Below are 288,358 nucleotides of genomic sequence, written 5' to 3'. Positions count from 1 at the left end.
TTTTTTTTTTGAATTATGGTTAAATATTCTATAAAAAATATTAAAATGAATATACAATTAATAACAGTCTGTTTCATTTAATACGTTTCGTTATGTTGTCTTGTCTTCAACAAACAGATATATATATATATATATATATATATATATATATATATATATATATATATATATATATATATATATATTTTATATTATTGTTGGATAATAATTGTTGTAAAAGTAATCATGATATGAGAGATAAGTGCTTATAAATAGTATTCATAATTTAAATTGTGTTTTGTTAATTCTTCTGTAAATTTTGTTGAAAATAATCTTAACAATTAATTATGAATAAACATATCGTTGGATCGTTTACATATCATACACATATTGTATCGTTTACTTTATGGCGATGTATGTATCTAATATGGTATTTTAAATTGTGGAATAAATTAATCCAAACAATAAAATTAAGCATAGAGTTGTAATACAGTAAACAACAACGTCAGATTTTAAGCGGGTTGCCAACAGCGATTCCAACCAGCGCTCACTCAACAGCTATTAAAGAAAATCATATCACTGAATTATCTTTTTAAAGTCTGGGCCCAAATAAGCACGGGTTGGGGTGGTTTTTGGTCTTATTTTTAGAAGGTAATTTTACAGTTTTTCTAGTTAGCTTACAATCTGACGAAAATAACAATATTACGTTGACCTATATTATTTAACTAACTTGATATCCACCCGCTTCACTGTGCTTAAAAGTACAAATTACTTTATAGTCTCCATATCTCTTGATCTCAATTATCCCTCTTCCATAACACTCGAAGGGATTGTTTTATACGGATGAAATAAATACACAGTTTTCAATTTTTTAAAGTGTAAAATAGTCATAATTCATTGAGTTAATCAGAAAAGATGGCCATGAATTGTTTGACATTTACTATTTTTAATTTTTATAGAAATCTTTAATTTATGGTTCAAAATGCTGGGCATAGATGGAGCAGTAAAATGTCAGATTAAATTAAATTTTTTTAAATTTTTGTTTTTTTTTTTTTATATACCTTATATATTATTGCTCATGTGTTATTCTGATGTATGGGCTACATTTTTGTTTAGTTTCATTCAAGTCCATTCATTAGTTTTGTGTGAAAGCATAACAAACAAACAAACAAACATCCTTACTTTCACATTTATAATATATAGGGATAGGAATGGCAAATACGAAAATTGTATGAAAGAATTGAAAAATAGAATTTGGAAAATATATTTGTAATCCGTGGTAGATATGACCCTTAGAAGTCAGATACTAAAAGTGTGATTGAGCAAGCAAATCATTACCTTAATTTATATTTTATTTTAAGAGGGGCATTACAAATTTCCTCCCTCCTATCCTGGTCGGGTAGGGTTGACATAGACCATTATTTTTACGGGTTTTATTACAAGGTTTGAGTCGGGCACCGATGTGTCCATTTTGCAGTCCGTTCCCGGACCATTAGTATCCATTGTGGCAAATACATATTTTAAAAGGACAGTTTCTAATTAGTGGGTAGAATATAAATCAAAGAAATAAAATTCGCTCCAATTAACTTAACAAAGATATGGGATCAGATTTAAATAAACTTAATGAACTATATATAAACCTAACTAATTCTTATTAATGTGCGATAATTGACTGTTTAACGATGTAGATTAAACCATCTTACCGAAAAAACACTCTAAATAAGATAAACAGTAAAAAAAAAACTAAACTTAATCAATTTTGATTGCCTACAACAGAAAAAAAGAATGACAAAAAAAGAAAAAAAATCTCGATTCTAAGAATTGATGACAATGTGATTGAAGAACAAATAACGATCAAGACCAATTTTGAGAGCGTCACGTTTCAATAATAATTTGATTTATCAACAACTATTTTTGTTGTACCTTTTTTTTTTTATTTTGCTGTTTAAAATAACAAATTGACTGCTCTTTTTATTATTTTAATTACAAATTAACGTTATGATGAAGACTGGCAGGCGTATAAATAATAAAAATAATTCGACGTATTATGGCTTGTCATATTGCGTTTTACATACTTCGTACATCTTGTTATTTGAAAGGTCATTTTAGAGTTTAAATGTGAAATAATTAATATAAAAAACAATAAATTTAGAGTGAACTTTCAAAACTGAAAATGCAACAGTGAAAAAGCGTCTGTGGCCACCATATGATTTTATTCCCGAAACTGGACTTTGTGCAAGGCAAACTGTGTATAACCACAGCTAGGCCATTCGACTATGCTCGTCCGAAACTTACTAGAGCACAGTTGAGAAAGGCGGTGAGACTCTTAACAGGACACTGTCGATTGAACTATCACCTTCACAACATGGGAACCTCAAATGATCCCATTTGTAGACCCTGTATGGAAAATGATGAAACTTCCATACATTTAATTTGCACCTGCACAAATCTGCTGGACGTTAGATTCAAAATGTTCGGGTCCGAAATCTTCCTGGAAGAGATCTCGGCAGAGAAGCTGTGGAATTTCTGTGTGGCGGCTGGCGTCTCGTCTTCGGGACCACAGGGCACAGAGGACTCTTGATCTAGGTGTTAGGGGCCCACTTGCGGTACCTCTCGTTTGTTTTATTATAATTATTATTATTCCCCAAACTAAAATGGATTCAGGAATGGAATGATACAAAGTGAGGTGCTGCTTGAAAATACAACAACGTAAAACTAAAATTTCAATATTTTACAACTAATGTCTTTTCAGTGGTACGTAGGAATGTCGCGAAAGGCGGAAGAACCGTGACGATGCGGTAATACATCAACGAGAAGAACGAGAAGACAAAAAGAATTCTGTTTTTCGATAACTATTCGATAGACATTCATTTTCATAAAAATCTTTATTTATTTATAATTCAGAGTCTTTCTCTTCTATCTTTTCACTTCGAATTCTTGTTAAACGTATAAATTTATCAGATATTAAAAATAATTATTATAATTTGAATATCAAAGAGATTTAAAACTATAAAAACGAAACGAGATGATACTTACAGATAGAAAACTTTTAAAAGCCGAGACAATACGAAAAGCATGCTATTTTTAGTTTCGTCTCATCTCACGTAACACTGGCTATGCGAATAATGAAAACGAATTCAGTATAAGGAATCTTTGTTCGTATAAGGAAGAAAAATAAATTTTCCAAAAATTTAATTTCAAGAAATATATTTGTTAGGTGAAAAATTGTCCTCCTTTAGGGAAAAGATTGCATCTTTTGTACGCTCTGACCTTCCATGAAAAGTGTCCTCCTTCTTATACTCCATTTCGATATTGATGTGAAACATCTAATGCGACGGACCAGATCGTCTGTTGGCCTCGCAACCGAAATCTCTAAAAAATAACACACAAAATAATTCTTATACGATATTATTTTGTCCCACTACCAAATGAAAAAAATGTGAATCATTACTTTATCTTAAATATTTTCATCATATATATTTTAATTATTCAATTAAAGCTTAATTATTCAATTTATTCAACAAATTAGATTATTATATAAATAGTTTTGAAATTATCTTGTACTACTTATAAAATTTAAAACACTAAAGAAATTTAGTACAATTAAAGATTATGTTAAGTCTTGTTAAAGAAATGAAAGATGCCATTTGAAAAATGTTTCTAAATCTTCATTTTTTCATCTTGACATAATTTAAAATACCGCAACATCATTTTACTACCCATCATATTATCACAAAGACAAAGATAACATAGTTGGAAAATCTTTTTATATACGTATCTCTTTGTCCTTTGAAGAGTGAAACGATTGTAGGTAAATTGGACACTTTTTAAGTTAATAGAATGCATTTTTAAAGTTATCTTACGATTCCTAATTTGTCAGCATGTAATTCGTCATACTTTTAGACTACAAGCCTATTCTAAAATTTTTCGGGTGAAATAACCCACCAGGAATCTTGTAAAAGATGCTCCTATAAGTAAAAGTAAGTTTAAACACCACGGTGTCACTTTTGGGCATTACAAGAGATTACAGGTGAGAATATGAATTTAACTCAAATTTTTATAACTCAGCAGATTGTAGTACAACCAGTGGTATCGGCCAGTAGGCGAGTGATCTAAGGCGTCTTTACTTGCTTTGGCTAATGACTGGAAGGTTGCGGGTTGGAATCCAGGCAGCGGCAGTGTGGGCAAAAATAGTTAATGTGGCGATAAAATTGATCACACTGTCGTCGTTTGGATAAGAACGAAGTGACCGATTCGACCCACATTATAAAAAATTAAAAGTATGTAATATATTCGAATGTAGTTTGAATTAATAAAGATTAAAATTATGATGTGGGTGGCCTCTGTTATAGACAAGGTCTGAGTAAAAGAGGGCTAAATCCCAATATTTATTATTGGTACAACCAGTGAAGGAAGTGATGATCCGCACAAACCTGCCACACAAAATTTCAGTGAAATCCGTTCCCATAAATCTCAAATTATAAACGAAGAGGGCAAACAAAAGTGGAAGATATAAGACAGTTATAGGAAACGTTTCAAAGAAATAATATGGAGTATGGAGTAAAAACATGCTTCATTTACATGATCAAAAAGTAGTCATTTTTATGAAATCTATGAAATAGCACACACAGTGTTTAAATTAGTAAAAAGCATCGCATACATAAAAATTGTATGCATTACGTAAATGATATTCACCCTGTTGTCGTTTTAACATTATGTAATTTACAACACCTGTGTGACTACTTAAAACAGAAACTTTTGAAGTTTATATCTAAAAATTAATTTATAAATATGTAAAATACATGGGGTAAGTAAGTATCAGGTACCCACCTACTTACCTACCTATCTACTATACGATGGTGCTATATACTTGTAGTTATTTATATTATATAGTAGCTATTACTACCTATATCATCAACCTCTCTGCAACAGTAGATTTTCATAATTTTCATCATATCATTTTTGTTGTAAGAAAATACTTCTAATAAAAGAAAATGTATTCAACTGTGTTGAACTATTAAATATTCATGATTATGATCAATAAGATATCCTTCAAAAGATGAAGGATCGTAAAGGATAGAGGGTTCCTAAATTTTATTTTTACTTTTTTGCGTTAAGATTACATTTACTGCATTAATTTTTAATTTTATAAGTAGAAAAGAAAAGTACATTCAACCACCCTCCATGATCTTACGAGCCAGGGGCAAACAAAACGGGTGAAGATATTTAAAATAAATCAGAATCCAATTCCAAGGCCAATGACATCATGGTCTTTTTAGATGAACTAATCTACCAAAAACTAATCTCTTAAAGAAATAAAACTTGATTTATATGATCAAAATATATGTCTCAAAATATAAACTGCATAATATAATAATAGCCTAAAATAGAATCAAAAAAAATTGAACAAATAAATTTTTATAGCCTTAAGAAGTAAAAGCTAAATGCAAAGATAAAAAATCTTCGCTTTTAAAACGACTTATAGCTCGTTTTTTTCTTAACTAATCAAAAAATAACTTGAACGAAAGTTGGGAGACATCATGTACTGACACCAGATTGGACCTAGTTCTCTGAGTTACTTTAATAGTCAATTTATCCTGGAAAGTAAAACGAAAAGATATAGAATAATACTTTATACTAGAACTCAAGTCCAAGACGTATTCTAGTCTTGGACCTGAGAGCGGTTGCTTTAGCTAACGCGAGCTGCAAGTTAATAAAGCAACTGAATTTCTGTCAATTTAAAATTACATTCCTTGATTTACTAAATCACATTAAAATTAAACCCATATTTAAAAATTCTTTTAACTGGCGCGTGCTAGAAACGGCGTACTGTCTGACACGAATACATTTATGCTTCCATAAAAATGATTTTAAAAGATGCCTTAGTATGATTTTTAAGGCAGCATTTTTCATCTGTATAGTTAGGAGATGTGTACTAGAGTAAATGCAGTAGACAGCCTTGTAATAAACTTCTTAACAGACGTTGCCAGCCCTATACTAATAGAAAAATAGTAACGTTTTCGAAATAATATTTTCAATAGCAGTGAACATTAAAACTGTTAATATTAATCTTCAAACTTTAAGACAAAAAATACTTTATGACTTTAAAAAATTTCTTAAAATGATTTTAAAAAGAAGCACATGAGGCAGATTTGAAATTTACTTCTTCGCAGACGTTGCCAGCTCTTGTAAAAAAAATATCGTTTTCGAAATAATATTTTCTGAAGCAGTGAACCTTAAAACGGTAAATATTTATCTTCAAACTTTAAGACAGAAAATACTACCTACGTCTATATGTATGAGGTAAAGAATGGTGAAGAATATTTCAATTAGGGCTTCCATTTGAAGAGAGTGTCATTACCGCTCCGTCACTGATATATTTGTTTATCGATCTTAACGTAGAATACCCGTATAATAATTTCGATAAAAATTAAATTAAACTATTTTCAATAAACTATTTATGAATGAATAATATCATCACCATATAATATTATTTGTATTGTATCTATACTTGCACTTGTATTAAATTCGATGAGGACGAGGTCGATCTAGGTATATAAAATCTATTTATGTATACGTTCTTCTATTCATGTAAACGACAATCTCATTTTTAAAATAGCACTCAAGAGAAATACTTTGTGTTTATATCATTCTCATATAATAACGTATATATTGGAATAGGTTACGTTTTACGGCAAAACTTTTATGCATATATTTAAAAAATAAAAAACAGAACAAAGACATAAGTATAAGGTGTCACCATCCAAATATTCGATTTCTGTATATGGATGAAAACCGATTAAATTTTTCTTTAGCAATGAATGTTTTATAAATCACTTTTACCTTCAACTAAAATTGGAATTGCGTACGTCATATTATAATGGTAGTGAAAAAAGTCATATTAAAAGGGGATATAAAAGTTAATAAAAAAGGCAAGTTTTGTGAGGAAAATTAAATAATATATATACCTTGAAAATCATTTAATAATATTTTTAAGAATTGACATGAGGAAATAACCTAGTCGAATAAAATTGTGTATAATACGTCAGCAGAGGACCAAATGAACATATTTTACTGGCGCCGTTAGCAGATTACATCCCATTCCGATTTCACTACAATTAAAGCACCCACAAGTGAATACTTTGAAACTTTGGTATATTTTACTATTTAAAAAAGGTATATTTTTTTCCCACAAAATAAATTAACAATAATTGTCTTACAAAATATATTCACAATAAATTTATTTTTAATAATTTTAATAATTACCATGCCATGTTCATTTTTCATTATCCAATTTCTCGTTATAATATTTTGGGGACACCCTATACAAATCACTATATATGCATTATGTTTCACCAAATTTGATTTCTTTTATTACTTGTTTGTTTTGTTCAATTCATGTTATTTATGTTTGAATCTGCTGTGTTTCTAAAAATGTTCAATGCATAAGAAATTTATGTAAAAGCTTGGTGAAAAACAACTCAATGATTATCTGTACGATAAATAAATAAAATTCACAGGAAATAAATATATTGTAGATGAACGGACAAGAGAACTTAGGTAAAATCAATAACATTAGAGCTAAGTGACTTAAGCGTATCGAAATGGTAACAATAAATAAAATTTCGTAGTAATTATTATTTATTTTAGAAAGTCTTTTACCGCGATAGGAATTGGGTAAAAAAAACTTGCTTTCGGATAAAACTTTTTCGTGCATATTAAAACTTTGTATACAAAAACGGATGTATTTACAAAATCGTCAACTGTGAAAACGAGACCACAGGCTACATTTGTATCGCAGTATATTTGGCATTGACATTTTTTTTTATCTTGCAGAATGCTGAATGAAAACATAAACAATGGTCATCAGTTACTTCAGTGTAACATTTAATCACGTAATCGAGGTTATTACTTATATTTTGATATATAAGTATAAAAACATTTGTTAATCGAAAGCAAGCTAGGCCCACAAATAAACGTGGATTATCCCTTTTAAAAAGGGATCGTTCAAATCATTATTTTAACGCTTGAATATAATTTTTTTCCAACCACGACTACACAGTAAATACAATTACTGGATTGAATTAAACACATTTACTTATGGTCTAAGATCGTCACCCATCTGATAACTAGATGAGATATACTTTTTATTAAAGTTTATTGATTTTTAAACAATCCTCTCATAGTTTTTCTATCGAAAAGTGAACGGTTTTTTTCAGGCAAATCCATACCATATAAACAGGTAAGTCAGGGAAAAATTTAATTAAAATTTATTAAATAAAAACAGCAATGAATACTTTTCGGTAGAAAAATATGATATGAGTGTTTACAAATCTATAAAATTTCATAAAAAATATTCTCATCTTCAATTATCTTCAAACTTAATTCAAGAGGTATTTAACTGCCTAACATTAAAGTATAGCAAATAAATATTTTCTTGAACCAAGAAAATATCTATCTGCTACCATGTTAAGAGCATATTTTGTTGGAACTAGTCCTTTTTTTGCTGTGTAATTATATTTCTTTAGCCCAAGGAAGGACATCAAATAAGATAGCGAACACAATTATTATGCATTATGATAGTACAAAATGTGATGACGTTTCTTCAATATAAAGAATATAGACAGATACATAACAACATATTGCACTTGTTATACCAATTCATTTTAATGAGTTAGCTTCAAACTTGAAACTGTATCTGTGAATATTAGCTTTACTTTATACATAACTATTTATTTCTGTATAGTATGGCATAGAAATATAGATATATAAAATAGAAAACAACTTTCTGATCTTTGTAGAGTTTTACACGTCTCATTGACTTTCATCTTGATTCATTTATTTGAAATAAATCTATATGATACTTGCACTCTTCTATAGTATATATATCTGTACTTGTGTAGTGCTGTGTCATTTAAAAAAGTTTCACACATTTTGAAGTTGATGATACGTTAAATTACATTAACAAATACAAAAAAGTACATTTACTTATTTATTGATATTCTGTTTTATTGAACTAATTTTATGTTAAATTTTTATTTATTGTTTTTTTATCAATTTGGGAATGATAAAAAGAAAGGGGCGACTGTTAAGGCTAAATCAGAAACCACATTTTAGTAAAATCTCAGGTTACTTATTTAGAATTATTCTGTACAATATATGGTAGAGAGTTCGAGTATCATGAATGGAAACGGATTGTGGTCTAAAAGACGGTAAAACGTCATTTTTCATACATCTGATAACCATGACACATATTTTTATGAAATTTTATTGATTATTAAACTTTTCTATAATAGATTTTTTATCGAAAAGTGCCCATGGCTATTTTAAATTAAATTAATGTTAATCAATGTTTTCCATGAACGGTTTTTTTCAGGCAAGTCGATACCATTATTTTCGTAACTAAACTATCTTTCTTCTGATATCAATTTCGATTGGTAATGATAGGAGTGTTTAAAAATCAATAAAATTTCATAAGAAAGATATCTCACATGGTTATCAGAGGTGAAGATCGCTCTTACATCGTCTCCTTACTATTGGCACAAAATTACCATCGTATAAAGCTCTTACGTGAAATTCAATTGTATCCATTTCCTGGCATCCAAACAGATTTTGAAACGCAGACAAAAAAGTAACTCTAATTTGGAGTAACAACAGAGAGTGTGATGCACGAGGCTCGAATAAAGAGTAGGAACATATTTCAAATGTATGGCTATCAATAAAAACTCTCATTAATACTTTCTGGAGACAATAAGCACGCGTATACTTCTACAATCAAAAATATAATAACGTCCGTGGAACAATACAACTTTCTACAAATTATTTTGCATATTTTGCGGTTATGTTAAAATAAATTAAACATATGTTGTTACAATGCCTCAAGATTAACACAATACTTATGCATTTGTCACATGTTAAAAAAACACCTTAAAAAAACTGGTAAAGTGAATAAAAAGCTTCAACGATGACGTAGTTCAATACTGCTTGCTTATCTGGAATTGTGTATTTCAAATTAGAGTTGCTTTACGAGAAGCTAGAGTAGGTTCAAATTTTTGATTTCGGATTAAAAACATATTTTTTAACTGCCATTCATTGTCAGTACTATTTTGCGTTTATAAATACTTTTTAGTTTCTGGGTCAAGAACCAAAATTATTACAAAATTAAAATATTCAGTTACTCCCCCTCAAAACTTTTTCCTTCGCATTGTACCTTTCTATACATATTAAGCCAGAAATGCATAATTTACAGAAAAGCTTGGCTTAAAGTTTATCGAATTATCTATTAATAACTGAAACTTATTCACTCGTTGTTACTTTGTCTGCCTATTTGCTTATACCTAAGATTTAATTTCAAGCTACAAATTAACCTAAATAATAAATTCGTAACGGAATCTTTAAAAATACATCCATCATCTTTGGTTGTAATAATAAGAACATGGTCGTGTTTCACTGTTAATTTATATTTTAAAAAATTTGAATGTACAATGAACTAAAATACCAAGAAAAGCAAGCTCTTGATGTAATGAAAACAAAATATTTATTTTGAATACGAACAGCTTTTATTATTGACATTTGTACTACTTTCGTATATACCTGCTAGAGCGGTAAATTTAAATAACTAAATTTCCGGAACATCTTTAAGTAAAACTTTTTAGTAATGATCTCATTCACAAGCACTTAGTAAAAACGTAGAATATATGCTGATGGTATTCTATTCTACTACCTAGGTTGAAGTTACTCTATACCACTAAAACCACCCTCTGTGCATGATAACGCAATGAAGCCTCAGATAAGAAATTTATATAGGTACTGGGACACCAAAGAGTTTCGAATCTCTTGTGATTTTCCAACCTCACCGGTAAGAGATTTTGGGAAAGTTTATAATTTGGGGAAGTTGAATGTGTCCAATTTATAATATTTTTTTTAAATAATCGTCTTTGGAAAAATCAATATTGTTTAAAATTTAAATAAATAAACAATGTTTAAATTGTTAACTGTAATACCTAGCTCAGTTATATGCCACAAGTGCAATGGTTTTTGTACCACTACTACTTTTTTGCAATAAATGTTAAACACATGAAATAGTTAACTAACTGATGGACCGTGAATTTTCGACCAATAATTTCCAGGTCAAATTTGTAGCAAATAAGCTCTAGTAAAACCTTCTATAAGGTGGCCATCGAATTACCAAACAGTTTATAAAAGTGTGAAATTTAAGAAGTCAATTACTTTGAATTTTCACTGAGGGGTAGATTCAGAAAGGATACAAAGATATCTACGATTGGTATTAATACTCCGACGTAGACATCGCGTGTAGGTCGCTCAACACATTTTCCAGATTTGAGTTTTAAGGCATAAAGGTATTACTTTATATAAATCAAATATAAATTTGAGAATAACTGTTAGTTTTATTCAAGAGAGATCTTTAATAGTGCAGTGTAATTCTGAAACACTGTGTATAAACATATATGGTAAAATTTTACAAGCACTCCATTTACATAAAGTAAGAATAATGATGAACTTGGTACTCGAACTCTAGGTGTATGTAGATTAGTCGAGTATGTACGGTAAATATAAATCATATACAGTTTAATTTAAGATTTGAAAAGTTTTTATTCAACGTTTCCAATGTTTGTAGTGAGGATTTTCTTAAACCGATTCAAACTTGTGTGAAACTTTATATTTAGGAGAAATAGTATTATCGTATCAGGTCACTAGGCTATTTTTTGTGCTTAAGAACGAAATATTTGACTTTTTTTCCTCAAATAACATCTTCTTTCAAAGAAAACAGAGATGAATATCGGAAAATGGAAATGAAGGGATTAACAAACTTAAAATGATCGGCAAACTTTGTGAAGGAGTGAAGAATTTCTAGCTCAGAAACTGGGTGGGTAAACTTTAGATTTTGGAGAAAAATTATTACCGTATCAGGTCACTTGGCTATTATTTTGTACTTGAGACCGAAATATTTGACATTTTTTCCTCAAATAACATCTTCCAAAATTATTGAATATGATTGATTGATTTCAGACAACGCAAATAAATCATAGCAGGGTACAACGTCATATTGGCAAGAATCGGAAATCTGAAAACTTTAATGCTAATGGCATTGAAAGAGATATGCAACCTTCAATCAAAACAATAATACTCTACTAAAAAATTTAAATTGCCATCCTTCATTCGTAAATAAAACTCATAGGTTTAACAATTAGAGAAAACGAGCCAGAAACTATAGTTGAAGATAGAGCAGGTTTGGAAGATGAATTCACTATGGATGGGCAAAAAATTAATTCCTTTCCAGAAATTGTTCAAAATGATTAGACTATTTGAGTGAAATAAAGATCTATTGCATGGTCTTTTAAAGATAAGTTGACAAATTGATGCAAATTTTCAAGACCACTACGAATATTTTAGGACTGACTTTCAGTAGTTACGGAATTATAAATTGCATAGGTGAGGCAACTACATTAATCTTTTTATCCTTAAAATATACTATTTTTTAAATAATAAGTAATATTTCTAAGCTAATATTTACCGGACTATCTATCTAATGGCAGTTATATCAATATTAAATAAATGAATGAATGCAACATAGATAAATTAGTTTTGTTTCTATATCAAGTTTCTATTTACTTAAGCGCTTAATAAAACTGTTTTGTATAATATTTGGTTTTAATTTTAAGTCTAATAATAAAGTTTCTTTCATAAATTATTATTGTGCTACTGAGTGCATGCAAAACAAAATACAAAAGCTTACTTACTTTATTGCTAATGATAATTACTTTATTATCCGATTATTTATTGGTTGTGTATAGAAACCAATTTTAACATATTGAAAAATGTTTTAATAATTCGAAGCCATTTGATCATAATTTATTTACGGGTAACTGATTATTATTGTTTAGCTATATTTAAGAGGGGTAAGGTGCTGTACCTTGATGATAATTTACCTTGAATATTCTTGTAACATGAAATTGATAAACTGGCAGCTGAGACTAGAAACAAAGAAAGAAGGAGAAATCTGCAATTTTGCATAGATTTTGGAGATATTAACAAATGAGAAAAACCATGTATGATTTTACAAAATGTTGGTCAGATGAAAGCACCAAAAATTGTGAAAAATGTGCTTTTTTTTTACATGTTTACATGTTCAGCATAGAAGACAGCAGTTGAAATTTTCGAATGAGACAAAATTCAGAGCGATGAATTTTTCAGAAGTATCAATTTTGCTTTTAAAGCAAATGTCTTGATTTGCTGTATTGTAATCTCAAAAATTTTCGTATGCTTCAAAACTTCATAATAAAATTTAGGGATATCGCTTATCATTTTCTCAAATCTCCGTCCAAAGCTCAAATCTAGAAAATACAAGTTTTACGAGTGAAATTTACAAAATTTAAAAAAACAAATTTTTCGGATACGAAACTCTAAACTCGGACTCAGAAAATATTTTAGAACGCTCTCCATTAAATTACCTTTTCCTTAAAGCCTTTTCTAACCGATTGGGTAGATACTGAATCGATTTGGTCATCAAAAATTTTTTTCGTGCACGGAACCTAAAAGTCTATTTTGAAACATAGCTAAGAAATCAATTCACACTACGATGCCACAGACAGGCAGACAGACAGACACACACACATAGCGGCCAAACTTATAACACCCCTTTTTTTTTTAGTTCGATAGGACTATGTGCATGAAGCCAAGTGGCGCCAACTAGTGGAAAGTGTAGAACTATTCACCCGTCATGCGGCCATTGTTTTTCTTTGTATACATTGAACTGCATGTAAAAAGAGCAGAAAGTTTTTTGCAATACTTGTTATAATTATTATATACTAACGCCAAAAAAGGTATTGTAATTATTAAATAAACATTCGTTAGCTATTTCAACTCGTTCTCAATAAAAATGTGTATTAAATGTAGTAAAAAAGGTATTGTAATTATTAAATAAACAATCGTTAGCTATTTCAACTCGTTCTCAATAAAAATGTGTATTAAATGTAGAAAAATGAAATAGCATTATAGTATTTAGATGTGTGTTAAAAAGAGTACACAATATTTTACTACCACCATGTGGAATTGGTATCATATTTAAACAGAAGTGTAACAAGGATACCAAATACACAAATATTAAACACTATATATTAAAGAGAGATAACAACTAAATAAAGATAACATTATACACAAAATGCACTAAAAATCTTTATTTTACACTTAAAGATTGAAGTCGATTGAATATTATAAAGTATAACGCTAATTATTAAACAAAGACACATATATTAACATCGTTATATTTTGTGTTCTTATTTTGATTATAAAAATTTATTGAGAAAATAACATTAATAATTATAATATTTAAACTGAGATTAAATAGGTAGAATTCGAAATATTTACCAAAGTATAATACTAGTATAATATAAATACACTATACAATATATACTACATTTTGTACTCTATATTAAAAGTAGTTGTCAATGTATTTTCAATGTACATTGTCGGCGGCTGGCGTGTAAATAGTTCGGAATTTTTATGTCGGCGCGCCACGTGTATTGCCAAACCTAAGACCCTTCCCCTTGCACATAGTCAATTGAGGTTATTTATACAGCAGTTTGAAATTTTGGTAAAATTTTGTGTTTTTTAAATTTTATTTAATATGATGAGTATACATGAGTAAATTAACCAATTAATATTTCAATTTTAAATTTATATTAAAATAATTATAATAAACAAACTAATAATGCACCCACAAAAGTTAATTTTTCTACAATAGTTTTCAATATAATTTCCATATAAACTCATTTGTTTATTATCATAAATATACAAGTACAGCCAGGCATGCATGCAATAACACGAACAGACATTACAATACTTTTCACATATTTTCATATAGACGTATAGATTTGAAGTTTTGAAAATTAATGTTTATTATGAAAATTAATATACAATCTGACAACACCATATGCTTTTATAAATGTTTGAGGCTGTTTTGTTCGTTTAAATTAACCTATACATACTATGTACACCTCATTCTATATACAAAACAATTCATATTCTACAGCAAATTCACATACCAACCACTAAAATACATATGGGATAGAGAGGGCTATGAATTGTTTGTTTATACTGTGATACAGATTGTTTTATGAAACGTAGCGTAAGATGTAGTACCTAGTGTCCAATGTAAATAAGGGTATTTAATTAGACTGACTGCACGAAAGGCGAAGACTGATTGTAAATGTGGTTTAGTTTTGAATTAAACTAAGGATACAAATTTTACCTAACGTGAAAATTACAAAATTTTAATAATTCCCGACAAATTTTTCGGCTACGGAACTCTAAACTCGCATTTGAAATAGCTAAAAATACTCTCCATTAAATTACCTTTCAAACAAAACATCAATATCGGTTCATCCGTTTAGGCGCTACGATGCCACAGACAGACAAACACACACACATGTAGCGGTCAAACTTATAACACCATTTTTCTTAGTTCGGGGTTTAAAAATTAAAATAATTTAATTGTTTTGATTGACTATTTCTAAGCTGATCATTGGTAATTTTTTATACCATATTCTTGATTTAAAGGATGTACGAGCGCCAGGGAAATTTTAGATAAAGTCTTAATCAATTCTGAAATTTTTAGGGGGGTAGGGCTGCCCGATTAGTTAATAAATAAAAGACTTCAAAGGTAGGCTTATTTAACATTGGTACTATGAGAAAACGGTAGATGGATGAAATGTTTTCATACATTTCTCCAAAACTAGTCAATGGAAATTAAATATTAAATTAAAGTTAAAACCTTAATAAATTATTGAAAACAAAAATAAAACCGTTGTATCCGACTAATTAAGGAAGTATGAGCACGGTAGCGGATACACAAATTAAAAAATATTTTTTATTTTATTTTGATGGTTTATTTTGTGAAGTTATAACATAATTTATAACTTCACAAAATAAGACAAAGTAAGGATAAAGTTTTTCGATAGCTGTAGTAATTTTCAAAATATTGAAAGAAGAAAATAATTAAATACTCTGTACATATTAAGGAGCGCACTGTATACCAATAAACAATATTTCATTGACGATTTCAATGAAGATTTTTAGCAGACTACCCGACAAACAATAAAGCAAATTAAATAAAAGTTTCTAAAATAACATCCTGTAAATGATGTACGTATTCATGATAATATAGATGTTTTGTAGAATATTTTATGAATTATGTAAGCAAATTGACATATATTGTTGTGAAATACACACACAACATTATGTACCTACCTAATACCGGCTGATTCAAGTTATAACAGCAGGACGTCATCAAATGATACACGATAAGAAATCCATGGCGTTTACTACAATGGTGATATAGTATAAAGATAGATACTTTAGTATCTATGTCAGCATAAGTAATATTACAGTATTGAATAGGGCTATGCACCAGATGTATTGTGGGTATCATCAACCAGTTTGGGCCTGACGCCCATACTGTGTTGACTCGCCCGCCAAAACTATTACTAATGTTACTATTCTTTCAATACAGTATCTACAAAGTATGTCGTTCACACCGATACTGACATTGTGGCACCTACAAAAAGAGAAACTTTAACAAAGGTCGAGCGCAGGAGCTGCGTGAGCAAAGCAAATTTTCACAGATATTGAAAAAAAACAAATTTTTCTTAAAATCGAATATTGCATTTTTAATTTCTCAAGAATTTTTATTACGAAAACTAAGCATCTAGAGACAAAAATCACAAGAGTACTTTTTTGTTTAAACCTGATTAAAAAATATTTTTTATTTAGAAAATATTAAAAATTTTGTACTATGCGCCTTTTTTTCCATCGGAAATTCGTTAATAGTGACAAATACTCAATAAATTTATAGCCAGGAAAGCATCCCTTTCGGTAGAAAAAAGCGTTTAAATCTTGGAAGAATATGATTTTTTTGAATACTGTCAAAAAACCTGCTTTGAAATATGGGAATTTGACAAAACCAGAGGTAAAGATACAGATATGCCATCACACAGTTACGAAATTAATATCTAGCGCCACTTTCTTAATTGCAAATACCATAGCGTGAAACAATTTCTTATGGTTGGGGCATTGTGTGCCAAATTTCCAATTTTTCCAAGTAACTGTTTCAGCCACATTCACAATAATATCCCCTTTTCCTAAAAACAACCTTGAATCTATTTCTACAAACCGACGCCTTCCAGGTGATAGGTTTCTTCAGAAATTTTCATTATTTTAATTTAATCTACTATTTAATGAAAGTCTCCTATAACTTAGACCACCCTGTATACACACATAATTTCTGCCATTCGATCGTTTAAAAGTATTTTTCAAAAAAGTTGTAAAATATGTGAGCTTGTGTGTTAAAATACATCAACTACTTTCCCATCATCCTAACATATTCCTGGTAGATTTGTAATCACTCATATTATGTTAAACAATAATGTAGTTTAATTTACTAATTATTTGACGCTCCAGGCGATTAATTTTAATTTTAAAATAACTTCAGTTATTGGTGTTGTATAGGAGTTCTGGGCTCAAAACCGAATATCCTCTCCATAAATGTACCGAAATGATATATTTCTGTCGCCATGTAAAAACAATCCAGGAGATTTCTCCTACCATGGTTTCAAGGTCTTTTTTCCGTAAATGGATTATCACATTTGTTACGCAGGTTGGAAATGACTTATTTAAGTATTAAAATTATTGACTTATTTAAGTATTTGCAGAAATTTAGATAGTTGCATTTATCGGCCTTTTTTAAAAGCTTTTATTTAAGTTTACTGGTAGAGGAAAATGGTCCAAAATTATCCCTCAGGGTAAAATGATCCCTCGTTGCTTTAAGTGAACTAATTAAACTATCTAGTATATTGATCGATAGATGACTCCCGCTTGTACAAATAATCGGATATGAGTGACTCAGAGATAAAATTATTTTCTACTTTTTAGTACAATAAAAGCTTGTCCCTTAAAAAGTATTTTTTATCAAAATTTACACAACATTCTTACTATGCAAAATTTAAACATTCTTACTATGCATTGTCATCCAAACTAAATGTGCATGCAAAATTTCAGCTCAATCGGAAACCGGGAAGTGGATCAAATTTAACTTGCAAGATTTGATTACAGGCGGACCTCGGGGCAGGTGAAACTAAATAAAAGCTTGTAAAAACAAGACGGGCCCTGGGCATCTGTTATACTCAAAAGGCATTTTCTTGACACTTATCTTATAAACAAATTTTCAATCTTACAACTAAATTCGGAGGGTTTTAAGAAGAACAGATACAAAATATAAAAATTTTCTTATATTGGGCATATTAATTATTTAATTAAAAATTGATAAAACAAAAAACGGTATTAAAAAATGTTTTTGCTAATGCATATAAATTTGAACAATTTTGTCAATGGGATTTACATAATTTTTCTCGTTACACTTGGGCCAGGGATAAACTCATAATCGCTCTTGGACTACTAAAGCAGGTTTGATATATGCATATACATAGTTGCTGGAAATACAAAATATTTAAACAATATTATACGTAGTGTTAAAATGATTGACGTCATATAACAAGTGTAACAAACGCCAACTACTACACAAAGTCATTTCAGAATGATGACGTCATTTATATTAAAAATATTATATGGATATGGTTGACATTACATATATACAAAAATAACAAAGGTTCATACATTTTATGTTACATATTTGATTAAAAAAATGAGCTTTTCTAGCTCCATGTGTTTATATGTTGTTTTATTCTATGTTTATGTGTGCGTTAGATGTTTATAACGGGCTGTAGAGAAAATTAATATCCTTATTTTTTAAATAAACTACATGGCCAGTGAAAAGTCTTCGAACCCTTAAGTATGCACCCCCAAATAAGCACACAAAGAAGGGTGAAACTTTGGTGATCTCCAATGCTTGATGACATCTGAGCATCTATACCTTTCATATACCAAAAAATAAGTAGATAGGGCTCTTAGAACGGTCAAAGAATTCAATTATCTGATTTAAAATCTTAAATTTAATATTGACTATCAGTAGTTATTTTATCCAATTTATTCTAGCTCTCAATGAAAGCTTTTATTTTGTATTTCTTAAATACATGAAAGTATTGAATGAAAGCAAAAATAATTATTGAAATAGCGTATTTCATTTAATACAATGTAATTTCTTTCAATAACCTTCGGTTACATGCAAATTACACGTAATTCCATTTAAATCATTTTCATTTTTAAATGGATATCATTTAGTTCTCTTAAACATTTGAGTTTCTTGGCGTAAGAAACGGATCCTTGAATCAGGGATAGTTTTCAAACCTAGAGGGCGTTCGATCTAATCGTATAGATCGTTGTTCTGTATTCAAACGCATGAAGTACTTGAATCAAACGATTTATATTTGGTATAAAGAACTTTTTTTACAGATAAGGTATTTCATTTTTCAATATTTTATCGTTGTTTAATTCTGAAAGGAATACTGTTCGTTCATTGCCATTATTTTCCCCGCTTGACAGACAATTTTGGGTATAATTCCAATTATAAAAAAATATGTTTGTTCATATATTAAAACATCTACCTAATTATTTGATGTAATGAACCTTTTGTAATAAGGATTATGCTAATTATCATTTTTCAAAAAAAATATGTAAATATAAATATTTTGTTTCAAAACAAAAAATTAGTGGATTATGTGGACAGTGAATAGGCAGTAGTCGCTATAAACAACGCCAAACAATAATTAATTCAGACAATTAATTATTGAAGTTTAATACAAAATTAATCTTGCACAGTTTCAACAATAACGGATATGTTAAATACCTTTTTATATGACGAGTAAGAAGCTTTGTATGTTTGTAATGACATATTATGATAATAGAAGAATGAAAACTGATTAAAAAAATTTTAATTTGAATATCCTCACATGTTTATATTTTTATTTGTTTCAGTAAGCTTTGTTGGGGGATAAAACAGCGATTGAATCTTATTTTTGAATGGAAATATTATTTGAATAGTACGAGCGTGAAAGCACATTTTGGCTTGTGGTTGAAATTATTTGTACCTTATTTTCAACTTTGATGTTGAATTTTGTTATAAATTCATGAATGTTGACGAAAAATAAGAATAAAATTTTTCGATATCAGCTTTGGTTTTCAAGATATCGAAAGCTAAAAAAATAAGCAAAATTAGATCAGATATCGAAAAAAAAAAAAAAAAACTATTAACTATTCAAATACCAGAGGGAAAATTTATTAATTTTATTATGAAAGTGTTCCCAAAGTATATAATTTGCTTAAAATAGTTTTTTATTTGTTAATCTTCAGCAAAATTTCTTATTTATTCGTCTATGTCAAAGTTTTAAAGTATCTTTGCTATAATCATATAAGAAGCAATCAGTTTAAAAAATATTTCTTTAGAGCTAATATATAGTAAACTGAACGGTAGAATTTGCTCTTCTTATGATATTTTGTAGGTATATCGAATATTAAAGAAAAACAATGAACAAATCAGTCATTAATTTTGAAACTCGTCGACTGATCCAGCCCATCTAAATTCCAAACAAAATCTTCTTGAGACAACATTAACAAAATTTATTGGCGTGAATATACAGTCAAAGTGGTTAAATTAAAGAAATCGTTGTTTGAATTTAAAAATTAACATACAAAGCATAATTCTGCATTTTTGTTCACATTAAATTAAGAATCCTTTTTACGGAAAATTTACTATTTTCTTTAATTGAATTTCAACATTACCAACCAAATACTAGATAACAGATCGTAAGATCAAAATAAACCACAATCACATCATTAAAAGCAAAATTTAATGATTTTGTCAACATCTCAATTTAAACCACATGAAATTAGTAATTCCCGGCTGAGAAAACAGGTGCAAAATATAATCATCATACGAAATGTATGTTGGTTGGTATAGCTTTGGTTATATTCACAGTCATATCATATATAATATGTCTTCAGTAGTACCAAGAAGAGTTGGAACGAAAGTATACAGGGTGTTTAACATGCGTTCACTGTTTTGATTTTTTGAAGAAAAGTGTTTCAAAATACACTTAAAGGAAGATTTTTTTTTTCAGAATTAGCACCTAGATACATATTGAATAGTGGAAGTTGATTTCAAGTTTCCATTTATAGTTTGAGAGCAAATTCCAAACAAGATATTTTTAAAAAATATGAAAATATAGGTAATTTATTATTTGACATAATCTAATATAATTTATTATCGCTTGTTTTTTGTTTCTATAAAATTTTGGATTCTGTAGCAAATATACTTTATCCAATTTTTTATTTATTTAGTTTCAGTTGCCGTGGACAACCTTTGTAAACAGCTTAGAATTACTCCAATAGTCAATAATTATGTTCCCATTTCACGTACAGTAAAAACAATTATTTGGGCGTTGCTTATTTGAGAAATCAATAAGCTTCAATTAATTGATAAAATATTGATAAATCGATTTTTTTGATTAACTCTGAGATTAGAATTATGCATATTCAACCACATTTCTTAAATTAAAGTAACTTATAATAATGATATTAATAGAATACTCCTATAAAAATAGAAATAGGATAATTTTTACTTTATTAACTCACCACCTTTTGAAAAATTGACACTAATTTCAGATACTCACCTGAAACAAAAAATAAAGAAAATTAATACATGTTTTTAATAAAACAATTAGTTTTTGTTACCAATTTAAAAAAGATATAGGAATTTGGAAAAATGGCATAAAAAGAAAACAAGACTGGATAGTCTTTCCAAAATATAAATTTATCAAACAAAAAAAAGTCAAATTTTTATGTAGCAAATTAAAATATTCAATTCGTTCTCAAAAACTTGCAAGTCACACTGTATGGATTTTACCATATTTTCGATATATGAAGACAAATCATTGTCACATTATTCCCAATACGACATAATCTTTAACTAATTTAATACCAGCATATAAAAGTTATTGAGCATGTTGAACGTATGAAATACACGTTTTATTAGCTAATTAATACATAATAATCAATAATTACTGAAATTTTAAAAGTGAATTTAATTATTCAAACTACAATAATGTGAGTGGTTTTTACTGAAATTATTAATTACAATTTATAATTTAACTCATTTATGCTCAAATTTATAATTTTGAAATTCATAATTTAATGCATAATGATTGATTTTCAAAGTCAGTGAATGTACTCGGAGTTATTCACTGAGTGAAATCAATCACTTGACTCTTTCAGTCATTATAACTAAAGTTGCTCAAATCGTTTTATTAGCGAATTACCGAAGGAAAAGGAGCTATTGCTTTTGTATAGTGGAATTTTGGAAAAATTTCTTCAAATGTCCATCAATCCTACCTATAGATGCCTTCTTACTGCTTAGAAATGGCTAACAAAAATCGGCTATAAAAATATTTTAATATATATTCAATTTGATTCATTTTGACAAAAAAAAAAAAAAAACGCCAGAGATTTCCAGTTGGTCATTATTTTTGAGTTCTTATGAAGTCTGTTTGATGCATATGAAGAATCAGTCAACAAATCTCTTATTTCATTTAAAAAAAGCATGGATTGAAAAAATAGGTATTGCTTTAAAAGTAGTCACTATAAAAACCATAGTCACTTCAAAATATTTATACGGATATGAAACACGAATATAATAGACCGTGAACAAAATATCCAGGTAATGAAGCAAAATATCCTTCTTTTTTTGTCTACAAATTTTAAGTTTTAAGACAGTCGGTCGAATGCCGAATTATTGGAAATGGACTTTTAAGTCTGCCATACTATATGTTATAAAAGAAAGTTATTGGCAACAAGAAGCAGTTGAAAAAAATGGCAGGAACTGTTTAAACGATTGAAAATTTTTTTTGTTTATAATAATCAACAGTTGCAAACGTCCCGTCATTTGCATGTATTCTATTGTCAATAAATAGCTTTATCGAAAAAAAGTTGAGTTCCATAAATTCAACAAACCGCGGTCAAAACTTCATTTTTCTTAATCATTAAACTTTCCTTTGCCAATAGGGAATATTCATGTATTTTTTAATAGTTAATGAATTCATTGCTTGCACCGTTAGAACATAGTAAAAAATATAAATACTGCTTAAAAATATTTAAAATACGTTATAATTTAGAGATGTTTAAAGTTTTTTGGAGCTTTCTGTTGATGACGTATAAGTACGTGATCTGTCAATTGGTGACAGTTCAAGGTATAATTTACACTTAAAAAAAATGAATTTACAACGTAGAATTTACACTCGAAGTATCATTTCTAATAAAAAGCAGTAGAATAATACAAATTAATGTAATATCACACCAAATGTAAGTAATTAATGCCATCGATTTCTCACTGAATTTGTACTTTTATTAATTAATTATAAGTAATTAAACAGTGATTAATTACTAAAATAATGGTTTAGTTGAATTGTCCAGCCAATAAAGTTACGGAAAAAAAATATTTGAATCAAATTTAAATTTCATGAATATTCCCTATCCCTCAAAGACAGGAAAAAAACAATCAGGAAAACTTTTTGCCTCATAATCGGCTCACGGTGCTAATATCATATTCACTCATGCATTTTTGTGTACCCTTGAATATTACAACAGTGTTTTGTTATGTTCAGATAAAATTTTAATGAAATCAAATATTGGTGAAAGGCTTTTTAATATGTTGATATATTTTTAGTACCTACAAAAATATATTCAAATATTTTTGAAATAGATGCAAGTATCGCTTTTACGATAATATTTAAAAAAAAAAAAAAAAAAGCAAAAACAAAAACAAAAAACATTATTTTCATTAAAATAAATGGAATACTATTTCAAGATATAAAATGTATATGTCAAGTATTTTATCAGATATGACCTATTTTTGTTATATTTTGTTTATTTTATGTTATTTGAATTTTCGATTTTAATGGACTTTCGAATCGAAAATTAGTATGACATAAATTCGAACAGTCATCAATATCCATTTACAAAAATTTGACAACGAAACAATTAAATCTTATGGTAGGTTTCATTTAACAGTAACCAGTAACTGTTTTAATTTCACAAGCCATAAAATATGCTTAGCGATCCAAAATATACAACTTAATATTCTTTCAGGACATATATTGAAAAAATCTGAAGTGATCGTCTCACAAAATTTAACTAAAGAAGAAAATTTTAAAAATTTTTAATTTCAAAAACTTCATTGGTTCGACCTGACTTCTACCCCCGTGTCTAAAAGTTTATAATTTCACATGTGAAATTTACAAAGTTTAAAAGTAAGGAACCACTTAGCTAAGAGCACTCTCCATTAAATTATCTATCAAACAAAACAAAAAAAAAATCAAAATCGGTTCATCTGTTTAGGAGCTACTAATTCACAAACAGACACATAGCAATTAAACTTAAAAGACCCCTCTTTATGGTTTAGGGGTTAAATATTGAGACAGTTCCATTAAATAAGTTTTTATATTAAAAAAATAGAAATTTAGTTTTTCTTGATTTTTGAATCTTTTAACTATTTCCGGTTGGTTCTAATATATTATAGTTTATACAGATACAAAATGTAGGAAATGAAACGATGAATCAATCAAACGACCTTCATTAAGATTCGAAAAAAATGAAAAATTTCCATATGTTCGACCCATTTTTGTTTGGACCTCAAAGCGCATATGCGTATTTTTACAACCAATTTTTCTACTATGCCTAAAAGTAGGTTACAATTTGTATAACAAAAATTAAACGGTTATTTTTAAACGGATATTTTCGAATTTCCAGAGAATAAAGATTTTCTAGCGTGCCTAGAAGTATTGTATCAGATTCATTATGGTAATCACCAGCTCCAAATATGACATTCCTTACGAGCTCTCACATTAAGGTGCTTCAACTACTTAGTAGATGATTGATTAATACCTGTGTGAAAGAGTGTTAAGTCGCTAACACAGATTAATTAGGAGAAGAAAATCACTCAATTTTTTTGGTTTGATATGCGGCCTCAGGTTTTCGTTTAGGAGCATTTGCACAAAAAACATGCATCTATTGAAATCAACAATTATGTATTTCTGATATTAAGAGACCCAAAAACGAACAAATACGTGTTTATGCAGATAAAAAAACAAATTGGAAAAAATTGGAACGCGTGCAACCATTTTTAAGTATTTTTAATAAAATTTTACTTACTCAAAGTAAAATTTTGAAAATAATAGAAATGGTAAAAATTCTATAGGGAGTACCTTTCTACCTGCAATAATTTTTTTCTGTTTGTTTAATAAATAATTTTATATATTTTCTTTTTTATAAATAAATATAAAGCCAAGTAATTATACTGTCTGTTGCTGTGATGGTACTCCAACCAGAAAACTGTGTGTAAGATGGTGCTATAAACGACTTGTGAGATTTAAATATAAACAGGGTGGCCCAAAAATATGAATATAGCTACAACAAAAACTTATCAGGATATTAATATTGAAAAAAAAGATAACTATATTTGGGACAAAAACTATTAGCATTTCTTTTATTAAATCTCTAAGAATTTTGCGTTCTTATGACTTGTAAGTTCAAGAAGACAAAATAAAATGTTGAGAAATAAGTTTCAAAAAATAGTTTGACATTTTTTACCAAAAAACCTGAAACTGGGATGAAAAATATTGGATGCGTTTTTTTAAAAAGATGATCTCCTTGAAACTGACGTACTTTAGACGGTCTTATTTATTTTGTCCAAAAATCAATATACTGAATTTTGAAAAAGTAAAAAAAAGTTCATGAAAAAAAATCGTTCGAAAAAAAGATTAAAAAAAACTATTCTCAATAGATTTTATGAACGAACCACTAGAAAAATTATGTTATTATAATGACCTAAAAAATAATATTCCTTGTTAATTATTACTATAAAATCATAATATAATCAAACCTGGATAAGCGAGAGTTCAAGGGAGCACAATCTCACTCTCGCTTATAGAGGTTTCTCACTAACCCGAGTTTCTCGCTAATTCAGGTACATGGGTAGCGTTTCTCTCTTATAGAGGTACGCAGCAATAGTAAGTCACAGCAAGTACGAATGTGTTCCTCCTAAATAATATAAATAAATGAAGTTCGACTGTCGCTTATAGAGGTATAGATAAATAGCAGTCTCAGCTACGGAGGTCCATAAGGGAAAAACGACTCTTTTTTACAGAAGTTTCTGTTTCTCGTTAATAGAGGTTTTGGGAGCTTAAAATGACGGGTCCTGGCCATTACTCTCACTTATAGAGTTTTCTCGCTTATCCACTTCTCACTTACCCAGGTTTGACTGAAATTGAAAAAAAAAATTTTTTGGACACTTATTTCAAAGGAAATTTTTTTTTATATTTATATTCAGATTTTTTAATATGCATGGAAATATAAATCTTATTAAGAGGACAGTTATTATTCGAGTTAACTTCCTAGCTAATTAAAAGTCCAATCCAGGTCGTCGTGATACCTCGTAATATTCCCAATAAAATATTCCCGTAATATTCGTAATATTCCAAATAGTTCTTATATCGTCATTTCAATATGCATATAGCATGAAAAGTCGTCTATATTTGGGACACCTCGTATATATAAACATACATATTCAATGACTAAAAATATAAGAAAAACGGATAATCATCATTCAAGAAAAATAACACAACAAGAAAAATAAAGTAAATCCTCAGATTTATATAAGTTACTTATATTTCGTTTTTCTTCGAAAATAACTCCCATAGGACGAGACAGATGGCGAATTGAGAAAAATGAAACAAGAAAATCTATAGGTAATATATATTTTTATACGTTCAATATTGTACTAAAGTGGTGTTTTAAACGTGAAAAAAACCATGGCATATTCGTAATAATATTTAATTGTAGTTATTTTTTGTACCATACAAATTTGTTACATACAATTTTTGTGGCTTCAAGCTTCGAAAGAAGAATTGCGTTATTTGTATAGTATGAAGAACGCAATGTTTTCATCGAATTATATCGCATTATATTTTTGAGCGGAGATTTTATATTTTCACACATTTCGTACTCAAAAATTGTTTTGGATAAGGTTTCGATCGTCTCAGATCATCGATAAATTATTTTGCAACACCGCCCGTAAAAGTCAATTATCAATACATTCTTTTACTATTAAATAGTCCAAAATTTAATTTTTCAAAAAAAATTAATAACTTATCGTACTACCATATCAGTTTTTGATCTTTTAAGAAAAAAGGCACCTAAGTCTCACGAAAAATAAGTTCATTTGACAAATAGATCAATATTTTTAAGGAAATTTCCGGAAAGTGATCTGATATGTCCCGAAATCTCATATTTAGTCCTATATTTTTTTGAATATAATTTTTTGTATATGATTTATATTTTTAGTCTTTTTTATCCTTTGTGCTCCATAAACATAACAAAAATAAAAAATGTATCTATAGGTATCTATAGGTATCTTTTGATACTGATAAAATTCCAAAAATCCGAAAAATATTGATTATACCGAAAACTTAATAAGTTAAAAGTAAAAAAAACTTAATAAGTTTATATGTGATTTCCTTTCTTTAAAACTAAGTTAAAATCAAAAAAACGAAGAAGTTTTATTGCTTCTTGATTACCTCAACTAAATTTTTAGATCGCTTTTCTTTTTGTTCAAAAAAGTAACACAGTTTGAAAATAAAAATTCAAAAAAAAGAAGCTATTCTCAATAGTTTGTATAAACGAACGACTAGATAAATGAAGTTATTATAATGAGCTAAAAAATAATATTCCTAGTTAATAATCACTATAAAATCATAATGTTTGAACATAAAATTCATCTGGGACACTTATTTAAAAGGAAATGAATTCTTTGGATTTTATTATAGAATAATATTCATATTTGTGTTCGATACGACAGAATGGCAGCAATGCAACTAAAGATTTTAACTCATATTACTAGAACAGTCAGTCTGGGAGATCACTTCCTAGATAATTTGAATCAGACACGTGGAATTCTTACAGACTGTGCTGTGCTTATTATGCAGAATGCCATTGATAGTTTTATATATGCCAATAATCATTTCATTAATGTGTCTTGCTTTATTCAATATAAAAAAATTTTCTTGCTAAACTATGGAATGATTTATTTGCTTTGAGCATATTTTCTATTAGTCATGTTTCTTTCTCTTTAATATTTTTAATTTCTATTTCTTTCAATTATTTTGATTGAAACTGAAACATTTATGTTCCAATTTTGTCATTTGAATTTTGTTAAAAGTTTTTTTATTAATTTATTTTTAGTGAATCTGAAGTACACTAACACAATTGTTACTAAAAAAAGTATAATCGAAATCGGTTGGCGTGATATTGAGTTATTCGTCCATTTGTCGCATACATACTTAATGCAATTTTAAGATTTAATCTCATTAATGATTTTCTCATTAATGCCATTGTCAGAACTGGACCAAATTAAAATGGGCCACACGGAAAGCAACAGCTTTCAAATAGACAAGAATAGAATCATCAAAATCGATTCACCGAGTCGACAGTTCTGAGGTAACAAACATTAAAAATAAAAATACAGTCAAATTGAGAACCTCCTCCCTTTTTGCTTAAGTCGGTTAGATTGGACCTAATTCATGAGGTTGCTTTAATAGCCAATTTACATTTTAAATTAAAAAGTTGATCCTCATAAAAAAAACTTACCTTTTTAAAACATTTTTTCGAAAATCGTTTTCGGAGGACTTAAAAATGCGACTTAAAAAAACATCATTATTGCATTTAATCGAAAGAAAACAAATTAACTACGGAAAAATGCTTAAGCCAAAAGTTTACAAGGGTAATAGAGGACATTGGCCATGACTTTCACCTACAATTATCGAAATATTTTAAGCGCATTTTCTTTCGATTAAATGCAATAGTGACATATTTTTAAGTCTTATTTCTTTCGAAATTCAATTGGCTGTTAAATCATCCCGAAGTACTTGGTCCAATCTGATATCAAGATATGATGTCCCCCATCAAACTCTACAATTTTTGTTGACAATTTTTTAAAAGGTTGCGCACCTGGCAGGATATTGAGATGCCTAGATCAAAATGGTCCATCCTTAAATTTGGTGATTTCAATGTAATGCTAGAAATCGTAGAAAGCTTCAATTTCGAAACATCTTTTAGATTTGCGATATTGAAATCTAACTGGTTTGATCACTTTCGAATTGTTAGGATTTTTTTAAAAGGCAACAACTGCCATATCAGTAATAAATCACACTATATTTTTAGTAAAAAAAAAAAAAAACAAATTGATGAAAATATAGACTACATCAACTCATTCACTTTATCTGTACACCCTGCATTCAAACGTAAGTATGTACAATCTGAAGGAACATTTTCTTCTGCATTATAATTTTTAATGATTGTATATTAAAATTTTTATGGTTCCTATAGTAACTAGTGTTTGTTATCTTACACAAGTAGTGCAATGGAAATATGAGTAAGAAAAATATTTAAAAAAAAGTATTCTAAAAGAAACTAAAAGAAAAACAGTAAATGTAAGATGGAGAAGAAAAAAAAACTTTTCCTTTATTTGTGAATTGAAATAATAAAATATTATTAGTTTATATCTTGTTTTCTTTATCATATTATCAACTGAACAGTTTTATTATTTGAACAAATGTCTCTAATTTTCTGATTATAGTCTCGTCAACTATGTAACTTCTTTGTTCAATTGCATTCCTTTATAAAGCTATATACATACATGTAATTTTTACTAATATTATAAAAATGCGAAAATAACTCTATCTGTCTGTCTGACTGTATGTTACACAATCACGCTTAAACTACTAAATTGATTCAAATGAAATTTGGTCTGAGAAAGGACATAGGCTATTATGCTAAAAAGGGCTGTAAATTTAGTCATTTTTAAAGCTAGAAGCTTGAAACTTACTTTTTAAGGATTGATTAGATATAAATATATACAACATTCAAAATATGTGAAAAGTGTACCCTAAAGGGGTTCAAAATAGGGGATAAAAGTTTTTGTGTTATGACGTTGGCAAAAAAACTTACGGCCGAGAAAAATATATAAGAAATACAAGGAATTACGAAGTCATTACGGAGAATTACGGTTTTCATTTCGAAAGGTGAAAGCAACAGAGAATATGAACTAGGTCAAAGCCTTCAAGATATCTGCCTTTAAGCTATAGATGCAGATAATACTAGGTGTAGTACCTACTTAGCCGATTTGAAAATTATTTCACGTATAGAAAGCTTCATTATGAGCGAGTAACTTGGACTGTTTTCAAAAAAATTAGGGTTCCCCACCAAAATAATAAAATCGACGAAACTGTGAACGAAAAATGGTTGTAACATGGTTGTCCAGCGAAGCGGGTAGTCACAGCTAGTAATCATATTTAGTAGTTCAAACTGTAATAAAAGGTAATAAAACTTCGCTCGAAAACAAGAAAAATTTATAAAAGTTAGGAATCTCCTAAACTATTAAAACAAGGTTACAAACCTGCTTACATAAGGGAGAGCAGACACGCATGTACCAAAAGATTTTGGACACTTTTTTGTTCTGGAAAATATTTTAATACTGATTGGTCAAGGAAAACATTGTCTAACGAAATCTCTATAAATTATCTGATCAAAGTCTATCCTGTCGCACTAAACTTCGGAAAGAGCAACTGTTGTGTCTCGGAAGCATAGCAACCTATCGAGTAAGGAATCAAAATAAAGGAAATTAAAAGGAGATTACAAGAATATATATATGAATTATATGTTTAAATTTAATTAGGAAGAATAAATTGGCTGAAAAGTTTTAATATAGTATAATGAAAAAGTTTTTTTTACTGCTGGGACACTAAAAAATCTATAATAAACAAATAATTAAAAACAGGAAAGAAACAATTCCAGGAGTTTACATAATGATTTTAACAGTCGCGTTCCATTAAATCTAAATCGACTCAAATCTTCGCAATTATGGACCTCGGCTGATAAAGTTGCTATGTAAAATACTGGACTTGTTTGTTCCTTTTCAAATTTTATTTATCACAGTCGGATTTTTTATCTTTATAATTATTTATTTTATTTACAAAAAATATTCGTCTATATAATTCGACAAATATTATAAAGAAATATTTTGGGTTGATTCTCACAATAAATTATAGGTGATTATGAAATGAAATAACTTAAATGCTTGAATTGTTTTAAATGTTACATCTATAACAATAAATTTTTGGCGAGAATTCTTCTGGTTAGGAACAAAATATTATTGTTTATCATAATATTATATTCATATTCTATCTATCGTTATAACCAAAATAATAACAATAATAATTATTTATTATTTAAATAAAACCGTCGTGTATACAATAGAATAATATTAAAATAATTTTTGCTGAATAATTATAAAATATTTTTTATAGATTGAAATACGTTCCAAAATTAATTGTTCAATCACATACAATTTTATAGCCTGCATATAAGACAGGTTCCTAGCCCGAAAACTAGATGGGAACTCTGGACACGACTGGCATCAATTGTTCAAATTCTCTTTAAAAAACACTCATTAGTCTAGAAGAAAACAACGTATTTTGTAGCTTTACTGCAATAAAACAAATTATTTTGAAGCTTTCCTTCAGTTTCTTTAGCTACACTACTACGCTAACTTCATTCAAATATACGAAAAATATCGATAAAAATTTTTAACGAATTTTCTCCGAGGGAAATGGAAGCTATTGCTTTTGTACAGATGATGGAATTTTGAAAAAATTTCTTCAAATTTAACGATCCTACTTAATAGATGTCAAAAATGTTATGTGTCTGTATCCTCTCTAGCGGTCGCAATTTAAGTCCGATTTGAGTGAAATTTGATATCAAGAAGGGTTTTGCTACTTGAAAGGTCAAGTTAGTTAAGAAGAAAAATCGACAGATAAACAAGGGCGGGGAAAGCGCAAAGCAAAAAGTTTTGATTTTTTTTCAAAATAAAAAATATTTTTGTATTTTTATCAGTTTTAAGCAAAAAAGTACTATTGTGACTTTTTCTAGACTTTTCTTGTATTTGAATTTAGAATGAAAATTTGATTTATGATAAAAATTGATTGCCAGATTGAAGATATTATTAATTTGGGCCTTAAATACCATATTCATAAAGATTATTAAATTTAAAAGGGGTATATTTTTATACCATGTATATATGAAATATATCATAGTATATTAAGTTTAGTCCGAAGTTTGTAACGCTTAAAATATGAATGCTACCAACAAAATTTTGGTTAAGGTGTTCATAAAATCACCTTATTTGTTCATTTCCGTCTGTCCGCCTGTCTGTCTGTAAACACGATAACTCAAAAACGAAAAAGATATCAAGTTGAAATTTTTATAGCATGCTTAGGACGTAAAAAGTGAGGTCTAGTTCATAAATGAGCAACATAGGTCCATTTGTCTTGGGTCCGTAGCACTCATCTTGTAAACCGTTTGAGATAGAATAAAAGTTTAAATGTAAAAATTATTCCTTATAAAAAAAATATACGACTTTTGTTTGAAACATTTTTTTGTAAACATCACTGTTTATCCACGAGGGCGCAAATTAGGTACAAATTTTATAGTATGTATTATAAAATTTTATAGTATGTATTGGGAATATCAGCTTTGAATGTGTGGCTATCTAAGAGTGGATATCTTTCTTAACTTACGTGACGTCAAAAACAAACGATTTCGTCATCAACACTGTATTTACATGGTATTTCAACAATTAACTTAGTCAATTGTTTGTTTTCACTTGTTTTTTTATACAAATATAGACCAACGAAATGTTTGAAAATGAACATTTGAATAGCCTTTAATTTTGTATTAAACAATAAAAAATATATTTCGTGGAAAAACAAAAATTATTAATTAAAATATATGTGAATATTAGTAATGTTACAGATCAGCAAAATGTAGGAACGGAACAAGATCAATCAAAATCCCGGGATACAAACTTGCACACGAATATTTATTTTAAGGCTAAAAAAGCTTTAAATTGGCTTTAAAGCTTTTTATTGGATGTTTGTTTGAGCAAGATTAGTCATAAATAAATAATAAAATATTATAAATGATAATGGGGTTATAACCTCTGTATAACCAGACATCTATCTATAACAGAAGCCATTCACATCATTATTTTTAATCTTTATTAATTTTAAATTAAATCTGAATATAAGTTGGTTACTTGGTTCTTATCAAAGCGACGATAATGTGATCAATTTATTGGCCCATTAATTATAATTGATCGGACTGCCGCTGCCTGGATTCGAACCCGCAAACCTCAGTCAGTAGTCAAACAGACTTGAATATAGTCTTACCTCGAGCTTCTTTTATTGATATATGTATTTGCGCAGTTAAAAAATACCCTACTTATTGTAAGTTTTTGGTGAAATCAGTTTTAAGATTTTTTTTATATTTGATATAAAACCTCTAAAATAACATACAAAAGATCGGTATAGTATCCGAATGATTTATTCATGGCGAATATTTGCAGATACGAATATCCGGAACATCACTATTGTGTATGTGTGATGTATGTGAGATAAACATTTATAATGAAAATAATACTGTTTGCGTAATGTATAGTAGTAATATTATTGCAAATTTATGGTATTTATATTACAAAAGACAACAACAAATTTCAATTAAACAAAATAAATAATTATTATTATTATTGTACCCGAATAATTTTTGATATTTTCACGAGGCGATGCCATTATGTGGTGTTGGTAATATAGGTAGTAAGTATGTTCTCATTTAAAATTATATAACTTAAATTAAATGTGTGTATAAGATATCATAAAATTATTAATATTTGAATCAATATAGGCCATACTCCTTATGTCGAATTGGCCATATTACCCATGAAAATATAAAACTGGACTTAATACCATGACTGAAAATTTGAAAGTGAAATTAAAATTTATTAAAAAAAGAAGAAGTAATAAGCAATAAACAATTGCTTTAAATGGTTGTGAATCTCCTTTTAGCAAAACAAAGTTTTATATGTAATGGCGATACCCACGTATGACGTCACTAGTGGGTATCTTCCTCTTTGTTTAATTAGGAATTTTAAACGTTCATATCTTGCATACTAGTCAAGATTTATAGAAACCAACTTCATTTTTCTGCACGTCCAGTGAGAATTTTTCACCTGAAGTGATAACAAAATTTAGTCCGATCCCCTATTTTACTTCTGTGATAGATGATACCAGCCATGGTAAATTTCGCACTATCACATATGCAATGAAGAATATTTCCACTGTGGGAAAACTTCCACTTAATTTGCATTTTCGGGAATATTTTGAAGTCAAATAATGATGACGTAACGATGACTAGGATGTTGTTAATGTATGGTAATTAGTAAACCACAAGGAAGGTATCATCTCCTCCTAAGATGGTGGTTACCTAGAGCAACCGAATTAATATTATGCAAGCAGTACTTAACTTAAAGGTACTTACCGGGTACAACAAAATAATTTCTGAATGATTTGATGATATAATAATGTACATAAGTTAAAATATTTAGTATGAAAAGTGGACGGAATTAACTTAAGCTATAGTATTTGATACTATTTTTATTTTATAGACTATTATAATCGTTTTCTATCATTATAAATGTTGAAATTGTGCTCCTTGTACTGGTTTAAGTTCCCTTTTCCACAAATCATTGAAAATCTTTGTCAACATTCTCCCGTTCATTCTCTACATTTTAAGTTTTTCTAATCATTTTACATGTTACGAAAATGAGTCACGGTTCATTATATAATCTAGGCATTTTGCTCTAAGCTCCAGGACACATAAATGTATTGAACACTCCCGTTCGTTTTCTTCATTATTGAGGACATTATACTTTTTAAAATATTTGAATTTTTAAACTATTGAATTAAACGTCAATTACTTAAGATAAGATGACTTTAAACATAAAACTACCAAAAAACTGTAAAATAATTAAATTTGACAGTTTATTTGAAATCCAACAATTAAAAACAAAAATAGAACGAGAGGTGTTGTGGGACATCCGGTAGAAACTTCGTTGGTACATTATAAATGTAACGCTTACTTTTTTTATTAAGATACTAGCGGCCCCGACGGACGTTGTCCCGTAAAAACGTAACTCCAATTCATGAATACCTATACTACGTTTAGCCTGTCCGCTAAACCCATCCCGCTAAACCCCAATTTAACTCCTATTTATTGGAGTGGCCTGACCTTCGACCTTTGGCCTGACCTTTGATAGTAGAGCTCGCTGCGCTCGCATATGGCTCTAATAAATGCCTATTGACAATACCTGAATACTATTAAAAATACATAGTACACATAGTATACATAATGTGATATGATTTATATGCGCTCCCACCATTTAATGAAATTTCATTTTTTTGGTACGGAGCCCTCAAAAACAGTTGTACTGGACCAAATTGTAAATCTAAACCATTCTCGAATCTCCACGAACACACACAAAAAATTTCATCAAAATCGGTCCAGCCGTCTAGGAGGAGTTCAATTACATACACACGCTCACAAGAAATATATATATTAAGATTAGATCTTATTAGCTTAAGATATTTTTCTGTTTAAAGGTATTAATTTTTAAAGTCAAGTACTTGAAGTCAAGATTCTTTAAAGAATTTAATTTTATAGCTACTTTTTGTTTTTACTGTATGCATTAATTGTAATATTAGTTTAAAAAAGACATACCTACTTCTGATTTAGTAGTCAACTCAATATGTGCTTACATTACGTTTGTTTTGATCAGCATATTTATTATGACATGACATAAAAATTTCATTGTACTTACTTAAAATTTTCTCTGTTACCTTTAACTTCTGTTAACTTATACAATTAAATTTTTTTTATGATAAAACAAAACTTTGACAAAAAATAGAAATTTTCAGTTATAATAATAATATAGCATTTTCTCAAAATTCATGGCAAGCTGAATCGATTGAAAAGTTTTAGTTTCCTAGGTAATATAGACTTTAGTGTCGCTTTTTTTGTTGCACTTTTTTGGTTTTACCTCCCAACCAGGAAACAAATCAAAACGATAACGTGCGATAAGGAACATATTTCCAAAATCTCATTTAATTATCGAAGTAATTCATTTTATTTGATTATTAATATAATTGATTTATCCATCAAGCGATGGATAATTCAAAATTATTATCATATAAAGAAATTCATTTTTGGACACCGTGCATATTTTATTGTCGGAGTAGTACACCATATTGATAAAACAACTTCATTGATATCGATTTGTTCTTTTTGTCTTGTGATTCGACGCTGAGTATAATCAGAAAAAGATAGTGCTATTAGAATATCATAAGACTATTCTTTTCTACTTATACTAAGTGAAAATAGTGTAAACTCCGATGTAGAAAAAGAACAAGTCAATACTATTGGCACATTACTCACTGAGTATATTAATTTTGATAATATTGATGACATGGATTAAGTTTACATATAATTATATGACTATCTTGTACGTACAAATATATAATATTATTGGTATGTATGACTATAAACTTGTAAATCTTTACAATTAAATTAATACGCCATCCAAAAATGCACTTCTAGCGAAAAGTATCTTCCCAATAACCAAATGTTCATGAGGTGGTACGAGCGCCAAGGCAAGTTTAAGCTTGTGGTTGAAATTGTAGCTTATTGTCAACTTTGATAATGAATAAGAATACAATTTTTCGATATTTTCAATAATTTATTAAGGTTTTAACTTTAATTTAAATAGTTTTTTTTTAATTTTCACCGACTAGTTTTGGAGAAATCTATGAAAACATACCATCCATCTACCGTTTTACTATAAGACCAATGTAAAATATGCCTACTTTCGAAGTCATTTATTTATTTAAATAACTGGCAATCACCTCTAAAATTTATAGAATTGATTTAGACTTAGATCTACTTGTATAAAAAAAATTCAAGCCCTTTATCTAAACTGCCCTGGAGCTCGTACATTGTTAAGTATAGAGTTCGGCGAACTATTTGATAGTCCTTCCAAAACGGCTGGAAATTTGAGAGTTCCGGAGAGGCTGGTGTGAAATTGATAACTGTATTTTATTATATAACGATATACAAATAAGAAGATAACTGAATACCAAATGCAAAAAATTCATTTTGTTACTGAAAAGTCTTTTAAAAGCTTGAAGTAGCAATTTTTAAGCTTGCAACGAACATGCCGTGTATCGGATAACATGAATATCACATCTTTTATTCAACTATCTTCTTCTTATAATTATTATTATCCGCTAGACATCGTCCTCAATGGATATCTAATAACAAGTGGCCAACCAACTTCAAAATTTTCTAGACATCTTGAAAGGGATGGCGGCTATAGACATGTTCTTAGAGGATAAAAATCACGACCTCGTCAACTACCTCGCGACCTCTAGCTATTTCATAAGACTGTTAAACTGAAAATATTTCGCTTGGATATTCTCTGGTATTTGGATCATTAAAGCCTCGTGTTGCGTTTCGGAAAGGTTACGGTCAATATATATGTTGAGTTTCGAAATATGTATTCTAATGTATAAAACTATAATGAATACTACGTGGTAAAAAAAACAAACGATTGCGTAATGAACACTGTCTATACATGTTATTTCATCAATTAACTCAGCCAATTGTTTGTTTTCACTTGTTTTTTACTGTTTTTAGTGTAAATTAATCGAAATTGATATATTTAATACTGCAATTATAATCAAGTTCTATGAATTTATTTACTTGCTATCTCGTTGATATTGGAATGAATGAACTGTTTTCGAAAGTACTTGAATATTCACAGTTCGCATGACTTGAGTGAAGATATTGCCGACAAATGTCTTCATAATATAGATAGGTATAATACACACTGCAATTTATTCATAAAATAAACATGTTATGTTCTCAGTATGTAGCTGCAGTAATACATTTATTGATATTAATATTAATCACTTTATAGAATTTTAAACTGATATCAATTTCTATTACTGTATCAATATTATGGATCACTAGTTCTCCGATTTTATATCGTCGGCTTATTCATGAAAACCTTGTATATAAAAAAAGCACGATTTTTCGAATAACATTTTCGAATAGGCATACGTTTTCTAAACAATAATTAAACGAAAAATAGAGGTGACACGTCAGTAAAGAGCGCGCGTGTAAGTTTTTCTCGGCCACCGTAGCCATGTAACATTTATATTAGTACAGATAAAGATGTTACAAATAAAGGAAAATGAAACAAACCGCTCACATTTTGTTAAAACCTAATGGAACATGTTTCTTAGGTGTCAAATGCCATTAGTAAGGCATGAGTTAGTGGTGCAAATGTGTCTAATTGTTAATAAACAATAATTTGTTAATTCAATAAAACGGTTTGTCGGATTACCGCGGTTTCACTGTGGTTCATTTCATAAACAGTGTTCCATGTTCGTAACGTAATATTTTTTTTTTTTTAAATTTTTGATTCTAGTTGTAGACGTTTACAGTTTAAATTATTAGTTATAGTGAAGTCACAAGATGTCACAATTAATTTCCTTCGACCTTTCCGTTATTAAATTTGAGTGTTTATTCAAATGCGTGCTACTTTCAAATTGTTATGAAGAAATAAAAATTGAAAACAATTTTGTTATAAAAATTATACATGATCTTTTCATTTTTGCTTCAAATAAAATGTCAAATGAAAAATGGCATTTAAATTTCTACATATGCAAATCACATTTCTTTACCTTTACTGATTCGAAAATTTGGTGAAACTGCTTAATGAAATTTATTATGTATTATTTATATTATGTATTAATATGCTTATGAAATTTTTAATATTTTATACATTTTTTCCAGAATCTAGATTTCGTGAATGAATCAATTTATTGAAGATTAAAGGTGCTATAATAAAACCATAAAAATTAAATGAAACAATTTATTGAAACAATGATTAAAACTGCCTATAATAACAAACTAATTCAATGAACAACTTTATTGAAACAATATTTTTTCGCGTAAGAATAAAGATGTCAATAAAAATGCGATTGAATAAAAAAAAATATGGTATAATTTTTGACGTATGTTCATAAGATTCTCTAAAAATTTTAAAGCTTTAGTTTGGTGATATGGTTACAAGATAGAGTAATAATCGAAAACATACCATTAATTTCTACAAGAAATAATTATCATACTTGTAAACAGATTTTCATAAAATAAACAATATTTTCTTCACATAAATAAATATTTTCTTTATACATACAGACATAAATGTTTATTAAATCATGCGAAATATTTATCTTATTTTCCAAAAAAGTTTAATTTATATAATCGAAATGGATATAAGTAAACAGAATGGTTCGAAGAAATGTTATTTAATTCTAAACAGGATTTAATATTTTTCATCATAAAATAATTTAAAAATTAAGTAATGTTTAATAATAGCGATGTGTTACATATGTTAAAAAAATACATATTTTGATGGGAACACGACCTTTCTGCTCAATAAAAAAGGTAGTTGCTAATTTCTGACTGCGTTTATTTAAACAATTGGAAAATTTTTGCACTCATCTTTTCGCTAAAACGGTATCAAAATCAGTAAAATTTGATTGAAACGAAATTATAAGAATCAAAGAATTGTATCGTGGTTAATTGTTGTATACAACAGTTTCATAAAATTAGTCAACAATAAAGAAACACAATGGAAATCCTATTGTTTATTAGTATGTAGTAGTAGTCAAGCATGTCCCCCATCAGAAAATTACAGCACGGAACACTAATTAAATTAGTATATTAACATTTTGAAAATTTGGGAGTACAATAAGCAAAATATTTTATTTGAAAGCTTTTTTTAATGTTTTAAAAATAGCATATGTACTTGTTTCATCGAAATTATTAGCACTTGTTTCATCATAATATATTTGGCACATCTTTAAACTCGTTGACGTCACACAATATAGTAGCCATTAATATAAAAGCACATTATACAGATTTTATGACATATTATATATTATAGGAATGAGTTTTAGCAATTTCAAAGTGTATACAATGTATTATAAATACAAAATCATTGCTTGCTCGATGCGCAACGTTCATTTTACAGTATTTCCGGTAGCAATGTATGCAAAATTTACTTTAATAGTGCTTACGATTAATTTCTACTAACTGGCAGTGTCTTGGCCGGTATCTAAGTAACGGAATTTTCAAACGCGATTTTCACGCACTTTAAAACGTCATATTAAATTCAAACTTCACAATCATGCCAAGAAAGGATGACAATACAAGAAGTTAGTAAGTTTGTCCGGCTATCCTGATCTTTGATGGTGGAAGCGCATAAAACATCCATAATATTAATAAAAAGTAACTTAAAAAACTAAAAAACACGCTTTTGAAGCTAGCTGAACTAAAAAAACTAATTAGCTTTGGTAACTAGTGGTCCTAAAATAATTTCTAGAATATCAACAACAACAAAATAGAGTGATTTAGTAGGAAAAAGAATACATAAAATAGCCATTCTTAGGGAGCTCTCAGTAACAGCTCCGATTTACATGATTTTTTTTTCTTCAAAAAAATTCTTTTTGTATATGATTTAAAATCAAAAACATTTCAGGGGGGGGGGGGGGGTAATAACCTGGACTGGGAGTTTAATTGAGCTGGGCCTCGATATATCCGAGGCAACATTGCCTATTCCACCTCGATGTTATTTAACCCCTCTGAAATGTTTCTGATTTTAAATAAAATACAAAAGGAATCATTTTGAAAAAAAATCATCAAAATCGGAGCCGTTATTGAGGATTCCTGGGTAAAAACATTCATTGATGCGACTAATTAAGAAAAAAATAATTTTATTGTAAGAAAAGTGGGGGGGGATAATGAGCTTACTTTTACCAATATATAACTAAATCAATAAAATATTTACAACAATTGAAATGTAGCATCCCACGCTTTTTTACGACAAAACAATTTTTGTTTGTTTGAACTTCTACAAATTTTTCAACCAGTTTTTCTTCTCATGTACTGTATAATATCTTTATGACTATATATTTCAAGTGTATGTATATAGAATTCATTTAACTTTTGTTATTTGAATAGTGAAAGTATTAAAATATTATTTATTATATAAAATTTTATAACATGTTCATGTCAAGAAAACTTTTTGATTCATTTTTGGTTATATTATTTTACAGTATATTACACTTTTAATACAACTCAAATATATAATTTACAACATCTAAATATGGGAGGATGTGTGGCTGTGGAGTTTTATTTTATATGGATATGTGTGAGTGTTTAATATAAAATGGGTATGTTTTTCAGTAAATTTATCATATTCAAAAATAATTGAATGAAAATTTTTATACCATGTATATTAAGTTTAGTCCCAAGTTTGTAAGGCTAAAAAATAGAGATGCTACAAAAAACATTTTGGTTAGGTGTTCATAGAATCACCTAAATTTCCGGTTGCCTGTCCGTCTGTCTGTCAACACGATCACTCAAAAACGAAAAGAGATATTAAACTGAAACTTTTAAAGCGTGCGCAGGACGTCAAAAGTGAGGTTGAGTTTGAAAATGAGCAACATAGGTCTAGTGAGTCTTGGCTCCGTAAGATCCATCCTGTAGACCCTTAGAGATAGAACAAAAGTTTAATAAAAAATGTTCCTCTTAAAAATTACTTTAGTCTAGAAACATTATATAGTATGTATACAGATATTGTATATATTTTAAATTGGTATTGTATATACGTTACATATATTATGTATGTGTTTGTTTATTGCATATACTAAATTTACTAAAGATGACGAGAGGAATAATAATCTTATTACTTTGTGGGTAAAAGTGGCTACCTTTCTTTGCTTTCATGATATAAAAAAGCCAAAACACTGTCAATATATGGTATTTCAACAACTTACTCAGTGGGTCTATTGTTTGTTTTCATCAATTCTTTAGTTACCAAACTCACCTTTACCAATTCTGCTAAGGCCAAGTAAAAAGGATCATAAATTTTTTCCATTATGGATGGATATTTACTAAAATATGTTTGCTAATACTTAAAATTTTACTACAAATTTTTGTAGATTTAAAGCTCCCAATAGACAAATTAAAAAAGTTTATTTTTATTTCAGATAGAAATGGAATAAAATTGAAAACATGAATGAAATGAAATTTGTTTGAAGTCATTCTATTTAAAATACTTTCTTTCCAAAGAATAAAATTTTTATTATAAAATTAATTAAAAAGAAACAATAATTTAAGTTGAGTATCATAAATTGTATGCAGTAGTAGTACGCTTTAGATGTATACTTAAGAGACAGAGAACAGACCATAAATAAATAGTAAAATAAAACTAATAATTAGATTCTTCTATAAAAATATAAAAAAATAAATAACAAGTACCATACATACTATCTCATATATTACGTACACTTTATTCTAAATGGAAGTCATACAATGTTACTACAGACTGTTCTGGAATAATAATAATTATGAACTATGATTTTTTTGAAACAAAACATATTTCCTGGATTGACTACACCACGTGTTTTTCAGAATTATTCTATGGCTGATCTAGCTAAAAGCCTCCTTTACGTATAGTCGTCATCAAACGTATTGCTAAAGTTTTGGAATTCGATCTACTTTGCACAAACCCCCTCTCACCCTTGTTAATCTGTCGATTTTTCTCATTAACGAACTGGACCTTTTAAATACCAAAACCCTCCTTGATTTTAAATTTTATTGAAATCGGTCTTTCGATTTTCGATCGCTAGAGAGGGTACAGACACATAAACGTATAGACATATGTAACTATATATAAATATTTACGATGGTCATTTTTGACATTTATTGAGTAGGATCGATGAATATTTGAAGAAATTTTTTCAAAATACCATCATCAGTCCCAAAGCAATAGCTCCATTTCCTTCAGCAATTCGCTAAAAGTAGAATCGGTAATTCGCGATTAAGATTCTCTGAGGAAAACTGTATAAAAAAACCTGCAATTTGCAATTCAAAAAAGAGGCGTTCATTAATCGAAGTAAAAACTACTCTATTTTAAAATTGGACCAAAAAATAGACATCTACAAAATTTCATTGAAATATGTTGAGCTTTTTCGGAGCGTAAACGAATATCGTGACATGAGATTTTAATACATAAAAATTTATAGGATGAATCAAGAAAATTTAGACATCCTGATAAAATAAAATAATTTTATTCTAAATGAAGAACAGAAACACAAATGAGACACCCTTCATGTATATAGTCTAGTAGTTTACTTTTTTTTAAATCCTACTATTATGAATGCGAAAGTAGTTCTGCTTGTCAGCTTTGACTTAATGATAAGTGGATACTTACCAACAGAATGAACACTTGGGATGAACAAAAGCTACTTTGTTTTCTAAATATTAGCTCGAGGTGAAAGATCGTACGAATATTATTTAAATATCTTTAAAACTATGAGATTATTGATGAACTTAAAAAAATAAAAATTGAAGGCGTTCCACCAGTATGTTCTCGATACTCTATTGGAACTATGTTCCTTATCGCACATTATCGTTCAGATTTGTTTGCTGGTTGTTAGTAAAACCAAAAAAAGTGCAACAAAAAAAAACGACATGAAAAACCGACCATTTTCATCTAGGTCACCTAGGGAACTGAAACTTTTTCAATCGATTCAGCTAGCCATGAATTTGGAGAAAATGCATATTTTTATAATTTGTCAAAATTTTATGTTTTATCATTTTAAAAGATTGATTTGTGAAAATTATCAGAATTTAAAAATAACAGAGATAATTTAAAATAGGTACAACGAAATTTGTATATTATGTCAGAGCTATAAAATTAAATTCTTTAAAGAATCAAACAAGCATTTCACTTCTAAAATCAATACTTTAAATTTTCAGAAAAATGTATTTAAGGAGTTTAATGAGGTCTTCTCTGAGGGTGAAGGGCGCAAGAATACTATGTGTATATAAAATTTGAGATATATTAATTTTGTAAATTAATTTTGTAGAAAGTTTGCTTGCAAATTAATTTTGTAGAATTTAAGTCGTGCAACAAAATCAGCGGGTAAAGGTTAGTGTAGTTCTACACATATAGGTGGTGTGTATGTGTTGAACAATTAAAGTAAAAAAGTAAAATGAATAAAATATATATATAGATTTTTGTTGTTAGAAATGGAACTTTGGTTGCTTTTAAATCTAGTTATCGTTCTATTCACAGAGAAAATAGTTACGATAGAAAATGAATAAAAATATATTTATAACACTTTTTTTTGTTTTTATATATATTATACATACTGACTACTAACTGACTGACTGACTGACTGATGCAAAGCAACACACACACACACACACAGAAAGGTCTGTTTTAAGTTTGGTGTTGTTTGTTTATTTAAAATTCTAATTACATTTGTAAAATGCTAATCGATCGTTACAAATTGGTGTACTTGTAATAAATCATCTTCAATAAACATCATTAGAATATTTTATTTTCTTCTGTATTTACCCAAATGAAACGCGTTGTCTAGAAAAATCTGTACAATCGAAAATAATGAATGTAAAACATGCATAAAATCGGGTGTTACTATAAAGAGGCCATGCTAAATGAATTGAAGGTGTTTTCCATTAAGAAAATTATTTATCATGAATTTTTCTATGAAATTCCTGTACACTAATTCTGTCACGTATTCTAAAAATCATGCCATTTTTGACTCAATATTGCTTTTTGGCACTATTTGGCACTAGAACGAAAAACTAAGTATTTATCATCCAAACTGTTATCCACGAGGAATTGTTTGTCGCTGATTACGAATCTGATATTAGACAGGCAGATTCTATCACGTATACCGAAAACGGTACCATTTTTTACCAAGAATTTCCCTTTATTGGCATAAAAACGACAAACTGACAAACTAAGTATTTTGCTCTATTAGGAATTTGTGGCCGCTGATTGCGAATCCGATGTCCGTTACAAGGATTCTGACCATCTTACGATCCATTTTTGGGAAAGAATTTCACTTTCTTTGCATAAAACTGAGCTTTACGAGATTGTTTGGTTGCTGATTACGCATTCGATGTTAGATTACACGGATTCTGCCACGTTTTCCGAAAATCGTGTAAACTAGATGACATCTATAAGCCAAAATAAGCATTTAAAAAAAATTTGGGCTATATATGCATCCCCGCAGGGAGCCTAAGACCCCTTTTGACTAGATTAAGTTAGCTGAATGTTCCTTGGAGTTCTATAAACACGTTACAAAAACTTTCATTAAAATCGATGCTATTCCTCCCCCCCCTCTTTTCCTATGCATCCCGGCTAATTTATTGTACTGTATTATGAAACAAGCTACTTATTTAGACCCTAGATTATAAGTTTGTATCGTTTACCAAAATTTTAATTTATTAAGGCAATGTAATAAAAATCCCTAAAACGAAAAATCCTTAAAGGAGAATTAAAATGCGATACAAAAACCTGTAAATGTAACGACTTAAGCACAAGATAAAATTGCGAATTGCTCGAAAAGTTCGGGACGAGAAGAGAAACAGTAAGTTTATGAAATCATACGAAATTTGTAGAAAAACTGTTGAAAACCGATATTAGTGTATTCATTTTAGATACAGTTTGGCGACACTCATTTGGCGGTAACATTAGAAAATGGAATACAAAATTTTGTACATTCTAATTTTCGAAAAATCCACATCAAACTTAAGAAAGACTAAGTTTGTCAGTGGTTTCAAAATGAAAACAGACTTAATGATAAAGAATAGGAGAGTATTATTTGTAAATATATACAATACTGTTAGATAGTTTGTCTGTGTGGATTGTGGCATAGACATTAGTTGACCTAAGGCGTTTAACTGATATGTAATCCATTAATCCAGGGTTTTACTGTTTGGTGTGCGCTACTGGTGTATGCTTTCTCTCTCAAATGTGTATAGTAGTATTCCTTCTATGTATGGGAATGTGGACGGACTAACAAACTATAATTCTATAGCATGTATATAAATAAATGTTAGTACTTTAAAACTCTGACTATTTTCCTTGCACATAAACTCCAATTAAATGTAACCAGTAATGGAAAATCAAAGAAGACAGTTATGCACTTTCCATTTGAATTTATTTAAACTGCTTGTATATATTATAAGGCAATTAGACATTTATAAAATTGGTTTTCTAGCTCTTAAAGAAATACTTAAAAATAACAGAAAAATGGTTAATATAATTAATATATGATTTTTAGAGAGTATCTCGGTATACCTATGCTTTTCTCCTCAAACAACGTTTTCGTCTTCTATACTTTCAAACATATCTTTTAGATTTAACTTAATTTTCCTCAACCGGCGAACTTCTATTTGTAGTTTTTTTTATTGCCTTCTTCCAATCATTTTATTTTAATTACGGCTAATAAATGCTCTACTTTATATATCTTCCCTAAAGTCCTTACTAGATTTTCCCCTCCGAAACCGTTAATTCCTTCGCGAATTTCCTTTTACCAATGTCGAGTCAATTCACTACTTTAATTAAGGCATGACATTCAATTAATGTGACGGTAGTTTTTACTACTTTTTATGGCTATAATTTTTTACATGCAAGCTGAGTAATTTTTTGTTGGCAATGAGTAATTTTGTTTTTGATGCCATTGAGAATAATTCAAAACAAGAAGATGAGTTAACCTACTTTGATTGATGCTTGATGTAAATATTTATCAAACATAAAGAATTTTATATTATATTTAATATGGGGAACTAGCGAAAGTTGGGTAAAGATAAGGGATAACAGTAACGAAATATAACATTTGCATTTAGTATAGCATTTATTGGCATGGTAGAAAAACTTAACATCCTGCTACGTCCTTTTTTATGATTCCTGTTTGATACTAATTCTGGGAAAATTTTTGATGAAACATAATTTACTTTCTTTTTGTCCATGAGTCCAGATTAATCACAAGACAACTGATGAATTTGACACATGAACATATAAGAGATTATCCATTTATTACGTCACACGTTGAAGGGAGGAGGGACTCAACGAAATGTGTGTTACAAGGGGTAGAAGGGGGTCAAAAGCTGTCATATGTTAAAACGTAAAATAAAAACGAAAAATTTATACGTAAAAAAACTAATTCATAAATTTTTATTATACTTCTCCAGAGATTAGACATGGACACTTTTCTTTAGAAAAATTATGATAGGTTTGTTTAAAAATCAATAAAATTTCATAAAAAACATGTCTCATCTAGTTATCAGGTGGGTGAGGATGCATCTTATATCGTCTCTTGTACTGTTATGATTGCCCATCAAAAAGGAATAGAATTTATTCCAGAAGATTTTATATAATATCATTTTCCATGAGAATCATGCGGTGTACTTTTCACTAATATTCATTTCAACAAAAATAAAATTTTCTTCACTAATATAAAGTATACTTTGTATACAAAACGATTTATACATATCATCTCTCATTGGTTTACATTATAAACCACTTGGCTTTAACTTGTCTATCTTATGGTTGTCGCATTCTTGTATGTATTTATTGTTATATAGCACAGCACAGCACAGCACAAAGTAGCAAGTAATAAACAGGATAGGATCTATCTCAATTACAATGTCATGTTTCATGTTTCCCTATTACAATTTATTTATTTTATAATATCCTTTAGGCATAAGTAAAAGCATCAAAGTATTTACTTACTTATTTCATTCACTCCTAACTTTACGTACTGAGTAATATTATATAATGTTGATAGTATTCATTATAATAGTCTTGAAGCCAGCATGCATTTATTGGAATTAGCTTCATGTCTTAAAAATTTGTTCAGGCAAAGTTATTAGATAGCAATGCCATAATTGAGAGAAAGCTTCAATATTTTTTGGACCCAGCAAATTTTTAACTTTCCCACCAGTTGAAAATTGCTTAATATTTCCTTTTTATTTGTTAATAGCTGACCTCATGAACTTCGATTCATCAATCTATTTCATTATAACTTTTGATCAGCGATAATTAATTTAAATTAACACCTGCATCTATAAATAAATAATTAAAAAGTAATACTATTGGATAGCCCCCAATCCCCCGCTTAGCTCACTCTCTAGCCATCCACCGCTTAGCCTGCCTGCTAAACACAAACTTAACTACTAATTCTAAGACAATTGGAACTGTCCCATTTGCTCGCCTTAGGAGTTGAATTGCAAAATATCCTTTCTTACTAATGCAGTGTATATAAGGAATCTGTGCACTGTCAGTTTTGAACTTTATACATCATTATAACCATTGTTTCCAATTTTTTGTACAATGATGAAAAATACTTTACAAAAGAATATTTATTTATTTACCATATTAGATAAAATAATTATTCAAGTTTCCGATTTATAAAGAAACATTCCTAACATACTACTTGTGAGAATAATAATTGGAATTCTCTTAAATATTATATACCACATGAAGTTAAGAAAAACTTAGTAGCACTGATATTTTAGCAAACATAGATCCATGTTTTTCCATCAAATTATTTACATGGAGCTTCCATACAGAAACTATCATTCCCCTTTGAGTATCGGCAGGCCAGTGGAAAATATTTCACGACCTATTCTCAAAGCTAACCGAATGTACAAAAATAATTTCATTATAATCGGTCAAGCAGTTTTGTAGGAGTTTAAGCACAAGTTTTGTAGGAGTGACACGCGACTTGTATATATTATATTTCAATAGAATGCTTTTTCTAACTATACACTTCAATGTCGTCAATCAAATAAGCGAAGAATTTGTATTCCGACACTTCGTGTAGTGTCGGGTGAAAGTGTACAATGCCAAAAAGTCGATTATTTTCTTATTAAAATAATAAAAAGCCAATGTTAATCAATTTTGGGTTGTCGTGGCAATAAATTTGCCGAGCTGATAACTAAAGTAGTACAGCTCTTTCAATATCGGCTGGGCTGTTGATGGACAACGTAATAACTTCGAGTAGAAAACTATGAAAAAATTACGCTGGCTCTGTTCCTATTATAAGTATTGTGATACCAAAGCTTAAAAACGTCTACCAAAGCTTAGAAGCGTCATATCTACACATCCTTCTTCAAGTACAATGACTGACTGACTGATATTATAAAATGTCACTTCTTACTTACGTTGGTTGCTTCTTTTTGGTACAATATAAAAGTCAATAGTTATTTTGGTTGTTATTAAAAAACGTAATTATGTTTTAACATTTGACTTTGAGACAATAAAGTATATGGATCATTTAATTTTTGTCAGAATTACTAAATTTTTTCGTTATTCATTTCAAGTGTCTGACTTTTGTACCGATGTAAATATTATACAATGTAATATACTACTTATTGGGGAGACAAATTTATAGTACAGAGAAAAATTGGCAGACCTGTCAAATTATAGGCTATTTGGGAATTTACGTTGAAAAAACATAATTTTCCTAAATTTTGAGTAATAATTTGTTGGTATTTTTCAACAGAAGTGACTATTGCGATATTATGACTTTCCACAATAAAGAAAGCTGATCTGAATAATTGTTTATTTTTATAAATAACATTCGAATTTCATCTTCTTTCGGAGGCACTTCGTACACATTCTTACAGAAAATTTCATTTCAAAATTTGAGATTGGTAGACAATTTTCAATTTAATTCCAAATTATAGTTCTTACAATTCTTAATACATATTTTCTGAATGTATCTTCTTGGTTTCAGAGGGAAAAATCTAATTTTACAAGAATGCACAGATGGTTATAAAAGGAGTTTTTATCAATTTTTGAACATTGGTTAATTTGTTTCTTGTAAACTGACAATTACAATCAATTAAAAGCACAGAAATATGATTTGTGGTATTATTTAGGTATGAATACCATAATAAGGGATTGGTCTAAATTTTTTTTATCACTTCCGATGAATAATTCTTACTTCACGAATAGAAAAGGGAAGTTGATTTTAAAAATCTTTTCTAGTATGCAAAATCTGAACGTTTATAATTCCTAATTAAATAAAGAAGATACCCACTAATGACGTCCTATGTGTCGCGATAGGTATTACATATAAAACTTTGATTTGCCAAAAGGATATGGGAAACCTTGGAATGGAACCTATGATTTCTTATAATTTCTTCGTTTTTTAATCAATTTTAATTTCATTTTCAATTTTGTCATGGTATCAAGTCTAGTTTTCGACATCAGGATTAGCCCCTATTAGGTATATTATGAAGTAGTCATATTACTTATGGTACATATGGTATGGTAGGCTCATGAGGCTATAGGGCCAAGAGCGGCAACATTTTTAAGAGTTAGTTTCAATTAATTATTGATTTTGACTTTAAAAATCGTTATCGACACCTGTCAATGTATATGTATATGTCGATACTCATAAAGGCGACGTCATATTTTAATACGTCACTGCACGATTCGTTTTTTATCATTGTTTGCTTGAACATCCCGTAAATAATTCGGTACATATTAAATACTACATTCGCTAGAATAGTCTCTTTCACTTACTTTCTTTATTACTCTAGAAATTTAAGTACTTATTACTACGCTTTGGGTAGGTAATGCTGTTTGCTATATTTGTTGAAGACTGATGATGAATGCTACTTGTATGTTCACTGTATGTAAATAATGGTTTAACTTGTTCAAGTAAATATAATAATATCAAGAAGTATCGTAGATATATTTGGTCTAGTGCCAAGCATAATTTTTGGCAGGCATTTTTAATCGGTTAGAAACTTAGTCTAAGAGACGGTATAAGGTCGATCTTCACCCATCTAATAACCATCCATATGAGATATATTTTTTATGAAATTGTATTGACCTTTAAACATTTCTATCAAAGATAATAAATATTTATATCATACTCTATCATAGTTTTTCTATTGAAAAGTGTACATTGCTACTTTGAATTAAATTAATTTTATGCAATTTTCTCCATGAACCGTTTTTTGTAAGCAAGCCAATACCATTATTTTCGTAAATAAATTATCTTTCTTCTGATACCAATTTCGACTGATTAACAGTGGTAAACAATGATATATAGACTTACCTACAAAAAACTGTTCAAGGAAAAATTTATTTAATTAAAAATATTGATGATATCTAACTCGGCTCTAGATGATATATTAATCGGCCCTAGATAATTTTCTTTTTGACACTTGAAATAACGAGTTGTCCGTTGCCTTAAAATATGCATGGTATCAATTTTTAGGACGACAGAAAACCTACATCTGGCTTTGTTGACTATCGAAAACAATTCTCTTTTTCTCATTGCTTAATATTTGTAATTAATGTTTAAAAATTAAGTAACTTATTGTTATTTTATTATTTTAAATCAAATCCACACCCCCATATCCCCACACTCTTCTTATTGGAATATCATCCCAATTGACTGACTAAAGAAGTCGCTCACTGTTAAAGTTGTTAGACACGATCTTAAGAACAGGTTCTCAGATTTTCAGATAGTCTAAAATCAGATTTTCGGCCGTTCTGAAATGCCTGTCAAATACTACGCCTGGTCATAGACTAATAACTAATGTTGTTGTATCATCACAGAGCTTTATCATACATTTCTTCTTATATTACCTCACTTTCATACAAAATTATAATAAAATAATGCACAATATCTTATTTATGTGTGTAGATATAGTACCGCACGCGTACCGTAGCGCTTATTCCACTCTTCACCCAGTTGGCAAAGCGTTTTAGTGTGGGTAAAGGAGAATGACATCCCAACCATTTACGGTAAAGTATGAACCTTTTTCTATCTGTTACTACTTACAACATAATCCTATCTGTAGGAATAGTAATATTATTTAAGTTAAAAGATTACAATTATGCCAAACAAGTGGTAAGAACGAACAAGTTTTTCGCTGTATTTTTTGAATAATAGATTTTTACCTAAAATTCAACCGCCTACAAACTCACGTTCTTAAAAGAATGAAAATAAAAAATTTTTCATCTGAAATTGTTTTATGATAAGCAAAATCGTCACTTCAGTCGTAAGACTGTAATGACGATTTTACTTATCATAAAAAATTCAGATGAAAATATTTTCTTGTTTTTATACTTTTAAGAGCGTGATTTTGTAGTCGGCGGGGTTTCAGTTTCTAAACTTTATTTTATATGTAATATTGTAAATTTAATTGTAAAATGTATTATGTACAATAGGTACAGTACTTGAAAAAAAAATTTGATAATAAATATTATTTTGCAAAGTATATTTTATCATTGTACGAAAAATTGGAAGCAATGATATATGTCTACAGTTCAAAAGTGACACCGTACAGATTCCTTATATACACACATAATGAATTAGTAAGAAAGTCAACTCTAAGGTGAGCAAATGGGATTTAGGTCTAATTGTCTAGAAATAAGAGTAAAGTTTGTGTACAGCGGACAGGCAATTTAGGGTGGAGCAGCGGAAGATCTAAGCGAGCGGGAAAAGCAAAACAACCAGCTTCAAGGATTGTTTTTATCTATTTTTATTCTTCGGGGGGGGGGGGGGGTTGTAAAGGTGGAGCGAGAAAATGGAGATGAATAATCGAATATTTTCAAATATACCCAACTGGGATATCAATTAAAAGCGCATAACGTGTACATTACAAAACTGTAACCCATATGCAAGGGGATATAGGGGGGCGAAATGAAAGTGAGCATGTTGCCTAGCAAAGCGAGTAATTCACAGCTAGCTAGATATATTATGAGCCTACAGGCCAAGAGCAGCAACATTTTCAAGGGTTAGGATAAATTCTTGATTCAAAGACGAGCAAATGGGATTTAGGAATAATTGTCCTAGAAATTATACGGGGTCGAGCAGCGGGAGAGCTGGCGGTATAGTAAAAAATTCGCTGTCCATTAAATAGAACAGCTTTCTCTGAGTCCATTAAATAGTGCAGTTGGGCGCTTGGCATGAATTCATGAGGCCCGAAATCGATTTCTGATATATATATATTTTTTTGCAATTCTCTTAATTATATCATGCCCATCGAGTTATTTGGCTGATAGGCAAATAACACAAATTTCCATAATATCCTTTTTCAAAAACAAGCAAGATTTGTATGATGTATCTCATACATGAGTTGGTGTATAATTCTATTATTTTAAATAAAAAACCCTGCATAGTAAGAATAGTTATCTAGACAAACTATTCTTAAAAGCACAAAGGCAAGATATTTCTTGAAATGTTATTACGTTATTAAGTATTTTATATTACCGTTAAAACAATTTTCCTAATAATATAACTATAATTTTCCTAATACTATAAAAGGAAATATAATAAATATTTCCTAGTACTATACAAGGTACATATAATGAAGAGAATTATTGCCGAGAAGTTCTATTTTTCAAATGAAATTCATAGGTAAACAATAACAAAAATTAATTGGAAAATATACACAATGCATTTACTAGAATCCATTAACAAAGAGCGTTTGTTTTGTAGGTCATTATTTTTCGAATTTCATTAAAATTATAAATACCTACTAGGAAAATTGTTTTAACGATATTAAAAAGTATCTTGTAATCGCATTTCAAAGAAATATTCTATTTGTATTTTTAAGAATAAGTTATAAACCATTCAGCTATGATCTGACACATAAATTTGTGGGCATGGTACAATTAATAGTTTTTGAAAATTTGTTACTCAAATCTATTATTCATTTTTCACAAAATAGTATTCATAATATGTGAGAGAAAAAATGAAACATTAACAAACAAACAATTTTTCTCTTATAGTAAAAAATTTTTCAAATTCATTTTACTATTTCCAAGACTGCTTCTGCAAGATTGTTATGAATTCAATTATAAAAAATTTTGCTATTGAACAAGTTCTAATAATTTTGTTACTAGATTTATTTTTTGGGACTACACTGTACAATAACATACAGTGTTTTACGGAGGAGAAATAAAAATAATTCTAATAAAAATATGAAACAGAAATTACAAAAAGAAAATTATTTAAAATTACAGAATTTTATTTACAGTAAGTCAACATTTTTATAGCTATTCTGTTCAGTAAGTCTGCTATAATATAACTATATTTTTATCTCCAAAAAATAATAAATGAAAAGTTTAAATAATGAGCACACGTATTTTAATTATTGTAATATTTTTTTTACACTACATAGATATTATTATTTTAATATTATGCTAGTTAAAGTTTTTAAAATGTTCAATTTACTAGAAATACACTACATAATTGCGTAAATGTAAATAACACGTAGGTTTAATATTAAATATAATAAGTTAAATAAAGCTATAAAATAGCAATTATTCAAATAAAACTTTATGCTGTAAGTATAATATGTATTTCTTTATATTATTTTATGCTGTAGAATAGCGTAGAGGTAATGATGGTCTATACAATGCTCGCTCAACATACGCATAAATACTTAGACATGTTAAAATTATAACACAAATTCCATTTTATCAAGTTTACTTCCGTTGGTGTTATTTAAATTATATTATATTAGCCCTAGCGAATCATATTAATTAATTTTAGCTTATTAACAACTATAATGGCAATAATGGGGATTTTCCCCCAAAACCAAAAATTCAATTTAAACGCGTAACTATTGCTATTCGTTTCAGTACATCATATACATTAAGTAGTATGCAATAATAGACACACAAACACTGAAAGTGATGATAACGGGTTTTGGTATTTGAAAGGTTAAATTCGTTAATGAGAAAAATCGACCGATAAACAATTTTTATTTCACAAAAAAAAAAATCTTAAATATTATTTATGAACTCTAGCAAGTTTTTTTTCCGTCCTACCCTATCTTCCTTATTCCATTATCAAATTCCATGATTCACCGCTCATTTTCAGGCTCTTTATGTCTAGGTTTGACGAAAAATACTCACGGTCTAAAAATGTCCCGTTTAGGAAATTACACACTAGAATAGTAATTTGAACGAAAAAACATTGTAAATTTAAACAAATTTAAATAATAAGTTTATTAGTCAAACATGATAGTTTTTACAGATGCTCTCCTAATACTCTAGACATATAATTACTATTTTTCATACAGTTCTCCTTATATTAATTTAAGGACTTCTAACTTCATTTGCCACTTAGCGGGTACATGGTAGCCAAGGGTTACGGTAACTACGGGAGCGGCATTCGGAACGGGTCGGAACTAGTATTTTAGTATTTTTTTATGAATTTTAAGTAAAAAACGACTACTGCAGACACTGAGTTTTCGGAATAAAAATTCATGAAAAATTAAAAATGCAATATTCGATTTTAAGAAAATGTGTTAGTTTTTTATCTTTGAGGAAATTCGTTTAGCTAACGCAGCTCTTGCGCTACGAATTTTTTATTAACTCTACTGTACCAATCAACTATTTACCATACTCTATACAGGGTGTTCTATAATAAACTTCAGAACATAATTTAACATTCATATTGAATTTAAACCGTTTCATAACGGTGTAAAATATCTTTCTACGATTTTATTAACTTATCAGATATTATCTCACATTTATGGTGAGGATATTTTTGATTATAAATTTAATTTGTAAACCTGATTAATGGATTCCATTTTAAGATAAATTCATTTGGATGTTGAAAGTCAGTTTTGCGACAATTCACGATTGCAGAACTCAATGTGTCGCAGATAACCTTTTGAAAAATCAATCAAAATCACAATATCAATTCTACTTTTTGTTCAAAACCCATTATACATGAAAATTAAGGTTAACAAGTAAAATCGACCTAATTCTTAGACTACAATCTTTTTTTCTAGTATACAATTAACGTTATTCGAAGAAGAATCATTAAGATAAAAAAAAAAACAATTGTTATGGAAGTTAAAAATATAAATTTAAATATTATTTTATATAATATACAATTAAAATGAAACAAGAAACTCATTACAAGATAATTTCATGAATTTACATTATAAAGGTGAACATGGTGAACATCCACATCCATGGGTGGAATGAGTAGAATCCACACCTTAAAAAATATCCTCATTACCGACAAACGCTGAAAGTCAGTATGTTTATTAAATATAAAATAAAACTGATGTTGTTTATGTTATTACCAGTAGAAACTGTAAGCAAATATAGGTATACTAGCTGTGAACTACCCGTATCGCTTTAAAAAATTCAATTTCAAATATACAAAAATGATTGTGTTATAACCTTCACTTCATACGCCTTCACTTATCCTCCTTTTGTTCACAATTTCATAAATTATATTATTTTTGGTGCATAACCCTTATCTTTTTTAAAGCATCCCATGATACTAGCTGATTATAAAGCTTCTATACGTGAAATAATTTTTCAAATCGCCTAGTAACGACTGCCTACAACTATTTCTTGAAGGCTGTTGTCTATACTTTATTTCTTCTATACTTTTATTTTCTGGACTGTAAGATTTTAAAGGTAAAATTTTCACAAACTTTGAATGTCGTATTTATTAACATCTAATCAAAAGCTTAAAAAATAACTTTCATGCTTCTAGTTTTAATCCATACAAACCTGCATCCCCTATTTCAACTCCTTACAGCCTTTTTTCCCATTAAAAAGTAGCCTATGTTCTTTCTCAGGCTAAAGACCTCTTTACCATATTTCATTTAATGGTTCGGTAGTTTAGGCGTGATTGCGTAACTGACAGGCGTAATATTTCTAAGGATTATTTTATAGGGTGGCGAATACGGTAAATGTAATTATTGTAAATGTAACAACTATCTTAGATATGGAGATCTAAGGTTCAGTCAACTATCGTACAATCTCAAATTGAAATTTTCCTCTCTCCTCACCACTACATCTCAAAACATTTAAATCTAATGTAAATTAATTTATTCACTCATCAAGAAACTTCGGTATTAGGTTAACAAAAATTGGATTGAATTTAATTTAAATATAAAAATAGTGAAGTCCTTTACCTTACGATAAAACCAATAATTAATCATACAGTTTTATTCTTAAGGTAATTCTGACAATAAGAGCAGCACGATCAAAAATTTGTACCCCTACGATAATATTTTATCAAAGTCAAAGAGTTTATTAAAAAATAATCAACTTAATCGCTTAACTAATAACAATAGTTTCTCTCTTGGTAACAGCAGTCTGTATAAAAGAATATGTGTGTGCTAATGTATAATGTATACCTATATTTATTTCTAGAAAAATTAAAATTTCATTAGTTTATTTTCACAAGTTGTGTATTCCACGAATTAAAACATAATACATAAAACTGAGTTTCATAATTAATAAAACTAAAAGAAAATTAAACTGTATAAATTTATCTCTGGTATAACATAAGTGCGAGATAATGTCTGACCTTAAAGTTCATTCAAAAATTCGAGTACAAACAGGGGAAGTATTATTTGGTGACTTACGGGGCATATATATAAAGGGGCAAAGATGACAAAGTCAAATTTGCATCGCGTCAATTTTATTTTACAAAAGTTTATTTGCAGGCTGTTTTAAAATTTAGTTATGCCTTGGAAAAAAATTATTTTAAATTGTGGCAGTTTCATATTATTTTAATTCCATTTAAATACACGAATTTCAATACAAATGTGATCAAATTAGGGCAATATCTGCCGAGAAACTACAGAATGATTCAAGGTACATTTGACTATATATCAATATTTATTTGTACTAAAATAGTAAATTTCAAAATATATATGACTACACAGAAAGAGTCCTATGTAAATATGATACATAGAATTCTATATATAAAATACATAGAATTCTGGTTTAATATTACTACTTCATCAACACCAAACCACAGTTTAGTGGCATGGGTATTAAAATATCAGTATCAAAGTTGGTAATTATTATACACTAGCAGTTATTCACCCGCTTCGCTTGGCCATTTCAACTTAAAAACGAAGACAATCACGTTTTAATCTTACCTTCTCTTGCCGTCACTTATACCCCCTTTCACAATTGCATGTATTTCAATTTTTTTATGAGGAACTCTAATTTTTTTTCTAAAATAAAATAATTATATTCCTTATTATTCCGGAATAATGTTTCGTAAGACACATCTGGATAATGTCTCGTAGTTCGTTTATAACTTTTTACGGCATTAAAAGTATCTTATGTTCAAAGTAGCATATTGCTTATTCTACCGAAAAAATGTTTCATAAAACACATCTATATCAAATTCCGAATGTTCCGTAGTTCGTTTTTTTATAATTCCACAGGAACCTAGCTTATTCCGTGATAAAAATATTTTGTTTTAGCTCATAAATTAATTGTGGGCCATACTTCATCCAAATCCGTTCAACGGTTTCTTCGTGATTGATTAGCAAACATCGAAAACCCAAACATCCTTACATACACACTTTCACATTTATAAGTGAAAAGTAACAGTTACCAATGTGTTAAGTAACAGATACCAAACTAAATAATACAATTTTCCAACTCGGCAAATAATAAAGATGTTTGTCATTTTAAATAGTGTCAAAATAAAATATGATCCTGATATTATGTTCTAATAATATCATTATTCTTCAGTTGGTACTACAACGAACGCAGTAGTACCACCAATACGAAGTATGTAAGAATATGGATAAGAGATAAACAATTGTCATTTTAAAGAGATGTGTCAAGGGTCTATTTTAAAATGTGTATGTCATATGTATTTGTTGATTTATTAAATCTAAATTCATTCTTCTTAGTAACTTCTTGTTTTAAAATAAACTAAACCCGAAAGTTTTCAAATGATTATACCTGTTTTTTAGGTCTAAATGTATCCGATGAAGCTTTCAGAAAAGTATAAAAGAAAAATTAAGAAATTATAATTTTCTTGGAAGCATTTTTATTAAAAACAGGCTGGGCTCGTAGGCCTGCTGTCAGACATAGTATTTCAAAGTAGTTTCCGTTAGCCTCCAAATTGTCAGAAATCTACTACGAAATCGGATCTAAAATTTTAAAAAGTTTTTGACAAAAAAATATTAACATTTCTTTTTAATTTCATTTTTTCTTTTTAAATTTCCAGCCGTTATGAAATAAGTGTCAAATACTATGCCTCGTCAGTTTTCGAAAAATAAATATTTTGCTGTTTTTATACACATAAACTTAATGTTTCTTTGTCTCCTTTGGTCGTGTCTTTGATAGAGAAACATTTGATTAAGTTAACAAATTAAAATTAGTTTTTGATATTATATGGGTAGGTGTGATCTGATGATCAAAGTTATTCTCTGTTACTACATCTACAGAAGTTTAAGAATAAAAGCACTGGAAAGACGAAAATATCTAAAAAATGTGCTATTTCAATGCGTCCAGCATAAAAATTTTAACAATTTTTAACACTATAATGAAAAAATACCTGGTTCAAATAAAATTTTTTTTTAAGATAAACGATTTAATATTTAAGATTTAATTATTAGAAACATTACTACCTTACAGTAACACACAGTACACAGTCCTTCTTTGTTTTATACATAAAAACGTCTCTAAAAACTGTTACTTCATATATTGTATATGGCTAACGAGATAGCTTAAAATCGGTAAATCTATCAATGCACCTACGTCAAGAGTTGAATGAATCGAAAAGTTAAATCAAACACACTAACTGTAAAACAAAGGCAAAGGTAGGTTTAAAAGAAAACGAACTTTTGAGGGCCAAAATGGAAGGTTTGCTCTTATAATTATTTTAAATCAAATGTAATAGATCACTTTTGATTTGTTATACATCCAGAATACATACACTCATACATATGCAAAAATAAATATAATTTTGTACCTTTGAGCATTATATTTCAACATTTGCATATAACACATGTAAACAGGAATATATTCAGTTTACAATCTCCACTTATATATTATTTCACATGTACAATGTACGAAGCTGTTCAAAACTTACGTTCAAAACTAGAATCAGATAATAAGGAAAGATTGAAAACTCGCTTAGTACTCAACCAGAATTTTTTCAGCCTGTATTTCCTTCATTTCCGATTTTATACAACTTGCTGGTTGTACGGTTTCATTATAGTCAAGAAATTGCTTCTCTGGCCGAAAAAAGTGAACCAGTAAATCTGTTGATCATATTTCTTGATTATAACGTAATTTTACAAGGAACTTAAGCTAAGGTTTTTTATTATGATTTAGTGGCCGTATTATAACGGAGGTTGTTTAAATATAGAAATAATCGCAGTGACAAAATTTAAGCGGGTTTAATACGATACGACTCTCCGAGAGAATCAAAGCTTTAGTAGGACACTTATAATACAGTCCAAGGCAAAATTTCTAAATAAATTTGGAACTTGTAGGTTTTCTTCTTTAGTTCTAAGACTAGCAGGTTAATTATTTATTTATCCAAGTGTTTATTTTTTTTTTAAATTCCTATGTTTTACATAGATTGGAGAAACTGTTATTAATTTTAAAAAATTCCCGCTTGTATTTCTAAGGAAAGCATGAATGTGTAGTCCGTACATTTGCATCCACCATGAACAAAGTACTCCGAAACGATTGTAGGCAAACTTGGAATTGACAGATCTATGACCAGCTTTCTCAAAACCTTGCTGCTTATTTATTAATTTCCCAGTTTAGGAAGCTCTTTCTAATCAGTCAATAATCAAAATCAATATTAACAACACTTTTAGATTGATGTCTGTGTACAACGCATTTGTGTGTATGCGTTCGGGGACATTTGTTCGTTCTCGGTTTCTAGAAAGGTAAACTAACGTTGAAATTTTTCTGTTAATATTTAGAAACTGTTAAAGTTGTAGAAAATAATTTATCCTCTGATCTTTTGTTCCGTATAATTAATATGTATAGAAATATTTATCTCTGTTTCAATACAATAATTAATAGTTTTAGTTAAGTTATTTTAATCATCTAGAAAATTGAATTGTGGACCATAAGGTCCACACTATCATGAAGAGCTTTTTTCTACAGCTTTAAGAAACCGTATGTAGCCAATACTGAGTAACAAGTAACGAATATGCCATCTAGTATCGAGTACTAAAACGTTACTCGCATTTTTATTTTCTCAATAAAAAAAAAAAAAAAACAAAAACAAGTTAAAACAAACAATTGACTGAGTTAATTGTTGAAATACCATGCATAGACAGTGTTGATTATTCTATCACATTACACATACATACATGTCACACATACATAACTGATATTCTCATATAATACATACTTTACAATTTACGCCTAATTTGCGCCCTCACGGGTAAACAGTCATGTTTACGAAAAAAAGTTTCAAACATAAGGTTCTAAACGTAAAAAAGGTTCTAAAGGTAAACTCTAACGGTTTACAAGATGGGTGCCAAGACCCTATTGACCTATATTGCTCATTTACTAGCTCGACCTCACTTTTTACGTCCTGAGTATGCTATAAAAATTTCATATTGATATCTCTTTTCGTTTTTGAGTTATCGTGTTGGCAGACAGACGGACAGACGGAGAGACAACAGGAAAAGGACTAATTAGATGATTCTATGAACACCTATATGCCAAAATTTTTTGCGTATTATCAATATTTCTAAGCGTTACAAACTTGGGACTAAACTTAGTATTCCTTGCATATTACAAATATGCATGGTATAAAAATATATACACTTTAACTTATACAGTTGAACTATAACTGATCTTACCAATTGAAACCTAATGTATCAAAAGTAACGAGTAACGTAACGATACAATTGTAACGGATACTGATTATTTCAGTAACGAATACGTACGGGTGAGTACTCAACTTCTCGTTACTTTAACAGCACTACTTTTTTCATTGACGTGATCGTCTATTTTGAATTTTAACATACAAATATATAAATATAAACTATATACATACACAAGTAATACCATAGTATACTTTGTTTTACATGACTGACTAATGTTTATCGTTTGCTATCATATTCACTTAGGTACCTACATACAGACGTACAAAGATATTACATCATATACAATTATCACGTATGTCTTTATTTGTTATATAATACTCTATATATGTAACATATGGATCTTGTTTAATTAAAAGCTTGAAAATTTTAACACAAATATTTTAACTTTTAACGAATAGAATAATAAAATCAATTTGATGGAAAAAATTTTGCTAATTGTGCTAAAAGCATTTATTAACTTCATATTATATAGGAAAAATGTAATTGGTTTAAAAATCTAAACAAAAACTTTCAGCATTTCTTTACGTTTAACGTAGTCTAGTACTATTAGGTTTTTTACCAGGGAACCCAGTTATAGTGAGTGGATTTCAATTTCTTCGGATTTTCTGATACTTATAAGTATATATTTCTTATACTTATAAGTAAAAAGTTTATATACTGAAACCTTAGCGGAAGGTTTTTTCATACTATATAATATATATATATATATATATATATATATATATATATATATATATATATATATATATATATATATATAAAATTTTTATCAGAAGGTATACTAATTTTTATTCCTTTGTAAAACTTAGAAGGTTAGAAATATTGATGATACGAACAAAATTTTGGTAAAGGTGTTCATAAAATCATCTAATTAATCAATTTTCGGAAACTTGAGACTTAGAAAACTTGTGCTTATTACTTCTAAGACTCAAATAATTAAATTGAAACAACTTTGCACAGTCACAATCTTAATTGGGTAGTTGATTGGAGACAAAAAACAAATGTTGTGGATGATCTTGATAAAAAAAAACTCAATAAAGAAAAGAGATTCGATAAAACGATGGAATTTTTGTTCATACGCAATTTAGAATTGAATTTCATACGCTTTCAGAATTGGTGTAAAAAACACTTCAATTCAAGACATTACTTTTTTTTTGTAGAATCGATCTCGAATAGAACTCTGCCTATTATGCCCATTATTATTCGTAACAGAATCTATTGTTTATTTTATTTTATTAAATAATAAATTATCTTCAATTTCAGTTGATTTTTTGGTTGAATCCTTATCATAGTGTTAAATTTGTTTGAGCATATTGTATTTATTTACTTTTAGCCTGTTCAAAATTAATATGTTTAGTTCACTACATGTTTAATCAAAACACGATTATTTCAATTATATTTTAAATTTTACGATGAATTATGTAATAAATAATGAAAATACGAATAAAAGTAAATTTTTAAATATTGGCTGAATTTTCATAATATCGAAGATTGACAATTGATTTTCAAATTCAAAGTTATCTGTTTCATTATTCAGCTTTAAATATTTCGAAAACTACGCAAGATATTTAAGAAATATTGATGATGCAAACAAAATTTTGATATTTTGTCCGCCCGTCCATCCGTCATCACGATTACTAAAAACTGAAAAGAGATATCGGACTTTATAAAAATTAAACAACTTTTGTTTGAAACATTATTTCGTAAACCTAATTGTTTACCCGTAAGTGCGCAAATTAGGAAAAAACTTTAGTGTTCGTATTCTCCAAAACTATACAAGAAAAGGAATTAAAAATTTGCAGGTAGCTTCAACTAGTGATATTGTGAAAGATTTTGATAAACAAAAAAAAAATGCATATAATTGTGTTGGTTTTTTAAACCGTCCTAATTTATTAAAAACAACACGGACATTCAATACTTTCTATACTGGGTATCTCAACAAATAGTCAATTATTTGTTTCATTTGTTAATGTTGTATTCAAAAATTAATATCACAATTTTAGCATTTGAATATTTATAATTAATACAAAACTCTATTATTATTTCATTTAATGGTCTGATTGTGCCTGATTTTCATTATATTTGTAATTATAAAACTAATAGTCCGGGTAAAAATGACCCTTAACTAAAGTCATGGTCAATCATCATTTACTTTAATTGTGGATTATTAAAAAATGTTTGAACTAAAATAATTTTGTATAAGAAATAATATCTTTAGATAGATAATCATTCTTCGCCTGTGGGTAATCGTTTTCGTTACCAGAAGGATTTTTTGAACGAAATTTAAATTTTAGAGAAGGTTTAGACTTTAAGAGACTGCTGATACCTGGATACATTTGTGGATTGTAGTTGAAACTCGGACAGCCAGACTTATCAATCAAGCTGTAAGAATGTTTCGATAAGACTAATTTGCTGTGAATAATCTTTTATATAAGCAATGCTTTCCCAGCGAAATGGCGAAGTCAAAATGATATAGGCGAGGTTAAAAGTGTTCAAGGAAATTGTACTTTTTTCTTCGAAGAAACGATTTTATTGTATGTTTTAGATTATCATTATGAGAAAATTAAATCAAATAAGCGGAAGTAAAACTTAAAATTATGAACATGTCAATTATATACAGTGTGTCGGATTGAAGATGAAGATACCCACATATTTACGTTCTTTATAGGAATATCAATTTTACACAATCATACAAAGTGATTGGACACATTTTTTAAGATACTAAACCGAAATCAAAATTTGAAATTAAGCCATGCTATATTAATATATCAAATTCTTAATATTCAGATTCTTAATATTTTGCCTAGCGTCAAAGATTGTTAGAGATATAAAAAAAAATTTATTACAAAAAGTTGGTTAGAATATTTTTCTATAAGCAAATACCGATTTCAAAAATTCGCGTTTTTAATTTCTTCATTATTTTGGTCCACACTCAAAAATATTACAAGTAATTTGAAATATTTGAATACATAGAATTATCACAGTTTTTACATTTCTTAGCACAATAGTTAAAAAATATTCCAAGCATCATTTTCTTATAATTTTTTTCGATACCTCTAGCCATCCCTGACGTTAGGAAAAATAGCAAGAATCGTCCCTATTTACCAATTTGTACTAGGCTGAATTTAAAGTTCTGATTTCGGTTAAATATGCTAAAAAATATTACCCATCACCATGTATGAAAATTTCAAATGGATATTTCTATAAAACGAAAAAAGAGGGGTGTCTTCATCTTAAATGCGACACGCTTTATATATGTAATAAAATGCAAAGGATATGACGTCAAATGCCAATTATTTGTGTACCATTTGAACTCTAACTATACTCACTTTTCAGCTGATCACAATATTTTTGGAAATTTTAATATTATTATGTATAGTAAATTACTATTCAATAAATGTTTAAATTAATTTTAATTAAAAACTGCAAATTAATATTTAAATTACAGAGAATTGAGCATAGTTTTAATTTAAAAATTATATTTTAAAATTTGATTTTTTATTAGTTTACAGTAATATTAAAAGGACACGAATAGTCTAGTAGAAATTAAGACAACAAATTGAGCCGTATATATGGAGAAAATTATACGAATGCTACTATTGTGTCCATTCACGTAATCGAAAATTTTAAAAGTACTTCTTCGTTCTTCTTAAAAAGACGTACAGTACTGGATCCATTCAACGGTATCTTGAGAAATTTCATTTTCGTTGCGTGATTTCCATCTTTGCCTTGGACTGGCTTAAGATGGCAGGTAGCGTATCCAAATTAACAAAGAAGAGCTTTAACACAGCGTTAAAAATATATATGTTCATAAAAGAATATTTTCTGAGGAGAGTATTGAAAAACTTCTCCACGGGTATGATAAATGGCTCAATCTTCCAGGTGATTATATCAAAGTGACCATAAGTATACATAGCTTTAAAATTATCACAATTCTCAACGTTTTTTATCGCTCGAGGTACGAGCATTCTCGAACAAGATTTTTCGAGAAATTTGAACATATTTAACAAAACATGTCATTATTTTCAAATTTTACTTTACTACAAATTAGTCTGATTGATGATATCAATTAAATCAAATAGTTAATTTTTAGTTACCATAAGTTGTACTTATTAATTAGTTAACAAATTAACAACACACAATAAATTAAACAAACTATACTTGGCTGGTCTATATAAAAAGTAAAGAGCAGGGTAGTACTTAACTTTTTTACGATTATTGGGTACTATCAGTTCCCAAATATACAGTAGTCTTTAATAAGATAAAAAATATTTTGTGAAATTAAATCAACAAAATAACTAGTAAATATTTATTTATCTATAAAAACTTCTTTAACAAAACATTTTGCTACCAACAATACTTCAGGTTTTACATGTTAAAAGAGTGTTTTTTTAGTAACCTAGCATACCGAATTAATTTCTCGAGTTCTGAAGACGTGAAGCTTTTTTCCCGTCTCCGCTAAAGACAAATTCCTCGAGAACTCTACTATTACTTCTTGTAGTAGTAATAGCAGCACTACAAATGTTATTAGTTATAAAGAAAAACTGACAATTCGTGAGTGAGTATCATACCCTAAATCATTCGAAACGAATTTTTAATTTTTTTTTCCTTTTTTAAATATAGTTTCTACACGGAAATCTGACGCTAGAAGAAAATTGATACTATTTTTGAATATATTTCGAAAGTTTAAAAGATCGCTCCCACACAACGCTTTGAAATGGTAACAAAATCTAACTGTTAGAAGATAATAAATATGGCATGTTATTTAATGCTTCTTAAAGTTTGTGAGAAGGAACATTTCATATTGAATGAACATAGAATGAACGTAACATATACAATCGTGTTATATTACCTTCACAATAATATTTTACATATGTACATATATTATTATTATTCTGCATATTTATACAGTAAATAATATGAATTTTCAAGATACACATAACATTTATGAAAATCCAATAATGTATGCAAATAAATATATTTATCTATATCTATTTCTATAGAGGACAGTTGTCTAGGTATGGCCCTGCTTCGAGAATGACCCACTTCAATTAAATAGGCTTCCGATAAGCAATCGCGAAAAGTGTTTTTCCTAAAATAATCAATTTTACTCCTAAGAAATACTTATGTTTTACAATCCGAAACGTGCAAATTTGAGGAAAAAGCTTTGAATAGTTTTAAGTCAAGCAACCTATATGAAAGAAATGAACAAGGATAAATCTTTTAAAAAAATGCAATGACCTATACACAGCTTAATTATTATTTAAAACAAGTGAAAACAAACAATTGACTGAGATTATTGTTAAAAAACCATGTATAGACAGTGTTGATTACGCGCGTTTTTACTTCATATAAGTAAAGAAAGATAGCCAGACATACATACATTGATTACTTCAAAACACGTTCGTTATCGAGAACAAACATCGTGTGAAATCAGTAACGGAAATATGAAGGATTTAAATGTACAAATAGAAAGAAAGGAAAATAGTACTTGGTGACGTCATAACCTGCAATTGCCATAGAGAATACATACCAAAATTTTTTGCAAGAATAAAATAGAAAAAAGTATTTCATTGCTTATATCTTTTATGTTAATTAATCAATTTTAATTTTTGATTTCAGGTCTTGTCATTTATTTTCGCACATTTTCAAATTTTAACGAAAGATACAATGAAATCGACATCAGGACAAAGAATTCTATTAGAGTCTATTCGTTGTAATGTGTGTGAATCATTCCAATTCTTTCTTATACCTTATACACGAACATTTAACATTATTAACTAGCCTGATACACGCCCGTTTCACTGGGCTTAAAAGTAAAAAAACCGCTTTAAAGCCTCCACCTCTCTTGATATGCACAGTTTTAATTTTGTTAAATGTAAAATAGTCATAATTCATTGAGTATATCAGAAAAGTTGGCCATGAATGGTTTGACATTTACTATTTTAAATTTTTACAGAATACTTTAATTTATGGTTCAAAATCATGAATCTATCTGCTCCATCTATTATCATCATTTTGAACCATAAATTACAGTTTTTTGGAAAAATTAAAATAGTAAATGTCAGATTAAATTTTATTTTTTTATTTGTTTCATTTTTTTTAAATATATTTTTATAAATTATAGTTCATGTGTTATTCTGAAGTATGAGCTATTTTGCTTTACAGTTTCATTAAAAACCATTCGCTAGTTTTAGCGTGAAAGCATACAAACAAACATCCTTACTTTTGAATTTATAATATATAGAGATTTTCGTATAAGAGTAGGTAAGTAAGTCAAAAGTAGGGCCAACCTTAAGAACCTTCTCAATACATGTTGTAGTGTAACATATAATAAAACTAATAATATTAAAAGCTAACTGTTTCATATGCATAACAATAATATATGAAGTGTTATTTATACACGTGACTTAAGTTACCATCATCGTATATTAGATGTGTATCCTCAATTGTATCAAAATACGATACATAAAGTTAGAATATGAACAGGTTGGTACCTACGTCGAAAACTGTAAATAAATAGTTCATACTTAATTCATGGAATCCTTTCAGATATTAATTCCAAGAGGTCAGGTTTTTGTTTAAACTAGGTACCTAGTAATAATATAAGATATGGAATAAATTTAACTAATCAATTTATATTAATTAACACGAATATTGAAGACATTGGCAGGAGTTCTGTGTACACTAAATACGAGTTAGAATTACTTAATTTTCGAGTTTTTTCGAGTTAGAATTACTTAATTTTGTTTCCTTTAACCGCTACTATATATTTTTCATGGTATTAGATTCGCCCGCTTAGTTAGTTCGCTACCCGACAATTTTTCGAGGGTTGCAATAACAGCCTTCAATTAAATAACCCAAAATTTGAAAATTTCATTTCTGGTTTGTTAGTTCTTAGCTATACAAACTTTAAGAGTCAGATAGAATTGTAGTAATTTAAATAAAACAAAAAACAATTTAAATAATATAATTTACAGATTAAAATTTTTTATTCCTGTCAAAAAAAAAATTTAGCCTTTAATGTAAAATTGCAGTGTGGTGGCCGATCAACCTTAATCAATTTCATATGACTAGACTTCATTCGGTGTACCTGTCTGTAGCACCGTAGCGCCTAAACGGATGAATCGATTTTGATTTTTTTGGTTTTGTTTGAAAGGTAATTTAACGGAGAGTGTTCTAAGCTATGTTTCAAGTTCGTGTTTAAGGTTCCGTACCCGAAAAATATGGCGGAGGTGGGAATATACTGACGAAACGTCATTAAAAATGAATACTAAGAGTCAAAAAATACACTAAATGACACCTTATTTTTCCATTTCGGTCCAAGTTCTATCCATGTTTCCATTATTTAAATTAAATCAACCTAAATTATTATTATCTAAAACATGTTAGGATATTTATTAAATTAAAGAAATATGTGACGAGTCGAAGGGTCTATCAAATCTGTACTAAAGAACGAATTTCTCGAGCACGAGCATATGATAGGCAGAAAGTTAGATAAAAAATGGCATTTGTGTTGCGTTTTGGTAGTCCAAACTGTATGTGTATTGTATATATTATATTAATATTTATACAAATGAGAGAGTATTTTCCAATAAACATATTTCACACATAAATATTCTGTACCTACAGTGTGATTCAATTTTACAATAAGCATAATTTTATTGAAATTATTTTTTTGTTACATGTATTGAATAAAAATTCTATACTCATTGTAATGAATTCTATACTTATTACTTCACTACCATACTATATTTTAAATAGGCTAAATGTCAAAGTGTCGAGACAGCAATAAAATGCACACATTAAGTACGCGATGTCGATTGTGGAAGCGAATTAAAGATCTGGCTGAATAGTATAGTCTAACTTGGATGAACATAATTCAAATTTATGTGTATTTCGATCTGTAATAATAATAATAATATAATAATAATCATAATAATAATAATGGAGTTTAAACTCCGTTTCTCAGATATCTATCTATATCAGAGGCCGCCCACATCATTATTTTTAATCTTAAATTATTTTTATTTAAAACCGCATCCAATATACAATTATATTTCCTCACATTTGCATTTTTGGATTCCAACTCGCAACCTCCCAATCAGTAGCCGAATATTTTATTCTGCACGAAATAAGAGAAACTTGAAAAAGTACAACACATTTTTGTCTCGATTTTTTAATTATCAAGAGAAATTAGGTCTCAAAAGTTGCGGTAATTTGATAAACAGACAAATTTTTTCTAAGAAATTTCAGAAACTATGCATTCAATCATCCAATAGACTCGATTTTTATATTTCTTGGGTAATTATGCCTATATCGAAATTGGAAACAAATTTTGCAGATTTTTTGTGAATTTTTTTAAGAGTAAGAACTTACCTCTGAAAAAATCGAAAAATTCACGAACAAATTTTTATTTTGGAATTTAATGATAACATTCTATATATAGAGTAATTTTGACTGAAATTCGGTATGACACCCGCATATTTTGCATTGTATTATTAGTCAAATTAAATAGATATATTACAATAAATTAGTTGGAATCTGCTTCCCAAGAACTTATGTAATAAGGACGTAAAGCTCGAGTGGAAAGAGTACCAGGAAAAAAGGTGCCTATCTAAGCGAGGTCTAGTCCTCTCGGCCGTTGCGTACTCTGTACTGCGCATCAGGTTGTTTTTGTTTCCAATTTAAAGTCTTAATCAATTGAAAGTGGGCTTGGGCAGCTTGATGCACAGTACAAAGTAAGCAACGACCTTAAATTCAGTCACGGGCACATATAGCTCGGCATAAGAAGTATAATGTCCTCATTATATACGTTTTTGCTGCTTCTTTTTAGGGCGACCATTTCAAACTCTTCTGTCAAAAAAAGCAATATTAATAGAAACAAAAAAGAAAAAAAACTGAAAAATCATTGAATCCGAAAAAATATAAAACTTTCATAATTATTTTTCTCCAATTTTGGGTGGTTTATGATATTGCAAAATCGACGTATCTTTTTTAGCAATAGCACAGTATTATTCTAAATAGTATTGTATTGTCTTGTTTTGAATGAAGAAACGAAGAATACATTCATCCATCCTGGTATTGTAATTCATTATAGAATTATTATGATAGCTGTTACCTATATAAAGTTGAGCTGTAAACATTGATATGATACAAGAGGAAATAACAATGAATAACAAGAAACAAACGAAGCATTAATTAGCAACATAACAAACTGTCAAGTAATCATTATATTCTATTACTACTTATTCCTCGTTCAAGTATAGGGTGGGGCAGAGAGAAGTGTGAGCTATAAAAATATATCTCATCCATTTTTCCAAATTATTGTTTTACCAGCTTAACTGCACGTCGGCCTATCAACTCAGTTGGTTAAGGCGTAACCAATTCTGTCCGCGGTATGCAAAAGGTAGCGGGTTCGCACATTAATTTAATTAATAATTGTGATGGGCTGGTTTAGTGCATGGTATATGCATGAAGGAGGTGCATTCTGCCTGTGAAATTGAGGAGTTGATAAATGAGATTATCGGCGGAAAGGTGGAAAACACATATATGGGCTCTATAACCTAAATGTGTCCTTCGTGGAACCTAACCTAACCTTACCCTAACCTAACCTAACTTAACTGCATTAAAAAATTAAGTATAAAAGAAAATTGTATCTGTATTTCTGTCTGTAGCATCGTAGCTCTTAAATGGTAGCTTTTTAATGGGTTCAACCGATTTTAATTTTTGTTTGCTTGAAAAGTACCGATCAAACCGAAGAGTTCTTAGCTTGGTTTCAAGTGCGACTTTAGGGTTTTTTCCCTTTAACAACAAGAAAATAGGGGAAAACCCTTTAAGAAGCAGATTCAAACATAGCTAAGAACACTCTCCATCAAATTTCCTTACAAAAATTCAAAATTGATTAATCCGTTTAGGAGATATTTCATTGGAATTAAAACTTATTCAAATTAAATTTACTTAATCAACTGAATTTACTCAAAGAAGCAATTGATTTTAGTCAATACTTTGCAGCATTTTTTTTAAATGCTTTTTTAAGTGGTGGTAAAAAAATAACTATAAAATGATAATTTTTTACAGCGTTTTCAAAACCTCACATTTTTCTGTCTCATTCTATATATTTGAGAAAATATCTGACTTATATGTATATGAATATATTATGTATAAACATATTCGTAACAATATGTAGATTTTATTATATTACAGGTATCTATTTGGTATTGATACTGAAAATCAGGTCAAATTTTATGTAATTTTGGCAGCTGACGGTATGATCTATATTTTGTCATATCTACTTAGTCAGAATTTATTTTGGAATTCCTGAATATCACGGCAATATCTTCAGTAACATTCCAGTTATGTGTACATTCTTCATCAACTTTTACATTCAAGATATTAATTGGGTGCTGAACTAAACTAGCGCCACAGGTAGAAAACTTACTAATTTCATGTTTAAAAAAATTCTCCATTTACGAAAATATTATTCCATAAATGATACAGCTATTGTGTATAAATCGATTTTTTTAGGAATTTGAATTTTAATTGGGTTTTTTTCGCGCGCTACAAACAAATAGAGAAACATTAGAAAAAAATCCTATTCAAATGATACAAAAGTTATTAAGCATAAAAGATAATGAGATATTAAATAAATAAAGAATATATTAAAAGTTTGTCTATCTAAAACATTTGGATTTAATTTTCCCCTTCACGCTACTAATTCTTCAGTTAATGTGACATTTTGTGAGAAATAATTTTTACGAACAACTGAAATTTACAAAACTTAAAAATTTCCGACAAATTTTTCGGATACGGAACCCTAAACTCACACTTGAAACACATCTAAGAACACTCTCCATTAAATTACCTTTTTCCTTCCAGCTTTTCCTAAATTGAGTCGATTTAGAAGACCATTACCAATTTTTTAGTTTTTTCAGAAACGCAACCCTAAACTTGCACTTGAAACGTAGCCTAAAACATTCCATTAAATTGCCTCTCAAACGAAACCAAACAAATCAAAATCGGTTCATCTGTTTAAGCGCTACGGTGCCACAGACAGATACACACACATAGCGATCAAACTTATACCACCCCTTCTTTTAAGTTCGGGAGTTAAAAAGCGTCTATTCAGAGAATAGTCCAGCAAATAACATTTTTGAACCTTAAAAAGTGCGAAGTAATCCAACTGATGATTTAATCAGATCTCACAGTTCGCGAAAACCGCTTTTTACTGCAATAGTACATTTTTCATGTATAGTAATTATTAGCATGCCTACTTGTCTTCCAGCGTATGAACTCATAATTTAATTTAATTAGTTTTGAAGATAAAATTTGATCTTAGTCATGGTAAATTGCTACTAATTGAAGCCAAGAAACTGAGTAAGTCAAGTATTCAATATTGGAAACATACAGCAGATGTAGAATCGTTTACCAGTCGTAAAAAGTACTCGTCAAATTAGAATAAAAATTTAATTTCAATTTTTACAAGGCAATAGCTTTAACAGCTTTTCTTTGCTTTATACATACATACACAAGTGGTAGTAACAAAAATATGTTTTTAGGGTAAATAGTTGACATTTTATTATTTAATCTTTTGAAAGTAAGTATGGAAAACAAGTGGGTGGGAAAAGAGCAAATAGCGAAGTGAGTTAGGTTGTTATGTAGAGAGAGATATTATATAACTAAAATACGAGAACTTACTCTGTGTATAAATACACAGAAACATTCTTACCACCCATCTCTCTCAGACAAACAACATAATATATAAAACGTTTAATATTCAAGATAACATAATCTTTTAAGTACTTATAGAAAATGCACATTCCATACGTCTTTGTGGCAGAAAATAATAAACAAATAGCATCTGCATTGAGTGTTTATAACGCAGAACTTTGACATAACCCAACGAATAAGAAAATAGTAGCACACAAGGAGAAAGCATAACATATAACGCCAACGAAAGCATACCAAATACCTGCCTGTTCTCTTTACCGACCTACCAAGAAGAAAAGTAGTAACATTGGATATATTATTAAAAGTAGATGAGGTAAACTTGAAGGTGACTCAAAGTAGAGATGGGTTGAAAAAGGTATTCTCGCAATAACATGTTATTTTAAGAACAAACATTTAGCAAGCAGAATCGTTTGAGCATTAAAGCATCCACCTGACAGCAGTAAGTATGTACACATACATGACATATGAAATCATATTCACCCAAGTAACATATTTCTTAAAATATTAATTTTGGTATGTGGACAAGAAAATGTTTACTTCTCTATCCAACTTACTGCATATCTTAGCAAACCGTAACTTTAGATTGGAACTCTGAATAAATGGACTCGTGTAAGAAACCCATAGCGGTATAATAGTAGAAAAGAATAATCAGAATTAATTTTAAGGATGTTCGAGCGCCAGGGCAATTTTGGATAAAAGGCTTGATTTTTTTCTTTAGATGATGAAGTTGGACTAAAAGTCTAAAACAATTTTAGGAGGGGTTGCCCGTTTATTTAAAGAAATAAATGACTTCAAAAGTAGGCATATTTAACATTAGTCTTGTGGGAAAACGGTAGATGGATGATATGTTTCCAGATATTCTCCAAAACTAGTCGGAGAAAATTAAAAAAAAAAACTATTTAAATTAGAGTTAAAACCTTAATCAATTATTGAAGAAAAAACTCATTGTGCCCGACTAATTAAGGATATGGTATGAGCATGGTAGTGGGGATACAACAAATTTTTTCATTTTTGATGGTCAATTATGATATAACTTGACAATGTCAGAATAAAATTTTTCGATACCTAGAGTAAGTAATTTTCCAAATATCGAAAATTGTAAATTTTGTTTAATTATTTAGCTTTCGATATTTCGAAAATCAAATCAGATATCGAAAAATTTTATTCTTATTTTTCGTCTACATTCATGAAATTATAACAAAATTTATCATCAAAGTTGAAAATAAGGTACAAATAACTTCAACCACAAATCTAATGTTGCCTTAGCGCTCGTACTACCTAAACATATTAATAGAATAAAATAAGACTCAATATGCGTAAATAGCTTATAGGCAACCAGCTTGCAACCAACTAATCAAATATACAATTAATTGGTATAGAATATACCCATCACTATTTTGGAACATGGATATGAAATACTTACAAAAGTTAGTTTATCCTAGTGTCTTGGACTAAAAGCGCATCCAAAAGACAAAAAGATCAAGATATAAACAGTAGGGACTAGTGTGTACAATCTATGTATGTACGTTAAACAGGTTGGTTAGCAACAAAAGCGTACAAACGGTGAACAAACATACTTTACAATGAATATTTCTAGAACATAATATAACATAACTATAATATAATATTACATTCGTATAGGGTGAGATTTTTACTTAAATTTCTAAACAGAAATTAAATTCAGCATTTCTATTCCTATTTAATTCCGCTGCGCGTGTTTGTCTGTGGCATCGTAGCGCCTAAACGATGAAACGATTTGGTTTTTTTTTTTGTTCCCTTTAAAAGGTAATTTAATGGGAAGTGTTCTTTGCTATATTTCAAGTGCGAGCTCCAAAAATCCTACATTTTGTTTTGTTTTTTACCCCGACTATACAATGGCGAGGGTTATGTGTTTGATCCATATGTATGTATGTATGTTCATCTGTTCGGACCTAGCTTCAAAACTACTTATCATAATTTCACAACTGAGGTATCGTTAGAAGCGTCTTGATCGCTCGCTCGTTATAGGCTATGTGACGTCACATTAAATTGAATTTGGTTCCCTCTAAAGGACATAATCGAACACGCTATAATTATAGCATATCTTCATCGCCTGCTGGTTATAGGCTATGTGGAGTTACAATTAAATTGAATATACAGCGTGTATGGTATCAAATTAAAGGGCGTAATTAGCATTTTTCAAAAAATATATATATTGTTGTAGTTTATCACGAAATTATAACCGCAAAATAGTTAATAGGATATGTATTTTCGTCTGTTCCAACCTAGCTTCTAAACTACTTATCATAATTTGTCAATTGAGGTATCGTTAGAAGCGTCTTGATCGCCCGCTGGTTATAGGTTATGTGGCGTCATATTAAATTGGATACGGCGCCCCCTAGAAGGCATAAAGCTATAAAAACACTTATCAAATATTGTTATACATTCTCACGAAAACCCCGACAATTACAGAATCGCGCTCTTAAGAGTATGAAAACAAGAAAAATTTTTCATCTAAAATTGTTATGAGTAAAGTAAAATCGTCATTACAGTCGAAGGACCTCACTTTGGTCTTGTGGAAAACCTTAGTCTTAGAAGTCCCCCGACTGTAATGACGATTTGACTTATCATAACATTCAGATGAAAATATTTTCTTGTTTTCATACTCTTAAGAGCGCGATTCTGTAATTGTCGGGGTTTTAGTTTTCGAACTTTATTTTATTCAAACACCTAAACAATTGGGTTTTTTAGACAAATATAATGATACTTTAAATTTCGACATTCATTGAGCCCTTTGGAAGAGGTAATTAAGAAATTTACAAATAAATATACATACAAGATACGCGCGAAAAACATAACCAGTCCTTGTCAGTCGGATAAAAAGATACAGCCTCTCGATATTTAAGAGCAGCATTATGTGTATGCATACCAACTGTACAAAATGTATCAACCTGTATAAATATTCACTTCTGTTCATATAATGTAAACAGTAAAATATTATGAACAATATTTACAATACTGAATACTTTCTTTTAAAATATATAAAAGAATGGTTAACGTCGTACAGATGCCGTGCTAGTATGCTATACTACTTGTTTTCTTTATACCCATAATAAATTTCTATTTGCCAAAATTATTTTTTTAAATGATTTTCTTTGAAAAATTATTAGATTCATAAAGAAAAGTATAATATATAATTTATATTTTATAAAATACCTTTAATATTTTCACATTTAATAAGGAAAAGTGTTTAAAATACGTGACTAAAAAATATTCAATCGACAAAGTTATAAGTTAAGGTTATACAATCACGGCAGCAATGTAAAAATATGAATTTTCAATATGTTAAGAAGATGTTTAAGGCCAAACGTCAAAAAACAGCCATTTGACAATGGTTAAAAATTAGCTTGAATGTTGTCAAGCTGGTTTTTGAGTTTTCGTTTTTTGAAATTTTTTAAAAGTTTTCCTGAAATTGCCTGAGAAGCTTAAAAATAATGAATCTCCATTGATGACAAAGAATTCAAATTGAAAATAAATTGGAATAAAAACAGAAAAATAAATTATTCCTTTTTATCAGTCACCAAAGAAGCAGCTTGCTAGGTGTCCGAAACCTTGAAAGTTTTATAATCTAGAGAAACAAGATTATTGTTCGTTCGCGTGTTAAACAAAATAATTTTACATTTTTTGGATTACTTTGTTATTTGAATGCTGTGCCCAATTTATTTTATCATTTTTAAGCTTAAAAAAAAGGAATTTTTTTTAAGGACTCTAAAAAAAAATTCCACTACTATAAAAATTTTCGTAAGAGAAAAAATTAAGTTTCTAGTCATTCTGAAATCAAGTCAAATACTCAAGTGTCTTCTCTTAAATTGTTCGAATAACTACGTTCCTCTAAAAATGTCGTACAACCGTACAATTCTTTATAAATCTCCTTAAAAAGTCGGTCGGTGGTCTTTTTCAAAATTTTCAACATATTAATAAGTGAGCGAACAACTTTAATTTCAAATAAAATTTTAACCTGTAGCATTATTATAAATTTTCAAAAATAAAAATAATTTTTGTACTTACATATAACAGTTAAAGTTGCATTTGCACGAATGGCTTTATTAAATTTGGCTGGTCCAACTTGACATTGAAAATCAGCATCGTCATCCAATGAAGCATTGCTGATGCGTAAATTAAATACACCATGTCGACGATCTCCAACAATTGAATATCTAGGAAATCCGGGAATCACCGAACTAAATCCTGTATGTACAAAAAAAAAATACAATTTAGAATACTAATATACTTTATATATATTATTTCAATAACACAAATGAAACAAATTCATGAATGGGAAAGAGAATAAATGAGAATAAAGAAGAGTGAGATCTTTTTTGTTCAGACATTTAAATCTGTTTAGAAGGTTTACCATATTTAAAATGGTAACTTCCAATTTCATTATGAGCCCCAATTATGGAAAAAAAGATATTGTGTAAAAATCGCGTCATACTAATGTTTATAGATCTTTTTCCAAATGCACACGTGCAAAACAACAAAGTTTACGAACAAAAAATAAAAATAAAACAATGAACATAATAACAAGATGAAAGGCACGTGCATTTAATCAATATTTTTTGTTAATGCAAAATGGACCCCTATAAAACTGATGCTGTTAAAAATGAACATAATATTAAATCACTAAATTTATTAAAGACTATCATTTCTCAAATGTATACAGAGCTCAATTAGACATAAAATTTTATCCCCCAGTTTTTTACATGGCACTAAATAGACCGTGAGTCCATAATGAAGCAAAATATCCATGATTATGTTTGCCTGCTATTTTGAAGATTGATAAAGATAAGAATTTATGAGAATCGTGTTTTTTGTAATCTTTTTTTGTCTTCTGTACATATAAAAATAGCAGGAAGTTGGCAAATATAAAAAGGGTTTGAAATGGAATGCAATTGTATGACTAAATAAAATTTCAGTCACACGCCAATATAATGTAACTATTCCAAGATAAGATTAATTGAATGTTTAGCTGATTTAAGAAAGGTTCATAAAATATTTTTTAATATTCAAAGGATAGAGAAAGCAATCGAAGGACAAATTTTAATAAATTTAGTATACACAGAAAAAAAAGATTGATGTAAAAGCTTTTTCTTGAGACAACGATCTTAATCCTTAAGTCAACAAAATGAGTATTTTACTTAAGTATTTTTTTGAGCGAAGATAGTATTTATTTGCCACAGAAAATATTTACTTGAAATCATTTTTCAGTGTATTTGGTAAAAAATTTGGTTTACAATAAAAGTATAAAACTTGGATACAAAATGGAGAATTCGATGAAGTACATGGAGAAAAAATTAGGCGAAAATTTCCAATACTACTATCGTAACCCTGAACTATACTTTCAAAATATAGCACTCGAAAATTTACTGTTTTAAAAAGATTTTTTACTTTTCACTATCGTAATTTAACAAATACAATATTTTATTTAATTCAATAAGAAATATTACAATACTACTATTGTAAAAATTACAATACTATGACATATATTATGCTTCTATGAGCGTATACATACAAAATTGGTAACATCTCTTGTGCCTGTTTATTAGTGGTTAAACTATATAATTTTATATTGGTTCATCTTTAACTAACATATTCCTAAATTGATTGATCAAATTGAAAATTAATTTGATGGTGTAAGTATAATAATTTTTATTCAATTTTTATAAACTATAATGTGTTGATATATCTTTAACTTATAAATTCCAATTTTTCTGGAGATGATGTATATTGTTCGATACGACATGTCATCTGTATCATTGCTTTTGTTATGACACTAATGAATCAGACATGATGAAATTTATTTTTTTACTGAACAATTCAATTTTCACCTTTTTATAGGAAGAAAATGTTTAATTTTACACGGCTTTTTGATGAGGGACACATTCAAATATCTTCAAATTATGGATGAATTTAGCATTGGACCATATTCATCAGAAACTTGTGATGTTAATAAGAGATTTTACATTCCAAAAAAATACATGTAAAAACATTTCAAATGAATAATTGTTACAATTTTAACCTCGTATTTTTAATGACTAAAAAACTACTAGTTCATTTTACAAAAGTGTATAATAGTAATTTTTGTTAATATAGCTTGTATAATTTGCTTTATAGTATCTGACTTTTTATTTTTTATTGTAGCATAACTTCAAGAATAAAATGTACTAAATAGTTTTATCGTAAGAATTATTTTCTAAAAAGTATAGTTCAGCGTTACAATAATATATAAGAAAAATTACGATAGTAGTATCGTAAAAAAATCCTTGAATTTTTTCTCCGTGTATGCTCGTCTCTTTCTTTTAATTATACTCTATCTGAATCATTCAACTAGTTTTCTTAAGACTTTGATGTTTTTGATTAAGTTTTCATTAAATATCCTGCATAGAATTAGACTCAAGTTTATTTGAAAAACATCCTTTACATGAATAAAATATATAAATGTTGAATGAGGTTTTGTGGCACGGATATAGTAGGTACTAAAACAAGCATATAACTGAACTACAAGTGAAGGCGTTTTAACTGAAATCATTTGCATTAGATTATAAAGTTAATTTCTAAAGTTTCACTTTGCTTTACTATTACTCATGGTATGGTATATTATATATACTCGAACATTCTAAAATATATATACACAATACCAAACCAATTCGTAAATGTAGTATAGTGTATTCGGATATCGTATATGTACGCAGGAGTATTATTTTACTTTATATTATTATGAACAAAACATGTTTGTTGTATAGATCAAATAAAATGAATATATTGTATTTGGAAAGAAACTTTTTCTTTATTGTAAGCTCAAGAAAAAGTTAATAAATTTTTGCATTTAAGATGTTGTCTTCCTACAATATTGTGAAATTTTTTTGATACATACAAGGTAAGGGAATCTACAATATAAAAATAAATCGCTGAATGTGTTGCTAAGCGCAAATCTCGAGAGCAGCTGAATCAATTTCACTAATTCTTTTTTTATAATATTTCTTGAAGTACGAGGATGGTTCTTACGGAGAAAAAAATTTAAAAAAATTGCCTGAAAAAGTCTAAAAACAACACTTATCTATATTCTCATACAGAAGATTCGGAATAATAATTAAAAGTCAATTTGAACTTTAATACCATACCATAAAGTTTAAGTGTTAGTAGAGGGATTCTGAGAAAACAAAACAATTGAGTGACAGTTAGGCGGTTCGGCTAGTATATGTATAAAATTGTAGTGAAATAACGTGTAATTTTTAACTCTCCTGTACGATTTAACTGTTAAACATATAATATACAGGGTGTAATATTATAATTGACTGCAGAACGTTTGACTTCTTGAATAAACTCACAAGAAGAAAGGAATAAGTTATTTACCAATTTTGATCTGACGTCTAATTTAGAAGATATTATTACGGAAGTATTTGTTTATGCTACTCATTTAAATTACCAATGATAGTCATTTAAAGTAGTAGATGTCATTTACTGATATGAAAAGGACTTTCACAAAATTATAAACTGATTTAATTGGTATAAGTTGGTGTCTCTATTCAATAATCAAATTACCTCATTTTTTTCACTTATTATTCGCAGAAAAAAATAGGAATAATTTTATCAAGACTCCCCCGTTCATATACCAGAAGTCAGAAGTATTTGATTTGCATATTGCTCCAATTTGTCTATACTTCTCCTTTTTTACAGAAACAGTCGAAAGAGATCACTCAATGTTTAATTTTAAAAAAAATTATCTATTCATACCAATGTGTAGGTATTCATACCATTCATACCAGAGATACTACTGTCGCTTAAACATTACTATTAGTGGCAATTATAATATCTTTTTAAGAATTAAACAATCTTTTGGGTCAAAAAGATACTGAAATTGAGTATTATGAAAACCACAGAAAAATATTATTCCCCCCCCTCTCTCGGTTGGATGCCACCACGAGAGCAAGTAAAGAATATCTCAGAACTGTTGCCGCCCATTAAATAAGTAATTTGAACCCTAGAAAAGCGATAATTCACTCATAAAAATTTCAGACTTATCGTTAGATGTACACCCTCACCGCTTACAAATTCGGCTTCGTATATAGTCAATTATTTTAATCCGTAATATAAACTATGAGTAAACTTCCATTCCACATTTTTGCAAAAACTTCAAACCCTGAAAGTCGTTTCGTAGTACAGAGACTTCTGATTAATATAAGATTCACGAAGGGAGAAAGGCTAACGAGGAGACTGAAAAGAGATTTTGTACTGGATTTTTTGTAGTGTTCATTTTATTCAGAAAATACATACAAAAATATATAGAAAATCTTCTTCATTGAATGCATGCATGTAGATGAGAAAGAAGCAGATACCTATATAACACATAGATATTATATACATGTATATAAAATAAACTACGTCTGACTTTTCCGATCTATTTTGGTATTCTGTGGCATGTGGTATAATTGAAAATAGCATGTAATTTCAGGCTTTAGATTTATGGTATTCATCTTGTATAATTGAATAATATTATACAGGGGATTCTTATAATGATTACCATTATTGTTGTTGTTGTTGTTTTAAAACATAAGATTTTAATCTATAAATGAAATCATGTTTGTTTTCTGAGTTTATTATGTTGTCGTCTAATATTGTTTTCGAGATTTTAGATTATTATATAGAATTATAAACCAATATTAAAAATTTTTCCTTTACTAACTGTAAGTCCCGCTGTTGCCCGATTATAGTATGTCTTGTAAAATTGCCTTGTAGTTCGTACATTCAATGGCGTATTTTTAGTAAATAAAAAACTTTTTCAAAAGTTTTCAAACTATTTAGAACGCTGTATATGGTTTTCCAAAATTTTTATTATCTAAATTTTCTGATATTTTTTTTTTTGGTACCTCTCCGAAAACTCCAGAAATTTTTCAAAATGCCAATCTAGAACATACTGGATACACTTCACTTTTCAGAAACTATTTTTAACCCTCGACTAAAAAACGAGGTGTTATACGAGTTTGTGGATCAGTGTGTTTGTGTTTGTGTGGTTTGAGGCACCGTAGCTCCTGAACGGATGAACCGATTTTGATTTTGAAAGAAATTTGATCGAGAGTGTACCTACTAAGCTGTGTTTTAATTGCAAGTTTTAAGTTCCGTGAACGAAAACAACTACAAAAGAGGCGATGGTCTTAAAATGGTTGAGTATTCCTGTTTGAAACATAGCATGGAACACTATCGATAAATTTCCCTTTCCAACAAATAAAACTTTTTAAATCGTTTCATCCGTTTAGAAGATACAATACCACAAAGGAATCGATGAAATCGGATTTTGTCGGGTTTTTTTGAAGTGAAAACTTCTTTAGCGGCGTTGTACACTTTTTTTATAATGGGTAAAAAATGTTAAACTCGCGTCAGGACACGTGGCCTGATCGAAAAAGCGTAAGACTACGTCACAGTCAGTACACCGGCTCTCGTCCGATCACTGAAGTTAAGCAACATTGGGTACAGTCAGTACTTGGATGGGTGACCGCTTGGGAACACTGTGTGCGGTTGCCTTTTGTTTTAGGGCAATAAATAAATATTGTATTCTACCACATAAATGATAGTACTTTTATACTGACAATTAAAGCAATTCGTGCAAAATAATTCCCTGGTCATTCCAAAATATCAAAAATGCACAACGTTAATATTCAAGTTTTTACTTCTGCCGGTACTCCCGGAGTACAACCCGTCATTTTTTTTAACTTTTAATTCAATACAATTTAGAATAATTTTTCACCTCACACTCCTTGTTAACGACTCAATACCCTTCTTTTACTTTCCATAATTTTGTTATCAAACGTTCTTATTATCAATTGGCCTCCTCTTTACTCTCGCGCAGTCGTACAAATTCGGGCAAGGAACGAAAAAATTAGAGATTATACTTGCGGTATCTCGCTTGACACCGTCTAACCGTGTTCGAATTTGCTAAAAAAGCTGTTTTTTGTACCCGAGTCAAAGGCAACACGAGATATCCAGACGAGCACAGGCGAAGTTTATAAAAAAATATGGTGCCATGGATGGGAAAATCACATGTCACACTTACCACAAAAGTGTATTTTTCTCCGATTCACATATGAATGCAAAATTTAAGCTCAATCGGAAACTAGGAAGTGAGTCAAATTTAAACTGCATAATTTAATTTGATTTTGACGGACATGTGAAACTAAATAAAAGCTTGTAAAAAGATCCAATTATAACAGGGAAGTTGAAAATTAATAATTTACGAATAAAAAATCACCAAAGTCAGTGATTTATTAACATAATAGAAAATATTTCAAGAACAGATATTTTGTGCTCACATAAAACAGAAACCCTTTTCTATCATCCTCAAGGCATTTTCTTCTAAATCAACTGTACAAAGAGAGTAAATTATCTAAAGATATATTTTTTCGTTCTCTTATTCTTTTATTTAATTTTACTAGACACGATCAAATCATAAATCAATCTTAATTTTGTAGACATGATTTTTTTAAATTCTTAAAAAGGATTCGCTCATTTTTATTTCACCAAAATAGCATAAGTCGAAAATTGCAAAATATTTCATTTCATTTTACGAAATTTGATTTTTCTTGATTTTTTATAACTAATATTTTTTAGTAATATAAATTCTAAAACAATCTGAAACTTTTAAAAAGTATGATTTTTGGACTCATTTAACGCCCGGCTAAAAAGAAGGGCGTTATAAGTTTAACGTTTCTGTTTATCTATGTGTCTGTTTGTAACATCGTAGCTTCTAAAAGCATGATTTTGAAATTCTTTTAAAGGGTTAATTGATCGAGACTGATATTATGTTTCAAATGATAATTCAGGGTTTCGTACTCGAAACAACTAGAAAAGAGGCGATGATCTTCAAACGACTAAGTAGACTTTAACAAATTTAATTAATTGTTGTTTTCAATAATTTTAATTTGACATTTACTATGCTATTTACAAGTAAAAATTGAAAATTAGCCATAACAGTACTTTTTAACGCCAAAATTATCTACTGGCAGCGCTGGGTCGTTTTGATTATCCCTATCATGACTGCACAACCAAAGAATAAATCTTAATCAATTGAAGAATATTATATTCTAATTGTTTTTCTTGTTTCTCAAGTCAGGTCATGGCACAAGTTTCTCAAGTCATATCATTGCATAAATTGAAAATTCAAGTTCTTAATCCGGAATGTATGAACAACTTATTTAGAAATGGAGCAATTAACATCAAGAAAAATTGATTAATGTCAATAACATTTATTTGGAACAGTTAAGAACATTAAAAAAGTGTGATCGAATTTTCTATAAAAAGGTTTTGAATGGCTTACCTAACGCAAAACCATCTTTTGTCCACTGAACAGCACCTGCTAAATGTGTGATTTCACATTCCAGCATTGCTTCTCCACCTTCGTGTACTCGAATATTTCGGGGTTGCATTCGAAAATATTGTTGTGGTGTTGTTTCAACAGACCATACGCCTAATACAGCCACTGTAACAAAAAAAACAAATAAGGTATTAGTTCCATACAAATTAATCAGAATTCAAATGATTGAAAATCAATTACTGCAATATAAAACTTTTTCTAAAAACGATGTTATTTATATTTTATAAAATGATTATCAAAAACAAATCAGTATCGGACAAAACTAATTCGCTTTTCGTGTCAAATACACCGAAAAATGAATACATTACAAAAATAAAACAGCGTTTAAATCGAATAGTAATAATGTACATTAAGGTGGTTGTCTTTGTACAATATTGTAAAAATAGTGTACTAAATCATACAGCAGTGGTATGTACGTAGCATGATAATAAACATATGTAATTCTGTATATATTAGACATCTCTCATACACTACTTATACTCTAAATATAATTGTTTCTGTCAACAAAACTTTTAAAAAACTTTGAGTAATTATATCTCAAAAATGAAACTGTCAATAGTTTTGTTTTTTGTTTTTTTTTTTTTTTAAACTCACATGCACAAATTTATGAATGTTCAGTTCGTTTTTGAAAATACCTTAAATCTAGTTTTTTTCTAGAATTAAAAAACTTGTTTAAAACACAGCAAAACGCAACCTTTCCTATGCTCTCCATGTTAATTATCCGAACTTTAATTGTATTTAACTCGAGCTAGAGACGGTCAATCGACTTCAAATTTTTTTGTTTAATGTATTATTATATTCCTAATAAGTATATACACAAATATAGAATTTTCTGTCGATATGCCCATAGCAAGACAACAACCTTAATATTAACTATCTGAATTCTGTTTTACCATAAAAAGAACAATTCATTTTTGACTGATTTGTTTATATTAGGACCTAACATCCATCTTTAGATGAAAAACAAAACTGACGTCAGAGAGTAGATAGCAAATTTAGAAACTAAACTCTGATTTTTTTTACATATAATCTGTAATACAAAAAAAAAGCCTATTACTTTCGGTATCGATATAAAAGAAAATGCTGATAATTGAGTGTAATTGAGGTCGTTTCTTCTATTCTAATGACCAAATTTATCTCGAGATTTTATAATAAAAGTAGAAGTTATTATTATTTTTATTGTTAATTGAATCTTTCTTAAAAGCTGCTGAAAGCTATAGGATAGGTATGTTAAAAAAATATTAGATGAATTCTGTATAGCGGTATACAATTTGCCTTTGTAGTTTTATTACTTTCTGTTTAAATTGAATTTTTTTTTATCCATTACAAAGCCATTTAATTTCCTTTCAATAAATATAAAGGTAGCGTAGTCGTAAATATATATAGCGATATATGTATAGCGATTTTTACATTCCTTTTTATAAAAGTGCATTATCATTGTACAAATTGAAAATATGCGAAAGCACAGAGTGTATGGCGAATAACGACTCTTACCAAAGATGGAATTTATAAATGCATACCTTCTATTTTCTCTATAGTCTATCTTAAGAAACAATCGATCGATTTCATATTTTATCATGGCAAAAGACATAATTTTATGCCCTTTCAAATGAGGTATCACAAGGTAGGAGGTGCTATTTGAAATTTCAGAGTTGGGGAAGTAAAGGGTGAAAGGACGAAACCTAAAATTCTCAAAGTCCCATTTTTTAACTCCCCCTAGTTATCTAAATCGACGTGTCAAGAATTATTAAAGGTGAATACTTTTGAAATGAACACATTGTATAATAAAAATGTATTAATGACCGTATCCAGTTGGAGTGATCACTTTTAATTTAAAAACCTTCGAGGCGCTAATAATTTACAGTTTTATCAGGTCGGCATTCATCCGGAAAATTTTAAACGTGTATACATTTTCTTTTTTCGTAGCCTGTTTTTTCAAAAAGATCATAAAAAAAAATATGAAATAAAAAACGGTCGAATTCTAAATCAAAGAAATCAACAAATATTTCCATAACGTGATTTGGCAAAATATATATATATATTATAATTATTACTATGAAAAATTTCGTTGAAAACAGGGTGGGAAAAGACATGAGGAAAATTGTTACCCGACTGATGTACGATCCTTTAACAAACTAATAAGAAATATTCATATTGTTTTTTTATATTTTTAATTCATTGTTTACACCGTTAGAACAAAGTAAAAAATATAAATACTAATTACAAATGCGTTAATTTAGTGTAATAAAAATATTTAAAATACATTATAATTTTGAGATATTTAAACGTAGTTTTTTGGCGCTCTATGTTGATGACGTATAAGTACGCGATCTGTCAATTGGTGACAGTTCAATGTTTAATTTACACTTAAAAAAACGAATTTACAACACAGAATTTACACTCGTTATTATTAGGTTTTCTATTAAAAAGCCGTAGAATAGTATAATTTAATGAAATACCATATAAAATGTAAGTAATTAATATCATACAGTATGTCAACAAATTTGACAAGCCCGTACTTTGATGTCACGTCCGTATAAAAATTTCCGTTTTAGAAATTTTTAAATGCCCTCACTGAATTTGTACTTTTATTAATTAATTTTAAGTAATTAAAAAGATATTAATTAATTACTAAAATAATGGTTTAGTTGAAATTTCCAGCCATTAAAGTTACGGAAGAAAAATATTTGAACCAAATTTAAATTTCATGAATATTCCCTATTTAGTGAGATCTAAATTTTAGTAAGAATATGCAACAATAATACCCAATGATTTGTTATACAAACTGTATAAATTGATAATATGGAACATAAATTTATATATTCATATGAAAATATGATTACAAATCAATATTTCAACTCGAACTTGACTATGTTGTTGAACTATATTGTATATTTTACTATTATTGTAGATGATATTAAATATATCACGTACAGATCACGAATTTTTAAAATATATGTCTATAAATTTTTTTTTGCACGTTTGTGAATAAATAATGTGCTAAAATATATATTTATAAATTATATTTACGTTCAATAGTTTTGGATCTCAACCAAAATCGTATTGACCCAAAATTACAGTAAAACGAGTGTGGTGACAAGATTGGAAAATTTGGAAAACTTAGACTCTTTGTCTAAAAATAAACGTGTAGTATCTTTAAAAAAAATTATTTAAAAGTAAACTCTTTCGGAAACAGGTTCCTCGAAAAGCAAATAGACTTAACGGAAATTGAATAACTGTATGATAAACCCATATCTAAAAATGTATGAAAAATATTGTTTAATTTCTCAATATAAAAATACGACTTTTAAGTGTACTATTTCTAGTTTAATATGTATGTTTATGTAATCGAGCAGATATCGTATGTTATCTGAAACTTTAATTTTACCATGTTCCCAGAAACACAATTAAACTATGTGCTTGTTATAATTGTTTTTAAAAATTATTGCGATTGATTAAATTAGAAAAAAAATATTTTGTTGTTTAAGGTAGTTCTTTCACTACAATCCAGTGTAGAATTATTGGCTTATAACCCATTCTTTACGTTTATACATAATAACTGCACTAAGAGTGTTTACTTTTTCTGTAGTGTACACTACTGCAATCAAATACAATACAATCCATCCATTAAAAATAAATACCCCTGATAAAAAAGTCCGATTAATGAATCGACACTTTCCAATTCAACCAATCGAAATGAATAGGATTCAATTGGAACAAATTTCCAATTCATTTATTTGAAATGAATCGGATTCAATTGGGAAAAAATTCATTCTGATTGAAGTCCGATTCAATCCAATAGAACTAGTCGGAAATTTCGAATTGGTTCCAATTAATAAATGGGATCAAATTTGAAATTTCATAATTTAATATTTTAAGGAAACTAAACGGTGAACAATTATATTTTTTATTTTTAATGATTCTAAATATAATATTCTTCCAAATATTAGTTTTTTGTCAAAACGTGTTAACTTTCCTTCGCCGGAAAAAATTAAAAAGATTTTCACACCCTGCTCCTATGCTACGTGTGTTAAAAATTTAAATTGTCTTTAAATTTTAACAAGGTATAAGGCTTTTAATTAATTATGTGCAAAAGTTTGCTTTAATGACCCAACTACCTTAAAATCGATAAATATTTAACACTGCTCCTTCGACATTTCATAAAATGTCGACAATAATAAAATATCAATCGAAGAAAATAAAAAGTTACAAATTTTAAATAGTTAAAGCGTACGAATAAGATTTCGAATATTTATATTCATACAAAATTCTATATTTAACCAAACACTATAATAACATATTGACAGATTTGTATAACTGTCACAATAAAGAAGCATTTTTATATATAAAAGTTTATTCGAAAATCGAAAAAATGTCACTACATACACAACAAAGTAAAAAAACCTTACATATACTTTTCATGTGCAATTTCTATTATAAAACTTATCGCTAACGTCATCTACTTCTTATGTTGAAAAGTTTTTGGTAGCATCCATGTAAGTTGGTTGTTTGATTTGATTTATTTCAATATTTTCAATGTAACAGAACTCTTCTCCAACATATACACACACATATAAATTGCTCCTTTTAACTTTTTTTTTTGTTGTTGTTGAACTATTTGTAATATTGTTACTTACTTTGACATTTCTTCGCTTCGACGAAGGATAACACGGTGGTAATGGCATTCAACAAAGAGATATGATTTACAATAATGTGTGGGAAAAATAGTCCAAGCTCTCATTACAGATACAAATGCGTCATAAAATATCAACATTAAAAAGGGGAACATGATATTATTAGAGGAAAAGGGAATATAAAAAACGCTTGGTGTTTTTTATCTGTCCCACTCTTATCATACTAAAATTTTTGGCCTCACCATCCTCTCAAAGTAAAAAGTGATCACGTGATACACAACATAACCCTATATTTGCTTGTAGAATTCTCCGTTGTATGATTTATTAAAAAATTTAAAACAATTTCATCGCAAGGCAGGGGCAATATCTATCGCTTAGTCAGTCTATTCAAGAAATAGCCAAATGTTTTTGTAATGTCTTTTGTTTAAAAGGTACTGAAATAATTATTGTAAAGGTATTAAAAACCATACTTTCATAATACTTTGAATCTGTTACTTCAGTCGGATAATTTTCACCGATCAAATAACATGACCATCAATTTATCCAATTAATAAATTATTTGTATTATGATAGTATGAACAAAATTTCTAAAGTATGATGATGGGGTTCCTAATTTGTTTTTCTGTCATTTTCACCTGTTTATCGTTTATTTTTAGTTGTATAATCGCTTATTTATTACTGTCATGGAAACTTGGATTATGAAAAATATTTTGTTTTGTGCGTAGTAGCAACTCAAGCCGTGTCTATGTCGGAAAATAATGATATGATTGACTATTTTTATATGTACTTGACATTTTTGAAATGTATACAAATGAAACATGAAAAATGATACCTTCCACATATGAGAAACTTCAATAAATACTTTTTGATTATTATTCAATAAAGGGATAAAATACCTTCCATTCGCAGACATAAAATTTAATAAATCAATCGTGTGAAAACGTCATTCTTAAAACGTAAAGACAACTTGAATATGTGAAAATTTATAAATTTATGAACCTATCAGTGGAGGCCTTTTACTTTTTCATAAAATACACGCAAAGAGGAAGATATAGAATAGTGACGGGATTGCACGGTATCGCCATAGAGATTACATAGAAAACTCTGTTTTGCAAAAAACAGACGGGCAACAATCTTTGAATGCTTATAGCAACTTTCTTTTGTTATGGTATCAAGTGACATTTTTTACGATATCAGTCATCTACTTCATTTTCTGATATTTCCAAGTATTTAAAGTTTTTCAAGACAGCCACCATCTTGTTTTATAAAATTTTTCACACATGTCCTTTTAATTTCCAAAGTATGTGGATTTATAAGCTGTAGACAGTTTGTTGCAAAACTGACAGTTTTTTTTCTCTGCATCTGTTTAAAAACAGTTTTTCTTCAGTATTGTCTCGTAGTTTAAAATTTTTTCCATAGTATGATTTAAAATGACAATTATGTGGCATGGGTTTTATATACTATGAAGACGTTGTCGTTGTGTGGTGTAGGTGATGCTGGTTAGTGACATTTACTTGTCTGGTACGCGCGACATAAAAGTTTTGTGGTATTTAATACTCTCAGCAACACACTTCTACTATTCACTTATATCACATTAAATTTGTATATGCATATAATTGGAATACAGTGAGCGCATTAAAAGAGTTTACGATCTAATATTTATTTGTTCCCTTCTTTGTTTATTGGACATTGGCCAAGATTCAAATTAACCATCAATTCCAATGGCTATTAGTGAGTAGATACTCAAATATACATAATTTTTCTGGTTGTAAACAAAAAAAATCGATTAAAAATTCGACAAAATAAAATTTAACACTTCGCAATAGTTGTCGTGCCCACCAAATAACGTTTCACCAAATATCGTCCACAAAGATAACATAAATATAAGATAAATGTAAATCAAGAATAAAATATCATATATATCTGGATATCTGGAGTCATTTTCAAAATATCGAAAATGGAAAATCTTGTTTAGTTATTTAGCTTTCGATATTTCGAAAACCAAGGCCGATATCGAAAAATTTATTATTATTTTTCGTCTACATTAATGAAGTTATAACAAAATTCATTATCAAAGTTGAAAATAAGGTACAAATACTTTCAACCACCTGTCTTAACTTGCATTGGTGATCGTACTTCCTTAAGCAAAACTTTACTCACACAAGCAAAAAACCTTTTTTTTATAGTAAAGTAGCTTTCAATACTTCGCGTGCGTAGTTTGCATCGAATGATCTAATTTTATATGCTATTTGGAATAGGGAGTGTGAAACTACGTTTCGCAAGGATAAAAAAGTTGTATTACCTGCGTAGCCCGTGAAAAACTGCAGTTCAATTCAAAAACTATGAGCTTTTGACATTATTTGCTACTATTATTTGGAGAGTATATTAACTTTGAAATAATTGAAGCCAACCCACAGCTCCGTATTCGCTCCGTGCGTAAGTTTCGTTTCCATGACAACGATACACTACTTTAATTACCTATAGAATTGTATGGATGCATATATAATTGTATGGATTGCATTGAAAACTTACATTTAAAATTTAATATTCTTGTTTCACAAATTTAAATAAATAATTATGATAATTTACATTTGAAAAATAATATTTGTACAATTTGATTTCTTATTTTCACAATTTTTAATGCATTAAGTTTAATTAATTAGTGTTTTTCAATCATTTTAATTTGACAGTTTCTATATCATTAACATGTAAAGAATTGCAAATCAGTCATAACAGCCCCCTTTATCTCCAAAATTTTGCACTTAAAGCGCTGGCATCGATTTTATTATCCCTACCATGACTACGCACACAACGAATATCTAATAGTTTTTAAGATATGATGCTTGAAAAATTTAGATGGTTATCAGAAATGTTCAAATTTTGAGTTTTGCTTATGTTAAACCGTTACAGATAGAACAAAAGTTTGAATGATAAACATGTTCCTTATAAAAAAAATTAACAAGTTTTGTTTGGAACTAATTTCGTAAACATCATTGTTTTTTCTTGAAGGAGAAAATTAGGGCAAAACTTTGAAATTCCTTTTCTCCAATAAAATTTCCAGGTAGCTTCAACTGGTGAGCCTTATATAACAATGTTTTGCAAGTAAAAAATAGATGTGCTATAAAAAATATTTTCACGTATTACTCAGGTTTTTTTTTGTAGGGGTCAAAATAACATACCAAAAAAGTAACTTTCATCTCGGTTTGCGATTTTTTTGTAGGATTTTACTGCCGTATTATTCCCAGTAACTTTAAAATGGTCAATGGACTCACAAAAATGAAACACTTGTATCCAAGTAATTTACTTGTTGAAAAGTAAATGATTCAACTTTGAACACTGCATTTAAAGCTCCCATGAATGAATATGTTAAAAACTGTACTAACAAACTTTTTCTTAATTTGAATTTTTTTAGACGTAGAACTTTTATATCACGCTAGGAATACATACATCATAACAATGTACTAGACAACGATGATGTTGGCAACTTATTCATTCGATCGTTGCTTGTTACGATGGCTGCTTTCCTTATATTATTCCCTACGTATATTATTATTCTCTTATTCACATTGTGAACAGCAATTTAATCTAAATATCACACAATATGTATGCATGGATACTGGTTTGTCTGACTGAAGCATGGTTGCTGGTACACATATAAAGCTTCATAATATAAACTCCGATTAAAAAAAAAAAAACATGTCAATTTATAATCATCGCATATACAAAAAATTCGATTTCGAACGTTTGTATAAGGGTAAGCTAATAATCTTTGTTGGATGTGTTTGATTAAAACAACTTAAATTTAAATTCTCACAGACACAACTGAAATCACAATCACAGTTTTTTTGTAGATATTCTAGTAGATGTGGCGTTTTTTTTGAATGGAAGTATACACACAGCATAATGCCCAAGGATACTTCGTATGGTCGTGTTAAGTGATAGTAGATGTATATCCATTTTATAAATACACAGTATTCGAAAATAAATTTTTTTTTTCATAATCAACAAATGTATCTTAATTTGAGAACAAGTCCATTTTAAATATATTAAAATGAAAGGAGAGAAAAACAACCAGATGATTTCTTGTAATGAAAACCCGAATGAAACTTTAAATTCACAAATCACAATGCTTAATAGAAAATACTTTATGCCCTATTCACACGTTTGTGATTTAGGTTACAAACCAGGAGAATACTAGTCAGTTTCCTAAGTTATAAGTTTTTAAAAAACAGTAAAAACATGTTTACAGCCAAGGAGTTGCATTCATGTGGGGAGGGCCAAACGTCACAATTATTTTTTTAAATCGAATGGACATGTATAAGTTCCGTCTACACAGTAAGGAATTTTTTGCAAATATCAATATTTAAGTATAGAAGTGAATGAAATACTGTGTGGTTTCGATGATTTTGATTTGCTATAAAATTTTAAACATAGATGATTTCACCATTAAATGTATCGGATAACATGAAAATAATTAGAACGCATGAGCCGATGTCAATATGGGAGCCAGGCACATAATTACTGGAGATATCCACAATACTTCTGGGGAATAGTACTATTTAACACTGTGACAAAGTAGGTTAAGAATAATAAAGTAACAAGCATTGAGATAACAAACATAGCGTTTACATTCTATACTGAGTAGAATCGTAGGTCAATGATGCGTATTGATAACCAATGATGCGTATTGCAATTTAGTATGGGACTCAAAATCGTACTGTCGAGTTGAACTTACTATTTGCTAATGAAAGTGGCGCCAAAGTATTTACACCATACAGTATTGTTACGGCAATATTATACAGAGTTTTATCAGATACTTTTTGAGTATCTATCCCTATACCTTACCAGCATTGTAATAAACTCTATGCATTTATAACAGTGTAAATGGTTAATAAAAAAAATTCATGTACACAGGAGATCTAAGATAAGCGAGATTACTTTGCCTTGAGCATGGCGCCTCAATGTCAAAACAGTCCAAACATCACTATGTTAACAGCCATTGCTATCAGTGCTCTGCTCTTGCAAAATAGAAACTAGGAAACGAAATCCTATAAAAAGAGTAGATAAGTAATTGATGCGCAGTTCCGGTACACCACATTGTGGTACACATAAACCGAACTAATTATTATTTTACGTAGGTCACATCTATATGTTCAGGCTACATGTACAAAACTTCAGTCGTCCGTATCATCAATTTTTATCATCTGTATCGTCTGTATTAGGACTACTCGCCAGAATTATGGACAGTTAACTATCAAATTTTCTCAACCATGTACCTACTCATAGTGAAACAAATGCAGCATTAGTAATGCATAAAGTTATAAATACATTTCTACATTTTTTCCAAATAGAATCTGACATATTTCATAGTTTAAGAGATATGTGATTCTAGCTTATAACGACCTAAAAAGTTACTGAAATATTTTTGAAACAACCGGTATTATTCAGATTTTTTAATATGGATGATATACTAACACATATATTGTGATGATGAAATACTGTTAGTCTTTTCATGATAAATGGGAGTAAAGCTCTTAAAAACCAGTCATCATCATGATGAAAGTTGGTAGGGTATAGAAATATTACGATAGATATATAGAACAAAACTAGTCTCGCTCTAATAACATTACCATCAACCTTCTCGACTATCTCGAGGATGGAATATAACGCGCTGTTTCCAGCATCAGTCATTCTATGACTAACTCACTATCTCATAGTTTAAAACCATGGTCACGTGATGAATATTGTTGTAGATAGTACCATTATGCAAAAGTTACATTACGGATAAAATAATAACGGCTGACGAGATATCATATTCCATTGTGTGAGTACGTTTTATACCCTATGTATATGTACAATAACATACACAAGGTATCATGTATGAAAATTGCAACAAAATCATACCAATACAAGCAAGAAATCTTAAATTCGCCAAATAAAAAACATTTCCAAAACTGAGCTAAAACATTTTTTTTGTGTGTGTTATTTATAATTTTTAAATATATAATGTCAAAAATTTTCCATTCATTTTAAACGATCGAAAATCAAATTATTTTGGATCAAAAAAAATGTCAATTACCATTGATATTGGATTCATTGGAAAGCTAAGTTTTTGCATTATGTGTTTAAATATGACTTCAGATCAATTTGACAAATAACAAATCATTTGCGCTCAATATTTTTACATTACTTCACCAAAAATAGGCCTACGCCAGAATATTGCTCCCAAACGTGAAAATTAAATGTGTCTTAATAATTAACTCAAAAGTATATTTATATAAATAATAAATAACTTCAAAAGTAGGTATATTACCGGAAAACGGTAGATGGATTATATGTTTCATAGGTTTCTCCAAAACTAATCGGTGGAACTTAAAAAAAAAAAAAAACTATTAAAATTAATATTAAAACCTTAACAAATTATTGAAAACAAAAAAAACCGGTTGTGTCCGACTAATTAAGGATGTCTGAGCACCCAAAAAAAAAAATATTTTTTCAATTTTGATGGTGAGTTATGTAATAAATATAAGACCAAAAAAAAGACTAAAATTTTCAATATCTGGAGTAATTTTCAAAATATCGAAATTGAAAATTTTGTTTATTTATTTAGCTTTCTTTTGATATTTCGAAAACCAACTTAGATATCAGAAAATTGTATTCTTATTTTTCGTGTACATTCTTGAAGTTACAACAAAATTCGTCATCAAAGTTGAAAATAAGGTACAAATAATTTAAACTTGAATTGGAACTGGTTTTACCTTTAAAACGATGATTATTCTTACCAGTTTAAGGAAAAATTTATCAAGAACTGAGTCGTTCATTTCACAGGGTATATAAAATAGTTCACCAAAGTCAATTGTTATCGTTGAGTTGTTTTTTGACTGAATACTACTGCCACTGTTTTCATACAGATTGTGATAGTTTAACTCAATATTTGTTTCGTTTTATAGTCAAGCCCGAAAATATAGACTTATGCACTGCATTGGAAATCAACGAGCTGTGTCATGAATCCGTTTTATAATTCCTAGATTTCGTTTTATGGGTTTCTGCCGGTGTCTAATATACAGTGTGTCGCATTTAAGATGAAGACATTCTCATATTTTCGTTGTTTATATGAATATCGATTTGAAATTTTACACAGCCATACAGGGTGATGGGCTACATTTTAAAATACTTCGAAATAAATCGTAATCTGAACTTTAAAATTAACCTACTGCAAATTGAAAAATAGAACCGATTCTAAATATTTTGTCTAGTGTCAGAGATTTTATTATGTAATAATTACAAGTTATTACATAATAAAAATGTAGAAAGGGGATAGATAATATTTGTGGATGTGTTTTATTAAATTGATATAATACCCACAAACAAATAATATATATCCCCTCTCTTATGTTTTTTTTAATACTAAAATACAATGATTTTATTGACACCAAAATATGAAATTTGTTTTTTACACATTATAATGAAAAGATATTATCAAAAATATAGTTTTATGTTATCTTATGCCTCCTTTTTAAGAAAACCCCTTGGACTACATATGCTGAAAAAACCTGTATATTAAGAGGGGGAAACATGACTTTAGTGATGGGGCTCTGCGACTCAAGGTTTTTTTTTCTTGCTTTGCTTGCTGCTTCTCATATAAATTATATGGGAAAAGTTTTCATTTCAATTTTTATAGAACAAACTTATAGAAGAACAGTGATTATCTTTTGATATATGATTACTTGTGCAACAACGAGAGTGTGCAATGCTGTATGAAGCCTTAACTTTTTAAAACTATCTGTGAAAGTAATTTTTTTTTCGTCTTTTTGTATTCTTGTAACTGTGTGATACCTATCATATTGACCTAATAAAATGTGCTTCGTCTTCGTCTAGTTATGATAGTTTACTTACAGTGTTTATAATTTTAATATTTGCTATTTAACAGGGTGGTATGCAAGGGTGGTATGAATCATCAAAATTCTCTACTGTTTTACCATTTTATTCCTGATTTATCAATGTATAATTTATAATGCGTGCAGTAGCGTTTCTAAAACGATGTACTGACGTCACTCGTTTGAATTTTAAGTTTGGAAAAACCATTTTCCATTGAAAATTTTATATGTAAAATTAATTTTAAATAAATTTTGAAAGGGCAAAATTTGCAGATAGAACTTGACTGAGTATAGTTACCAAAATCAATGTCTGGAATAAACTTCAGGGACGCTTACCCAGTAAGACTGAAGTATGGTCTCATTACTACCCCTATATATTATTAAAGCGAAAGTGAGTTTTAAGACTAAGTAGTTTGGATTCATAATCCAAAAAAATCCGAGTATTGTGGAAGGAGAGAGCAAGGCAGGCGAAGGCTATAACGCAGTGGTAATTACTTTTAGAATGGAAATTGTCCAGGGAAACGAGCAAGTATCATCCAAGTTTTTAATATTTTTGATCAGACTGTATGCATTATCAAGGAACCAACCAAACGCAATATGTGATGTTTTCGGCAGAAGTAAAGTGAGGTAGTAATAAGGTATGTATATATACAACAGTAGTTAAGTAGATGGTAGGTAATTAATATTGATATAATGTGACCGCATTAATTTCATATTATATACGGTTTAGTTGGTATGTACCCATGTATGTAGACCTTGTACCTTGTTGTATGGTTTAATGTACTTATGTAGGTATGTTTGTAGGAGTGTATCGTGGTATATAAGATGTTGATAATTGGACATTATATTATGAGAAATTTCTGATGTAAATATATTATTTAATTTAAATATATAATGTTATAATGCTGTCTTATAATGTGATATTTATTACCATAATAATTAATTTGTATACATTTAAGGTTAAACAGATCTAATAATAAATATAGTAAAAACATTTTAATAATATTAAAGGAGCTAAAATACATCAATAATTAGTTAGATATATTAATAAAATCAATTATAAAATTATTAGATATTATGTGGATCTCGAAGACTGATCAAGCATAATGAACTCTTAAAATCTCTATATATTATACATGTGAAAGCAAGGATGTTTCTTTGTTTGTTACGCTTTCACGCAAAAACTTCCGAACGGATTTGAATGAAACTGCACAACAATATAGCTCATACATCAGAATAACACAGAAGCTACAATTTATAAAGATTATTTAAAAAAAATTAAATGTAATCTGATTTACATTTAATCTATGGTCATCACTTTGAACCATAAATTAAGGATTTCTGTGAAAATTTAAAATAGTAAATGCCAAACAATCCAAGGCACATCTTTTCTAATATACTGTGCATATATTTCAGCTGTGTAAAACAATCTCTGCGAGTGTTATGGAAGGAGGATAAGTGAGATCAAGAGAGATCAAGAGATTTGAAGGCTATTAAGCGGTGGTTTTAATTTTTAAGCCCAGTGCAACGGGCGGGTATCATGCTAGTTAAACATAACTTTACTATCTAGTTAAACGTAGTTTTATAGATCTAAGCATACATTGTGATTAGGAACAGTCCGACGGAAGCGACTTCGTTTTATACTACGTATTGATGTTTGATTGAAATAAATATATTACACCGATTACTTAATTTTTACTGAAATCAGTGAAATACTAGACTGTAGAATTTAATAATTAGGTACTCATACTTTTTAAATGTTTCTAAACATTTATTTTATTGAAAGAGTTTTTCATATCTTAATCTTTGGCAGAAGTTTCCATTTATTCTTAAATGGAGTAAAAAATTGTTTGGATGCCCATTTCTGTTAAAAATAGTTCCTGGACTGTTAATCTCGAAATCAAAACGTTGGAATTGGCTCTTTTTTTAATATTTTATATGCTTTAAACTCGTCTTCTTAACTGAGCCTAAACTAAGTTAATAAACTTAACTGCGCCAAAATTACTTGAGCCAATAATTCAAATATCTGTAATTACTTAACTGTGTATTAAACTTTTTCTCACGACATTCAAAAGAAAAACAAATACAATTATAATGTTAGTATTACATTTCTATCAGATTTTGTTAGAATATTGAGTGAAAAAATAACTTTCTATTATCAGCATTAAATGTTTCAATTATTACGTAATTAAAATTACATTAAATTATTGTGTTAATAATGTAATATATATTGTATAATGTAATTACCTTCATCTCATTCCGTTGCTATAATTATATTAATAAAATTAACAGTATTAATTAACATAGACATTAATTAAAACGGAAGGGTCAAAAAATATTCCATCGAAAAAAATTCTGTGGATATGATTTATGTAATTTACATTTTATTTAAGTTTTCAAACATAAATTTTTGATCCAAGTCTTTCTCTGGGAAAATTTGTCGCAATACGGTAGTTGCCTGCTGTCGAACTTATCCATAATATTACTCTTAAAAATGTAAAACTAGACTTGACACTATGACAAAATTTGAAAGTGAAATTAAAATTGATTAAAAAACGAAGAAGTTATATGCATTCAAAGATTGTTGCCCATCTCCTTTTAGCAAAACAAAGTTTTATATGTTATCACTTATCATACTGTGGAATGACGTCACTAAACTATATCTTCCTCTTTGTTAATTAGGAATTTTAAACGTTCATATGTTGCATACTACTAAAGATTTTCAAAAACCAACCTACTTCCCTTTCTGTCTGAGAATTCTCCTACTGAAGTGATAAAAAAATGTAACCACATCCCTATAATACACTCACTAGATTTTTTTACATAGAAATACCCAATTGAAAAGGATAACCTCATTCATATGATTCATCTTTTTTTCAGGCAACTTTGAACGATAAAATAATAATAAAAACCCCGATGATCTAGGAATTTTTAGTGATTTTTTGAAACTTTGTTAGTCAAAAAATGTATTTATAAAGTTTTATTGAAATCCCTAGTATTATCCCTTCAAATCTCCTTAATCAAAATTAAAATAAAATATTTTTGTAAATTCAAGCATAATGAATTCTAAAATATGTAATTTATAATATTCAATATTGTTTGTAAGTCGCTCTAAAGTAAACTAAAATCAAATCAAATCAAATTCTAAAATAGTTTTTACTCAATAGTTTTATCATTTATGTAATAACATTGTCTATATTAAAAGAATAATTTTCTATATGAATAAATAAGCTTTGGCACTAGCTCAGGATTCAGGATTCAACGACAGGCGAGTGATTTATAAAATAGTTTGGGAATGGCGCATATCGAAGCTTCAACACATGTATATAATACCTCTCACTTAGATGCATTGCTTAACACATACATTCTGTCATACTGGTTATATGTATATGCCTAGATGTAAATCGAACATTCTGTATAATATATTTATATTTATTCAAATTGTGGATATTGATCGATGTAAATGTCATCTAACAATATAACATATATAAATCTATGTATTGTTATTATAACATTGTAGAAGAAGAACCAACAATAATATAATAATAAACTTGATTACAATTATTATTATTATTATTATTGTTATTATAAATAATACAATTTGATGATGTCAGAATAACAAGTTTCTTAAGCCACATTAATGAGACAAATTGCTTCGTTATTGTATTTCAAATCTATCCTATCCGAAGTAGCTATCTATAATATGTATAGTTACGTGATAGTAGTTAAATGGTTAAACTTATTTATATAACTATGATATAAACAATATAGTAGAGTGAAATTACGCCTTGTGTATGGATTAAAAGTTCGAGCAACGAAACTTTGGGGTTTTTCTTTTCACATCAAAATAAGTATTTTTTGAAATTTTTTACTTTCCCGGAGTGGTGCAACATGTTTAAAAAACAAAATGGCGTCAAAAATGAAATTTTTTTCAGAAATTTTATCATTTTTATTTTATATTCGCAAAAGGAGGCATCGGTGCATATCCAAATTTGGTAGGTTTGTAGTCCATGTTAAGAACTACTCCTCATAATTTTTTGGTGGGGTTTCGTCCCTTCCCCTCCCAGTTATATATATATGTATACATACATATGGTAAAACAGTTCCTTTGACTATAACTTGAAAAACATTCGATTGATTTTAATGAAACTAATATCAATAGTAGGTTTTATTACTTACAACTTTCGGTTAAAATTTTAGCAAAATCCGTTAAATAGTTCGGCCAAAATTTCCAATTTAGGAAATTGTTTAAAATGGCTGCCATTTTATGCCATTTTGTCCTACGAGGTTAAATTTTTTTTTAAATTGTAGCATTTTTTATTATCTTTCGATTTTATAATAAGTGGCTTACCCGTAAAATAACTCCTTGATCCATATTTTTGCGAAAAACGGAAAATTTAGCACTTTCTGGAAATAATTGTTTGGGGGGTGTATGGACTGGCTTTGGGGGGTGTTTTTTGCTTTGGCATGAGAAAACTATTTTTAAAAGAGGTCTATATGGTTTAAAGCAAAATTTTTAAGTTTTAACCCCCGCGCTGTAAGGGGGAAGGGGTGTATGAAATAAATGTGTCTTAAAAGATTTTAAAAAGAGGTCAAAATAGTTTAAAATGCTAAAGTAACCCAAAATTTTAGATGCTTTTATTAATATAGCACTTTTTACAACATCCACCCCTTCCCCTCCCGCTTTCATATTTTTTGCAAATTCAAAATTTTTATGACGTATAAAGGGGTTTTTGGGGTCGCTGATCTCGAATTTTGCAATAGATTATCAAAAACAATTGTAATATTTTTAGGGGGTGTACTTATTTGGGCCAAAAGTTCGAGATCAGCGACCCCCAAAACCTCTTTATACGTCATAAAAATTTTGAATTTGCAAAAAATATGAAAGCGGGAGGGGAAGGGGTGGATGTTGTAAAAAGTGCTATATTAATAAAAGCATCTAAAATTTTGGGTTACTTTAGCATTTTAAACTATTTTGACCTCTTTTTAAAATCTTTTAAGACACATTTATTTCATACACCCCTTCCCCCTTACAGCGCGGGGGTTAAAACTTAAAAATTTTGCTTTAAACCATATAGACCTCTTTTAAAAATAGTTTTCTCATGCCAAAGCAAAAAAACACCCCCCAAAGCCAGTCCATACACCCCCCAAACAATTATTTCCAGAAAGTGCTAAATTTTCCGTTTTTCGCAAAAATATGGATCAAGGAGTCATTTTACGGGTAAACCACTTATTATAAAATCGAAAGATAATAAAAAATGCTACAATTTAAAAAAAATTTAACCTCGTAGGACAAAATGGCATAAAATGGCAGCCATTTTAAACAATTTCCTAAATTGGAAATTTTGGCCGAACTATTTAACGGATTTCGCTAAAATTTTAACCGAAAGTTGTAAGTAATAAAACCTACTATTGATATTAGTTTCATTAAAATCAATCGAATGTTTTTCAAGTTATAGTCAAAGGAACTGTTTTACCATATGTATGTATACATATATATATAACTGGGAGGGGAAGGGACGAAACCCCACCAAAAAATTATGAGGAGTAGTTCTTAACATGGACTACAAACCTACCAAATTTGGATATGCACCGATGCCTCCTTTTGCGAATATAAAATAAAAATGATAAAATTTCTGAAAAAAATTTCATTTTTGACGCCATTTTGTTTTTTAAACATGTTGCACCACTCCGGGAAAGTAAAAAATTTCAAAAAATACTTATTTTGATGTGAAAAGAAAAACCCCAAAGTTTCGTTGCTCGAACTTTTAATCCATATAACAGCCTTTTTTTGCTTAGATTTACTCCAGTAATATACCAGTATATGATGATATATATACATAGTGCTCAGCTGGAGTTTGGTTGAGTATACACATGCTACTTAACAGCAAAATTGTGCGTTTAGAGTTTTTAAAGGTATACAAAGAAATTTACCATAAAAAACGTTTTTACCTCTAAAATTCCCGAAGTAAAATGGATCAAGTTGCGGTTTGAGCATTCGGTTTTAGAAGGTATTTTTAAACTTTGTGAATATTGCAGCTTATTGGAGGATAATTTCCCTCGTTTGTGATTTAAAAAATGATTTTTTTGTGATGCACTTTTTAGGCAATTGAAAAAAAAAATACATTTTTACTTTTGTGAATTAAAAAAAAATTTTTTTTTCATCAAAGTTTACAAGTTGAAATTACTTACTCCAAAAAAATTACAACCAATTCGTGCTTGAAATCATGGCTACATTCTCGTAAGAATGTTTCATTTTGCGCTTAATGTTGGTCCCATTGGACAAAGAATAAACGGAGAAACAAAGAATAAACTTTCCTATAACGAGGATAATACCTAGAATAGAATAGTAACATGCAGTTACGGAGCCAATGTATCCTTGGCCTTATAGTAATTCAAGCTCACGAACATTGTGTAGTGGTTACTAAGAGGTAGTGAGCATCCTTCTTAGAAGCTGTATTCTAAGTATAATAAGGTGGTGGATGCATCATATGCATATTACATTTTACAAAGGACAAGGTGCTCAAACGAAAAAATGTATGATTTAAGAAAATTAGAGTAATTAAGAAAGTCAAAACAAACGTTCAATGCTTTATTAATTATTAATGTTCTCACCCATGATAAAATATACTAGATATTATTATTTGGGAACTTGGACAAAAAGTTATTTAATTTTAGGCTAAACTAGAATCCATAAAAAGTGTTTTGAGGAATTACGTTTTGATACCTTTCTAAATGCGTGCTATTCAAGTTTGGCCAATCCCACGAGGTGTGCATAACTTTTGGGAGCAAAATAAATGAAAAATTTGAAGAAGGATTGTAGTTTTTTACAAATTACAAAAAAATTATGCAACAAATAAAAAAAAAAACTCCAATTAAAAGTAAAAATTGTAGTAATGAATGAGAGAGAAGACAAAGTCATATGTCATAATCGTATGATGCATAGAGATTTTGTGTAATGTAAACAATTTCTAGCCAATGACATATAGATTAAACAAGGACACATAGGAACTAACTGGCAGTCATCTCTCTTATTCATCATATCGTAAATTTTGGACAATGGCATTCTCTATGTATAATATTCTATGGCATTAACTGCCAGTTCATTGTAAACAGCTGGGTACATATATGTTAAATTTAACTGTGTTCTTTTGTCAGTGAATTTCATTGGTACCTATTTCTTTATTAAAATGCAAATAATAACCACTAACGGCATGATAAAAAAGAAGGTAAAAACTGATGAAAGCAAAAGTATGGATATAGTGACAAAAGTGGTAAAAGATTTTTTGACAGAATCAAAAAAGAAAAAGAAAAATTAATAATATCGATACTTAAAACATGAAAATGATTTTGTTTGCAAAAAAAATAATATGCTTTCATTATATTACCTAATGTGTAGTAAAAAAAAAGCAATGATTGTGATGAATTTTTGAAACAAAAAGCACATTTTTTAATGTAATAAATATTAAAAACGCAGAAAAAGAGACCAAGAATCAACATAGAAGTGGATTATGGTACGCTATGGGGAGAATGAATTACTGCTTCGAAATGTTTTGTAGTAATGACTGTTGATAATACCAATATTACGTCACCAAACTGAATGACAGCGTTTTTGACAGAATAAAAAAGGGAATATAATTTTTTGTGACTTTTAATTAGGAAAATCAACATTTTGAAGTACTTTTTCAAACATGGTAGAATGCCCTATTATTATAAGTTGAAATTTTTTTTTTCTTGTATGAACATCTTTTTTTAGTTTTATTGAACACTTGGAGTATTGAACACTTTGTAAATAATACATACATAGAGAGGAGGGACACATATAATATAATATATCTTATCTTTAATTGATAATCTATTATATTGTCATGCTGTTTCTGTTATTGTGTTAATATTATGTTCTTGTTATAATATTCTGTTAGTTAATTGATTTACTGCAAAGACAGTTGAATATATAACACCACCTATCTATCCTATCTATTCTATCCTATATCTATTTACATATACTCGTTATATAAGTACATGTGCATATACTACTACACACTATCATATTGTTCTCAAGAAACACAACTTACAAATCTTACCCAAAAACAACAATATTATTATAGTTGTAAATAAATATACAGCATTGGATTTAGCTTTTTCAGATAAAAAAAAATGACCATTCCATTTTCACAAATGATTTTTTATATGTTTATATAATGAATCTATCAAAACTTATTATATAAAGAGAAAAGAATTCATTATTGGTATATGTGTGTGTTTGTTTGTTTGTAATGAATAAACTACTTAACCGATTTAAAAAAAAAAAAATTGTTTCACTTATAGCAAGCTACATTATCATCATCGAGTAGCCGATGCCTGTATTTTATTGTCAAAAAAATTAAAACCCATGAAATTGTGATTGGGGTACGTGGAGACAAAGAAAGTGAAGGTCATAACGCGATAGTCTTTGCGATTTAATTTGAAATTTTCGAGCGAAGCGAGTAAAAAACTGCTAGTTCTTAATTAGGTGAACAGGTATGGATAATGCACTTGTAAAGCGACTGGTTAAATTCGTATGGTTTCCTATGCCAGATACTCTTAGTTGCCTAAAATGTATCAATCACGCGAGGACCCTTATAGCTCATTTGGAATAAAAATAATGTACATAGTGCAATTCATAAAATATACTTGATTACAAAATTATTGTAGGAATTGGTAATATACTTACTTCCTCCGATCTGTTAAGAAATGCACATAATTGGAATTATCTCGGACGTCAAAACTCTAAGTTTATTACGAAAAATAATTCTGTAGTATTTGAGACGTTCGCCTGAACATTTCTTTGACAGAAAAAGCCTTCTTGTTACTAATGCTTTACTTTCTCACTAGCTATGAACTATCCGCTTTTTATGAGCAACATAATGTACACGTAATGCTCTTTTATTTGATGCCCTAATTGGGTATATTTGAAAATATTCGATTATTCATCCCCACTTTGTCGCTCCACCTTTCCACTCCCTGAAGCTTAAAAATTGATAAAAACCTTGAACCTGTTTGTATATCTTATCAATTTTTGAGCTTAATCGACGCACAACTTTTTAAGTTTTTGAAGCACATACCTTTCAACCCCTAATTCAACACCTTACTTTACAAATTATTCATTAATTATACATCAACACCTTCCTCTTTAATCCGTTCATCACCGCATCATCATACGTTTCGTAGTTTTAAAGATCTAAGCATACACAGGGATTAGAGACAGACAGGCGGAAGCGACTTTGTTTTATACTATATGTATTGATTCTTAAACTACTTCATTGTACCGAAAAATAAAAACCCGTACATGTTATCGTAAGTTTTACATTACTGAGAGAGTTGATATTATGTTTCCAATAAATTTCTAGAAATGCAGATTAGGAAACATGCCTTGTGGTTAATACGGCCCTGTTCGTATGTATACAAGTTGGTGGATTTTGAAATTATACGCAAAGACTTGTTCATGCATGGATCGAGGGTAAATTGAATAAGAGAGGTGACAAATTTATGAGAATTTCAATTTAATTTGATTGTTATAATTCGTTCGACATTACTATTTAAAGTGATTTTAGCAAACTTCTATAATTGAATAAAATCAGTTTATACATATAAGACATTGTACATACATCATTTTCATCAATTGTTCCGGTCAATATCTTACTTTTTTTACCGGTTACTTTGACCTGTAACTACCGTTATGCGAAGTAACTTCATAACATTGTAAATAAAGTTTTCAAGTTTCTATTTATCGTATCAATTTGAAATTAAAATGGGCGAATAATTTTCCACATAATTTATGATCCAAAAACCCACCAACATAAAATCGTTAATAATAACTAGTGAAATTTACAATATTTATAAAAACCCCGACAAATTTTTTGGGTACTGAACTCTAAACTTGTCCTTGAAACATAGGTAAGAACACTTTCTATTAAATTACCTTCAAACATAAAAAAAAAAATCATAATCGGTTCATCCGTTTAGGCGATTCGATGATACAGACAAACAGACACACACACATAGGGGTCAAAATTATAACAACCCAATCTTTTAGCTCGGGGATTAAAAAAACTGAGCCAAATTTCAGATTAAACAATTGAAATTCAGTGACCTACATTTTCCATGCACATCGAACTATACAAGTTACCAGTCATATGGATGTTGTCATAAAAGAAGTCTAAAAGCTTCACGTTGTCTCATCCTCAATCACTACAATGATTTTAGGATCTAACAACTAAACCAGTGCTGATATATTATCGAAATTGGCTGTTATTCTCCGGAAATCTGCATCTTTTCCCACGAAAAATCGGTACTTACATGGATACAAACTCTCTGTTTTGTAAAATGTCGGACAACTAAACTTCTCTATTTATATTATTCGATTTCCTGCTTATTAACAAATAAATAGATATTAATGAATTTTTAGGTTTTCGAACGCGATTAATTTTCCAATATATACTTTCAAAATTTTGGTAATCAATAAAAAAAAACTATTACTATCACGTACTGTGGTCTATAAATAAAATAATAATAATTGTCATATCTACAATTAAATATCATCGCAGACTATGCAGTAGTAACCGGATATTAAATACATTTAATTTATTTCCTAAAACCATAAAGAGTCTATCCACAAACAATCAGAGAACACAACTCTAATAAAAAAAAGGTCTCTAAGTAATTATTATTTCTTTTTCTCATACAATTAACAAAATACAAAAGAAACAACAATATGAACGTACGAACCAACTTCTTTCTAACAAACAAATTTTAAATAATAATACGAGTATGATGAGAAAAAAATAAACAAAACAAATATAATAATATTATTACTCATTAATTTATTATAAAAACCGGAGCAAAACAGGCACACATAATACGTTGAACCAAAGTTTAAGGGAACTATATTATTATTACTACTACTATTGTTATTGTTGTATAGGATTCCGTTCCTTATAAATCAATTTTGATCCGTTGGACAATCTTAGGTTAGCTTAGGTTAGGTTATACTGGCTGTCCACGAAGGACACACTTAGGCTTTAGAGCCCATTGTGATACCATATATATTTTACCACCTTTCCGCTGATAATTTTATTTATCAGCTCCTCACTTTCAGAGGCTGAGTGCACCTCCTTCATGCATATACCATGCACTACACCAGCCCATCACAACCATTAATTCAATTAATTTTGTTGCGAAGGCGAGAATAGAGCCCGCTACCCTAAGCATACCGCGGACGGAATTGGTTACGCCTTAACCAACTGAGCTAATAGGGCGACAATCTTTAGTAATTAGAATTAAGTTTGACGATAGAATCGAAGTTGGGGCAGAATCGTCCAGTCGAAGGGTAACGTTATTAAGATCAATATTTTATATTTATAAGATACCGTTTCTTTTTTACCATGTTTGACAGTATAATCGAAGTTGGAGCACAATTTTACAATCGTTGAGCAATCCAACGTGCTTATTCAAGTTCTTGCTAAAACCTCAATCAAATCCTATGAATCTATCCTTGGTTATCCAGCTCTCCCCTAATTGCTTACCCATGCCCGAGTATCAAGGATTAGTTTGCCAATTCTTGGTTAGGAAAGTTTTCGTTTGCCAGTCCATGTCTAAGCAAGTCTTCGCCAACTCTTCCCTAATTCTTGAACACTAATGATTTAACACTTGAAGCTAATGATTCAAGTCTTGATTTTAGGATAAGTTGCCTAACCGTAGGGAAATGTTAATGAATTATATTACTGTAATAGAAACAATGGTCATAAGAATAAAGACTTACAACTTACAAATTCACATACTACTTCCAACTCGGGTTGTGGAAAATTCGTTTTTTTATATGGATAAAATAAAACACAAAGCCGACCCAAGTTAAACATAATACACCATAAGAAAGGACGAGTCGAAGGTGAAATAACAATTTTTCATTCCTCACTCATCTACGCTTGGAGGAAGACCGAATACTCAGGCTTGGACCAATATCTGACACCCAAACTTGAAACAATATTTTCATTCAATGCCAATTCGATAACTAAAACGATCTAGATTTCCAAGCTTGGCCTAATGCACAACAATCTTCTCCCATACTCGAACAGAAGACGGATATGTTCCACAAAAAGAGTATTTATAAATATGTTCGTTGCATTGTGTAGCTAATAAATCGATTTTCTATTATTTTTTTTTTTTTACATTTTAGCATAAAATTGTTCATAATCTTTATTTTAATTTTACATGTTTTCGCATTTTTTAACTTGAAAAATAAATATAGAGTACTGAACCTTATTCGTCCCTGTTTCAATTAAAAAAAATCATGACTTCATAACTTTATTAACATAAAAAGATTTTTATAAAATGCTGAATTGTACATTACATCCAACTACGAGAAAATTGTAACGAAACAGATATGATAACTATTATTCGCATCTGTCTAAGCCTACCCCACCTGTTTACCTTTTCTATCTCCATCTTGTTTGGTTTTTTTTTTAATAATAATTATATTATTCTAGAACGGAAAACAACAAAACACATTATGAGATACGGAAACATGTTTTTAATGTTGTTTTGTTGTACTTACACAACAAAAAAATTACAACACACAACAAACAAAGTTGAAAGTGCATTTTACATGAATATTACACAGGTAAAATACACTAATCATATATAGAGTGTCCAAAAACTACTGTATACGAACAGTAGAACTATATTAAGAAAGAAAGAACACCGCAAGATTAGATAGAAAAATGACTTTTAGTGAAACATTTTGTAATCCAACCTTAAATGTTCTTTGGATCATTCTGATCAAAAACTGTCACGGCCACTTTTTAACGGATAGTTTTCGAGTTACGGGCGATCAAGCCTACACCTATATTATATTAAAGTACCTATATGACTAGGAAAATGGCTTTCTGGGAAAGTTTTTCAAACTGCCCCAAAATTTTTTTCGGATGGTTCTGATCAAAAGCTTTCACAACCACAAAATTTTGTAACTGGTAATTTTCCAGCTACGGGCGATCAAAACTATACACATATTATAGTTATATAGCCCGTATTACGTAGAAAACTACGGGCTATTTAACCATATAGAATGATCCGTTGAAAAATTTTCACAGAAAGCCATTTCTATGGTCATAAAGGTACTATAAATATAATAAAGGTGTACCTTTGATCGCCCGTAGCTCAAAAACTACTCGTTAAATAGTTTTGCGACTGTGACAGTTTTTGGTCAGAATGATTCAAAGAACATACAAGAGTGAATGAAAAAAAGTTTCACAGGAAGTCATTTTCCTATACAAAATTGCGGGGTCCTTTGTAAGACGAAAGTTCCTTTTTGAATTCAATGCACGATTAACGAGATAGAATTTCATTAATAATCGTTTTTAATTTTGCGAAAATCTCAATTCATATCGTCAAAACGAAACTTTTAAAGACATCAAAGTTATAGAAAGTAAAATTTACTTTCATTTAGTTTTTTAGCATTTTGTACGAAGATATTTGTATTAAATTTTAATGTGAAGTTTTTTGCCAAAGAATTTTGTATTTTAGAGCAATGAGCGTATGCTAGGAGAATAAAATGTGATAGACTTTATTTTCTTAAGTTTTACTTATTCTTATTAAAATTCCGCATGAATTGATTTGAGATTTTCTGAGAATTAAAACCGATAATTAAACACACTTAATTACATTAATGATATCAATCGAATCCAAAATTTATACACGAAAAATAGTTATCTGCATAGAATTACATTTTCTATATCGTATCGCGCTTTGTATACAGTAGTTTTGGTGCACCCTGTATGAATATCTAAGTGGGTGTACTTTTTTAGGCGTGTTGTGTTTACTTAATGTAACACACAGTATTACATGCTCTTTACGTGAAGAGTCAGTGTAATCATAGGTGCTATAAATTAATTAACCATGAGCTTTCTCATCCGACAAAGGATATACACACAGAAAATAGGCCAAAGTGCATGAGAAAAGTTTTATATATACCGGATGACTAATTTGTTTAATCTCACTTAAATAAAACAAAAATCCAAAATATCGAAACACTGACAACATTCAGGATAACTTAGGTACATTTAGTTAAAGGTAACTACAACACAGCTATGGAGCGTAGACGTATGAAGACTATCTTAAATAGTTAAATAGGGATCAAAATAAAAAAATTGTTCAGCTGAAAAGCATTTCTACAGTTCTAGAATCGATCAGAATGGCGTTTATATAGAAAGAGTATGTTTAATGTGAGCTTCTCTATCCTTCTCTAATAACTTATGTTAGTTATCTATCATATTCTTATCACTTTAAGCACTTTTTTACTTTTACAAAAAATTTACTTTTGTTAGAGCAGTGCCATCCTTATTTAATGCTTTTCAATAAACTTGTCATAGGTTTGATTAAACACCAAAATAATAAACAAATTAAAAATACGAATTTTGTCATGAAAATCGGTATATGAGTACAAAATAGTCGAAGCAACTTCTAATAATTTTTTTCGATATCTCTAACCATCATTGATGCATGCCTAGACAAAATATTAAGAATCGGCCTATTTGTCAATTTGTAGTAGACTCAGTTAAAAGTTTTGATTTCGGTTAACTATCTTAAAAATTTGACCCATCACGCTATACGACTATGCAAAATTTCTATTCGATATTCCTATAAATATCAAAAGTATGAGGGTGTCTTCATCTTCAATACGACATCGAGGAGAGTATCAATATTTAGAGCTCTCTTTTGCAATATTTTACATTTTCCAAAAATCAATAGTTTTCCCGCAAATTCAAGAAAATCGTTTTTCGAAATTTTAAGCAGCGAATGAAGTATGCAACAAATAAAGAGTGGTATCAAAATTTCAAGCTATTTACAAGTTTCTAGCTGATAGTTAAACCTTTTGAAAAAAGCTAAAAATTTTCCAGAAAATCGTAAAAATTTCGAATTCTAAACCTACCATAGTTCAGTGATCGTTTCCTATTTTATTATAGGTTTTGTAAAGATCTTTTTTCCACGACCGTACACTTCTTTTCTTAAATCTGACCAACATTTATGTCTTATACAAAACTAAAAGACTTTATAAATCGCATAAGGGCAGCTTATATTTTACTTACCACACGACACCATCTGTCAATTTTGTTGCAGTTAAGCATGATTTTTTCCAAAAGGTTAAACGGCGTTTTGATTCAATTTGCGATACAAAAAAAAAATCATTAAATTGTTATTTTTATGATTTGTTTTTAGGGAATCTAGCAATTGATGCGAGTGGCGTGCAAATCAAAGTCCACACCCATTTTTCAGGAGAGATGCCAATTTATAAGATTGTATATTTTACAAAATATATGAATCAATTTATGCACATTGGAATGCAAACTAAATAAAAAAAACTTTTAACAAAAAGAAAACAAAAAAGACTTCAAAAGAAAAACATTTCCAAAACAAATTAATATGCACTAAAAAGTAAAAAAATAACGATAATATAATGCATTTAAAATTATTGTTATTTTTAGGGTCGGTGTCAGCCAAGGAAACAACTCTGACAGAACAGTTTGCTACATTAGCTTGACTGACACCGACTCAAAAAATAACAATAATTTTAAATACATTATATTATCGTTATTTTTTTTACTTTTTAGTGCAAGTTAATCGTTTGGAGTCGGTTTTCTTTTTGTTAAAAGTTTTTTTTTATGTTGTGATTTTTAGTGAATCTAAAGTACACTAACTAATTTGTCACTAAAAAAAAATCATCGAAATCGGTTGCATGATATTGAATTATTCGTCTTCGTTGTCAGAACTGGACCAAAATGAAATGAGAACACACGGGAAGCAGCAGCTTTCAAATAGATAAAGAATCATCAAAATTGGTTCACCCAGTCGAAAGTTCTGAGGTACCACACAAAAGAACAAAAAATACAGTCGAATTGATAATCTCCTCCTTTTTTGTTTGAAGCCGGTTAAAAAGAACAGATGCTTTTGAATCAATCACATAAAAAACATTTTTTTTGTCGTCACAAAACATTCAAAATGAATAAAGTATGTGTGGTTGACAACTTTCCTTAAATGATGAACAATATAAAATTAAAGATGGTATTGTTTTAAAAAATATTCTGATGATGCTACTTGTTTTATTTTGTCCTTCTCTTTGTTTATGTTGCGCGAATGTTATTATTAAATGCTGCAATTAGTGAACAAGTAAATAATAAAAGACTCTGACTTAGAGGTACTTACGTATTAAAAGTAATAAAAATTTTAATTGTTATTTTAAAAGTTCAAATAAAATAATGAGGGCGTATATTGACATTGTTAAATTTTTTTTATTATTCTTTCGTTATCTTTCTTATACTTAAACTTTCTTAATTAAATTCACTGAAATTTACTTCAAAGATGTAGATTTTATTTAGCTAATATCAAGAAATTGGTTTGTTTTACTACATCTTACAATAAAAAGCCTTGATTTAAAACCTGCATAATAGTTTTTACTATAAAATAAATAATTTTAAAAAAATAAAAAACGCGACTGCGTTAAATAAAATCTGAAAAAAAGAAGAAAGAAAGTCTAGTAGTTTACACAGTGACTTTAACAGTCGGGCTAATTATTGGAAAAATTTGAAGCGGTCTAGATTTAAATTGGCCCAATAAACAATTAAATTAGCCCTCTTATTATACTCTATTGGAATTTTAAAGACAATTGTTATTCCTAATTATTATTTCCAACATTATTATCATTCCTTTACTTAAATTTAAACATATAACTTATATATATTTTTGTTATCCCCTTTAAGTTTCCTTTATATAGGGTACCCTACTCGTTAATTTTTTTTTATTTACGTATTTCTATTTCGCCATTTTGTTCTGTTTTTTCAAAAACCTGTCTAAAAAAACTTGGATTTTATAGACAAATATTTATATTATCACTTTATTGTACATTGATACTGTCAACAATATTTTTTAAGAAATAAAATATTTGTATTTCAAAAAGTTAAATAATTTATTTAAATGTCAATTTAACAGACAAACTACCTTTACAAAATCAATTTCAATGAAATAATTTTCGATTTAAAAATCAGATTTGTCTCCAAATGTGTATTTTAAACAATGTGTTCCCTTTATTTCTTTAAAACAATTTATTAGCATTAATAAAAAAACAATATGAAATGAAACCATCTGCCTGGTCATGTTAAAAAATATTCAAATTGCATTATAATTTTTTTTGTACAAAATGTACACGCCTATTCATTAAAAGTGATTCATTCAAGTTTATACTGATATATTTCAGTAATATTTCTGATATATTTCAGTATACGCAAATATTTTAGTAATATTTCACTATAAATGTACTTAGGTCAGATTATTATTTTGTCCAACTTTTCCATTTTTCCATTTACTGTATAGATTGTGAGGCCGTAATACAGCGAAACATATCAATTTAATTTTTTTGCTCAAGTATAAAATTTATGAAAAATGAGTTTTTTAATTTTGTATTTAAAAAAAATTTGGTTTGACTACACTCCCTATTATGTGCAAAAATGGTCATTGACAACACCAAACATGTATTTCGACGGCTGCAACTTCTTCCTTTTTTTTTGTGGGATAAAAGAATAATCTAGCCTAGGTACATTTATAAAGAAATATTACTTACAAGGCAGAATTTCCACTACGTTTGCAACCGTCGAAAGAGGCTTTTTTTATAACTTAACTTCATTTTCAAGTTTATCCGACAGTTGCAAACTGCTTCTTGCTTTCGAAAATCGTTTATAATTTCAACAATGGATTTAAACTTTAATTTTCTTTTCTACCAATATTAGGTTTATCAATCCTCTAAAATAGAAATTTTATTTAAAATATAAAAGGCAACAAAACATTGAATTTTGTTTCATATGAGACATCCCAATTAGACTACTCTAATGTCCCAAAAAAAGTCAAATCTCGATTTATAAAAAATTCATTGCATATCGTTGCAAGTTTTTAAACTATTCTGTATACAAATTTCAATGTACGTAATGTGCAAAAAAAAAGCTTTCCCTGGAGTACATGAACACATACCGCCGCCAATCGACAACACAACACCTATCGAATTTTTATTGTGATTGATTACGATATTGCGATTGAATATTCTTATATTTTTTATTTATTTAAATTTTCTCGTTATACCACAAACTTTATGGGAATAAAAAAATGTTTGCTACATTTGATTTATTACAATATTTTGTGATGAAAGGTTTGTGAAATGTATGCATACGTTTTTAGAATTCCCGTTATTGGCAAAAAATTTAATACACAAACAGATTAAAATCGAAAGGTCTTTCAACAGAAAAAAACTGTATTCAATTCTTAGATTTTTATCAGCTGGTAGGTAATTGAGACCCTAACGACACCCACCTTATGTTTATTTGACATTATAAATATTTTTTCTAAAAAATTGTCTGAAATCTATATTCAAGAAATCATGTTTGACATGCAATTTAAATTTTTTACAAAATTCTTTAATATATGTTTCAAAATGATGATTATGGATATCTCCATCTATAATCATCATTTTGAAACATAAATTAAAGATTTCTGTAAAAATTTAAAAAATGGTAAATGTCAACTTAAATTATATTTTTTTATTTCTTTTTAATATATCTTCATAAATTATAGTTCATGTATTATTCAGATATATAAGCTATATTGCTGTGCAGTTTCATTAAAAACCATTTGCTAGTTTTATCGTGAAAGCGTAACAAACAAATATTTCAATCACGGTTCGTCATAAAATATATAGATACCATTTTCTTTTGTCCGACATAAATTATTATATTTAATAAAAATGTAGCCACCCATTTAAATAAGCAAATCATCTCTCAGAAACTGCCTCTTTTCGAATGAAAAAATAAATGTATATTTCGCCACAAAAAAAAAAAAAAAAAAAATTGAGTATTCAAAAAGATTAATAGAAAATAATTTAACATGTTTGTGAATGCATATGAAAGAGTCTTGTGTATATTATATAAGCAATTTGAAAATAAATCGATGAAGAATGAGACGAATACGATGTTCATCTCTTTTCTTATATACAGGATAGCCAATACTTCAAATTTTCGTTTTGATTAGTTGTGTAAATATTGGAATAAGCGCATAAGACTAAACCAAGTTGCATTTAATTCAGCATGTATAGCATCGCGTTCATTATTCTTTATTGTTGTAAATTATTTGAGGCTGCATGATTCCTCTGTTCGAATTGATTGCCCTTAATAAATCTACACGAATAGGAAAGAGATTTTTCTGGAGTGAAGATTTATGAAACGGTTCTTCTAAGACGAGTATTCAAGTAGAAAATTTTCACACAAATCACAGAAACTTGTACACCAAAAAATTCCGATAAGCCAGCAGAATATATCAGCATTTTATATGGCAGCCAGGCTATTCTTCAGGTTTTCGGAGTCTTTAAGGTTCCAATCGAGATTAATTTACATATAGGGTCACTCTTGCGTTTGAATGAATCCTAGCCAGCCGACTTGCTGACAAGAAAACAGTAGTTTCAAGTGCCTCCTGACAAGTCCCGAAAAAGAAACTCCCGGGACTTGCCCGTCGCGATTATACGATTATCCCAGATCTTGGGATATTCGTATAGTTTCATTTCCTTGAAACGGCACCTATCAACAGAAGACATCTTAGTCTCCAGCTGACAGAGTGGTTCTCAAGCCTACCTTTTGGCAGAGTTAAGCAGCAGATCTATGTGTTAGGAACCAGAATGTGGCGGAACTTTAATGCTTTAAGAAAGACTCTATCTAGCGATAAAGAAAAGAACTATTGGCTAACTCTATCTGGCGATAAAGAAAAGAACTATATTTAATACCGTACACATAAAAAAAGGGTAATGTGACAAAATGTAGGTAATTGAAAACACACAGAACTATAAAATTAGAAGCAAAAATGTATACGAAAACACTTTACTGACAAATTAACAGTTCAAAATGTTAATCAAAAACGAAAATTATGAAATTTAAGATCCTTTTGTAAGAAAAAAAATATAATAATGTATATACAATTTATAAAACAGAACAAGCTACAAAGTTTATAAAAAAAGTTAGAAAATTATCGCAATTATAAAAGACTTGGGGAGCAAATATAGCACAGCACATTAAAATGAATAATGAAGTAGGTATCCTTTGTCTTTTCGTTCAATGAAAAATTCAGCTGAGTTTACCAGGCATGGTTTACATTTTTATTTACTCGTGGCGCTGACGAGTTAAAATCTCATAAGATGTGTATTTTGACCAGCCTGTAAATGTTTTACTTTATTTTATACGTATTCTAGATAACTAGTACACAAGTTTTTCTCCTTCTATATAGCATTTGCTTTATACAATAAATCTATTGTGATTTTTACTTCTTCTTTTCAAATGTATACATACGTACGAACGTATGAATGAATCATATATATACAATATAATATGAAATATATGCCACTTTCCACCAAAATATTAGATATTTTCATATAAATATTGGTTTCTTATTTTATATAAATAATATGAACTTCAACAAAAATAACAATGTGCAAAAATATAGTCTTTCTATATATTATACATTTGTTAGGTACAGATTAAATCCGAAATTAGGTCTTATTTTGATCGGCCTAACCTAAATTCATGATCAATCAAACCTTAGGATACACCATACAATATGAACATAAATAACGCGAGGGATATGCTAGCCTGTAAGTGGATGCGACATGATGAATGAGATAGAAGATTGATAGTTAATTCCTCTGCGTCCTTGTCATAGTCATATGTCATAATCATATGATGCAATATCTAGCCAATGGCATATAGATTAGACAAGGATACATAGGAACTAACTGACAGTCTTCTCTCTCATTCATCATATCGCAAATGTGTGGAGTCAGCCTTACTTAAAATGTGATAGGACAGTAGAATTGAACTCTCACGAAAGGCCATTTATTAAAGCAGTCATTTTTATCAGGCAATGTAGCGGTAAGTGGAAGACAGTAAACTTAAATTGATTGAAAGCTTATCTTAGGTTTTTGTTACAAGATTATCAAAACAAATTTTGTAATCTATTTGCTTTTCGCTGTTTAACTATAGTTACTCAATACACTAAAATATGCTGTTAGAACACGCTTTAAAGTGCCAAAATTCAATCAGACATCGGAGAAAAAACTTGTCACTTTTTACACACTTTTAAGTGTGTTCGACAACATATTATGAACAACATAATCCCAACACTGGGATTTGCAGTGGGTTTTGAATTATTTCTAAGAAGACTGATATTATCGAATAAAGATAAAATTTTGGTAATACTAGCCCTTTTTATATTGCTGTAACTAGTTTTTACTACAAAGTGAATAAATTTCATGCATTTCCGATTCTGATTGTATTCAATACACGTATTTTCTATCTGTTGTAAGCATAGAATTTTTCTTTGTTAAAAATATATGATTTTATGCAAAATTACGTTTATTTATGAAATGATCAAAATATGAAATGTTTTGAAATATAACAAGATATGCGTACATTGGATATATGTGACTTAATTCATTTTGTATTGGCAAAATCACTAATGAAGTAAAGCAGTCAAATTAGCAGTCATACGCGAGTTGGAATCTTAAGAAAATAACAGTCGTTGGAATAGCTTAATCATTAAAAAATGTTGGCTATTTTTATTACACAGGTTATTGATTCATTTGAACAGTATTCTTGCAAATCACTATGGTTTTTTAATATACATCTGTCATCGTAGTTCCATTTTAAGCCACCAGTTGTCGCATGGGCAAATGATTTTTGCAATTGAGTTTTTTGTGCAGTATTTTCTAATATGGAAATTTACAACGACCAAAGAAAATTATGTGTTACTCGAGTGCAAAATACCCAGATGGCGGATTCAAAATAATTAAAAAGTAACATCCTTAATCGCCCTTTATAATACGGTTACACAAATAATAACCATCAAATAATTCAACAAAATACAAAAAGTTATATTTTTGTTAATATATATACTGTAATTTTTTTTCACTAATTCTGCCTTTATTAAATTGTTTCAACACTTTCAGAATTACAAAAAAATTTAATTGCTATTAACGCTAATAGTGATATAAAAAAAAATTGAATTATTTTATAATCTGAGTTATTTTATCCATAACTAATTACATGTTGTTTATATATTTGTAAACTTTTATTGTACAAATTAATTAAATGTGATTTAAAAGAAAAAAAAGTGAAATTTATTTCTGTACTCTTAATTAGTTAATTAAAAATAGATAACAATTATAATTTACAAATCGCATTAAATAAAGTTGTTGGATTTTTTGTTCTTTGTGGTCGTAATACTTCATAGAAGATAATATTTCGATGTCTACTTAATGTTTGCATTCGATTATTGCCAAATTCAGTTTATCAAAGTTTCGAACTAAAATCTTCTAGAGCATACTATCTGAAACGAAAGCTAGCAGACAATTATAGAAGACAAATTTATTCATTCTCATGTATATACGAAACTCACTTTACGTCATCCGCAATTTTTAAAAAACATAAATATTATTGAAAATAATAAATTTTTACGAGTAAAGGCTTTAATAATTATAAGTTTTAGTGAGGTTAATCATTTCAAGTTTCTAAAGTGCAAACCCTTTTTATAGGAACTCTTAATACGTAAAACCCATCTCTTCTCTTAGTATTGATTAATTCATACAATGAAGAAAGGATTCTAACATAAACTTTCCTCTGTCTGGAACGAGTTAAGAGCCAGGAAAAGGTGTTGTAGTCCCATGAGTTGAACTATCAGATTTTATTTGGCTTAAAAAAATATCGGAATAATTAAGTTATAGGGCCAAAAATTCAGATTTCAGATTTTTGGATCTACAAAAAAGTATCTAAATTTTAGTTTTATATTGGTAATATTATAATTTATGCGGTTAATTGTATTTATTTTTATGTGATTTGATAAGATTCTGAAAAGTTTTAATTTAATTCAAAATTAATAGCAATAAAAAAAAATCAAAAATATTTAGTGAGACAGTATCGTATACCCCCAGTTCCAAGGCCCACCAGCCGCCACTAGTATCAATGACAATACAAATTTAATTTACAATACAAATTTTTAGTAGTGAAATACCGTTTAGTATCAAATGTTGTTAGCTGCCGGTCCATAAGATATTTGGGTCAATCTATGCAAGGATACTTATGCAAGAATATAATTTCCTTAACAATTATATTGTCAATTTAAAATTAAATCTAACTTTACGATGATAAAGCTTGTTATATCTTAAATTTCAAACAAGTTTATTCATATATATACAGGTAAACTTTGAAAAGTTAGAGAATTTTCAAAAGGTAGACAAAAATGCTTTTATGTAGTAGATAAAGTATACATAAAATTTATAAGAATTTTGTTTAAATATTTTGAATTTTCTAAGAAAATATTTAAATGAACGTATTTTATGAAAAAGAGGATAGGAATTCGAACATACCTATGGTATATTCGAACATACCTATTTACAAAATAATATCTATTCAATTTGAATGAATCATTCTTTAAAATATACTGGATAGTTCACGTAAAGCGTCGAAATACACTTCACTCGATTTCTGTGATTAAATTTTTATATATTGCAATAAATACGCTTGTTCTGTAATTTTTCACTGTAGGTAATTAGAATCTAAAACGAAATTTAGTTCATTTTACTAATAGATCGATAATTTATAGGAAATTGCCTGAAATCGATCCGAGAAATTACCCTTAAGGGATTTTATACTATACTAGAGTGATACCCCCCGCTTCGCTGGGTTTAAAAGTAAAGTTTCAGAAAAATTGCTCTCGCTTATCCCCTTTCTATAACACTCGAAATAATGGTAAGGATTGTTTTACGCAGGTAAAATATATGTATGGTTTTCTATTGTCGTAATTATTCATTGAGTATATCAGAAAAGATGGCCGTGAAATATAATAACTATTTTTACAGAAAATTGTAATGTATGTTAATGTCAAATTAAATTAATTAAAAAATTTTTTTTTATTCATATATCTTTCTAAATTATATCTCATGTGTTATTCTGGAGTGTGAGCAATATTGGTGTACAGTTTCATTAAAAACCATTCGCTAGTATTAGCGTGAAAGCGTAACAAACAAACAAACATGCTTACTTTCGCATTTATAATATAATAGGGATATCTCAAATACTATGCACCCAGGCACCAAATTAAGTCGATATTTGTTTTTTATTTATCTAATTAACTTTATTAATTATGAGTGTTATCAAAATTAAGACCAACATATTTTTTCAATTTTTTGAAACTAAAGAAAATATCACATCGGTATTTTGAGTAATTGAAGATCTAAAATTACAAAAATTAGGTATATTTGACGATTGATTCTCTTTTTTCTTTGCTACCGTACGAAAGTCTTCCTGTACGGATCTAAATATTGTACAGAGAATTTCGGCGAAACTTCGAGAATTACTCATAAAAACGCGAAATTTTTTTAAACATTAAAAACAATTGTTTGATTAGAGTTAAAATATCGTCCAAGTTAATCTAAAAGCCGAAAGGTAACAAAAATTTGGTCATTTGCTGGATTTCATTTGACGCTTGGATGCGTAGTTTCCTCGGATTGTGTCCACTGTGTTTTAAATATAAACTTGGAAGAGGTTTTTCTAACTTAAGTTTTTGGCGAAACAAAATATTCATTTCGTCACTTGCATTCAAACCATGATAAATAATATCTTATTGAACACCCTTTATTTACAAACTAAAAAACATTTTCGTAACTGTTTACAAAAGATATATTCGAGTTACCTTTATATGAAATATCATTGGTGTATTGAAGACATGGTGGGTGAAATTGTAAAACATTCGAAATAACAAAATTCTCCGCGTTCTTTTTTTTCTATTTCGTTTTGTTTAATTCTTCGGTTACATATACATAGAATGTCTACGTATGTTACTTACATCTAACCATGTACCTGTTGTAATAAAACAAGCTTAGTATCATATGAAGGAATTTTTTTAATTTTTATTAGCTACATTTTTGTTAGTTTCAAATCGAAACATTCTTTGCAATATTTCAGTATTTATTTGTTCTGTTTTTCTGTTATTTCGATAAGTTTGTAAAAAAATGTATCCACCCACATCAACAACTTCTCTCCTTGAAGATATTTTTTTCTTTCAAATAAATTTAGATGTTAAGTGCTCTGCGTGTACAAACATAGGAAAAATCGTTTTCATTCGCATTTTCGAAAATGAAGTATTACACCTTCCTTATTATCCACTAAAAGATTTGCATACGTAGTTGGTTGTTTGAGAGCTATTACGACTCACAGTTTAAAAAATACCTTTTTTGTACAAGCCTTGGAGTTACATGAATGAGTTATATCTTTGACAGAGCATTTACACGATAAATAAAAATTTCACCAAATAAATTGTAATACTACTTAAGTTATCTTAGGTTATCGGATGACAATTAGTCTTCGAAAAATTCTTTTTTGATTTTATTGTTCTACATATTTTATACCTAATTGGAAGAAAAAAATATATTCTTTTAAGTTTAGGGAGCAGTTTCTCGAAAACATCTAAATAAAATTCTCTGAGAGAATTTTTAGCTAACCAAAGAGTAACAAAGATTATGTATAACAATTTTTAGGTTCAAGCGAAAGATGTTGTTTCTCACGCCTTAAAAGTGTTGGAATTACATGCACCAATTTTCAAACCGAAAATACTAGAACCGATAACAGTAGTGGGCTTAGCAGAAATAATAGGAAAGCTGGTAGACATTTTTGGGTAAGTGTTTGAGGCATTCCGAAAATTCGTCAGATATCTCTGCCATAATATACTAATATAAAAATGCAGACCTGGTAACATAAACTTTTGTTGCCAAAAATATCTTAAGATAATATATGCAAGTTTAAAAAAAGTTAATTTAATTGTTTTCCCAAATTTCACGTATATGGGCCATAAAATATCGTAAGTTGTGATTTTTTGTCATCTAAAATGAAAATTGAATGTCAAAAAAAGCAATTATCGAATATCAAAATGAACTTAGTTGCAACTTAGTTTTTCATTTTCTTCGATAATTGGAAACATTCACAACTTTGCGTTTATATTCTTTTAAAAAATCGTCGAAATACGAAACTAAAAAAATTCCTTTTTCTTTATTACCAAAACCTTTAGCAACCTTTTAAATGGCAGACAAAAACAATTACGATCTATTAAGTATGAGAAAAATTAGAAATTATTTAATTTTTCATTATACTATATGAAAGAAGTTTTAGAATCGAACATTAAAATTAAGCATTAAATTGAAAAATAATTTAATCAATTTAACACAAAACGTAGAGATATTTAAGGGATAATAAGAGATTTTTAATCGCAAAAAAAACAGTCTATCCATTACTGAAATAACATATTTGTTATTATTAAATTTAGATTATTAAAACTGTGATATTTTTTATACGTAGCTTTAGATAGACGTTTATAAGTAGTTTGTTTAATTTAAGTTCCAAGAGATGTCTCTACTCATAACATAACGACAGCATCGGTATCAAGATTATCACATACAGATTCAGTCTGCTTGTGTCTGGTGTATTGAACTAACAACTGGGCTGTCGTCACTCACGACCGTATGCTTGCTTATAAATTAATAACAATTTATCATATTTAATAAATAAATAAGTCTACCATATTTCCAATAAATTAATCACAAAAAAGTGTTACTGAAATGAACTGAAGAATGTTACCTTTGTCCCATAAAAATTGTAATTCTCACAAACAAGAAATATAGAATCTCTTTAAAAGATGTCCGAAAATTTTTAATATCAATGAAAATATTCTCACATTATTTTGTTTTATTATATCGAAAACCGTCTATTAAAATATTTTTTCTTATTTTATCAAAATTGGTAAAATAAAAATGAAAATTAACACCTAATCCTTAACAGCACATCCCCCTTCAAGATTCTATTTATTTTTTTTGTTCATATTTCTTATTCTTATTGGAAGATATCAAAATATATCTCTATATTTTTCTTTAGCGCAACCAACATAAACAATTTAATATTTAACAATTATTAAAACATTAAAACAAAAAATTTAATATTAAAAAATTATTGGAAGACTCCCCCACCCTTAAAATTTCAGAACTAATTTAAGGCACTTTATATAATATTTATATATATCAATCAAGTCTGAAATTTTTTCAAGACTACGTTGGTCGTACATCTTCAAGTGATCAGATTTTCGATGTATAATATAATTTATCAAAAACAAAATTTACATTTTATTATCTCTTTACACCAAACGATTATTTTTCAAAATCACAGTTCAAGTGGCTAAAAAAACAGTATAATGAACTACTAAATATCCAATTCAATACATAGTTTAATTTCTTTTCGACTTATATTATTCTCTAAAGTTGACGAACCTCAAAATAGTTGAAGAAACTTGTTTTGTGAAAAGATATTTTGAAAACGTACGGCTTTTTTTCAAAAGTAGCAAAGTCGATTGATTATTCTTAAATGCCTGTAGAAACTGCAAATTTCAAAGCACTTCAACTAAGGCGGTAATATTTCTAAAGAGAAAAGTGATTATTACTAGAAACATATATGTATAAATTACTCCTACAATATGGCCAGTCGAGGGAGAAATGCCTAGCGAAATTAGACGGGTGCAGACAACTTGTTTTTAACTCGAACATTGGCAAACGCGCATCCTTCAGCTCAACTTATTATTTTTCGCCGTTTTTGATACATAACGCGTTTAAATTAAAAAATTTATTTGATTTATAGTGACTCTGATAGAAAAATGTAAAAAACGACGAGTTTTAAGTGCTACTTATCTAGCCTCTCCAACGAAAGGCAGAATAAGGATTGATCGCAGATCAGATAAACTATTTTTTTTTTTAAGTTAAGGCGTTACCAATTCTGTACGTGGTATGCCTAGGTTAGCGGGTTCGATTCTCGCCGTCAAAACAAATAATTAATTTAATTAAGGGTCGTGATGGGCTGGTATAGTGTAGTGAATACATGGGCTGGTGTAATGCAGTGAACATCTGATAAATGAAATTATGAACTGAAATGGTGGTAAGATACATATATGGTATCACAATGGATTCTGTGGCCAAAGTGTGTCCCTCGTGGACAGCCAATATAACCTTAGCCTACCCATTTGCTGTGCACTCTCCCCGTGAATGTCCCTTCAATGGGCCCAAATAGACCTGACCATATATTATGAGTGTTTTTTTATATATGACTAGGAATTTCTCATAAGAACTAAGAATATTTCAACTGCTTCTTATATAGTTTTTAAAGTAGAAATAAGGCTTTCCAACAGCGTCGAATAAAGATGTATAATGCTCTCGGTGATAAATTTCTCTCTAGAATATAAAATACATATCAATATAATGGAAATAGTGAATTGAAACAAAATATAATAAAATGTTTGTGTAAAGAAAGATTGTCAATAATATGAACTTTGCACTTTACTACAAAATATGTGTTAAAAAGTTCTGGGTGGTAATTTGTCGACATTGCACTTATTATTTGTTTTATGCAATGTAATATATATCAAACAGTAGGAACCACTCTGAAAACGGTACGTAGTAACTGTATTACTTATAGAACATTAGAAAAGAAAAATTATATCGATAAAGTAGATATTTTCTCAATGGTTTTAAACTTCAATATGTATGTCTGTCGTTTTTATTGATAGGTTTTAAAATGTTTCGCTTTTCAGAAAACATTTTAAACACAAAAAAACAAAATATCTTTATATATTACCTATTTCGGATATATATATATATATATATATATATATATATATATATATATATATATATATATATATATATATATATATATATATATATATATATTCTCCTAATCTCAAACCATATTTTCAATCTGAGATTACTTTTTTCTTATCCTATATTTATGTATGTAACAATGGCGGTGTTATAAGTTTAGTCTACACATTTTAACGATCAAGAATATTTATTGTTTAAAAAAATGCATATCTTTAAATACACAGGTTGTGTAAAATATAGTATATACATACAGAAAAAGGGCGAATGGAGGATGGAATACAAAGGAAGGGATGGAACTTTGTTGTAATATTAACAGTTTGATAATAATCGCAAAGATCGAAACATGTCACGTCATTGTTAATAAAATGTAAAATAGCAAAATAAAATGTTTTTAAAATATTTTTCAAAATCTCCAAGTTTAATTGACTTTCAGAAAAGAAAGCTTGAAAAATTACAATCCTTAATTTTTTTCGATCTGAAAAAGTCTTTACGAAATAGGGATTCGTTAATTAACATGTTCAATTTTAAGAAAATTTTTCAGTTAATTTTAGGAAAGTTAGAATTATTATAATAGCTTAAGTTGTAGAAAATAAAATTTTGTGCGATTTATCGTTTCGAAACGGCATTTATATTTAGCATTTCGCCTTCGTTTTGATACAGCAATTGGGACAGGTTTTCAAAATAAGAATTATATTTTGATTAAGTATTTAATATTTTTTATAGGTATATATATTTTTTCAAGAAAATTTATTATTTTTAACAAGCTTTTAGTCACATGCAATGTTTGTATGTATGTAACTGCACTCAATTTTGAAGCAGATATCTTCAGCCGAAATTGCATCTATATAAAACACATTTTTGCGGTAAGGACGGCCTGATTTTCCCATCGCTTTCACCATATTTGATATGCATGATTTTTTTTAGTTTTAAATTAAAAATTTAAATAAAAAGATTTGTCATAAAACTATTTGTAAAAGCTTGATGCGCTCAGTATAAAATATCAACAATGATTCAAATCAGCCCGAGCTTTAACGAAAAGTTATGTATGAGTGACTCCAAGAAAATAAATTTCTGCTTTTTTGTACAAAAAAGATTGCCGTGAGAATGTTTACATTTTCCAGTACAGTTACAGTAACTTATATTGAGATTTAAATGAACATGGCCAGACAAAACTTCAATTGACTGATTGCACACGATGCCTTGTTTTTTACAAAACATCTCCCAATATTAATTTCCTGTTTGTTGAAATCTGTTGTGTTTGAAATGAAATGAATTTCCATTTTGTTCATTATTTGGTGATTTTTGACACATACACGATCATTAAAATAATAAATAATAATAAAGGTCACCCATCAACACAGATATTATTAATTCTTTTACAATTCTATACTTCTTTTTGTGCATGCTTACATTTTCTATAACTAGAAAAATCTTTCGAATATCAAGGTGAAAAGGGATATAAAATTTCCTTACTTTTAATTTTTTGTCTACACAGGAAAAAAAGATTTCTAAACGCAATAATATATTTGTGTTATAAAGGGAAGAAACAATTAGTTTTGAACCGAGAAGAAAGTTCCCTGAAGCAATACTTTCTTGGGGCAAGAAACTTTTTTCGTGTCTCAAGAAGAATAAAGCCTTCCTTTTAAAATGCAAATATATCGTTGATCAACAAAAAAAAAAACATTTATTCCCGTGAAATTCATTTTTTTAAATTTTTAGACTGGAAGTTAAGTTTTAAAAAGCAATAATTCACGCAGATAAAATGGCTTATTTTCTAAATATCTTTGAAAAGATAAAAAAAATTGCATTGAGCATCTAGATTCCATTATATATGGATTTAAAATACGAAAATAATTCAAAGGAATTGGGGAATTCATTAAAATATTATGAAAAATGATCAAACTTTTTCATTGCCTGCGCATTTATTAAAAATATATTATGATATTAACAGTTAAGCCTAATGCATGTTTGAAACCTTTATAGATCAAAGACTGAAACTAGAATGAAACAACTTCTTGAAATTTGTTCAATTTGCTTAATTTCAAAAGCTATCAATATATACAGGGTATTTGAATATTTAAGTATTGGATTTACTCCAAACAATCAATTAAAAAATATCTATATTGTTACTTTAAAATTTAAGTAAAAGGTTAAAAAAAGGAAAATTTCGATGCCTAAAAAGTTCCAAATGAAACTAATTTTATATTTTCACATGAAACTAATGACTGGAACCAATCGCGATGTACTACAATTTCAAAAAAAAAAAAAAAAAACATTTAAAACTAAACAGACAGAAACTATTCATTTGTTGATTCACCTGTTAAATTAACGAATGTATTCACCTAGCTAACTGACCGCGCAACTACAGGTATATAAAATGAATATAAAACCTGCACCTGCTCTTGTTATGTTAAGAAATACAATTTCAAAAGAAGAGTTTATATAAGAAACAGATGTATATTCAAATTTTGAAATATTATTTTTTTATAAATTATAAAACTACATTTTTTTTTTTAATTAAATTAATAATAATACCTAATTAATATTTTGAATTTTGATGACATGAAAATTATTAAGTTTGCCTCAAAACATTTTAAATAATCACGACATTCTGTTTTGAAACTTTTACTTTAGTCTATTAATTTACCTGTGGATTGCTTTGAATTTCGCTGGGGGCTTGATCTTTATATATTGGCTGCAGTTGTGATATTATTTTATACCTATGAAAAATTTTGTATTGCTTGTTTTTGAATCACTTGAAACAAAATATTGTCGTAGTTGTTTCTATAGAGCACGTATTTTAATAGCAAAGTATTTGGAAATATTTCCAAAACTGTATTTTTAAAAATTGCGTTCTAATGTCTAAATTTTCCAACAAACTTAGCATAGCCAATATCGTATGATTTTTAAACCACTTTAAAATTTCGAACAAAATATATTATACCTAACTCGATCCGTGCAGAATTCCGGCATGCCGTACTCGTAGCTTAAAATAGGCTACAGAAATAATAAATAAGTGAGAAATTTATTTTCTTTTTTATTTATAGGCAATTTTTTTACAGATATGATATGCAAATTACATAGTGAAAAAAATTAAATCTTAGTTATTATTAATACATTTTCAGCCCGTGAAGCTAGAGAAATATAATATTGGGAACAAAAGCAGTTTAAGGTTTTAATGAAGAAAGTAAAATTTTGTGCATTAAATAAGTACTTTTCGATTACAATTAAGAATACGTTTGAATTATTAAAATAATTGAAAAATTAATTTTTTTTTTTTTTTTTGATTGTAAGTTTTTTTCAATATTAACCAAGTTTTACAAAGCTTTATAAGTTGTTTATTCGTTTATAGGTTAAAATTGTGTATAAAATAGATTAAATTCGGAAATAACTTTTTTATGGTAACACAGATAATCCTTTATTTGAAAAATAAAATTCGAGGAAAATAGAAACCTGATGTTTTTAATGAACATTACGAATCTATTGTCATTGTCTATCGAAGTATAATTTCCGGGAAATCATTACCCAAATATTCTCCTCTTCCACGTATTTAATTTTAAACTAGAAAATAATTTTTAATTATATGAGCTCAAATAAAACTGATTAATAAATAATAATGGAAAATATTAAATTACAAATATTTCACACATTATTTAAACGAGAACTAAATATATTTATTAATTTTGTGGGTTTTGTATTAATAATAAAATATTTAATACTAATATTATTATTAATAGTCAATAAAATTATTTATTATAAATATTATTTTATATAGACATTTATTTATTTTATTTATTTTCTGATAAAAAATTAAGATTATTGCCTCGAAAATCGAAATTAAAAATTTTTATGATACCTAAGGTTTTGCCATTCATATCACTTCCGTGAAATAAATAAAATTTTAAGTAATGTTAAAGGAAACGATATAAATTTAAGTGTACCAAACAGAGGCTAAGAAGAAGGGCTCGAAAAAAATTAAGAATTTTTTTTTGGGATTTGTTTGAGTCAAAATAAAATCTTTATCATATTTAAGCAAAATTGTAGAAAATAAATTTACCAGAATTTATCATTTGATTAAAATTTTTTTGCTCTCTAATGAATCGAGAAACTTTAACGATTTAAACGCTCTTAAACACAAAATTTGGAATTTATGTAAAGCCAAAATTTGATGCTTGCTACGATTTTTTTCTGCCATGGAATAAAATTCTAAAAAAATTTTAAATTTTTAAAAATTTGGAATATATCAGTTTTAATAAAAGTCGAATTTAATTTAACATTTCGTTCTCTTTATATAGATGATCTTATCGATTTTTTGGATTTTAAATTGAAAATTGATATCTAGATTAGAATGTGATATCTGGAAAATCACTACACAAACAAATCTTAGATTTTGGTATCGTTTTCGTCAGGTTTAAATTAGTTTACGTCAATCGAAGTTTTCATAAAAATATTTGTTCAAATAGAAATTATTGCTTGGAAATACAACCGTATGTCCTCTAAAGATCTTACTCAGAAGCGTGTTTTATCTATGCGCTGTATTGTATTCATCACACAATTTAATATTTATTTATGATTGATTTTATGACGGAAATAAAATCAAAAATCATTATTATTAATAAATTCATAAAAGATATTTCATCAAATACCAATTTTGTATTAATTTGATCATCAATGTTCGCTGAATATTACGAATTTTTTTTATTTTTTGTTAACGATATTGAGAGTTTTCAATTAAAATATAACAAGAGTTTTCGATTAAGTGAGTTCTCTCCGAGTATTTTTGCTAATATTCCTCAGTTGTAGATTACCTATTTTAATTTTTACAAAAAATCTCAGATATCTCATAGTAAAATTATGAAATACCTATTTTTAATTGTTTTCTAATGCACCGGAGTTCCAAAAGTTGATTTTCATATTACATCTTAGCATTTGTATTGCATGCAAAGTGCTATGAATGGCAATAAAAGCAGGTTAATAGTTGTTAAAATTACGAGGTGCTGATATTAAAATACGGAACTATTTGCAACAAACCAGAAACTTGTGTGTAGATGTAGTCCCAAAGTCAAAATCAACGACATATTGCACAAAACTTGTTGTAAACAAAATGTGTTATGCAACACAAAATTTTCAGGAATTAGGATATCGGATAAAGGACATTCGTTTTGTCTGGTTTGAGTTTGATTTACCTTTTTATTAAAATATTAAAATAATAAGAAATTTAAATTATATTTTATAATTTATCGCAGTTATCGATCGAGTTTCTAATCTCTATCTCATGAAATATTTACGAATTCCATCATTAGCTCATCTCGATTAGTAAATTGTATTTCCATCATTTTGGCAAACATTTTCAAAGACTAGAATAGAGCGCAAAAAAAATACGCTTGCTTATGCCACTGTTTAAATTAAACTCAGGAATTATGTTACATGCGCGCAATTATACCTCTTCGAAAATGTTTCTATAGTTTTGGGAAAGTGTCATGACCCCAATCTTTTAATAATCGCACCTGATTAATCATATTCAATCATTTCTTAATAGTAAATTAATACGAATATCGATGAAAAAAAAAAATCATTGAATCATAATATCGCATTGTCTTTTTTATTCTTTCGATTAAAGTGTTTCAAATTAGAAGTAAAATTTCTTATTGTTGTTGTTAAAAACTAAGAACGAATAATATTACAAAAAATTCAATATCCTCTTTTGAATGCATTAACAAGGTTTTAAATACCCCGGCAGTTATTCTACTGTTTTCAAAAAACGGAAGTTCACTTCAATAATCTTTTAAAGAAATTATAACATCGATCATCAATCGATTGTTTTACTAAAAACAAGTAACAAAAAAAACCACTAACCTTTAAACATAATTAAAATAAAATAAAGAAATGAGATATCCATTATTTATTCCAGAAAAAAAGTAATTAAAAAACACACAAAAAAAACTTCACACAAAATCTTGAGAAACACAACAACAAAAAAACACTCAACCAAAACATTCAACTTTTCCAAACATAATTTTTCTCACAAATCTCTTATTTCAAAAATACAAGAATCTCAGATAACACATCATCTCTCGGTGAATCCACTTGTATTATCTATATCACATTCATAATTTAAATAAATCTCCGTTTGTGGTTTAACAAGAAGAACTTCTCACAATAAACACGAAAAACATATCACTTCATTGATTAAAAAAAAAATCTTCTCACAAACTGATTAATTAATAATTCATTAATCCACATAAAAAGTAATTAATACATCTTTTTAAACACACAATAATAGTTTAATATCACTTTTGTAGTTTATAAAATTTATCAAAAACCACACTTTTTAGGCAACACAAAATGTAATTTAATACAATTTAACACATCCGCCACAATTTTTTTTTAAAATGATAACAAAAAAAAAAATCAATTAAAAATATCATAAAAATACATTGCTGCACACTACACCAAAAAAAAAACTAAATAACATTTAAACTGAAAATCACAAATTGTTGTCGTCCATTGGTTTTAATTGTTGCACTGTTGCCATAATATTTAAAAACAATTTTCAAACTCCATTTATAGAATGAATCAACCGTTAACATTTATAACAACATCTGGCGGTATCAAAAAATAAAGACCAATTTTTTAAAAGAGTGTATAAAATAAAAGGTATAATAAGACACAGAACAGTTTTTGAAAAAGACGCGGGCGATGTACACTCAAACGTAAAATATATTATACCCTACACACTACTGTCGTTTAGTTTTTAGTATGTACGATGTACGTCTTCCACGACTTCCACCGCTTACCATGTGCTGTTTGATGTAGCTATGTTATAGCATACAACTACGTACGTATATTGAAAGACAGCAACTAAAGTCAACTGAAGAAACATAAAAGTGTTAAGGCTTCTTCGAGTCTCCGGTCACGTGGCTCCGACCTCCTACTTATGTAGTTTAGTGCTCTTTTTATTATTTTAATATTATGTATTCTTCTCTTCTTTCTCTACTCTTAGTTTTTTATTTATTTTTGAATAAGTAACATTAATTTGTGTGTTGGTTTCTTGATGATGAGGATGATGTTGTGATCAAACCAAGTCAAACCATAGTTTTTTTTTAACTTCAATAATTATACCGAGTATCTCAATTAGTTATCATGTACCATGCAAAATAGTGCATTTTTTAAGAAGATTGCGTGCTAATTGAAAGATGATAACTATCCTCATAAACCATTTAACATAAAATTTTTTCCATTTTCTTTCACTTATCCAAATTTATTCCATATTTGAAACCATGCTAATGTATGTAGTAACATAAAAGGAAGAGATAAGGTAAGATTAGGTTATATTTCCTGTCCACGAAGGACACACTCAGGCTATAGCGCCCATTGTGATTTCATATTTGTGTTTTACCACCTTTCCGCTGATAATTTCATTTATCAGTTCCAATTTCAAAGGCTGAGTGCACCTCCTTCATGCATACACTACCACCAGCCAATCACAACTATTAATTAAATTAATTTTGTTGCGACTGCGGGAATCGAAGCCGCTACCCTAGGCATACCGAGGGCTGAATAAAATTGGTCTATAATGAAATTTAAATGAAAAAAATTTCCTAAATCAAATACAATGTCAAGAAATTCTTGTATAAAAGCAGCAGGAACAGATAAGCCACTATTAAAATAATTGCGTATCAGGTTAATTTCATCCCAGAATCAAAGTAAATGCGACCACGTGCGAAATAAAGTGCCAAGAATTGATTGATGTAGTATCAAGTAACTACCGAAATCACGGCACAGCGTTTATTAGACGAACCGACGCGTCAATGATCGACTTTGTCACTCATTGTCTGTCTTCCTGTAGTGTATTGCAATTTTTCAAGGAAACCGAAAAAAAGACTTCAATAGCTTTTTTTAAATGTTAAATAAAAATGAAATATGGCGTCCGAAAGTAGGATATTTCTGTCGCACTTTATGGGCGTAAATCAAAAAAGACAAGTTCACATGAATATGATTTTGTTGAGGATATTCAGATAAACATATTTCATCGGCTCCCATAAAAATTTATTGGCACGGAGTCGATTCTTGGGTCAAACTTTTTTTCGCTTTTATTTCCTCGAAAAATACCAATTTATTGCAGGAAGAAAGACAGCCAGGAAGATATACATATAAATGTCCCGAATTAAATAGCCTTTGGTCCACTAAGAATAAATCGGTTGGATAAAAGATTCTAATGATTAATCATGATATGTAGATAATTATAAAAAAATTAAGCATTGAGTCACGTGACATCCAACACCAATCAGAAAGTATTGAAAGTATTACGTAACACCATGACAAACGCTAAGTTAACAACATTGGGTTAGGCTAGGGTATATTGGCTGTCCACGAAAGACTCACTTAGGCTATAGAGCCCATTGTGATACCATATATGTGTTTTACCATCTTTCCGCGGATAATTTTATTTATCAGCTCTTCAATTTCAGAGGCTGAGTGCACCTCTTTCATGCATATACCATGCACTACATCAGCTCATCACAACTATTAATTAAATTAAGTTTGTGCGACGACGGGAATCGAACTCGCTACCCTAAGTATACCGCGCTTAAAATTGCATACACAAAACTGATTGTATGCTAAGTTGTGATGTCATTGAAGCTGCCATGACAATCTATATTGTTTTCGAAGTAAATTTGATTTGGTTTTTGAAAATGCATAATTTATAATGAAAATAGTGTTTTTTAAAATAATACTTTGATGGTGTAAATCAGCCATAACAAATCATTCAACTTTTGAGATACCCGATAAATATATTTTAAAACACTAATATAATTCTACTCCTATATTATTTATTTATTTATTTTTTTATTAGAACTTGATTCTTGTAATACTTGTTACGAAGGAAGAAGGTAAGAAGACAACGGACTTTTAACTACTTTATATTATACGAATGCGAATGAAGAAGTGTGGAGTGTAGCCAGCCAGGCCAGTGTAAGATTCAATGGTAGGGAGGATTGGATGTTATATTTTATATTATACATATTAAATGTACTATGTAGTTGTATTTTATTTGTTATCTGTTCTGTTAAAAAACAATTTTAAAAAGTTTGATTTGTTTGTTTTCTATGATGACCTTTTAGTATTATTTCATTCATAATTTCGTTGATGACAGAACCAACATTCATTTTCAATTTATTTATCGTTCGTATACTATGGTAGTGTGTAGTACCCCAGAACCCCAGATGCAATGTACTTTGAAAAACTGTTGCTCAACAGATCTTGCTCTCCATGAGGTGGCGATTATACATAGGGTGGTTCAATAACATGTTACCACTTATATGAAAATACAAGTTTTATACACTGCGCCAATTTATTAAGGGAACAAAACTTTTATTTAAAGTTTTACCTCAATTTCAAACAGCTGTATGTTACCGCTTTGCAGGAAGGGATGAAAGGTTGAGAAATGTTATCCCAAAATTGTATAGTTTAGAAGCGTGCCAAAATTTGAAAAATTATTTGGAACAAATTTGTTAATACGACTCGAAAGCTTGTTTATTTTCCTTGAAAATGAGCTATAAAAATTACCGTGCCATCTTTTTGAACAAAGATAATTGCTTTCGAAGCAAAACTGACACTTGATTTAAAATCCTGTATCATCTGAAATAATCATCGAACTGAAATTATTTTTTTGTTATAACACTCTCCCATTTTGCGTTATAACATATTCAAAAATAGATATATTTTAGGCTTTTTTTCTCCTGGTCAAAAGCGTTATCTAAAATCGTATCATGCTCATTAAAAAATTTATTATTTCAAGTTTTGGAATCTATTGCTCAAAAATTGTTATCATCCCTTACCGCTTTGTACGGAGAGTTGAAAGGGTGGAATTTTTAAGTCCCGGTACAACATTCACCCCTTAAATAAATATTATTATTTTATTTTGTATTATTATATTATAATAATACTTCAATATATTTTATTGGTTTCTTTATCAGGATATTATATTATTAAATCATTAAAAATAACATACAGTTAGTTTATAGATTTTTGTTTATATAAATAAATTTGATGTTTAAGTTGATTTAAGACGTATATTTTAAATAATATTTTATGTTAAATATTTAAACAACCCACAATTCAGTAGTCAAATGATTCTTGAAGTAGAAAAAGTTAAACGAAATATAATGGTAACGTGGATTCATTTGTTTTGCGGTAAATACCAGCAGCCCAGATCATGCTAACCATCAAATATTTGTTATCTAGGAAAAACTAATTAAAGATGAAGATGCCACAGAAAATGGTATAACCATTAAAAATTCGCTAAAAGATAACGCTAATAAAGAATATTATAGACGCCTGGAACACAAGCCTCTCGTAGTTACTACCCTATAAAGTTTTTAAAAGAATTAAATTATTTTTAAACCTATTGCCATCTTAAGATATGTTGAATGGAATGGATAAAATTGCATCATACATTTTTTGATCGAAGCAATCTTGAATATAATCAATAATAGGTAGTTTAAAAAAAATTAAAAAACACGCTTTTGTAGGTAGAAAATAATTTTTTAAATTCAAATAAATCATTTTATCGTAAAAAAGCGTGGAGTGCTTAATTATTTTAAATATTTTATAGACAGATATTGTTAAAAGAAAAGTCATTATAAAATAAGTTAAAAAGCACCCCACGCTTTTTTACGATACAATGATTTTTTGTTAATTAAAGAAATTATTTTCTACCATTTAGTTCAGTTAGTTACATAAGCGTGTTTTTTAGTTTTTGTCTGTGATTTTTAGTTTTTTAGTCTAATATTTATTCATCAAAAATTCAATAATCCTGAAAATCCTGATCAGGATCATCAAATAAACTTATTAAATTATTGTCTTGTTATCGATCCTTGATAAGTATGCCAAATTTTAAGTTAATCCGACGTTTTGAAGAAGGTCAAAATCATGATCAAAGTTTCCGTTACATACTAACATACGTATGAAGCCAATAAAAGCTTGTTAAAAAATACGTAGACTTAATTTAGAATAATAAGTCGAATATTGACCACTCCTCAAATTCAATTTATCAGGAGAATGGTATGTTCGGAAGAGTGTGGATTCCGCGTGCCTTCCAATTTTATTCAGATTCTAAAAATAATATTTATTGAAAGGATTTCTAAATATAATATTGAACGTTCTCTAACCAGTAACCAGTAATCCTACATCTCCACATTAGTTTTGTTTAATTATTTTTGGTTAAAACTGTTTATTCCAAATCTAGTAAATACAAATAAGCATTTGCCATGAACATGGAAAGAATTTACGATCATAGAATAATCTAAAATGAATGAAATGGGATGAATGCTAGACGAAAATTAGATTAAGAATAATAAAAAAATTTCAACAAAATTTTTATTATCAAACATTAAATTTATGACACATTTTATATTGTTTTATTTTTACTTGTAGGTCTTTTTAATACATAAATATATTTTTTTAATTGGGAATATTATAAGCAGAGTGTTTGTTAATAAATAAAAAATTCGGTTTCAGAAAAACCGATTATCCCGTTATTCTGTTTGTAGTATAAACGAAGAACATAGTAACAAACAGAAAATAATGGGAAAACTAGAAAAAAAAAGATCAGTCGGAAGTGAAAACTTACAACTTTGATATATATATATATATATATATATATATATATATATATATATATATATATATATATATATATATATATATATATACATATATGCATCGAAGTAAGAGGTATTGTAGATGTTATATGAAATTGCCAAAGTGACTTGTATTGTGGCTTATCTGTTGTAGTTCATCTATTCAACTAAGGAACTCCCACTCTCCAAGCGTCTTACAACTATCTCAACGCATATCGAAGCTTCAACACATGTATATAATACCTCTCACTTAGATGCATTGCTTAAGGCATGTATTCTGTCATACTCGTGATATTCATATGCCTAGATGTAAATCGAACAATCTGTATACTTGATTACGTAACAAAGATTTAGACAAAATATAGACAAAAACAATAATATCCAATGCAAAGATGTATATGCATCGAAGTAAGAGGTATTGTAGATGTTATATGAAATTGCCAAAGTGACTTGTATTGTGGCTTATCTGTTGTAGTTCATCTATTCAACTAAGGAACTCCCACTCTCCAAGCGTCTTACAACTATCTCAACGCATATCGAAGCTTCAACACATGTATATAATACCTCTCACTTAGATGCATTGCTTAAGGCATGTATTCTGTCATACTCGTGATATTCATATGCCTAGATGTAAATCGAACAATCTGTATACTTGATTACGTAACAAAGATTTAGACAAAATATAGACAAAAACAATAATATCCAATGCAAAGATTCATGAAACTTGATAAATATTCATTTTTTTGTACGACTGTCCTAACACAGGCCGTCAATAAAATAAAGTTCAAAAACTAAAACTCTGATGATTACAACTTTCGTGCTAAAATGTATGAAAGAACAGAATATTATCATCTGAATTTTTATTAGAAGTAAAGTCGTTCATACAGTCGGCGGATCTTTAAGATTAAAAAGTTTTCCAGAGAACAGAGGGAACAGATGAACATACGTACATACCGATCAAACACATAGCCGTCATCCTCGCCGGGGGTAAAAAAGCTTACATGCTCCTCCCAATATAGCTCTCGTAATAGCTAAACTTATAATAACTGAATTTAATCGACCAAAAATTATTGATGACCTGATAAATCGACTAATATATTAGTGGGTGAAGCCCGTTGATATTAAACCTAATAGTTAACCTATAAATAACATTTATATACAGTATGATTATAAGATAGTAGCTAAAAACATAAATAATTTGTTGTAATATAATTAATAAATATATTTAAACATTATTTTATGTTATGAAGACTAATAGGATTTTGTTACAGTTTTAACGTTCTCGTTATTATTACTCTGTAGAATAGATAGACAAACAGACAATGTCGTACACTTTATTCGTAAAAAAATGACCCAGTCATATACTGTGACGTTTGTATCATTTATATGACAGTGTGAATTTGTTTTTGTAATATATACTCAAACATATCAATGGAAAAAGACGCGAAGATGTTACACCGATAATTGAGTCACTTACGTGTAACAGTAGAGACGGAGTGGCAATAGTGGAAATCTATTGTAAAAATTTTTTGATTCTTCGTATTTGGTTAAATGAAAATATGTAATGTACGTTAATCCATAGAATTGTAAAGCCTCGCCCTCACTTTCTATGTGAGGCATAATGTGTTTATATGGCAAAAGTAATTAAAATTACTTTTACAAAGACAGACTTTGACTCATAAAAAGTATACCATAATAGGGTCTTCCAGAAAAAAAATGACCTATGATTTTTTTACATAAATTGAAAGTAAACAATAAATAAAGACATTCTGCGAAAGAAACACTTTTTTTTGTTAACTAGATTTTTGTTAAATAACATTTAAAGTTGCGAAGTATTCAAATGGACGAAAACGCGCTGTCATCGGACGGCCCCGATGTGACGTCACGATGCATGTTGTGAGGCATTGTTGACATTGCTTTTCGTGTGTGATAACTTACGTATTTGCACCAAGTGAGTTTTTTAAACAACAAAAAGTTTTTTTGACCCAAGCAATTACCTCATGTATTGGTACCCTTTAAATCGTTGGACGCTCAGACCATGTACTTTATGGTCTAAGGTCGTAAAAGGACAATCGAGATTCTACTGTGGTGTGGTTCACCAACTGGCCGAATAACTCATTTTGCACATAATATCGTCTAATAATCTTTGGGATTGGCTTTTCAAAATGAATTACAACCGTAAATAGACATTGAAAAACTAATTGAACTTTAAACTTTGTTTAAAGTGGTATTGTGTCATACCATATTTTATAGAGAGGTGATACATGAATGAGTATTTAATTCAGAGTTTGACCATGGCCATTGACAATTGATTTCGTAGTTATTAAATTTTTTTGGATTTTTTTCTGATTGGAGCACCTTTTTCGATCGGAAGTACAAAACATTAACACCGCAACTAAACGTTAGAAGATAAATTCATCATATATAAGATAAAATACACTTACTGACTTACTCATTCGTTTTGGATAGATGTACTTTCGTTCTTTGTCTAATACTTTTCTTCATATTTTTATCTATCATCATTAAAAACACATAAAATCTGATATAAATTATATTAAGTCGTTTTGAAAACACAGACTTAGTTCTTCTTACTTAATATTTTTTGATTATAATTTACGTAATAGCTACAACAACAACAAAAAACTGTGGTTGTTTATAAACTAAATAAATAAGAGTTAATTTTTAGTGTTGATATTAGAGCATCTTAATGTATACTGTGTGTTGCAAAATTACGTTTCTTCCCTAAATTTTAAAATTGACCCATTTTTGTCCAGTTTATAAATAAAAATCAATAGCTGATAACGCAAACCTAAATCTACAATCAAAATTAAATTGCCAATGGATTGATTTTCAATATATCAGCTCCATAAGGTTCAAGTTTATATATATTTGTATCTATGATGTAAAAGTCGAAGCAATTGTCCTGACGAACAAAAATTAGATTTCTTATTATTTCCAAATATAATATGGAATTCCACAAACTAAAGCTCTCAACTTTAAGACAACCACAAAAATCATTTCTTTTACGTTTCAGTAAAATTTCAGTAAAAAATTATTCCAAAATTTTCACGAAAACTTCATCTGAGACTTATTTTACCTATTTTTTTATTGAAATAAAAAATTATTTTAATATTCATTTCAAGTTAAGCAAGTCCGTTAAAGGCAAAAGTGCCACGCCGTAAGTTAACTAAGCTACATAATAATTCTTTAAGTTCACATGAAAACCTACCTATGAAACAAATACAAAAATTATCGATTACGACAACTCCAGAATCGCACAAACATATGTTGGAAATTTTTCCTTAACAGTTATAGCTGGACAAATTTAGGTTCAATTAGAGGTATGCAACTTTTCAACAAGTAAAATTGACAAAATTTAAAAATCCTCGAGAAATTTTTCGGGTACGGAACCCTAAACTCGCAATTAAAACATATCTAAGAACCTTAGAGCATCATCGCCTATTTTGAGGATCATCGCCTATTTGTTAGTTGTTCGGGTGTGGAACCCTAAACTCGCATTTGAAACATAGCTAAGAACACTCCCCATTAAACTTTCAAACGAAACAAAAAATTCCAAATCGGTTCATCCGTTTAAGCGCTACGATGCCACTGACATAGCGGTTATTACACATAGCGGTCAAATTTATAAGACTACTTTTGGTTTCGGGGGTTAAAAATACCATGTAAACGAAAGTTTCAATGGGGAAGTGTTTCGTATATTTGAGGTTTTTCCTATGTGAACGAAAAAAATACACTTCTTTCTCGTTTCCTCCTAAATTAACAGGTAACTAGTAAGTATATAATACAAGATTAAATCTCTTCAAAAATATTGATACGTTGAATTTGGAAGGATATTTTGATGGAACTATATACACTATTCTACATTCTACAGCTACACTATACACAGGTCATGAAACAGATGATATGCCATAAAAATGTCATCGTAAACAATTCATAATCCTACACACCTTTTGTATAATTTCATAAATGATACTATGTTACATACATTTATGGTATCCACCTGCACCCTTCGAGCTTAACTTGAATAATATCATAATATCGCATATACCACAATAACCCAGTTATATAATATGTATTTTGTTCATGGGTAAATTATTGGAAAACCCAAATTTATTTTTACCCACATCTTTGCTTGTTGTTGCATCCATTTTAGGATACTATTTTCATATAATCCTCCCACATTGATTGACTGCACATATTTTAGACTCTTGAGGTAATTCAAAACTCTTTGCAAGGTACCTTTCTTTAAAAGCGAGATAAAAAAAGTATTTGTAAAAAAAACGTATTGATAGAATTTAAAAAAGTATCAAAAGTATTTATAGATATCTCCTATATTATTTCTCTAGCGTGTTTTTCTGTCACATGGCGATATTTTCTTTCTTTCTTTATCAAATGATTTCCTTCCTCTGTCAGATAAAAACCGACCGAACGAGCAAAGGCGCAATCACCGTCAGCCGTTTGACTACTGACTGAGACGTTGCGACTTTAAAGCAGGGCAGCGGAAAATCAGGAGCAATGTTTGTAAACAGAATATTTTTCAAATTGAACGCTTTTTAAAACATATTCTCCTAATTTAAGCAACGGGCACGGATTAGCCACAGGTACCACACAATTTTACACGGGTTGAGCTATTATAATTTATTTTAGCAAGAACTCAAATTTCAGCTTCACAAAAACCTAAGGAGCAGTCTTTAAGTGTACCATATACTTTATAGTACGGTAGACAACTCTTGATTTTTCTTCGAGAATTTTTTACCGAGCATGTCTCGTCAGGACTTAATTGGGTATTAGTAAATGGTTAAGGACATTTCTATTCGCGTTGTAATGGTAATACCTTCGACATTTAACCTACTTGGTTCAATGTCCGCACGAACTAGGGGTATGATAATACCAGATATCAATTTTGTGTCAAGTTTTTATTCTTTAACTCCATCCACAGAGCAAATCCTTACTCCGAAGTTACGGATCTACTTTGCCAACTTCCCTTACCTATCAGATATTTCCCCTTTAAAGCTGGTTTAAATGACACTCAGATCCAATTTGCGAATATAAGAAATTAACGAAAAAGAATTTCGAAGAATCAAATTTGTGAGAGTTATAATTGCGTAATGTGAGCTTTGTCAGGATTAGAGTCCCCAGCCGGTTTTGTGTCGGACTAAGAATAGTGAATAATATTTACTTTTTAGTACAACAATCAAGCCTTGTTAGAAAAAGTTTGAAGGATGTAGTTCGAGCGGGACAAACTCCCCTAAACTTTACTTTTCGTGTTAGTAATTAAATTACAATAAAATTATTATTAAATATGAATAACTAATTATTTCTTATAGGAATAATAAATAACCTGGAATATTAATTAATATATTTCCCAAAATTCCTAAGAAAACTACCAGATTTTATTTTTACATACGGTATATGAATACAAATTAATAGAGATTAAATAAAAACAAGTGAAAACAAAGAATTGACTGAGTTAATTGTTGACATACCATGTGTATAGACAGTGTTGATTACGCAATGTTTGTTTTTTTACGTCATGTAAGTTAAGAAAGGTAGCCACTCTTACACACAAAGTTATAAGAGTATCTTTTCTCTCACTTTCTCAGTATGCAGATACATTTTTTACATTTAAACTTTTGTTCTATCTTTAAAGGCTTACAAGATGGGTCCTATGGACCCAAGACCTTTACCTATATTGCTTACTTACGAACTAGACCTCACTTTTTACGTCCTGAGCACGTTATAAAAATTTAAGCTTGATATCTCTTTTTTTAGTTATGGTGTTTACAGACAAACAGACAGACAGACGGACAACCGGAATTGGACTAATTAGGTTATTTTATGAACACCTATATCAAAATTTTGTTGGTAGCATCAATATTTTAAGCGTTACAATCTTGGGACTAAACTTAGTTTACCATGACATATTTCATAAATACATGGTATAAAAATAATAGAAAATAAAATTTATTGTTGAATTGTTTATATACAAATAAAATATCAATTTACATTCTACAACTTTATATTATACAAGATGGTACACATTTTAGTGCCTACAAGGCTTAGTTCTGGCCATATAAATGGCAAACATCATACAACAAACGTAGACAAAAGACTCATATTTTCGAAATTTATAAGAATATCGATTTGAAATTTTGCGCAGTCATACAGGTTGATGGGTCATATTTTTTAAGATACTTAAGAGCTGGTTAGAGATATGGAAGACCCGATCTACTTCACTTTTTTTGGTCTTCACTAAAATTTATTACAAGTTTATTGAAACATTTGAAAACATATCATTATTAAATTACAATTTGTCCAGTTTTTACATTCTATAGCACACTCTTACATCTCTGACGCTAGACAAAATATTAAGAATCGGCTCTATTTGTCAATTTGTAGCTTTAAGCTGAGTTTAAAGTACAGATTTTGGTTAAGTATCTTAAAAAGTGTGACCCATCACCCTTTACGACTGTGCAAAATATCAATATTCCTATAAATAACGAAAATATGCAGGTGTCTTCAGCTTAAATGCGACACACTATGCATATATGTTTGTATTGGTATTCGGGCGGGACTTTCATTGTTATAACCGATGTCGTTATAACCGGTTTTGACTATACGTTCATAATTATTGCTTACTGGTAGCCTACATGTAAATATCTCTTATCGAAATAAATTTCGAATTTTGCTCCAATTTCCTATATCAGTTTTTGCAGATTTCACAAAATTGGCAACGCATAACTTACGTTATTTTTACCTGATTTATACTGATGATGACTACTTGAAAGTCAAAATACGTATTAATATAATACAAGAATTGATCTAGAAAATGGGTGCTAAAATCGAAATTTCGAAAGAGATATAAGAGTCTATGATAATTTTTATATCTCTTATCAAGACAATCTGTGAATACATGTAGAATTCTAGATAAAATGTAAAACTTTCAATACAATTGAATTTCAATGAGATAAATAAAACATTTTAATAGAATTTTTTTTAAATATTTTTTTAAGGTTTAATATTTTATTGTATTATAATCTCAGAGAAAGTAAACTAAACTTTATAATATGCATATATGATGAAAGTATAATGATATTTATCTGTAGATATTTGTTTATATAAATATGGTTAACCAGCTCTCATCAAATGTCATTTTGTTACAATTTATTTATTTATTTTAACAACATATACAACAAAAACAAACAAAATATTATTAAATAAATATAAAATAATTGAATTTTATGGTTATATATATATTCTCGTATCATCAACAAACTTTATTATAATTTATTTAATTTAATAAAATAGAAACGCGATTATATCTTCTATTTTTTGTTGTTACCGAAAACCACTCGCAATTGAAATTATACCAAGAATTATATTTTTAATGAAATTATTATACATTTAAATTGTTACAGTCGTTATGTAAGGAAAAGGTACACCAAAAATCTATGAACATATTTATTAAATACTAGCTGTGAACTACCCGCTTCGCTGGACAACTTCAACTTTAAATACAAAGATTATTGTGTTAGAACCTCCACTTCATATGCCGTCATTTACCAAACTTTTGTTCACAATTTCGTTTTACCTCTAAAATTATCAGTGTTTCTCTACTATATTATGCATTACATCGAAAAACTTTCCTCTTAAACCACTCAATCTATTAGAAAAATATCATCAAAATATGTTGTGTAGTTTTAAAGATCTATGCATACATAGGGACAGAGGAGCAGACAGCGGAAGCTACTTTGTTTTATACAATGTATTGATTGATATTGATTTATCTAATTGTCCTTCGTCCATATACTCGTTGTTATTAGGGATTAATAGTTACCCAACGTACCCAATTGTTCATTTAGTGCTAAATTTTGCATTTTTTAAGCAGCTGTTATAATATAATGCTATTTTTCTAAAATTTCAACAGACTTTGTCTAGAAAATGACGCACGCTTTCCTGGCGATAAGTGTATTTAGAAATTTTCATTATTTTTATATATTCTACCGTTTGATGAAGTCCTGCTGTTATAATTTATGCCAGCCGGTATATAGAAGGCAATTCTAAACTTCTTGAAAATCATTCTGAAAACATAGTGTTACAATAAAAAGATTGATCGACTTTATCTACCCAAGATATTGTGAGTAGATCAAGTTTGTATTTCAAATAAAAAGTTTTGATTTTGAAGTATTCAAAAAGAATACTTTCAGAAGTATTCTTGGAGGTTGTTTAAAAACTAAATTTCAATCTCTTGAACTTACACCAGCAGTACTAAAACAACATTTTATTTTATTAACCCCGAGTAACAAAGAGGGGGTGTTATAAGTTTAACGTGTCTATGTATATTTGTATCTGATATTTTTTTTTTTTTTTCTGCATTAAGATTATTTAATCGAGCGTGTTTTTAGCTATATTTCAAGGGAGAGTTTAAGATTCCATACCCGAAAACAACTAGAAAGGGCGTGATGATTTTCAAACGGCAGAGTATATTTTCTTGAAACATACAGCAAATAACACTCTCAAATTATCTTTAAAACAAAAATCAAAATGTGTTCATACATTTCGAAGCTACCATGCCACAAACAAATTGATCAGACTTGATTTTGAGTGGGGGGTTTTAAAATTTTTTTAAATTATATGTTATGTATTTTAAAAATATTGACGTAATTTCTTATCACAATTATTATAAATACAGATATTTATATTTTTAATACTAACATTTATTTGTATGTATGTCATAATAATTCATTTAATTATTTAATATAATAATTACGCCCCAATATCATATTTCCTAGTTAAGTTATCGTTTACAATATCACTAAATGGTTAAAATTTAGCATAATAGTATAATAGATATTTTGACAAAACATTTAGTTAGGGACAGATATTTGAGAGGCTGTTTTCGAAGTCACGCCCAAAAAATTTTTGTCCATCGAAATTTTGAGAAAAAGGGGTTTTTATTCAGGTTGTCCAGAAAAATTGTATTTGCGCCACAGCCATAAAATTTATAAATAATCGTTTTTCTTTTCTCATTAAATTGTAAAATTCGAAAATGGGGGCGCCATTTTTAAATAATTGGTTCTATCGTCGGGAAAAAATATTTTTATATTTTTTCATTCTTTTTTTTTATCTTTTTAAGTTACAAAAAAAAAACAGGTAAAGAAATTGTGAAAGAGAACCCCAGCGTATTATATGCATGTTAAAAATGCACTTGATCCATTTCTAACAAGTTAAATTTATAAAATTTAAAATAACCTCGACAAATTTTTCAGGTACGGAACCTTAAACTCACACGAGAAACATATATAAGAACCCTCTCTATTAATTTTTTTCTCTTAAAGCATTTTGAAGATCGTAGCCAGTTTTTTTCAGGTGCGGAACTCTAGACTCGTACTTGAAACTTAGCTAAGAACACTCTCCGTTAAATTACCTTTCAAATGAAACCAAAAAAATTAAAGTCGGTTCATCCGTAGAGGTGCTATAATGCTAGAGACAGGCAGGCAGATCGACAGACAGACAGACAGACAGACACACAGACAGGCACACACACATAGCAGCCAAATATTTAACACCCCGTTTTTTTAGTTTGACGGTTAAAAATAACGAACAAATTAACAAATAACTTTGCAATATATTTTTTTAATTTTTAATAATTTTTAATATTTTAATTATTTTTGGACTTTTGGTATGTGTCAATTATAGGTGTTGTTTAATGATCACGGATTAAAATAACTTTAAGTGTTATCTCAAAAAAGCGGAAAGAAAAATGATTATTAATATTGATGTCATAAAATTCAATATATTATTAGATTTCATTTACACTCGTCATATTTTGTTCCGATCAAGTTATTCGCAGAAGTACTAATTATTTCCGTATCTATTCCATTCAATATTTATTTATTGAATATTAATTAACCTTTTTTTTTTTTTTTTTAAATTATCCATCCTGTTAAATGAATATTAAATGACTTCCTGTATGTGACTAAGTAATTACTAAAATAAACAAGTAGTTTATTTACTTAAATGGTTTGTTTTAAAACGTTTTATAGATACAGTTTTGTAAAAAATGGTGATTTTCGAAGAGGGAGCACGTTATATAATATCTATAATGCTATTTGTACAAGTAATTTGACAGAATATAGTTCCCAAGGAAGGAACAAAAAAATTAACAGGCAAAATTCACAAACCGTTCACAATAAACCAAAACTCTAAATAATACAAATGTCTACTTATAAAATTTTTGGTTCGAAAGTGTTTGACACCTGTTATCCTAAAGGGAGCGTTTTTGAGCGATTATATCGAGATTCTTATTATTCCAAACATCACTCCTGTATAACCACCCGGTTAAATGGATCTCGTGATCGAAAAATGTAAACAATGATACAGAGAATAGATTTAAGACCGTGAATCCATGTAATTAGATCGGAGGAACACCAAACTCTACGATATTAGAGAATTCTAGAGACTCACCAAAAATAAAATGTAATAACTGTAACATGAACCTCGCCGTGTAACGCATCCTGTTATCCTGCACTAAAGGAGCAAGGATTATAGTTGAATTAAAGATCCCCGACAACATTAATGAGTGCTAAAGAAGAAGTTTTAAATCCAAAAGGTTGAAAAAACAAAAGTTCGATTTTCGAAACTCAAACCTTCTCCACAGTCTCAATTGGCCCTAGCCTAAGCATAAATATAAAATTACTATAAATTCATATAATAAAATATGAATGTTTGCTTATCCAAAATGAAAAAAAATCGCGATTAAAGTAAATAAATAAATAAATATTTTATTATATATCAGTAATTGATTTTATTAACAAATTTTACAATAAATTTATAAAATATAGCACACAACAGTATCCATACGTTATCATGACTGTCAGAAATATATTGGGTGTCTTTTAAATTGGTTGGGAAATATTTAAATTTTTTATTGATAGGGCCTATGCTAGGTAAATTTTTTTCTGTAAATATAAATCTAGCAAGACTGATTTATCGCCCCCGAAACCTTCTGAATACTAAATTTCATGAAAATCGTTAGGGCAGTTTCCGAGATTATAAAGTTACCGTGATAAAAAGACGTTTTCGAAAAATGAAACCTAGCTAGATCGATTTTTCACCGCAATAACCGTCTGCATACTAAAATTCATGAAAATGGTTTGAGCCGTTTCCGTGATTCCAGATATATACATCCAAGAATTGCTCGTTTAAATGTACCTATAAAAAAATAAATATAACTTTTTAATTTTACAATTAGAATTTAAATTGTCTGTACAGTAAAGAATTCTGTAAATTTTTTAGATCTTTAAAGGAATATGTAAGAGCAACGTCAGAACAAAGTTGATTAGAAGGCGGCTGCAACTACATTAGGTATTATTCTAATAGTTTATTTGCTAGAAATTCTTTTTTTTTCCGTCTAAAGTAAACAATTTTTGATTTTGTTTTGGTTCCATATCGAACAGAAAATTTAGTAAGTGGTACCATTATTGAATTTGTGGCTTAAATTTGACTTGCTTCAACATGTTTCAATTTCTTCTTTGCTACACTCAAGAAATGTCCTGGATTTAATATTTTAAGTGAGAATGTTAAGCTTGGAGCACTCCATAACTTTAAAAGATCGTACCTACTATTTGTATGTTTTGTTGTGTATAATATTTATGAGTAGGTTGTAAATTTATAACCAACATAGACAATATTTATGTATGTTTACATAATTTTATGTAGAGGTAAAGGTATAAGGTACATGCCACTATACATTATACTTCACATATTTTACCTATATATATATACATATCTATGTATATAGTTTAAAATGAGGTTCCTTGGATTCCCAACCGTCCAAGAATGCTTCAACACCTTTATATTGTACTACTACACTACTTAGTTTCAAAAAGATAAACATAAACTTCCGTTATAAATCTACCATATCGTTTTTCTTAACATTTACTTAACACAGAATAGTATACTGTTACCAAATTTAATGTAAATTTAATTAAAATAGAAAATGAAAACAAGAATATATATATCCTTAATATTTATCGATATAAAATTTTGAATAGTTTCTACAACATCGGATCTACAAAGTTATGAAAAGCAAAGAATGCTAAAAATTCGTACATAACTAGTTAGCACCGATTGCCAAGATTTGCCATTTGAATATTTCAGGGTCGTATTTAGAATTCGGAGGCCTGGGGCCAAAATTTATTGGATGTCCCTAACATTTTTTCGTATATAGTGAATATACTAAAATACAAGTGAAATTTCCAAAATTTAAAAAACCCCCGACAATCTTTTCGGGTACGGTTCATTAAATTACCTTTTTCCTTAAAACATTTTAAAGATCATTGCAAATTTTTTAGTTTCGTTGGGTACGGAACCGTAATCTTCCACTTGAAACATAACTAAAAAAAACTCTCCGTTAAATTACCTTTCAAACGATACCAAAAAACTTAAAATCGGTTCATCCGTTTAGGCGGTACAGGCAGACACATACACACATAGCATTGTTCTCTAATGTGAGGTTATATATCTGGCTTAAATTTACCACACTTTTTTATAATTATTAGTTACATCTTCTTCCAGAATTTCAACTCAATTCCTTCATTTTTCGAAAAGTTATCAGAGAAATTATGAAAGTATTGAGATTTTGAGGCTATTTTGCTATTTTCAGGGTTCGATTGAAGGCAAAGTCGATGCAGAAATTCATAACAAACAACTGTTTTGTTAATTTGCTTCAATCCGATCAATAGAAGCAAATCTATTCAAGAAAACTTCACCAACACAATGTAGAGATAAAACATTGTTCAGAAGGTCCTGCGGACCGTTCCGGCACCCTTTTCTCTGTTTATACAACGAAAGAAAGCCCATAAAAAATTTGCCATTTCCCAAAATGTTACGAATTCATGATCAAAACTAGGGAGATTTATCCAACTATTTAAACTGGACTGTAGAGCAAATTAGTCAGAAAACTCCAACACTTGTCTGAAAAGTGTAATACAACAAGGCTTTCTTAAACTCAATTACATAAACTAAAAATATATTCAACTCATTGTACTTCCATGTATACACATAAAACAAGTTAGAATAGTGGTTGTTGCTACTACTCGTCTAGTAAACTAGTAAGTAGTGGTTGTTCTTACACGTGAACTACACGATGAAATAACATTTTCTCATAATAAATAATAATACACTAAACACTGATGATGATGGTTTACTATAAAACTTATAAAATGTATATAAGCTTCAATAAACGTATATCAATCTTTACATACCGTTCATATCGTTTCTTACGTTCATATACGTTCTATTACGTACCTAAGTTATTCAACTTGTGTTGTTGTTTATCATCAACAACAACAACATAACGAACGTTAAGTAAAATTATTTGATGTTAAAATCTTATTAAATATAAACACATTCATTTGTTATCTCAAATAGTTTCTTATTGAAAGTAGGTACACAAGCTGATACTCGCGACTTCGTATGCGAATTCTAACCTAAAACTTTATGAGACTGAGTATATTTTTCCTGTACTTCCTACCTAATAACTAAAGTGGTTTTTGAGAGATGATTGTGTATATATCGTGAATATAGGGTTATATCATCATATACAAAAATTAAATAAGATAAATGCAATCACAGATTATGATACGTCTTATTTACAGCGAATAAACCTAAACCTTCCTCTCAGCTTGACCGATCAGCTCAAAACGATAAAAAACGGTCGTGGCCTAATTCCCGTTACAAGCGACAAACAGCATATAATCCAATTAATCTACGAAGGCTTAATGTTAAATTTGACAAAAAAAGTATCAGAAAGCAAATAATACGTTGTTTTATATATCAAGAAAAGAAACATGGCGTTTTTTGTTTACGGCTAATCAATGGCTAAGTTAACCGAAAAAATTCGCAAAAGTCAGAAAAACAGTTTTCTTGCGATAACAAAAGGTTGACGTCCACTGTAAAAAACTAAAAAGCGAAAGTTCTAGATCTCAAAAAAAACCTATCGATTGGCGTCTGGTAAGTCCGATTTGGATGTGTGTAGATGCCGAGAAAACTTGAAAAATGAGCACAAATAGTCGTTTTTATATATGTTTATAACTTTTTTTCTTTTTGGATTTTAAAATTGATATTTGGTGAAGTTATAAGCAATAGGTTCACAAATCGTCACTTTATTTTTTAGCACAAAATTTTTAAAATGGTTCAAAATATTGCATTTTTTCGAAGAAAAAAAAAACACTTTTCGTAAAAACTTTCCTTTTGGTCGAGGGATTATGGAAGAGCGATTTTTTGGAGCTTTATCTCTTCATCTAAGACTTCTTCAACCATGATATTTTAGAAGCAAGTGAAATTTTGTAATTTTTGACGCCGAAATTGGGCTTCAAAAATTACATTAAGATTCATTAATTAATACAAAACGATTCTTCCCATTAAAATTTTTACTGCTCAGGTTTCGGAACATACCTCAGGTTTTGTAGCAAACCCGTAATCGTAACAAAATGGATACTAAAATTAGACCAGCTATCATATTTACAGACAGCCAAAAAGATGTTAAATTCAAACTGGAATGCTTGTTAAATAATTTTCATTTGCCCTTCTGCCGCTGATAGTTTTATAAAGTATTAAGAATCAGAAAAAACTTACGAGTCAATCATTATAAATTCATAGCCTTCTTAGCCTTGTGGATAGAGCCATTTCGATTGGGTGAGTAGTAGATATGTTATGTGTCAGGTCATCTTTTAACCTGTAGTGTTAATTTGCGTAGGCTAGGAACCTCGAGCAGCATGCATGCTGAAGATGCAATGCAACCTCTCAAAATAAATGAAATTCTGAAATAATTAAATGAAATCAAGGTAGCCCACACACGGCAACACAATGAGCCACAAGCTCCGAATGATGGACTTTTCAACCTTATCTGACCTAAACCTCTATCGAGTTTACAAAACCTATACTATTCCAAGTGTTTTTAATAAAAATGTTATTTATTTTAAACAAATCTATATAATATATACTTCTATTTTAAAAAGTTATAACAACATACATTATAAAACTCCAACATAAAATTAAACGATCATATGTGTAAACGATCATGTGTGTGCATAAGGACTTGATGTTTTTAGTTGTGCATATGTATGTTTATAATAAGGTTTGTAGTATAATGTTTATAATAATTTGCTTGTGGTTATTTCTTCCTGAAATAAGTTTACAATGTTCACCAGCGTCGATATTCATAATATGATGACATCATTTGTATAGAAACAGTTCAGTACAACTCATATGCCTTGCTTAGAGTATGTTGTACAATACAATTATCGTTTTTGTAATTTTCTTGAACAGTTCATGTACTTTATATTGGATATTAATTTTAAAATGACGAGTAAATAAAATGTAAACCAATATTGTTAGATTCCGCTGATTTTTTCATTGAATGAAAAGGCAAAAGATACCCACTTTATTTTACACATTACGGTAGTTAGAATAAGTAGAAAAACTGGCATCTGTCCATTTTAAGAATATCACGTATAAATTCTCCGAGATACATGAAAGTAAACTTTCCGCCTGCGTGAATTTTCGTAGAGAGGAAAGTTGTTGGGGCTATTATTATTAATTTTATTTATCAATGACATTATACAGGGTGTCTATAACTAACTAGGACAAGTATAAAAACAATCGAAAAAAGTGATATACTTTGATAATTAAATAAACACAACAAATTAAACCAATTAAATCATTTTATAGTTTTTCGAAAGCCCCTTCTATATTATTAAATAACACCTACCACGTTTGAATACTATCATTGGCGTGTGAATAAACAAATTTTTCAATTTTTTCCATAACCGTATCTCCTAAATAAGGCCTTAGATCGAAATTTGTTTAATAGCTTTTTCAGAAGTAGAACACTCTGTATGCTCTCGAACAAGGAGGGTATTTTTTTATTTAAAAGAATTGCTTCCAGCCAATTTATGGGTGACAATATGAAATAAATAAATTTTGAAAAAAAAACCGTGACTGATCATAGTTAATAATTAACGGGTTTCTTTCATCTGTAAATAAACATAAATGTAGGTTGTTATTTGTTTTTGTATTACACTCATACAAGCTAGTAATATAGAAAATGTGTATTTTAAGAGAAAAGTCGTTCCAATGGGTCCATATAGTGCTGTGCAGCTGTGTATTCTAATACTACCCGTTTATAAGTGCCTTTTGCAGCGTTAGTTTTAATAAAATCGATAAAAAAAACTAGATAAGATACTTGGTGTATGCGGTGATACCTCTTGTTAGTTTTATAATTTTGAAAAACGTGCTCCCCGAACAAAATTGGAATATTCTCGCCTCTTTAACACACAACCTCCTTTCTCATACAAAATTTTTGATCCTATAAAGACTTACTGCGATTTTATAGCGATTGGACTTACTGATCTTTTGTTTTTGTAACAAGCCTTAAGTGAGTAAGAAGTTAAACTAAGAGGAGGATGGTGCGATAACGGCCCCAGTTTTACATCAATATATTTCATCTTCAGATCAATTGCAACCTTCTTCCACTGCACCCTTTTCTGCTTAATGATTACAACGTGTTGATTTAGTATAAAATAACTCCAAAATATAGAAGTTTCTTGTAAAGTACATCTCATTCATTGAACATGCCTCATTACATATTGAATAAAATAAATAAATATGTACATACAAATTAAACAATTTTATTATATAAATAAAATTTTAAAAGTAACGGCAACACGTAAGTAAATTCCCTAAATCTTATTTACAAAAATAAAGAATTGACTGAGTTAATTGTTGAAATTCCATGCATAGACAGTATTGATTACTCTATCACATTCCACATACATGCATGTCACACATACATAACTGATATCCCCATATAATACATACTATACAATTAACGCCTAATTTGCGCTCTCACGGGTAAACAGTGATGTTTACGAAAAAATGTTTTAAACAAAAGTTGGAAATTTTTTTTGAGGAATATTTTTTACATTAAAACTTTGGTTCTATCTCTAACGGTTTACAAGACCCAATTGACCTATGTTGCTCATTTACAATGAAACAATAAAAATTGGGAAAATTAACAGGATTTTCGAAAAATAAAAGTAATCAGGGCAGGTAGAATATGAGTACGTATAACATATCCGAATTTTAAATGGATAGAGTAAAGGGAATAATCGCAGTGCTTGAAATTCAACTGTTACTTTAACCATTCTTATCTGGAAAACCGCTTTTCTTCATAAATATTTTTTTTCACCAATAAATATTTAAGAAGAGAAAAAAATTACAAAGTTTCACGCCAATTAAATAATGATGTCACACCATTAAAAAATGTGTATAGAACCGTCTTAAATAATAAATTGTAGTAACAATTATTTTATAAAATCTTTGTTCTTGTTTAATTTGAATTTTACTTGTATTAATAGTCTAGAGAACTTCCAGAATTAAATATTTTTATATGTCTCATTATGAGGAAAAAATGCATACGTTCATTCCGTGTTTGTGATCCGTGTTTGTGATCTATGCAAATTCTATTCTTGTTTTTATGGTTTTTTTTTTTATCTTCGATGTATTTACTCACGATCTCTCAGTTACAAATGAATACAAATACGTACAGAAGTTTGGAGCTCTAAACATTGCGGGAGACACTCGTATGTAGTTTGTGTATATTTTTTATAATAAATACTTTTTTTTGGTATATTTTTTATAAAACATATGTAGAATACATACTGTGCTGTAAATATTCCATTCCATCCTATTAATAATAATGGTTGGCGATAAAATATTTCCAACATACAATTGGAATACTGGTACTATTCTGAATTCGAAATTATTTAAAATAAAAATTTATTGTTTGTTTTTACTTACAAGGTGTCCCGAATACAATGCAAATTTTTACTTGGATTTAGTTCCGATTCTATACGTCAAAAAATAAAGTCAGTCTTGGAGACTGTTGAGGGAAATGATTATTAAAACTATGTAGTAATTGTGTTTTTTTTTTAAATAAATTTTTAATTAAGGTTGTACGAGCGCCAAGTCGCCAATGCAAGTTTAGACTTGGTATTAGAATTATGTGTACCTTATTTTCAACTTTGATGATGAATTTTGTTATAACTTCATGAATGTAGATAAAATTTTTCGATATCTGCCTTGGTTTCCGAAATATCGAAAGCTAAATAATTTTAAAAAAATTTTCGATATTATTAAAATGACTCCAGATATCCAAAAATTTTTGGACTTAGGCCTACTTCATATGAAAAAAATCAAGCTTTTTGTCAAAATTTGCCCATGCGCTCGTACCTCCTTAATTATAGTATACATAATTAAAATTTCAAAATTTGTAAATTGACTTATTAACGTAAGTATAAAATACAATTTAATAATTAAAAACAGTAGGAACGGTAATCAAAAGTTACTAAAGATCAGAATAACTTTGTAAATAGTTAATGATCCATACAATCGCAAATGATAATAAGAAAAAAAAATTAATAAGGGAGCCTTCGCTTGTCTATTAAATTTCACCATTGGATATAATTGCTTTTAAATTTAGGAATTTTGTAATTTTTTTTTTTTAGAAAAATATTTATATTTTCATATCGTAACCATATCAATCTCGACAACTATAGATGTAATATTAAATCGAAAAATTTAGATAAGGTTTCATTTATATATATGTACTATAATATTACAATTGTTATTGTTATTGATTTCAACCGAGATGTTCAACCGAGCATACTAAAACTTATACGTAGGTACGTACGTACAGCTACCGTACGTATGTATAATAACGTACAATTGAAAAACACATATAATATAAAATTTATTATTTCCATCAATAATGTTAGTATGTCATCCATTTATTTCAAAATATAAGAATAAAAATTTATTTTCTTTTCTTTTTGTATATTCAATAACAAAAATAATAAATATTTTTATTAAAATAACTGTATTATTATATGGGAGAGTGTTGGCCCATGTATAATGATTTTCATTTATACACCTTTTGAAAAAGGCTAGGTTGAAAAAGTGGAACATTGTTACAATATGTTCCTCTTAAATGATATGATACAAATTAAGATACCCTGTGGCCAGATTCAAATGCAGTAGTTACTGTCCTGTCGAAGTTTTTGTCCTGTACTCATATGTATCATTAATTTAAAACGTATCTTTCCCGTTTGTATTTAATAATAATAAAGTATTCCTTTTGCCAAAACTGAAAAAAAATATAAATTACTATTTTGTTATAGCATTCCTTTATTATTTTAGAACGATTATTTTTATTACTCTCAAACTTTGTTAGTTTATTTTATTGTGCCTGTTAATTAATACATAATATACATCGAAAGCTACTTCGTTCCTACCGAGTTTTTGTCGATGCTATAACACAGTATCAGACGACGTGTGTGGTTGAAACATTAAAACATGCCCTCTAATTGATTCTTTTGATTTGTACATAAAATACCTAAAATCAATTATCAGTAATAAGCATAATGGGTTGTTTTGATCCAAGATATATGATGCAGCAGTGGGTATTTTCAAATTTTATCTTCTAAACAATTTCCATTTTGTGTTATATATGTGTAAAACTGAAATGGTTAAAACATAATATCCACAGGAAGTAAAAAAACAGAATTTGAATTTGATTTATCTAATATTCGGCAGCATAGTCGGGTGAATATCCTAAATTTGGTAATGTAGCAAATTCGAATACCGAATAATCAACGAAATCCTAACAACTGGCAGTGCAAATGCAAATTTCTAAGACATTTTTTTGAAGAATTTGAAAAACTATCCAAAATAAATTGGAATAAAGGCTCAAAATTTTACCCTAATGTATTTTCTTAAATTTCTATTAACAAACAAACAGATGAACACTTTACATTTATTCAAATTCAGACAGATTTTACCTACAAACCAAATTAAAAACATTTATTTTAATATTACAAAAATTAGTTTGCGTTTTTTATATACAAATGTATTTGTTTGTTGGCTTATGGAAAGTGTTCAATATAATTATATGGTACCGTTTGTTTAAGCTAATATTAAAACCGCAGACAAATCTTCAATCAAGTTTTCATAATATTAGGTTGATTCTTTAAAACTTATTGTCAAAACTAGAAGATCCAAAAATATAACTAGTTAGGTTTTTATACCCTGTATATACGAAATATATATATCAAGGTATACTAATTTTAGTCCCAAGTTTGTAACGTTTTGAAATATTGATGATACGAACAAAATTTTATTATAAGTGTTCAAGAAATCATCTAATTAGTCCATTTCCGTCTGTCCGTCTATCCAACACCATAACTCACAAATGAAAAGAGATATGAAGTTGATGAGAAACATAGGTCAATTGGGTCTTGAGTATGTAGGAGGTAAGAGATAGACAAGAGGTTAAATATAAAAAATTTTCTTAAAAAAAAAAAACTTTTGTTGGAAACATTTTTTCGCAAACATTTTCGTTTACCCGAGAGGTAAACTTTACTTTTCACTCACTTTTTATGGATTGCAATAACTCTTTTCCTCTAATTTTTCAAAAAAAACTCAAAAACAATCTCTTTCTGTTACTAAAATCAATAGGCTTTTAAGCAATTTTTGATGAAATTGATTCATTGTCACAAGTCAAATTCGCAAAACACGCATTTTTATCCAATCAAATTATCCAAATTACTATCAAAATCTAAACTAGCAACAAGTTGATATGGTAACATTTTTAATGTTGCAGTTTTCTCAATAACTCATGACAAATTTTGAAGTGTAGTTGTTACTGTTTATTGTTAACATTTTCGAGGCGTACACAAAGTTTTGTACGATATACGAGTGAAAAGACATTATTTACGCATTTCTCCGATTTCTCAGCTAAAGCTCTTATTCCACTTTTATTGTAAGACGCTATTCATTAATTACGTTTTTTGGGAGAGGGGGGGTGCTTCAAAAAAATCTTATCATGTGATTATAAGGGTGAGGGGGCGGGGGTAAACCTATTCTTACGTACGATTTTATGAGTTGAAATTTAATATTAGAAATAATGTATACATCGCGAAATAAAGTCTCTGTGCTAAAGAATAAAAGTCTTTAATTTACGTCAACTGTGAGTTTTAGTGTAACTGATTCTTTTCTAACACGTTTTATTATTCGACAAGACGAGATTGGATCTTACATAGTTAGTTAATGGCCCCGAAATAACTAGAAGAAAACTTCGAGTTCCTGAAATTCGAGGAATATATGGGTTGAAAAGACAAATTTGCGTAAACATGCTCCAACTTAAACTCAATACTTTTTTAAATTTCATTTAGTGTATACCTACTTGGAGTTCTGGAACTAAAAATGTTCGCGTGTCTTAAATTATAGTAATTAGAAAATAGTTTTATTTTATTATAGACAAATATTTACATTACTTTGAAACGGGTTTAATTTATCGAAAAATAACGTTTCCAAATAACTGACGTTTTAGTTACATCAAGGTTAACATTTATTTATTTTTTTTCGTTTTAGTCAGGTATAAACAACTATGTCTGAGTGTTTAAATTATTGATCATGATGAGAATAAAATAGCAAGAATTTCATGTTAAAATATTCTCTATAATAACGAAAATGACGATGATTAAGTTAATTAAAAAACATTCTAAAACATCACACCATCAAAAATTAAAATAAAGGAAAAAAAAGTAACATGAGGGCCTATATACTACACTCATTTCAGATGGGCTCAAATTTTGATTTGAAATCAATTTTTGCACGTTAAAAAATGCATTTTGATTGGCTCTCAACAAAGCAATCTGTCTGTCGTCTGAAACCTTGAAAACTGCAATTTTTAGGGATAACGAATAACGGACAATCTTGTAACTTCCAGTGTCGAACAAACTGGCTTTTCAGATACAATAAGACTTCCATGTTAAATTGTGTTATGCTAGAAAGCCATTCAAATAAATCTTTGATGGCTTTTTTCTGGGTTGTTTTAATAGATATGCGAAAAATAATTTTATTCTTGTTTGCCACATGTGAATGGGCATTTATTAAATCTGAAAAAAATCTTACATATTCCTTATTTCCACGGATCATTAATGCGATTTCTGTCAAGGACGTGTGATTTTCTCAGTTGTTTGCTATATGAATGGACATTTATTAAAACTAAAAAACAAGTTATCATAATCCTTATTGCCGCGGGCCATGAATTTGATTCCTGTCAAGACGTTTTTCTTAAAATTCGCACCGTGCGTGAGTTTTATAGGAAGCGTTTCCATGGTAACGATACACTACTTTAATTATAGAATTGTATGGATGCATATATAATTGTATGAATTGCATTTATGACTTACATTGAAAATTTAATATTATTGTCTCACAAACTTAAATAAATAATAATGATAATTTACATTTGAAAAATAATAATATTTGTGCAATTTGATTTCTTATTTTCACAATTTTTAATGCATTAAGTTTAATTAATTAGTGTTTTTTAATAATTTTAATTTGACATTTTCTATAAGATTAGCATGTAAAGAACTGCAAATATAACAGCGTCCTTTATCGCCAAAATTTTTCACTTGAAGCGCTGGCATCGATTTTATTGTCTCCACCATGCCTACGCACAAAACGAATAGTATTGGTGTCAAACATATCAAAGAAATTGAAATTTGGTCAGCATAAGTAAAATTTATCCTTAAAAGCATTCTTATTAACAATGAAAGCTTAAAAAATAAATTTTATTTTAATGTAATTGTAATTGATGTCATGAAAACATGCATACAATTTTTTTCAAAATTAAATTCATAAATTGCATAAACAAAAAATGCTTTTTTGCGAAATGTTATTTTGAAGGACATTTGAGTCGATGTTTTTGTAATTCACGATCAAAAGTATTAATTATGTTTACAGTGTTTTTATTTTTAAACAAAACGAAACAAAACAATATGTAAAAATAATAATTACCAAAAATATTTTTAACATTTAGAAGCTATAATCCACTTTTGTATATTCAATATCCATCTAATAAAAGGATTAGTTTGCAATGAATGTTGTGTTTAATATCAAACTCATTGTTCAAATTCGATCAATGTTGAACACTTAAATGCATGACAGGTTTGTTTTTTGTTAATTTTTTTATTTGTAAGCCTGGCTATTTTATACCTAATTGTATAAAATGGGCTTTTTATTGTGTATGTAACATAAAAAACAATTTTTGAATTTTATCCTAGCCTCATGATACTTTAACCTTATAATACTTGTTGAGAGTACTGCTCTAATCACCGCTAGTAATGTCAAAGATGAAAGGGGAGGAGTAGGAACCTTGAAACCCGAAAATGCCTCTCTATATAATGTAGGAGCTAAAATTCAAGCCTACATAATTTAGCTGGCCATTATGTGGCTCGCCTGCTCTATTCTCGTTGGTTCGTCAACTGATCTAAATTTTTTCACCCAAGTAACCCAGCAAACTAAAACTTTTTTAAGGGATTAAGCTTGCCATGAATTTTGACAACATGCAAACATATTTTAAGAGTTTGTGAATTTTTGTTTTAATCAAAATTTTCTGTTTTTTTTTTTCATTTAAAAAAAATTTGGGTCAGTTATCAGTGGAAGTGAATTATTAGTATTTAAAGATAATAGATATAATTTAAAGTAAGTACAAGAAAATTTTATATTATGTCATAATTAGTATCCTTATCAAACCAAATGTAGGTGCGCACATGGAAGTTGGAAGTTTGACTACTAAATCTTTGGTTGTCTTTTTTAAACTAATATTACAATTAATTGATACAGTAAAAAGTAAAAGTAGCTAGAATTCAATTCTTGAAAGAATAAAACTTGACTTCTACGAAGTATTCTTGAAGAGGTATTTGATTGAAATTAATACCTTAAATTTTCAGAAAAATATCTTGTTCATATAAAGGTAAGCGCTACATTTATAATATATGAAAATAACATAGGAACATAGTTCGTCCCGGGTGTCCCGCGATACATCTCGTTCTATTTTTATATAAAAAAAAACTTTCATAGTCTTGCAGTAAAAAATAATTCTAAAGGTAGTACTAATCTCGCATGAGTAAAAGAAGGGCCAAAGCTCCTCGCTTTTTCAGGGATTTTTATTCATAATTTAAATTATGTTGCCGTCCTCTTGATTAATGGTAGACGAAATGCCCTTGTTTAACTTGTATTTAATGATAGTTCCAAAATTGAAAAGAGAGTGGTATTTTTATTCAATCATAACTTTGTACCAATTTGTCTGCAACAAATGATTTTAATAAATTATATTTGGCATTAAAAATATACAGACCACGACGAAATAAAACTATTACAGATTGAAATCATAAAAATTTATCATCAAAATATGTTACCATATTGAAGTTATATCGTTATCGTATAAAGATATTTAATTAAATACAATTTATCACTTATATCGTTAAGAATATATTATTTTAAAACATCCTGTACGTTATTACTACAACAATGGATAATTGTAATGGTAGTGCAACATTAAAATACAGCTCCACAACTATAATGATAACTATAACGTCAACATTACATTATATACCACGATATCAAATACAGAATGTACAATAGATTATCAAAAAGGATCTCGATTATTTACATAATAGAAAATAATATTAGACTAGATAGATAACCACCCGCTTCACTGGGCACTATGGCCTCCAACTCTCTTGATCTCACTTATCCCCCTTCCATAACTCTTGAAGCGATTGTTTTACACAGCTTAAATATATACACAGCTTTAAATTTTTTAAAGTGTAAAATAGTCATAATTCATTGAAAATATCAGAAAACATAAGAATTTAGTATATCAGAGAGATGGCTATAACAATTACTATTTACTGTTTGACATTTACTATTTTAAATTTTATAGAAATCTTTAATGTATGGCTCAAAATGATGATCATAGATGAAGCAGTAAAATGTCATATTAAATTTTAAATATATCTTTATAAATTATAGTTCATGTGTTATTCTGATGTGTGACCTATATTGTTGTACAGTTTTATTAAAATCCATTCGCTAGTTTTTGCGTGAATGAGTAACAAACAAACAAATATTTATAGGGAAACATATAAAATATATAGGGATAGCAATTGGTTCGGATTGGTTAGAATGATTTAAACAACCGTTTAAATTATGTTTAAAGGCCAGCATAGATTCTAGATTTTAAGAAAATAATTCATAATTTAATGAAAAAATAGCAGAATTATTTTAACTCTCAAGTATGCCATGTCCTGTATGCTTAAAATATATATTCATTCTCACAAAATTTCACATTTATAATATATCAGGATCAGAATCAGGATTAATATGTGATAAGATAATAAATTTTTGGTAAGAATCCAAAGAAATTCGTCAAAATATTTCTTGAATTGATACCACTTACAAGCTACATGTCTTAATGAAGCAATACAAAGATATGTGAAACTAAGTCGTTGGTAAAGGTATAACTTAGAAGGAACCATTTACCCAACCATGGAAGGCTGGACGTTAGTTTATCCTTGTAACAACATTATCCGAATTTTAAAAGATTGACTTCGAACATATCATGTGTTCAGTGGAATGACGACAATAGCCGACAATATTAAAATTCACCTTGACAATTTACAAAGATTCTTATACTTCTGGAGCTATCGAATATTCCAATAAGTAGGTGCTCAAGAACCAAATTGATTTTTTTCATATTGTTTATTTAACGTCATCTAAGTAGTTTCTTTCAATTTTAAAGCTTGTACTGCTTAGAATTAGCAAGCAAAAAAGTTTAGAGTGCAATGTCGAAAACGGTTCCTTTTTCAGAAAAAATCTCTCACGCTCTCGTAACAACGATAACAAACCCAAATATTAGAAATAAATGAAATTATACATATAATATCAACTCCAGCACCCGATCTCATGTCTGGAAATGATTGGAATAAATTTTGCAAACTTTCACTTTGCCAACATCGATTTTTGAGATCTTGGACGCTCTTGGACATTTTGTATATAGAGAGATATTATATATTTGTAGTAAAGATATAATAATAATAATATTAAATGCAGTAATAAATTGCACCCGTTCCTTTTAAAATTCATTCTCTATAGTTCATTATGTTACTTATTATGAATAATATCTCTCTCTATATATAGTAAATAGTGGATCTCGGTTCTGTTCTATGTCTGTGAATATAAATACATAGTTTGTACGTATTTTCATAACAATGCATTTTGTATTTTATATCATGGGTATGTATGTAGCATTATGCTTGGTTTACCAGGCCATGCTCACATACAGACGATGTATAAATATTTTGAAATATAATGTTTGAGTTGAAGTTAGAAGTTGGAGAAAATTAAGTGGCTAGGACAGAAATCACGTATATTATCCGGTCAAATTAAAAAAAAAAAAAAATATGAGGAAGGTACAAAACTTCGCATTCGGTTGAAATTTGATAGGATTGTTCAAAACACCATCATAAATGAAATCTTAAAAGTTCTCAGCGATCCGAGACATCAACAAAAATTTAAGCGGGGTAAAAGGTCACAAAAAGAAAAATTTTCGTAATTTATAAAAAACGGTAACGTTTACCAGAAAATTAGCTCAGACAAAAATTATAGATCAGATAATTAAATACAAAAGCGTCTCAATACTTTTTTTCCTAAAAGTCACCGTTTCTGAGATATAACGATTAAAAAAGTTGAAAGAGTTGCAATTGTCATAACATGTAAAAGTACGCCACGTACATCACTGAAGCTGTAATACAAGTAAAAATATTTTCCTATCGACGCCAGCGCTAGTAGTGGATAATTTTGGCGTAAAAGTGGCTGTTATGACTAATTTTCAATTCTTATGCATGAGCTATATTGCTGTACCGTTTCATTAAAAACCATTGACTAGTTTTGGCGTGAAAGCGTAAGAAACAAACAAACAAAGAACATCCTAACTTTCACATTTATAATACATATATTCGGAAGGGATAGCAATTAATTAAACTTGTAGCATTAGAAAGATACGAAATTGGATAAATAATATTTTTTATATGTAAATTCACATAATTAATGATTAAAATTTGTTAGAAAATATTATTAAATTTTCAATGTAAGCCATAAAGCCATATACGTACATCCATAAAGCAAATCCAGTAAATTATCGTTTGACAATATATAATCGCTAACACAGGTTCATTATTTGTTTCCAAAAATTTTAAATATTGTATTTTTAGGACCATTTTCATTGACACCGAATATGTAAATGCATTTATGAAAAGTAAATACAAGCAGCTATGGAAATGTTGGCGACAACCAAACTAACGAGAACGAACCAATGAACTAACTGGTTATATAAACAAACAAATATATATATAAAACAAGTCAATGGTTTTATATCCTAAAGGTTTTTTTAAATATACTTTTTTTCTATTTTTTTTCCAACCATGCATAGAACCATTTTTTTTTTTCGAATAGAAATAATAAAACTAACGTTAAGTATGAGGGCTACTAGACTTTCAAATGAGAAAGTCACATAATATAAAGTGATGGAAATTGGTTTTTTTTATTGAAACAAAAAAAAAATTAATATTATTCATTTTTACGTGAAACTTTTATATAAAACACGCTAAGAAAAGTAAATATTTATATATCATACCCTATGTACGAAAAAATTCAAATGAAAATGGCTAGTGCTATAGCTATCGTTTAAAGTAAGCGCAGGGAAGTATATAAATATTAACTCACAATAAGCTCTTAAAAGCGCCATGAAACATAAAAACTACAGATCATTTAAAGATTAGATGATTATTCTTATAGATTTCGCTTTGAAACAAAAAATTTTTGTAGAGTATTTTACGAAATCATTATCGTATATAGAGTATTCTACTCACCCACTTGTCAAATGAACCAGATTTTGGAAATTTTCGAGGTATGGTTATAGTTTATAACCATGTTTCATCCAATTCCAAAAAACAAATTGTGGCTTTTTTTCGGTGAAGTTTCAAAGATATGGTCGAAAATTCTATACGAAATGTGATATCCGAGAGCAATTCCAGCCGATAGTTCACAAACTGGTCCATCAATCGCAAAGTGAATCAGTTTGCATGTGTTTTTGAAGTAAATCCAGTGTTAATAGGCAACGAAAGAAACTAAAAAATAAAATCATGAGAATTTAAAAATTACTTCAGAGTTCATATTGCCACTTCCAAAGAATTTTTTTAACCACCGTTTAGTTTTTAGGTCAGATACTGTTTAAAAGGACTTTTGTTTAGATAATTTTTAAGTGTGGCTGGATCGGCCGTACGCTATGAAAACCTCCTGAAGACATCAGCCGCCAGGCACTCGATTGGAATCCACAAGGCAGGGGAAAACCTGGAAGACCTCGCATCACCTGGCGAAGAACCGTAGAAAAAGAGGCAGAACTGGAAGGCAAAACGTGGAGTGAAGTCAAGAGTCTGGCCAGCAATCGCGTTCGCTGGATATCCTTTGTTGCGGCCCTGTGTCCCCCTAGGAATTAAGGGAATCAAGTCAGATAATTTAGAGCTATCAACTTTAACCAGTGGATAGTACCCTTCTTGTAGACTAAAAATACTTGTGAATTGTGTATATTTCGTACACACAGGGTACAAATTTTAAAAGAAACAGCTACGTGTATGCTAAGATATTGCATAAAATTTTATGATAATTGAGTCTGACAACAAATTAAACAAAAAAAAAAAAACTCATATATTATAAATATTATGACTTGAAACGACAATGGGATAGGATGCTTGGTTAATATTTGTCAAGATATTTCAAAATAATTCTCATAAAATTCTCACGACTGCCTAATAAATCTTCTTCATATGCATACACATCGCGATGTTTTCTTTCGGGCTACTATTATTTCATTTGAAATAGTAATGGATGTTTTTTTTTCTGTGGTTTAGTCTAGACGTTTGTTCAAACAAATGAACAATCGTACCATCAAATTTTATTTCTACAATTTTAAAATGACAGTAAAATTCTTTCCAAGCTAAACAGTGAGATGGTAATTTATTTGATGAACATTTTGATTAAGTTACAAAAATAAAAAGAAGTTAGAAAAAGTAAAAATTTTTGTACTAACACTAAAAAATTTATAGACAAATTATTGTACTGAAAACGAAAGTGGCGGCGACATTTTAAAAAGATGTTTAGTTTGAATATACACGCATATATAGTGAGTGTACTTTTTTAAACCATGTATATATGAAATATACCAAGGTATACTAAGTTTAGTCCCAAGTTTGTAACACTTAAATAAAAAGAATAAGAGATATTGATTCTATGAGCATAATTTTAGTATAGGTATTCATAAAATCACCTTATAAGTCCAATTCCGGTTGTGTGTCTGTCGTCTGTCATCTGTCGTCTGTCCGCCTGTCATCACGATTACTCAAAAACGAAAAGAGATATCAAGCTGAAATTTTTATAGCGGTCTGGGGACGAAAAAAGTGAGGTCGAGTTCATAAATGAGCAACATAGGTCAATTGGGTCTTGGGCCCGTAGGATCCATCTTGTAAACCGTTAGAGGTAGAACAAAAGTTTAAATGTAAAAAATGCTCCTTATAAAAAATTAAACAACTTTAGTTTGAAACATTTTTTCGTAAACATCATTGTTTACACTTGAGATTGAAAATTATGCTCAAATTGTATAGTATGTATTATATGGGTATATCAGTTATGGGTATATATGGGTATGTATATATGTGTGACATGTGTAATGTGGCAGAGTAATCAACACTGTCTATACATGGTATTTCAACAAATAACTCAATCAATTATTTGTTTTCACTTGTTCTTAATATTTTATTACACTTTTCAAAATGTATTCTCAGGAATACTCTTCAAATTTTAATTCATAAATAATCAACATTATTAAAATTTAGGTAATTTGGATAAAAAAATCAATTTTAAAGAATTTTCGACAGGTGATTTTTCAGGAAGTTGTGATACTTAATAAAATATATTCAAGCTAGTATACTGTTTATTCTGGGAGAAATTTTAAAACAAAGACATTTTCAGTTTTTCATATTCAGTTTTTTACTTTTCTAGAAAAAGACTATCTCACATAACTAGTATAGGTAAAATATAGTAGTTTTAGGTTTTAGATCCACTTTTGCTAATTTTTCATGTCCACAGCAGTAATTTTGTGAACAAAATACATGCCATACAGTTTGATTGTTAAATACAATCTGAAAAAAAAGAAATAAGTCCAATAGTTTACAAGGCGGCTTCAACAGTCGGGGTCCATTTGAGTCTAAGTTGGCTCCGATGGGCCCCGATTTTTTAAGTACTGACTTATTGGAACTACTGAACTTATTTCTTTCTTTTCAAATTTTATTTAACGCAGCCGGGTTTTTGATTTATTTAATTATTTATTTTATTTTATTGTCGTTTGTAGCACAACAATATACCTACTCATCTTTGAGTTTGCAAGGTAATAATTTTTTCAAGTTTCATAAATTTAATGGTTTAATTCTTTTAAGTTTCTGGTGCAGTTTTTGTAGAATATTAATAACAAAATAAAAAAAACTTTTAACAAAAAGAAAATGGACTTCAAAAGAAAAACTTTTCCAAAACAAATTAATATGCACTAAAAAGTAACAAAATAACGATAATATAATGTAGTTAAAATTATTGTTATTTTTGGTGTCGGTGTCAGTCAAGAAAACAACTCTGACAGAACAGTTTGCTACATTTTTTTTTGGTTATTTTTAGTGAATCTGAAGTACACTAACTAATTTGTCACTAAAAAAAGAATCATCGAAATCGGTTGGGGTGATATTGAGTTATTCGTCCTCTTATCGTGCAAACTTAATGCAAATTTAAGACTTTTATGGCTCTTCTCATGGGTGCCGCTATCAGAACTGGAATAAAATGAAATGGGATCACACGAGAAGCACCAATTTTCAAATAGAATGATAAAATCGATTCACCCAGTCGAGGTTCTGAGATAACACACATAAAAAAAATACAGTCGAATTGAAAATGGGACCACACGGGAAGCACAAGTTTTTAAATAGAATCATCAAAATCGGTTCACTCAGTCGAGGTTCTGAGATAACACACATAAAAAACAATACAGTCGAATTGATAACATCCTCCTTTTTTGTTTGAAGTATGTTCACAAAAAAAAAATTATCGTTGGACATTTATTATAGACCATCTTGTATAATCCAAAATTTATTATTCAGGCCCTAATTAATAAAGACTTTAATCATTCGTAAATAAACTGTATCATTAATATTCAATTCATTATTCATTTTATAAATAAATATTTTTATTATTGTTAAGATGCTTGTTTTAATTGCTAATTATGAAGTTTAGTACTCATTATTAATTAAGAAAGTTCGTTTTTTACTACTTTAGTTGATGAAATGAATTTTGTTTTATTCATTTATAATGTGCTTTCTCCTTTATACAAAACGTGAATAAATGTTAATACAAAATATGGGTGCAGGCAAGCAGGTACATTAAGGTGGTATTTTTTTCATCAATTATTTCGAAAGTAATAAATATAAAGTAACTTTTTGTAATACATTTTTATACTGATTTATAATTGATTGGATTTTAATTAAAACTGCAATATTTTTCTTAAACAACTTTATAAATGCAGGAATACAACAAATCAGAATTTCGCTTGAAAAATCGTAATTAAAAATATTATCACTTAGTAATTTGAGCGTCAAAATGAAATCCTTAATTTGAAATTTTGACAAATACATAGACTCGATTTTATTGCGATTTTAAATTATTTTTTTCTTACTTAACGTATAGCTGTATATCAAATAGATTTTTCTGTTGAAAAGAATGGCGTTTCATATGAATTAATTTAAATTATTCATTTGCTATAATGATTTAAATAAAATGTTTGTGGGACCGTTCCACAACTTTTGTGTTTATAGAGATACGTAATAATCGTATATGGACAATATAATAGTATAGAGAAAAAATTAAAAAGAAAAGCCTCGTGGATGTTTTCGATTCAAAACAGCAAGTTATGGCTTCTTTTATCACAGTACTTGTTTAAATTTGAAAATTTCTCCATTAATATCAGTAAATATAAAATTTCTTTAATAAGCAAAGGTACAAAAAATAAATTTTACTATTCACCAAGACAGATGTTAAAATCATTTCATGACACTAAGAACACATTATATATGTGGTTTTTGATATATTTTTTGTTTAAATGAGCTCAAATTGAGTATGTTGGGTTGATTGTCGGCTGGATAGATCAGAAATTTGGACTGAATTTCCCAGGAGAAAAACAGCTACCTCGACATTTTTATAGCTTTCTAATTTTAGTAGAGCTTCCTCGAATAAAGTTAGAGAGTTGATAGTAGGAAGGCAGGTTTAGTTAGTGTCAAAAATGTATCTTTCGGTAGGGACAACTTACCAGCTCTCATTCCCCCTTGTTAATGTCAAAATAATATTTTTTTTTTCGCGGTTTTTATATCTTTAAAGGCTCCCCAAATTGAGCTTGTGGATATAAGAGATAAGAATGTGCCTCTTGGTGTCAACTTTCCAACCCTCTTTGCTGATCTTTTATGTAGATACTGCATTTCAATAAAAAACATTCTTTAGGAAGAAATATTGAATGAAGGGAAATATGAGTGTAGTGATGGAGCTCAACTGCTGCAGCTGTCTGCCCATGAATTTTTCGATTTTAGTTATAATGTGATACAGAAACAATTTAGAATTATTATTTAAAATTTAATATCCTGATAGTTTTAGAAAACGATTAAATTATATATTTTAAACTATCAGGCTCAGTGATCGAGCGACTTAAATTGTCCTTAAAACATTCGGCTACTGACTGGAAGGTTGCGGGTTCAAAATCAGACGGCAGTGTGAATAATTATAATTAATGTGGTGGTAAAATTGATCACACTGTCGTCACTTGGATAAGAACGAAGTAAACGACTCCACCCACATCATTAAACTTTAATTATATATTTTATTTATTTTAAAATTGATAAAGATAAAAAAAATGATGTGGGTGGCCTCTGTTATAGATAAATATCTTAAAAACGGAGGTTTAAGTCTATTATTCTTAAAACTTTATCTACTTATAACCTTTCAGAACATCATCTGTATCTTTGTTAGAATTTGCATATCACTGCATAAAGAATAAAGTAAGTGGTCATTACGTGACACACTATATATAAGTCTAGTGTTAAAAAAAGTTTTGTAACCATACAAATTTTTTCGTAGTAATTTCGTAGTCTCTATTGTTTTAATAACTTTTCAAAAATTATACCTTTCTCATAATACATACACCAAAGTTTCATGTTGAACAATATAACTTTAAGAACGTTACAAAAATATATTAATAGAATGGCATAACAGAAATGGTCGCTCGAATAAACATAAATAGTAATTCCATATTTAAACATAATATGGACCTCCACTAATAATTATTTTCTCTAGTGGTAATAAATATATTGCTAGTGTATTATTTATATATTATATAAAATTGTTATATAATCTAATTTTAGAAACATGTCATAAAATTATGATAAAGGAATATTATTTTTGACTTGGATTTGTGTTGTTTAACCCTTCGTTGGTCCATCATGTTATGAATATAATCTCTATTCATACAAACAAAAAGGATTATTAATGTTAATGCTTTTGTATAATTTATATTTCAATTTTTATTTGAAAATTTGCTTGTAAATGTTTTACAAAATTTTTAGATTAACATATTTAAAAATGAATGAGAGACATTCTTATTAAAAGTGTTTTTACGGTTCTGTTATAACACAGAGAGGAAGGTTTTCTTGGTTTGAGAATAATTTTTGCATTCTAAAAGTAAGACAAAATTTTCTTGTGGTTTCCTCATTTAATTTTTTTTTTCATGCAAAATTTACACGCCGAAAAATTCTTTTTATGTGTAGTAATCAACAAAAATAACTCATAAAAAAAAAATTATTACCATCCAAGAGTAAATTCAGCGGAAAATATTCCCTTGGTATTTAAAAAAAGAGGCACAGGTAAAATAAAAGGGGGGGGGGGGAGGTGGAGCGAGAAAGTGGAAAAGAACAATCACATATTTTCAAATATACCTAAGAGGGGTATCAAATTAAAGAGCATGACCTGTACTTTACAAAACTGTAGCCCCAACGCAAGGGGATATGGGTTGGAGAGTAGGGATGAACGATCGAATATTTTTAAATAAACCCAAGCTTGATCAAATAAAATAGCATGATATGTACAAAAAAACTATACGTTACATGAAAGTCAGTTCAGCCGTTTAAAAGTTACAAACTCTTTTAACGGGTGTTTATCAAATTTCATATTTACAAGATACTTCTCATCTATTTCCATGCAACTATAATAGCCCACAGCGTAGGGTGGCAGAGCACATCTAGGGCTTTGGCCCTAAAATTGGAGTTCCGCACCAAAATAATAAAATCAACGAAATTGTGAACAACGAAGTATTGAGTGAAGGTTATAACACAATAATATTTGTATTTAAAATTGAAGTTGTCCAGCGAAGCGGGTTGTTACAGCTACTATATGTGTATATATTATGTCTAAGTATTACATACAGTAACCTGAATGTTATTGTCTAGAATAATGCATGTGTACCCAATACTGTATACGTAAGTATGTTTTTATGAACTTGGCTAAAATGGGCATACTACCTTAGAAAACGTTTAATTATATTTTTAAAAGGTGACAAATATAAGAGGTTATTGAATTGCTGTATAAATATTCGACATACTTGACAAACAAAAATGCTAAATAGAAGAACACCCAAATAATTATGCATGTAATATAAAAGAGTCATCGACACGCCTAATATAAACATGTTATATTTAATCCAAAAGAAAAAAAATTAAATGTTGTCCCATTGTAGGCATAATTTAAAAACATATTTTTATAATAAATTATTATTATTAGCGCAAAATGATGAATCAAAACATGTGCACATAATTATAATAAATAATAATAATGAGATAAACCGTTTGAAATGTATATTTTAAAAACTAGACCTTAGAACTACATCATCTACTACAACTACATCATCTATTATAGGTGTAGGTAGAGTCGTGGCCTTGTATTTACAACGAACTACTACGAAAATGCGAAGTACTTCTGTTTCAGTAGGCCAGGAAAAGTTTGAATTTCACCGCAAACTTAACATATTCAACTTATTGATATTTAAGATATTTGAATATATTAAATAGAAAATAGGTTGATGTTCCATCTAAAAGGGTTAATGTCCGTTATAGTTCAATTCATAAAAACATGCTGCTAGATACATTTTTGTTACAAGATAGGAGTAACAGTACATGATACTTATACATTGTATGTAAACATATACGAACTATATACACTTAGTTGCATATTTGTATGCATATTAATATGCAACATTTGTAAATTATTTTGTGATTTTCTTCTTGTCAAAACGGTCAATAACCCATTTCTTAATAGTAAAATCTGGTTGTTACTAAAAAAGTTTTTATGCAAAAATTCCAACTTTGATAACGAATATCTTTTCTAATTGACGGGCGAAGAATTTTGAATTAAGTTATTCTAATAGGGATATTAATTTTTTATTATTTTTCTTATTATTTCAAGTTTCCGGCTACGATAATTTGTATAGAGAAAAGAGTGGTTAGCTACGACCGTGACAACGACCTAAATTTCCAGTTGATCTAAAATTGCTGTCAACTAATACGGCTGGCCTTAGGCCTAATCTACTACATCATAGATTATTATTATTATTTTTAAATCGTACGCGTATTACATGTATTTAAGAAGATGTGGGTATGTATTAGATGAATCTAGTTTTGTTACTTGTTTCAATTTATACGCAGGTATTTTAACGGTTGTACAAAAATTCTTTTCAATTTATAATAAAAATAGAGAAAATTTTCTAATAACTACTACTTAGTCAAAGGCGGGGCTAATTAAGTATTTGTTTCACGTAAGAAACATCTACAAGCAAGCATTTAAATTGACAATTGATCGATCTTCCATTAAGCTTTCGAATTACTAAACGAATAATATTTTCATAAATTGAAGGCTGTATGAGAATCTTCTATTAATACATCTTTCACGCAAGAAATCGGGTGCAGTGAAGAAGTTTCACTTCCGTTTTTAGACAAAAAGCAAAAACGAAAATCGATTAAAGAAGAAAATTTTTCGAATTAAATTGGAATTTTTGAATGTATAAATACTCCGGGTATATAAGAATATTGTTCAAAGTGCGCAGGGTGTACATTATGATATACCATGGATAGCTGAACCAGCCACCGACGTTTCGGTTTAGTTAAAGTTTCAAAATACTTGCCTAAGAAGAAACTCATGGAGTGACTTCAATTTTCGAAAGCATACCAAACGAGATCTTATCCTATGAATATCTATGTTTTTAATTAACTATGATATAAGATCCTGAAAGCATGTAAGGCCCATTTTAATTCAAAACGCCGCGCCATATATGAATTTTATTCAAAAAATTGTCATAAAAATTACTTATTTTTACTGGTAATACAAATTGTATAATCTTTTCATATTTAAGTAATTCCAGAAGCGAAAAAAAAAACTAAACTAGTAGTACAAAGAGGCCCGTTACATTTAAAAAAAAGCTATGTGAATTTATGATATACGTTTTTTACATTTTGATTAAGAATTTAATCATTAAAAATAATAAAAATTTGAAAATCGTGAAAAAAGTGGCTGTGGCCCATCTTAACGTAGTTCCAGCATGGTATTTGCAGTTTCTATGTTAAAGCAATGGTACAATTTTTTTTTCGACAGAATTTAACGAAAAATTAAATTTAAGAATTTAATAATGCTTACTATTAATTCCCAAAGTTTCAGAAATTTTGACCGTTTAAAATGGGAAATAATTATGCCAACGTCCCAATTTCGATCAATTTACGTCAAAATTAATATCTCGAAAGTGAAAATTAATTTCTAAATTTTTTTTTTTAGAATTTTATTGTATAAACATTTTTTTCTACTTTTTCTTCAATATATAATAATATCATAAAAAATAGTTGGAGAGACCGGACATTTTACATGCTTTAAATGGGACATGACCCTCAAAATCGCGAACTTTGTCTTTAAATATCTCGCGATCTAAACGGTCAAAAATTATGAAATTTTAGGAAATCATAAATAAAGCTATTATAAACCCGAGAAAAAAAATTCGGCCAAATCTGTCGAAAAGTGATTTCATGCTGGTACTACCTTAAGTCTATCAAAATTCAAATTGCTACAAAACATCTTTTTTTTTTCTTTAATCAAACCAAATAATAAAATGAAATACCTTACATGATAAGATCGATCATATCCATTTATATAAGGAAAAAATATTAGGAAATATAAGGAAAAAATAGTTAAATCAGTAATATATTTTCATAATATTTTTTGGGCCAGGTTTGATTTCTTGGAGGACAATCAAATGCAATATATATTATCCTAGAAAGTGCCGAACCTAGCCTTTCTTAGCAAACCACGTATAGGAACATCACACGAAACCTTACTCAATAAGTATGTCATTAAAAACTAAAACCCAACGTTAAAATTGCGGCGTGTAGAGGAGGGTTGCCTTTTTGTCTGTGAATAAACGCATTTTTATGCATGCCTACGAGATATGAAATGAATTAGTCATTGAATAATTTGTTTGTTTGTTTGGTTTTCTTTAATGCCGTCTCTAATCATATGAACCAGACCATCTATGGTTCCACTACCTTATTTCAAAATAACTTGTTTTATTTATTTATTTAAAGTTAATAATTTTGAAGCATCAATGAACACAAATTAAATTTTAAAAAGCATAATATGACTACAAAATCGAATTTCTATTATAGTTTAGAAATAGATATATTTTCTAAATATTATAAATCTATTTTATGTTTGATAAAATTAACAACTATTACTAGTAACATGGGTACTATCTACACAAACTATAATGATCATAGATGATTAGTAACGGTTGATTAATTGATTATCGAAGCCTAGTTGATATAATCATTTGACAGTAAATAGTTAAACACAATTAGTTAGATTACATTTAATCAAGCCATTTTATAATATTAATAATAACTGACTATGGTTAATCAACTTTTCAGTTTGTAGAAAATGTTTACAATAATTTTACATTTTGTCATTTCATAGATTTTAAATTCAATTGAAATCAAAAGAATAACTTTTTTTTATAAAACGTTATACTTTTTTTAAATCAAGCGGCCAATAAGATCAATGTCTCGATTATTTATTAAATTGATGAAATAATTACGGTTAAAGAAATAAAGTGTTTCACCATTTAATTATTAAGAGAACTAGGAGAGTGATGTAATAAAAAAATGTTGTGTTTTCTGTGGAGTAGCAGACATTTAAAATATTAAAATTTAAACGGCAAATTATTTTAATGATTGGAAAAGGCATACGATAGGTACTTTAAATTAATCAAAAATTGCGTATTATTCTGAATAACAAACAATAATCAAAATATTTTTAGAGTTCTCTTAAATAAAATGAGATAAAAAATATTGGACTACTTGGAAGTCAATTAAATTACGATAATATACTTTAGTTACAATTATGGTTATTTTTGGAGTTAGCCACGTTAATGTAGCAAACTGTTCTGTCACAGTTGTTTCCTTGGCTGACACCGACTCCGAAAATAGCAATAATTGTAACTACATTATATTATCGTGATAATTTGATTATACTTAGGAGAACTCTAAAAAATATTGTTTGTTATTACTTACTAAATATTGCTTTGTTTTGGAATAGTTTTTTTTCTTTGAAGTCGGTTTTATTATTTTTATTAATCTAATATACAATTACCTACATTTTGCGAAGACAAAGAATTTGCGAAATTGAATTGTAGAAAGTTGGGAAAACTTCTTTCTTTCTAATTTGTATAAAATTTAGGAATTGGTAACAAAATCAAATTCTTAAAAAACTATCTCTTAAAGTATGAAATCGAATATAAAACGATCAGATAACAAAAATCAGATTTAAAAAAAAAATGACTAATAGTTTCTTTAATTAAAAAAACAAATATTTATTGAATAGTTTAATTACGAGAACGCAAATCAAGAGCATTGATTATTCTTAACATTTAATTTAAAAAGGATAGTTTAAAGTTTGAAAGTGTACCTATCAGTTTTTATTTCGGATATTTTACTACATAAATTGTAACATCATAAATAATTTTAATAACTGTTAATCTAATACAGTGATTCATGTTATTATTATTTTCCAAAATAAAATTTACAATTAATACCAACTTTAAAAACAAAAATTGTATTTATCCACAGAGCATTACACACATATTAATCGTACCTACATACATTTTGACATTAAAATATTATGTAAAATAATAACTCGATTATACAAAAAATAAAAAAAACAAAAAAAAAAACAATATAAGCACCACTCATTTTAAAATATTATAATTAATTTAAAATTAATTTATTGATTACATTAAATATACCGTGAGCCCATAATATACTTAAAATTTCTATGATAATTTTTGTCTGTTTGTATTTTATTTTTAAGCATCAAAATATAAAAAATTTTTTACCAATATATTTATGTTTATTTTGTAATTTTTATAGCCAGATGATGGGTGTAATAGACCGAAACGTCGCAGCTAAATAAAACAAATTTTCATATAAGAATTGTTTAATTATTTAGAAGCTGGTTATGCCTACCAACTTTTTTCAGTTTTTTTAATAAATCTGGATAAGCATCCTTTTATTATTTTAACAAGATTTACACTGCAGACAGTTTATTACTTGGATTAACACAAATAATGTTTTTTATCCCCGAAAAATGAAAGGTTCGTGTGGGATTATAAAAAAAATCAACTACAGGAAGTATCCATTTGTCAATAATTTTCTTTTCACATAAACGCCAGAGAAGAGAACATCGTCGAAAATGGAATAATTCTATTTCCATAAATTCGTTATATCGAACTTCGGTTGAAACATCATTTTTGTTTTTCTACCAAACTTATCGTCTTCTTACAAATGACAGACAAAAAGACTCATTGAAATTTTATGTCATTATAGCATACAATATTAAGCATAGATAACGCTAGGGATGTGCTAGCGTGTAAGTGGATGCGATATGATGAATGAGAGAGAAGAAACCCAATTAGTTCCTACGTCTCCGTTCCATATGTCATAATCATATGATGCTTAGAGGTTTTGTGTATTGTAAACAATATCAAGCCAATGACATATATATAAGACAAGGACACATAGGAACTAACTAGCAATCTTCTCTCTCATTCATAATATCGTAAATTTTGGGCTATGGTGTTCTCTATGTTCTATAGGCCTACGGTACAAAATTTACAAAATGATAATCCATCTATTGAATGGCATGTGTCTCAATTGTATTGACAAGTTAAATACAATTTTTAAATATTAATTATTATGAACACTCTTATCCATTTTACATTTTACATTGTTAATGTAGTAATGTTATGTAATGAAAACAAATTGTATTGTTATTCGTTCAACATAATAAATCTATTTACAGCATTCAAATAATATACTACATAAGTGTACAGATGTTGGGCTACAATTACGTGTGTTTTATACATTACATACTTTAAATAAAACAGAAAAACAGGGTACACCGTCCAAGGGGACTAAAATGGAATATCTAGAGTAGCGCCTGGAATATACGCTTTCAAATTAGTGTATTAAACCAATGCTCTATTAAAATGTGATATAGATAAATCGAAATAAGTTAAATTGTGTCCAGCACTGACTTCCTGTATTGGTTCAAAACAGCCGCCCTCGATAATCTCAGACTTAATTTTTTATAATTAAATTTATAATAATTAATATGTTATCGACGTGTTCGGCGTTTTTTCAGACCGATAGCTTAAATATGTTCACTCACAAAGTTTCAAGTACATATGAATTAATATTGATCATATTCTATATATCCTGAGAGTTAGAAGTTTAGGAGTTAAGTACTGTACTCGAACTTTATCCACACATGCCCGTGTACTTGGATGTAAACCATAATAAACTACTTACATTCACTCGATGCCCACTGTACTGTACTGTAGGGTACTGTTACAGTATACTTAGTCACAGAAACGAAGCAATGAAGTTTGAACAGTAAGTGGGATTTAAATGCAGTTTTGAAAGAAATTTGGTGACATGAATTGATTTATAAGAAATTAAAAATATGCAATTTGCATAAATAATATGAATTTTAAGTTTACCGTAAATATTCAAAATTCACAATTCGGTTAATAGTGATGAAAATGATTCCAAAGTTGATACACGGGGGTTTTTGGGGTCGATGAACACGAATATCGAAGTCGTTGAGCATCCGAAAAAATTGATCTCCGGGGAACCTTGTGGCCGATTCTGTCGCGATATTTGTGTTAAGCTACCCCAAAAATCCCCGAGTAACAAGTTTGGAATCATTTTCATCACTATTAACCGAATTGTGAATTTAGTATATTTACGGTTAACTAAAATTGCAATTATAAAATGCATATTATTTATGCAAATTGCATATTTCTTATAAATTTATGCCAAAATTTCGTGACAGTCTAACGAATCGAATGATTCAAATCCGACTTACTGTTCAAATTATTCGAACATTGACCGTTTTTATTGTTTCGTTTCTGCGACTAACATGGTACTACTGATACACAGCTGGCTCTTTATTAGAACAAATTAATCATTTATATATTTAATATAATTTATATGATTTAATTAAACATATAAATTATATTTTAATGTATGTTTATGATTTTATTGTGTGCTTGATCAATTGGTTTGGATACAGGGTGAATCATACTGAAGTTACAACACAATTAAATAAGATTTATACAATCATAATTAAATAAGAAATTAAGGTATTACTACCATGGTATGTGCAGTTCCTATGCTAAAACTATGGTAACATTTTTTTGGAAAGAATTTAACTAGAAATTAAATGAAAGAATTTAATATCGCTTGCTATTTAATCCCAAAGTTGCAGAAATTTTGACCGTTTAAAACATAAGATAATTATGCCTAACTTCAAGATAATTTAAACCAATTTACGTCCAAATTAATATCTCGAAAACAAAACGACGTGGTACAATTTGTTTGTATGTTATTCTAAAAGCATTCCTTTCAATTCTCTTACTTTTTTTCAATTCAGTCGGGATAATTTTTTAATTTGGTAAAAAATAGCTTTTATGGGGAAATCACCAACTTAGCATTTGATTATCTCTCGATTGAAACGATCGAAAATTCTGCCATGTTGGGATCTCATAGCTAACGTTATACTGAGTCTGTGAAAAATATAGACCAAATCTGTTCAGAAGTGATTCCATGGATCATAAACTACAAACAAATTTAAGGATTTAAATAGATAAATAAATTTGCTAACCATATGTGAACACTTGATTTGGAACAACTAAGTGGGATATAGTTGAGTCAACGAGGATTCACATAGTAGGTTCAACTTATTCTCAATCATATTTAGGTAATTATAATTCAGTTGCTATTGTATCGTGATAGTTTTGAAGACCTTGAAATTATGCCACATATAGTCGTCTATTTCGACTTTTTCATATTTTATATAATCTCTACCGAATCTTTGCTTCAAAGTGTATTTTCGAGTATGTAGTTGTAGTGTAATCAAGATCAAAGTTGTTTGCAAAATGTGAAATCTCTTTTGCCGATTCTTCGTCTCAATCTCCAGACCCAAGAAAAGTTATTTTGTCTTCCTAGAGATCTTTCTTTCAAATAGTTTCAAAAATTAAGAATCGTATTAGTTTCATTCATTTGGATGATTTCAAAAATGAGTAAAAATCGACAATTCGACTTTTAGGCACTTGTTGTCGCATAGAATATGGATTTCGAAATATTTGTAAACAAACTCGACTGATATTTTCTATATTACAAATTGCATTATTTGATGGAGGTTTTTATCGTAAATGATCTGAAAAATCATGATTTTATGTCATTTTTTAGCTTACAAGTAATTTTTTTTTGTATAAAGCAGCTAGTTCTAAAATTTAATTAAAAGGACAGGTAGGGGCTCCGGTAAGTAGACACATTTAAAAGAGACTTTCTAAACATTAAGGGAAGTTGACACGTTCAAAAGAAACTTTTTTGGTACTAGTTTAACGATCACAACGACTTTCAAACTTTTTGCTCAATTTGGAGGGGCTGTGTATAGTACAAAATTTTGAATATATTCAGAATAAAAAATATATTTGTATTGTTTAATCAGTTTTAAGCAAAAGAGTACTTTTTTTCTAGATTTTTTCTCTAGACGCTTAGTTTACGAAATAAATATTCTTGAAAAATTAAAAATGCAATATTCGATTTTAAGAAAAATTTGTACAACGCAGCTCCGTCGCTACTAAAATATATATATAAATTTTTTGTAAAAATTATTTATTTGCGAAAATTTTTACCGAAAATATTACTTATTATAGATGCACTTCGATGGCCAACGGGGAAGGCTGACGGTAAGTTATAAATCTTAAGTTTCTGTACACTGCCGAAGAATTTTCTCATATATTCATCAAGGTAGATATTACGGTTATAAAAGAATTAAATACAACGTACTTTAATTGTATAAATGGTGGTTTGAATAAATTGTTATACTCGATGTTCAAGAGAGTTAGAACAAATCGGTGTTTTATTACTTCACAGTATAAGTGAAGTGTATTTATGTGTTCACATTTTGGTTCAGTGGAATGAGTTAAGTACATTATACTTACTTGATATGTAATTCTGATATAGTGATTATATAAAACCGAACCATACCAAACGTCCAAAAGTAATTTTGTATTCCACGTCGATGAAAAGTGGCCGCTACGGGTTTAAGTTTTGTATATTTTTTATACTATACAATAGTGTCTATGTAGTTTGACTAGAAATTCTATTGGTGCATTTGCAGATATGAGATACACGTTTGTTCGAAAAAAATGAAATAATTTCATTTTTATCTTTAGCTCCGACAGAAACTGGCCTATAAATTTGTCTGTAAGTCTAGCCAACTTGTTAACGTGTTTATTTGAAGACTGGTTTGATCGAGCAAAAGAAACTAATATAAGATCATTATTTTTTGGAAGGAGCAAAAGAAACGCATTTCGAGATTCTAGAATTCTAGTAGAGGTTAGAGTTACATTTTAACCTAGTAGAGGCTAGCTTCTCTCGCCTGATTATATGGTTTTATAAAATTTTTCTTTATATAAATGTGAATATCTTTTCATTGTAATATAATATTTATTATTATATTTTTCCTTTTTTATAACAAATAAATATATTATTTTTATTATTATTATTAATATTATTATTAATAATTATTGTCTAAATTTTTCTTTTTTTAAATGAAATAATAATAAATAGAATCTTGTTTTAGACGACTGAAAACTTCCTAATTGGAAAAAAAAGTGCTAATGAAAAAATATTCCACCGATTCTTATTTTTGAACCTAAAGCGTACATATAGTTGATTTTACCATACATAAACATCTGATAACCATCCACCACCACTATATTAACAGTACCAGGGTTGTACAAATTATGTCATATTATTTGCATAGATAATAATATATAATAATATAATGGTGTAAAAACTAAATTAACATTTGTATAATATTTGCATATAGCTACTTATTTCTCTCTCAAACTAAGTTAGTTTGCATATATGAGATGATATTATTTTAATATGAATATAAGAGGTTAGGTTTCGTTTGGTTATAGAGGTATTTTATCTGTTCGCTGCTGCATAATGATTAAAATCTTTAAAGATTTGGTTATGTAAAGTTATTTTAACTAAAATGTCATTACCAACAAGTTTAATCGTTCAAATCATTAGAAAACGTTTATATATTATATTCTAGGTTTTTTTTTTGGCAGTTTTACCAAACTTATCATACCTATTATATAATGTACTACTTTTACAGTTTAATATTATACGTTATCTTTTTATTCAATATTCGAATGTCATTGTATGTAATACAGCATTCAAATAATTAATTACTAATTAGTAATTTGTGTGAGTAAAATGCGTCAGGAATTTTTTCCGATGCAGTTGTTTTTATAACAAAAAATGTACAATTTTTTCATAGTTAAAAGTGAATGATGAGAAGTATAAGGTGGTAGATAAGGAGGAAAAAATAAAAATCTTTTAACCAAATTTTTAAATAATTTTGTAGAGAAGGGAGGAATTTTAAAATTTCTGAATAACTTTAACATTGGAACACTAGTAAAGAATGGAACTGTCCATGGGGTTATTAGAAGTCTATGATTGCAGTATGATCCTACAGCTAAGAGGGCCCTATTAAAACTTGTAAATGTTCGAATAAGTCTAATTTTCACGATCTAGCTCAGTTAGTGCCATAGATAAAGTAAAGTCTAGTTTATATCAAAGGTAGGAAGCATCCATCTTTTAGTGGATGACAGTTTGTCATTCAAGCTGCAAATTGTCTACGATTTATAGCCCCATAGGAAAAAACTTTTTACTGTTTTAGAAAAACAAACTGTCTTTTTAGTATAAAGTGGCTTAGGTTCAAGGTTATTCGTAAGAAGGTGGGTTAGGTTAGGTTGGGTTAGTTGGTTGAGTATGTCGATTATAGTGCAGTTGGTTTGGTTTTTAAGTTTTGAGCTATTGCGTTTAAAAACGGGACACTATATTTTCCGAAATCCATTGATAAGTCTATATACGGAGGTAGAAATGAAAATCTTACATTTGCGTATTTTGAAAATATTTTCAATGTTTTTCAACAATTCTATTTTTATTGTTATTTCTTCTAGATATATAAAAAAAACTATGTCTAAGTATTTTAATCATGGGTGTCAATAAAATAACGTTATGAATAAGGATAGATTTAAGTTGCTAAATTGAAATTTTAATGAAAAAAAAGTAATTTCAGATACTTTTTCAATAAGAAAATCTATATATAAAAAATTCAATTGATTATATTAGTTGAGAGTATAAGGTGGTGTGAAGGGTATCTTCTTTTGTTACACAATCATTTCAAATAAAAAACATTTTGAGTAAAAGGGCTTAAGAGGGTACTTGAACATAAATTTACTTTCAAAACCATCGTATTTTAGGTATTTTAAGGGTTCGTTTTGATTGATTTAATAATAAATGAAAAAAAAAAAATGTTATAAAAATTTGTAAATGTTAAACCCTGCGTGATAAATTTGTATTTCTTTACGGGAGGTTAAAAAAAAGCTTTACTAGCCAGCCAACGTGTAGTCAACCAGTACACACTATTAGGGAGTTTTCATTCGACCGAAGCCAATAGTTTACAACTCGTTATGTTTACTGGTGTATCGTGAACTGAATAACAACATGTACTCACGACTATGGGATATCTCGACTATGGGAGATATCTAAAGTAGTTACGATGTGTGTTTGTTGGTGTATGAAGCACATACATAGTAGGTACATAGTTCGAAAATTCGAATATTGTTAAATATCTCACTATCGAAAAAACAGTTTTCACAAGGGTTCTGTATAAGTCTCTCTCTATTTCCGCCTTTTCCAAATTTTTTTTCGAAAAACGGAAGGTTCGAGAATACACATACTTGTAATAAAGGTATGAATTGGGAATTCATGTTCTTATGAATTCCCAATTCTATGGGGGCGACCATTTTCCATATTCATGAAACGCGTTGTTGTCATCATGAAAACTACTTATAAGATTGTGATGAGATTGAAATGTGGGTGAGCTAACAGGATAGGAAAAAAAACAAGAATTAACAAAATTACTTTAAAGTTACTCAGAGATCAACTTGATAGTTTGTTTCGTATGTCTACTGAAACTTTTGATCCTTTTTTTACTTGATAAAACACGGGAAGTTGGTTCATCTTGCCATTGAAATTTCTGACTACAATTGTTCCAGGATATTACCCTTTTTGTACGATCTTGGGTATATCTTAGAAACGACACGATTGTGAAGTAAATATCCAATTTTTGGGTCAAAATGACTATCGATAATTTTCAGATGAAAAATTTAAAAAATCAAGGTTTATTCACGATTTGTGGGGATGTTTTTGAGTATTGGCTAGGGTTTGTATTGGAGTATTGTATTATGGCTGGGGTTTGTAAGATGTTTGAGATAATTGTTTTAAGTAAGTATGAAACTTTGGCATATTTTGAAGGAAGCAATTTCCTCGATTACTCTTATCTGCCCGGTTCTTGACCCTTTTCTAAAAAAATTATAATTAGCCTGAAATGCCCTTTGTTAATCCGCGAATAGTCCGCTAATAATTCGTCTTCAACTGCATCCTTCAAAATACACTATGCAAGTAACAAATTAATATTTATCTTAAATTTGTATGCAAAACAATTAATAAGTGTCTTTTATTGATCCATTTATATTCATGTACTCTCTGAGATCATTACCTATTAAATACAACTCAGAAAATTTAACACAAAAAATACATTTATTTTTTAACACGAACTTTAATGTGGTTTTATAAAATTTAAATCGGATTAAAAATGTTAAATTAAAATTACCTTAAAAAATGTGTTGATTTCATTATTATATATGTACGATGGAAAAAAAAAACTCACCTGAAACGAAAGAAAAGAAAATTAATTGGATATTATAAAAGATACAGCTTTTAATGCAAGAATTAAATTTTTTCAAATAATGTAAGATTTTATTAAACATTTCTTATTTTTATCTTCGTCATACTTAAAGTTGAAGAGGACTGTGTTTTATTTAGTTAGATATAATTAATGAAGGGAATATTAACATGTAAGGTCTTTTCAACTTGACTTGATAGTCTTTTGTTTAAATTTCTAGGACTATACTTTGATTATAATTCCTTCTTCTTTTTTGTATATCCGTTTCCTGATAGAAAGTTAAAAATATAAAGTTGTTGGTATATTCTTGATCATTTGATCAAATGGTTAGCAAAATTTCTGAAATTGGTTTATGTTGTCAAAAATAATTTACTTTTTAATAAAAACGTCGCCTTACTCAAAAAAATTACAAAACATAAAAAATGATTATGGCTAATCTGTCTCCATATTGGGTGTGAGCTGGTTTAATACTTCTAAAATATTAGTCATTTTTAAAATCATCACATGCATCATTTCCTTGAATACACGCGCCTGAGGCAAGAAAAAAGTCACGGAGGGAGTTTTATTTTGAACCAATAATGTTGTGTCATAGAAGTGAAATGTTTGAAATCTGAATTTCACGGATTAACCAAGGTGTAAGATTTCCCAAAACATTCTGAAACGTACTCATGCTCTTTAATAAGAATTTTTCAATGAATTTTTTTGTCTTAAGAACATTTTTTTCACGTAGGTATGTTTTTCTAAGGTACTCCAACTTGCATGCAACCTTTCTTTCATGTATTCACTTTTTTTTGAGAGTTTTAAATATATAAGTGAAATATTCTTAGAGATATTCTCACTTGAGTATTGGAACGAAATGCTCAATCCCATTCTTTTTTAAATACAAATATTTAGCTTTACAATCGTTAGGCAATTGTTTGAAAGTATTTTTACTTTATTTAAATATGAAACGGCCAACTTCAGGATGAGGTTGTCCAAAGATGATCCAAATTTATTTTAAGTGTTCTGACATTAAGTTTTATTTGAATAAGCATTGTAAGACTGATTTTTCACTGTAAAAACTAAATGGCATAAGTATTCGTATACACTTCAAAAAATTTTGCTTATCTTTGATGTGCATATGCTAGAAATAAAATTTGTGAATATTTTACGTATATAGCGCGAAAAAGTTATTTTTAAAATGTATTATGTATAATATAATATAAACGTATATATATAGAAATATATATTTATACCTTTGGTCTTCAAATCATTTATCAAAGCATTTAGCCTATTGAAATAATATTGATATTCTTGAGTGAACATCTCTTTGACAATAATCAAAATGGAGACACAGAATGACAATGATATGACTGATGTGACATTCGTTTATCTTAAAATAAAGTATTATCAATCCTTCGTTGAACAAAATATTTTCTCTTAAGAAAACCTTTTAAATGTATTCGTTGCAACAACTAAGAAAATACGTCAAACTTTGTAATGTCTAGTATATCAATGTAACTACTAAATATATTTATACAGACTGTCCATGTAAGCCCTTCGATGTGATAAATTGACGCGTTGAATAAAGATTATTTTCACTTTTGAATTTCTATAAAATGTGCATTCAACGCAAATTTTGAAAGCTTGTATCCTGGTTTATTATGGATAACAGCTGTTTTGGGATCATTTCTAGGAAAGGAATAAACGACCATCTACAAAAAGATAAAGCAGACCAAGTGGCTGTAAATGGTTTTGGCCTTTTAATGTATAAGAATTAAACACTTTATGTAAAGATAGGTATACTGGACTGGAAAAATATATTAAAGGCAGTAAAAATTGAAAATGGGTTCTCCTTATAATTATATCGAATTTTTTTATTACTTGCTATTTGTTCATTAAAATATTTCAGTTGCTAAAAGTTTCTACACAAAAATTCTATCATTTGTTTATTAGTACTGCCTATATTTTTTGATAAACGGGAATTATTTCTGTGTTTTTGAAGATGTTTTCTCTGTCGCTAAAATTCAGTTAACAATTATGATTACTTGTAATTTAATACGTTAAGTTAGTAGAATATAATATCTTATTCTTCAAGACACTTTATAAGTGGGCAAAGATTCGATTACGACCATTCTTGAATATTATGTCGTGTTTGATAGTATCTAGACGTTAAAAACATAAACGGATTTAATACAATATATGATGATTCGACTTCATAAAGGTTGGTTTTTAATACATATAAAACACGGTTTGTTTGTATAAATCAATATATAAACATATACAGAGTGTTCTATAATTGTCTACAGAAATAATATTTTCCAGAATAAGCTTATAAAGACGAACGAAAGAGCTCTTTATCAAATTTTTATCCAAATTAAAGAGGTTTTCTTTAAAAGATAATTCATTTAATCAATCAATAAAATTTATCAAATTACAGATCACTTAAATAAGATGGCTTAAATCAAGGAATATATGTTCCTTATAAAAAAATAAACAACTTTTGTTTGAAACATTTTCTTATAAACATCACTGTTTTCTTGTAAACATCACGAGGGCGCTAATTAGATGAAAATTTTGTAGTAGGTATTAATATGGAAATCTTTCTTTATTTACGTGACGTCAAAAAACAAACGATTGAGTCATACATGGTATTTCAACAATTAACTCAGTCAATTGTTTGTTTTCACTTGTATATAATATTTTCAGTAATTTTTTTCCTAAACATTTGTTTGATTTGATAATTGAGGAAAATGATGTACGAGTTTTTAAAGCTGTGAATAATTAGATATATGGGTAACACTATATACATATATCTGTATGAATGTATATATATATATATATATATATATATATCTATATATATATATATATATATATATATATATATATATATATATATATATATATATATATATATATATATATATATATATATATATGTTTACGAAAGATACCCCCTATGGACTTTTTACATCACACAGTTTACATTTTATACTAAAATTGTTGACACAGACTTTTGTTTACATATCGTTTAGCCATTGGCATCCAAACTCATAAAAATTTAACTTATGTATATCCTTCTATGTTTTTATCTACTAAAGTTAAAAATTGGTATATTTATAAACTATATCTATGACTCCAAAAATAAAACGAATTTTGCTTTATAAATTTTTGAGTATATTCTAATGACATTAAAAATTAAACAAATTAAGTTGAGACATCTCAAATTAAACTTTACATGGCTTCAAATAATATTATGATGCTGGTTCGTTTAACTGAAAAAGTATTTACATCTTGAAATATATATGTTGAAATAAGGATTTGGTCGAGACTTTTCCATTTCGTCGTTATAGTCAATGTGGGTGGGCCTCGTGCTCAGTTGGTTAAAATGTAATAAATTCCGTTCGCGGTATTTGTATGGTAGCAGGTTCGATTCACGCCATCACAATAAAAATTTATTAATTTTATAGATGTGATGGATTGGGTAGGTGCATGGTATATGCTTGAATTACTATTGATTTTAGTGTCTTTAGTCCACCATCGTGGGCGCCAAACATGGAGAGTTACTACTCTAGCAAAATACAGGCATTCATTAACAACTGTCTTAGAGAAATATGAAACACATTTTGGCCAAATATTCAATGTTAACCTGTGGAAGAGAACAAATCAAACACCCATAGCAGACGTCATCAAGCATAGGAAGTTTGGCTGGATTAGCCACACTCTAAGAAAACCTCCTGAAGACATCAGCTGCCAGTCACTCGATTGAAATCCGCAAGGCAGGAAAAAACTGGGAAGACCTCGCATCGTATGGAGAAGAACCAGAGAAAAAGAGGCACAACTGGAAGGCAAAACCTGGAGTGTAGTCAAGAGTCTGGCCAAGCAATCGTGTTCGTGGAGATCCTTTGCTGCGGACCTGTGCCCCCCTAGGGATTAAAGGAATTAAGTCAAGTAAGTCATATGCATGAGGATTTGTACTCAGTCTCTGAGAATAATTGAGGAGTTGATAAATGAAATTATCAAGAAAAAAGTGGTTAAACACATAATGTGATCACAATGGTACCTATAGCCTAAGTATGTCTCTCGTGGACAGCGAAAATAACCTAACCTACAGTCGGTATCATTACAATCAGTTTTAAATCTTGGTTTCTGTGATAAAAACAATAACTTTTTATCTGAAAGTAAATTTAAAAGTTTGTAACAAGCTAACCAAATTGTTATTAATGATATGATTTAACCAAAGTTTCCCCTACATAAACTTACAATTAGATTTAATTTTTTTGTAATAATAATTATTATACTAAATATTTATTTATTCAAATTAAATTCATGTACATTAAATTCATAGAATGCGTTCCATACAGACTAAAGTGTATATAATACACAAGCCAAAGCATACCGAGCATAAAAAAGTTTCCCAATTTAAAGTTGTCTAATTAAAAAAGTTATTACTTGTGATTCTGATCCTATATAATGCATTAAGTGCTTACTTATTCCCATAACACATTAAAATTGTGCCTATATACCACGATTCTACATTACTTTTAGCGAAATATTTACAGGAAAAAAGTAAATTTTTTTCAAATACCAATAAACGACTATTGTTGACATATGATGCTAATTTTTATTTATAAAAAACTCTCAATTAATTTCGATTCACAAAAAATGAAAAACATTTTTATATTTATAAGTAAATGTAATTAATCCCAATTTTCTATGAAATCGTTAAAAAGAAATCTAATCATATAAATAAATACAGTCTCGATACACCCATCGAGCAAAGCGGTAAGGAGTCTCACCCTTGATTTTCAATAATAATTATTGTCAGTAAGACTTCATTTAAAATTATAGAATAACTTTAAACGCTAGAAAAATTTTAAAAAAGGAATAATTTTAAAAGAATTTGCATTTTATATGCGATTTCTGTTTAATATATCTTTTTTTGTCGAAAACATGCCTTTTAATAAAAATTATTTTCTAGTTATTTAAAGGCAAGCCATTTTAATTCAAAGTGTTTGGTTTCCAGCTACTTGAAAAGAGAAGAGAATTGAAAAAAATACACTCGCACTAGGACTCGAATCTGGACCCCCCTAGCCAATTAGGTCATACGAGCTCTAGACACAGAGTGCAATTTTTTCTACTCCAATTTTTGTTTATTAGTGTCAACATTAAACTAATAAAAATTTTTGTTAAAAAAGGATCAATTTATACAAAAATAATAACAAAGTTATTTTTTAGTTTATAAGATGTGTGCTCATCATAAAAGTGAAACGATGACAAATAAAAATGATGGATTCAGTCAGGTGTCTGGTTATCATTAATAATGAAACATAACTGAACACCTGTACCCATTTAATGCAAAGCAGTTTTTGATAATAGTACACATTGTTTCAAAAGATTATGGACTACTTTTGATGTGTATTTTTTTTGTGAAATTAAGTTGGTGTTGCTGATGCGGTCTGCGTCTTACCGAAAAATACTCTAGGTAGTAGGACATTATCCACATAGAAAGATTTCCGTCGTCTTTTATTTTACCAAATATAATTGAATTACACAATAACAGACTGTTCGTTAATTGTAATTTTTAAGGTCCCGGTCAGCGGAACATTTTCATGTCAGGAAAAATGATTTTTCAATTTTTATTATTTATCTTTCTGTTAAAATAACCAAAAAACCGATCTTTTTTAATTTGAAGCTTGGGGTGCAATTCAAAAATTTTCCGAGCTTCGTTCGGAAAGAATAATGTAATCAGTAAGCTTATTTGGGCATGAGTCTGCGGCCTAATAACTGGATGTTACAAAAATGTGAGAAAGATGTTACTTTTGGCTTAGACTGTATGAATAGTCTAGAGTCTCATCTTCAGTTCTTTCGACGGCCTTTCTTTATCAAATGGATCAATTAGGAAACAAAAATAGTTTTAAATTTTGCAAACAAAATAGTATAAAGGTTCCAAAGGTGTTGGAATCTACTTATATACCAATCGTTATTGTATCCCAATCACACTATCTAATTATTTAAATTACTATCAAAGCTAACCACACGATTTTCAATTTTAGAAAGAAATTTCATCTAGTCCGTTGCTGCCAACATATTTATAAGTGTGTATGAGAATATTATATGTGGCTGGCGAGCGTATTGAAGTAACTTTACCTAATAAGGGCCTTATTCGTTACATTATGTGATCTGGATGATGAAAATACTAAACCAGATATATACGGTAAGTAAAACCGGTAGGTAACTAGAGCCTATCTAGTATTTGATTTGTGTGGGACAGAGACGTTTTTAAATGTTTATGGCGGTGGCAATACATCTTCATTTTGTTTTATGGTTTTAACAACGACGATGTGTTTTAAAACATCTCAATTATTTTACAATTGTTGTTGCTACAAGTAATTTGAAATAAACAAAACCCCACTTTTTACTCAACTAATTAATATTTTATCTTGAAAATTTTTGTACTGCCGTTAATTTTATATCATCTTCATTCTAATTTTAGAAAAGGACCCTTGAATCTTTATATTTGTATATTTTCGCTTCCCTTGTGCTATAGTTCGCTATTTAAAAATTTTACTTTTATTAAGTAATTTTTTAACGCATATCGTATGCAATCGTCAAGGGTGCATCAAAATAGAAAAATACACATAGTTTTCAAGAATTATTAGGATTCAGTTTTTCTTTGAAAAAATCTCACCACACTCGTTGGTCTAAAAGTAATTAGTTATTCAACTGCAGGCTAAGCAAAGTTTGTTTTTGCCAAAAATTGCAAGACTGTGTGCTTATTGGGTATATAACGGTCTCAGTCAAAATTTTCAATTTTCTGTTTTGAAATAACACTCGGTAAGAAAGATTAGGTAATTATCTGCCCTCCGGACAAATTTTTTTCGTTTAATTAATTTCGAAATGAATTAAACTATTCGTCGAAAATTAAAAAGATTCGTACAAGAGACTTATAAATCTGAGTGAACCATAAAATCTAAATAATTTTATACTGAATATTTTTCAAACTCATCGTATAAGTAAAGAGACGTAAAAGTAACGGTGATGGTTACGTTATTAGTTGGTCGTTTGTCTTTTAACCAATAGCATACTTATTTTAATTTATTACAATTATTCATCGTGATCTGAATTTTAAATGGTTTATTTACATTTGTTAGTTTTATTTTCGGAAAATTTTCCTTTTCAATGTTTAATTTTGAATATTTGGTGGTGGTTGGTTGAAGTGAAGAACATGGCTGCCAGTCAAACCTGAAGTGAATATAACATTAGTATTTAACCTTTTAATAGAGACGTGTTTTACATATTGTGTGGGGTACGCAACGAAAAAATATTTAAGAAAAGTAATTTTCTTACCATTTTCTAGAATTTAAATGAATTTCCTTGAAATGTCCAACTGATGGAATGTTTACTATTAGATATTCATGCCGCCTAACTTGCGGAAGAAATAGGTACATAGATAACACTAGTTCACTTTTTTTTTATATACCTCGAAAGAAATGTATATAAACACGGTAACCAATCGTCCTTGAATTTTTTTCTATAGTCAAATCATTTATTTTCAACTACCTTACGTGGGACTTCAAATTAATATTTATTGATTCATTTTAAACAACAATTATCTAGTTTCGACTTGAATTAAAATATGTTATAAGTGTAACCAAAGTACTGATCGTTTTTGCTACGTTTGCGTGCAGTTTATTGCAACAAGTGAAAACAAACAATTGATTGAGTTAATTGTTGAAATACCATGTATCGACAGTATTGTTTACTCTGTCACATTACACATACATACATGTCACACATAGATAACGGGTAATCCCATATTAATGCATACTATACAATTTGCGAATAATTTGCGCTCTCACGGATAAACAGTGATGCTTACGAAAAAATGTTTCTTACAAAAGTTGTTTATTTTTTTATAAGAAAAATTTTTTACATTTAATACTTTTAATACGATTTAAACTTTTGTTCTATCACTGACAGTTTACAAGATGGATAAATAAATAAATATCCTTTCGGAAAAATCAAGCAAATTAAAAAAAATGTTTGAGATATTTCATTTTAGGTAACAAACAAACAAAAAAACTTCCTTACTATCACATTTATAATATATAGGGCAGGGATAGATATAGGGATTTGTTAATGATGTTTAATTTTTTTTTTTTGACTATGACCCTTTGAACTTGAATATCCAAAGTGATATCCAAGCCGAAATAGTTTAAGTTTAATCTAAAGTTTGTGGTAGTTTCTCGGGTATGTTTGTTTGTTTTTCATTAAAAATTTTAACTTGTTAAATCTACGAATTGGGCATGACACAAACTTTTATTCTTTTGAATACACATAAAATTTATTCACTGTAGTATTTTAACAATATATATTTTGGGATATTTTAGTTATTTATAAGTAACTATAGCAGATGATTTTCTTTTCATTTTCATCATTAATAATTTTTTACGACATTTTATACCACGCTCAGAGGCAACTGATGAGGCAAAGTAATTGAAAACATATTTGGTTCCATCCATGAATTCAATGTAGGCTGGTCCTAAAACTATTTAGTTCAACAATTCAACGTGACCACATGAGAAAATAAAAACCAATGATTTTTTATATAATAGCGTGTGACTAGTAGTTACGAATTTTATAAATACATCACTTATAGTAAACATTTTGACAGAAAATATCTATCGTATGACAGAAATTTAATTAATAAAACATCAATCATATATTTTATGTCTAAAAACAAATTGGAAAGGGACCATTGTAAGACCAATGTAAAAAGAACAGCAACTTTTAAAATTAATAATTTATGTTATATATATAACGATACTTTCACAACTTTTCAATACTTTTTACGTTATTTGGCATGTATTTTTAAATTTCTTTTCATCTTTGAAATAAAAGAAAAATCTTTAAACAAATTCTACAGCCAAGATAAACACGTGTTGTAGTTTATACCAAATATTACAGTTTCCATCGGCACTTAATGCTGTAATCTACAAATTTTTGATTGGTGTGAAAAATTCTTTGATTGGCATTAAACTTAAATATTCATTGGTGGAAAAAAATTATAAAGAAAAGCGGCTTTTCAGATAAGAATGGTTAAAGTAACAATTGAATTTCAAACACTGCGATATACCCTTTACTCTATCGATTAAAATTTGGATATGTTATAGGCACCAATGTCTCATATTCCACCTCCCCTGGGTACTTTTGTTTTTCGAAAATCCTGTTAATTTTCCCAATTTTCATTTGTCAAATCCTCTCATTAAAATAGTGTAAGAAAAATTACAAAATTTTATTTCATTACTTAAATGGGAGGTTAGTTTTACCTGCCCTGGGACTTTTTTCTCATTCATGAAAAGCTAGCTGTTGTAGGTTGCATTGGCACACAAGAAGGGTAGATCCATGTGGTTTATACAAATTTTTGGATTAAAGGGTGGTTGAAGTTACCAACAGCCTGGCTATAAGTTTGCCATTTTTCATACAAATTGTATCTGATTCGATTCGTAATTTAAAAAAATCGTTTATAGTTGTCATTTTCCATTAGAACAGTTTTTTTTCCCAAGTGAACAAAACTTTTCAAATAATAAAAGTCCTGAAAGACATACCTACAGGGCTCGATCGTTCACAAAATTATTTTAGTTACTCCCCCAATTGTCGAGATAAAACTTGTGTCAAACTTTATTTGATAGCTCAACTTAAAACTTTGAAATATATATGATATATATGATAGACTATGTGGTAGCAAAAATAAAGCAAAGAAAATTTGATTCTGTGGTGGTTTATGGACAATTTTTGAGCATCAATACGATTTAAGTTAAACTTGCTTGTAAATGAATCAAAGCCGAAAATTAATTACTGAGCTCATAACTCGAAGAAAGTTCATAATTAATTTCGACAAACATCTTTCTCTTCAAATTTGCTTGTATATAAAACGATATTTTCTATTCTCAAGTTACGTGAACTTCAACATTCAATAATTTCAAAATAAATAGAATATAAACCTCGTTTCTTACCTCTGCTTGGGATTGTGGATACTGGAACTGGCCTTCTTTTATGTTCATTAGCTTTTTTGCAGTCGGATCGCTAAAAATATGTACTCTTAATGCATCAAATTATCAAGCAAGGGTTAGGTTTAAGTTGTGAAGACTCCAAACATTTTATGAATATATGACAAGATGAAATAAAATAACAAGAATGCTAAAAGAAAAAGAAAAAAAACAGAAACAAAGATAGATTGAATGAAATATGTCATGCTGTGTTTTGTTTTATAAATAGGTGCACATAAACAGATGAAAATCACTCATTTCCATGAATAAAAGCTCTCTACAGTCACAGTCGTAACAGTTAGTTAGTTATAACAGTGATGTATTTATTTATTATATTTGATGGTTTTTACTATATGATTGCTATTGCTTATTTGTTTCTTATTAACATACAGTATTCCCCACAAGTCCATGTACATTGTTAAATAAACTTCTTAATTCATCTTATTAAAAGGACTTTTGGAACAGATTGTGTAGCATGTGTGTAGTCTGTTTGTCTGTTGAAATGGTTCAAAAATTGCTACATTTTTATTTGAAATATTTAAAGATCATTATTTTTGTCTATTTCAGTTTGTTTAAAAACTTTGTCGTAATACTTCAGAACGTCTTAAGTGCTGGACAACTTCAGGGCTGTTTCATCTTGATGTGCGATCACGATCATTGTGAAGTATACGTCATTTAAAAATCTTAACATTATCCTCAACTCTTTTCTTTGCACTTTAAAAGAAAATTTTACCTTCCGTTCATCAATTACTTTGACTTGAAATTCTAAATTTAAGATCATTTGACCTTAATCTTCATAAAATCTTGAAAATTTACCGGGGTTTAAAAGTTATTAACACAGACGAATAACCTTTATTGTCCTCGATAACTTTTAAAAATTTTAAATAGAAAATGTAAGTTACTTTATGAGGATCAATTTTCTAATTTAAAGTTTATTCTATCTCTTACCTTTTAAGATCTAAATTGATTATTATAGCAACCCAGAGAACTAGATCCGATCTGATACCAGAACATGATGACCACCGTTAAACCCTGCAACTTTTGTTTAAGTTATTTTTTGATTAATTAACTTCAAAATGAGTTTTTTTATTAATTAAAATGGTGCACCCTGTGTATAGATATGCTGATTTTGTTCGCTCTAACTTTTTTAGTAAAACAATAGCGATCGTTTGCAGTTTTGGTATCAAAGTATATTCTTATGTTAAAAAGACCCAAAATGATTACGGTGCAATAGAAGATCTAAAAAAAAAAAATCAATGCTAATCGCAAATTCAAGGAAAGAATCATTTGAAATTCATTATTTTGCTAAAATACTATGGGCTAAGGATGCGCAACAACGTGAAAATTAATATTTTACACCACGTGCAATACGAAAGGCACCTACAATCTAGGCGAAAGAGGAAGAATGAAAGATTAAGACTTCTTTGATTGTGCTTGGTGACAAATTCTTGCGCTTTTTTAACCAAATCCATCTGCGTTGTTTGGCCAAATATGTACCATCCAGATAAAAGGTATTTTTATTTAAATTAATCGTATTCAAGGCGTATATGTGTGTGTAAAGAAGTCCATACATCTGGAGCTGTATTTCTCCTGTTTATCCAGTCTAGTACGATTTGACCAAACCAATCAAATACTTTTTTAAAATGTTTTTTCAAAATAATATAATCCAATTGAAATCAGTCCATATCCCTTCTTTAGTTGAATATTATTAAATGAAATTTACTAATATCTACTGTTTATCATTGGCTGCTGGTGATCGAATCATAGTCAGTGAATGAACAAATTTATCAATTTTTGTCATACCTGTAGCGCTCAAATTAGGGCTCAAATCCAAAATTGAATTGTAAATGACTTTTTCCTTCGTCTTTATGAGCTTATTTTGTAGGCCAACGATCTGCAGTCAATAACAGAACGCGTTGTATACAATATTTAAGATGATATGACGATGTTATAGATGGCATGTTTTCCCTTCATCTTCGTCATCGTCATCATCATCATCAGATATTTATTTTATTTTATAATTCTTCTTCTATGCTAGGTACTTACCTATACCATATACTCCTCTTAATGATAAAAAGTTTTATTTAAATTTATTATTCACGAGTGAATATTTATGTTACTTACACTTCACGTGACGAATATACTACATAATAATTACTTACGTATTATATTTTATATATTATCTTTACCTGCCTACAAGCATCTATCTACTTTTATTCATATAAATAAAACATTGGGGCGATATTTTACTTTAAATGTATTTAAAAATTATGAATTTGGTATGATAAATAATATGAAACAAGTGATATGCGAAGTTTATTTAGTTGGTAAAGCTTATTACTCCATTGCACTTACGGACTGACCCAAAAGTTTCGACACTAGATTTAATTCATTCATTCAAAAGGGGGCTATTTGTAGACCTTAATCTTGTGTTCTATTCATTCAAATTCGATGATTTTGATGTCGTTGCGTTTTATCTTCAAACCCATTTACACGCTATGATTTATAGACAAAAATTATTCGTGTTTAAAGTCACAAACCATTTCGTGAGTTTCTTATTGGAACAGTTTTTTGCAATCTTTTTCTTCAAGAGATATCATGCTGAGATTTTTACAGCGTAAAAAGTGAGTGTCTTGGGTAAGTGGAACCCGTCTTTTAAACCGTTAGATATTGAACAAAAGTTTAAATACAAAGAATGTTTCTTATATAAAAATTAACTTTGTTTGAAACATTTTGTCGTTGACATCGCTGTTAGCCCGGCAGGGCTCAAATTAGGTTAAAAACACAAAGTCTAGTCTCAAAACTTTTGAGTCGCCCCTACGATTTATGTAAGTACACTATACTATATACACCGTGATGCTGGCAGGTAAGAAATATTAATTTTCTCGTTTCTGCATCGAAAAGAGCTGAAAATTATATTTTAGTAGATATTCAGATTTGAGAAACATACGTTTTCTCTCGTTTTGGTCAAAACTGGCTTTTCATACGTGGGAAATATATTGAAAAATTAGTATTCTCTTTTTCGAAACAGCTACCATTTCTTGGACTTTAAAAAGAGCAGGTATTTGTGACTTTAAATGACTCTTTACTAGAATATGGGTATAAATAAGAAATTCATAGTCGAAGTTTTTGATAAATTATCCTTGTGAATTCGCAAAGCCCTTTCGAGGAAGCAGCAACAAAAGAAGATCGTAATAAGTCAAAATCTTTCGCTTTATTAATATGGTCCTTAGAGTTTATTACCTGAAATATTTTTTTACAAGGTCGATAGCTCAGTTTTTAGTTTTGACTAGATTTTATTCGTATCAATCAATCCGTGAGAAAGAATTCTTGATTTTAGGTGCTTTGATTTTCAGCAAGAATGTTACTGCTTGGAGCTTCCCCGATTAAATATTTTGAAGTTCATTCATTTCTTACCAGGAGAAAATTGATAATCTACTGGCAAAAAAGGGAGAGCAGGGTGTAAATAATGATGAAAATACATAAATAAAATTAGCATGTAATACAAAAACCCTTCCTTATTGGTCCAATACCACTTTCAGTTATGATTGTGTTGGTTTCTTGCCCTCGCTATAGAAATTTTGATTGCTTAAATTTAGTCTAATCTCAAAATATTTCCGACATAAAAAATATTATTTATTGGGCTTAGAAAGCAAAATAAATATCTGAGACAGCAAGAATTCATCTGTACTTGCGTTTTCAAAACATTTTTCAATTCGTTTATTGTATGAAATTACAAGTTCAATACAATAGTATTATTTCTGATTATTACAAAGATTATCTATATATATATAGGAGACTTTCTATAGATATAGATAGTCACTCATCACGATATCTCTGGAACTATAAGACCTAGAGACTTGAAATTTGGCAGGAATATTCCTTTTGCCAAGTAGAGGTCAGCTAAGAACGGATTTTACGAAATTACACCCACAAGGGGGGTTGCGGGGGTGTTCATGAACAAAAAAATTCATATTTTTCAATTATGGCTTTTAATAGTTCAAAACTTGGTCAGAATGTTTTAAATTACATTTAGAAATTTTTTTAACCTTCGGATGGTAGAAAGCTGTAGCGAGAAAGTGGGAAGGAAATATCGAATATTTACAAATATACCTAAGTGGGGTATCAAATAAAAGAGCATCACGTGTACATTACAAAACTGTTATCCAACGCAAGGAAATGTGGAGGGAGGGGTGCAAGTGGGGATGTTGCCCAGCAAAGCGGGTAGTTCCCAGCTAGTATAATATATATTTGAATTACGAATAATTGTTATATTTCTAATAATAACTATTGAATTTCTAATAACTATTTAACTTGAGGAACATAAAGATTACTGTATTTGTATTCTCTTAAGGCAAACTTCGAACATTTTTAAATATAAAATATCACAGCTGTGATTTTTTGAATCACTGAACGAAAATATTGTTGTCACTTGTTTTTAATCTCAATCGATATTTAGTATGTTAATATTATTTATTGAATACTTGTTGTCTTAATTATAACATACACAATCTTCAAATATTAATTTTCTCAGCATTCTTATGCAAGTATTTTGAACGATGAATTTCATAATCTTTTTTTTATTGCAAGTCGTATAATATGATCGAAATGTTGTCTTCTCGATACCATAGGCGTCCCTAGGATCAAATTATTCGGAGGGTATCAGTAGTAGAAATAATGGACAGTTAATTGAAGAAAAATTGTAGTTAAATAAACACGTTATAAATTTTAAGTATTTATTTATGAATATCAAACAAAAAAAGTATAACGACAACAATAAAAAAAAAACATTTATTAAAATTATAATGAAAATAACAATCATTAAAAGTATTATAACAATAATAATAATAAAGATCTGCACATCTTAATGAAAATCAATTCTTCTAACATGCATAGCAAATTTTTCGACCAACATATCGAGTCGTACATCTGGCATCAGCTCACCCGTCTTTTGTCTTTCAATGGACATCAATGCAAATCCTGCGAGCCTACCCTCTTCCATTTTACTCTTAAGATAGGTTTTTAGACGTCTGAGTGACGAAAATGATTTTACAGCCGTTGCTGTGGTAATTGGCCAGGAAAGACTACTCTTAAAAGAATGTAGTATGCATGAGTTTTACTTAAATCATATTTTAAAAATAGACCAGCATGCTTGCAAATTGACGGTTTTCGATGGTATCTTGAGAATTTCTAAAGCTAGTAGTTGCCAAGGCTCTATATATTTTGTATCTATTTAATTTGTAGAAAGAACATGATTCATTTGAATGCGGATGCTATTTTTTTTGTGGTGTTAGATATTTTAAGACGTTTTTAATGATGTAAATAAGTTTTTTTCATTTTTGTATTACGTGTTTAAAGAAGTCCAGAATAGTAAAGAACTAAATAAATTATCTCCATTTTTATTATGTTTTCGAAAAATTCGAAAATTATTGCTCGATATGCTGTTTTATAATGCGACTTGAGATTTTTTCACAACAGTAAACTAATTTTGACCATAACTATATACCATGTGATAAAGAAGCTAATAGCTGTGGTGCTCCACTAACATTTAATATCTTGACAGACGTTGTGTTAATTGTCACCCCTTTTATGTGCTACCAGCATCTCAAAATGAAACTCTAGAAGACACACAGACATGGTGATACTAATGATAGACCTCATTCTTTAGCCATCCCATGATAACAATAATAATTTACACTCGTTTATTTTCTTTCAGTTTCCAAAACAAAGACAGAGAATACATTTTATTGTTATTATTTATTTGATCATTTAAAATAATTTTGTCTATAAAACAGTCCAAGAAGTCGATGTAGTAAACACTCCCTTATAACACAAAAGTTTAAATTCTTATTTTTAACATTTAGCGGCTTTTACAAGGCACGAGGTTTGATTAGATCTGAAAAATTGAACTCATAGTCTCTTTTAGTCCTTTTGCTGATCCCTTTCGGTTAAAATATTTTAAGGATTCTTCATCGAAATCTAAAAATTAAATATTCTGTCAACTTCAGTACAGACTGGAACAACGATATATGAGTATATCTAATTATATACCTCGATATTGCAATCTTTTTGAAAATATTACTCTCAGCCCATAATCCTTCGTTTTCTAGGGTTGCTAAAGGTAAATTAAGCATTACTTAAAGAAAATTGAAGTTTTACCTTCGAATGTTGAATTTATGGAAACAAAATGTTTGAATTACAAAATTTTTTTAAGAATTTTTTATTTTCTGCGTATATGCAGAAAAATTGTTATAATTAAAATCATTTATAACCAAATCTTCTTTTCGAATCGACCAAAAGGCTAGTAAAACCAACCAAAAAATATCCGCTTTATTATGGACTCCCAGTTTAGTCAAAATTGTTTCTCTTACCTCAAATATATTGAAATATGTTCATTTTAAAGGAAATATTATTTTAACGGTAAACAACAGTAAAAAACATTTGAAAAAATAATATTAAAAATTTAGTCTCACTGCTTTATAAGCGGATTCTTCTGATTCTAAAAGGAATCAAAGCTTCAGTCGCAGCTATTTGAACGTCGGTTGTATATGGAAGTAGGTTCATTATAAATTTTTATCCAAAATTGATCTTTTATCAGGATTAAGGCAAGTTTCTAGGTTACCCAAAATTATTTTAAGTAGTGTTAAAACTGTAAAATAAAATTTAAAAAGATTTTTTATGATAGGGAGTGTTTACTACGATCCGTTCTCCTACTAAAATAATAAGAACATCCAACAAAGATGGACGAATTTGGCTTATGCCATAAAATTATCATGGTTCACACATTATAATGTGTAGATCAAGAGAATTGTAAATAATATTATACGCACAATAATATAGTGAAGATAGTACCAGCATTATTTGTACATTCTTCGTAGAAGAATGGATGTACGGTTCGGTATTAAATATTGTTTTATCACCAAAAAATTTATTTCAAAAATTCTGGAATACGATCTACTTATGAACAGGCAAGAGTGGATCCAGAAAAATTTTTAGAGGGGGCAATATGCATGTTTCTTATAAAGTATTTTTTGAGTTATTTATTAATTAAAATTTGTTCATACTCTGTTTGCTCCTTTCTCTACTGACGCAATTTGTTATCGTTTACTTGCAAAAACCAGGTTCATTTTGCGACTAAACAATTTTTTGAGATACCGACTGAAATTGCTCCAAAATATCACCCCTCGTATCAGATAGAATTTGATGAAGCTTAAAATATGGGTTAATTTTTACCCAAATTAATTAAACCATTCGAGCTTGCATGTACACTTTTTAACATTTAGCATCAATTGTACTTTATGATTTTTCGTGGATATGTTTCTTAAAATCACAATCAGCATTCACTGCACGCAACTTGTACGAGCTGGTTCTAGTTACAGTACCTAACTATTGAACATATGATGCTGGATATAGATATTTTTTCTGGAATTTGACTATCTGGACATATTTTCATTATTCCTATGAATAACTGTTCATGAAGTTTGCAGCAAGTCTATATGTTAAGGACAACATTTTTGAGGTAGGGGGTATTAGACCTCCTCTACTTGAGCGTCTGGAACAAGGAGTTTACTCGAAATCATCAAAAACTCATTAGATCATAATGATTAATTATAAAGGAATACGTTAGGCATTATCTACAAACCTAAAATACAATATTAAATTTTCATAATGAATAAATATAAATGAATTTGCAGAATATTTACAGGATAAAGTGTTGTATCTTAGAAAAATTTTGCATTCTGCTACTCTTCAGGTTTTTGATAGCTCGGTACTATTTATGACACAAGAGCGTATTTATATACATATCTAGCGGCATCTATATACATATAATGTAAACCTATACCTGTTTAATATGTAAATTCTCAAAAAATACATAGTGTGTAGGAATAATCGTGTTATCCATTGTTAAAAATCGTACAAATGTAAATTGTGATCCTGGATACAACACTCTTCTGGCCTCCATTATATTTATTTGTGCCCAAAAACTGGTAAATGATACGAACATTTTATTGTTAAATTGAATTTTGAGAATGAATTTAAAACAAACATCATTCATAAAATGTCTTTTTTCTGCTTAGTTAAGTATTTCACACACTACTTAACAAGCACACCACTAATTCAAAACACAAAACCCCTAAAGGTACATTTATAATCTCTGCCTGATACTTATTTTTTAAATCATATTTTAAGTTTCAATTTTATATGTATTATATATCTATCTACATATGTGATTATACATAGATATTATTATACAATAAATATATATATACTCTATGTATACAGGGTGCTAAGGTGACCATAGGCGGAAGAAGAGTATAAGCCAATCTACATCGAAATCCCATTTAAAAAGTTCTTGGGAAGTTTACGGACTATATGTACCATACTCAAGATATGGCTTCTTTATTAATATAGGTCAAATTGAAATTATTATAATAAGCAAAGCTGTAGATAATAAAATTAAGTCGTGATTGTTACATTGAATCACAAAACTTTTTTGAAAGGCAATTTGATCTAGAATGGTTCCTTTTTATAATAATCTTTGACAGTCTATAACTTCTCCGTTTTTTAATCAATCTGAATTTAATTTTCAAGTTTTCTTAAGGTATTAACTCCTAGTTTACAGTTTGAAGTGTAATATAATGAATTCAGTTTCAAGTATCCTAAACTAAATTTTTTTAAATAAAAACAAGTGAAGACAAACAACGACTGAATTATTTGTTGAAATGTCATGTATAGGCAGTGTTGATTACTCAATCGTTAGCTTTTTAGGTCACGTAAGCAAAGAAAGATAGTCACTCTTTCCACTCGTTTTCCACTCCCTTCTTCAGTGGAAATATTAATAAACAAACATCTACCAACATAAAATAAATGTATACTTGATACAATACAATACATGTATAATACGCTAACCTAACTTGTGCCCACAAAGATGTTAACGAAATAACGAAATGTTTCGAACAAAAGTTGTTAATTTTTTTATACGGAACACATTTTACACTAATATAAACTTTTCTTCTATCTCTTACGGCTTACAACTAGGAGCCAAGACCCAATTGACCTTTATACGAACCTAGCATAACTTTTTACGTCCTTGATATTTCTTTTCGTTTTTGAGTTATAGTGTTGACAGACTGACAGACAGACGGACGGACAGAAGAGAGAACAATCGCAAAATTTTGTTCGTAGCTTCAATATATTTATCGTAATATAGGACTTAGGTAAATGTGCTGTCTGTTGACACTAGACTCCAGCTTAAAATTTGGGAAGCACAAACTGTGCAATTGTATATATATATATTGTTGCAATTGTATATTTATGGAAATATTAACGATATTATAACATATTGTTACGATAGTAGTATAACATATTTTTCACTACATCTCTACAATATTTAATATCGTAGTGTTTTTTACAGTTAGGAAAAGTTATGTCATAATCTGGGAAGTTTAAGGCGTGGGCCATTTTTAAGGGTTGCACTCACAAACACAGCTTATTGAATTTCAGTACACACTGTATATAAATAATATAACCTAAACTGAAGTAAGGCGTAAAACTGGTTTTAAAAGATAATCCATTTCATTCCCATGTTAGTTAGCCTTATAATAAAATATATATTTAGTGCCTAGTAGTAAGTAAGTCTACCAATGTAATATTCTATAATATTTTATTACTATATTTAATGATAATATTTAATTGGACGTTTGAAAACATTTCATCCGTAGTGGTGGTGTTGTTTTGTTTTATAAAACACACACATACTCATACATCTCGAAATGAAAGAAGAACGGAAATCGTCCATTATAAAGGAACAACAACAAACACTACCGATGCTCAGTATTACTGATGATGCTCTCTCTAACTCAATCTCTCTTAGCTCCACAAAAAATAAAAACCACCTCTTTATGGTTATATTTTGCTTATCTTATGCTCTATATTCTGTGTATATTTTGCATATTATAACCTTTTAAAATAATTTTCAAATATATTTTAATAGGACTTTTTTGTTTTCTGTTTATTACATATGTTATTATTCTGGTAGAATAATTTTATGTGAAGTTTAATGAATTTCCCAATTAGAAAAAAATATTCAACGATTCCGAATATATATTTCGAAAGCTTCAGAAAAGAGTTAAATTTACAAAATATATTTAGAGATCCAGTAATATTTCATTATTACCTACCGTATAAAGCTGTTGTCAAATAATCCCCTGTTGTCTACTAATTATTATTCGTAAGAAAACTGCACAATTTATACCAATGTTATTGTTATTTTTTAGGTTTATCCCTTCCTCCATATCTTTCTGTTTGCTCTTTCTTGTTTCCTTGAGGTACTCAAAAGAAACCTTATTTTTAATCTGAACGAAACAAATAAAAAAGCTGCGGATTTGCAAGGTGAAAAAAATATTCCAATTTTTGGGCGAAGGATTCCAAATGGCAGCAGGTCAATTTACGAAATGTTAACAAAGAAAAGATGCCAATAGCTAAGTCTGCCACTGTAATACATGATTAATTAATAGTTGATGGAAGAAATTCGAAGTATGATGCTGTTTGTAGTGATAAGCACCAAGAACAAAACAAGTGTAATTTGACTGTGTTTATCTTATACACTTAGTTTTGAACTTTGCACTGTGTCTAACACATTGGTCTTGGTCTTGCAAAGCTCATTAGACTTAAATTCGTTAAACAAAGACAGTCAAATAGAGTTTCAGTTTTGGTGTTGTTCTTGTTCTCGCTCATCACTAGCTGTTTGGTTAAATAAACAAAGAGGAACGGGAAAAATTTTTTCTCAGGAAAAAGACAATGATTTATTTTTATCAACGGCGAGCAATTGAAGCTAACATCTAATAATAACAATTTAATACTTTTTAATTCATTACCAGCAAATTTCAAGACTATATTAAATGGCGGTGTACTTTTTTAATAACCTTATCTGGACAAATTTAATTTTATTAGTTTATAATTTCGTAATATTTAAGGAAATAAAACTACAATCATAAAAATAAAAACAACAGTTGTTTCAACTTCAAAAAAAAAAAAAAATTAATTTGAATTGAGTTTTATTTTGGCTTCATTGAAAAATGATTTTTAAGTCATATAATGTTATTTACCTCGACCAAAAAAATAATAAAAATAAAAATAAACCAGCCAACCTAAAGAGTACATCAAGTTAACAAACAACATTTGTGAGTAGTTGTAGTAACATATACCGGTTTTTTTTTTAATGAATGAAAGAGAATTAAAATTGTAAGAGATATATCAAACACATACAAGTAAGTATAAACTATGTAAAGTTTACGAAATATTGAAGCTGTAGTAACTAATATTGAAGCTTATAAAGGTAGGTAATTTGTATAAGCGGGCGAGGTACACGTTACTCTGCTCGAACGTTGGCTTGCTTTCTATAACAGAATTCTGGAACCGGATCACAGCACCACCTATCGAGTCCAATTGTGAATCTATATCAATTATGGACCCGTTCAAAACACACAGAATAGTTATAAAATACAAAATATATGGCTTGAACACTACGGGTGAAAATTTGCGTAGTAACAGAGGCAGCCAAAATCATTAGCAGTAGTATCAAACCAAGGATGTCTTAATTAACTAGTTTAGAACTTAATATGACCCGAGCCCATCCGCACTTTTTACAGAAAACTGTTTTGGAACCCACAGGTTGTTTGTATCATGCATTCCAATGTTTTTCTCTAGTTTTAAATTTATTTGTAAGCTTCGTTTCATTTTTTCTTAAAACTACAAAAATTTAAAACAAAAATGATTGTATATATAAAAATTTTATATAAGGAAAAAAAAATTAAGATATATCCAGAATGGTAATAAGTTGTCGCGAAACACAGGAGCTCTGGAAGAAACAATCAGGTGTGTCAATGTCCCCTAAGAAAATCGGTGTTTTAAATTCTATTCTAAAAGTTTTCTACGTTGCCTGAAAAATTTGGTGGGTACATCTAGAAAATAATTATCTTAATCTCTTTTGTATGAATGTTGGGCCAGAGGCCTCCAAAAGTTTTTGAAAATTTCCAACCAGAGTCTTAAACAAAAATATTTTTATTATTATTAGTTTCAAGTTTTTATCAATTTGATGTGTTCCTCAGAAGAGCTTTACGTGTACACTTTTTTTTATGGCAACTAAAGTGGTTATAAATAGTAAAGAAGGCAAAAGTTACCACAAAAGCCTTCAATAGCAATCATTTGTTGAAAGTGAAAAGAAAGTACTAGAACTAGGAAAGACTAACAAGGAGGTGACTATAAGACTAAAACCTAGATTTGTAGTGCTAAATTAAGCTTAAGAGCTTTTCCCATAATAATTTAGGGCTGAAACCTTAAATTTGAAACAGTTGCGTAACAAATCACTCCATGATAATACGAACGTGATAATCCATTCTTGATAGAACACCTTCAAACCATTTCATTCGCGATAAAGCACCCGCAAATCGAATCACCCGCAACAAAAGACCCCAAATGCAATCTCGATTCCATTAGACGCATGATTAATCTTTATATTAGAGAGTGGGTAGAATCGTCACATGAATAAAGAATATAAATTTGTTGTTTTGTCAACGGTTGACTTTCCGTCGTATAATATGTGGCAAGTGTATTGTCGTTGGGTAAATAGATGTGGCACTTTTGTCCAAACAGCCTTGAATAATAATGAAAACTCTCTGTATAAAGTTAATGTATATTAGATATAGATAGTATGTATAGTATTTTATTTCATCAATGTAAATCTTCGACAGTAATATTATTTACAATTTCCGGTTGTTGTAGAGTTTTAAAATTATTATTTAACAAATAGAAATTATGTATAATACTTCTTCTTGTAAAACACAACACAAACACTCGTCTTTTTCATATATATGTATATAAATAATTGACTATTAAAAATTCATTTATTATTTTAAAATTACTTTTCTTGCATAGGTATTACTTTTGATGATGTTAGTGTACTTTAAGTGAGGTTTCATTTATTTCATTCATTAATATAAGAACAGTTTGTACATTATAACGTAGGTAACTATTAAAAAACACGAATTCGATTTCCTATAGGTTTTATTATCAATACAGCAATAGGGGATCGAACCAAATTTTTTTGAATTCTCACTTCACGAATAGTAAAGTGAAGTGGTTTAAAAAAATCTTTGCTAGTATACGAACGCTTAACATCTCAATTAAACAAAGAGAAAGATATCCATTAGTGACGTCATACGTGGATATCGATCGCTATGAAAATTCCGGTTGAATCACTAGCTGTTCTTTGTCAAGTTTTTTTGAAACGAAGTTCCTTCACTCGGCTTGCCATGGTGAGCAAACTAGCAAAAACTGACAAGTAACAAAATGTGATATGCTTTGTGGATATATGGATACATATTCATAACTAGTTTTGGATGTAAATAGTATAAAAATGGCAAAATTCGTATACTATAATTATATGCGTCTTGGAACCCTGCCTACCTGATACTACAGATTCAACAGATTATCTAAATGTATTTATTTAACGTTTACATTTGTTTCTGTACAGCTTCGTAAGGAACTTCGTTCCAAACGGGAGTCCCACGGCCGTAATATTTTTTTAATACAGTTGCTTATATTTTTCTATACATAAATTTTGCCCAAATTATGATGTTTGCTTGGTACTAATTTTGTTTTATTCTATGTATAAATATAGAAAAAAAAATATTGTAAAATTGTAGAGCATACTTTTCTAAGAACTAATAAGATATTAACTGTTTGTAATTATTGTTATTATTGACGTATAATTTGTGGTACAGTTTTTCCATTTTATAAAATTAAATGTCCAGCACACGTACATACATTGGAAAATTATTGATATAAATAATTATTAAATAAATTAACTATTACTTGCATGTCATACAGAAAGTACGATGTTAGATTCTAAGATATGAAGAAAAAAATCAAGTAAAAAGCAACCGATTCTTTTTTTGCTGAACAGATCCTCTTCGGAATTTTTGCTCAGGCATCAAAATAAGTATATGTGATATTGTGACTTTTAAAATAAGTATATGTGAGAATCTTTTTCGCACCATGTCATATTTAGCAAAAATTATCGAAAATCATACATTCAAATATATTTATTCTAATTAGTATTTACCTATAGAATAGTCGCAGAAACGAAGCAATGAAGTTCGAAAAATTTGAATGGTAAGGCGGATTTGAATGCGCTTTTCGGCATTCGATTTGTTAGAGCTTCAGGAAATTTTGTAGCTTAAATTGATTTATAAGAAATTAAAAATATGGAATTTGCATAAATAATATGCATTTAATAATTGCAATTTAAATTAACCGTAAATACACTAAATTTATAATTGGCTGAATAGTGATGAAAATGATTCCAAACTTGTTACCTGGGGGTTTTTGGGACCTATGAATACAAATTAAAATTGGTCTCCGAGGTACCTGATGCCCAGAGTAAACGGTATTCCTGTCTTCTCCAGAATTTTTTAGGAAATTCATTACATAATCGGTCCAAACTGGTAGCTAGGAGGTTTATTGGGTTGCTAAGCACAAATATCGAGACAGAATCGAGCATCAGGTATCCCGAAGACCAATACTGACGAGATATACGTGTTCCGAAACCTTAAAAAGCCTCGAGTAACCAGTTTGGAATCATTTTCATCACTAATAACTGAATTGTGAATTTAGAAGGCAAATTTCGGTTAATTTAAAAATTGTTCGGCAATTATAAAATACAAATTATTATTTATGCAAATTGTGTATTTTTAATGTCTTAAAAATTAATTCAGGTCACAAAATGTCCTGACACTCTAACGAATCGAATGCCGCATTCAAATCCGACTTTCTGTTAAAATTTTTCGAACTTTGACCGTTTTGTTTCTGCGACTAGAATTAATGTGCTTCAAGGCAATTTTGTATTTTAAATTAACTATAATGTCTCAAAAACTCTGATGTTTTGGAATAATAACACTTACAACTGCCACATATGTCCATTTAGAAACTGAACAGAGTCAAGAATGAATTGCATTAGATAGAAGATATTGAAATAGATAGTTGCCGCAAAAGTTTCGACATGATGAGATAAATTTTCCTGGATTCGAAACGAAGTTTTTTTATAATAGTTAAAGTTCACAACTGGAAGCGTTCGGATTTTGCTGTTGGTTTAGGAAGGCAACAGCTTTTGCTGTTAGTTTAATAAGTATAAGCTCTATGTAGGACATTTATTTCAACATCAAATGTCTTTTGCTGATGGATCAGGAACCTAGTATCTCTGTGTAGCACAATCTCTTTCAAGTAACACACTGGCCTTTTGGCATACATGCTTACGCCGGTTTGTATGAAGTATGTTTCCAGGGATCACTTAATTTCGTCTTATTCATCCTCGGATAGTTACAGAGTGATTAAAATTTTGTTTGTTTAAATAACTGTAAAATATACGGGCTACGCATTGTTTGTTTTGATAAGTAGGTATTATTTGAGTTCCTTCAATATTGGTTTTTACAGTTACGTTATTTAATTAAGGTTATGATGTGACCTATATCTTTTCCGTCTACAATGATAGGTATAAAAATATGAAAGCTATTATTTGTAAATATATAGAATAGAAAAGGAAATAAATGAAATATTGATTTAAGATAAACATGAAAAACTCTAATCTATAATCAAAAATAAGAAAATAATTATCTTCGTATAGGCAGCCATTACATCTTTATATACAGTTTGATGTATAACTATATAAAGTGTACCAAAAATTTACTTAAATAAAATAAATAACGGGAGAGAAAAATTGCATACTAAAATTTATCTCAAATATAAAAAGTTATTCACGAACTTCGTTCTTTTGCGCCTAGAATGTCTTAACCGAAAAAACAAACTAGTCCTGAGTTTTATCGGTCATCGATAGTGCATACGTCTCTCCTAAAGAAACATTAAGTGGTTTAGTGTATCCATCATTACGTTAGCATGATTGTACTTAATATCTGATAATAATAGTAAGAGATACAGGCAAACTTTCAATTAAGACATAAGACAGCGACAAACCTTTATTTATAACAAGTAAAATTTACAAAATGTATGAAATCCCCGAGAAGTCTTACGGGTTCGGAACCCTGAATTCGCACTTGCAACTAAGAACACTCTCTATTAAAGAAACTTTTTTCTTCAAAGCCGTCTCCAAACTGAACCGATTTTGAGGATGATCACCCCTTTTTTAGTTGTTCCTGGTACGGAACCGTAAAATCGCTTTTGAAACATAGCTAAGAACGCTTCCCATTAAATTACCTTTCATTAGTTTAGGCCCCACGATGCCACAGACAGACAGACACATATATCGGTCAAACTTAGTGACTCCTTTTTTCTTGGTTCGGGTTGTAAAAAGGGAACATTGTACACAATATTTTGCAAAAACTTAAATATTCAATGAAAATATAATGCAAAACAAAGATGTATAGACATTTACTTTAAATTTATGGTATTTATAAGAAACAACTTTCTATTCTGAAGCAATCCTCAGTATCGTATCGGCTTCGCGCATTAGTTTGGACCTGGAAGATTAAAATAAAACTAAAGGGTGTATATAATAATATCTCTCAGAACCACAAAAATTTTGTATAAAAATTTGCTTTACTCAATTCCAAAGAGCTATGCTTGTGGTTTTATTAAGGTATTTGTCTTTGTACAATATTGTAAAAATAGTGTACTACATCATACAGCAGTGGTACGTACGTATAGATATGCTTAACACACTCAAATAAGTATTAATTTTAACATGCTTTTAACTCGACTGTCCATTTATCACGTATTCTGTATGATAATAGCATGATAATAAAAACCTGTAACTCTGTATATAATAGACATCTCTCTTACACTACGTATACTCCAAATATAATTGTTTCTGTTATACAAAAAATTTAAATAACTTTGAGTGACTATATATCTCAAGAATGAAGCGGTCAATAGTTTTGGTTTTTTATTTAAACTCACATGCACAAATTCATGAATGTTCAGTAATTTTTTGGAAAATATCTTAAATCTATTTTTTTTTAGAATTAAATTTAAAAACACAACAAAACGCAATCTTTCCTATGCTCTCCATGTTAATTATCCGAACTATAATTGTCTTTAGTTCGAGTAAGAGACGGTCAATCGACTTCAAATTTTTTTGGTTTATGTATTATTATATTCCTAATAAGTATACACAAATTTAGAATTTTCTGTCGATATGCCCATAGCAAGACAACTAGCTTAAAACGATCCACGCTGTATATTTGAACGAATTGTACAAAAAAAATTGTTATTAGAAGATATATCAATATTGTATAGACATAACCATATAGTAAATACTACAATGAAATTAAAATGCCAAGTTGGAATGTTTTCCTCATGTATAGAGAGGTCTGTTACTTTCATTACTTAATTTATTATGCTTTGTGTATTAAATGAATTGAAAAGAAATGATATATAAAAGAAGGGAACATAAAGAGGGAATACACTACACGGACATTTTTGTAAAAAATGTAATAAATTTCCATCAACAATTGAGAGAGAGGAAATATAACAAATAAAAGAAAGTTAATATTTCGAAGAAAAAAAAATGAAGATTACAATATTGAAATAGCGATTTGATAAGAATGAAAAGCAATTAATTTAAGGTATAAGATACAAAGCAAATGATCGACAGTATCTTAGTTATGATGCAATATTTTATTTATTACGCCTGATATCAATTTAAAGGTAACTAGAAATTATATGGTTCGTAAATTTGCATTTTCCAAAACAACGCTTGAGTACAAGTCTGAAACCAACTTATTTTGAGATTTAATAGCTCTTGTAGTTATTCCAAAACGTCAAAGGGTTTCGTTCTTATTCCGAAGATTCTTTTCTCGTAATCAATTTTTCTGTCTTCACAAAGTTTTTCAATCGTCTTCTCAATTCTTTAACGGATGTTTGTCTTGATAATAAAAATTCGGATGATAATTTAACACAATCAAATACAAACCAAGAACGGATGTACAATATAAATTAAAAGATATCATTATTATTAAAGTTTAAATTTTGTTGTGTTGTATAATTTAAAGAAATTATCGTGATGTGTTATTAGTAAAGTTGCTACCTACATGAATGTTACAATAAAAAACATTTTTATTTTTGAACTAGCCGAATACATAAGTATCCAGGGCCAGTTGTAGTATCTGACATTCATTTCAGAAGGGCCAAAAATTTGAGATACTGTTGTTAAGGACATGTCTATTAACTTTTTACTCTACGGAGATTTCAATAAACTTTTCTTTCTTTTTATAGGCGCTAGAAAGGTTTCAAGTAATAATAAAAAAATTTATGAAGATTCAGGGAGCAGAGACAATATTCAATGAAGGTTGTTGAGGCGCTACAATAAAAAAAAACACCATTAACTCAAATTTTTGAGATAATTTTTTTTAAACATGATAAGAAGTCACAATAAAATTTTTTTAAAGATGTCTGAAATTTAAGCCAGTTTTTCAGAAAATAATTTACCGTAAATTGAAACAAGTTTTTGTGGGAAAGCTATAAAAGTTAACATAGTTAAAAATACAATATGTTTTTTTTATCTATTGTATAAAAAAGTAATTTACTTTTTCATTCTTATAAAAAAAATTATGTTTACTGAAAATTACAATTAATATGTAGGAAAAACTGCAAGAAAAAATTGTAATTTTCATAAGAATTTATGTTCATTTACGGTAAACTATTTTCTAAAAAACTGACATAATTTTCTCTAAAAATTTAAGGAAATTAATAAATTTTTTGTTTTTATGCCGATTTTCTTATCGCCTCAAAAACCATAAAAAGATTGATCATGAAATGTGAAAATCAATTTCAAGCTTTACATTTCCTGTTACGAAAGTTTTCAGAGAGGAAGAAGGTGTTGCTTATAACATTCTTTTAAATCTCTAACCTTTCTATTATTTATCTGAATATGGTCTACCATAAATAATGTTTATGGTCTACCATAAATAATGTATATGGTCTACCATATTACACGATGTTGTTTCTATTGTTTTTATCGACGTCACTGAGATAAGAACAAGTTAGGCGCTATTGATTTTGAGATGTGCTGGAACTTAGCAGTGTGATTTTCGAATTAAAAAAAAAGAAAAGTTGTTCCAGAATGTGCTAGAGTTGTGCTACAATGTGTCGTCCAGAAAATTGAAAAATTCAGAAGAATAGAGAAATGGCGACCAAAAATTAAATTTTTCGTCAACAGGGAGATTTTGTGTTTTCGAAAAAAAAAAATGAGCCTGTTCTACCAATCTTCCTGGGTAATAACATTATATCAAAAACTACACTAGGTCCTAGACCTAAAACAATACAATATTAATACACTTATGTGTTACATACACAAAAAATATATAGCAGATAAATTACATCAATTAATTTCGCGTTACACTTACAAAATATAAGAAGCTGTATCATAAATATGTGTAATATTTTATATACAAAAATCATATAAATTATAATAAAATATGGTGTTAAACTTGAATTTAATGTGTTTTAACTATTTTTAAGACGATCGTGTATTCGAAAAGAAAGAAATCATTTTTTTATACTCTGTATATGTGAAATATATCAAGGTGTTAAAAATTAGTCTCAAATTCATTATAATATCTTCAACGATATAGAAGGTTGAAGATTTGTAAGTAGCCCTCAAATAGGGAGTCTATTGATTCTAATTTCATGCGAAACATATCGATAAATATTAAAGGTTCAAAACGAAAAATTTTCGAAATTTCGAAATTGCGGCCTTTTTTTACCTAATTATTTTGGTTTTTTTAAACTTTTCGAATTCATAAAACAATACAAGATTTGGTATTCAGCCTTGTATATACAGGATATTTTTACTATTAATTCAGCCACTTGGTTACTTTCACTTGTTTTGAATTGGTGTTAATGATTTTACTTTAAGGGGAATAGGGCTTTGATAGCTGAATTTCGACTGGTTTATAAACATTTTTTAAACCTTAGTCCAATAGATTAGGTTAGTTTAGGTTTTATTGGCCAAAAAGAACACATTTAGGCTTTAGAAGCCCATTGTGATACTACATATGTGTTTTACCACCTTTTCCGCTTATAATTTCATTTAGCAGCTCTTCAATTATTTTCAGAGACTGAGTGCACCTCCTTCATGCTTCATGTTGTGACGGAGTGAATCGAACCCGCTACACTAGGAATTGGTTACGTCATAACCAACTGAGGTACGAAGGAATGTTATGTATGTGTTTATTAAATTAATAATTGAATCTATACTCTAATTTTTAATTTTCCCATATGATGCTCTTCCCTTCTTTCCAAATTGATCTATTCAAGTTCCATTATTTTATAAACAGTTCAGTGCTTCAAAAAAAGTAAAGAATAACAAGTGCCTAACATTTAATACTTAAAGTTATTATGTACAAATTTTAAACATTCATTTCATTTGTGGAATAAAAATCATAAAGAAAAGTGGTTTAAGAATGGTTTAAGTTAGAAATTTAAATTTCATGCACTGCAATTATACCTTTTACTCTATCGATTTGAAATTTGTATATGTCAAAGGTATTAATAATCTACCTTCTCTTACTATTCGTTTCTGGAAAACCGCTTTGATTTAGAAATTTTTTTCCCCCAATAAATATTTAAGAGGATTCTTAAAAAAATTATAAAGTTTCACGCCCATCAAAACAAAGAATGTTTCACGCCAATTCAAAATTTGTACTCAAAAGCCTTAAAACAACATCATGTAATAAAAGTATTAACTGAAATTAAAATTACAAAAATAACAAAATCAATTCATAAAAGCAAGTCAGTATATGAAAAAAGATATGCTATGATTTTATGTGATATTAACGATGATGTGAACTGATATAAGTAACTCAAAAAAAAAAACAAATTACATATACTTCGATCTGAAATTTATAAATGATTTTTAACCAGGATGCAACTTCTTTCTGCATTTTGGCACTCCCCCTACCACCCAAGTTGAAAAATTGATTATAATAAGAAGTGCTCCAAATAGAAACAAATGACAACAAGGCGCCTATAACATTTTATATTTGTTGCTTAAAACAACATTACAATAAATAATAAAAATATTAACCCAAATTATAGGCCCAAAATTTTAATCATAAACAAAACCAATTCATTAAAACAAGTCATGATGTGAAAAAAGATTTGTCATTTTTTATATAATATTAACGATCGTGTGAACTGATTTAAGCAAGTCAAAAAACAACCAAATAAAATAAATTATAATTGGAAATCGTTAAATCCATGTGATATTAAAATCGATATCTCAATTCAATTAATAAACCAGTTTGTAATAAAATATAAATCATACTATCCAATAGCAAAAAAAAAAAAAAAAAAAAAAAAAATTATGTATTTAAATTAAAAATAAATTCGCGTTGAACAGTAGTGATACAACTACATCTACGAAATTTGCAAACATCAGATAAACACATATTTTTAATCTCCTGGTATAAAGCAAATACCTAAACGGCTGTATTTGCTTGTAATTAATATGAAAATTATTTTTAATTAATGTATATAAAGCTCGATATAAAAAATATGAAAATTGATCAAATTACGTAAGAAAAATATTTTTATTTATTTTACCATGCATATATGTAATATGTAAGGTATACTAAGTTTAGTCCCAAGTTTGTAACGCTTAAAAATATTGATGCTATGAACAAAATTTTGGTATAGGTGTTCAAAAAATCACCTAATTAGTTCATTTCCGGTTGTCAGCCCGCCCGTCCGTCTGTCCGTCTGTGGACACGATAACTCAAAAACGAAAAAAGTTATCTAGTTGAAATTTTTACAGCGTACTCAGGACGTAAAAAGTGAGAGTTCGTAAATGAGCAACATAGGTCAATTGGGTCTTGGGTCCGTAGGAAAACCGTTAGAGATAGAACAAAAGTTTAAATGTAAAAAATATTCCTTATAAAAAAATAACCAACTTTTGTTTGAAACATTTCTTCGTAAACATCACTGTTTAACCGTGAGGGTGCAAATGAGGCGTAAATTGTATAGTATGTATTATATGGGAATATCAGTTATATATATGTGACATGTATGTATGTGTAATGTAATAGAGTAATCATTACTGTCTATGCATGGTATTTCAACAGTTAACTCAGTCAATTGTTTGTTTTCACTTCTTTATAGTATTAATTTCCGTAACGGAAGAACAAATCTTCAATTTATCTAAATAGTCGGATTGTATTCCAGATGTACTTTAACTTAAAAAATGAATTACAATCTCTAATTAATCTGAATTTTTTGAAATCTTTATTATAGTCCAGAAAACATGCAGACAGAAATCGTTTTAAGCCGTAGGTATATAAAAAGAATAATACTTAAAGAAATGATTCTAAAAGTACTATATTTACATTATAATCCATGTAAAATTTGTGAATTTATTAATAAAATCGCAACGAAACAGAGCTATAATCTAAGAGCGACTGTTTATCGGCGTATCTATCTCGTAAGTGCCCAATAAATAGATTTGAACATCCACAGAATGTGTCCTTCATGTGGTCTTCGGTTTCACGGCTCGATTAGCATGACATGTTATATAGAAACTTAGATTATCAACCTGAAAACGATGTCAAATGGGGGGAAGGGTTTAGAATAAAGTGGGAATATTTAAATTTAGCTTTTCATGGTCATTTTTTTATATCAAACAAACCAAACGAAATTATTTTATGTTAAGGGCCAACTTACTATGTTTTTGGAACTATGTTCCTTATCGTACGTTATCGTTTGCTGGTTGGGAGATATAAATCCAAGCAAAGAGCAACAAAAAAACGACAACAAAAACAGAGTTTTTGGTTACCAAGAAAACTAAAACTTTTTCAATCGATTCAGCTTGCTATGAATTTTGAGAAAAAGTCTCTTGGCGCATGATCTATATAAGGAGCTGAAGTACAACTAATATCATTCTAGCCCATAAATTATATCATATTAACCCATTTCTTAATTTCTGGATCAAAATATAATGTTATTTGAATTTAGGATAAGATACACATTGGTTCCATTTAGTTGTCAACGGCATAATTCAAGGTACTAGTTTACTAATCTACGGATCATAGATATGTAATCAACATTTAATCAATATTTAAAAAAATAATTTACTTTATACATGTTACATTTTATATTATTATTTTTTTATAAATATTAATATTTAAAAATGAAAAACTGGTTCAAAAATATTAAAAAACATTGTGTGGCGACATAATCATACTTATACGTACAAAAAACCAAAGCATTTCATTCTTTTTGTACCTACATTTTATAATGTAAGTTAAACGTGTATAGTCGTTTCGACACCACAAAACTACTTATAATAATAACATCATGTACCTTCATGACGTCACATCCGGCGGAGATTGCTTGCTTCCATTCATTCATCCATTCAATATAGTAATATACAAGTTATATGCAGAAGAAAGTTGTGTAGGTTGGCCAGTTCTGATAGTTGGCCTATGGCAATTTTTAAACTTTGTTTGTTTTTTTAACTTTAAGGAATAATTTTTTTCTTGCCATCAAAATTTGGAATGTCTAAGCCATACATGTGTTTTGTAATTACTGGCATTCAAATTAAGGAGAGGTTTTTAAATTTCAATTCGTGTATATAAAGTGACACAGTAATTAGGAATCATTAGAAAAATAGTAGGTTATTCCCCCCTATAACGATCCCGTTTTTTGGTAGTGAAAGTGACACAGTAATTAGGAATCATTAGAAAAATAGTAGGTTATTCCCCCCTATAACGATCCCATTTTTTGGTAGTGAAAGTGACACAGTAATTAGGAATCATTAGAAAAATAGTAGGTTATTCCCCCCTTTAACGATCCCGTTTTTTGGTAGTGAGAGGTACATGGTAAGCAATTTTTTTGTGGATATCACTTACTATGTTAGCATCGGTGTGAACACAATAATGTATCAATGTGAACGCCATAATGTATATTGTATTGAAGGAATAGTAGCATTAGCAATAGTTATGGCGGACGAGTCAATGCAGTATGGGCGTCAGGCCTATATTGGTCACAATACATTTTGTAGTTAGACATATTCAAAACTGTAATATTACTTATGTTAACATAGAATACTATATATATCATGTCTCTATACCATACCAGCATTATAGTAAACGCCATACATATCTTACCGTGTAGCCAGGAAATTTCGAACGTCATTTAGGTAGGTTCATTTTTATAGTAAGCTCGTTTGAATAAGGGAGATTTAAAAAGTCAATTATTGTCTGTTTTTAAATTAATGTTAAATATTAGCCTTCAAGCCGTGCATGAAGTGGCTTGCAGCGATATACCGAGAATTTCGCCGTAAGACTACGAATATGATAGCGAGCTATTTCATTCCTTTGAATTGCATTTGCGAATAGAAAAGTAGAAAAATCAACAAATTTCAACCATTAATTTCGTTAAATTCATTTTAAATCATTTTAGCTTATATTTGGCAGATATTCGGCGTTAGAAAAATGAAGACGACAAAGGAGCCAACCAGCACTAAATTTTCAAAGTTTTGTAAGTTTCCAAAAATCACAAAAAATACCTAGGTCACCGGGCTTTTTATTATTATTTTATCGTTCAAAGTTAACTGAAAAAAAAGATGAATCATATAGGTTATCCTTTCAATTGGATATTTCTATATAAAAAAATCTAGGGAGTTTGTTAAAAAAGCTATCTAAAATATTTAGACAATCTTGTAGTTTATAATAATATCATACAAATATGATATAAAACCGATATAGTTACAGACGACTATAGTTAGAGTGTTGATGATTGAAGAGCGATATCTTTATTATCAAATTTAAAAGCATCGATTGCACACAATATATTGTATATTTTTGTAGTTGCTCCTTACTTGACTACAAAGCATGTATTTGGTTTATCTGTATTTACCGTGCTAAACCAAAACTTTTTTACAATACTGTAGGTTTACAATCACCTTAAGTAAAAGTATAGGTCTTTGATAACTTTCCTATATGAATGTGTATAAACAAAACAACTAAAAACCTTATCCATATAAAGTGTAATAAGAGTTTATATGATGAGAAATATTATGTTACTAGTTACTGTACTGCACAATATACAACATATGAAAATAAGAGCAAAACGAGGACGAGATGCGCTTCTTTTTTGCATTTATTTTTATATTTAAGTTTACTTTATTTGTAAAATAATTATTTGTAAATATGGTTATTGCAACTATTATAATAATGTGAAGAGATGTTTTATACAAAAGGAGTGTATAACGATATGAGTGCTGATAATTCCAGTAAATTGAATAAATTATAAGATAATTATTTTTTATTTTACCATATTTTTTTTTGTCTTTTGAAACATTATGAATGAAAGAGTCTGGTAACCGAATGGCAACTATTTAATGTTCACCTTTTTTTAACCTTCATTTCGATCTTTAATAGAGGCCACCTACTTTGCTATTTTTTAACCTTTATTAACCTGTTTCATAACATTTTTTATACAGTATATGCAGAAAATTCTATTTTATAGTCTAGCTTTAGAGATTAGACTAAATAATAAAATAAAGATTACTATAGTATAAGTGTGGTCGAGTTCGTAAATGAGCAACATAAAGGTCAAGGTCTTCGATCCGTTGGACCCATCCTGTAAACCGTTAGAGAAAGAACAAAAAATTAAATGTAAAAAATAATCCTTATAAAAAAATAAACAATTTTTATTTAGCTTAGAAACATTATATAGTATGTACATTCAAATACCTTTTGTTTACATTTTAAAGTTATACGTTGCATATATTATGTATGTGTTTGTTTGTTTATCTTTTTATATTTACATGACGTACAAAAATAAACTAATGCGTAATCAACACTGTTTATACATGGTATTTCAACAATTTACTTAATCAGTCAATTGCTTGTTTTCACTTGTTTTTTTTTTTTTTTTTTTTGTAACTTTACTAAGAAACAAGTGAAATTTTTTTTACCAACTTCATCAAATTTCAGTTTTTAGAATGTTGGTCACATGTGTGGCAAGAGTTGTTTTTTTTTTTGGAGTTCAAGGATTTTTCTATTTGTGATTCCTTCAATTGTCTTTTTATTTATTAGTAGCAAGAAAATCATATATTAAATAGTTATCGGTCCCCGCAGTGAAGGTGTCGCACTAGGACGCTTGAAAATAACTTGTACATAAATTTTTGATTTGCCAGTAACTTCAAAAATGAACTCTGGCTTTATAATTTAAGGTGATTGTAAACCTACGGTATTGTAAAAAAGTTTTGGTTTATTGCACGGTACAAACATATAAACCAAATACATGGTTTTCGTCAAGTAATGAATTATTTTTAGTTTTACAATACCCCGCAACTACAAAAATATATAAGATATTGGGTGCAAGCGATGCTTTTAAATTTGATATCGCTCTTCAATCATCAATACTCTAACTATAGTTGTCTCTGTTCATCAAATTTTGGATCATTGAATTTTAATAATTAAATTAAATTTTGTTTTTATATCATCGACAACCGTATATTTTTATGGTATTATTATGAACTACAAGATTGTCTTAATATTTTAAATAGTTTTTTTTATCACATTCTCAAGATTTTTTGATATAGAAATATCCAATTGAAAAGGATATGATTCATCATTTTTCAGCCAACTTTGAACGATAAAATAATAATAAAAAGCCCGATGACCTCAGAATTTTTTTTGATTTTTGGAAACTTTGAAAATAAAAAAATATATTAATAAAGTTTATTGAAATCCCTAGTATTATGCAACTCTTGCATATCTCCTTAAAGAAGTGTTACGGCTGATTCAAACAAAGACATTGATAGCCAAATAATTATATTTGTATTCTAAAACTTATTAAATTCCATTGCCTTGATAACTTACATCGAACAAGTTCATAAAATAAACAAAATTAAAAAATTTTAAGAAGTTGAACATTGCGTTACGTGCTCTATTTATTTTTAAGCCAATTACACAAATTATATAAAATATTTTCAACTATTTTAATTAGATTTAATAAAAGTTATGTTAAGGTATTTAATCAAGAACTTATTAAAATGAAAATTATTCCAATAAAACAGATTTTACTTTATAAAACATCAATATGTTTTTATACATAAGGTTAGCTGTAGTACCTAGAGTTAAACGTACATTGAATCATTTGTAGTTTCTATACAGATTTTGTTATTGAAAATCAAATATGCTTTTGTTATCGAATAAACAAAAATTTTGAGTCTTCTGACTGTCTATTTACAAGCTATTTACAAGCCATATTATTGCATATTTTATAATTTTTACTCAACGTATCTCACTGGTTATTGGTAAGTAAGTTGTTTTAACATATTCCCGTTTGCATTGCGTAATCATAACATTAAATTTTGAATAAGTAAAGTTTCAAATACGTAAAGTGATGCACCGTCAATCTAACAATACAATGTAATGTTGAATATTATAATTTATTCATGTTAAAATGTATACATTAAATATTAAAATTTATATAAAATTTTATCAAATTTTATTTTTGTGTTTTATGCGCTTTCAAAAATGAGTAAAAGTAGTATAATAAGTGAGAAAAAGAAGTCTTGTTTACCAAGAACCATTAAAATACCACTTGAAGCTGTTGTTGAACTCTCAAAGAGTCAAAGTACTGGATTTCCGTAAGAGAAACGTGTAAGGTTCATGACGTGTAGAGGTAACATACATTGTATGATTCTTTATAACGTGTTGAAAAGAGTGCCTCCGTGTATTATCGTTGGAAATGATTATAGGTACATAATGGCTTGAGCCATGGTACATTATGGAGTTGTACCATGGTTCATATGCTTACACCGATAACCTTAAAAAAGTCTATGAATAACAGTTCGGTAAACAGAGACAATTTTCATTATAATAGTTTTAACCCCCGAACTTAAGAAAGGGGTGTTATAAGATTGACCGCTATGTGTGTGTGTCTGCCTGTCTGCTTGTGGCATCGTAGCACCTAAACGGATGTACTGATTTTGATTTTTTTGGAAAGTGGTCTTAGCTAGGTTTCTTGGAGAGTGTAAAGGTATTTCTTGGAGAGTGTTCTTAGATATGTTTTAAGTGCGAGTTTAGGGTTACGTATTCGCAAAATTTGTCGAGGCTTTTTAAAATTTTGTAAATTTCACTTTTAATGTATTATTTGAAATTTCAATTTTCACGTTAATGTCATAAATTGATATTACTTACTACATCTTCTCCTATACATAAAAAACTTTTATCAAAAGTTCAAGGTAATTAACTTTTATTAATATGTATATTTTTAAACAAATTGTTTTTCCAATAATATAATATTTATCAGTATTTAATATTTTATTAATAATTACAATCATCATCTTCTTACATCCAATGTTATATCAATGATGTATGTACGTTTGAATAACTTCTTATTCTACAGCAGGCATCAAAAACGGGTGTAAGACTAGAATAATAAAATAAAGAAATATAGATTCAAAATTAAATTTTAGACATTCAAGTTAAGATTTATGAGTCATTTTGGCAACGATTTCTCAAAATAACTTTACAATTTATTACACACGGTATGTGAGGACTATTACGGAACTGATTTTGATCATCAAAAAGAAATCAAAGATAAAATTGAAGGACTACCATCATAAAAGAGATAAATTAAAACTATTCAAGAAAAATTGAAGAAGGGCAAATTTTCAAAACATCTGAAGACTGGTATACTTCGCTCAAGTAAATGATAAAATTTTGAGCTTGAAAGGATTCTTACTCCAGGTGGCGAAAATAACATTGATCAGAACATTCCAAACATTAATAATATTTTGGAAATTATGACTTCTTAGCATTCCTATTAAATTATATTATGAGAAAAGTTTATATAATACAGTTCGCATTTCTTGGACTGATGGTAACAAAGAGCTAAGAAGAGTCACAAGGAGGCCAGAAAGGTTGACAATTCGGAACAAAGGTTACTTTACATGCCAAAAGTTCTTAGAGATAAACTTAAAGGAAGAAAAACTGAAGAAGAATCAAGGATGACACTTAATTAGCTTTTCAGACAGGATAAATTAATTGAATTTCCAACAACTTACGAAAGCAATAGTAGATAATGGAATTGACTCCTTACATCAAGTAGCTTACCCCTGCTGTTCGATAAGATAAGATAAATTTATAGTGTTTTTGAACACTCTGCATATTTACTTGTATCTAATACAACTACATATAATAATTTATCTTCTTACCTTTACGCTAAATACACGAAAATGAGAATAAACTTCAAAGTGAAGATTATGTACATAACCTTATCTTCTCTATTTGGATATACCTATGTATATATGTATGTCTTATCCAAGCAAAGAGAAGATATTCCTTTATGAGATACAGATAAAACAAATTACTTTTTGCCTGAATTATTCAGAAAATTGAGATAAGTTAATATTAAAATTATATATCGAACAATTGAACTTTTCTATATCAGTTTGAGTCAACGAATGTTATATTATTAGTAGGTATGGTCTATCTTCTTCAAACTCATCTTACTGAATTTGATCAAAATCTCCTGTCGGTAGGTACTGTAATCAAGCACATGTAAATTTTATAAAAAGTTTTGTTTTATAATTTTACTTGATTTTTATTATCTTGTTTCTATTATACGCCAGGAACGGGCGTTACCAGATTGACAGTTTTTTTCATTAGCTTATATTTTATAGCTTAACAATAGTTTCAAAACCGCTACTCTCTCGTACAATATTTTTCTGGATAATCACGTCCGTTTAATGGGAAAGAATGAATGCATTCTGGAAATAACATAGGTAAGGAAAGTAATTTGAATCTCATTTCGATCTGTATAATCATATTTTCAGGCAGATTCTTTGGATCTGATAGCTGATTTCTCAACGAATTATATTATTTGAAAAATCTTCTCAGTTTTCTGGTTTTTAATTGATTTGAATTGGATTGATTTGTATCGACTGATTTGAATTTGATTGTATTGTCTTAATTTTGAAGATGTGAGAAAAATTTAAAAGACAATACTGTTTACTTGAGGCCAATAAGTTTAAATACTGGGCTTCCTACAATTAATAAATTTAGTTTTTATGTTTAAACATGTATTAAAACTTTTTGCAAGTTCTCAACAAATATCAATTAAACCCGATCGAAGCTGCGTTCACTTGGCAAGACTTAATAGTAAATTTAGTGCAGGTTTTAAAAAGAATATTTCATTTTTTGTTTTTTTCAGAAAATATTATATCACCGGTTGAACAATTGGATATAAAACGGAAAATTTGACGTTGATTGAAAAAATATGTTAGTTCGAAATTGAAATGCAATAGAGTAAAGAAAATGATGTTAAATAGGGAAAATAGCACATAAAGAAAAATATAAGCACAAACAAACAAAACAATTAAAAGTATTTACTTTCTTAAAAAAACATTAACATTTGTCACAAACACACAAATATTTTCTTTCTATTCTGACTTCAATATAACAACAACAAATAAAAGTAGTTAAATCGTAGTCGTAGCACCAATAGTGATGGTATGTAGAACTGTAGAACTACATTATATGTGGCAATAAAAGAATGATGATGGAAAGTAGTAAAGCAAGCAACAGCAAAGTGATATGTGTTTTTTTTAATTTTCTGATAGAAAGTTCTTGTTTTCATTCCATAAATCGAAACTAAAACTTTTAAGATTGCTTACGGAGATACGCAAGAATTGAATAATACCAGAGATTTTATAAAAAAAATTTTTGATTTTCAAAGTTTCCAAAAATCACAAAAAAATTTTAGGTCATTGGACTTTTTATTATTATTTTATCGTTCAAAGTTGGCTGAAAAAATGCTGAATCATATAGGCTATCCTTTTCAATTGGATATTTCCATATAAAAAAATCTAGAGAGTATGATAAAAAGCTATCCAAAATATGTAGACAATCTTGTAGTTAATAATAATATCATACAAATATAAGGTTGTCGATGATATAAAAATAAAATAAAATAATAATTTAATTCGAGTTTAAAAGAGTTCATCGAGGATTCATCATTTGATGAACAGAGACGATAGTGTATTGATGATTGAAAATAAATATCCATATTATCAAATTGATAAGCAGCACTTGCACACAATATACCTATTATATATTTTTGTAGTTGCGTGGTATTGTAAAGCTAAAAATAACACATTATTTAACTACAAAGCAGGTATTTGATTTAAATGTATGTATACCGTGCAATAAACCAAAACTTTTTTACAATACTGTAGGTTTACAATCACATTAAAAGGAAACCTCTCCGATCAATTGTTGGGATATCTTTAAACGACATTTCTTTTTTCTCTACCATTACAAAAGAAAGACTTATATATGCACAATGTAGGACAGTAATGTAAAGCCATATTTAATAAGATAAAAATATAAATTGACTGACTGTTCGTTGAGAACGCTTACTCCTGTCTTACTATAAGTAATATTATAACAAAGTGTGTATTTTCACAAGCACCTTAACAGCAGCGGATAAAAACTATGTTTTTATTTAAACTATTGTTCTATCTCTAACGATTTATAAGATGAACTCAAGTCCTCAACCTATATTGCTCATTTAGAAACTCGACCTCATTCTTTTCGTTTTTGAGACAGACGAGCAGATGGCCAGACGGGCAGACAACAGGAAATGGACTATTTAGGTGATTTTATGAATACCTATACAAAAATTTTGTTCGTATCATCAATATTTTTAAGCGTTACAAACTTGGGACTAAATTTATTATACCTTGATATATTTCATATAAACATGGTATAAGAATTGTACTGATTGTCTTCTAACTTTGGAGAAGCCAACATAGTTTATCTACGCGTCATATTCTCCACGCTTGTTTTTGGGAGAGATAGAATGTTATCTTTTATTTTCCGCATTTTGTGTGTATTTTTCTTTCTCTACTTATATTGTTGTTAAAAGGGTTGGTTGTTGTTTGTTGGTTACCTACAGTGTATTTTTTGCTTGTTGGTTGTTTAGCTCTAAGCTATATCATCATGCAACGACGATCCATCCATCCATCCAGAATTCACTATGCTGTGTATATGAAAAAAGACATCAAAGGAATTACAATGTATCTCACAGTTCAATCTATATTTATATGATGACAATGATGTGCTCTCTCGTAGTGGTTAGCGTTCTAATGTGGTCGTCATGTGTGTAGTTTAGCATGCTTTAGCGAAAATGTACTAAGCTAGAAGTTCATGTTAGCTCGAACCTAATGCTCCACACTATCCACTCCCCAGATAAGAAAAAGAAAATATTCGTCGAAATACGAACTTTTTTAATACCTGTTATGTCTGTTATAGCCTTCTTCAGGGCTAGAATGATAATTATTTTCGTTTATTATAGATGCAATGAAATTTTTTCAACAGTTTTTGAAGCGTAGAGAACTGAAAAAGAGCAAATATTCTTAGTATCAAACTAATGGTTTCGGTATCATCTCTAACCCCCTGTATATTCTATATATTGTGAAACCTCGTCAAATATCTTACAATATTTTCTTAAGGTTGTAAGAGCGACAAGACAAGTTTAGACTTCTGGTTGAAATTATTTGTACTTTATATTCAACTTTGATGATGAATTTTGTTATAACTTTATATTAATGTAGGCGAACAAAAAAAATAAAATTTTTCGATATCTGCCTTGGTTTTCGAAATATCGAAAGCTAAATGATTAAATAAAATTGCCAATTTTCGATATTTTGAAAATTACTCTAGATTTCGAAAAGTTTTATTCTTACTTTTCGTTTTATAAAGTCAAGTTATTACATATAATCATTCATCTTTAATTAGTCGGGCACAACGAGTTTTTTTTTTGTTTTCAATCAATTATTAAGGATTTATCTTGAAATTAAATTTTTTTTTTTAAGTTTCCACCGACTAGTTTTTGAGATATCTATGAAAACATATCATCCATCTACCGTTTTCCCATAAAACCAATGTTAAATGTGCCTTTTAAAGTCATTTATTTATTTATATAATCAGGCAACTACTCCCCCCCCCCCTTTAAATTTTTAAAAAATATTAAGAATTTGTCAAACTTCATATAAAAAAAATCAAGGCTTTTATGCGAAATTGCCTTAGCGCACAATTGTAAACCTTACTTAATAAATGTGTAAAAATGAATCGAAAGCTATATGGAAAGCTTTTTCAATAAAAAAAATACAACTTACGTTATTTTAAGAACGTTTTTCAGAAAAATATGGATTTCAACCGAAAAATATGAAACTATTAAGTGAGTTGTATTTCATGGCGAGTTTCAAAATTTGCTTCAGATTCTATATAAAGTTATATTTCGAACTAAACGTGAGTGAAATAGATCCGAGTATGTTAGAATTTGTTTCAGGGATCCTAAAAATTGATATGAGCCATGAATATCATAACATGTTGTATAATAACAAACTAAACTGCATGTTACACATCGATGATTAAACGTTACAATACTTGGACTAAACTTATAAAATATTTAACAAAAAGTGTATATTTGATAAATTTTTGTCAACGATCTACTTCAAAACATCCAAGCTTACGCAATGAAAATCGTGAAAAGATGTTTTATATTTAAAAAAAAATGTACATCTTACGACGTTAATGTAACTCATATCCGATCAATGTTTTTTCGATTTAATATTTCTATAGATTCGATTATTGAAATTGTTTTATTCCATAAGTTTTGCTAACTCTTCTACAGCAGTCTTCTGTAATAAAATTTAAATAAACATACAAATGGTATCCTTAATCTTTAATCTTCAATCAGACATTTCTACCAGAAAATTATAGTAGTGAAATTATTTTAAAGTATATTCTTTGAATTTTGTAGGCGAAACAATTGATGTTGGAACATTTCAATTTATTTCCATTCAACATATCAAGAAAATGCAACTAACTGTTTAATTTTAGTTAAACGCTTACCTTTAGAATACCACAATTTTCTTTTTTCAATATAAATTAATTTTTATTAAACAAAATTTTTAATCTATTTTTACTTAGGTTTTAACGCACATTGCACAATAATTTCACCTTTTGTAGGTGCTTTTGGTGCTCGTTGTCAGCAATGTTTGCGTTTTTCCGTAAAATAGTTCATTTTGAATTAACAATAATAGCCTTATTATTTGAAATAGATATTAAATTTTCAGATCAATAATACTTTATATGAAGTTTAAAGACAAAAGGCATTTTTGAGACGCTATTTACATAGCAATAGCCTATAAGCACGCTAGAAATGAAATGAAAATATCTTCAAATTATATTTAATTTAAGAAGACTTACTAATAAAATTATTTAAGATAGTAATTAAACATAAAAGAATAAGTAAATGTAAAAGACCCCATGTGAACTTGACATTGATACAAATAAGTATAAAAATAATATCTCTTATAAATTAATAATGATTTTTTCAACCGTTAAAAATATTATATTTAAAAAAATCTGACTCATTCACAGAATTCAGTCATTGTCAGTAAACTTATTCATTGTGTGTGTTGGTCGATTATTATTTATTTTAATAAGTTAAACCACAATACTTAAAAAATAAAAAATCATGTTTAATATGATGACACTTAACATAAGTAAATTACAACTACATTCTATGTAATAACAAAAGCCTCGATTAATTTAGCCCTGCCACATATTCGAATATATATATCTCATAACATATAGATAATGATAATTGTAATGTATTGCTGTGATAGAAAGGAGATCGACTTTCTACAAAACAACGATTTGAATAGACTTTAGTTTGCCCATATTAAATCGAGTATTATTTATAATTTGAAGCTAGAAATTTTCTCTTAAAATAATAATATTTTGCATTTAAAAAGGAAGACAAATATTCCAGGAATGAGGATTAATTTAGTTAAGATTCAAGAAAATTTATGCTTTAGCTTTAAATACCATTTTTTTTATGTCGAGACTTACTGGACTATAATAGTTAGAGTAAACCCACACACCCGTATCAAACGATTTTACAAAAAACCATCAAATATTTAATTTTCGTGGAGAGGGCTAAGTGAATTGAGATTTGTACCAGGCATGTATGTGTAATGAGCGTTTGATTTAGATTTATGTTGAAACATATTTTATACAATTATTTTCGCTTTTATCTATTTCATGTAAATAATTAATTATATTTACATGAGTTACTTTTTTAAGAATACCTTGAATTTTAAAATTTTTAAAACACTAAGTAGGTATGCTTGACTATTGACCTAGTATGTATTTAAAAAATAGAAAAGGAAAACTTTTCTTGAAATAATACAATTCGTTTGCGACTAGGTGACAGGTTTCAAATAAATTTACTATTTCATATTTATATTATTCCAGAATATCATTCCTTATATATGATTCTTTTCGATATCGGTTATATTTTTGGAACATATATTTCTATAATCTTGAAAATTAATTTATAAAAAAAAAATTTTCTCACCTCCAGGCAGAAAGTTTTCCGCCGGGGAGAAAAACAGTAGAGAATGTCTCAGATTTAATGTTCATAAGTCGTCCGAGGCGAAGCCGATTAATAAAGCCGAGGCGAAGCCGACTAATCAAGCCGAGGCAAAGCCGGCGAGGTCTGAGACATTCTTTACTTGCCCCCTGGTGTGAATACTATTCTTCTCTCCGACGAAGGCAGAAAGCGGTAAGATGAAGACAAACTTAGATGAACTTTGTGAACCTTGGTGTATGAAGTCGCTTTGACTTAAAAAATTTAAAATCGGATTTATTCAACATTAGGGTGAGTAATTTTTAAGAAAAAGAAGAGATCTATTAAAATAATCATCTTCAAATGCAGTTTTGAATTCTTATTATGTTGAATAATACTAACTAACGATAATCTGGTAGATTTTGCGATTGACCAACAAGTTCTAAGGCATCGAAGGAAGAAATTGATATCTTTTTTCGTATTGCTTTTATACCTGTATATCTAAAATGCTAGTCGTCCGACTGTCAAAGAAAATTAATTGAATAAAGAAAATTACTCACGAAAATAATATTTATCTAAAGCGAAAAATATATTTATGATTTAAGCTACGACTTATCCAATTATATTTTGAAATATGAATGACTAAGAGTTGCATATTATTTTCTAGTTACTTCAAATCATTGATTTCCTTACCTTTTAAAGACAATAACTACTCTAAAGGGCCTCTTAGAGTTTTTGGGATACCCTTTTTCCATTCGAACAATTTCAAGTTACTCAATATTTTTACTAAAAGTTTCCAAAACTGAAATAGGCGAGAAACTTGCCTGGGTTGAAGCTTTGTTATTCTTTTGGAAAATGTGATTCCTATAAGGTAAAAGGTCCTATAGTTTGTAAATTTAAATTGCTTATTAAAATTATCGAGTTTTTTGATAGCTAGGAAGATATAAGCACAAAATGTGGGACCTTTTTTAAGAAGCCTCCATATCTTTTGCTTTCTACAGTTTGGAACTTTATACTAAAGTTACCTATAGTACATTATACTATAGGTAATAACAAAATTCATGTATTTGACTAGGCCATATTAGATCATGTATTTGACTAGGCTATATTATCAATTATTGGTAATATTTAAATGTGGTTTTATAAAATTTAATTACACTTTATCAAGTACAAATTATTAATTTAATGATAAAGAAATAAAATACTTGGAACACCCATTACGAACACTCTTTAACTAAATCTACAGATAAAGAAAACATGCAAACAACCTACGAAAAATAATAAAAATTATTATTGAATCAAAAAATATGACTCAATCAATTAACAAGAATATTATTAATGTTAATAAATTTATTTAAATGTTTTTATTTAATAATGTTTCAATTATATTTTTACAATGAAATTTACAAACCACACTGACAACGAAATATTAATAAATATAGGTACGTTGTAGGTGAAACTGTTTAAAAAAATAACAGTACAGACAACAACGCCCGCGTACAAATTTAAAACAAAATAGCTAAACACTATAGTGCAGTCAAATTTAAATTTAAAAAATTTGTGTTATCCAAACAAAATTTATAGTTTTTGCATCCTTTATCATAAAGAAAATAATAACTACATGATTCAAATTACAATAACCACTGCATGATTCAATACTGATTCAAATCTGGATGGATATTTTTGAGCATAGAGCCACGCTTGCAAATCAAGACTGCCAACTCTTGTATCAGCATCAAATGACAACGCCATTTCAAGCTTGGGAATGGAATATTGCAAGGGAAACTGAAATATATGTCTATGGAACGTTCATTTCTGGATTGAGTTTTGAAAGGTCATTACTGGAAGTAGGTCTGAGCATTTTTGGAACTAAAGCTAAATTGACTACCATCTTAGGTGTGATGATTCAATGTAGTCCCGGTTGACTGCTTTGATGTTATATTATCAGATGAAAGTGAAATCGAATTAAACATGTTACAAAAGACAGTTATCTTTATTCGGTTACTAAAGAGAGCATTAATATTAAAATATTTAATACTGTCTTTTTATACCATGTATATATAAAATATATCATAATATATTACGTTTAGTCCCAAGTTTGTAACGCTTAAAAATATATTGATGCTACCTAATTAATCCATTTCCGGTTTCTATCTGTCAGTCCGTCTGTTTACACGATAACTCAAAAATGGAAAGAGATATCCAGCTGCAATTTTGATATGCTCAGAACGTAAAAAATGAGACCGAGTTCGTAAATAAGTAACCTAGGTCGATTCTGTCTTGAGATAGAGATAAAACAAAATTTTATGTGTAAAAAGAAATAAACAACTTTTATTTGAAACATTTTTTTGTAAACATCACTGTTTACCCACGAAGGTGCAAATTGTATGTAAACAATTGCGTCATCAATACTGTCTATACATGGTATTGCAACAATTAACTCAGTCAATTGTTTGTTTTCACTTGTTTCTCTTAAAAATAAGGTAAATAGAATTGAGGATAGACAATTATAAACTAGAAGTGGATAGCATATTGGATTTATCATATTTTTCTTTTCGCGGTAGTTTTTGGCTAACTGCTAAATGCTAAATATTATAGTTTTCCACTACCGAACATTTTTTGCATAGTATTAGCTTTTCGTATTAAGTGTGCCTCGGTTTAAAAGAACAATGATTATGTTATGGTAAAATCGCTAGGTGACGAGTGACAGCAATGAAAAATATTTTATTCTAAAATATGAGAAAATGTTCACCATAAAACAAATTTCAAATCTATTTTTGCTCCAAATAATATAAAGAAAATAATTTATTCGTGCGAGTCAAAAAGTTATGTAAAAATTATTCAAGAAAATTCATTATTAACTTCAAAGACTAAAAACAAAAAAGAAATGTAAAGTATTGATAATAATGATATTCTGTCACTCATTTTAAATCTTATTTTAGTAAGTAATAAGTTTGTCGATTATCATCGTTTCCATCCTTTCATTTTATATAAATTTTAGTTCTTTTTCTTTCATTTTTTATGTTCAGTCTTCATTTTGCGATAGCAAGGTATTGTTTGCACAAGCTGTAACATTAGTAAAACAATATATCTATGTGTTACTTCAAAACTCTATGAAATATCAAATTTCATTATATTCAAGGTCAAATTCAGACGTAGAAAATAAGGAAAGCTAAGGGATTACGGGACCTAAATAAATTTTTTTTACAAAGTATTTACTGTAGGTATATTTACTCTAAAAAAAAAAACAAAAGAATGGCTTTATGAATAACGTTACCTTTGTCCTTTACGGAATCTAATTGTGTCATGCATCTAAAGGTGTAATTTTTAAAATCCATTGATCATGTTATCATATGGATGTTTTTAGGGAAATCAGTTCAACTGGGTTGGGCTACTATTCTTCCGAACTTGCTACATGGCATTTTGGTCTTTTAATGTTTAAGAGATAATCAAGCTTGCGCAAGTGTCACAAAAAACTAGGTAGCTTGAGAATATATATGCAAATATATAATGGCAGTGCTCGATTTTATTTTGTAAAGCATTATAAATGCTGGGAGTTGTGGAAGAAAATTGAACATTAACAAAAAAATTGCAATTTTCGGGAGACTACTTTATTTTCGGTAATTCCTAGAAAATATTTATATCTACACTACTATGAAGTGTTTTTTTGTTTGTTTTGTTCTTAAGATTTTGAGGTTATTTTGCTATGTTCATTATTCGATAGCCAATCATGGTCAAAAATTCGAACAAACAATTCTTCAGAGACATTCAAAAAAACAATGTATATATAAAAAACGCGTGCAGAAGGTCGCCATTCCGGATCGAAAGACTCTTTTTCTGTATTTGTTACAACAAAAAAACCTATTACAAAAAAAATTAGCTATTTGCAAAAAATTTTCGAATTCATTATCAATATTTGGTAGATTTATCCAACTAATAGAGTTTTTGGTTGGGCCTACTAGGATCATATTCACCATAGTTTGATGATCTCTACTTTGTTTGCAGCTTGTATATAGGTATTACTCTAACTCGCTTATCTATGAACATGACACAAGAAGACTGTGAAAGAAGATGGATTCCTTTTATATTCTGCTAATACTATTATTATTACATTAATATTTTACAATATTTTTTCTAAAGAAAAACTTTTATTAACTTTTATAGTTTTTAATTGTTAAATTATTTTTCATTTCACAAAAGTTCTCTTATAGTCGCTTTCTTTATTCACTCATCATTAAAAAGGAGAAAAATAAAAACTTGAATGAGTAAAACAGCAAGTAACCTGTTAATAATGTCAAACTTGAAAGTGTTTGAAATCGAGTTTTCGAAACGAATTTCAAATGACATTTTTTATATTATGTTTCCTTCACACAACTTCCCTGTACCACACCTTATGGTAACGTATTCCCTTTGAAAAAAATTTAAATTAATTAAAACTGAAAACTGTTTTACTAAGAGGTCCCAATGAGAATTTTTTGATCGATTTTAATCGATTGTAATTCCAATGGAAAATGTACAGTTGCCCTATACTGTCAATTGAGAAGTGCGTGTTTTGAAAAAAGTAAATTATTAATCGCCTTTTTAACAATTTTAATTGTTTTATTAAATAAAAAAGCATTCACGAACATTAACTAAAGGTAACCGAGTGCGAAAAATATCTCTAACAATATGACGACCATTCTGGCGAAAATTCATCTAAGAGTACAAATTATTAATTACAGTTCGCAAAATTTGAACCCTCTATCGTCAATTCCAGTCTTACAGTGCTTGAAATGGTGGTAATCGATTATCCTAGAACTGTTTCTCTTAATATTCCTCTTTCCAGTTAAACTCACAAGAAAAAGTCGCAAGTAGTTATATTTCACTAAATTATAACTAACCTTAATTAACCTAGGAAGAGTCATCTCTTACTGGAGGATCAACTTTATATGAAAACATTTATATGAAAATATTAAGGTCAAGAATAAGAAAGAAACATATAAATATGGACACCATAGATGACTTAAAATTAACACAACAACAATATATTAATTATCATTTAGTATAATAAATCATAAAAGAATTACGGAAGAGACGATCGGGGAGTTTTATTTAAACCAAAACATTAAATGACTATTTCCTTCTATTTATAAAAAAAAAACATGATTATTTTACATTAAAAGTATAAAATACAAAAAATACACGTGAGTAGCGTATGTCCATCAATCAAGTCATATTTCCCCCTCATTATACACTTCATTTTAACAAATATTTTGTTTAAAATCGAATTTATGACTTTTCAAATATTTAAAAATATGGTGGAATATCTACATAAAAGAGCGGTAGGTCCCATTGAATGTTGACATCTCAAAAAGGCCAATCGTAATTGTCACTAACCCAATGTTTTTGCCCTTTTACACTAACACTAACCCAACGTTTTTTATGTCGAAATGTTTTTATGCCTTTGAAGTTTATTAAAGCCTCCCCAAATCAAACAAAAAGGTTTCAAATCAATGTGCAGGATTTTCAACCTCTTAGCTCGTTTTGAGTAGGTCGTACTGAACCTCAAAGCCATAAAAACATCAAAAAAACATAATACTCCGAAATAACAAGAGAAAACAAACAATTGACTGAGTTAATTGTTGAAATACCATGTATAGACAGTGTTGATTACTCACACTACACAAACACACACAAACATACATGTCACACATACATAACTGATAATCCCATATTAATACATAGGTACTATAATACATAGTGTCAATTTGATCAGAATGTTCAAGTTGGAAGGTATAAAAGACACTAACCTGTATACCAAATTTCCGCTCATTTACAATAAAGAGAGTCGCTGGAGATGCATATACCTATTATATATATATATGAAATTCTAAAAATCCATAAATTGTGTTCTAGAGATGGTACAAAGAATTTATAACACACCCCCATCATTCCAGTTTGATCTTTGATACAGTGCTTGAGTCTATATTTTCGGAGAAAATATGACTAACAAACTAAATCAACATAAATATAACAAATACTGTACTGACATTTTGATTTACAAAAAATATTTAACTCCCATAGCACTGTTTGTAGTAGTGAATCAGTGTGTTTTAATAATTTATGTGAGAACAAATATGGCGTTCTCTTTAGTTAGGTATAGGTAAGAAAACCATATACAATGTTATAATTATACTTTTCCTTTTCACACAAAACCTTTTTTATTCATTATTATTAAAATATTATAAAGTTGTAATAATTATTTATAACGAAAAAACCAACAACTTAAAGAAAGAAAAAACGTAACAATAATAAACAATTATGGATAAAATAAACATTAATTTATTATACTTTTATATAGTCTAAACAACAGTGATGTTACGAATTGTCGATGTACGAAATGATTTGTAAACCATAGAAAAACGTCAAAAAAATGGGGTTCCTTCGAGGTGTAAGCAAATTGGTACTATATTTCCATAAATTTAAGAAATATATAAAATCTGGACCTGCCTCCAACCTGAATTGAAAAATCTTTCAATTCCAAGGCTATATGAAAGGCTTTACCAATGGCTCTCTGTTTTAGGTGTGCGCAATTGAGACTAATAACTAATTTCCATCTGAAATTAACACTAATAATAATAATGAGGTTTAACCTCCGTTTCTCTGGCATATACGCCTATAATAGAGGCCACCCACATCATTATTTGTTAATCTTTATTTATTTTAACTACATCCATATTTATAATAACAATTTTGATGTGGGTGTAGTCGGTTAATTCTTCTTATCCAAGCGACGACAATGTGATCAATTCTACCGCCCCCATTAATTATAATTGTTCACACTGCCGCTGCCTGGATTAACACTAAATGTGTAATTTTTAAAATAAACTTTTGGCAAATTCGAAAGAGTGATCTTAGCTTTGTAAAAGGCTGCAAATACGTAGTACTACTTTCTACTGTTAGTTTGAAAACTGCTGATTCTAAGCCTACGAGCAGAATAGGCAATTCAAAGCGATACTGTTTAAGGTGTGCAACTCCGAGCGCTTTCAATATGTTTGTAAACGTGCAGACTAAACCCAACATAGCTTATATTTCTTATTGGTGTTTCTGTTTAACATTATTTAAAACATTTAACGAAAATAGTTTGTAGGTTTATTTCGGAGGTGGTTTGAATTTGAAACCACCTCATTTTTATTTTACAATTACTTACAGTTACCTTTCCCTTCATTTTTATCTTTTAAGGTAAAATACATAGGATCAACAATTTAATTTTTTTGATAAAGTTTTTGTTCTGTCTTTTTACCTAAACGGAAGTGATCTAAATTCTAAGAGCCCGTTTAAAAAATATGAATACCTACTTACTATCAAGATCTAGACGGATGTTTGCATACGATGGACCAGAAATAAATAAATTACCATTGTTTGATTGAAGAAATCGATCATAATTGACTTTTAATGTTTATTTGTTTAAAGAAGAAGCAATTTAATGATTAATTTATAATAATATTTTTAATTAGAAAATAAATCAATTAATTTAGTGACATTGTTTTAATTGAAGACAATAATTAAATTGAAATGTATATATAGTGGGTATAAGCTAGGAAGGAAGGTAGATATGTGCTACGTTACATGTTAGTACAACACGTACATACGTGCATTGTTATACAGGGTGATCCAGATTCTACTAGAAGAACTTCATCAAATGGTTAAAATTAAAATATAACAATTTTCCAATACTCTAATAGCCGAGAAAGTGTCCTTTCTAGATTCAGGTTGTTGAAATTTAGAAAATAACAAACATATTTGTGAGGATCCTTAAATGACTACTACGAATGTGGTATTACCTAACGTTTCTGTATTTTAAATAAGCTCGGTGGTGATAGATATTTCTTTCTAGAAAGCAAATGGTAGCTCACTTGTTAATCAATATCGCTAGCTTTCGAAATTTACCATTATTTAAAAATCATGAAGAATCCTTTGACCGTAATGCCGCTTCTCCGGCTATAAGTGAATTCAGAATTTGTTATTATTTTAATAATATTATTTTAACATTATCTTCCAATTGAAGAAATTCTTTTGTTATAACTTGGACCATCCTGTAAAGAAAATGGTGTGTAGGAAACATATAATTTTAGACTTAAATAGAGAACCAGAGTATATAATAGAGAATAAATAGATAGGATTAATACATAAATAAGTGTGTGACAAGGATTATATTAAAAGGGATCTTCTCCTATATGTATGTACGCATTGTGTCCTATAAATCAAAAAAATTGAGCTTACATCAATGTTCAAATCGAAAAACCAACTGCACAATTAAGAAATATCAAACTTGATAAATCAAGAATTAATCAGCATTGGTTTGCCAGTCATTGTTTTATTCTTGACCAAAACTAGTTTTAGCTTAACATCGCTTGTCTCAGGCTTCATCCTCAATTCCATTCAACCTTTGTTCATTTTTTTACAATACACACAATATGATGATATGTCATAATACACACAGAACATAATAATAAAATGAAGGGAAAAGGGAAGTATGAAGTTATAAATATATATAAATTTCCAGCTCTTCTCAAAGCCTTGGCCAAGGCTAATAAATCACGCTTGTTTTGTTATTAATTTATATTTATGTATTTTGCTGTTATGGTAGTAGTAAGAAGTTCAACCAACAGCAAGTCCACAGTTCAATTTAAGCTCATATTGTTGCAAAGCCCACATTGATAATAATACTTAATGAGTTTGTCTCTAGAAGTACAAACGTTGATGTAATCATTAGACATTACGTGATACTATACAAAACCAATATCATATGGGAAAAAGGTCAACCAAAGTAAGACTTACATTAATACAATGAGGAATATATATAAAGATGGCAAAATCCAACTAAGGTGGAAATAAAAAGTGACCCATGTCCTATAGAAAAAGGTGTAAGACAAGGAGACCCTTTATCTCAAAAACAAGAGGATATGGTCGCACAATAAGAAAATGGAAGATGAAATACGCTTCACTTTGAGACCTTACCAGACAAAGGTTGCAGAAGACAGAATACAGTATAGATAGTTGTATATTATAAAAGCTTTTAAGAAATATTTTAAAATTCGGAAAAGAAAGGCTATTATTATTTTTATTATTAATATAATCGACTTCAATTTTTTATGGTAATTGTATTATATTCTTAATAAGTATAAGAAAATTTAGAATTTTCTGTCGATATGCCCCTAGCGAGACAACATGATTCATTTTAAGAAATAGTTTTAAAGTAGGATGAAGTTTGTCTTATTTGACTGTACATACACATACATGTGTATATGTTACGTGAAGAAAAGGCAGCAGTTTTCACTAAGTCGTCCGAATAAAACCACAACTTGTTCCACTTAATTTTCAAATCATTGTTTACCAATGAATTTACTATAAATAAATGTGGAGGTACAACTGACTGACTTTAACACCAAGATCCGAGGACGGTTGGAGAGTCTGTTTGTAATCCTTTATGTTTTGAAAAAGGTTGCTATAAAAGGCTCTCCAGCCCGTGCCCCATCAATGGCATAATCTTTCAACTGAAGCGAACTCAAAGGCGGCAAATTGAAATCAGATCAAAGGACAAAGTCAGACCGAATTGTTGGTTTCTTTGGCGTACTCTCGCCCATTGGTTCTCTTTTAGAGGTATAAACAATGAGACTGTAGGATATCATATTAATCACGATACAAGTTTAGCACATGTTGTAAGACTTCTTGGCAAGTTTTTCTCATCATGGACCTCCTTCATTGGCCTCCATTAAGAGGTGTGAATCAACTGAAGCTAGTTTGTAACCAAAGACAGAGCCAGATCACAACTCTTGGTGCTTGTAGGAAGGTGGTCAAAGTGTCTTCACGGAGGACAAATATAATATTCTTTCTTCAAGTGTAGGAAGAATATTACGTAGTAATCTTTGTTTATAAAAATAGAACTCTCTGATGAAGCGGACGGGACACGGTTAGTATAGATATAAGAATTAAATATAATGGAATTATATTGAATTGGATTGGATTATGATGGAGTTTGTTGTGTGTGACATGGACACGATCCCAAACACGAACTCGAGCACGTTATTAGATGGACGGCAGTATTATCTGTCTTTAGTGGTGAGGTTATCCTTACTAGTGGTAGTAATGCTTTTCAAATTTATAATGTTCTAATTATTCTATTATTAATTATAATTAAATTATAATCTCTATAGAAATTCTAATTAAGTATCCCATTGTGTTCTTGTTTTTGGAACGCTACAAAATAATCTGTTTTACATATTGAAAAGATAAGAAAATTGGTGTTGGTCTCGATTTCGAGATTTGAATTGTAAAATGTCATCGATTATTCTTACTCTAAATAATCAGGACATACGAGCTGGGTATCAGTTTCATGTTAATAGCTTCAAAATATTCTAAAAGAAAAAAAAAATCCTAACAGCTGTAAAATGGTGACATATTTCGAAGCGCCTTTTTTTCGTTTCTATGTCGAAGTTGAAGTAATTCTGTTTCACACAGAATGAATTTTGTGATTTAACTTAGGCAAACTCGTCATGAGTACTGCAAGAGTAGACATAATGATTGCAGTTACAAAAGGTTTGATACGAGTAACTACAAGATTCGTTAACGAAGTTTTCGCTTTTCAAATGTTTCTTCCAATCGAAAATATGAAATAAAAAATTTCCAATCCTATTAAAATTCTTGTGCGTTGGTAATTTAAGGTTTAATTTCTTTTTTTTCTACTTTTTTTTCTTGCACGATATTGTTTCCATATCTGTTGCATTGGTAATTCTGATAATTAAAAATATTAATTTAAGAAGTCAAATACTTGTAAAAACTTCTGATTTAATAGTCAACCCAATATGTGGGTACATGTGGGCCATAACATAAAATTTCCTTGTACTTCCTTTAAATTATCTCTATTATGTTTAATTTCTGATAACTCACAACTCATTTTTTTTATGAAAAAACATAAATTTTAGACAAAAAATACAAATTAACAGAGTGTCAAATGTTTTTGCATATTTTCAAAATTCATGGCAAACTGAATCGTTTTTAGTTTCCTAGGTAGTCTACATGTCAGTTTTGGGGTCGTGTTGAACATTTTCACCTCCCTACCAGCAAACAAATCAGAACGTGTGATAAGAAACATAGTTCCAACTATTTAAAAAAATTCTAAATAGATGTTGAAATCAATGTTAACAATATATTTTGTGTCGATTAAAATGCTTTTCATCCAAAAATACTTTTTGTATTACGTTACAAATTGTTATATCGTTTTTGTTAATGAAACAATAACATTTATAATTCTTATAAAGTATCAAAATAATAAACATTGGAAGGATAAAATTGCAATTGTTGTATATTAAATAGCATTGTATTATCTAAAAATGTTACAAAGAATGGATGAGGTATATAATAAGAATATATTGTTATCTTTTTGTTACGGGTTAAGGAGTTGATATTATTAGTTTAGGACTGTTATCCAATGGTATATGTGTTTCAGTTTGGTATTTTCATAACAAAAAGGGTTGACGACTGTGTAATATGTATAAAAAGAATTTTCGGTGAGAGAAGAGAGTATGGTTTTAATAAAAGATGTCATTTTCTTTGTGAAATGTGAAACTTTATTCTGGATTGTCTTTTTAGTAAGTTATTTTTATCAAAGATGTGGGAAATTATTTAATAAATTCCGAAAATTACTTTGACAAGAAATATACCTAATAGAGAATTATTCATCATTATAAAATTGCTTACATTATTTAACCTCTAAATTACAGCTTTTTGGAGTGCCAGGCTAGTTTATCCACCTTGATGAGTTAGAATAACTTACACAATATTGCTTACTCAGTCTGAAACACATTTGCTCCTAAGAATAATATTCCTTTTGAGAGATTCTTTCTAGTTCGAAAGTTTTACTCTGAAAGTCGACAAACTGTGATGCATTTAAAAGGATTCACACAAGACATAAATATAGGAATGCATGGGGATCTATCGGGGGGGGGGGGCTAACAAGGAAACCTTAAGAGACAAATTCCTTCCTACTCTTAACATACAATTTAAATAGTGCTCCTGAATACACCCATTTGATCCAAATTATCAACTAGACTACTGGTTTGGGAAGAAACAAAGTAAGTAGTTTTGACCGCTGCTCCTCTTTTGTGTTTATTAAATCTACCATTTATCCCTAATGTTAACTACAGCAGAACTGTGATATATTGCGATTTATATTATCCTTCCTTCCTTCCTTGTAATTGCCACAAAATTCAAATATAAATTGTTTTGATTTTGCAAAATGATAAATCTTGACTGAACCGACTTACTTCGTGGTATTTTTAATTAGCACTAATCTTTCGGTGTTCGCGTTGCTTTTAATATAATTCTCTTCACAGCGCATTCATATTTTTCAGATCTTTTAAGTATATAACTATGTGAGAACAACTCTCGTATGTAACTTGATTTTGGGGTAAGAAGAAGGTCATCACAACTATGATAAAAAAATTTTATTAATTAATTTTATACCTGAAATTAAAATAATGAAACTTTTACCAGGTTTACATTATGAGATGTCTTGGGTATATTAAAATTGTCGAAAGACAAAGACTACTTCTCATATTATGGTGACTGTCATGTAAGTATCCGTTCTATTAATGTTCTTCCATTCGTTATTTGGTACCTAGATACAATATCTATATACTTAGACAACGTTGGTACAGGTAATTTTATTTGGTAAAGAGTAATTTAGTTGGCATAACTAACGTTACTTTTACTGTCGTTTTTTAACTGAATATAAAGATTCTGCCGAGAATTTTGGAAAAACGATTTACATTAATCTAGAATTGTAAAATCCTTGACATTAAGACATACGTGACCAATCTGTATTATATTGACTAAATGTATATTATTTTTTGAACAATACCATCATTCAATAGAACAGAACATGGTAGTTTGATGATAATGAAATGCAAATAGTGTGGGAAAACGTAAAAGCTACAAAGTTTTACCGTATATAACATACAAATATTAAGGTAAGACGTAGTACCTAGAATTCAATGTACATTAAACATTTTTATTTTCCTCGATAGATATTTTTAAATCATCAGCAATCTCGGAAATGGCTCCAACGATTTTCATGATAAAATCGATCTAATTAGGTTTCATTTTAAGAAAACGTCATTACATCGGTGTTTTCAGAAAAAACTGAAACATTGACACAAAATATGACTCTTATGTGGAGACATTTTAAATGGTGCTTATATAAGTGATAAAATTTGTGCCTTTTTAACTCAAAAAATACCAAGTAAAGGTCAGTAATCAAAGTACTTTGTATTAAAATGAGGATTAATATATTATGGGAATGAATGTAGGTATGCTGCAGAGTTTATTTTGTTTTACAATTATTTAATTACATTTTTTGCGAAAAAAGTAAAAAGTTTAGATTATTTATTTACGAACAAACCACCAAAGCATATTATTTAATAATTATGCAGAACGTAAATCGTTGATTTTAGGTGAGTTAGTTGTTATACAATATTACAGTTTTAATCATAACATTCAAATTTTGAAGTTTCAAGTATGCAATGCATATATGTATATATAAATGCAAAAAATTTTATAGCTACTTTTTTTTAATGAAAACCATATATAGGTAAAGGTAAGCAAAGTATAAGTGGAAAAAATAATTATCATTTACTTCGAGACATTAAAAATTCCAGTTGCAGCTTAATACTAGTTAAAAATCTCCGTTCGTTTAAGAGATATTTGTTTAACTCTTTCAGAGACTTAATTTCATACATTCTATGAAATTAAATATTTTCATATTCTCTAGAGTGAACTGTAACGATTACACGCGGAAGAAAAATTATTTATGTATTATAGGAGAGGTGATTCTAGGTACATTAAGTTGTGAACCATGGTACATTATGAAGTTGTACCATAGTTCACAATCATTTACCATAGTTTATCGATATTTGTTTATTATTTATTTTCTCAAAACATACACAAGTAATGTGCTATAAATAGAGGTAATTTTCTTTGAGATATTTTAATGCATTTTTTTAAAAACACATAAATGTAAATTTCAGTTTAGGTTCTACACCTTTCCGCGTAATGTAGCCTAGCTATTGTATGTTTTAGATCAACAGAACAGTATCAGAATAGAATAGAATGAAGATGAATGAACTTGTCAAGGATTTAAACAATACGAAAAGTATCGTGATGAATAAATAACAAACAACAATAATAATAATAATCTAACAAATAAATAATATACACATTGATAATCATATTTAATTATAGGTTTGAGCGTTACGTCGTTTTGTGTTGTTGAGAACAGAGTTGTCTTTTGCTAATACAATACGTTCATTTTCGATAATGAAATCTATCTACAATGGCATAGTGAAAATACAGTTAGAGGTAATCCACCAGTTGAGGACAATTATGAACTGCAACATGAGCATGCAAGAAAAGACGACATGTTTGTTTCTTACACTTACAGGAGTCTCATACTTTGATAAATTGCTTGAATTGTAATAATGTATTGTGACGAGAGTCAAAAATATTAATGGACATGATTTTATTCACAAGAAAATTTCAAAATTGAAAATTGGTCAACGCATCTATCTTGTATATATCGGCTTACAAGATCAACGAATAATCGTGAACCGCTTAAAAGACCATAATTCTGTTCGAGCTTTTGAAGAAAAATGATACAAATATCAGAGAAAAAACAAAACATTTATTTAACAAATATGGGTTTCGTGTAACATCTTATCACCACCTCATGCTTCAATTACTGTTTCGAGGGAATTTTGTAACTTGAGTTAGGTCAAAAGATGGAACGATGAAGCTTACAGAATATGTCTTCAAAACGTGGACGTACCATTAGATTGTTTGTAAACAGTTTTGTATTGCACTAAATAAAACTGGTTTTAAAGCACCTTTAATTCGTGAGAATGTAGGTTTTACTCGTGTCATTGAAATACGGTTCTATTCAAAGCTTTGATATATCTTTGAAAAATATTTCGCTACCTGTTGTTCATTTTAAAGTATTTAATTTAGAATTATTAAGAAAATTATTCCGAAAAGGGTCTTGCGAAACTCCTGCGACAAGTCACAAACGAGTACCAAGAAGTATACATTCAAATTGCAAAACATGCATCCTGTATACGAAGCATTTATTCAACCCTTATATTATCACCACTCTCTATTTTCAACTTCACACATCTTCACTGGTCACTCAAGGTCCCGGTACCATAAAATCCATAAAAAAGAGTAAAGTACCATAAAAACACATCTCTATTCCATACAGAATTTTCTCGGAAAGCTCTAGAAATGAACAGCTACGCGACCAAGTCAACATGATAGAAATATTTACGAAAATATATGCGCTGCTGGAGTCTAATTCTCCGCGAGTGGTATAAAGGGTTAAATTAAACAAACAAAATGGACTTAATTAATATGTTAAATTACATTTTAGAGTACAAATGTATTATATACGTGTACAAGAGTACTGATAAATATATGTGATCTGTAAATGTAATAAGGTTAAATTTTATATGTAGCTACCGTTACCTACCCATAAACGTAATAGAAAATTCGCTTCAAATATCTTACACAAGAGTGTGCTATTTTATTAAAGTCTTCTCTAGAGAGATAGATTTTAATAATCGCTTAAGATTAAAGTTTGTATGCATTACCTAGATACTGTATGTAGGGATTATTTTTAAAAAATTCCCGACCCTTATATCATAAAACGGAAGGAATAACAAATGATAAAATGCGAAAACAAAATTATGTCGGCTTTTTTTTTAGGGGGAATGAAAATGTAGTAGTTTTATTATACGGGAATACAATCAAAAAATTTGTTTCTAGATATCAAAGTTTGGCACGGGATTTAAAGCATTTCCTTCATTAAAAGGTTCCACAAAAAAAAATAAAAATTTTCAATCAAAATATAATAATTTTTTAAACATTACTTAGTAGTTAAAACAAATATTTTTTGTCCAGAAAAAAGAACGAGAGGTGTCTAAAAAAGTGATTCATGATGAATTTACAAATTATATGCATTTCATATTCATTTCTAAATAGTGAGATCTTCCCGTTGCAACCATAACTTTACTCAATACTACCAAGCAAATATTTAATCTGAGTGCATCCTCATCTTCAGCAGGTATTTTCAGTAGTATATTAAATGAGCAAAACGAATGAGGTTTTTATACCATGTATACATGAAATATACATACGAAAAAAATGTTGGTATGGGTGTGTTCATTGATTTATCTAATTAGATCATTTTCGGTTGTCCGTCCGTCTGTGAACACGATAACTCAAAAACGAAAAAATATATCAAGCGGGAAATTTTTACAGCGCACTCAGGACGTTAAAAATGAGGCCGAGTTTGTAAATGAGCAACATAGGCCAATTGGATCTTGGGTCCGTAGGACCCACCTTGTAAACCGTTATAGAGAGAACAAAAGTTTAAAAGTAAAATTGATAGAACAAAAGTTAAAATGCTCCTTATCAAAAAATAAACATCTTTTGTTTGAAACATTTTTTTGTAAACATCACTGTTAACTCACGAGGGCACACATTAGATGCAAATTTTATAGTATCTATTAATATGGGATTATCAGTAATGTATGTGTGACATGTAGGTATAGGTATATGTGTAATGTGTAAGAGTAATCAATACTATTAACTCAGTCAATTGTTTGTTTTCACTTGTTGATTTTTGAATATTTCTCGGTCAATTAAACTATACAAATATAACCCTAAAGTGCAGCGGGAGATGAAATTTTTGTTCGAATAAAATAAAAAAGTTTATTATTATATTAATTTATAATTTAATAATAAAGTTTAACCAACCATATTATTTATTAATACAGTTGTGGCATTATCATTGTATTGTTCTATACGATATAAACTTTTCTACGCGTATTAATTTAGAACATCGTTTGTATTCTGTATAGTGATTGTCAAAATTTATAAGCCATCGAATTTTTAAAATTGGTTAAGTAGAGAACTCAAAAATGAAGATTTCTATATATATTCATACAAACTTTCATCCAATATTTCACTCTTTTACTGGATGAATTTCGAAAACTCCTTTCTTAATTGACACCTACAGTATAAAATCAATATCCTCTCGCAATTTAAAACTTCTATCATTAGCCATTAAGGCTGCGCGTCATCAATCGTGACATTGCCAATTTTCCGTTCTGATTATTTCCCTCTTCTGAAATGTTTCTCATTTTAAATAATTAAGAAAAATGATTATTTTGAAAAAAAAAAATCATCAAAATCGTAGCTGTCCTGGAACACGCCCTAAGAATGGCTATTTTATGTATTTCTTTAATGTGGTATAGAATGTTTGACTACCTCTGTTTTTCTATATAATATTCATTATATTTTACTGGCATTTCATTTACTTTTGAAAATAAATTACGTTTAATGTAAATAAACATAAAGGTTAAAATGTATAGGTACCTTCGTTTACTTCACTGTGATTTTTAGATAGCGTGTAAATGATAGAAATAGGACGGACTAAATACTAAAACCATATTATAAGACGAAAAGTATTCAAGTTAATTTATCAAAACAAAATAAGTATTGAAGTGTGTAACCTTTTAGATTTTTGTTTGCTTTTGTTTCTTCATTCTGACTTAAAAGGAATCGTATTAAATGTAGGTAGAAAGAATAATCGTGTAAGTATAAAACAAGAACATGAATCAAATTAATATAGAGTCATCAAAAATGGTAGAGAAAAATTTAGTTAATCATAGGTTAGCCAAAATGTTTTTATTAATTAAAATCTTAGAATTTTTTGAAAATTTTTAGAATTATTTTTACAGAAATTCAATAAAAAATACAATGATCATATAATTTGTGAATTAAACATACAGTGGGTTCATTTCAAAAGTATCCATCTTTAATAACTCTTGACCTGATGTGATTGTTTCAAATGAAAACATGTTGACTTAGATATCGAGGTGTTAGTTCAAAAATACAGTAGAATCTCGATAAGTTAAACCTCGGTAACATAAAAACCTTAGTTACTTCAAAAAATACTACGTTCCCTTCCCATCAGAGCCCAAAACCTCTATAGCTTAAAATACGCAACCTCTATAACTTAAATAAATAATTTCTGTTAGGCCCTCAGTAACTAAAAGAAATGTTTCCACAACCTCTATAACATAAAATTGTGTGAATGAGTCATTTTGAAAGAGTGTCAAAACAACTGTACGATCATTTATAGAGCAGTGTAGCAACATAGAAGATAATGTATTCTCCTCTCTATTTGTCAGTGAAAATCAAATCGATTTAGAAACAGTGAATTTTTTAAAACAAAAGAAAATCACAGATTTTTATAAGTAGACTAAACCTTTAGTTGTTGTTTTATTTTTATGTAATGTAAGTAATGTGAATAAATATGATTACATATGTATTTAATTTTCAGTATTTTATTGAACCCATCCTTCTGATGCATTCAATAACATAGACCCTTGATAACTAAAAACCTCTATAACTTAAAATATTTTTTGTTTCCCTTGGACTTTAACTTATCGAGATTCTACTGTAGTACTTACAGAATTTTTCTAGCAGCTTTGAAATTTCAAACAGCACCCCTTACCTTGTTACACGTCACTTGAAAGGGCAAAAATTTCTCTTTTCAATCCTGAAATCGATCGATTTTTTCTTAAAACAAACTACACAGAATATGAAAGCAATGAATTCCATCTTCTGGGTAGTCTATCTTAAAAATAATCGATCGATTTCATTTTGATATCATGGTTGAAGAGATAATTGTGTGTCCTTTCAAACGAGATACCGCGAGGTAGGAAGTAGCATATGAAATTTCAAAGAAATGTTACACAGAAGATGGAAGATGTGAATTCCATCTTCTGAGTGATGTATCTTATGAACCAAACGATCGAATTCATTTTTTTATATAATATAAGGTAGGGGGCCCAATTTGATATTTCAAAGTTGAGTTGGGTGGGGTGAAGGGATGAAATCTGAAATTCTCTAGGTACAAATTTTGAACTTACTCCTCGATATCTAAATCGACGTGTTTTCACTCAAAACAATAATCAAGTCAGGTTGAGAGTTATTAAGCGTGGATAGTTTTGGAATGAACAAACTGTATGTATCACAGCTGGAACATTTAGCAAATAAAAAGAATTTTGATTAGTGCCAATCGAGCATAATTTAAGCCACTTGTACTTAAAAAGGTTTTGAACACATACAAATTTCAGCTATATACGTTATTGCAATAACGATGACATAAATTATGGCAAGTATACCTCAAAATTAATAAACTTATAAACATTTTATTACTATCATGCAGTTTGAGATAAAAACGTCTTTCAACAAAATTATTTTGAAAATATTTTTTACTAGATGAAAGTTAAAAATCATAGAAATTAATTAAGAAAAAATATAATATAAACGAACATTTCTCCGCGAGCACTCATATAATTTTCATATTTAAAATAAACATATATTTGAGCTTTTCGAAAAAAAATAAATAAATATTTGAATAACCTTACAATAAATATATGGGATAAAAGAACAACTATTGTTCTTTTTTTCATTATTTGTCTTTTTCCTGGAAATTATCGTTAATCTAAATGTCAACTTGAGTAGTATTAACTATATAAATATATAGACTGAAATTTCCGGCTTTGCTTTATTGAACTATACCTAATTGTCATTTTCTGCTGCTTCATTTGTTTTTATATTTTTTTATTACATCAAATTTTCTTTCCATAATAGTTTTTTACTATTGTACAGTAGATAGTAATAAGGGCGACCGTTTTCTTAGTATTATTCTTTATTTTATAGATACCTATCCGTAAGAGAGTAAGTATCTTTTCTTCTATAATTCGCTACACATAATCATTTCTATAATAATTTGTATCTTTATATACTTTTGTATCTATATTATAATTCGTATTCGTTTGAGATAAAATAATAAAATTTTCGTCAAGTATGAAAACTAGTTAGTGCTACAGGATTAGACCCACCATTTATGTAACAAGCCATGGTGTAGGCATTCATTAAGAAATTTTTAGTCATTGAAATCTTTGTTAAAGCAAAATTTACAAAAACAAAGTCTATTCCTATGAAACATTTATCATAACATATTTCAATTTTGTTATTATCAATCGTTCGTCTTTGTAGCTATCATGATGTAGCAATCTATGGGTGAAAGAATTATTAAAATCGGTTAAGTAGTGAACTCAAAAATGAGGATTTGTATACATTTTCATACAAACTTTCCTCCAATATTTCACCCTTTTACTGGGTGAATTTCGAAAAATCCTTTCTTAAATGTCACCTACAGTATAAAATCAATATCCTCCCGAAATTTCAATCTTCTATCATTAGCGATTTAGGCTGGGAGTCGATATATCAGTCGCGACATTGCCTATTCCCACTCTGAAATGTTTCTGATTTTAAATAATATACAAAAAGAATCGTTTAAAAAAATTCATCAAAATCGGAGCTGTTATTGAGGAATGGCTATTTTATGAAAGTATTCCTTTATCCGACTGCATAGCGATAATAATCGGGACCCATTATTGGGAAAATCGGGCCCCGACGGTCATTGCTTTGTAAACTACTGTACTTGCGTCTTTCGTTTCAGATTTTATTTAACGCAGTCGGGTTCTTGATTTTTTTCATTATATATTTTATTTTAGTCTTCTTAGTATCAGTAGTAGTAATTATTTAAAAATTTATTATTTTACATATATTAAGTCATTGATTTGTATTTGTAATCTAATAGATCTACTATCTACAAAAAATTACGTCACACTTATTATGAAAGTACTGATCAAGGATTGTATCCAATTCGTCTGGCCGAATTGCTCAATATAAAGCGAAATGATTATTACTAAATTCTTTTGATTTTGATTTAAAATACAAAATATCGCTAATGAAACCGATATATTTGATTTTTGGACAGTTCTCAATTTCTAATAAAACTTTGCAAGATTTTTTCCAATATTGGAATTTAATGCCAATAAAATTTATACAAAACCCCAAGTATCTATGAAGACATAAAATGTAAGTTATATAAAAGTGAATAACATTTAAAATATATTCATTCATTCATTCACACTGAATAAAAAATTAGTATTTATATAAATAATGAATTTAATTCACTTTTATAAATTTTATTAAAATATATTTTTATTTATAATAATTTATATACAACTTAATTTTTTATTCAAAAAATTGTGTGGGAAGATTTAATTTTTTTTTTAGTTTATTTTACAACCTATTTTGTGTTTTTGTATATTCATTAAAATCAAGAAAAAAAATATTTACCGTTTTGTGTATGTTGGTTGGGAGTATTAACAGAAGTTCAATGTACAATTGTACAATATTTGATTTGACTAATAAAATATTGTAATGTATATCATTAGCAATAAATTTAAAATTACATCTATTTTTATTGACTCTTATTTAATATAAGAAAGTGTTAAATTATTCATGCGATTAAAAAAATATAATTTTATAATTTATTTATTCAACACTATCACCCATTAAATGGTTTTTATCATTTCAGATGAAGAATTCTCACTTCATAAATAGAGAAGTGAAGTTGGTTTTAAAAAATATTTACTATTGTGCAAGATATGAAGGTTTAAAATTCCTAATTAAACAAAGAGAAAGATACCCACTAGTGATGTCATACGTGAGTATCGCCACAGAGATTACATATAAAACTGCTACCACACTTGTTACTGTATCAATTTTGCTTTATTAAAGGAGATGGACAACCTTTGAATGCAATATTTGATTGTTTATAACTTTTTCGCTTTTTAATCAATTTTAATATCACTATCAAATATCATGGTATCAAGTCTAGTTTTACATTTTTATGGGTAATATGGCTAATTTGACATCAGAATTATCCTTTATTGTGCGATAATGTCGGCGGTGAAATGATGCTCTTTTTATTATATGTCCTACGAGTTACGAGAAACGGGATAGTCCAGATAAACGTCAACCAAATATTGATAGGAATTTTTTTGCCTATAGTCTATAATCTATAAAAACAACCAAATTAAAATGTTTTCTTAAAAAATGACTTGATGGAAATTATTAAATAGTTTTCAAACTTTCCATCCAATATCCTACCATTTTTGTGATAAAAATTTCTCTTTTAAAGAACATGTAAGTATAATTCTGGAGCGCCCTTTATCATTAGTTTTGTGGTATAGTACTAATAGGTAGTATCCTGAATTTAATAAATTTATACAAACAACACACACATAAGCATAATAAATGAAGTTTGTAAGTGAAATAATAATAACAATATTATTTATATTGTACTATTTTATTTAAATTGTTACTGCTTACTGCCCCAGCAGCCACACATTACATTACATACACAAAACCATAGACGGCAGCATAGTACCATAGTACCATAGTACCATAGAACCATAGTAGGTACATATTATATTTGTATACTTGCACAAAATTCATTATTTTATATAAAACATAACAACTACCGCAATTTATATAATAAATAAATGTTTGCTACTGAAATACTTCCTTTATGAATGTTAGAATAGTTAGTTAGACGAGCAATGGGAGCTGGCTGTAGCATAGTAACCTAGGTCTAGGATCAGCTCTAGTATTTGACAGAAATTTCTGAACTAAAGTGGCTCTTAACTTTTTGCTCGTCGTCGCTTAAATTTTCCAAGCTATCTAGATTATTCCCAATAGCTTTTGAAACTGTTGGAACTATGATGGGAGCTATACAAAAAAAAAATGTCATATGCAGGCACCGACCAATCGACACTCTTTATAATATATATTATCTTGAAATATAAATAGAATTCTCAACGATAATTCTCCCATTCTAATTTTTGGTAACTTCTGATTACTGTTCATTGACGGCTTTTGGCATTAAAATTAAAAACTAGATTAAATAAATAATTTGTTTATATACTTAACTAGCTGACCCGGCGAACTTTGTTCCGCGTTAATGGCAATAAATAAGCAGTTTTTTTTTTTTTTTTTAATTAGAAAAAATACAAAAAAAATTAAATACCTACATTAGTCATAATTATTTCTGTATTTTAGTACATAGGTTGCTATTCATTTAAGTACCTTGTGATACACGACATTTTTTGTTTTATTATCAGGCGCAAAAACAAACACCGCAGATGGTCTTCCGACCCGTGAACATGCCACGTATAATTGACCATGGGAAAAACATGAATGTTCTAAAAAAAAAAAGTATCCTATGTCCTTCTCCTGGCCCTAAACTACCTCCCTGTCTTTAGTTATAAGTAGTGTAACTAACACGACTTTGTTTTATATATATAGATTAATAATAAAATGTCTATTTTCATAACTTGATAAACGAAAACTTGACAAAAAAACTTCATACGATTTTTTTACCATTCCCTCAATATGCTTGGGTGTCCCACGCCATCTTTTGTTCTTCATTCTTTCGAAGTTTATAGGTACAATAAAAGTAAAATAAAATAATTTTCGGGTTTTTGTCGATATTTCATGTTTTATTTAAGGAATTCCTATCAAACTTTCTTGTTTTAAAGGTAAGATATAGTCAATCTGAAAATGAGACATGAAGATTACGAAAAAACATTGAGGAAGACCAGTTTTGAGGTCTTTTGGATCAATTTTTTATCATATTTCATGTTATATGTGCCAATAATATTAAAGTCCATAGGGACTACTAAATTATTTCAAATTAATTTTAAAACTTTAATTTTGCAATTTTAATATAATAGTTTTTGACATTTATATTTGAAATCGAGTGTAGCCTCATTCCATATTTGTTTTCGTAGCCGTGGTCTATTTTTCAAATCGACTGACAATTTGTAATAGACCAAAAATGAATGAATTTAAGCAGTAGCCTCTCAGATTTTCAACCGTTCTGAAATGACTTGATATTTAGACACAAATTAGAATTAGATTAATAGACTGAATAAAATCCTTAAAAAGGGCTATCATTAATTGTAAGGAAATTTAACTTACACTTTGTAGTTGATTGGTCGGATTCAGCCAGATAATTTGAAGACTAGTCGAGAGAGAAAGGGAAGTTAAATCATGCAGGCATGTGAGCCAACATGCGTGGTTTGAACATTAACTTAGTACTTAGTTTTATGTGACAATAAACTATTTATTTAAAAAGATATTCGATATCAATTCATTTTCACTCGTAAAAATTGTACACCGAATTTAAAATGAAAAATATCATAGCACAATATTTTATTATGCTTCTATTGAGCATTGAACAGTTATTGTTGAACATTATTTAGAAAAACGAATATTGAGCCAAGATGCGTCTCAAGAAAAATTCGTTTTGAATTCTACGTGTTAGCAACCTTAAAATATAGTTTATAAAAACATCGAGATCAGGGTTGCGTTAATTAAATCATATTAAATAAGTTTGTCCTTATAATACAGTCAAATACTTCGCCTGAACCTTGACCCAACGGCTCTATAGTAGTAAGTTCAGATCTACCATTTAAATTGATATTATTATGTAGTTGGAGCTGTGTGTTGTAATTTCAGTTTCAATTTAAACATAAACATTTATTTATAAATACATAATGTTTATTGTACAAGACTACGAAAAGCCCGTTGAATCCCACTAGATGATTTGTCTTTGCTATATGAAAAGCAGCCTTTTCTTAAAGAATCTTCTTAAATATTTCTTTAAAATTAGTCGTGTAAAAAATAGTGTAACAATATTATAATCTCACAACTTTTGAAATTTTGAAAGTTTAAAAACTCCTGATGCAAAACCGCAAATAACTTTGAGTGAGTTTATCATGGACGCGCTTGATTGCAATAACTGTTACAACACTTTCCAGCGCTTCCCTGTTTTCTATAATTCACTAGGCTTAAATCACAACTAAGAAAATCAAATCTATCTCAATTGGCCACGGCACTAAAGCTTGCTCATTAATTCAGTTACAATCTCACTTAACTATCGGTATACATTTTTGAATACTCCTCAAACACAGGACAATAGTATAAGCTCCTAAAATTATATTTCCAAAAGTTTAGTTGTGAAACGTGGAAGGGAATTTTTTGACGCATTGCAAAATGAAAATAAGTTAAAAAAAATATTAACACATTTCAACTTTCGTGATACTCTGTATATTCCTAACTTTTTTTTTCTTTTAGATTTAAAAAAAAAAAGGCTCAACGCCTACTTGTAGGATTAAAAGCCGTTAAAGCCTTTGTGACGTCATATTTAATTGAATAAGGGGCCTGCTGGGGGATATAAAATTATGAATTAAAATCTTTTTAAATTTATAATACCCTGTTTCAAATCAAAGTGCTTAGTTAGTACATTTCAAAAATACATATATTGTTATCGCCAAATGATATTCCCAAAATGATTTAAATAAAATTAAATTCAAACCCCGACGATTACAAAATCACGCTCTAAATAATATGATAAGCACAAGCAAGAAAATATTATCATTAAAAATAGTTATTATAAGTGAAATCCTCATTACAGTTGGAGACCATTCTTTAGAAAACCTTCTAATCTCAGGGGGTCCCCGGACTGTAATTTTACTTAAAATAACAATTTCCAATGATAATATTTTCTTGTTTCATACTTTTTAGAACATAATTTTGTTGTCGTCAGTGTTTTAGTTTTTGAACATTATTTTATTCGAGATAATATTTATTTGCAAGTATAATCACGCATCGAACAAACAACGTAATTATATAAACGATCATAATTTTTACTCGTCTGTATGTGATATAAAATATAATTTTTTATTATGTAGAATAAACAAAATATAGAATCCAGTTTTTCAGCATTCAGGCATATGTCTGTTGGGAAACAAAAAATATTCTTTCAGAGTTCGTAAGAATGTAAACGCACTTTGCATCTGTAAACAAAAGGACTCCAATCCCAAATACTGGATTTTATGGGATCAATATAAGTAGTTTAAATAAGTACAATTATTAATAACATATCGAAAAAATTAAGAGAATTTTCTTTAGAATTGATAATAATAATAATAATAATATAATAATAATATTTATTTGTTATAAGATACAGATATCTTTAGAATTGATATGTTTTAGTTTTTCTCATGTTGAACAAAATTATTGCATGTTATAATTTTATATTATCATCAAAATTTCACATTTTTCAAACCGATATGATTAGAAAGTTTACCGTAATCGAGTGCGTGCTCTTTGTGAAATTCAGAATCACAAAAACTATTCAGTGGTTTTGGGCTAGCGAATTTTACCCAAATAACTTTTTCATAAGATCTGAGATGCTGGTGTGTGAATCGAATTACATATTTGCGTTACACATTTAAGTTAAAATGACTAATTCCAGGGCTTATCTTAGCCATCTAGGGGTCGCGGTCGAACCATGCATTTGGCGTCCATTAAAATATACTTATTTGATGATAATTTTATATATATATATATATATATATATATATATATATATATATATATATATATATATATATATATATATATAACTTATTTCGAATTTGTACCATATTTTTTATTGAATTAATAGATAGTAAACTATAAACATGAACTGATCAACTATATCATTAATAATTTTATTATTTATTTTTCTAGCTTTTTAATCAGCAATATGTCTGATAAGACAAAGTAACTAAACTAGTTTATCTTGTTTGAGACGTTGTAGATCGCAAATACGATTTTATAAATTTTTGTACAGAAAAACTGTGTTCACCACTTGCAATAGTCACTGGTATTGCTAATAGAAAATCGCGATATCCAGATGTAAGTGGATATAACTCTTGAAGTTTATCTTGATTGTGCTTTTGGAAATAAAGAATTACCATTTCATTCGTTCCTCAATAACTTATTTACAAGTGTTGCCTGTTATTCCAAGCTCATTCACTCTACCTGCAGGAAGTTACCCGATTACCAAGTGTAAAAGGATTTTTAAAACCATTTTGCTTCGCTTTCTTAATTATCACTCTCGCCTCGTCTCGGCCTCGGCCGAGGTACAATATTAACTAGTTTCGCCTCGCCTTGGTTGGGTTAGCTATCATTCTCAACTCTGCTTACTAAAAATTATAATTTCCCTCGCCTCGCGTCGGTTGGGTTAGCTGTCATTCTCGCTTCGGCCGAAGTCCTGAAACAGAGTTCGAACTGCATATCGGTCTATTACGATAATTATTTTGGATATGCTGATTTCTATGATTGGAGGTGAGCGGTGTGAGAATTGAGAGGAAGTGTACAGGTGGTGAACCAAAAAGCAGACATTCAATATTAATTTTTTACTCTGCACGAGTTTATTGTTGTATATTAGGTACTGTAAATATCAATTTTATGTTATAAAAATAATTTTAAATGATTTTTTGTATTTCCGATTAAATCACCTGCTAGATATACATTCCGCTGAATATTATGCAATCAATATTTTTAATTCATTTTGTACATTTGTAACAAAAATGCACGATAAATAAAAAATAACATACATACAAAATTGAATCAATCGAAATTTAAGTGTGATTACCAGTGTAAAAAGTTATTCTTATAAATATTTAGTTTCGAAAACCGGAAATATTTTTCGCAATTTCTTTGATTTTGTCTAATAAACCAATATTAATATACCTACTTAATTTTTGAGTCACAAGTATAACAATAATTTTTTATTTCTCCAAAATTCTGGAAAATAGTATAAGTGGTCTAGAATCAGACGTAGTATTTGACAGTTATTTCAGAGCGGCTGCAAATTTGAGAGACCTTTATCAAGGCATAACAACTGTTTCTTATATAAAAATTTTTCTAAACGGGAACTTCGTTTCCAGATGGCCTGGAAAGTTTTGTATATCCCGGCGAATTTAAATTTTCAGTTTTATTTTAATAAAGAACAAAAATGATAAATATAGTTTGGATATTGGTATAATAGACGACTATGAAGGTCTTTTCTAGGAAATAATAAAACTAAGCCAGGCATCAAAGGTGGCTGTGAATAAAGAAAATTGGACATGGATTCCATGGAAACGCCATATATGTTAAAGTGTAATCATGGATGAAGTGGAAATAACAAGTCACTCCGCTATGCGCAGTTGAGAGTTAAGTATGGAGGCTAATAGTTCATCGCGAAGAATTGTTGAATTATGAAACAAAATTTAAGTATGAATATATTTCGAAAATTAGTTTTGTAAATTTATTTTGTGGGAGAATTAAATGTACCTTTGCGCAGTAAACGATGAAATATATCAAAGTTTCCAAACAATTCATCCAGTGGTGTTTCTATTGTATTGAACCTACGGGGTACAACGTTACACTATTTATTGAGAATGTTTTTAAAATCATTCCAAAATCATTTTGCCCGAGACCCTAATAAAGTTCAACTTCAGAGGTAACAAGGGACAGTTTATTTTCTTTTGCAGGTAAGATCTCGAGATATAAATCTTTTTGGAGCAGATCAATTGCTTTACATTCGTGAGGACATTTTATAAATAACGTCGGAAATAATCAAACTCGATATTTATTCTACATTCGAGAAATGTGGTAAGAATAATATATCAATCTCTCTGGGTAGAAAAAATAAATTAATTATTGTTCCATCAATTTAAATACGTATCATATAATGTACCTATATAGTAAACATTTGTGAATATACAGGGTGATATAGTTAAAACGAAAAATACATAAACAAGGCCTGAGAAATATACCAAAAATATTGCTATCATAAGTGATTAAAAACGGTTTGGATTGACTATCAATATGGCAAAATATCGTCATATACAGCCTAATGATAAGTCTAAAATTGGCCATAGCGGTTTTACTACTATTAGACCAGTCATTATAGTAAATTCACCTCGGAATTTGAGATACCCAGCTGTAAGTCTGTAAATAGTTGTATATTGACACCCTAAAAGTTGTCTCAAAACCCACATATGGTAGGGTGTAAGCAACTCTTAAATTTCAAGGTCAAAGGTCACAAAAATCGGTTTTTTGCAAATATCTCATTTCCTATGGGTTTTTTGCTATTTGTATTTATTATCAATATTGTAGAATACAAAATTCTCTACAAATTTTGTCTAAAAAAATTTTTTCTACGGTGAACCGTTTTCGAGATAGAGGGCGGAGAGCGCGCGGTCACCTATTATATTATATTTTATCATTTTCTTCATGCATTAAATCTATATCTATTCAATAATACTGATAACCGTTTACTAAAATTAAAAAATAATTAAGAGAAAAACTTAAATCATAATATAATTATATTCCCATTTACACTAATGACATTTTAAATAGAAAATAATTTAGTGCCTGTTTAAAATCTGTAAATTTTAAAATTCTTCCACTACGTCGAAAATTATACCTGGAAATTAAACGGGCCCCTATTATACACTACGGACCTTTCTATTTATAGCCAGTCGGTAGATGTTCATTTGTTAGTTTGAATTGTATCTTGGTAAACAACTCGGACGTACAATTTCAAGAACTATGGCTGATTTGTGTTTTCTATGTAATAAGTCAGATTCGAGAGGTGAATCGCTTGTTGAAGTAGTGCGCGGAGATATACTCTACTAAAAGTTTTGATAATTATCCTCATTCCAAAAAACATATTTTATTTCTGCACGCATTAAGTGGCTGTGACACAACTTCTGCGCTTTTTAAAAAGGGAAAAAAATCATTTTTAAAAGTTTTTGAGAAACTGACAAATTTGGATGAAGTAGCTGCAGCATTTGAGGAAGAAAATTGTTCGGTCCAGAGATTATTAGAGAGTGGAACTCAAACCTTATTGGCAGTCTATAATGCTCCGAAATCTGTGAAAAGTCTCGATCATCTTCGTTATACGCATTACGTCAAGTCTACAAAACTCAATAAACCTGTGCAGCTTTCAAATATTCCACCAACAAGTGCAGCTGCTCATCAACATTTCAAACGTGTATATTATCAAATTCAAACTTGGTTAGGACACGATTTGGAACCCCAGGTATGGGGTTGGGCAATGCGAAATGATTTTCTGGAGCCTATCATGACAATTTTACCATCTGCTCCAGAAGATTTGCTAAATACAATTTTCTGCAACTGCAAAAGTGGTTGTGGTTCGCGATGCGGATGCAGGAAAGCGGGCTTGCAATGCTCGTTAGCTTGTGGCCAATGTAATGGGCAAGCTTGTCTCAATGCTCTACCATATCAGAGCGACATTAACGAAGATGGAACCTTTGATTCCGAAATCATGGAAGAAATTGAGACAAATGTCGTTGAAGACGATAATGAAGACCAGTTTGAAATTTACCAGCAGCCAGAAGACGACGATGAAGAGGAAGAAGATGTTTAATACTGAATAAAAAGTGGATAAGTTAGGAAAAAAATGATAAAATATAATATAATAGTTTATCATTTTTTTCCTAACTTATCCACTTTTTATTCAGTATTAAACATCTTCCTCTTCATCGTCGTCTTCTGGCTGCTGGTAAATTTCAAACTTAAATATAATATAATACTTAAATATAATATAATAAAAAACTTAAATATAATATAATAGTTAATAAAAATTGACAAATATTTATAATCATTGATTTATTGATAGTTCATCAACTATATATGGCGCGTTTTCGACCGGAGGCACCGGTTGACCTGATGTGATGCGGTGACCGCGCGCTCTCGGCCCTCTATCTCGAAAACGGTTCACCGTATAAAAAATTTTTTTAAACAAAATTTGTAGAGAATTTTGTATTCTACAATATTGATAATAATTACAAATAGCAAAAAACCCATAGGAAATGAGATATTTCCAAAAAAAGCGCAAAAAAACGATTTTTGTGAACTTTGACCTTGAATTTTTATAGTTGCTTACACCCTACCATATGTGGGTTTTGAGACAACTTTTAGGGTGTCAATATACAACTATTTACAGACTTACAGCTGGGTATCTCGAATTCCGAGATTCTTACCTAATTTAAGCTTAAATGACTAGTCTATATAGATACCAAACTTATTTAGGTTAAAATCAGGGCATTGCCATAAATAAATGTGTTCCTTGAAAAACGTTTGTGAATCCCAAAAACTATTACATCGAAAATTTTGGTGCATAGGTACGTTATACAAATTATGTTTTGAAAGTTTATCAAATATTTTTATTTGTTTGCAAAAAAAAAAAAAAAATTATTATTATTATGAGCTCTATAAATATTGTCTAATTGCTTTGATCGAGAAGTATTCGGCCATTAGACAAAAGAGCGGTGGGTGGTTTGTAACATTTTATATCTTTGCAGATAGAATTTATTTTTAAGTAGTCTTCCTGAAGTTATTATCGTCGTGGACAAGAATAATGGATATTTGAGTGCTTTGTTTGGAGTGGATGAGTGCTTTGTTTGGAGTGGCGACTCAGTCATAACTGTTTTCCCTCCTGAGACACAAAATTTCTTATATTGGTAAGAATATTTTTTGTGGGACTGTCTCATATTTTGTTTCCTCCAAAATGTTGACTGATTTCAACATTCGATATGACGAATATAAAATTATCCAGTAAAATTATTGAATTTTTCGTATTATTTCGCGAGATCCCGAAAAGTTTTATTACAGCACTTTTCAAAATTGATAATTTTATATATAGTTCACTAAATTGGAGCCTTTGTTAAAAGTTCGAAATTCTACACAAAACGACGATACACTTGTCAAAGCTTAACATTTGCTACCTGGATCATGCTGTATAACAATATACAGAAATAATATTATATCCTTTAAAATGTTATTATACAAATGATTTTTACTAAACATATACCATACATGTAATATTACACCTGTTTCTTGTACACAAACAAATGATGGTTTTATTTCACCTGTCACATCTGCTATAATAAATATTTTTAGCCACGTGCTATGTACCTATGGTTTTTAATCGAGAAAATTTATAATTAATACAAAAAATAATCATATTATGTAGCTATTTTAAATATTCTTATTTATAGAAAGGTAACAAAATATTTTACAGGGTGACGCATAAACAACGATGAATTTTAAATAAAAGTTATTTATGATATTTAAATGTTTAATAAATTCCTGTACTGGTGTTACTATGACAAATGAAATTAACCATATTTTAAAAAAAAACCCGACAATTTTTTCGAGTGCGGAACCCTAAACTCGCATTTGAAACATACCTTAGAACACTCTCCATTAAATTGAATTTTTCCTTAAAGCCTTTTACAAACTGAACCGATTTGGAAGATCATCGACAATTTTTAGTTTTTTTAGGCACGAAATCCTAAACTCGCACTTGAAACATAGCTAAGAACACTCTCCATAAAAATACCTTCCAAACAAAACCAGAAAAAACCAAAATCGGGGCATCCATTTACCCGCTATGATGCCACAGACAGACAGACACACAGACATACACACACATAGCGGTTCAAACTTATAACACCCCTTTTTTTTAGTTCGGGTGTTAAAAAATGACAATCTGGCGTGATTTTTATGACGACTAAAATTAAGGGTTTTGAAATAAAATTTAACCTCCACCTGTTTTCAAACAAGAAATTGAAGAGTGACTCATTACTGTTACTTTAAGAATTTTTCGAATCCATAAAGGTCCGGAGATCCTGACGTTTTTTCGAATCAAATTTCAAATAGTATCCGCAAATTAATTTAATAATTTCAAATATCATTTAATAATTATTATATTATACTAGCAAGTTTTTTATTGATACAAATATGAAGGAGATTTCTTTGTGTCATAACGAAAACAGGGATCAATTTTCAAGGAATAATAAATAAAATGTCATGTTTTCCAAATTGTCCTTCAAGAACTATCTTTCATGCACCTAAGTTAGCATTATCATCCCAGAATCATTCCAGCTGATTATATATTTCAGCATAAAGGTGGAAAGAATATTAAACAGAATGCAAATTGTGGTGTGATATATTAGAGTAAGGTTTCTACGGATACTTTTTCTCAAAACTAATTTTTCATATTTTCCACCATGTTTCATGTTAAATTGTTAAATCATGTTAAATTAAAAAGTTATCATGAAGTCCGTAAAATCTCTTCAATGTGATATTCTGTGTAGATTCTAAAAAAAGTGTTTTGAAAGATTAAATATACTTATTTATAAAATAAGTCACATAAAATTCCATAAAAGCTAAAATGGAATTCACATTGCAATTATATTTATCAAAATTCATTCACAATATAAAAAATGCACCTGCTTATTCCTATAAACCGAAGTAAAATTAAATGTATCATTTCTTAAAATAATCTTTTCCAGGTGACTGATTATCAAATTATGGATCTTATAATTATTGTGAATGAAAGTGGAAACATTTAAAAATTAAAACTTTAATAATAATTATCAATAATTTGGCATGTGCGCCTTTAAATTTTTTAATAATTAAATAAATGTTTGATACTAAGAATTAATTTTTTGTAAACATACAGCTGTAGCCGTGCAATATTGAATTTATTACGTCGTTTCCAGCTATTATGATATGTGTTATTAAATGGAACAGCTGAATATGCCATTGGCATTGATAATAACAATGATTTTAATTAAATCGGATAGGTACAAAGTTTGTTGAATGGAAAAATATTTCTAAGAAACAAAGATTATATTTAAATAAAAATCTACCAAATGTGACGTGGATTGAATAACGTTTTAGTTCAACAGCATTTTTTTTAAATTTATTTTAAGCTCCTTACGCAAGAAAGGGGTGAGGCATCGTAGCTCCAGCTATGTTTTTTAGCTATGTTTCATGAAAATCGGTTCAGTTTGGAGAGCTACAAGGGACTATTTGCCGAGGATTTGGTCGGGGCTTCTTTAAACTTCACTTGTGTATATTGTAGTAGGATGGATCAGGTCAGGGCTAAAACATCCTAATAAGTGTATAAATCAATCAAATGATTATTGCTAAGTAATATTTTAATAATTAATAACCTATTTTGTAATAGTGGCATGGTTTTGATTATTTAGCTGATCAGCAAAATTAATATTTAATATTTTAATTTTACGTCACAATATTTAATATTTTGACCTAAAAGTTTTTATATTTAAAGGCAAGCTAAATATTAAAAATCATACAGTTAATTATACAAATTTACTTAAGAACTGATACAGTAATTATTCAAACTTAGATCATACAGTAATTATTCGATCGTAACATCATTAAAACACTCAAGCAAATTTCAATACCAGTGATAACTTTGTATAATATATTCTACCATATCGAAACAAATAAAAATCATAAGAAATATCAATAGCAGTATATCAGTGTTTACTTAGGTCTACTTCGTATTAATCCTCAAGGATTCTCCAAATCTTACCTTATAAAATATTAAGACTGGTGGTGGCAGTGTATTCCCAGGACCCTTAACCAATTGGGCACACAACAATATATTTAATAAAAGTAAAATTGAAATCCATTATTAGAGATATTAACATTTTTTTGCGAAAAAACTTTATGGAAAATATTTTATTATGCCCAACAAGTAGTCGATTATTAATTTGATACTAAATTATTTCTTTGGAAGGAAAACAACAATTAATTTGAATTAATTCAACATTACATCCGCCCATCTATATTATGTTAATTCACAAAACCAAAAAGATAGTATCTTAAGGCTTTCGTGTCTAAATCCAGTGAAAAATGAACTTCATTAAACCGTAATATCAATTTCATAATCTCAATCCCAGGTATAACACTGAAGTTTGTATACAGAAGTTATAGAAGACATGTACAAATACGTATTCATGATATATGCTACACATTTTTGCAGGCAGTGAAAAGATAAAATGTAGGTCACTTATTTTCTACGAACCGTGGAACTGTAGATAGCTACAATTACTATTAGTCACAGTAATATGCTGTGATATGTATAACGTATATGTACAGGTCGTATTTAAAAAAAAAAAATATTAGGTGGGTATATACGCAATTTCCAGCAAAATAAAAAAAATTGTTCAATTCATTGTAAAATTTATGTTATAAATTATTGTTCTATTTGTTTAACATGAAACATAAATTATGTGAATTGCCTGGGAGTTACAAAATAAGAATGTACTACCTACCAAAAAAGGACAATAATTTAGAAAATAGTTAATTTTTTCGAAAAAAATAAATAATTAATTTAAAATTAGAAAAATTTATAATTTTTATACATTTGTAGAAAATTATTGCAGTTTGATCTTTATATATCATTATTTCTTTAACAGAGAAAAACATCTTGCATCTTTCAAATTTACAACAGTTATTAGGATGTAAAATCTTCGTACCAAAAATTGACGTCTTAGCGGCCCAGCCCCTATTTGGGGGGTTGAAATAATCGGTTTTTCTACAAATTACAAAAAAAAATTATGCATCAAATAGAACAAAATGTTTAACTAAAAGTTCTAGCTAAAGTAATTGCACCAACTTTTATATTTTAGCTATTGTTCTATCATTTTAACGGTTCACAAGATGGGTCCTTTTTATTAGATTGAATGACCAAAAATAGCACTATTTTAAAATGACACTATTTTTGCTCATTCAATCAACTGCAAAAGAATTAATTCATCTTGTAAACCGTTAGAGATAAAACAATAGCTTTAATATAAAAGTTATTCCTTATGAAACAACTAGACACCAAATTACAAATAAACGACTTTTGCTTGAAACATTTTTTCGTAAACATCACTGTTTACCCTTTAGGGCGCAAATTAGGACAAAACTTTGCTGTCCACTTTGTCCGAAACTATAAAAGATTAGGATTCGAAAAATCTGCGGATAGCTTCAACTAGTGGACTTATAAAACACTCCTGAAAAACGAAAACATTCTCAAAAAACATAACTTTCGAAATTTCCAAGAGTATTTTCTAGCCTTCACGGGTAAACAGTGATGTTTACGAAAAAAATTTTCAAATAGAAGTTGTTAATTTTTTATAAGGAATTATTTTTACCCGTAAAGTATTGTTAAATCTCTAACGGTTTATAATATTGGCCCTTTTTCATTTGCTTGAATGATCAAAAAAATCACTTTTTTTAAATTGGCATATCTCGGTCAATTGTGAAGCTACAAAGTAAAAAAAAAAATGTGCACAATAACTTCAGCTAGAGAGTACTTTGAGTTGAACTTTTTTTCTTTGATACAAAGTGTTTTTTTTTTTTTTAAATTGTAAAAACTGATTTCTTAAACCCCACAAAAAAAGCAGTTCAGACTACCCTCTGGGAGGCAAATTTCAAAAATGCAACACATTTTTCGATATTTTGTTCATTGTACTATTAATTCTATATACGCTGTTGCAAACAATTGCAAATATTGGTTTTTAACTTTCCAAAAACAAAAAAATGTATACAAGTATGAAAAAATGTTTTTTATATAACTAAGGCTTCAATTTCTCTAAATGAATAAAAATACTAACGATTTATATTTACTTACCAATTAAAAGACACAGATTTATGACATTATCCATCTTGATTCAATCAGAAGTTCATCTTTCATGTGGAATCACCTGTAATTAAATTATTTTATTGAATAACAAATTCTGACAAATATTTTTGGAATAAATAGAAAATCGATACATAAGTAAAGGTCAAATATAAATAACCGTCTGTTTACAAAGCATCTATAGAACGGCCATCAATAGACGATATTTAATCACCAATTAATTATTGATAAATTTTGTTTTATGAACATTTGATTTGGTTTTTTTTCATTTGATTTCACAATTTTTGTTAATAAAAAATACAGAACACACGCATTATTCAGAAATTTATTACTATGAAGAATAGTAGGATTTTTCTGAATTCCGTTAGTTTACTAAAGGTATTTAAACAATTGCATTGGTTAGTTGTGAAAATTGCTTGTTACATTTCATTCATAAACATCGGTATTATTTGATCATAAAAATAAAACGGAAGTAATATTTCATTTCATACCATTCTCAATTAAAAATGATTTAATATTTGATTAAATGAGCAGACTGCATTTTCGATATTTCCGGTCCCATGGTAATAACGATTTTACAGGATGTTCTAAAAGAACCGGAATATTAAAAATTGACTCAAAATTTCCCATCATATTTTAGCTTTAAATTTCTCGTTTTTGAAAAACAAAATTTAGGGAAAAGCCTAAATGTAATTAAATTATAGCGAAATTTGTAGAAAACTTTAATTATAGAATTATCTTATAGGCTGTTTCATCTATAAAAAATAATATAACAAAAATGAAATATACATATATACTTACAAATAAAATTATATCGTGTTTAATCGCTGCACCCAGAATTTCCCTGAAAAAAAACAAAGAGATTCATAATTTGAAACAAAAATGTAAAACATATTTGTGCTTACAAAAGCTAAAAGCTAAAAGAATTAATATCAAAATCTAATTTTCTTAGACATTATAAATATGTAAAACTCTAACGCCTGAAGCTGTAGACAAAAATTTATCATCAATGTATACTTCTAGACATAAATTTATCATTAATATTATGATTGAAGTCATTTGAACTTGCCAACGCCATTACTGTTTTGGAATAGAATCACATAGTTAAACAATGTCCCAGCTACCAAAAAATTTTTAATTCGAAAAATTTAGATTCCAAAATTTGTAGTAGACAGCAACCCAAAAAAGCTTTTAAAATTGATGATAGAGTACTCATACCCAAAGTCACTCATACCCGACTATTTGTAAAAGCTTGAGGCGTTCCGAAGCTTGAGTAATTAGGCATGTGGAGTAGATGAGACGTTCCGATTCATTTTTGATATTTTAAATTAACCGCCCCAAGCTTTTACAACTAGTCAGGTATGAGTGACATATAGATAAAATTATTTTCTACTTTTTAGTACAATACAAGCTTTTCCCTTAAAAAGTATTTTTTATTAAAATTTTTGTATACTAATACTTATTACTATTAATTCATACAGTAAAAAGCAAAAGTAGCTATTAAATTAAATTCTGTAAAGAATAAAACAAGCATTTGACTTCTAAAATTAATACCATAAATTTTCAGAACAATATCTTGTAAATAAAAAAGTAAGCGCTATCAAAGACTATAGGATAGACAAGAAGCAGAAGTATAATTATAAGTGACATCTGGAGTCTGAGGCGATCAACTATTAAGTTTGTAGGCCTTTGCGGGTATGACTATTAAGTTTGACTACTTTGCGGGGGTGACTATTAACTATTAAGTTTGAAAGCCTGACTCGGTAGAGGCGCTGAAACTCGTATACTACGATTTTACATTAGCTCATATGGGCTGCTTCTCCTCTACCCTATGCTCTTTGAGCGCTATATAATGTAAGAAGGTACCTAAGGAACACAGTTCCTTCTAGGTGTCAAAGATATCTATCGTTCTTTTTTAATTCATTTAAAGTAGTTATGCATAAAATCACAATTTTCATGAACCATTTTCAACGAATCGCACTGTAGGCAAACAAAAAATTGTAGGTATGTTGTTGCTTGGCTTATTATGTTCATCATAACATTTCTGCATGAAGAAAAATATGAAATATCTAGGACTAATCATTATAATTATCATCGCCTAGAAAAGATATATTTTATCCTCCATATAAATGTTGATATATTTTGAATGGATGTTTTAAAAGAAGAATTCAGATTTGGTTCTTTTTTTGAACGATTTAACAGCGACTTAATATTGAGTTCTATGTATGGCATGATTGATTATCAATATTGGTAGGATATGACAATGAAAATATTTTAATTATGGTTTGGACTCTAAGGTCCATTATAAAATCTAAAACTCTTTGATCAAGTTTTAGTCACTGCTCTTTGAATTATTTGGATCAAGATGATGGGCAATCTAAGTCATCGTTTGGCAGCTCCATGCGCAGGGGTGAACGACAGGGGTATTATTATATTTGTCTCAAAAATCCAAGTGTTCTTAACTAGGTATTTGGAAAAATAAAATAAAATGGCAGTACTTTGAAACGAAATTGTAATACCTATCAATAAAACCTGTCGATTAGGAGGATTAAAGGAAATTAAAAGAGGATTACAAAAATATATTTAAGCTATATGTTTAAATTTAATTAGGAATAATAAGAGGGTGTTTTTAATGCTGGGACACTAAAAAGTCTAAAATAAAATAAATTATTTAAAAAATAAAAAACCCGACTGCGTTAAATAAAACCTGAAAAGAAAGAAACAAGTCCAGTATTTTCATTTCAACTTTAACATTCGCTTGGTCCCATTATTAGGAAGATTTGAGTCAGTCTAGATTTTAATGGGATCCGAACATTAAAGTCGCTATGTAAACTACTGGACTTGTTTCTTTCTTCTTAGATTTTATTTATCGGAGTCTGGTTTTTTATTTTTTTTTTTATTATTTATTTTATTAACCCCCGAACTTCAAAAGAGCTGTTGTAAGTTTGAACGCTATGTGTGTGTGTGTGTGTGTGTGTGTCTATCAGTCTGTTTGTATCACAGTGCTTGTCAGTTTGTATCACGGATGAGCCGATTTAATGGAGAATGTTCTTAGATATTTTTCAAGTGCGAATTTAAGGTAATAATATTATTTTCAGTTTTCAGGATCCTAACAATTACTTTTTACCAGCGTTAATATGATTTATAGTCATATCTTTTAGAACTTTTACTCAACAGAAGTAGAGAGTTACCTTGTTGCCGATATAGTGATGATATGGTTAAAAAAAACTTTTTTAATTTTTTCTGTTTTCTATGTAAACTTATTTTTCCAGATGTACTCAGACATAATAGGAATATGTACCACCTATTCTGATATATATATTACAACGCCTTAGTGTACAACTCTTGTATATTTTAATAAGAAGATATTCTTAGATAATTCTTGAGGGTATATATTTTTTTCTATTTGTTATATCTTTCGTTGCATTCGCTTTCTAAATTAATAAGATTAAAACTTCGCAAAAATTATAAATTCTGTAAATAATAAATAACTTTTATTTACAATGATTTTAATTAACAATTAGTGAAAATAATTACGTATCGAATCTTAGAATATAAAAAATTATAAATGTATTATATAATAAAATTATTTAATTTATGTATTTTTGAGTTGTAACACTGTTAATTTTTTCTTTAAATTTTGGACATATATCTTCTCAGTGGCCGAACGACCAAGGGTGCAACCGCCTTTTACCGTTTCACTACTAACGGTTTGTGGTTGAGGGTTCGAATCCAGGCAGCGGCAGTCAGACCAATTAAAATTAATGGGGCGGTAAATTGATTACACTGTCGTCGCTTGGATAAGAACGAAGTAACATCATTCTCCACCCACATCACAAATCTTAATATATATATTTCTTGTGTTCGTGTGTATGTGACTGAACTCCTCCTAGACGGCTGGACCGATTTTGATGAAATTTTTTGTGTGAGTTCAAGGGGATTCGAGGATGGTTTAGATTTACAATTTGGTCCAGTACAACTGTTTTTGAGGGCTCCATACCAAAAAAATGAAATTTCATTAAATGGTGGGAGCGCATATAAATCATATCACATTATGTATACTATGTGTACTATGTATTTTTAATAGTATTCAGGTATTGTCAATAGGCATTTATTAGAGCCATATGCGAGCGCAGCGAGCTCTACTATCAAAGGTCAGGCCAAAGGTCGAAGGTCAGGCCACTCCAATAAATAGGAGTTAAATTGGGGTTTAGCGGGATGGGTTTAGCGGACAGGCTAAACGTAGTATAGGTATTCATGAATTGGAGTTACGTTTTTACGGGACAACGTCCGTCGGGGCCGCTAGCGGCTATAGTTATAGTCATCGTCATCATAAAAATATTAAAACATATACAAAAATAAAATACAATAAAACATTTTTAAATTATGAAACTGTAAAAAAGTATGTGTAAAGTATAACGAGTATTATATTCGGATATAATTATATATTCGGATGTAGTAAAAAATAAATAAAGACTAAAAAATAATGATGTAGGTGGCCTCTGTTATAGACAGATATCTGAAATACGGAAGTTAAGCCTCATTATTATTATTATTTAATTAACAATTTTTATATAAATAAATAATAATAATAGGATTAAACCGTTTTTTAGATATCTATCTATAGCAGAAGCCATCCACATCATTATTTTTTATCTTTGTTTATTTTTCAATTTTTGTGTAAAGGTGCTTAAAAAAATTAGTATCTATATTAAGATCCCTGTGTTCGTTTGCTTATTCGTTTGTTTGGACCCAAATTTACTCTAGAAAATGATTTTTATCCAAATTGGAGGCACCAATAATTATTTGTTTGGATATTCATGTAATTCGATATAAGAGGTAATTTGGTCAAAAAATATGAAAAATTGTATTCATTTAACGATTTTTTTTATCATAGTTTTTGAAATATCGCTTTAAAGCCCGTACCATAAGCTTTTAGTTTGGAGCGATTCTGAAGATATTAGATGTAAAGCATTCATCTAATAACTGAATGAGTTAAAAGCCAATGTTTTTTAGGATATTAAAATTGTTCCACAATGAAAACAACAAATATTACAGGAATTTCAAGTAATTTGGAATTATTTAACTTCCTCATGTTTGGTAAATAAATAAAATTTTATTTGATGTTTATCAAAAATCAAAGATTAAAAATTCCACAAAAAACACAACATTGTTAATAATTTTGGTGATCACCTCCTTAACAGAAAAACATTTATATTCTATTTGAACTTCATACAACTTATTAGTAGGTCAGTTCACTGTCGTTAGAATCTGTTAGAACTTTACTTTAATGATGATAGAAAGAAAACGTATTTTCTTGGGAACCATCTTAAATACTTATCAAGTTTTTTGTTAGAATAATATTTAAATTTATTTTAGTTGCAGATGCTTTTATATTTGAACGTATATATGAAGATAACTACTATAAATTTTGAATTTGTATTTACTTGAAAAATATTTAAATTTAAAAACAACTCTATGATGATAATAAAAACTTTGACTTCGTTACATTTCAACATGTATGTATGCACATACATTTGTATTTTTCAAGTACTCTTAAATTGGAAAAAGTTGAGGCTATCGTAATCACATCACTTTCATTTAATGCCTTCACTTTCAGGATATAATTATACAGTTAATAAAAATGTCATTTTATGGGGATTACTCCCTTTGAACATGGAAGAATCACAGTATCGGAATCTTTTTGTTGCCGTTTTAAGCACCAATATAAGGAATATTTTTCATTTTTACTGATATTTTTATGACCCTGACTTCAAATTTCTTAAATTGGCTTAAAAATTATCACCTAAAATAACAAGTGAAAACAAACAGTTGACTGAGTTAATTGTTGAAATACCATGTATAGACAGTGTTGATTACTCTGATATAGCCATAACATACATGCTATAAAATTTGCGTATAATTTGCGCTCTCACGGGTAAACAGTAATGTTTACGAAAAACGTGTTTCATACAAAAGTTGTTTAATCTCTAACAGTTTACAAGATGGGTCCTACGGACCAAACACCTAATTGACCTATGTTGCTTCATTTACGAACTTGACCTCACTTTTTACGACCTCAGCACGCTATAAAAATTTCAGCTTGATATCTCTTTTCTTTTTTGAGTAATCGTGATGACCGACGGACAGACGAGGGACAGACCACAGGAAACGGACTAATTAGGTGATTCTATGAACACCTCTACCAAAATTTTTTTCGTAGTGCTAATATTTTTAAGCTTTACATACTTGGGACTAAACTTAATATACTATCTATATTTCATATATAGTTCTATCAAGTTACAGTGGCACTGAGCAACAGAGCCTGTGGGCATGAGTGTAGACATATATATCTCTTGGTCAGTGCCACTTTGTTTTTGTTTTCATTTCATATATTTAGAAAAATTTGAAATAAGCTCTTGTTTGTCACTAACGAGTTTTCAGGTGAGAGACGTAAATACTAACTTATTACTTATTATCTGTATAGAGATATAATAATTTGTATCACTCATACAGAACAGAAATAACGGACTCGGGTTCAAATCCCGGCTTCTGGGTACTCATTTCGTCTCTTTCTATTTATTTAAATAAAAATACGTAATGTGCGTTTTTCATTGAAGTGTACAGTATCAAATGTTAAGTGGTATAATGTGTTAAGATAACAAAGGTTATTAAAAGTATAATGTGTGAGGGACTTTGACTTATATAAAGTACACACAAATTTGAAGTAAATGTAAAAATTTAGTTTCATAATAAAAAGTTTCTAATAATAGTTTCATAATAAAAATAATATTGCTGATGATACATCAGATTGATAAACTTCCTACTTGATCCATAATGTACAATTTCGATTGTTTCGAACGGAAGTGTATCATTTTATAATGTGATCTTTTTATCTTTTTGAAATTTTCGTATTTAATATAAAAATAATATTTGTTTTTATAATAATTCATCTTTTTCATTTATTTAACTAACTTTTTTTTACACTAAATCTAAAGTTATAGTCATCGTCATCATAAAAATATTAAAACATATACAAAAATAAAATACAATAAAACATTTTTAAATTATGAAACTGTAAAAAAGTATGTGTAAAGTATAACGAGTATTTTCATACTATGTTATATTTGTAATGCCATCAACACATCTTAAGAAAAAATATTTTTTTAATATGGCTTGAAGAAGTGAGAATGATTTAATATTTTTTTTTTTTTTAATATTTCAATATTATCAAGTATCTAATTTTGAAAAAAATAATTGTCTCAATTTACAGTACACAAATTTTTGCAATAGGTCTATACATGTTCAGTAATTTTACAAAACACCATAAAATAAATATGTTGCAATTTTACAAAAATGTATTGTTATTTTAATAAAGATACATGTATTGGTTTAAGAAACGGTAAAAAGTCGATCTTCATCCATCTGGCAGCCTGATGAGATATTTCTTTTATGAAATTTTATTGATTTTTAAATATTTCTATCTTTGTATTGAAAAGTTTACATGACTGTTTTTAAATAAATTAATTTTAATCAATTTTCTCCATGAACGGTTTTTTTCAAGCAAGCCTACACCATTATTATCGCAAATAAATTATCTTTCTTCTGATACCAATGTCGATTGTAATAATTTTGAGTGTAGACTAGAACAAATAAAAAAATTAAAAATGCAAAATTAGCCATGAAAATCGATAAATGGGTATAAAAAATATTCTAAATAATTTTTTCTAATAATTTGTTTTCGATATCTCCAATCATCTCTGACGCTAGACGAAATATTAAGAATCGGCTATTTGTCAATTTGTAGTAGACTGCGTTTGAAATTCAAATTTCGGTTATGTATCTTTAAAAATGTGTCACTCTGTATGACTGGGCAAATTTTTAAATCGATAATAATACAAGTGAAATTTACGAAATTTAAAGAAAACCCGACAAATGCGATTTATTCTTTGTAAACCGATTAGTTGAAACTTAGCCATAAAATGTTCTCAATCAAGTCGGTTCAACCGTTTAGGGGCTACAATGTCACTGAGAAACACACAGACGCACAGATAAACACTTTAAACTTATAACACTCTTTCTTAAATCAATATCCAAGTGATGGTCAAGGACATCAGATGAGATGAAAAGGATACTTTGAGAGCTATCATTGTTTGGGACAAATTATTGAAGTATTTTGATTGAAATTGAAATATTTGAGTTGACTTTGTTCATTTGAATTACCTAATTAATTATTTTGCCTTTTTACTTTTCAAAATTAATTGAGCCAGGTTTATTTGACCATTAATTTCCATAAAAAATTATTTATATGCTAAAATTATATGTCATGCCTTTTCCAAACTTAATTGATCTTGAAGATCATCACCAATTTGTGACATCGCCACTTGAGCAGCTAAGAACACTCTTCGTTAATATACCTTTTAAAAGAAACCAAAAAATTAAAATAGGTTCATCGGTTCAGGCGCTATGATTGCACAAACAGACAAACACACAGACACACACACATAGCGGTCAAACTTATAACACCACTTTTTTTGATTCGTGGGTAAGTAAATAACGAAAATATGAGGATGTCTTCATCTTAAATGCGACTCACTGTATATGAATCACCCATATACATCACCTTTAATAAATATGTGTAATAAACTTCTCATCATATATTGACTCTTTTTCAAATACGTTGAAGTGTATATTAAAGTATATATCAGAAGGATTATTTTGTTGTGAAAAACATATCACATTCTTACCAGGCTACTACCTATCTAGTTCAAGCTATCACCAGTTAGGTTATGCTAGCTACCTACCTATTATCTACTTATAGTAGCCTACCTTATTACTAATACTTTCTATACCGGTTTTTCTTGTCACAATTTTCACGGATTCTTTCTTTTTTACGCACCCTTGAATCTGATAAAAAAATGTTTAGCAGCAAGATGGCATCTGTCTGTTGGTTTGTCGTTTAGTGCAGCGAACCCAAAAAACTCAATCGTATTTGATTATAACTCATAGAACACATTACTATTGATATAAGAATTGATTCATTATTCACCGACTTAGTTAGGTACCCTTAAACAGAATTTTTTTTTGGGTCAAATATTTTAAAATAATTATCTTCTACAGTTATTTTTGTTGCAATTTACTGTAATTCAATTTTCTTGTAACTTATAAACGTGACAATACAAATTGTGGCTTTCATAGCGTGTTGTCAAACTGATCCCAAACAATAAAATCATTTAAATTTTAAACAAAACTGCGTATGAATATGTAAATATAACATAATTGTTAGCTTCTATCAGCTGTACGAACTGTCAATATCTTGAAACAGTTTAAAAACTTAATAGGATACGAAAAGAGATTCATTTTTCGATCAGAATTTCTGCTCGATTGAATTGATCTTTCAGTGCCAGGACACTAAAAATTCTAAAATAATATTTAAAAACAAAATAATAAAAAACCCGACTGCATTAAATAAAATTCGAAATGAAAAAATCAAGTCTAGATGGTTACATAGCGACTATAAAAGTCAGGGCTCATTAAAATCCAGATCGGCTCAAATTTTCTAATAATGGGCCCCGACTGTTGAAGTCGCTATGTAAAGTACTGGAAATGTCTTTCTTTTAAAATTTTGTTCTATCTCTAACAGATAACAAAATGGGACCTACGAACCCAAGACTCAAATTATCTATGTTGCTTCACTTTTTTTACTTACAAAGTTAGCCTCACTTTTTACCCCTTTAGCCGCTACAAAATTTCAGCTTGATTTCTCTTTTCGTTTTGAGTAATTGTGTCTACAGACGGACATACAGACAGACAACCGGAAATGGACTAATTAGGTGATATTATGAACACCTATACCAAAATTTTGGGACTAAATTTAATATACATTGATATATACTACATATATACAGGCTATAAAAACGTTTCCAGGGCTCTTACCGTTACAGAAATATTAGTTTCGTATAAACAAGTTAGTATGCATAAACTATACAGGCCGTTTTTATACCATTTAGGCATTCCAATATCATTAGTATGACAGAATACATGCGTTAACCAATGCTTCTTGTTGAATACGAGAATATATATATATATAATACCTCTCACTTAGATGCATTGGTTAACGCTTGTATTCTGTCATACTAATGATATTGGTATGCCTAGATGGTACAAAAACGGCCTGTATATCAGCCGTGGTCAAGACAAAAAGCCGTTCACGACAATGTATCTTTTTCGACTTCAGTTGTTAGTTAATAACAGCGTCTGGTAAAAGCATAAAATTGTAAAGCGGAAAATTCATACTCAATATTTTACAAACTCTTTTAAATTTGCATCATTTTATATTAACGAATATGTATGTATGAATCTGTACCCTCTAAATAAGTTTTTATGACAAACATGTCCACTCTACTACAGCAACATACATACATGCTCATGTATGCTTAATGATTGTCGACGTGTATTCGCGTTAGTAACATATAAAAAAAGAAAATTCATTTAAAAAGTTAATGATGTTCTTCATGGTCCATATACATTTCTATATATGGTAAAACATTTATACATAGTTCTCCCATTCCATCAATCCGTGGTGTATTATTACCATCATTGCAACCCACAGCTACCCACATTCATACGTAAACTTTTTTTTTTTCATTAATTTAACTTTAAAGCAAATAATTTATTTCAAAACGTGTGTATAACACAAACTTCGGATCGTACAAACCAAACTACCCCCTTTCCATTTTCCCCCCAGCGCATACATATATAAAAAAACCTAAAAAGTAATATAATTATTACAAGTTTATAAAAATATTAAAAAAATGTGTTTCGCCATTTTATTTGCTGTTTAAATTTGGATTAGGTTTTTCATATAAACAATTTTTTATTGTGTTGTATCACGAACTTTATTAGTACACTCTATTTCATAAATTGTGGGCAATTCTGTCGGACTAAATCACAATACATTATTTACCAGATTTTTTAAAAAACTACCTCAAGTAAGTTATAAATAAATAACTACAACGTTAATCGAAATAAAATTGCATATTAAGGGTAACAAAGTTACTGTTAGGTTTTACAATAGCTTACATGATTACGAAATCATTTTAATCCACACGGCGGGCAATAAGACCTTGTATTGTATTATTGATAAAATGGACAACTGTTAAATGTAAAGCTATTAAACAATTCTTATCAGGTTAAGCGAACTTAGACACACCCATTTCACAAGCGTTAACAGATTTTGATTCAACTCACAGATTTTCAAAGCGCAAAGTACAAAATTTTGAATTTTTCCAAAATAAAACATATTTTTGTATTTTTTGATCAGTTTTAAGCAGAAAATACTCTGGCGATTTTTTATCTAGACGCTTAGTTTTCGAAATAAAAGTTCTTGAAAAAATAAAAATGGAATATTTGATTTTAAGAAGAATGTGTTATTTTTTCAATCTCTGAGGGAATTCGCTTAGCTAACGCAGATCTGAGTTCTCACACAAAGAAAACCTATTATCAACAGTGAGTTTAAGGTTTTTTATTGAACACTTTACAGAAATTCTAAAGGACAACTTGTGTTTAGAGACAATTTGATACCGCCAGAAGCGTATTGAGCATAGCATTGAGCCCACGTTCAGTTGGATGCTTGACTTCTTATGTATATGAATAGGTATATTTGATACGTATTTTTATTAAGTCCTTGAAAAAATTTTCTTAAAAAAATTAATGTGAGTCCAAAATAATTAAAAATTCTTAACATCCACAATTTAAATTGTCTCTCAATATTGCAATTGCTATTTGTTTTTTGACTACCTAATAATTCAGCCTGGTTAAAATTGTATGAAAAGAGGACTTTAAAGGAAGACATATGCTGGCTCTAGAACTAAAGCGTATATATTTTGGTGTTAAAATTTATTTTACAAATGAGAAGAAAATATGATAATTATTACATTTAAACGATTATAGATGTATGCGATATAAAAAAAAGAAGATAATTAAAATTAAAAATTAAATTTAAACTAATTCGAAAATTATTTTCATATTTGTTTGAGAGCCAATTTGTTTCTGCTTTTTAATAATTTTTAATTACAAGTTTGAATACTTCAAAATATATATGTTACAGTCTTTAAAAAAGACGTTATTAAAAAAAAAAAAAACTTTTTATCAATAATATTATTACTTAATTTAAAATTATTAAAGATGCACTTGAATTTATGGGGTTCTTTTCATTGTTTGAGTATGTTGAAAGAAAAAAGTGTTTTAATTGCTATTTTCAAATTGATACACTTTGCTTCATTGAATTTTCTTGTTATAATTTAATATTGCAAGGAAAATGAAATAAACAAATTAATAAATTTTTTTGCAGTATTTTCAAGAAAATTATTATTACCAAAAATAATAGCAATACAAAAGCATTTGAAATGATCAGCCATTATATAATGACTGACAAATATTACATCTAGCCCTTTGGAGTATTCCTCGAAAAAATCTTGGAATAATTTTGCTTTAATCGAAAGACGAGACAGTTTGCTATTGAAGCTGTCAAACAACAAATTAACTTTGCTGTAACTTATATTAAACGTAATTTATACTTAGGAAATAATTATTGTCTGTACTTCATTTTTTAATTGAATTAATAATCTACACACATTCTTGTAATGAGAATAAAATTCAATTACATATTTTTAATATAATTTTTATTTTGTAATACAGGAAATTTGATTCATCGTAATTTTTTTTTTCATTTGTAGGTAGTTATATTTTAATTATTGAAACAATCAAAGATTAAAATGGTTTTAGTTCCGGTGGAATGGAATTTTCATAAAATGTATGTTTTTTTTTAACCTGCATTGCTTGCTTGTATACTCCATTTAAAATAGATGAAATATTGCTGATTTTCAGAAGTAAAAAAGAAGGAATGTTTCAGATACTAGATAAGTTGTCGATATAGGTTGGTTGTCGCTTTTTAATTATAGACTAAAATAAACATTTTTCTACCATTTTCTATAATTTTTGCAATTTTATCAAAAACTAGACATTTGAGAGAAAAAGTATAAAAGTTTTAAATTGTAGAGCGTAAAATTTTTTACATATTTGTTGAGTTTGATGTTTATAGTTTTTCGTATTTTCGCCACTAGAGCACATAAAACCAACGTATCTACGTATATCTCGTATAAATTTGTTTGCTTTGCACGTTCCAAGGGCGAAAAAAAAAACAGGCTGGAAAAATTGAAAAATGGAATGATTGAAAATTTCACATTGGACTGAGATATTTTTTGCTACAATCAATACTTTTTTTTAGTAAATTACAAAATACTTGCGGAAAAAACGGTGAAAATTGTATAAATATGTTTACTGAAAGAAAATCTCTGTAATGTTATTTTGTATTTTAAAAACTCCTCTTTTGTGTTTTCATACATGTTGTCTGTGCATATAAAAACTGTTAGCGGTGCAAGTCAAACGCTACAATTTGAAATGGGTGGCAAAACTGCTTCTTTGATTTTTCGGTAACTTTAGCCTACATATAATTTTAAAATATTATATTGTTGAATTCTCTATTGGAATAAATTAAAAAAATATCTTGATCCAAAATAATAAAATATCGAGTTCATTTAAGTAATTTTTGACGAAACTACTGTACGAAAAGCTTGTAATTTGGGGCGATTCTGGAGATATCAATTGATCTGAATATTTAACCTTCTAATTACTCTAAATAATCAGAAGAAACAAAAATTTGATTGACTCTGCGATTAAAGGACCAATTTCTGATGTATCGATTGAAAAAATTAGTCTAGGGTATTACTTCTCGAATCACATTTAATTCGATAACTCAGACTCATTTATTCGTCATAGGAGTCACTACTCATTTAATTGTTTCGGAATTTTGATGAAAATTGATATGTAAGATAATTTTGAAGAAACATGCAAAAATCATGTTCAGTTAGCGATAGGATACGTAATTTTGTAGATATTGCTTAAAATCTGAATTTAAAAAAAATTATCTAAATATTAACTAACTGCTTTAGATGCTTATGTTTTAAGATTTTCATAACCTTAAGTAACTCAAAGAACGTTCTTTCAGCTTCACTTTGCATTTGAACGACAAGTGCCTGAATAGATTGCACACGGATATCGTCCCGCGTTTACGATTTTACTCGATATATAATAAAGTACTGGTTCAATCGTCAAAGGGAATTTTCATACATTTCACAATTGTTAGTTATCGGTACCACAATATTATAGTATAAAATTTGAATTTTCTATATTCAATCCATTCTTAGACCACTGGTATTAACATGTTTATACATAAAAATATGTGTTAAATTTTGAACTCGAAAACAAAACCACACACAGCATTAAATGTGCTTTGTAGCTATATATTACAATACATATTATGATATAATCCGTTTGCAGTTTAAAAACAATAAACCCAAAAAACATTCAAAAAATGATTAAGCGGTAACAGAGTGGTTGGCCACATTAAATTTATATACAATAAAAGTTGATAGTTAACTTGAATTGATTAATTTATTATAATAAATGTTAATAAAGTTCATTATTTGCGGGAATATATATGATACAAATAAATAGCTAATTTGTCAATTTATAACATTTTCCTAAATATGAAATGTATAAAGCTATCGTAGGTAAATTTTTTTGAATTATTTGCTTTTATTGGCTTGACCTGTATGTATATTTTAAGTCAAAATTAACGCAAAATTTTAACCATTCTTAGGTTTATTACAATAACATTCCATGTGATTCACATATAATGTTATGATTTGTGAAAAATATATGTCATTCATTTAATCCAAATAAAACACGCTAACTACGAATAAATGCTTTAGCCAAATATTGTCCAGGGCAATGACGGACATTCGCTTGTGTTCATGACTTTGACTCACAATTATCGAAAAACTTTAAGCATATTTCTTTCGAAAAATGAAACAATGATATATTTTTATACCGTTTAGATTCTTAATTGGCTTTTAAAGCAACCCGAAGAACTAAGTCCAACCTGATATCAGAACATGATGTCCCCTATCAAACTCTACAAGTTTTGTTAAAGTTATTTTTTGATTGGTTTGCTACAAAATTTTTACTATTAGCCATTATGGATTAAAATGACCCACCCTGTATAAAGTATGTTAAACTTTTATATAACATTTTTTCTTAAAAAGATTGACAATAAGTTTATTTGGATTCGGCTAATGCAGTTTGGTCAATTTACCATAAATGGTTTTGGACTCGAAGTTCGCTTGTATTCGCTGAAAATTTTCATTCAATTAGCAAATTTTGAATTAGTAATCTATCCTAAATGCACATTCCAGGTTAATGAAACTGATTTCACTGAGAATAGAAATACAAAATAGTTAGTCGTCATAAAATTCACTTAAGAATGTTTTGCCAACTCTCGTACCAGTTAAAGATCTAAAATTACTACTAGCTATAATTATCTAATTTTTTAATATTCAATTTTGTTTCGAGTATCGTGGTAGTTTCTTCTTATTTTAATAACTAAACAGAGAATTTTAATATAAATTTATTCAGATACAAATACAAGAAGAATTATAGAGTTATTTTACAATGGCAGTTACTTTAATTATTCTTTATTTTTTCAATTGCTTTCATTTAAAAGTACCGACTGACTATAACTACACAGCCTTGCATTTTCATTAGATTTAATATATCTTGTTTGTATTACTTTTAAAATTATGCTATTTGCACATTTTTCAAAGAACCCATAGTATTCCTATTTAAAAAGAATTAATTAAATTTTCAATTGAAATAAAGAAAAACCAATTAAGTTATATAAATGGGAAGACTTTTACTACAGATATAGGAAAATACTGTAAGATATACAGAGTGTTTCAGGTAGCCGCATGTTTTACTTAATGTAAACAATTCAAAGAAAGCAAAGCATTATAATATTTTATAATATCAAGTTTATAAACAATTGGCCATAGACCGAGTAAATTCACTTTTATCGATTTTTGACTATTTGCATTATATTTGCAGTATTGAGAAAATTCTGAAACTAAAAATTGATCACAAACAACTATATCATTAATTTCAAATGAAAAGAATTCAAACTACTGTATACCAATTTTTAACCGACTTCAAACAAAAAAGGAGGAGGTTATCAATTCGGCTTTTTTTTTAAATGTTTGTTACCTCAAAACTTTCGACAAGAGTCGGTGTACTTCATCTTCACTAAAAATCGCAAAATAAAAAAAACCTTTAACAAAAAGAAAACCGACTTCAATAGAAAAACCTTTCCAAAACAAATTATTATGCACTAAAAAGTAAAAACATAACGATAATATAATGTAGTTAAAATTGTTGTTATTTTTGGAGTCAGACAAACTAATGTAGCAATCTGTTCTGTCAGAGTTGTTTCCTTGGCTGAGACCGACTGCAAACATAACAATAATTTTAAATACATTATATTTTCGTTATTCGGAGTGATATTGTGTTATTCGTCCTCTTGTCGTGCATACTTATTGCAAATTTAAGACTTTTATGGTTTTCTCCTGGATGCCGTTGTCAAAAATGGGCAAAAATGAAATGGGACCACATGGGAAGCTCCTGTTTTCAAACAGATAAAGAATCATCAAAATCGGTTCACCCAGTCGAAAGTTCTGAGGTAACACACATTAAAAAAAAAACAGTCGAGTTGATAACCTCCTCCTTTTTTGTTTGAAGTCGGTAAAAATAAATATGATTGTTGTAATAAGTTCGCTCTCATATTATCAGTAAGCAAAGCAAAAACATATTAATAAAACATATGAAAAATGCATTATTTTGCAATATTGTTGGTACTTTATAGTAGTCGTAGGTTTTATCTGTTTTTGTGACTAGTTTAATGAAAAATAAATAAATGCACTTTCAAATAAACTTTATGTTTTTAAAAGAAAACCAGGCTGTTAGTTTTAGATTTACGTATAATATTTTAATTAAATTATAAAGACTTTTTATATACAGAGAAATGAGAAAATAATGATGAAAATAGTAATTAAAACTGGGACTATAGCACGGACTCCGTATGCAAAATATCAAACCAAAAATTTGTCAAGTCCCCTTCAGGAGAATAAATACCGGATTTTGATTAGGAATTCGAGAAATTTTTGCAAATGGCTATTTTTTGAAAAAGATTTCTTTTGTTGTAAAAAATATATAAAAGGAGTTTTCTGGTTCTGGAACGTTCCTCGAACTTTTGCTCGCGGATCAATATCTCTGCTTCTATGGATCGGATTGAGACGAATAAAAAATTGTATATTAAGAATTTTTGCATCGACCTTCCTTGTGTGAATTGAACCCTGAACATAGTTAAATTATTTAAAAATCTCAAGAAACCTCCTATTTTCAACTTTCCCTGCTACCTTTTCGAAAAATGAAGGAATTCAGTTGAAATTTTGGAAAAAGATGTAACTTATAATCTTCAAATAATGTGCTAAATTTTAGCCCGATACATAGCCTAAATTTTGAAAAAAAAATCGTTCGCACTATCCAAAAGTACATAAAAAACTTACAATTTAAAAAAAAAGGTAAGGCCCGATGATTCGTTTTTCTCAAAATTGAGATTATTTATCGGGCTAAAATTTATTACTCTTTTATGATCATGATTTTATGAGTTACATTTCTTTCCAGAATTCAATTCCTTCATTTTCCGAAAAGTTATCAGAGAAAGTAGAAAATATGAGGTTACAGCGGTTTTCTCGAGATTTTGAGGTTACTTCACCATGTTCGGGGTTTCGATAGCAGTCAATGCCAACGCATAAATTATTTTTAAACAATTATTTTTTTTATTCGTCTCAATCCGATCAATAGAAGCCGAGATATTCAAGAAAATGTCACCAAAGAAAACGATATTGAGATAAAACCGTTTGCCGAAGTTCGCGCGAATCGTTTCAAAATACGGGGAATTTATTCAACTATCTATCTTGGCATTTATAATTTTAAAATATGAAAAAGCGGAAGCAATAAGTATTGAGTAAAAAATTTCAAGTGTAATTTGTTAAAATTAAACAATTTAAAGTACCTTCATAAAATTATATTTACATAATTTTTTATATTTTTCGAATTTAGCTAATATTTCATTTTATGATGAGATAAAACATAACAGTCGGACGGACGTTTGGATTATTATTTCTATCTACATGTATAAAGTTACATAATTGATGCCAACGGGTGTTTGTTTTTAAAAAATGAACATAAATGGATGATGATGAAAACGTATATATTCTTCTTCATTCATTCATTCACAAAGTGAATAAAATTATATTTTTGTTTGTAGTATATTATACACACAACACACAATCAATCATCACATCTTAAACATCAAATAGCAAGCATAAAATGTTCATGCAAATTATGTTTTGTTAGCTGTACCTACGTATATACCTTCTATGTACAATGTTTGTTGAATTGCATCTCTCTCCATGCTCTTCTTCTTCATTCATGATAAAGAAATTAGATTTATTTTAAATAATCATCTGCTTCTGACAGAACGTTGACATACAATAAACGAGAATCACGTCAGTTTTGTAGTACGTCCATCTAACATACACGTTAGTACGTTAGTACGACCGTACATAAATAAGGCACTTCAAACAAGCTTTAATTAAGCAAATATTTTGAAAGGGATAACTTTTTATGAGCAGTTCTTCCTGAAGAAAATATAAAAATCTGTGTTTAAAAACGTTTTTAGGGGTATAAGCTGACGAGCTTGCTGCGAGATACTTCCTTAGTATACCATTTTAGCCGATATCTCAGAAAATACTACTTAAATCGACAAAAGGACTCGACTTTTATATTTTTTGAATGAAATTATATACCAAATGAATTTTATCCAGGAGATAAATATATATTTTGTGCAACTTTGGTAAGAAGTACCTTACCGTTTGAAAAAATCAGAAAAAAAAATTTGTTTTGAATTGATGAAACTTCTTATATAATATTAGCGTATTTTCACCTTAAAAAATACAAAAAATGGGTTTAACTTAACAGTCAGATGGGTATCTATAAGATATCGTCTAAAAGATTGGGCTAAAAGTATTTATTTCGAAGCACTGCTGGAAAATTCTTAAATAACTGTCATATTATTTGGATCATTAATAATCCGTTGCATGTAGTTTTTAAATATTTCAATTTCTTATCTTTTACAGTTTTGGTGAAAATATACATCAAACTTTTGTTCTAATTTCGGGCCTCACAGGTAAACAATTTCAAAAAACTGTTTCAAACAAACGTTTATTTTTTTACAAACTTTTGTTCTATCTCTAATGGTTTACAAGTCGATTCCTACGGATCCAAGACTCAATTGACTTTTGTTACTCATTTACGAATCCAAACTAACTTTGTACGTTCTAAGTAGGTACATTTTATGAACACCTATATCTAAATTTTGTTCGTATATCATTATTTCTAAGCGTTACAAACTTGGGAGTATAATAAGTATACATATAGTACATAATATATTTCATAAATATAAGGTATACAAACCTGGAATTAAAAATTGAACTGCAATGAGGTTTGGATATTAAACAATTTCAAGTGGTAATTCAAACAAGTTTTTGAAAAAAGTGCAACGTTTACATGCAAGAAATAATAGGGTATTACATTTAATGCATACGTTTTATTTGAGTTCATTTTTTTACAGATTTTTACAAATAATAAAAATACTAATTCAGTACATATAAATCTTAACATTAAAACAAAATTTTATTTTCAGAATGGTACATTTATAATTTATAGTTTTATAAACTCTTTTCCCCGGCCATGTGTAGAACGTCAGGTATAGCTGCAGAGCAAATAAAATCAGATTTAAAGTTCTTTACCGTATCTCGATTTCACCAACCGATATTCAGATACGGCGTTGTCAATTATCGATTGTTTTTTTAGAGATTGATCGAGGAATATTAATAAAATTATGATATTTATAATAAAGTTTGTTTTAGTTATAGGAAATAAAACTATTTCCACAATTTTTCATTCATCGTTGTTCCATTGTTTGAGTACTTACAGATATATGTAAAGATTCATTTGGCTTATCGATTTACAAATTTGCGTTAGCAGTGTGACTGCAATCCTTAAAAAATGCTACGCATTACAGGACATTTTACAAAACCAGGAAGGAGCTTAGTATCAATTCTGTTGTTATAAAATGTATGCATGAAATATAAATATATCGAGGTATATTTTTAGTCCCAAGTTTCTAACGCTTAAAAATATTGATGATATGAACAAAATTTAGGTTTATTTATTCATAAAATCACCTGATTAATCCATTTCCGTTTGTCCGTCCGTCCACGTTCAACTTGATATAAAGAAAATATATATGAAGAAATTTGTATTCTTTATATTTGTGTTTGCATTGTGTGAAAATAAGAGTATTAAAGTGAGACACGTGTGAGTACCGTAGGGAACTAAAGGATAAATTAATAAATAATATAATTTTAATAAAAAATATTATTTTGTTAAAGAGAACTGATTGGATAAGTAATATATAAGAATACATAACACCTATTGTACTCGATACAATAGATCAGTAGTAGGTAGCTTGAATATTGAACGAATTCTAGAAAAATTCTCAAACATCAAACAGCGTTCAAACATAGGTTTTATAATATTGAATTACAATTTTCATATTATACCAAGCGTGGTGCAACGTAGGCGGGAGATATAAGCAATAAAATGTAGTGCGCTGCATCGCACCTCATTGAATATATACACCCACAGTACCAAAGCAAAAATTTCTTCTTTACTTTTTAAATACAATTTTCTTTTAGAGCAATTTCTCATGAAGCTTCCCAGGCTCTTTTTCTTGGTAAATGCAAATACATACATATACCTATACTATGTTTTAAATCAATTACAAAACTTTAATCCGATGTCAGCTTCTCTTTAATATGTTAATTCACTGCTTAATGATAGTTCTAAGGTACACTTTTTTTAAAGTTAATTTTTTGGAAAAAGATAATTACGATTTATATGAAAGTTTATGTAATTTTCTAGATGACTTTTTTATTTATTTTAAAACAAGCAGTGAACTACTGATTTTGCACGGCAACATCCCCACTCCCACCCCTCTCTCATATCCCCTTGTGTAGGTGTTACAGTTTTGTAACGTACACGCCATCTCTTTTATATGATAAACTCACTTGGGTATGTTAAAAAATATTCGATTATTCAACCGCACTTGCTCCACCTTACCACCCCCGAAAGTTAAAAATAGATAAAAACAATTATTGAAGCTGGTTGTATATCTTGTCATTATTTGAACTTAATCGATGCACAACTTTTTAAGATTTTGAAGCACATCA

The 288,358-nt window shown here is 28.8% G+C and overlaps 1 protein-coding gene across 1 annotated transcript; it reads right to left on the bottom strand.

Moving 5' to 3' along the window:
* Positions 1–72,001: 72,001 nt before the first annotated feature.
* On the bottom strand, positions 72,002–267,892 carry LOC123292802 (irregular chiasm C-roughest protein-like). Its single transcript, XM_044873516.1, has 5 exons — positions 267,849–267,892; positions 267,039–267,111; positions 84,599–84,760; positions 77,299–77,478; positions 72,002–72,081 (listed from the first exon to the last, which is right to left on the bottom strand). The coding sequence occupies exons 2-5, from the start codon at positions 267,070–267,072 to the stop codon at positions 72,002–72,004; spliced, it is 456 nt and encodes a 151-aa protein (XP_044729451.1). The 5' UTR covers positions 267,073–267,111; positions 267,849–267,892.
* Between the last annotated feature and the right edge of the window lie 20,466 nt (positions 267,893–288,358).

Source organism: Chrysoperla carnea, chromosome 2, assembly GCF_905475395.1.
Source record: "Chrysoperla carnea chromosome 2, inChrCarn1.1, whole genome shotgun sequence".
Taxonomy (NCBI): domain Eukaryota; kingdom Metazoa; phylum Arthropoda; class Insecta; order Neuroptera; family Chrysopidae; genus Chrysoperla; species Chrysoperla carnea.
This window is presented reverse-complemented; position numbering and strand designations above follow the sequence as displayed.

Excerpts from the sequence above, each read along its gene's own strand:
- LOC123292802 (XM_044873516.1), bottom strand. The coding sequence starts at position 267,072 with ATGGATAATGTCATAAATCTGTGTCTTTTAATTG. Across the intron at positions 84,761-267,038 it reads AAATCTGTGTCTTTTAATTG|TGGCTGTATTAGGCGTATGG; the intron begins GTAAGTAAATAT and ends TTTTTGTTACAG. Across the intron at positions 72,082-77,298 it reads TGCAACTTTAACTGTTATAT|CGCGCGAAAAAAACCCAATT; the intron begins GTAAGTACAAAA and ends ATTTGTTTGTAG.